General features: G+C 41.6%; 1 protein-coding gene across 6 annotated transcripts; it reads right to left on the reverse strand.

The window, feature by feature from the left end:
- Positions 1–10,395: 10,395 nt before the first annotated feature.
- TMEM131 (transmembrane protein 131) lies at positions 10,396–192,446 on the reverse strand. 6 transcript variants are annotated; one of them, XM_055539388.1, is made up of 43 exons: positions 191,614–191,771; positions 166,166–166,316; positions 138,998–139,059; positions 128,238–128,278; positions 120,866–120,972; positions 115,349–115,417; positions 89,841–89,964; positions 79,030–79,146; positions 76,678–76,800; positions 70,941–71,021; positions 68,329–68,479; positions 68,181–68,237; positions 67,215–67,276; positions 56,655–56,763; positions 53,155–53,263; positions 52,179–52,332; positions 51,919–52,089; positions 50,818–50,928; positions 50,582–50,716; positions 47,473–47,577; positions 46,096–46,182; positions 44,342–44,494; positions 44,167–44,242; positions 43,893–44,010; positions 41,743–41,881; positions 41,519–41,628; positions 40,250–40,316; positions 35,427–35,578; positions 34,880–35,022; positions 34,260–34,446; positions 32,765–32,950; positions 31,811–31,969; positions 30,618–31,198; positions 25,553–25,728; positions 22,380–22,507; positions 18,026–18,150; positions 17,687–17,836; positions 15,301–15,466; positions 14,522–14,643; positions 14,324–14,420; positions 13,485–13,582; positions 12,748–12,908; positions 10,396–11,435 (listed from the first exon to the last, which is right to left on the reverse strand). In XM_055539388.1, the coding sequence occupies exons 5-43, from the start codon at positions 120,931–120,933 to the stop codon at positions 11,151–11,153; spliced, it is 5,412 nt and encodes a 1,803-aa protein (XP_055395363.1). In that variant the 5' UTR covers positions 120,934–120,972; positions 128,238–128,278; positions 138,998–139,059; positions 166,166–166,316; positions 191,614–191,771; the 3' UTR covers positions 10,396–11,150. The 6 variants fall into 6 exon arrangements, with proteins under 6 accessions (XP_055395363.1, XP_055395365.1, XP_055395364.1 ...); XM_055539390.1 differs by lacking the exons at positions 166,166–166,316; positions 191,614–191,771 and adding an exon at positions 191,801–192,446; XM_055539389.1 differs by lacking the exon at positions 166,166–166,316.
- Between the last annotated feature and the right edge of the window lie 84,338 nt (positions 192,447–276,784).

The raw sequence follows: 276,784 nt of genomic DNA on the forward strand, positions 1-276,784 counted from the left end.
GGGTTTCTGGGGATGTAGGCCCAGGTGTGGGAATGTCAGGTCCTAGCAGCTTAGCCTTTCTTGATAACTTTTTTGCAGGCGTTTGGAGACTGTCCATTTAACAACTGGGAGTTGCCAGTGTACATTCACAGCCATACTGTAGGGGGTTCCCTTTTTTCCAGTCCTCCGGCATTTATTGCTTGTAGCCTCATGAGGATGGCTAACCTGACTGGAGGGATTTGATTTCACCATGTCCATTTGATTGGCATTCCTTCAGTCATTAGGGAGGCTAAACATTTTGTCCTGAGCTTCCTATTATGTGTTTTTTTCTGTTTTTCCTTAAAATTTGTCTTGGAAAATTTACCTGTCCAGTTGGTCACCTGAAAGTCCAATGTGCTTGGAATTGATCTTTGCAATACTCACCGCAGGGCGGGTCCAGAGGGCAGCTGTTATCATTTATAGCCCCCTATGCCTTGTGAATTAGAGGTGCCCGTATACAGGTACCCTGGTGGTTGAGATGGTAAAGAATCCACAGGCAATGCGGGAGACCTAGGTTCGATCCCTGGATTGGGAAGATCCCCTGGAGGAAAGCATGGCAACCCACTCCAGTATTCTTGTCTGGTGGGCTATATAGTCCATGATGCCACAGAGAGTCGGAAGGACTGAACGACTAAGCGCACACTCAAAAGGAAGGAAAAAGGAAGGAAGGAAGAAAGAAAGCTGATAATGTTTGAGGTTTATGTATTACAAACACAGATTTCTCTCTGTTAGTCCTGACCTTGTAATTAATCTTTGGTCCTTCCTTAACTTTTTTCTTTTTGGGGGGACCCTAACTTTCGGTTTGAAGTCTCGGGTCTCTCTTTGGGCTGTAAATCTGTTCCTTTGTTTCTCTATATTTCTTTTGTCTAAAGAGGACATCATCTGCTGTAGTCTTCCTGTGTCTGGCTGAGTCCCCTTAGTGTGTGATCCTTCTCGGTCCATCCCTGTGGCACCAGAGGCATCACTTCCTAATTTCAGGGCCAGTTTCTTATGACTGCATAGCAACCCATCGTATAGATGTAGCACATCTAGCTTAAGCTTTCATCTGTTGGTGAGGATTCTGCTTTATCCCTCCCTTGGCTTTCTAATTAGAGCTGCAGTGCATGTTGGGATGTTGGTATTTTTTTGATTGACGGGTTTCTCGGCATCTAGAACCAGGTGTGGGAATGTCAGATCCTTGGCACAGCCTCTCTTGATGGCTTTTTGGCAGGGGTTCAGAGGCCGTCCTTACAGTGCCGACTGTATATTCCCACGGACAGTGTAGGAGTTTCCTTTCCTCCAGGCTCTCCCCCACAGTTATTGTTTGTAGTCCTGTGAGGATGCCCACTGGACTGTGGGGTCTGATTTCCCACTGTACTTCTGATGGACAGGCCTGCAGTCATTAGGAATGCAGACCATTTTGGCTTGTTGTTGAGGTTTAGGTTTTGTTTTCCTTTTTTCTTAAGTGGTGTGAGGATCATTTCTGTGGCACTTGGCTTCCTGAAAGTGCATTTTGGTCAGCGTGTATTTCTGCAATAGCCGCCCCCAGGACATATCCTAAGGGCAGCCGTTATCATAAACAGCCCCCCCAGGCCTGTGTGCTCCAGGTGCCCATAAGCACGGGTGGTCCAGGTGTAGTTACAGGATGTGTCCACAAGGCGGCAGCACTTTCCCATGTTCACTTACGTTTCCTTCTGCAACCAGAGCCTTAGGGATTCACAGGCTCCTGGGCTGGGCATTCAAGTGAAACCGTCTGAGCAAGACATAGGGGCTTGTGTTCCACTACATCCTATCCCTAAAGCTTTGCGCCCCCGAATTTTAACTAATCCCAATGGGGCCAGTGCCCCCAGTTCTAGACACTAAGGTGATTAGGAGGCTGCACGCTGGGAAGGAGGCTGGGAAACTTCGCACCAGGAGAGGTGGAGGTTAGTGGAGTATTGCCTCCAAGATCCTTCAGGCCTTGATCCCACTCCAGATTCTGGTCCCAGACAGAGCCAGACAGACACAAGAGGTTTAAAAAGGGTCTCAGTGAAGGGCACCCTGCCAGGGTGTCTCGACTCCACCCTGTCCAGACATAGGACACAAGCCAGTCTGCACTCCTGTTACAGGATAGATGCCAAATAAGATAGGTGCCAGGGAATAAAATAGGCATCGCTTTTCCTTCTTTTCCTTTAACATCATGCCCTGTTGTGCTGCAGTATAGTCGACTGGTCATTCTGTGCCTGTTGTCAGTGTACAGACGCCTGACTCAGGTATGAGGTAACCATGCTGCTAAGTCGCTTCAGTCCTGTCCGACTCTGTGCGGCCCCATAGACGGCAGCCCACCAGGCTCCCCCATCCCTGGGATTCTCCAGGCAAGAACACTGGAGTGGGTTGCCATTTCCTTCTCCAATGAGGTAACCATAGGGTGTATCTAATATTTTTTATTTGTGTATTTATGTGTTAGAGCTTATTTCAGAATGTTGAGCATCCTGCTGAGCTCAAGGTCCTTGGGGATTACCTATCTCAGACCCAGCTTTCAGTGACTATGAGGAAGGAAAGAGATTATCTCTGTGGTTTATCTTTAGAGATCGACATTTCTGTGGATGAGTCAGAGACAGAGGTCTCTGTGTGTGTGTGCTGAGAAATGAATGAAAGATTAAAGTAAGAAAGCCGATAGTCCTGGTGGATTATCTGTGACAGATATAGAGTTCTCTGTTTATGCTAGCCTCAACCCCTTAATTTGTCCCCATTCTTTCACTTTTGTTTTTTCTGGAACCCTCGCTATGAATTAGAATTCTCAGGGTCTCTCTTTGGGTGTAAATTCGATCCTATGTTTCTGGTTTTTCTTTTGCCCAGAAGGGACATCGCGTGGATGGTCTGCGCTGTCTGGCTGAGTCCCTTTAGGGTATGATCCTTCCATTCCATCCCTGTGGCCACCAGGGAACATAATGTCTTTCAGTGGCGGTTTTCTGTGGCTGAGGAACAGTCCATCCTGTACATGTAGCACATCTTGTTGACGCTTTAATGTGTGGGTAGGGTTGTGCTGTCTATCTTGGCTCCTGTGAACACTGTGCGGTGCATGCTGACGTGCACGTCTCTTTTCGAATGATGGATTTCTGGGGATCCAGGCCCAGGTGTGGGAATGTCAGGTCCTAGGCTTTGCCTCTCTTGGTAGCTTTTTGGCAGGCATTTGGAGACTGTCCATTTTACTGGGAGTTGCCGGTGTACGTTCACACTGACAGTGTGGGAGGTTTCCATTTTTCCAGCCTCTCTCCTGCATTTATCGCTTGTAGCCCCATGAGGATGCCTAATCTGACCGGGAGGATGCGATGCCTCATTGTCCGTGTGATTGGCGTTCCTCCTGTCATTAGGGAGACTGAGCATTTTGTCCTGAGTGTGGTATTGTGCTTTTTGTCATTCCTTAAAGTTTGTGTGAATGTACCTGTGCCACTAGCCACCTGAATGTCCATTGTGTTTGGAATTTATCTTTGCAATATGCGCTGCAGAACCGGTCCTGAGGGCAGCTGTTACCGTTCACAGCCGCCTCGGCCTTGTGAGTGAGAGGCGCGCGTAAGCTGGTGTGGTGCCGGTATGGTTACAGGCAGTGTCCACAAGGTGGCAGCATAGTCCCACCCACCTCTGGTTCCTGAGTCAAACGGAGCCTTATTAGGCAAAGCCAGCTTCCTGGGTTTTGAATTCGAGTGAAATATGCCTGAGCAAACATTTATGGACTTGTGTCTCACCCGTCCTTCCATTAATGCTTCACACCCCGAACCCTCAGACTAATGTAAGCCCCGGCCACAACACCCAGCTGAGGGTGCCATGGTGCCTAGGAGGTTACACTGTCAGGAGGGAGGCTTGCGTTGGAAACTCCAGCAGGAGCTCACTTGCAGGCTAGCTGGATATCACCTCCAAGGTCGGCAAGGCCTCTGTCTCACTCAGCACCCCAGTCCCAGCCAGAGACAAACAGACATTATAGATGTTAAAAGGGGCTTCATTAAGGGCATGCTGCCAGGCTGTCTCCAGCTCACCCCAGTCCATCCCTGGAACCCAAGCCTGCTCAGGTTTCTGGCAAGCAATTGAAATCAACTCGGGGACGTCCGAGGGAATACAGTAGTTCACACATTTCCTTCCTTTTCTTTAACAACAAGCCAATGACATGCTGAAGTATCGTCCATGGGCCATGCTGTGCTCCTTGTCCATGTACAGCCCCCTGATTCAGCAGTGAAGCAACCATGGAGTATATCTACTCTTTCCTGGATTCTTTGGCAGGAGAGTTTATTGCAAAATGTCGAACATGGTGCCAAATATTAGGCCCTTGCGAATTTTCTCACAGGCAGTTTTCAGTGTAGATGCGGGAGGACAGAATAGATGTCCTTGTGCATTATCCCTTAGAGATCCGCCTTTCTGTGTATCGGTGAAGGACAGAAAGCTCTGTGTATGTGCAAAGATGCAAAGATGTTGATAATTTGTGAGCATTATCTGTTACAGATACAGATCTCTGTGTCTATGGTAGTCTCCACCTTGTAATTGACCCCTGGCCCTTAAGTTTTTTCTTTTTGGGGGGACCCTTGTTTGAGTTTGAATTCTCAGGTTTTCTCTTTGGGCTGTAAATCTGTTCCTTTGTTTCTCTCTCTTCCCCAGAAAGGACGTCATATGCTGTTATCTTCTTGTGTCTGGCAGAGCTCCCTTAGTGCTGATCCTTCAAGGTCCATCCCTGTGGCACCAGGGGCATCATTTCCTAATTTCGGTGCCAGTCTCTAATGACTGGGTAACAATCCAGCATATAGATGTAGGGCATCTTGTTTAAGCTTTGATCTGTTTGTGAAGATTTGCTGTTTCTGTCTTGACTTTTGTAATAAGAGCAGCAGTGCATGTTGTGGCCCGACTCTTTGCAACCCCAAAGACTCGAGCACGCCAGGCCTCCCTGTCTTTCACTGTATCCTGGAATTTGCTCAAACTCATGTCCATTGAGTCAGTGATGCTATCCAACCATCTCTTCCTCTGTCGTCTCCTTCTCCTCCTGTCCTCAGTCTTGCAGCATGCGGGATCTGAGTTCCTGACCAGAGATTGAACCCATGTCCCCTGCAATGGAACCATGGAGTCTTAACTATTGGACTGCCAGTGAAGTCCCTGAGGTGGCATCTTATTAATTCACAGGGAGCTAGCTTGGGCCCTGGAGGTGATCGATTTTATAAACTATGCTAATGGTGATCTTTACATTTTTTTTCTTAATTTAAAAAATAATTTATTTTTGGCTGCACTGGGTCCGTGTTAGTTTCTGTGGGCTTTCTCTAGTTGTGGAGAGCAGGGGCTACTCTTTCTTTGCAGTGCTTGGGCTTCTCACTGTGGTGCCTTCTCTTGTTGCGGAGCACAGGCTTAGTTGCTCTGTGGCATGCGGGATCTTCCCAGACCAGGGATTGAACCTGTGTCCCGTGCATTGGCAGGCAGATTCTTATCCACTGCAGCACCAGCAAAGTCTTAGGGTAATCTTTTTACATTAAAATTTTTTTAAGGTTTCTGAGAGGTTATTTATTATTTTTAAAATATCATTAGTTCTTTTTTTTTAGAGGATTGTAGACATAAAGACAGTTAAGTTTCTGGATTAAAGGCAAAACAGGGTTTCTAGTAACAGTACTAGAAAAAAGATGCTCTGTTATCAGAGAGGTAAGCAGGAATTTTCCAGGTTGGGAAACAAGCACTGTCTTGGGTTTCTTTTGCCTTAGTTAGGTCTGTGGTGCCTTCACAAGGAAAATTTCAATCTACGGTTGAAAATAAACACCAGTCATAATGCATTTGTAGTCCCTGGCAGGAGGCACGTGTTTGACATCCCCTTGGAGGTGTGTAAAGGACCTTCAAGCCTCTGGTTTTGCCCCTGGGCTCCTTTACACTTTGTCAGGATTGCTTTGTTTTGGGGGAGTTTAGTGTGGAGACATCCCTGGTAATACTTCTAACATTATCCTGTGAGTGATGGATGAATATTGTCAATCTATCTCTGCTCTTATGGGTTATATATCATGAAAAATTTTGTTCAACTCCATTGTAAATATTTTTGGTGCGTAAGTCAGCTATCCTAAGATATAATGTGCATCGTGACTTCTCCCATCTTTTTTCCTCATCTTTTCTGCTCTGACAGTTAGTATACAGCATCCCTGCACTTCCCCAGCTTTTCTCGCCAGTGAGATGGGCGAATTCCCCTCTGGCGTGGTGGCCAGCCTGAGCCTCATCAGGGCCTTTGTGACTTTGACTGCTGCTGTTTTGTCACTAAGTCGTGTCTGACTCTTTCGTGGCCCCACGGACTAGGCACCGGGTTCCTCTGTCCGTGGGATTCTCCAGGCAAGAACACTGGAGTGGGGTGCCATTTCCTCCTCCAGGGCATCTTCCCAACCCAGGGATTGAACCTGAGTCTCCGCATTGCAGGTGGATTCTTTATACCACTGAGCCACCTAGGAGCCCTCTTTTACTGTCACTATAGGTATTTTCTTAAACAGCAGAAAAGCATCTAAAATGTTTTTGTCATTCAACTGTTGGCTTAAAAGAAAATGCACAACGTGAGAGTTGTGAGCTGTTTTATCTGCGGCAAAATGAGGACTTTAGCCTGGGAGACAGCAACTCAGACAACTCTGAGACACTGCTCCGAAGAGGCAGGGCAGAAGGTCAGTACTTATGTGAGTCTGGTGAAGGGGAGTACATGCAATCAAGCACGTATTTTGCAAAAGGTTTCTACTCGTCTCATTAAGCGCTGCTAGTCATGAGGAGTAATTGTCACCATAAGGGATTTTAGTGCTTTTCTAGATATGGGGAGATACAAGAATTGGGCTCATAAAATCAGCTCCCGAAAATATCCAACTATCTGAAAGCCTGTCCTGCTAGTTTCCCCTTAGCACGGAGGCCTCATTTCTGCTCCCCAGCCTGAACTCCTGCAGGGGACGCTGAAGGTCAGCTGCAGCAGCATGTCATTTAATCTTTGCAGAGGTAGAAGGGAGATGGCAGGCAAGCACCGATCTGTAGCTGACACAAGCTTTATAGGCTTTGCCAAACTTAGAAGCTTCTCTGTGGGATGACCTGATGGAGCAGTGGTCGGGACTGAGCGCTTTCACTGCGGGGGTCCTGGTTTGATTCCTTGTTCAGGGACTTAAGACCGTGCAAGCCATTTGGTACAGGCAAAAAGAAAAAAAAAGCCTCTTTGTTTCTAAACCATTCAAATTTGGTGGACTGACACCCTCTCATCCCCACCCCATTTATTTAAATGGCTAGTACAAATATTTGCTTTTAGAGTTTTTTTTGCCAACTTGTCCAGGTATAGGCAAATATTTCAGTCATCAGAGTATGATTTAATTTCTTGGATAGGTCTATATTTTAAGAGTGAATTTAAGTCTGTGATAGCCTTTTCTTTTAGGAACAAATAAAATTAAGTCAGGGCTGTTCTAAGGACTCTAACAAAATTATATATTGTTGCCAAGACGTGGCCAACTCGCTTGAGACCTCATGGACAGTAGCTTGCCAGTTTCCTCTGTCCGTGAGGTTCTCCAGGCAAGAATCCTGGAGTGGGTTGCCATTTCCTCCAGGAGATTTTCCTGACCCAGGGATTGAACCTGCATCTCCTGCATTGGTAGGTGGATTCTTTACCACTGTGCCACCTGGGAAGCCCAACAAAATTATTAAGTATATGGAAAAAAAAGTACTGAGTTAACAATTTGGTCTCTTCATTTGGTATACTTACCAAATCATCTCACATTAAAAAAAACCCAGATACTAATTTTACTCCTTTGGTACATTATTTACATAAGACAAATGTAAAAAGGATTAATACGCATTTATTTGTATGCATTTAAGTGTAGATACATACATAAATACTAGTGTAAGATATATAATACTAGTGCTCGAGGGTGGGATGATTTGAGAGAATAGTATTGAAACAGATACCTTACCTCTTCCCTGGTAGCTCAGCTGGTAAAGAATCCGCCTGCAATGCAGGAGACCTGGGTTTGATCCTTGGGTCAGGAAGATCCCCTGGAGGAGGGAACAGCTACCCACTCCAGTATTCTGGCCTGGAGAATTCCGTGGACAGAGGAGCCTGGCAGGCTACAGTCCATATGGTCGAAAAGAGTCGGACACGACTGCGTGACTTTCCCTTCCATATACATTACCACATGTAAAGTAGATGACCAGGGTGTGTTTGATGCATGAAGCAGGGTGCCCAAAGCCAGTGCTCTGGGGTGACTTAGAAGGATAGGGTGGGGAGGGAAGTGGAAGGGAGGTTCAGGATGTGGGGAGCACGTGTACATATGACCGATTCATGTTAATGTATGGCAGGGGCCGTCACAATGTTGTAATTATCCTCCAAATAAATAAAGAAAAAAAAAGACTCTGCCTGCTAATGCAGATGTAAGGGATTCAGGCTCAATCCCTGGGTGGGGAATATCCTCTGGAGAGGGAAGGGCAACCCACTCCTGTATTCTTGCCTGGGAAAGCCCACGGACAGAGGAGCCTGGTGGGCTACAGTCCATGGGTCACAAAGAGCTAGGCACAACTGAGCATCTGAGCACACACAAACATAAATAGATGATTTAGTTTTTCTGTAGCTTTAAAATATTAACCTTTCAGTATTAGCACTGTATCACATTAAATTATTAAGATGAATTTTAAAAAAAATCAAGACAATCACATCTTCCATTATCCTGGGCATATAACGTGAAGTCGCTGCATTATTGCACATGGTATCACTATCTACATTAATGTTGACTCATAATAGTAATCAACCTGGACTTTTTCCTTCAGAACGAAGACTTCCTTCTAGACAGAAGTATAAAAACTGCCAAGTTAATATTTTATGAGTACTTATTTCAATTACTCTACAATTTTGAGATGGCAAAAACATACTATCATCCAAAACCATCTGCATATTTTGTTCCCCACTGACATAAGGGCAAATTAAAATTCTATCAGTTTTTCAGAAACTAACAACATTTAAAGACTAATTTCAGTCTAAGTTTTTATGGTTAATCTGGATATTTTGTTAACATACTGTTCAGGAATTGCAGTAATATATAAAAATTTATAACTAATATATTATTTATTGTTACATTTGAAGTGAAAGTGTTAGTCACTCAGTCGTGTCCAGCTTTTTGTGACCGCATGGACTGTAGCCCGCCAGGCTCCTCTGTCCAAGGAATTCTCCAGGCAAGAGTACTGGAGTGGGCTGACACTTCCTCCTCCAGGTGGGATCTTCCCAACCCAAGGCTTGCACTCAGGCCTCCTGCATTTACAGGTGGATTCGTTACCATCTGAGCCGCCAGGGAAACCCATGTTAAAAACTTTTAAATTCAGCCTTGGCCTAGCACAGAGCAAGCTACTATGCAGCCTGGTTTTGCAGGTAACTGTCAGGCTGCATCTGGTCAAAGGCTTGGGTCTGGTTGATGAGTAGGTTGCCTCTCAAATACCTGCCCCAGATTATCTGAAAAACCCAGGTAACAGCAGACTGTGCTTTTCCCCTTTCCACATGTTTCTCAAGCCCGAGGATGAGGGTCCTACAGGGTCAAAGAAGGGAGTTTCAGGTGATTTCAGGTGATTCTTCCAAAGATGCAAGTTTAGCATCCCCGAGATACTGAGGTAAGGTTTGCCAACAAAACCTTTTTTTTCCTTTCTGTAAACTAGGGTTTGTGTGACTCTCAGTGGTTCAGTGGCTTTGTAACATCTTATGAGTTGCTGTGGTGTAGGAAGAACCCCAAGCCTTAACTGCGTCTTGATTTTGCCCTTGCACAGAAGCGCCTGCTAGGCAGACGCGGGTCCAGGGCCCAGGTCTTCCATGAGCCTGGCACACCTGAGCCCTGAATGAACAGGAAGCTGGCATCAGAGTCTCAGACAAAGCACAGAAAAGACCAGGCTCAGCGTCCCTCCGGACGACGCTTCAGCTCACCACGCTGACCTTCATGGGGAAGTCTGGATTTCTCTGTGCTGTGACTGACCCCACACAGAAGGTTCACGTTTAGCATCTCTGGTTACCCTAGCAGAGGCTGGGTTTACAGGCCAGGAAAAGGATGACAAGAGAAGTCTGCTGAAGCAGGCAGCACTTTCTGAGAGATTAAACCAAACTCATGTGTTACGGCCTGTGGAACCTGCCCGGTAACTGTGGTTTTTACAGGCACCACTTGGAGGAGCTATGGGAATATGAAAACTGGAAAAGGGTCGAACACTTCTTTTTAGATGTGTGAGCTTTCCCCCCCCCCCCCCTCTCAAGGGCCTTTAGGGAATACTATGGAAATACTCAGAATTTAATTAGGCCACAGAGCTTCCAGCCATAGTAAGTCCAACTCCACAGAATAAGGCACTGATAGAATGACTTACTGTAGTGAGACAGCTCCAACATATGCATATTCTGTGTTTAAAAAAAAAAAGACACAACAAATTCAAGGCTTTTGAAAAAAGCATCATTTATTTCAAAGTACAACATAAAGTTGTATTTTTAAGAAATACACCTTCAATCTTGTATCTCAAGACTTGGCGATGTGCATTTCAGTTTATCTTGAAAATAAATTCAGGTATACAAATGTTACATACCTCAAGTACAAACAGCACAGAAAATGCATATGGTCTCAACCGAATGTTTTAACATTCATTCACTGTTCTTAAAGTTGACTTAACATTTCTGTAATCTGCTTTTAAACCGAGACAGCCTTATTTTAAAAAAATACTCTATTTTTCAGCACAAAGTCCTCATACATTTTTAAAATTAGATCTTGGCGTATAATATTGTGGAATTATTAAAAAACCAACCTTGGTAATTTAATAAAATTGTCACATGCCAGGACTTCTGAAATCGACTTGTCACCTTAGCTGTAATACCAATTGGTGTCACACAGATGGATAAGGCGGGAGGAAGACAGGTGGTGGACAGCTGATAACAGGTAAGGTTTTCAGATGTACAGGTCTTACTGGAGTTTGTGGCTGAGTCCAGACTTTTCTCTAAAAGCACAACAGCAAATCTCGTATTATCATAATTGCAAGAAAGATCTGAAAGAAGCGAGTGGTGTAAGCCTGCCCTGCAGAGATGAGGAGGGAGAGGAGTGGGCAGCAACAGCGGGGAGAGCCTTCGCGGTGTCTCGGAAACGGGCACGTCACGGTCTAGACCAGGGGACACCACCGTTTTAGTTTTCTTTTTTTGCCTAATTTCAATTCTCGTGAGGGAAGTGCGAATTCGACCAGGGGTCTGAGCTCCTCCGTCCGATGGTGGGGCTCCATATCCGCCAGGGGTTGTAGGTCTGGCCCAGGTCGTCGGTGGGGCTGGTGGCGGAGGGCGCATGAGCTGCCGGGGTGCTCTCGGGGCCCATGAGGCTGATGCTCGGCAACGCGCTGGTGGGGCTGGTGAAGGGCAGGCTGCTGTGCAGGCTGCTGGACCAGATGGAGCTGCTGAACGGAGTGGACGACCACAGGCTGCTGGTGCTGCCAAGGATGGGCTGACGAGACAAAACAGACGACGCTGAGCATTAGACGTGAAGGGGACAGATGGCAAAGTGGGGAAGGTAACACTAAAAACAGGCTAGAACACAGGTTCCTCTCACTGTCTACTTTAAAATGAAATGTTTTATACACACAGCCACCTCAGCACCTGAGCAGATGGTTCTGAAATTCTAAAGGGGCGCCCACCACAGCCGGTGGGCTGAGTACAGCCCTCCTGTTCACGGGGGCCCTGCAAGGTCACGGGGCCATGAGCCGTCTTCCTCCTCCAGGGGATCTTCCCGACCCAGGGCTAGAACCCAAGTCTCCTGCATTGCAGGTGGATTCTTTTGCCCTCTGAGCCACCAGGGGAGACCGATCAATAATGGCCTGCTGCTGCTAAGTCGCTTCAGTTGTGTCTGACTCTGTGCGACCCCATACATGGCAGCCCACCAGGCCCCACCGTCCCTGGGATTCTCCAGGCAAGAACACTGGAGTGGGTTGCCATTTCCTTCTCCAATGCATGAAAGTGAAAAGTGAAAGTGAAGTCACCAAGTCGTGTCCGACTCTTAGAGACCCCATGGACTGCAGCCTACCAGGCTCCTCCATCCATGGGATTCTCCAGGCAAGAGTACTGGAGTGGGGTGCCATTGCCTTCTCTGAATAATGGCCTGCAAGGTCTCAAAGAGTTCTACCCCATTTTAAAAGAACGGTTAAGACGCTTGTAGAACTGAAGCCACAATGATTACGAGTGAAGACAAACTTCGGAACTGGTGAAGTTAAAGCATCTCCTGGTCAAACCCTGCACATCTGAGTCTTCCTGAGGATGAAGTGATCACAATGGGATCCTATTTTTCTGTCATGATTTTGTCCAAGCTGAAACCAGGAGTCATTTACTCTTTGTGGCGCATGACCTTTGCAGAACCATTTAGCCGAGAAATACACAGATGCACCTAGAAAAAGCCGGAGACACGGGCCTCCCAGGACCCAGTGTGTGCCACACTCAGGCACTGTCTGACCTGGAGGTGGCGGGATCCGAGAGGGGCCCCTAGTCACCCTGCGGTCTAACTTACAGGTTGGGAGAGGCTGAAATGAGAGACTTCAGAGATCGAGCCTCAGCGTCTCAGCCTTCCTCCTGTAACTTCTGGACCATCTCGGCTCTGAAGAGAACTGATGGTCACTTTGGCAGAAATGGAGACGCAGCAGTGGACAGGATGAGCGTGCCCACGCCTTCACACTGCTGGTACCCTCCACCTCTGTCAGTGGCACCCCAGGCGTAGCGGCAGCTGTGATGCTGCCTGAGCAGGCAGGCCGAGCAGGCCCAGGACTCACTGTGGCCGTGCGGGTAGGGGAGCCGGAACTGGCTGGCCAGGAAGGGCTGGGCTCTGTGGCCGGCGAGTCCCAGAGGTAGGAGGGGCCGCTGCTCAGCTCATTCCAGCTCCTCTGCGAGGCCTGATTGCACGATCGCGATAACCCGAGCTTGCTGAACACTTCTGGAAGAGAGGAAGCAAAGGCAAGTGTGCGCTGGATCCGGCCGTGCTCCCGGGGCAGGTCGGGCGTCCTCTCAGGGGTCTGCATCGCACCCACTCCAGCAGCCCCCACCATTCACGGTGGGGCGTGGGCGGCACCCCTGCCCATGACCTCAGAACCTCACCCACGCCTTTCACTGGACCGTCACGTGCAAACACCATCACAGCTAATGGGAATTCTAATTCTCAACAGCAAGAAAAATAAGGAGCTCCAGTGTAGCCAGGAGCCACCTCTCAGACACAGAACTTTCTTGAAGCTCTTAAGTCAGTTCTGCAGAACATAAGCCAGTGGGGATCCCCACTGCATGGAGCAGACCCACTGCACCTTCAGGCTGGGGTGTGGGGAGGGGCCCATCCAGGACAGGGCAGCAGAGACAGACCCACGTCCCGGGAGTCAGCCCCGTGCCCATGCCTACGGCTGCCTGACAGCGCTGGAGAGGGAAATGCATCTTTCAAACACGTCCCCCAGACGGCCACCACAGTCTCCTCCCTCCATCTGTCCACGGCTCGCTAGTCATGGTCCAGGGTTTAAACACTCACCACCAGTTAGGTTAAAAGAATTCCCAAAGGCTGAGAACGAGTTGAGGGGTGTGAAGTCAGGGCTGCTGGGGTTGCTCACGGGGCTCCACAGACCCGAGCTGAACATTAGGAGAGAAAAACGCAACACACAAGAACGTGACGGTCAATGGAGTCAGACCCAGCGCTCACAGCTGCGCGCGTGGCAGGCCCTGTTCCAACGGGCGCACGCGTGTTACAGACAACAGGGAGACCTGGAGACTGCTCCGTGCCCGGAGGGCCCAGAGCTCAGGCCACTCTGCCACAGGCTGGGAGCCTGGCTCAGAGCAAGTGTTCTGTGCAGAAAAGAGGTATTTCTTCCTTATTTACCTTTCAGCAATGGAAGATTTATTAAACTGTTTCAAATCTAGGATTCGCTTTCTTGTTAGTATCAGGCAGGTGAAAACTGGGAGTCTACTTGAAGTTTTATTATTTTACTGTGGGAATTTTATCCAGACGAGTGAACCGAGGCAGCACCTGCACGCCACCGGCCCCGTGGCTGCTCTGGGTCACAGTGCGGCAGTGCGGAGACTGCCTGGAGCCTGCTCCCGGGCCCTCCCTATCTCAGTCTGCTTCCTCTGCTTCTCATGGTGAGGTCACAGCCTTTCCACACTGACCATGACAACGGAGAGGGACGACAAGAGACTTAGAAGGCGGTCACACGCCTGCCTCCTCCCCTGTCAGGGGGCCCAGGGGGGAGCAGAGACCCCCACCAAACATCTGCTTGTCATCTAGGGGCCTCAGAGCACACACACAGCTGGAAGATGTGAACCCGGCCTGAGAAGCCGCTTGCCTCCAGCCCGACTGAGGTGGGCCGGCCATACCTGTCTGAGCCATCGCCGTCAGCAGGAGTGTGTGAGATGCCAAGGCTGCTCGAGAAATCTGTTTTGCTTGAAGAGACTTTGGCAAAGCCGTTCCCACCTGTAATAACGGGCTCCGAGTCAGCAGGAGGCAGTCGGGCCACAGGTATGTGCCCAGGCCCAAGGCCCAGTGGTGCCTGTCTCTGATGCCAAGCCACTCACCTGGGCTCTTGTCATACCCAGCCGCGACCGCAGCGAAGGTGGGGTTGCCATTCTTGCCCGGGAGGGAAGCGGCTTTTGCCAGTTTGTGTTTGCTCCCGCTTGGCTGCTTTGCTTTAGAGTCGCTGGAGGGAAGAACAAGGCGAGGGCCCCTCAGTCCCGCTGGCACTACCCCCGGCCCCGGCCGCCCCGGGGACTCGTGGCCCAGGCGCTGTGGCTCCAGCAGGGCTGGGGGTGGCCAGCCCGAGACTCTGCGGTCAGGTGGAAAGTCAGGGGTGTGGGGAGAAGGGAAGGAAAAGAGCCAGGGCAGCCCCTTCTAGAGAGAACAAGGAGCGGGCCGCCAGGCAGGAAGGGCCGACCACTGCTGCCGCGTCCCCGTGCCAGCCGCGGGTGAGGAGCCCCGGCCAGGAGGACGCAGGGCGGGGAGCAGCGCAGGCCCTCAGTCTGTGAGCGGCACCCCCGTCAAGGCCACGGTCACACTAACGGTCGGGCTCTGTGCCTCCCATGTGCTCGGCTCTTGCAGGCCCTGCCCTGTCACTGTGACCTTCACCCGCCACAGGCTCAGAGCAAATGACCCATACGCCTGTTTCCTCAACTCTCAGCACAGCTCGTGGGACTTCATTCAGGAAGGATGTGCTTTCTGGCTCCTGAACCAGACCCTGACTCTATGGGGCCGCCCTGAGGTAAGGGCTGGGGAGCGGGGCTGAGCCTGCACAGGGCGGGATGGCCCTGCAGCCTCTGAGGGTCCCCCCGACCCAGCCCCAGCTCGGCCGCGAGCCCACCTGCCCGGGCTGCTGTGGACGATGCTGCTGTAGCTGCCCCGGGACGTGAACGGGCAGGGTGCGGCGGGTGGTGAGGGGGAGGCGGGCGGCGGCGAGGTCTGGCGTTGTTTCAGGAAGATGTCTGCGTTGAGGGTTTGCAGAGAGAGTTTATAAAGACTATCTGTAGCTGCAAATTAAAATTAAAAAGTCTCAATTGTGACATTTTGATTTTTAGTCTTAAAAAATAGTTGCTTTTGATATTCCAACATCAAAGGCAGTAACGCAAGTGCTTCTCCCAAGAAAAAGCCTACAGCTTTCACGTGTGCTGTTTCTCTGCCTTTCATGGAATCCCCCAACATGACCCAGCTCTGCAGGCCCTTCCTGGGGGGTGAGGCCCCTCCCTCCTCAGGCTGGCAGGAAGCTTTCCCCTGTCCTCAGGGACGGGCAGGTGCAGTCTCTGCCTGGACCTGGAAGACCCTGGACTACCACACAGGTCCCAACCTCACAGATGCGGGGCCGGGAGAGCACCCCAGCTCCCCCAGGGGGACCCTTGTGCTCCGTGGGCCTGCCTGGTCCCTGTTTTACAAGGATACTCTATTCCTGCTGCCCTTTAAAGCACAGCTATTTCAAAAATTTTAAACAGAAAATAAGTTAGATTCTGCATTCATTCAATGGAAACACATCACTTATCAGAAACAGGTACCACCCTGCACGTCCGTCACGTGTGCCCTGGTGTTGTGACACGAGGTGCGAGGAGAGGGCTTGGCCCCCACAAGCTCAGTCTCTGGGGGACCCTACTCGCCCAGTTACCCTGGCACCACCCCCCCGGCCGAGCATCCCGCTTGTTTCTTTGCCCAGCTCAGTGTGTTGCCCCCCTGGTCCCTCTGGCCGGCCTTTCGAGCCTCCAGAGCAAGGACGGGCTGCTCTGTTCCCTACCCACCCGGTAGGGCCTGTACCCCTCACCTTCAGAATCAAGCTGGCTCCGTGGGTGGTTCCCCTTCCCTCCAGCACTGCGTGCCTCTCCCAACAGGCAAGGGGCTGGGGCCCAGGTGAGCTCACGTGATCCTGGCTATGTCCAGGCCCCCCTCTCTTCAAAGCCAGAGTTAGTTTTCCCATCTTCAGCTGTGCACCTGCCCTAAAAGCTCTCCCCACACTTCCCCCATGGGGCTGGCCCCTATTGACCTGCCGTTTCCACCTGTCCCCTCTCACACTCGCTCGCTGGAAGAATCTCCCCTCCTCACTTGCCCGAATGTCTGCTGACCTGACACGCACACTGCCTCCCTGGAGAATACCCCCAGGCTTCGCTGGGCTTCACACAGTCCAGTGAAACCGGCTCCCTGGGAACACAGAGTTTACTCCCTATGCTGAAACGCAGCTTCCTCTGTGGGGAAACGGCCCCTGTCACAGGGTACAATCCGAGCACCAGCGTCCTGTTGAAACCTCGGAGGGGATCTAAGGGCCTGAAAGCAGCAGCCTGGACCCCGGGATGACCCAGAGACTCGTTCAACTCATTTCTTGAATGACCAGGGATTTCAGACTCTCTCCCTCATCTCAGGCGAGAAGAAAGTACTAAAAAGGCTCCAGAAAGTTTCATAGCAAATATGGGGCTGCAGGTTTTAACCCAGGGAGTGTCTCTCTCCAGGGCGTATTTACACAGGCTTGGGTTCAACGCCCACCTCACCCAAGTTCTTCGCCCTCATTCAACTCACTGGCCTCCAATCACCCTTCTTCTCTAAACCTCCGTGCCCTCTAACCTGGTACTCACCCCGGATTTTCCCTTTGGCGCAAATGGGCCCAATGGAGTCACTCTGATATGGTGGCTGAGTGCAGACAAATCAGCCCTACAGGGCTGATCGTCAACACCCTGCCCCCTCGCCCTGGCTGTGCCGGTCTCTCCTCTTCCAGGTCCTATCTATCTAGAGCCTGAGGGCCCCCACCCTGTTCTGGGAGACAGTGCTCCTGCCATGACTTCCTGCAGGCCAGACCCGGGGAACAAGGTCAGGAAGCTGGTGAGAAAACTAACGCCTTCACACAGGCTGTCTTCGGAGATGTGGCAAACTGGGAACAAAGTGAATTCTTACAAAAGGGGCTGCGCTGTAAACATACAAGAAACTAACCAGGGGCCGGGATGCCGAGCCCTACTCCGGACGGTTCACTGCTCTACCTGAACTTCCCATGTCGTACAGAGGGAAGCAGGTGGTGAAGCAGCCCCTCAACTGTCTGACTGCTCTGCTATGAACACGTACTCTACGGCTGATCACACTTTAGGCCGCTTACCGATGTGTCTGCTGGCTGCTACACACCGGCTCCGGCACACAGACCCTGGGTCTCCTTTGTTGGCAAGACGCCCTGCAGTTTTCCCGCCCAGACCCGGATGCGCTGCGGGTGTGGGGAGCACCGTACTTACAGCTGCCGGGCTTGTGAACAGGCACGGAATCCCACTCTGGCGGTGGAGAGTCCTTTTCACCTTCTGAGCTGCTGGTGTTGCCTAGTTCTTGACTGTTTGGGAGAAACTTTGCGAGGGAAGGTGGCCTGCTATCCACTAACTTACTTGTACCTGTCCAGAATTCAGAAAAGAAAGCCATGATGGAGGATCATCCCTTTCTTTCGGGCCAATTTCAAAAAACCTTCTGATGAGAATGAGAATCCACCTATGCCTGATGACTCCTGAATACTGTGAACTCACAACCAACAACTACTAAACAACGAATCGTCAGACCACCTGTACGATGAGAAAGGAAAATACCTTTTGTTTTCTGGGAGTTTCGTGGTTTGGATCCACTGGTCAGTGTAGTTGGAAGAGGAATCTTGGTTGGGAGATTTCGGCGCTGTTTGCTTTCCAAGGGGGCAGTATACGGTAGCTCTAAGGAACTGAAAGATAACCACGGTGGGACATTCAAACACAACACTTTGTTTCAGGGCTTAGAGGAGAAGTCACTGATCCAGCTACAATCTCAACAGCTTCTTTGACTCATTTGGCCTCCTGATGCATTATCCACCCACCATCCTGAGGGCTGGGCGCCTTCCAAGCACTTCTAATACTGCTCAGAAGACATGGACAGACTCATCTGCTGTTCTGACAGCAGACAGGGAACTGAGGTCCATTATTTAATAATGTGTAACGGGTCGGAGCACCTACCTCAGATAAGGTGTAGGAAGCTGTTAGTACTAGCTAGCCTTGTAGGAGCTGCTCAGTGCGGTCATTCTGCTCGTGAGCAGGTCTCAGCCCACCTGAAGCCTCCTCACGCAGCACCTAGATCCTCGCCCAACGTGTGCACTGCCTGCGGGGCTCTTGAATGCGGAGACGCTGAAAGCGCTCAGACTTAGAACTGTCAAAGGTCCCGTGACTCAAGCTCTGAACCTGTTTTCCCACGGACACCATGCAGTGAGCCAGGGCTAGTTCCTGAGTGACCTACACATCCCCCAGCGCCCACGGCAGGGCGGCAGGACTCTCCTGTTTGTCTAAGGTCTAGGCTGAGTGGGTAGGATAAATATTCTTGAACTCAGGGTTCATCTCAGGCCAAAACTTAAATATTATTTTCACTGATCTATTTAGAGTATATTACTTCCAAAATATTAAGAGGCAAGCTTAACATAATAAACATGTATAAATAGGACAATTAATTGGCTCTGAACTTCCTGTCAGCAAGGCAAAACGGGAGACAAGTTTAAGTTTTAAGGGCTATTTTTAAGTTTCCACAGCCCGATGAAGAAAACATTGAAGTCTGCTGAGAGAGAAGTGATCTTTAGGAGAAAGACCTGGGGAGATGGCCCACACAGCCAGTATGGTGAGCCTTGGAAACACATGAACCATAAAAACCTTCACAAGTCGCCTCCGTGCTGCCCACTAAGATCACGGAGGCCTCTCCGCTGACAGGAACCAGACTGACGCGGCCCAACAGAAGGACGCCTTTCAGCTGAAGCAACCCAGTGGCCTCTTACAAGAATTACTCTAAAAATCATCAGTGGGCTCTGGTGACGGCCGCAAAGCTGTCAGTTCAAGGCTGAGCTGATAGCTGGCTTTCCACCAAAACTTCACAGAGTTCACTGATCAATACAAGCGTTCTTAAAGTGGGCAGTGTCTGGCATTTTCCACCTAAGTGCACTTGCTGCCCCAGCCTCCAGGGGTGTCACTCCGACCCAGCACTCTGCCCCCCACCCCCACCCTTCAGGTTCTTAAAGTGCCACATCCTCCTTCCACTACCCCTCCGAGTTCACCCTCCTAGGGGGTAGCAGATCTCTGCTGGGCTCTGGGCCTGGCACCGTCCAAGCTAGCTCACACCAGTCGCAAATGTGAGGACGGCTCAGACTTTCTATATCCAATGGCATACCAGTGTCCATCACTAGCACACGCCCCCTCCTTTCAAAAAGGTAAGCAGATTTTATATATATATATATATATATATATAAAATGGTATATAAAGCATGATTTCATAAACAAATTTTAACAGAGGTGCTTTATAAACATTATATAAGGTAGTTGGTCAAAGGTCATTTTCTTTTCATTCTTTTGTTTCTTTGTATTTCACAAATTTTCTATCATAAATTGTTGTTACATTTGGAATTAGTATAAAGGCTAACCAAAAATCCAAAGGGCTCAGTTCACCCAAATGAGTAGAATTTTAGGTGGGCTAACAAACTGACGTGAAACAATGCACTGTTTATGGGTGAGCCTACTAGGGCTGCAGCTTTATAAATCTGGCTTTCTACTTACGATTGACAAAGACAATTTAAAAAGACACTTTAGAGCATATTGCTTAAACTGCCTTCTGGTAATGATCTCTGTTAACTACATACATCAAGAGGACGTGAGTTGAGACTCCCCTGGTGGTCCAGTGGCTAAGACCCTGTACTCAATGCAGGGGCCCGGGTTTGATCCCTGGTCAGGGAACCAGATCCCACGTACTGCAACTAAGAGCTGGCGCAGCCAAATAAATAAATTAATCTTTAAAGAAATGCGCGTTCTCACTCTGCCTCCCGACTGGGGGCTGGAGAGCGGGCAGCTCTGGCTCGGGATACCAGCAAACTCCCTCAATCCCCTGCAGAGTCACGGCATCAGATGCCGTCTTGCACGGACCCTCAAAGCCAAGCCTGCCCACAGCCAACTGACTGCCCAGAAAGGTCAGAACACAACAGAAGTCACCGGGGGATGAGAGGGGTGATGCATACGTGCAATCTGTTTTAAATGTACTGAGCTGGGCGTCAAGGAGAATGAGCAGTGTCCCCATGGTGACAGTCACCTATGGACTGATTTCACTAAGATAATCCTCAGAAGCTGGGCTTTTAAACTTATGATCCTAACAATGACAGCACAACATTCCATTCTCACAAGATCTCAGGATACGTAAAAATTAAGGTTTTTCATAATTTGGATTTTTCTACTTTAAAAACATAGTGAGCACTGGGAAGCCTGGCGTGTTGCACGCAGTTCATGGGGTTGCAGAGTCGGACATGATTCAGCAACTGAACAACAACACTTTAAAACATCTGGTCAGTCAACTAAGCCTGAAAAAGGCCTAGAAGAATAATCTCTAGCCGCTTGACTAGGGCTGTTATTCCTGTCTTGCGGTGCCAGAGTATTAGCACCAAAGTGCCTCAGGCTGATTCCCCTCAGGGCAGAGTCAAGTGCCATTATTCCACTTGACACTGCTTCTAACCAGGTCAGATCGTTCTCGACAAGCTGTGTAGTCAGGCCACTTCAACCAACATTTTGCACAAAAGGGTAACTTTAAGTATAAATACTCCATTACTAATATTGCCATGTACTGTGTTGCTTCTTAAGTTCAGGGACAAGGTTACATTTTTATGCAGTAATCACTAATTTCTGATTAGCTTCTGGTTCTACAGGACAAGCTGGCCCTGTTGAGTTAAGCTGTATCATCTAGGGCAGAGTCCAGTTTACTGGTGTTTTTGCAGAGTTCAAGCTTTATTCCTAGAATCTGAGTAAGAACAGACTTTCTGCAAAGCTACAGTCAGTTCTGATGACAACAAACCAGGTCTTCCTTTATTAACTGACACAGAATTCCCTCAGCTTCCTGGGTTGATGTCCACTTAGCAGAGAAGAAGGGCAGTACTGGCCCCCATGCAGACGCCGTCTTGTGCGATGGACTAGCACGGCGCTGTCAGCAACGCCAGAACCAGGACTGGATCATTAGACCCAAAGATAATCAAAGTATGAAGTGACCTTAGGACATAATAACCCAGGAGTGCAAATCATTCATTTCCTTGGGGAAACATTTTGTAGGGCGCCCTCCCTGAGGGGCCCAAGGACCCTGGCAACTGTCTGGTGGTAATATCTGCCCTGAGCACTTTTTTTTTTCACAAGGTAAGAATGTATGTGCCCTGTGTTAAGTTGCTTCAGTTGTGTCTGACTCTTTGCAACCCTTTAGATGGTTGCCTGCCAGGCTCCTCTGTCCGTGGGAGTCTTCAGGCAAGAATACTGGAGTGGGTTGCCATGCCCTCCTCCAGGTCATCTTCGTGATGTCTCTTAAGTCTCCTGCATCAGCAGGCAGGTTCTTTACCACTAGTGAAACGTGGGAATCACAGGTTAAGAATAAATTTTTCCAAGTTTTACAGCCCTGGAGTCCAGATCCCCATGATAGCCCCGGGTGAGTGAACAGACCCAGAGCTCCTTTGAGAGAAATTATGGTCACACCTGTGGCCGGAACATAAAGTCCAGTTTTGGGCAGAAGTGAAATGGCTCTCTGCCTGGGAGCAAATCACCAACTGTATTTTTCTCCTCCATTCCTCCCCGCCCCACCCATATTTTGGCTGAGCCACGTGGCATGTGGGATCTTAAGTTCCCTGACCAGGGGTTGAATCCATACCCCTCGCAGTAGAAGCAAGATGTTTTAACCACTGGTCCTCTTCTGTTTTTACAAGTTTTAACTCTGCCTTTTGTATGTATGACCTCAGAAGCATGTGCCTGTCCCTCCCCAGGGATAGTGAACGCTGGGCAGCAGAAAAAACCCAGAGGAACATAGCTTTTGTTGCAAAAAACCCCAGAAAAACCAGTCAAGCAGACACAACCATTACCGAGTTCTCACCAGTAACTTCTCTTACTTATACCTCATTTCTCTGAAATCATATACTTTTCTTACCTGGGTTTCACATCTGCTGGGATTTCTTTCTTAACATTTAAGAGTTTTTTGCTTTTTTGTTTCACTTGAGACATTTCGTTTTCATGTTTTTCAGGCATGGCTTGTTTTCCCTTTTGCTTTTCTGTATCCTGTAAAAAAAAAAAGTATACTTAATTGCTGAGTAAGATTAAAAATGCCTGATATAGTCCTATTTGAAGGCAGAGACACAACACCAAAGATGGAGAAGATACATATATCACAAGTATACAAATGATAGGCTCCTTTCTTCAAATCGCTCTCAACGTGGTTCTGTCAATTTTCCAGCCTTTGATTTATTATAATCATGTTTTACTGGGTCTGAGTTATAAGGCACGTCTCTTAAAATTATGCTCACGTCCTGACTAGAGTGGCGGCGAAAGTGGTAGCAACAGACCGACCGCCTGTTGCTGGGCACTGGGGGCGGGGCCTCCCTTTCTACAGGGAAAGGTGAGGCAGGACCGCAGGACAAAGCGACACACTCCTGCTGATGGTCCTCATCCTGTGCATGAGCAAGCCCCCAGGGCAGCAGACAGCACAGGCGAAAGCGTGTCCCTCCAAAGTGTTCAGGGCAACGCATGGCGGTCACAGTGTCGCGGTGGCTGGGATGCCAACAGATGCACCATCCAGGGGAGGGGTCCAGCCATTCAGTCACTTATTCAGCCATCCTTCCCCGGTCACCCCGCTGGTGTCAGGCAACGGGGTTACCAAGAGGGCCCAGTCCCTCCCCTCAAGGATGGTGAAGTCTAGCAGGAGGGAGACACCGGACACAGATCAACTTGCATCCATGCAGCAATGTTCACTGGCTGAGACTGGAGCCTAGGAGCCGTCCCGTCGGCTGAAAAGGCCACAGCCCAGGTGCTGCTCAGAGCTGTGCTGCTCGACGAGCCCAGCGATGCTGCCCCTGGGTCCCAGTTCAGGCGCGCACGAGAACTACACCAGGCGCTCAAGACTAAGGGGAGCCGCCGCTATACCCACCCGTGAGCCCGGGGGCTTGTCTCTAAACAGGGCAGACACCATTTAAGCATTGGTGACCCCCCTGGAGCCACCTGGAAAGCGGGCGTGCACGGCTCACGTGCAGAAGACCACACACAGCACGGGCGGGAAGTGGAAAAAACAGAAGCCTGGTTCTATGTCAGGGAGCACAGGGCCAACTGCAGGGAGACACCCTGGCTGAAGGGCAGAGCTGCTGCGAGCGGTGGACAGCTCCCACCAAAGGGCAGGTGAGTGTCCACAAGACAGGGTCAAGCTGCAGTTCAGGTCACACAGACCCATCCACCTGATGGCAGAGAGGGGTACAACGTCCTCCTGCCCCAGCACCTTCTGAGACTGTGCTGAGTCATGTAGGAAGTGTTCCGGGGCCACCGGACTCATGGAGAACTTTGCAGACCGTGAGCCCAAGGACAGGAACCTGGCCCTTCTGTCCACGGTTGTTTCTTCTTTTATTTTCATGGTTGTTTCTTAAGCGCCCACTATGCAGGTTCCCAACACGTGTTTGCTGAGTGCATAGGGAGAAGAGGGCTGGAAAAGACACACGTGCACGAGCAAATGACCTGCCAGGCTTGTAATCTAGTTGGGAAAAAAACACACACAACAGGCGAATGTGTAAGTTACAAAGGAACAAGAGCGCGGGGCTGGAGGCCAGAGCGCTGAGGGGCACGTTCCTGGTGGTCTGGAGGTTAAGACTGAGCTTCCACCGCAGGGGGCACAGGTTCAATCCCTGGACGGGGAAGTAAATCCCGCATATGACTGAAAGCAACAACAAGAGCAGCGAGTGCTGAGGGGGAGGAATAAAAACTGCTCAGTAGGGAGAATGGCAACAGGCATGGAGGTGGCTGGACTGGAGCAGCATCTATGGGAAAGCACATGATGGGGCAAGAGCCGAGGACCAGGAGGAAATGAATCGCAGAGGAGGGAGAATGACGCCGGAGGGGAGTGCCGGACGAGTGCTCAGGCAAATGCTGGAGAGGCGGAAAGAAGGCAAACAAAGCCGGTGAGCAAGTCTGTGCTGAGAACGCTGTCCAGATGCTTAAAGTTCCTCTGCTTTTTTTTCTTTGTTACTGATGCATTCGCCTGTTTTGTGTGTGAAACACACGCTCTAGTTTCTTCCCAAGTAGATGACAAACCCGGCAGGTCATTTGCTCTCGCACACGTGTCTTTTCCAGCTCTCTTCTCCCCATGCACTCAGCAAACATGTGTTGAGAATCTGCGTACTGGGTGCTTGAGAAACCGCCGAGGACAGAAAGGCCGGGTTCCTGTCTCAAGGGGCTGAGACGGCTGAGACCCCACTTGAGGACCACGACCTGGCTGGCACAGAGTGCCAGCCCCAGCCGTGGACGGCGCTGAGTGGGCCCAGAGCAGCCGCCAGGCCTCAGGGACGCACAGGCGAGGGCAGTGACAGGAAGTGTCATGTGCAGACTTGACTTTAAAAGTTAACAGGTGAGGATGACACTGCTGGACGCCTGTAAGAAATGATTCCTTAAGCCACTAGATTGAGACTGAAACAGAAATTCAGCCCCACGATATTAAAGGCTCTATTTGGCTCATTTTAAATCTGAAATATGGTCCTTTAGAAATAAAAAGGTCCAAAGGGAATTACACCCTCACTTTTCCTCATACCTTATAACACACGCTCTCCGACACAGCCCAGCAGTAACATCACCCTCCATCCACCTCGCGGCCATGGTGCCCAGGCATTTGGCAGGATGAGTCCTGATGCCCACGACGCCCTTGGAGCTGGGCGTGGGGAGTGAGGACGCCTTCCTGGTGTGCTGGGGGAGTGCTCGGAGCTGGGGTCCCCTGGGGCTGGGTCACAGCCACCGCGCTGCCCGCTCCCAGGGCTTCCTGCAGCGGCGGCGGCGCAACAGGACACAGCCAATCGATCGAAACAAGCGGGCAACGCCGCCCCATCCTGTGCTGATACTTAAAATCTGAGACAATTTTCATGAGCCAGAGTGGTTACTATTTCAGACAGACCCTAACTTTCCAATTTCTAACTATTCCACCTTATTAGCAGGCTTCCTGACCTCTCCCCTGGGGAAAGGAACTTATTCTCGCCCGGAGCTGTGGTGCCTGTGCAGGAGGGACAGGTAACCCGGGCAGGCACATGCCCGAGCGCGGCCATTCTGCGCCCAGCCCGCCCCGCGGGGCCGCCCTACCTCCTTGAGGAGAGGCTCTGTGTCTGGGGTGGAGGCCTCTGTGGTGGTGGACGAGCTGTCGTCGTCAGCCAAGGAGTCCTTCAGCTCGTCTTCCAGGGCCCTCCCCTTTCCCTTCTTCTCCTTCTCCTCCTGCTTCTTGGGGGGCTTCACCTTGCGCTGAGAAGGCTTTCCTTTCCCTGGGGGTGAGAGTCAAAGTAAAAGAACCCTTGATATTTCAACAGCTTGGAAAACACAGCCGTTCAAACTCTGTTTGAAGAGGCTGAACTCTGATTAGTAACAGTTTCTCGGTTTCTTCTCTAAAGCTTCTCAAATTAACATTTGACTTTCTGATTAGAATATTTTACAAGATCAACAATTTTTGAGGCATAAGTGATATACAATAAGATACGCCCATTTTAAATGTACAGTTCGATGAGTTTTGGCAACTCACTAGTTTTCACAAATCTGTGTGTGTCTAGAAGACAGCTGGCCCTTGAACAACAGGGGGTTAATCCATATACAGGTTACAGCCGGCCCTCCACATCTGTGGTTCCTCTGCAACCAGATTCACCCAACTGGGGACCCTGTGGTATTGTAGTTTCTACCGCTGGAAAAAATCCACGTAAAAGTGGACCTATGCAGTTCAAACGCTTGCTGCTCAAGGGTCATCTGTACTTTTATATTCCAGAGATGACAGAGCGTTGAGAAGTCAGAGGAGTGAAAACCAGCGATTCCGTCACTCTCTCTGGTGACGGGAGCCTGACGGTGACACGGGATGAGCTCACGTGTGTCACCTGCGGGGTGCCGAGGAGCCTGGCGGCTGAGTACAAATTCCGGCCCTCCCGTTGGTAGCTCCTTGATCTCGCCCTCTCATCTGCAGACCCGGGGAGGTGACCTCACAGTGCTGTGAGGAGGAATTACAGGCAGCCCCTGGGCAGTGTCCAGCCGCTGCTACGTATGGGCAGAGGGTAAAACAGAGTGACGAAAGGCCTGTTATTTTAACTAATGTGGACGCTCCCAAGACAGACAAGAAAACAGCCACAACATCTGACTGCCTGCTGCGCTGCAGTGCTGTGTGCCCCGCGAATACGGCAGTGAGAACCATCAACACAATCCCTGCCCTCAAGGAGCTTCCACCCTAACCGGAACAGAGCAGCAGAGAAGCCCATGGAAGGACGCCAACAGCTCGGGCTACGTCCATGAAGCCACCTGGGCGGGCAGGCTGGGCACAGCTGCAGAAACCACATCTGCCACCGTTGAACCCATTCTATGTCATTTAAAAATACATCTCCTTAATATACCTTATTTAAAACCCCGATGCCTTATGGTGACTGTTGATGGATGCCAGTGACTCAAACTTTAATTTCTCCAAATCACCGAGTTAGTTAGTAAGTGGCAGAGCCAGATCACATTCACACTCTGAAGGCAGAGCCTGGCCTCGCCACCCCATGGCACTTGGCACCCCCCCACCTGAGATAAAGCTGCCCCTCAGACTGCCAGCGGCAGACACGCACCAGGGTGGCGACAGATCCAGCGGTTTCTGCAGTGAATGCAGACACTGCCAGTGGCTGCACCTGGCTTAGCGCATTCTCGGGTTTTAACCCTCAATCCAGCAATGCGCCCAGCCAGTCCCCAGGGCTCACGTGTTACGGGAGGAAAAACCAGAGAAATACAGAATCTAGGCTGTCCAGTTGCAGAGGTCCTGCTCAGGCCAGCCACGAAAGGAGGGTATTTCTGGGGCCCCTCTTCCATGAGGGACAGTGACTGTAGGGGTGATAGAGAAGAGATGGGATGTCTAATTCATAACTCATAACTTGGATGTCTAACTCCAAGCTGTCTAACTCATAGAAGGCGAGGGCTGGGGAGACCCTGTTCCTAGGACAAGGGGTCATTCTCAACAGTCTACAAAAGCCAGACATCGCTGAAGCTCATTACAAGAAGATTTCTTTGAGATTTTGGGGAGGGCGGGGGAGAGAACAGGGCACTTCTGGAAAGAAAAGTGCCAAAGAATGCAAAGAAACATTACATATTTAATGTAAACACACAGGCTATTTGGCAGGGGTGCTGAGGTAAGTTTTAGAGAGATGATAATGATTCCACCAGCTGATGGTTTTGTGATATATTAATACCATTGTTCCGCAAGAGCTTCCCAGGTGGCACTACTGGAAAAGAATCCGCCTGCCGATGTAGGAGATGCAAGAGACACAGGTTCAATCCCTGGGTTGGGAAGATCCCCTGGAGGAGGAAATGACAACGCACTCCAGTATTCCTGCCTGGAGAATTCCATGGACAGAGGAACCTGGTGGGCTACAGCCCATGGGATTCCAACGAGTTGGACACTCCTGAGCAAATGAGCACCGTGGCACTATTCTGCAACCCCAAGATCAATGCCCATCGTTTAAAGTTCATTTAAAAGACTGATTTTCTACATGTATGTTGTGCTTCAATAAAAACACTTATTGAAGAAAAAAACAACACGAAGACCTGGCTCATTCCTTCTTTCCCAACAGCAGTGCTGGGAAGGATATCAAAAGCGGTGGCTGCTCATGTGAAGCCGGCAGTCACTGTCTCTTCGTGGCCTCAAGCATCACCTCCATCATTAAACAGCTTTTAGTAGGTGGACTCTAGGACCACCGTGGAAAGTAAAGAACTTATGTTCTAGATGAATGACGCTGAAAAGAAAAGACGGGCCCATTGTATCGGTGTCAGAGGGCTGTCTTAGACCAAGGAACAAGGGGTTCATTTTGCTACAGCCTCTCTTTGTGCTAAGATAAGATAATATATATTTATTTTACTTATGCTCTAGATAAGGGAAAAACAAATTATGTAACCAGATCTAATTTTAAAAAGAGGAACTTTAAGCATCCATTTAATATTACTGTAAAAATTACCCTAAAATATGTAAGCTCTATTTACTCATTATTAACCAGGGAATATTTGCAGAAATGAATGCCAGTGGCTGGCAATTTCTTATGTAAGTGAATACTGAAACATCTCTGGTCAATAATGTTCAGGTAATAAAAGATGTATTACTATGTCTCTGGTCAATAATGTGTTAGAAAAATAAGATAACAACAAAGAAGATTTCTGTGGAAGAAGTTAAATATTATTCAAGACTTTTGACTATCTTATAAACCCAAATGCAAGTAATTCTATGAAGACTGTATAGAACCAGTCTTCATATCACTGGAATTAAGAAATTTTCTAAAACTCCTGGACTCTGGAGGGTCAGGTTTCTTTTGGCTTCTCAGGGCTGCCAAGTACCCTGTTCAAACCAAAGGCAATTCCTGGTACATCAGTGAGGGGGTACTGAAATAGGCTCAGGATAACATAGTATGGCTGCAACAGAAGAGAGAGTAAGTCACAAAAAAGTTCAGGCTGTACAGGGAATAAACTGAGATACAGCCAGAGGTCATTTACTGTTTTTCACATATGGACTCCGGAAGTTACAAATAAGCCCGCCTGTGCATGTGTGGCGGAGAAGGCAATGGCACCCCACTCCAGCACTCTTGCCTGGAAAATCCCATGGACGGAGGAGCCTGGAAGGCCGCAGTCCATGGGGTCGCAAAGAGTCGGACAAGACTCAGCGACTTCACTTTTACGCATTGGAGAAGGAAATGGCAACCCACTCCAGTGTTCTTGCCTGGAGAATCCCAGGGACGGGGGAGCCTTGTGGGCTGCAGTCTATGGGGTCGCACAGAGTCGGACATGACTGAAGCGACTTAGCAGCAGCAGCAGCAGTGCATGTGTGGTGCGTAGGCTTCTGTGAAGGCAGCCCCACGTCATGCTCTCATGGAACTCTCTCAGTGTGGCTGACCTCACTCCTCTTGAGGACACTGCAGAGGTGATGGGAGGTCACTTCCAAGAGTAGGTCACAGAAGACTGAGACTTCTGTCCGCCAGCCTGTTCTCTCTCTCAAATGTTTGCCTGCTTGCTCTGGTAAAGCCAACTGCACTGAGCTGCCCTACAGAGAGGACCCAACAGGCTGCTGGCCACAGTCAGCAAAGAACTGAGACCAGCAGTCCAACAGGCCATGAAGAACTGAATCCTGCTCTCAGCCACCTGAGTGAGCCTGGAAGCCGGTCCACCAGCAGCTGAACCTTGCGAAGACTTTAGCCCCAGGCGACACCTTGACTGCCGTTCTTTGAGAACCTGGCAAGCTGTGCCCAGATGCCTGACCCCCCAGAAACTGTGCTAGTAAATGATGGGGCCTAAGCCACTGGGTTCTGGGGCAATCTGTTGCTTAGAGACAGATGATTAATACAGCACGTATGTATGCATGCTCAGTCATGTCCGACGTTCTGTGACCCGTGGACTATAGCTCGCCAGGCTCCTCTGTCCGTGGGATTCTCCAGGAAAGAATACTGGAGTGGGCTGCCATTTCCTCCGCCAAGGGATCTTCCTGACCCAAGGATGGAACTCACGTCTCCTGCACTGGCAGGCAGATGCTTTACCACTGAGTCACCTGGGGTGAAAACAGCGTAGGAGCTCTAAAGCAGGGGCTGGCACGCTTCTGGGAAGGGCCGGGCAGTCAGCACCTGCAGGTTCCCGCCCTGACAGCCGCTGCTGCTGTGGCACGAGAGGAGCGCAGATAACGCGTGAGCGAAAGGCACGCTGGTCCCGAGGACGGGGGACGGCTGTGTCCACGGCTGTGGTTGGCCAATCCCTGCTCTAAAGCGCAGGTTGTACAGAAATCCTATTTTTGGGTCAAAAGGCAGATGACTGCCATTTTACCACTGTGTTAAAAACTATTTTAATGATGGGGAAAAAAAGCTCAACCTACCACAGTAACATAGTCATCACAGGCAGTGAAAATAAAAACAGTAGGTGTCCAACAAATTCCTGAATTTGGTAAGTGTTTGGTAATCTGGTAAGAGAAATATGGGTATCTTTTATGACACTCAGATACTTCTGTGTGCATCTTGATGCGAAAGAGCTGAAGTCCAAGGGCAGAGATGAATGTGAGCCAGGAGCACACCTGCTAAATTAGCTGCTCATCACAATTACGACGGAGATAGCCCCCTACACACGCAGTGGCTGTCCCCTTGAGTGTCACACTGTCCCAGAAGTGAGAAGGTATGGTTACCTTTGCTTTTCGACAAGGGTGAAGGCGGTTGCTCTGTAAACACATCTAGGGGCGGGGCATCGTGGTGCTCGAAGTCTTTGTCCATGGCTTCGATGAGACTGGTGATGTCTGAGTCTTCGGAGCTGTGCCGGGTGCTGCCGGGGCGCTCTGGGTGGGGCGGGGGTGCGAGGGGCGCAGGGGACAGCCTCTCGGGCTGTGGCTCCTGCTGCTGAGGCACGGGCGGCGGCGGCGGGGGCGAGTGCCGCTCCAGGGGGCTGTGGCCATGGTGCTGGCTGCTGTGCTGGCCCTGTCTGGCCCCCTTGGACTTCCGGCCTGCGGTGTGACCCTGGGCCATGCCGTGGGACTCGAAGACCAGCGGGCTGGCTTTGCTCGCCGACTGGGCATTAGTCCTGCCGGAGGCACCCGCGCTGTTTTTGGCTCTGGCGCTTTCCACGTCCGCCGAGTTCCTGCTGCTGTGCGAGCCGTGCGGGTGGACTGGCGGGCTGCACTGCTTGTGGCCCCCTGCGCCGGGCCGGGGGGCCGGGCCGCCCGCTGCGCACAAGCCCCGACTGTGGCCGGGCTCACAGCTGAGCGTGTTCAAGCTGAAAAAACGATCAGTCATAGCAAGCTGTGAGGTCTAACATTAAAAGAAAATTATAGGACATTCATGGTGGTCCAGTGGCTAAGTCTCCACGCTCCCAACGCACGGAGGGGGCCCAGGTTTGTTCCCTGGTCGGGGAACTGGATCCCACATGCTACAGCTCAGAGTCTGCATGCCACAACCAAAGATCTTGCACGCCTTCAGGGACGAACGAAGATCCCACGCGCCACAACTAAGACCCGGGACGTCGAAGTACAGAAGTAAATTAAAAAAAACTATACGTACTTCATCAGTAGAGCCACTGCATATATGAATGACCCTTAGGTAGTTCTACTCGTGACAAGAAATAGGATACTTTTCACAACTCTACTGGGTCTGTTCTATCTGAAAATTTGGGCAGCAAGTCACTGGCCTCAGGTAGAGTATCTTAACCCTCATCAATGTAATAAACACATGGCATCTTCTAAGAGTTCTCAGTAACTGAGAGTGACACACAGGGCATTACAATTTTTTCCCCCGAGCAAAGACAAAAAGAAGAAACTTATTTTTTCTTTTAATTACATCAGCCAAATCTATGCATATTAGAGAATTTATCTCCAGCAGGTGCACATACTTTCCTTCAGATGAAATACCAACGATTCTCCTGAGATCAAATGGTCTCCCCACATCAAAGGGCGGGTTCGAGGCCTCAAAGGACAGCCGCCTTCGGAAGGGCTCCCAAATTCCTTGAGCTTCTAAATAGGCTGTTCCAATTACCAAGAGAAACAGCGCACTGCAGGGGGGAGAAAAGGTGGAGAATCCGGGTTCACGTGTTAGTGCGAGAGCAACAGGATTTGATACTAAGGGCAGAGTTTCTTGGTAAAGTACACAATAATATAAAAAAACAAAATGCCTGTGACGAGCAAAGGCATTTGGGTCTGCCCACAGACTTCTCTAGTGTGCCAGTGTACAGGCAGGCTTGTACGGAGGAGATAACCACTGGAATCAGAACAGACACTGGAGGGCACCCTTCCTTCTGCCAAGCAGCAGCTCTTTAGTTCTAACTCTCCAGACCAACTCTCTTCCCTTGAAGGATGGGTTGGGTAAACATGCAAGTTAATTGAGAGGCGAGTAGATCTCATTCTTAAAAAATAAAGAAACAGACTGAAAAAAGGATGAGGATGCTGAGGGCTTAAAAAGTATTTCTCATCAGTTTTACGTTCTTTAGGTATGATATGACTCAATTAGCATACACTATTATGTTTGAGTACACTTCATATGTCCAAATCAAGTAATTTCCTGGTAAATTATGAGGCTTTTTTTTTCCTTTAAGAAATTAAGCTGTACTGTATGTGTGTAACAAATTTTATAGGTAGAAAAGACTCTGGTTTATTGTATGTGTCATCCAAGAGGGGTTTAGGTCTGACTGCTCCCACTGGTGTATGTAAGCCTGACTAGGGAGTGCTGCCTCTTCTGTCCGTTGGGTGGATGCCCGGCAATCAAGAGCAGTGCCTGGCACGCAGGGGGAGCTGTGATCAACAGCGTCAAGTGATACATACACCCCAACCTCGAAAGAAGACACAAGTACCTCATTATTCCTGAGATGATGATGTACAGAGCCAGCTCCCAGTTGGGCCTGGGCAGGGCTTCTGCACAGGTTGCTAACATATGGTAAGGAAGGGATGCATTCAATACAAACACAAACTCAGAGCCACTGGCTGTTATAAACTTCAGTTCACGGATGACTCTAGAAGCCGTGAAATCAGGAGTAAACCTAAAATGCAAAGGTGGCAGTGAGACTAGGTTTTTAAAAATATACTGCAAGCAGTTTAAATATAATAATTTGAAGCAGAGCACAGAATTTTAGAGATTGGCACTTTTATTCAACTTTCTCATTTTCAGATGGACAAAGTATTGTCCTATGAGATTAAATAACCAAAACAACTTTATTTTGTGGATAACTAGAAACTACATAGAAAGAGAACAATGGTTGGCTTTCCATAATTAGTAATTCAGAGAGAAGTCTCTGAGCTTCTTTCCTTTCCTTTCTTTTTTCTGTATTTAATTCCCTCTCCTCTCCCATGATACACTTGCAATAATGCCTTTTTCCCAAGAAACCCATCCTAGCCCTACTGATGTACACCTCCTCAAGCACTGCTTTCTGTCCTAATGATGTAATTTTTGTGTTAACTGGAGGCTCCCCAAGCACACGATCTGCGCCTTGAGGACAGGTGTCTTACTCCCCGCTGTACCTGCAGGTGCAGAGTGTTGTGCCTCACACGAGAGAGAGAGGCACTAACAAAGTGAACGCCCACGGAGGACCAGGGAGTGAGCATTCGACTAACGGACGGTGGTTACATTAGTGAACCTTTAGAACAAGCTATCAATTGTTAAACGTGCTGCAACTATTACCCATGCAGGCATTACCACTGTTTTCTGACCAAACTCTCACACGACATGGGAAAACCGCACGACATGGGAAAACTGAGACACAGTGTCTGCTCTACTGAGAATGATCTTACGGTTGGCTCTCTACAAAACCTTGAAAGTTTTTTAAAAAATTAAGTATTTTTTAAATTATGAAAGCATGATAACACATTTACAGGAGACTTTAATTAAAGTTACATATAGTTCCACTATATATACACACACACATATATACTTATAGTTCCATTATATAATTACTTTTTAAGTAGATAAGTTAAGATTTTTAGTTGGAGTTTCAATATTAAGCGCTCAAAAATTAATAGAAAGAATAGGCAAAAAAGCAGAAGGATATAGTAGACCTGAAAAACACTATGAACCAATTCAACATATTTAAAATGTATACAGTTTTTACACAACAGCAGGATACAAATTCTATTCAATTTTCCATAGACAATGAACCAGGAGACACTGGAACATATCCAGGGACATAAAACAAGGTGCAAAAATTGAAAATAATTTTGAAACTGGTTTCTTAGTTTATCTGATCTACTTTGGAGTTTCCACAATTTTGAAAACAAAGAAATGAAGAAATAACCAAAGACTAAGTGGGAAAAAAAAAGATTTAGTGATTCATCATCTCATGAGAAAATACTTACAGAATGACTATGTCTTTAGAGGCATTGGCGCTTAGTGCAAACTCTTGACAGTTGACGACTTTAAAGCCATATCCCTCACAGGAGTACCCACTGACTTCAATGGTTTCTATGTGAATTGGAAGTTGTCCTGTGTTCTCTACTTTAAATGTTCTTTTCAATGTGAAATTGGGTTCCCTTAGTCTCATACCTAAAGGAAAAAAATGAGGAGTGTAAATCTTGCTGTCCCGTGCACCAGGTCCAAGTGACGATAACACATCCTTCACTAACGTATCCCAGAGATTATGACGGAGCTCCTCAGGCCAAAGGGATGAGCCACCACCCAGGTTTCATCAGGAAGTTCTCTTCTTTGTTAAGTCATTTTAGATGGTGGAAGTTTAATTAGGCTTTATATTTCACATTCAGAGTAAATCAGCTAAGGTATGCAATGAACACTGATACTTCAAAGCTTGTAAGATCCAAATGCAGCAACTCTGAAAGCGAGTTCGGGTGCTAAAGTCTCAAGTACTCATCAGTCATGCATGCACATGCCCATGTAGAAACAGCGTTCCTGTTTCTGGAACCACTTACTGTTGAAAAGGAGCGCTGACATTTGTGCGCATGCCTACGACAAGAACACTCACCCTCCGTACAGTCTTTCAGCAGCGCTTCTGTGATTTTGAAGCGTAAGGAGCTCCCTGGGCCCGGAAGCTTGCCCGCCACCCTCAGGTTCTCGGTTGTCCCCTGTCCTTGGACCATCACGGCATCCATCACAGTCAGGTTATTTCTACGTAAGAAGAAGCCCAGATTGTCCTCCCCTTAAATTTGCACAATCTTTTGATCTTGAGTTTTACTGCTACTTTATAAACAATGTGAAGGTCAATACAGTAAGTTTAACAGTCAAACACTGGCACTTAAAACTTTAAAAACGCTTACATGACGAAGAGCAAGAGTTTTACATTTTCGAGAGTCACACATGGACAGTAAGACACTATTCATGTCTTTTAGCTAAAAATATAGTTACAATGCTATGTTTCATGAGGCGTGGTGTGCGTGTGTGTGCGTATTTTGTACAAAATGAATACCCTGTTTCATAAATAAATTAATGCAAATATTAATATTGAAACAAATCAAGAAAGGACTCTTATATAAGTACTAGAAGTCAACCCACACTTAAATCACAGAACATACCTGATTATTATTAGGGAAGAAACAGTTCTATTGTGAACTGGAGTAAACTTTACTTTGACAGATTTCTTTTCTCCAGGTTTTAAAATTAAGTTTAAAACTAAATGTCGGGAGAGGCCCTCTGTGAATCCTGTTGAACTCTGCAGTGGGTGAGCCTTGAATCATTGGGCAAACAAACAAGAGTCATTAGTATATTTTCTGGAAAAAATTTTTTCCCTTTACCCCATTCACAGCCGAGTATTAGTTTCTCCAAATGACTAAACAAATTTATCCCTTATGATTTAGATCCTGGATAGCTGTCAAGCAGAACAACCGATGATGACAACTTCATATTCTGCATTAAGTCCCAAAAGGGGTTTTATTCCCCAGGTCACCCGAGTCTTCATGTTTGTACTAAGCACTTGTTTTTGTGTACAGATCTTTTAACTTTAAAGGTTCTGAAACATGACATAAAAAACCAGAAAAGGACACACACCCAAGAGATGAGCAGCTCAACGCTTTAACACAAAGCAAACAGCTGAGTGGCCAGCGCCCAGCGCCCTGAAGTCCTGCTGGTGCTGCCCCTCACCTGTCAGTCATGGTTTTCCTGCCTCTCCCCTCAGAAGGCTACTGGCTGCAGTCTTAAGGCCACATCATTTTATTTATAAAGGTATTTCCAATTCATATCAATCTATCTTTGAATTTTATTTTGAAAGCTAAGCCCCTTATTATTGTTTCATAAACACTTAATGATTTAAAGTTCAAATAAGTTCAGTTTAATAATCAAAATATGACTTCTTTTGACAGTTACAGATAAGATTAAAAAGATTTGCTTTTTATTAAAAAAAATCATAGTTAACACTGCTCTGATTTCAAGTAACATTAAGTTTAAACTTTTTTGGGGGTGGAAGGGCTGGTAGTACTTGGGTATAAATGTCCATGGCACTTTATATACCTGCTAACCTGTGGAAGGAAAGTGAATTTTCTATTATTTTCTACTATACACAGATCTATTTCAACAGCATGATTCTATGGACATAATTTCATAGCTAATAAACTCTGTGAAGCACACTACTTTTCAACTCTCTCTTCTGAGGCGGCTATTTTTTTCCTGCATTGAAAATTCTTCTCTGTCAATGTCTCCTAGTACAACAATGTTCTGACTGCTCCCAAATGGTTGGTGAATAGGTTCCCTTTAAATAAACTGTTCTGAGTAACTGACACACACATTATACACTATACCTATAGTCCCAACAAACAAATTCTGATGACATGGAAAATACTTTAGGATTTTGTGATACCTCTGGGCTAACACTCAGTAATTTTCATAGTGGTGGTTCTTGAAGAGGGATTCATGGACCCTTGGGGATCTGAGAGGTCTTTCTAGGTGTGTCAAAACTGCTTTCACAACACAGACCAAAGTTCTTTGCCTTTTTCACTGTGTTAACATTAGCACAAGCAAAAGCAATGGTGGGTAATTAAACTGCTGACCCTTTAGCTAGAAGCAAGGTAGCCTTATCAAACCTCCCAGGTAGCCACAGCTTTTCTTCACTGCCAGGCACTTACAACTAACAAAAACCAAAACCAAAACCTGTGACTGATTAACTAGTAATAAATATTAATCTTAAATCTCAACCCTTGAGCACAAGGCTTTTTACTACCGTGTGATAGAACAAGGTGTGCCTGAAGCGCCCCCTGCAGCAGGCTGGCCCATGCTGTCTGGAAGAGCTATTTGAGATGCCAACAGAACTAACTCCTTCCTCAAGGGGCTCCATTTCTATTTGAAAAATGACTGAGAGTCAATATATGACTATTCAGACTGGAGTATTTAGTAGACATTTCCACAAAAATGAAGTCCATCTGTTCCTTTAAGGAAAGCAACTGAAGCATTTGTCGCCAATGGTAAAATTCGACTGTTTGAGTATAATTTAGAATTTTGGCCTTGTGAACTTGAGAGCTTCCCAATAGTTAAAGAATTCCCTGATGAGATTCATGGTTACAGGGATGAACATGATTTTTTGGATACTGCAGAGTGAATTGTATCAACATTTGGAAGCTCTGCATATGTTAGTGACTAATATATTCCAAATGATCGGTGTATATAGTGTTATGATAGCTAAAAAGGCAATTAAGACATCCTTTCTGCAACTACATGAATGTGTTAGGTCAGATCAGATCTTTATCATATACTTCAACCAAAACAATACATCATAAGAGGCTGAATGCAGAAGCAGACATGAGAATCTATCTGTATATTAAGTCTGAGAGCCACTGAAGAGCTCTGTAAAAATGTAAAACAATCTGTTCTTATTGCAAAACCGTTTTTAAAAATACATATCTATTTTTTCATTTTTATATTATCTGTCAAACAGAATGGGCTTATCATTATTTTAAATGAATTAAATCAGTATTTTAAGGATCTCAGTTTTCATTTCTAATATGGTCAATACTGACAGATATAACCCACACAAACAAAAAACCTCTCTGGAGTCCTTAATAATTTTTAAAAACTGAGATAAAGCAGAAATCCTAAATTATTTTTCAGACTGTAAAGGAATCCTGAGATCAAATAATTTTAGATCCACAGTTTTACAGCACCGTAGAGAACTGTGAGAGAATTTATTTGAAGCTGACCCGAAGACCTCCTCCAGAATTTCTTATTTAGAATAAATTTGTGGGATCTAGGGCATTCTTATTCATCTTCCTACCTCTTATAATACCTACATCTTATAGGTACCACCAAAGATTTGGTAAGATAAGAAAGGCAAATACTAGGTCATTTACTTCTTATCTGTATTTTCTCTCTTTATAAGCGAAGAGTGAATGGGATTTGTGGTTACTGAACTTTCTAGATATTATCATTTAGATATCTGGATAATACCTAGATATTTGGATAACCGTGAACTTATTATTTTTATGGCATTATTTTATGGTATCTTTATGGACAGAAACAAAGAAAATTTTAAAAATGATTCCAAGAGAATGGCATGGATTAGAATATGAGACTCTCTAAATTTTAGTCTAATGTTCTACCTATTACTCAGCAGAAAAAAAAAAAATTGAAAATTACTTAGAAAAATAACTTTCTTATATAAGACTGACTTAAAAATAGATCTATAAAAAGTATTCCATTAAGGTCTGGCTAATATATGTTTTATAGATTAAAACATAAAATTATGGGAAAGAACACAAATACTTGAAAAACTATAAAACATGTGGCTGGAGAGTAGTTAGTGATTCCTAACCAGTAATGCCCATGCGTCACATAAGCCTGGGCAAGGGCTCCCGACTCTGGGGGAACTACATGTGAACTTGGCCCTGCCAGCCATCACAGGTATGAACTCGGCCAAGTTACTTCCTCTCCCTGAGCTCTGTTCTTCCACCACCAGCAGAACATGTGAAATACTTATCTCTCAGGGTGGCTAGTGATAGCCCAGCCAGGCTGTTGTAGTGATTATGTGAAATTACAACCGTGAATGCACCCGACATGGTGCTGACACATACGAGCTACTCAGGGAATGCTGAAAACCTTTCATTCTCGCCTGTGAGCCACAGACTGACTCATGCAGTCCACACTCCCCAAGGGCTTCCCATTTGCCAAGCGATTCATTTAAGGGCTTCCATGTTGGTTTGTTTCATCTGTTTAAAAACCCCTGTAATATCCGGATTATTAAGTTCACATTGCAACAGAGGCTCAAGTTTGGAAAGGTTGACACACTTGGTCGAGGTGACCAAGCTAGTAGGTACACAGGCATGATGACCCCAGGAGCCGACCTCCCTTGTTCCAAATGGGAAGCAGCCAAGTCACAGCTCCTTGACAGACTGGGACCTGTGCACTGCAAGAGCCCACAGCGAGGAGAGAAAGGAGGGGCAGACGACTGTTTCCATCAAAGTCATTCAGATGATGGAAGATTAACTAGATTCTCACTCTTATTCATTCAACACCTTTTGTTTTATAAATGTGAGAAAAACTAAGATAAATAGAAGACAAGTCCTCAAGGAGCCTATACCCAGATTTGGGAAACATGGCACCACACAAGAAAAACAAAAACCAAAGTTAACACGGGTGTAAATGAAGAGTCAGGGAAAATCAGAGGGCTGAACTGGTGGAGGGTCCACAGCCCGTGGGGCTGGTGTGCACAGGCTGTCTAAGGAGACGAGAAGAGCTGGGCAGGAGGAAGGGCCAGAGGCCAAGGGACTTGGGCCGATCTGCAGGTGGCGTTAGTTCCGAGTGCCAATTCCTGACTGACACAAGCAAGTTTTAAGTTCCTACATAATTGTGAGTGGGTTAGTGGCTGCTCAGCCTGGCCTGCGTGACAGACTATCTGGTCCTGGAACAAACCAGCGTGTGTATACACTCAGCAGTTCAAAAATATCTGTTGAGGGAAACCTGTAAGTGCTACTGTGCTAAGTATGAATACAGCCAGCCATGGGTCTGGCCTTCATGGAGTTTACAATTTTATTAGAAAGTTTCCAAAATAAAAATTTAAATGACCAAGCTCAATATTTTGAAAAGAAAATAAAAAGAAATAAATAAAAAGAAATCATGTATTAGTCTATACACCTCACTGGCATCCATCCTCTCAGAGGTTCTGGCAGCCATTATTATGGGCTTAACGTTTAATGCCCACAAATAGGACCTTCTACACAGCATGCCTCCTGTTGATCTAAATCCCACCCACTCCTCCTGGGCTTTATGCCTCTAAAAGAATTACTGGACTCTTCTGAACTTCTTCAGTAACCTGCCTTTCAGGCAGTTTAAGGATGGTCAATGTTTTTCTTCCACATCGCCATCGGTCATATCACAAAATTACTTCTTTGCAATCGTATGAAGTTTGAATACTTACAGTGTTTCTAAAGACTTGGAATTCTTGTGTTCTTAAATCAATCTTTGCCACCTTACTTAAGTTAAACCTGAAATTAAAAAACACACATAATTCTTTGTGAATAGCATCATAGTTAAAGTGGTTGCAGAGTAATTACCAAGGTTGTGTTTACCTTTCAGCAGATTTTGAGATCAATATTACCAGATTAATAGCCTTCGAAAAGCGGCTACAACTTACAGTTTATTCTTCACTTTTAAAACTAAAATATTTGAAAGGCTTCACCTGCTTCCTCTTTACACTGTTTTGGAAGGAGTTCTATATGATTTCTTCTTGTCTTAAAACTGGAAGCTTTTCCAGATGCTTAATGTAACATCTCAGAGAAGGCAATGGCACCCCACTCCAGCACTCTTGCCTGGAAAATCCCATGGGTGGAGGAGCCTGGTGGGCTGCAGTCCGTGGGGTCGCTAAGAGTCAGGCAAGACTGAGAGACTTCACTTTCACTTTTCACTTTCATGCACTGGAGAAGGAAATGGCAACCCACTCCAGTATTCTTGCCTGGAGAATCCCAAGAACAGAGGAGCCTAGTGGGCTGCCATCTATGGGGTCGCACAATCGGACACGACTGTAGCGACTTAGCAGCAGCAGCAGCAGCAATGTAATATCTGTTTCTCTCCCTAGAACTTTCTCTCAACTTTAATTATAGATGAAAGATTTCTCTAAGCAAATCTACTATTTATGAGCTGCAATAAAGCTCCAATACTTTGGCCACCCAATGCAAAGAGCCAACTCACTAGAAAAGACCTTGATGTTTGTTTGGAAAGATTGAGGGCAGGAGAAGGGGGAGACAGAGGATGAGATGGCTGGATGGCATCACCGACTCAATGGACTTGAGTTTGAGCAAACTCTGGTAGATAGTGAAGGACAGGGAAGCCTGATGTGCTGCTGTTCATGGGGTTGCAAAGAGTCAGACATGACTTAGTAACTGAACAACACTGACAACTTTCTACCAGACAAATGATTTGGAGGTAAATGCCAGTAAGACCCCAGAACACCTTCTATGGGATACATATAATCCAGAGCGCTGTGGCCACAAAGAAGTCAATCCTGTATAATCATTAATTTAAAAACATCCTGATATTTCTACTTTATAGACAATAATACACCTGTAGTCCATGGAGTCACAAAGAGTCAGAAAGACTTAGCGACTGAACAACAATGAAATTTTAAATGTGTAAAGTGATCATTCACTGTTCATATGGAAACATTTTGATGATCTGAAGCAATGCTTACCTTGATATTAACTTATCTACAAAGATGGAAGGGCTGGAATATAAAGCCAGGGGGATAAATTGAATATAAATGGGAACATCTGCAGGGTTTTCTAACATAATCTCTTCTTCCTTAAACAAAATAAAGAGGTGGTAAGTGAAAGATCTGCCCCATTAGAAGGAAGAGCAGATACTTCATCACACTATGATGCATTTCCAAAGGCCCATGGCACTCTGGATACTTACTGAAGAGCAGTTTGTATTAGTGAGGGGAAACCTCACGAACCGGGGGGAGCTGAGGAGGGATGGCCAGGAGAGCTCGGCAGAAACTTTTGACAGGATGTTTTTCTGAAGGTCTGTATTTACTTCAAACATAGCGCTCAACCTAGAAAACACAATTTTTAAGTCACTGTATCGAATGGAAATGCTTGAGTTTTCTCAATACAGGAAATTCTGTTAGGCGTGTGTTCTTGAGAAATTTTATTCTGGCCTTGAATAAACACAGGTTTACCTGCTCCTGACATCTTACTCTGTTTTCACAGACACATATGAAGAGGTCTCTATTTTGGCACAGAGAGCTAACTAGCACCAATCACCTGCCCTGTTTCCATACTGAATGGGTAAGTGACCAGCCAGGCATACACAGATGACAGAATGGAATGCAGATCCTAAAGATCCTGCATGTTTAGGGGAAAGATCTAGACACCAACAGCAGGTAAATATTTCAGCTGAACTAATGAGAAGGCAGCGCACTGCGTGGCGTATGGCTCCTTTCCCACTTGAGGAACAAACCACAAAATCTTACTATGCAATGAAGATGTCAGTTCAAACAATAATACATATGAGGGTTTTGTGCAGACATATATATGAAGCAATATTCAGGACCTCATCGGACTATTTCTCTACTTAGAAGTGTTTATAAACCAGCTGTTTAGAACTCAGAACACATTCCCTATGGAAACAGTATTACAGATGGGGCTAAACACTGAAGCCTATTTTATACCATAAGAGCACTGAATTATGATACCATAATATTTGTGAGAGTACCAGTTTTATAAGACTGGTAATGAATTTTCTGTGACATGCATGTTGACAAGGTAACACAAAGGTAGGAGCGGGGAGAATTCCGCATTCACTATGCAGCTGTGACCTGGTAGCTCAGGGCAGGCAGGGAGTCTGGGTCTTCAGTGGGGAACACTAGGCTCACAGAGAGGAAGGCAGGGGTTTCGGTGGGTGGGAGGTGAAGAGTGAGCCAAGGGCAGCACTACCAGTCATTTATTCATAATTGGGTGTTAAAATACAGAGGCGACCTGTACATTACAATGTCTATCGTGGAAACGGGAGTACAAAGGAGTGTCTGAATTAGTGTTCTCTTAGTGAGTTCATTAGAAGAAGTCTCTTTGTACTAATTTTAACCATTTAAAAGGTAAAATTTACCTCTCTTTTTGCCTTAAGAAAACCTTTCACAGCAGGTAGTTCAGATACACAGAAACCTGCAGATTTGACTGTTCAGGGCTTGAAAATACTATGTTAGAATAAACTGGAAGATTTTGATGATGCTGACAAATACATTTCAAATTAGCCAATGGGGAGAAGAACAGTGTTCATCAGTTTTCAAATCAAATTCTCTCTGGAAGTACACAGAAAAGTCAAATTTCTAAACTGCCACGTCTAAGTGTGTCTTTGCTTCCGAATCCAGGTACGGTGCTGATCTGTCAATGTGCACACTTTCCACCTGAGCCCTGTGCAGCCCTAGCTGGTTCAGCACTGGAAAGGGAGGAGGCAGTTCTTTCCACAAGGAGCAGAGACACTCCTCCTATGGTGAGATTCAAATTCTAAAGTGTTTCCTTGCCTTGAATGGAAGTCAGAGGCAGTTAGACCCTTTCTTACGCAAATGACTGTCTGATATGGAAGCTGAGCTTCCCTGGTGGCTCAGATGGTAAAGAATCCACCTGCATGCAGGAGACCCAGGATCAGTCCCTGGGTCTGGAAGATCCCCTGGAGAAGGGAATCGCTACCTACTCCAGTATTCTTGTTTAGAGAATCCCATGAACAGAAGAGCCTGGCAGGCTACAGTCCATGGGGTTGCAGAGTTGAACATGACTGATCCACTAAGCACAACACAGAACTCATCCTACGCAAGGACAACTTCATCGAGTTTCTGTGACTTTCCATCTAGAGCACGGGAAATAAGACAAAAATGGTAGCGTGTGTCCTTCTGAGAAATACACAATCACGATGGCCATTCAAGTTGCCTCATTATGGTTTTCTGAAGATTAGGCACATTTTCGGCACTATAGAGAAGTAAAATAACCAAATATAGGAATATCTTTAGAAAATCATGTTTCAAACTGGTAAAGGTAGCTCAAATACTTATATACAGCAAAACCACTTACTTGTGACCTGAGTTTTCCTTTATCCCCATCCATCCCTTGAACAGGCTTTGATGCAAATCCCAGTCGGTGTCCCAGGCATCTTCCTGCATGGCTATGCCAGGCTGGACTCTGGGTTCAGCTAAAACACAGGCACAAATGGTATGACATACTCTGTCCCTCAAATGATTTCTACAGTATCGAGATGTAGGGGTGGGCTTTAGAAGCAGCAGCCTATCATTAATGGGAGTACCTTGGGGAGGGAGTGAAGGCGTGAGAGAACAGTAAGATGACTTACATTTGGACAGAAAAGGCAAGCCGACATAGCAATGATCCCCGCACTGCAATCCAGGATCAAAGTAAATGTTTGCAATCTATAAAGGGGCACAGGAGAACCATGAATCCCCAATCCACGGAAGGTCACAATAACAAAGGACAAAAAGATGGAATCTGCAAATACAACGCGTTCAAACCTTTGATTTTTTCCCTGGCTCCAAGTCTTCCTTATTACCCCGCAATCGTTTGTAGTAAAAACGCACGTCTTCTGACAAAGATCGTATCTGTTGGATCTTTACCTTCTGTGAGAAGGAATTCATAATATTTAAACTCTGATGAACTATTTTCCCCTGAAGGAAGAAAACAAACAAATTCATTTGTAAATGGCTGGATTTTCTTCAGAACACACACTTTAGAACTCACAGACATATTTACAGAAGACCAAAGCTCAAAGGACCCTTAGAATGTTCAGAAGTTGATAAGCTTTAAATCTGTAATCAGAGCCCCTCCTCCAAATATATGTATTTCGTTGTTGTTTTTAAGGCCTGTTACAGAGAAATTAGCAAGACAAATCTTTGCAATCCTGTAAAAATGAATTAAAGTAAAAGTGCTCACATAACAAAGGTGCAGAACTAGCTTTGAATAAAGGAAAGAGTCACTATCAGTTTGTTAAGAAAGGTTTGTTTATACCAAGCCCAGGCTACCTTAAGAGTTTCCAAATTCAGGATGAAATAATTATGAAATCACTGAATTCTAAAAATCCAAAGCTAAACAAGAAACAAAAAAAAAAAGCAGATTTATTTTTCTCAGAAAAAGTATTTTATTAAAAAAAAAAATACTATCTGTGCCAAAGAGAAATTAGACTATCTTTTAAAAACATAGGTTATCTGGCATCGTATTAAAATGAAGCATACAGATTAAATCATTACATTACCAATGACCGTGCTGATCAGCTATATGTCTCTTCCTGTGATAGGGTACCAATTTTATTTATTTCTTTTTTATAAAGAGATTTATTTATTTTTTTTGTTATGGAGCACATCATGTTCCCTGACCAGGGATCAAACGCACGCCCCTGCATTGGGAGTGTTGAGTCTTAACCACTGGACTGTCAGGGAAGTCCCAAGGTGCCAGATTAAAAAACTATATATATGAAAGAATCATCAATAAGAATCATATTATGACCTTTTCCTTTTTTTTGTTGAATATAGAACCAGAATCTTATAGCCTGATTCCTAGACTTTTAAAGAAGTCTAAGATGCTCAGGGCTTCCCAGGTGGCACTAGTGGTAAAGAATCTGCTTGCCAATACAGGAGATGCAAGAGACTGATCCCCGGGTTGGGAAGATTCACTGGAGGAGGAAATGGCAACCCACTCCAGTATTCTTGCCTGGAGAATCTCTTGGACAGAGGAGCCTGAGCACCTAAAATGATCATACCCACTGGTCTAAAATTTGGTATGAAAAGACTAAGAAATTAAGAGAATGCATAGTAAAAAGAGTTCAATGATGGTGAAAAGTGAAAGTTGCTGGGTCGTATCTGACTCTTTGTGACCCCACGGACTACACAGCCAATGGTATATAGCTATATAGTATTCCAGGTCAGAATACTGGAGTGGGTAGCCTTTCCCTTCTCCAGGGGATCTTCCCAACCCAGGGACTGAACCCAGGTCTCCCACACTGCAGGTGGATTCTTTACCAGCTGAGCCACCAGGGAAGCCCAAGAATACTGGAGCGCATAGCCTATCCCTTCTCCAGTGGATCTTCCTGACCCAGGATCGAACCAGGGTCTCCTGCATTTGCAGTCGGATTCTTTACCAACTGAGCTATCAGGGAATGTTGGTGAGATTAAATCTAATTCTTATTAAATACAGTCTAAACAGAGTAAAACGCAGTAGAAAGAAAAATAATTATTAGAAAAATAATAAGAAGTCTACAAATTAACTGTCTTACTGGAAAGGAAGGTGGAAGAACCATGTGCTTTGGGAAGCAAGTCAGAGAACCCACTGCGATCACAGCCTTCACAGGAATTGTCAGGATCTGTGGAGGGAAGAAGCAAACCGCAGAGAAACAGGTGTGTAAGTCCTAGACGGACCTGACAGTTGTTGCGCTATTTTAGGAGATTTAAAACAACCAATCTTGGGACTTACATGAGCAATAACCAACTGGTAAGCAAAATTAAAATCACGCACGGATACTGTTTAATCTATCCATGTACTGTACAAAATGCACTGAGACACGTTTCCATGTACTTCTCAGTGGTTCACTGAAAACAAGGTAAACAAGACCAAACATGGGGAAGGACTGAAGAACAGATTTTTCATAATATAGGTGATTTTGCAGATTATTAATTTAAAAAGCAAAGTCCAACTATACTCTTAAAACAATGCATGAAAAATCCAGCATTTTTAAAAGCTACATAGCTCTCTACTTTTTTGTACGTAGCAATAAATTAATGTCAACCTGATTTTTAAAAAAACGAGCTGAATATTCCAGGTTTTAAATCTCAACTCACACTCTATTTGCAACTCACAAGGACACTTTGCTAAGGAAATGTACTTATTTCTATCAAAAGTGATAAATGTAGATTCCTCGCTTTCGGAGATAATTAATTTGATATACTCCCAACATATCATTTATTACTAAAAGATCAATTTTGTTTATTCTGAATGAGTTTGCTTTCATGGGTGGCAGGGGTTGTATGTGCTGAAAACAGGTAGGAGAACAAAAGTAGCTTGCTGACTTCAACAGTGCTCAACTTCCCAAGAGCTTTACAAGAACGCATAAAAATATTTAGACTTGGCAGAAACACATCCCTTCAAAATCTCATTGAATGCAACATGTCAACCCCACATAAAGTCTTTAAAAAGGTTCACTGATTTTCATTTGGTTCCTGACTTAGAATGACTCATGTAAACATAATTGTGAGAACTCAAATTAAGATGTGATTTCCTGATTGTATTTTCCTTTTTGGCAATGTTACACAGCAGGATATTTATGACCGCAGAAAGAGAGAGATCTAACCTCAAGAATTTCAGCCAGGGTCCATGTAATGCTACAGCCATTTGTAAGCCATTCTAACAGCAAATCTAAAAGTGCCAAATGCATTTTCCTAACGTGGCTTTTAGTCAAGAGATTCAGGTTTTATCAGAAAACTATGAGCTAATAAAAACCATTATTTTGTAAACTATTCTCAGAAGCTTAAGTTTTTAAAAGTATCAAAGTGGTAAACTGTAAATTTTTGAATAAACTTAGCTATAAAAACAAAAAAAGGACTGAATTTTTCAGAAAGACCCCACTGACCTGAATCCCTGTAAATAAAGTCCTTACCTCATAGTCTGTCGTGATCTGTATAGCCCCATCATGAATTCCTTCCAGTTTTTTTGCAGTAAGTTTGACTCTGAACACTGCGAAGTATCCTGAAGCTAGAATTACCTGTATGGAGTAGAAATTGCATCCTTCGTTAGCCTTGCTAATTGAAGTTTTCTATTAAAATGGAAAAGAAAGCTACAAAAACCCTTCAGTTTTAAATCAGTGTTAACTCATATAGGTTAGGAATTCAAAATCCTAACAAGCTAACATAGAATTAACATATCATCATGTACAAATAACTCAAAATAAATAACACCCATCTCTGGATGTTTATCTATTATACTTATTCCATGGGCTACTGAGAATACTGGTTCCCCAAGGAACAGCTGAATTCTCAGCTGCTAAGTTGGGGAGGGGTGTGGGCCTCATCCCCCAGTCATATACCTGCATGGTCAAAGGGAGCGCAGGCTACAGCAGACGGATGCAGCCTTCCCCTACCCTTCAGAAGCCACGTCAGGGCACAAGTACACACAAAGCTGGTTCTGCTTCCAGTTCTGAATTTAACTTTGGCGTGTTAATACCCATGTCTTCAGATCAACTGAGACTGGGTCACACGAAAACATCAAAAAATCAAGGAAAGAAGGAAAAGTTAAGCAAAGCAATTTTGAAAGAAAGCAGAACGCAGAACATGGATCTTACTTATTTTCTCAAGCTATCCTGCTGATATTTCTGGTGCTTAATCTTTTCAATCGAGAAACTTCCAAAAAAACATGAAATTCATTTTGTTAAGTTGTACTTTAGTCAGTAGTAGTTATACTTTACCTAGAATTTACATTTACCTCAAAACAACAAATGCGGGTGTACCAAACATATCCACTTCCCCCCTTTAGAAGCATTTCTATGTTGGTTTTATGCAATCCTAATGTTTTCATCATGACTGTGACCACCCCAATCAAAGCATGTGTCTGAAGAGCATGGAGAGTTGTTGACAGTGTGTGTTTCATAAGGAACAGGACGCTCATTTAATTCATATGTTTGGCTTTCTGGAAAATAGCTGGACAACAGTTGAAAGTTTACAACTTAAACTTTACAAATTACAAACTTAAAAAAAAAAAAATCCACATTTTGCAGAGTTGTTATTTTGAAGCTGGCAACTCACTACAACTTCCTATTTTAAGTAAGGAAGGGTTCATAAAAATGATCTCATCTTTCTATCCCTTGGTTCTTATATTTATGTAGTTTCTTTTTAAGTTCTTATCTTGTACTGGGGTACAGCCCATTATCAATGCTGTGATAGTTTTAGGTGCACAGAGAAGGGGCTCAGCCATGCACATACATGTATCCATTCTCCCCAAACTCCCCTCCCATCCAGGCTGCCACAAAACAGTGAGCAGAGTTCCCTGTGCTGTACAGAAGGCCCTTGCTGGTTATCCACTTTAAATATGGCAGTGTGTACATGCCCATCTCTTATATTTATATAGTTTTATATAAAAGTGAATTCTAAAACCCCAAAGTTTCCAGCAGGTTTCATGTTACTGAGTGGACCCCTCAAACACTTTAAATAACACTAAGTAAGGGTTAACATGTGCTATTGTAGGAGGAAATGATCCAGAGTTCTAAGATTATTAATTTATAATGTATTATGAAAAACAGTATAATTCAACCATCTCAGATTAGATCTACATACAATTTTACTTTAACTTCGTTGTTGAAATGAACATATTAATAGCTGGTCTCATTATTATCCTTTTTCAGCATTCTACTTGTATTAAAAATAAAATCTCAGCTGGAGTGACAAATATTACTTGTCATGGGCATATTCTTTTTTGTTTTAAAAGGAGACTTTATTTATGAGTCAAATTTAAAACATTATAAATTATTAAAATGCAAATACCCAACACCCATGTATCCATCACAATATCTGATTATGAAGCTTGAATGCCACACAGCTGCAATTAGAATACACATTATCCAGTACTGTTTCCCACTTTTACATAAATCCTTTTTCAAATTTTTTACATACAATCCTACTTACAGCTTATCTGCTTTAATATGCAACCATAAAATCACAACTTTATACATTTGGTTGTGGTTATCTGGAATTATTAATACTGCTATCACAAACATCTGCATTCTCACCGCTTCTGGCTCTTTAAATGACTTCCACAGGAAGAAGTCCCAGGAGTGGTATACATTGCCAAATTATTCTCTAAAAAACCTGATTTGGGGAATCTTTCTCATACAAAATGTTTAAATATGTTTTTATGGCCTATGGCATTCCATGGAAAGGTCTTTGTCAACAATCTCTGTGCATAAGGACATCTGCTTTTCCTTCTGTAAAACTGCCATGAGAAGTTCTATCCTAACCTTCAGAGGAGGTTATATTCTGCTCCTTCCAAGTCGCACAGATGATTCTACTAACTCTGCTCTGAGTAAGTTTAAACTCTGAAATCGCTTTTCAGCAGTGGTGAGGGCCTAGACTGATATATTCACTTGCTCTTGTCTCATGTACTTTTATGACCAACTGTACGTAAGACAGAGTAAAAGCGTATGGGGAGAGCCACACAGAGATCAAACAAATGATGTCTGTCTCACTGATACTGTCTTCCAGTCAATACAGAGAACTGAACAGAAGTATTACTGCAGAACTGAAAACAACTTCTGCTAATGTGCAGGGTTCTTCCTTTTCCTAGTGAATTCAATGAACAGAGTTAGTTTAGCACCCATGGACATTTCTCCTGTAATTGGTACCTGTGCTATATCTTAACTCCTTTGAGTCTCAAGTGCTCTCATCATGAAAGGAGTGAGTTTAAGTAGATTACCTATAAGGTCCTTTCCACATCAAATAGCCAATGCTGTTATGAATCTCATAATATTTTGAGGAGGGGCCTCCCTGGTCATCCAGTGGCTAAGACTCTGTGCTCCCAATGCAGGGGGGCCTGGGTTTGATCCCTGGTCAGGGAACTAGATCCCACTTGCCACAACTAAGAGTTCACATGCTGCAACTAAGACCCAGCACAGTCAAATAAATAAATTAATATTAAAAATAATATCACGAGGAATAGTCTTCTATTTGTGATTTAGACACACATCTAAGTTTAAGGAAACAATAGAAAAGTTTACTTACTGATGACTGGTCTGACAGGGAGGATTTTTCAAACTCGGGAAGGCTTGAGATGATTGTAGTTCTATTGCCTCTTTCAGTGGCTACGAGTTCTATTGATAAACCATCGCCTATAATATGCCAGCTTTTTATAGCCAACTTAAAAGAGAAAGATATGGAAGCAATTATTGCAGCACTGTAACTGCAGCATAAAATCTCTAAATGTGATTTAGAATAACAACAAATTTTTCTTTTCCTACCTCAATTGGATTGCTGTTTATAATGGCAAATAAAATATTACTTGCTTCTGTTGCACTCAGTATACCAAAATCTATGAAACGTTCTTCTATTTTGGGGGGTAATACAAAGTACTGGAAAGACAGAAAAGAACTAGATTAGATGTAAAGTTACACTTATGTAACAGTAACACTTCAAGAAAAAGTAACTATATTAAGGTACACTAAGGTTCCTACATTTTATGTAAATATACACATACATAATACATAATTAAGAACTTTGTATAATGGAAGTATTTTGAGTACTAGGTGAGATTAAGTGGAGCCCTGGAGATTTAGGCAAAAAGTCCCCAGTCTCAGCAGACTTCACGCATTCATGAAAGCAGCTACCAGCCAGTCATCATTTAAGCAGAAGAAATGCAGGAGTGTCAGTGGTATGATACCGCAGGTCCCTTTGGTTCTAAAGTTCTTACTGATGCTAGGTTTTTGGAGGACCACACTTCTATCTTTTTGCTTTCTTTTCATCTTTTGCATCTATCAGGTTTCTTTCTTTCCCAAACTTCTTTCATGGATTACCCTAAGGACAGCTTTGCTTGGGGTTCCCCCCCTCCCCCGGGCCCGGCTTATTTTCTGTATTAGAAAGACTTCTGTTTCCTTTCCTGCCGTTATTTAGATGACTATTCCATCTGTGTCTTTCTACCCGATTCCCTGTTTCTTATCTGATTCTTCTCTTCAGTCTTGTGTTTTCAGTTTTGGTCACCTCTTTCCTACATAATTCCCTTTTCACTTGCCCTGTAGTATTTTTTAATTTTTTTTGCTTATTATGTTTCTTCTGCTTAGTTTGTTTTTAGCTTGCCCATGACTGTAACCATTTAAAAGCAAAATCAAGAGGAGTGGACCTGATCTAAACAGAGGTGTAGCTAGAGAAGTCAACTGTGTCATGAGGAGATACGGCTGCTGGGAGGGTGAACATCTTGGAAGCACAGACTAGGGAGGAATTAGAACAACTTGTTAAGTACAAAAACAGCAAAATTTAAGTGTCTGCAACACAACTACTTAATAGTAGCTGAAAACAACAAAGATGTGGAGGGAGTTTAAATTTTAAAAGGTAGGTAACATACTTACATCTAAAAAGCCTGTATATACCCGTACAGGTAAGTGAAACTTAGAGGCATTGGTAATAAGTAAAATATTGTTATCTATGTGCATGGACGATGTGGATGGCATAAAAAATAGAGTAAAAATGTAGCCTGATCCATTTGGTAGAATTAAGACTGGTTTGCTGAAGTTGTGAACCTAGGGGATGATGGGAGAGAAAAAACCGTGTCAGTACCGTTTGCTTGACAGACTGGTAAAATCAAAAGTATGAGGGGTCAGAAACATACTTTAAACATTGTTTTGGCTTCTTCTGGTAGCAACACATCATGAATGAGGATTGCAAAGCTGAAAGTGTTAGTAAGGTAAATTGGCCTTTCCACAGGATCAGCAGGACTGTCTCGAATGTGAAATAATGTTGCAGCGTGATCAAATCCCAAATAACTATTTGAAAAAAACAAAAACAAATCATTTTTATTTTCACATGTTAATTTATAATGCAAGTTCTTTAGCGGTGTGTAATAATTTACGTTTAGCAGTAAGGACTGTTGTTAGAGAATTAAGACTATAAATATTTTAGTGATTGACCATATGATTTAAAAGAAAATTTATTATAGTGTAATAAAAAGAACTATTTGCTACCACATTATATGCAACCAAACAATGAACATCAAGAATGTACTAACAAAAAAAGTTTTAAGCTATTTAAAAAAAAAAAAACATGTTTATGATTCAGTTGCAACCAGCTTTGTTAAAACAAGTCCCTACTAAGCTGGACATGAAACTATTACTGGTTAAAGTAGAAAATGAACTACATATATTATTACCTATTTGTAAAAAGCTATAATTTTAGAACAGTGTTTAATGGGTTTATAAAGGAATAAAAATGATTTTGTTTCAAGTGACAATATACTTTAATAAACAAGGTATAGTCATCTGCATGTTACAAAAATAATTACAGAAACGAAATGCTTCAAATGATTTAAAAATCACAGATTCACTTTTCTATTGCATTATGGAATCATTAGGATTTCATTTAAGCCCAAATCATATCATCCCATTTACTTCTTTCTTCTAAAAGTAAAAAAAAATAAAAAATGAATGAAATACAGAAGATTTTTCTCCTTTATGGCTGAAGTTTTTTTAATACTAATTCCATGGAGTTTATGTGAATTTGCCTACTACCTCTGCTAAAGTCAGAGAGTAGGAAAACAGAACTTACTGATTAGTAAAAAGTTACAAAGTTTATTTAAAACAGAAACTCACCCATCTAAAACCTCTGCTTGATATGGTATTTCAAGTTTAGAATAACTCTTTTCCTTTGCTTTCACAGTTATTTTCCCAGAAAACTGAGATGGTTTTTTTGCCTTTGATGCTGAAAGGAAGCACAGAAGATAATCTGCCACGTTCTGCTACCAATGAGTTTACACAGAGGAGGATGAGGGTGACTCTGCGTGGACGGATAGAAATCTTAAAAAGACAGTGAGCTTTCAAACTGGCACACAGAATACAGTGGCAACACTTTAAGTCAAACATCACATTTTCCATTCAAAAATGCAAAGATATTTCAATTTTTCTGGAATGGGATAAATAGGTAAGGAACTAGCAAGTGAACACCATTCAGGAGGGAAAACGCTATAATCTGAGCAATTTCTCTATCACCATAAGCTCTGGCTTTACGTACAACAGGGATTCTCAACCTCGGTGCTGTGAACATTTCAGGCCAGGTAAAGACTGCTGGCGGGGTGGGGGTGCGGCGGTGGTGGGGTGGCTGTCCTGTCACCGTGGAATGCTGGGCAGTGCTGTCAAAACAGCTTCTGTCTGCCAGACATCAGCTGCTTTACCCAAAAGTGTCTGCAGATGTTGCCAAATGTCCCCAAATTGAGAACTGCTGGTTCATAGCTGATTAAGAAATAACATTCCTTGTGTGGTCAGAATCTTGCTATAAATACCGATAAAGTAGCCTGGTGCAAGAAATGCCAAGAGTTATGAGACATACACTCTCCCTGCCATCATACTGTTCTCAAAGATGAAGTTAAAACCTTTAAATTTTGGATCACTTGTGACTTTCCTTCTGGAATTACAGAAATACTCAGTTGGATCCAATCTGGGTACCCATTAGATGTTCCTTTCAAAGCAAATAAAGAACCTGTTTATGTTTATCTCCTTTAAAGTACTTCAGGAACACTTCCACTTATGAGAGGAATTTTATATGTAGGGTCTGCAAATGTGTGTTATCCAACTTTAGCATAAAAAAGGAACAAAATAATGGTATGACATCTAGTACGTGGCTGTGTACAGGCAGTGTGAATTCAGACTTTTACACCTCCCATAAAGCCCCATTTCTTTCTGCTTACTGTACAGCCATTTCTGGATGCTTTTTTTTTTTTTGCTATTTATTCTGACATAAGGCCTGGTGGCTGCCGTCTATGGGGTAGCACAGAGTCGAACACGACTGGAGCGACTTAGCAGCAGCAGCAAGGCTGATAACAAGGGCCATAATTTAGGCATTTCATAGTACCTTATCATGGAGAAGGCAATGGCACCCCACTCCAGTACTCTGGCCTGGAAAATCCCATGGACGGAGGAGCCTGGTGGGCTGCAGTCCATGGGGTCGCTAAGAGTCGGACACGACTGAGCGACTTCACTTTCACTTTTCCCTTTGATGCATTGGAGAAGGGAATGGCAACCCACTTCAGTGTTCTTGCCTGGAGAGTCCCAGGGACAGGGGAGCCTGGTGGGCCGCCATCTATGGGGTCGCACAGAGTTGGACACGACTGAAGCGACTTAGCAGCAGCAGCACCTTATCAAGTTATATTTTAGCAAATGAAGTGGTTGAAGTGTCAAGAAAATTCAGTTAAAAATCATAAGGAATCATGACTTTATGAGACAAATGATTACATGGTAAGTCAACACTGCAGAGTGAATATTCGTGGCACGTTCTGAAATTTTTATGTTTTTTATTTTTATAATTAATTAATTTGGCTGTACTGTGGGGCTTGCAGAATATTAGCTTCCCAACCAAGACTGAACCAGGGCTATGGCAGTGAAAGTGCTGAATCCTAACCACTGGACCGCCAGGGAATTCCCCCTGAACATTTTCAAAGTTAAGTAAAAAGTGCATTTCTTGATTGATGATTTTCACAGGAATCTCAATATTGAGATTTGTATTGTAATCTAGGGGTGGTGGTGGGGAAGGAGGGAGCAAGTGTGAAGTGGAGGGATTTTTCCATGATGATGAAAACCACTTTCAAACATGAGGGGGAGGAGAAGTGGAGGAAACCTCTCCTCTCCCACCTTCACCTTGAGCTTCTTGAAAATGGGCCCTTGCAGAATAAATCTGGCAGTTTTTATAATAAATAAAAAGCACTTTTAAGAAATGTAGCACTTTCTTTAAAAGATGCCTTCTCTTGTCTTTGTGCTAAATTTTACATAATTTCTTTAAGAAACACTTCTTTTAGACTCTGTGATCTCAGAAGAACCACCACTCCTGACATTCACTTATGAGTGGGAGCAGTCACCAGGCTGTCAGCACAGGCGCCGGAGAAGGGCGAGGGGCCCCACACAGCACAGCTGCACTGCCCTAGTGTGTGCCCCGGCCTTCTTGGACTTATCAGATCTGTCTGTCCTTAGGGTCAGAAACTCTTTCTCAGTAAGGGAAGGCAATGTACTTGCTGATACTGACACTAATAACTGGCGGTCATGGCTGGTGTCAGAAGACCACTCATCACACATTTGGAAATATCTGTGCCATCAAGCCTTCAATACGGATTATTTTTTGACAGCTGGTTTATGAAAGTGCGCCATGTGTATAATCTCAATTTCTTCAGGCGTTTTCCCTGAGCTCGTGGGATGAATGCTGTGTTGGCAGCCAAGTGTGCAGCTGCTCCAGGCCTTCCATGTGAGAGGAGTGAGCACAGACACCTCAGAGACACTGGGCCCCACTCAGGGGGGTCCGCAGTGGCCAAACATTCTCTCCTGACGAGGAGCTTAGCTATAAAATGTGGATTATGAGCAAAGATGGCTTTATCATGAGGCCAAAGCTCAAGCTTCAAGGCTCCTCACTTGGATAGGCCATTATGAGAAAAGCCCCATTTGGAGTTTCAGCTTTCATTAAATTTAATCACACATTTAGACAGCCATTAAGTTACTACTCAAAACATTTTATGATAGCAAATGCAGTACACATCTTCTAATTAAGCAGGCAAAACTGAATAAAAACATGCTATTAAAACAAGCTAAAGTCTGAGTTAACATTTCAAAAGTCAAAATACACAATATACATGCTTGAAATAACTGTTATTTAACTTGACAATTCTACATTAAAGGCTGTCATTTTAGTTTAGATAGGACTGCCTGCCTTGTTTATAAAAGCCAAAATATGGAAATGTTACAGAAAACTTTACTTCTGCTCTAAAATTCAAATGTGCTTCTGAAATTCAAGTATGTATCAATTACAAAAATTAATGACTTCATAATTAAGACAAAGCTTAATAGATACATATAGGAAAGAGCCTAGATTAAAAAAAATTTAATTGCAATCCTAATGTATTTGCTAATACTAATTCAGGTTTATGAAATTATAATATTTACTTTCAAGAAACAATCAAATAAGAGTTCATGATGGTTTACAAGAAAAACCAATCTGACTAGTATTATAAAATCTAACTGTAAAATGGTCTGGGTTTTTATATTAAGATGTCAACACAGATGTCATCTAAGTTATCAAAATAAGACCACTCTATTAGAAAAAGTTGAATACTTACCATCAAAACTAATACTTGCTACCTTCGTATATTTACTTTCTGAAGCTTTTAATGTAATTGGTTTAAAGTGTACAGTGATAGCATCATTTTGTGGTGTAGGTCGAACACTCTGCAAAGAGAAAAATTTACACTGCATTATTTTAGTCTAGTGGTCCAGTTTATACTGAAAAGTGTACTGGAAAAGTGAAGCAGAATCAAAATCTGAAAAGTTTAAGTGGTCGCTTTAAATGGAGTAGGCTAAATGATAAAATCTCAATTTCATTAGACAGTCTTTATGAAATAAAATGATGACCAGAAGGAAAAATGTGTGATAGATAAGTGAGTATTAAAAAATCCAAAGTCAAACTAGGACAATGAGTATAAATACATAATAAAGAAAAAAGGCATTTCTTTTTAAAATGAATGTCTAATTCACATAAAAGAAAAGAGGACCTTCAGGGTTTACAACAGGGGCTGAGGGGCTGAATGGTGAAGTGGATGGCAGGAATGTGCAACCTAAAACAGGTCAGAATGCTTTCAACTTAAAAGAGTTGAATTTAAGAGAGTTTGAATTTTCTATTCAAAAAGCTAAGCTTCCCAGGTGGCTCAGTGGTAAAGAATCTGCTTGCCAATGCACGAGATGCAAGAGACACAGGTTCAATCCCTGGGTCAGAAAGATTCCCTGTGGTTTGCAAAAGAGTTGGAGATGACTTAGTGACTAAGCAACAAACGTGCCTAAAGAGAAAGAAGGACAGTCCTTTGAAGGCACAAGAAGCATCTCAGGAGAGTGAGAAGAACGCTGTCGCTTGCACCATGTTCAAAAAACGCTGTCGCTTGCACCATGTTCAATCACAGGAAACAAAGTTGCTTACCTACAGAGATAACAGATACTGCTTCTTAGTTCCAGTCAGCCCCTCCCATTGCTGGTCAGTGACTCAGCTGTCAGGGTGTCTTTACTGGGCCTCGGATGATGGTCCTCAGGAGGGCCCTGTGGTTTTCTGTGCTGGAAATCTTAATTGCCTTAGCTCTTGGCTGCAGGCTCTCCCAGCATTTTATTTCTATCTTTCTTCTTCTTTGAGAACTCTTACTTTGCTTCTGAATCACTAATGGGGGGATGGGGGTGCTGACAGGTTCATATCAATATATTTGTTATCAATAATTCTGCTGTTATTAGCAGTCATTTAAAGTATGAATCTTTTCCTTCCTTGAAGGGTATGCATGTGTATATGTATTGATATGTATTTTTAACAGTAAAACAAAGCAGCCTGACTATAAGATAACTGGAGAAAGTTCATTTGGTTTCGTCATACTATGCTACTATATTTTTTCTGAAGGAAAGGAAAGCAGTACAGAAACCCAGAGTGATGAGTTTACAACAAAAGAATTTTAACTATTTAACCTGCAGTGTAAATTTCTGTAAGCTGCAATTTACTCTGGGCCATGTTTCTTCCTGTAAAATCGTAGGGGACTGGATTAGGTTATTTTCTAAGTTTCCATCAGGGGCTTCCCTGGTGGTTCAGTGGTAAAGAATCCACTTGCCAATGCAGATGCAGGTTCAATTCCTGGGTCAGGAATATACCCTGGAGAAGAAAATGACAACCCACTCCAGTGTCTTGCCTGAGAAATCCATGCCTGGCTAGAGTCCAAGGGGTAGCAAAAGAGCTGGACATGACTCAGCAACTAAACAACAACAAAGTTTTCATCTATCTAAAAAATGTGATTCTATTAATTTTGCTGTTTTTCTTAGAATTAGTCGTATTTATCCTGAGGGCTTCCCTGGTGGCTCAGACGGTAAAAGCATCTGCCTGCAATGCGGGAGACCTGGGTTCGATTCCTGGGTCAGGAAGATCCCCTGGAGAAGGAAATGGCAATCCATTCCAGCACTCCTGCCTGGAAAATCCCACAGACAGAGGAGCCTGATAGGCTACAAGTCCATGGGGTCGCAAAGAGTCGGACACAACTGAGCGACTTCACTTTCACTTTCTTTTCATCCTGAGGTCAGGATTTATTTTGAGAAATGATCACGTAAAGTTTTGCAGTTTACAGAGGACACGTTCGGTCCCTAATTCTTTCACTTGCTCTGTTGACTGTGATACAGCAGCAATGGAACCTTGACCATTTTCAAACACGCTTAAAGACTGCAAGCTGCAGTTCATCAGTAATAAGCACGAGCCTATGCCAGAAACAGCTAAGCAATGGTATTTCTTATCACATAGTCATTGTTAAGTAGTAAGAACTTAGTTGATGATAAAAAATGCTTTTCTTATATGAAACACACTTTAAGACTTTCCTTACCAGAGGAAAAGTTTATATCCGTATTATTAATACTACCTTAAAATAATAGTCATATTATTTTACCAATAGTGTATTACTAATAGTAATATTATTTACACTAATAGTAAAATAATATTCAATTGACTCACGTTTTGTACAAATGGTCTGAAGTGTTCACTTACTACCATTCAAAGAAAAAAACACCCCAATCAGTTAAAAACCCGTTTTTCAAGGAAACAAAAACAAAGCAAAACAAACGAAAGACTTAAACAGCTGGCTCATTCTGGTGGCTTTAAATGAAAAGTAATAAATAATCAGAAACTTGTAATAAGCATATTTATACTAACAATATATTTCAGCATCAGTCACTAACTGTTGTTTACTTAAAGATAATTGAGAAGTGGAAAAAATGTGGCAAGATTCCCAGGAAAGGCAGCTTGCGCAGGCTCTAAATATAGTTCCAGTCTTTCTCACGACATTCATACCCAATTATGCTCAGTAACTCTCAAGTGAGACACCAGGCCCAGGACATTCTGAAACGACTCAACTGCTTTAAGCAAGCAAAAATAAATAAATAACTTTCTGGTATACAGCGATTGTATTGTTAATAGTAGGTGCACAGATTTTCTAAGGCTCACGTCAAGTTTGCACAGGTAAAATTTAAGAACATCTGTGATTTCTTATTAATTAGCAAGGAAACGTCATACAAAGGTGTTTTAAGACATCTCAAGCAAACTTACTCCATTATTTATACAGCATTAATGTTTTATAAATGACTTCAGGCTCTACTACAAAGCCACAGTTATCAAGACAGTATGGTACTGGCACAAAGACAGAAATATGGATCAATGGAACAAAATAGAAAGCCCAGAGATAAATCCACGCACATATGGACACCTTATCTTTGACAAAGGAGGCAAGAATATACAATGGAGAAAAGACAATCTCTTTAACAAGTGGTGCTGGGAAATCTGGTCAACCACTTGTAAAAGAATGAAACTAGAACACTTTCTAACACCATACACAAAAATAAACTCAAAATGGATTAAAGATCTAAACGTAAGACCAGAAACTATAAAACTCCTAGAGGAGAACATAGGCAAAACACTCTCTGACATACATCACAGCAGGATCCTCTACGACCCACCTCCCAGAATATTGGAAATAAAAGCAAAAATAAACAAATGGGACCTAATTAACCTTAAAAGCTTCTGCACATCAAAGGAAACTATTAGCAAGGTGAAAAGACAGCCTTCAGAATGGGAGAAGATAATAGCAAATGAAGCAACTGACAAACAACTAATCTCAAAAATATACAAGTAACTCCTACAGTTCACCTCCAGAAAAATAAATGACCCAATCAAAAAATGGGCCAAAGAACTAAATAGACATTTCTCCAAAGAAGACATACAGATGGCTAACAAACACACGAAAAGATGCTCAACATCACTCATTATCAGAGAAATGCAAATCAAAACCACTATGACGTACCATTTCACACCAGTCAGAATGGCTGCGATCCAAAAGTCTACAAGTAATAAATGCTGGACAGGCTGTGGAGAAAAGGGAACCCTCTTACACTGTTGGTGGGAATGCAAACTAGTTCAGCCACTATGGAGAACAGTGTGGAGATTCCTTAAAAAACTGGAAATAGAACTGCCTTATGACCCAGCAATCCCACTGCTGGGCATACACACTGAGGAAACCAGAAGGGAAAGAGACACATGTACCCCAGTGTTCATCGCAGCACTGTTTATAATAGCCAGGACATGGAAGCAACCTAGATGTCCATCAGCAGATGAATGGATAAGAAAGCTATGGTACATATACACAATGGAGTATTACTCAGCCACTGAAAAGAATACATTTGAATCAGTTCTAATGAGGTGGATGAAACTGGAGCCTATTATACAGGGTGAAGTAAGCCAGAAAGAAAAACACCAATACAGTATACTAACGCATATATATGGAATTTAGAAAGATGGTAACAATAACCCTGTGTACGAGACAGCAAAAGAGACACTGATGTATAGAACAGTCTTATGGACTCTGTGGGAGAGGGAGAGGGTGGGAAGATTTGGGAGAATGGCATTGAAACATGTAAAATATCATGTATGAAACGAGTTGCCAGTCCAGGTTCGATGCACGATACTGGATGCTTGGGGCTAGTGCACTGGGACGACCCAGAGGGATGGTATGGGGAGGGAGGAGGGAGGAGAGTTCAGGACGGGGAACACATGCATACCTGTGGCGGATTCATTTTGACATTTGGCAAAACTAATACAATTATGTAAAGTTTAAAAATAAAATAAAATTAAAAAAAAATGTTGAGGAAAACTATATTTTCAAAGTTGCACTATAGACGAGCTGTGTCAGGAAGGCTTGAACCTGGGCATCTTGCTTACTGATTGTGAGGAGCTTATATTAGGAATTGCTTACTTTAGTGTGTGTGTGTGTGTGTGTGGTCAGTCATGTCAGACTCTTTGTGACACCATGGACTGTAGCCCATCAGAGTCCTCTGTCCATGGGATTTTCCAGGCAAGAATACGGGAGTGGGTTGCCATTTCCTTCTCCAGGGGATCTTCCCAAACCGCATCTCCTGCATTGGCAGGTGGAATCTTTACCACTGCTCCACCTGGGAAGTAGTCTTATATCTTGAAAAGTGAAGAGACACTGAATTCCCTGAAGGGAGGGAGGCAGGGACCTTTCTCATATGCACCAGTCTGTAGGTCTGGCATACTACGGAAGAACCCTGGGAAGCTCTCTTAATATTCAGTTTCCATGGCAGACGGGTCCATACCCTGGCTGATCAGGCAAGAAGTCCAAGCTATCATCATCTCTCAAGTGGACCACTGCAACAGATTTTTAACCTTCTTCAGTTCATTCTCTAAAAAGCAGCTACAGTGACTTTAATAACACATAAATCAAATGATATCACACCCTTGCTTAAAATTCCGTAATTTTCCATTGCCCTTATAGTAAAACCAAAACCCCTCCCAGGAGCCCAGGAAACCCTGCTCGACCCTCCAGCCCGTCTTTTGCATCTGAGCCTGGTGAGTTTCAACATTTGCAGCTGCCCCTCAGGTCTTTGCACTTGCTCATCCCTGTGATGGAACACTTGTCCACCAGCTTTGCTTTCCTTATGGGGGCCTGCTTCTCACTCTCCAGTTATTACCTCAAATGTCAGCTCCTCAGAGACAGCACTACCTAAACCAACTCCTTCCTCGACTTACATGCCATTCGGTTTATTTCTCAGTTTACAATAATGTTGCATACCTGTTTGTCTGCCTCCCAACTAAAAAAAAATGAGCTCAGTAAGGGCAAGACCTTGGTTCTCTGAGTCTCTGCTGTATCCTGAGTACTCAGCACAGAAGCTGGCATACAGCTGATACTTACTGAATATTTACTGAATGAGTGGATGAGGGAATGAATGAATGAATGAGGAAATAAATCTACCATAACACAAGCAAGAGTATAGGCTTCAGATGTTAGAAGAAAACATACACAGGTAGGCACAGATGTAGATCTAGGACAGGTACATAAACCAACAGGCTTTTAATAGGAATACTGAATACAAAATCAAAATGATATAGTCATAAAAACTTGATTGATAAGTATACCTAATATACTTTCAAGTAACTTTTGCATTTAATATGCCAGCAAATTTGGAAAACTCAGCAGTGGCCACAGGACTGGAAAAGGTCAATTTTCATTCCAATCCCAAAGAAAGGCAATGCCAAAGAATGCTCAAACTACTACACAATTGCATTCATCTCACATGCTGGCAAAGTAATCCTCAAAATTCTCCAAGCCAGGCTTCAACAGTACATGAACCGTGAACTTCCAGATGTTCAAGCTGGTTTTAGAAAAGGCAGAGGAACCAGAGATCAAATTGCTAACATCTGCTGGATCATCAAAAAGAGAGTTCTAAAAAAACTTACCTGCTTTATTGACTATGCCAAAGCCTTTGACTGTGTGGATCACAATAAACTGTGGAAAATTCTGAAAGAGATGGGAATACCAGACCACCTGACCTGCCTCCTGAGAAATCTGTATGCAGGTCAAGAAGCAAAAATTAGAACTGGACATGGAACAACAGACTGGTTCCAAATACGAAAAGGAGTGTGTCAAGGCTGTATACTGTCACCCTGCTTATTTAACTTATATGCAGAGCATATCATGCGAAATGCCGGGCTGGATGAAGCACAAGCTGGAATCAAGATTGCCAGGAGAAATATCAATAACCTCAGATACACAGATGATACCGCCCTTACGGCAGAAAGCAAAGAAGAACTAAAGAGCCTCTTGATGAAAGTGAAAGAGAGGAGTTAAAAAGTAGGCTTAAAGCTCAACATTCAGAAAACTAAGATCATGGTATCTAGTCTCATCACTTTATGGCAAATAGACAGGTTAACAATGGAAACAGTGACAGACTTTATTTTTTTAGGCTCCAAAATCACTGCAGATGGTGACTGTGGCCAAGACATTAAAAGACGCTTGCTCCTTGGAAGAAAAGTTATGACCAACCTAGACAGCATAATAAAAAGCAGAGACATTACTTTGCCAGCAAAGGTCCATCTAGTCAAAGCTATGGTTTTTCCAGTGGTCATGGACAGATGTGAGAGTTGGACTATAAAGAAAGCTGAAAGCCAAAGAATTGATGCTTTTGAACTGTGCTGCTGGAGAAGACTCTTGAGAGTCCCTTGGACTGCAAGGAGATCCAACTAGTCAATCCTAAAGGAAATCTTGAATATTTACTGGAAGGACTGATGCTGAAGCGAAAACTCCCAATGCTTTGGCTGCCTGATGCAAAAACTGATTCACTGGAAAAGACCCAGATGCTGGGAAAGATTGAAGGCAGGAGGAGAAGGGGACGACAGAGAATGAGATGGTTGGATGGCCTCACCGACTCAAAGGATGGTGAGTTTGAGCAAGCTTCGGGAGTTTGTGATGGACAGGGAAGCCTGGCGTGCTGCAGTCCATGGGGTCGCAAAGAGCTGGACACGACTGAGTGAACTGAACTTTTGCATTTTATATAGCTGAATTTAGTTACTTTAAAAGGTCTGACTCATTTTCCCTATTTGGAAAAGAAGGACCTGTGTATCTTACAGGAGAGTTGCATCAAATAAGATAATCCATAAAGCCTAACTCATGGTAAGAGCAAAAATGTTCACTTACAATGTATTCTAAAACTCCTTAATAAAAGAGAAAAGTAGGAACGTGGGCCTATTTATACTTATGTTTAATTACTATAAATGAATTAAATAGTAAATTTTTTTCATTCACATTCTTAGAATTGCTGATTTCATTTTTCTAGAAAATGTTTATTTTTCAAGACATTTGGGTCCATTCATTGTATGTAAAAAGTTAGACCAGAATGTGTGGGCTAAGAAAAGGCACTTTCCCAATAAACGTCTGAAGTGAAATGAGATTCACTGAGTTGTGTCCCACTCTTTGTGACCCCATGGACTGTAGCCAGCCAGGCTCCTCTGTCCATGGAACTCTCCAGGCCAAGAATACTGACTCTGGATCTCCTGCATTGCAGGCAGATTCTTTTACCATTTGAGCCACCAGGGAAGCCCCCAAGCCTGTACATATGGAGACAGGACTTCAGGCCTGAAATCTGCCCAACAAGCATGAGAGCTCCTGCACTGTGCGAGACAATCCACAGGATCAAAGAAACCAGTAAGAGACAGACAGCAGGCAAGAACACACACATAATAACAACAATTATCTGATGTCTCAAACTGGGGCAACAGCAGGCCATCCACCCACAGCCAAGAGTCTGACCTGTACGCATGTGCACGACTGGCTTTAAAGGGGACTCCTAGAATGAAGCCAGATGGGGAGTTTCAGGAGGTCCTGCAGAGGCCAGGCCTCTAGCATGTGGGCAGGAAAGGGAGGTGTGCACACAGCATCACGTATGTGGTAACTGTGCTCCTTGCTGCCAGCTGGGCTCCAGAAGAAATTCTGGACCCGGAAGTTCAGAGAACAAAAGCAGGTTGTAGCCAAAGCAACCTGGATAGACTGAGCAGAAAGAGTCACATCCCATGACGGAGGAGACTCTGATACACTAAACTGGAAAAGTCTGAAGAAAAAGAATCACAACTCTGAGTATAAAGTGAGATTCTGAAATGTTATAATAGAGTGGTGATTCTTAGGCCTTTTCATTTTACTGGTAAAACCTGAAATGTGTGTCTGTGTCTGTAAGGAAGTCTAACTTTTTATTTTTGCAAATGTGAGGATGTTGGGGATGAGGGGAAAAAGGAGAAATTCCTACTCTCTTCTACCTTTATTCATAAAACAAAGGGTAGTTTAATGTTGAACCAAAAAATAATAGAGGAATTTAACATAACCAAAGGTTGGTCCTCTGAAAGGGTCAACAAAAGTGACAAACCTTTAGAGAGACTGACTGAAAAAATTTTTTTAAATAGAGAGGAGACTACAATTTCTAAAATCAAGAATGGAAGATGGGCCATTACTATCTACCTCACAGAAAATAAGAGCATTATAAGTAAACACTGAACAATGGTATGCCAACAAATTAGGTAACTTAGATGAAATGAAAAAATTCCTAGAAAGACAGAAGCTACTGAAACTGGCTCCAGAAGAAATAGAAAATCTGAATAGGCCTATAGCAAGTAAAGAGATTGAATTAATAATTTTAAAACATCCCATGAACAAAAGTTTAGGTCCAGATGACTTCACTGGTGAATTCTATCAAACATTTAAAGAAGAATTAACACCAATCCTTCGCAAACTCTCCCCAAAAACAGAAGAGGAAAGAATACTTTCCCACTCATTCTATTAAAAAAACAAAACAAAACAAAACTCCAAACAATTCTCCCCAACTATGTATTACTTTTATTTATAAAACAACAAATATTTTAACATCAAAGAAGTAAGTATATTATCTCAGAATGGTTCTTATCCAGAAAGGGTGTTTATAACTTTATGTTAATTATGTTGACATATACACACACTCATATTTTTATAAACATTTACATTGCTCATTTTTCTATAGACTCGTGAAAACTTCAATACAGATTAAATAATCCCTAACCCCTTAATATAGCAACAATAGTCAGCATTTTGTTTGTTTGTTTTTTAAAGAAAAATACATTTGTTTGTTTTTTTAAAAAAAAAAACACATGTCATCTATGGAAGGGTCCTGGCCCTTGAAGACCTCCCTGAGGAGCAGGGGCCTGAACCCCAGTACACTTAGCAGGTCTAACACTGGAGTGGTAGGAACTGCAGGCTGGGGTAGTTTCAGCTCCACTGTATCCTAGGGGAAGCTCTTTACAGACTCCATTCCCCTAACTCACTCCCAATTCTCCTACCAAGCAAGAAATACTAGGTCATATGTCTGACAGGACACTGCTTAATCTACAACTCTCCCAGTAAGCAAGGTCACTGTGCATTAAAATGTGGCTGCCTGGGGTGACCATCTCTCCCATTACTTGGGGATTGTGTACCCTCTTCTTCTTGGTCTCTACTCCATCAGTTGGTGGTAAATTCTGGGTTTGGGTAGAAATGGACAATGGTCTCTAAGTCTCAAAGCCCAGCTGATCTATCTCACTTTTATCAGAGTTCTCTGAATATAGGTTTTCTGACACCAGCACAGGTTATAATAAAAATACACTGCTTTCCTCTTCCATTATTCTCTGTGTAACTTGGGAACCTCACCTCCATGACCAGGAGGTGAGGTCATGGGCTAAAGCAAAATCTGGATACTCTAGCTCCCTCAAACCATCGCATGACATGCCAATTCCACTACAAGGCATCAAAGTCACTTGTTCTATGCGTATGCGTGAGATGGTGAGAGGACCCTGGTTCCAGCGTGCTACGGAGGATAACTATGGCCGATGCTAGTCAGAAGGGGCCCCTGTGTCACAGGTTAACAGCACTCGACCACTACCTATCACATCTCTCTGCTTCCTGATTTCTCCTTCCAACTCATCTGAATCTTATATCTCTTTTTTACTTAACCATACCTTAAGTCTAACAACCTATTTTTCTTTATACACAGCACACAGATCCTAGGATTCATCAGAATCCACAGGCCTAAATAGGAACCTCATGAACTCTAGTTCAGAGTCCTTGGAGAAGACTGTTCACATGCCCTTCTCATCCTTAAAATCTGATCAGACAGGCAGAACAGGTTTCCTATACTCTATTTTGAACCAAAGTGTCACCAGGTCACCACAAAACAGATGTCCTTTAGAGCAGGAGTTTATTTTATAACTTTGATATAAGTTTAAAAACAAAGAATATATAAATTAGGAAAAAATATAAGCGAAAACTTACTGTTATTGGTACATCTTTTGTTCCTGAATTTAATAAATGAAGATTTAAAACTTTTGGTAGATCTGTTAAAATTAAGGAAAAGAAACATTTCTTAAAGTGGTATGTTTTCTATAACAAGTTAGAATCTTTCTCTTATATCAGTTTAAATATATTTTAGAATGTGAAGTAGAATGACAATCACATTTTTAAAAAGAATGTGACAATAACATTTCTAGACAGGAACTGCCTCACTTTTAAGGACAGTGAGTACTGTAAGAACTAAACAATCAGATCGAAAAACAAACTTTTTCAGTGAAATTGACATTATCACCAATCTTTCAGTTTTCCAGCAAAGCACAATGAAGCAGTTCAATAAAGCACAATATGAAATTATTATACTAAAACCAAATCTAACCTTCAAGAATGGGTCTTCAATCCTAAACAACCAAATTTCAATTACATTTGGCCCCACAGGAGGAAGCCTGTATTACATGCCTTCTTTTTTTATTTTAATAAATCCTCTTTGGTTATTTTCAATTTTAGAATTTGAATTCGTTCTCTGACCTCAGGGACGGATTTCTAACATTACATTATTATAATGCAACTGAATTAATCCATATCTAAACAAAAATTCAGAAGTAAATCTATTTCCTTTATTTTACAATTAAAAGATTTAGTATAACTAAATAGGTGAGAAACTGGATTAAGAAACTACTTTCTGCCTCAATCTTCCATTAAGAAGACTTGACTTAAGTTATCCATGACACTGCTTTCCCATCTGGTAAGCAATGGCATCCCTCAGAAGAATGGGGTGTAAACCCCTAAGGGCTCTGACTTCCCAGAAGCAGACTTGTACAAGATCATGTAATACACTGAGAAATAACTTTCAAAGCTGAACTAATTACAGAGGAGTTAAAGGAGAGCCATTTAGCGATGAATACAGGGATTTTTAAAAAAGACTTATGACACTATCTCTTTTTTTTTTACCTTGTGTTCGCAGTGTGCCAAAATCTAACATTTCAGTTGAGGAATAAATTCCAGGAGCTTGGAAAAAAGAAGAGTACACAATTATATTTCATCTTGCCAGAGTAAGATGTGCTGAAGACAAACTACGCTCCTTTAGTCATCCACTCACCTGTTGTAACTTCCACTTCAACCGGAAGGATGATAAACTCTGTGCTGTCTGAAGCATTTGTCTTTATTCTTATGAAAGCTGTGTGATTATCTGCTTCTCTAGATGAAAAACTGGCTCTCATCACTCCCTTGGTTTCATAAGGAGGAATTTCCTGACAAGTTAACAGACCACAATGTAGCAAAACCACTACAGTTTATTGAATAAGATGACATCACCTAAAAGATGTATTATTATTTTATATAGAAAAAAATACTGCCAATTAAACAAACACATTCATTTCACTGATTATACTGCATAGTCCAATTTTGGAGGATGTTAAATGATAAAAATGTGTGTATCTTAAAATTGATGAAGTTTGGTATATAAATTTGAGCAAAACAAAAAAGAGATAAAATTATATGAAAACAAACTGTCAGCTGCAAAGCCATCATTAAAAGGTAGAGTCCAATTTTTCTGCTGTATTCGTGTGTTTGTTTAGAGGATTTCAGTACAAATCCTCTAAACAATAAACACATCACCATCAAAGAGAAACTGCTTTTCCAGAAGTTCACAGGATTCTCTTTAAATGATAACTAAGGGAACACCGACTTGGCTCTCCTTTCGTTTAAAACCTAACAGAACAAGGTTCCCAAGCAAATCCACAGTTCAACAAATGTGTTCAGTAAGGCTCTTAGCGTGTAAAGTAGCATAACTTTTTAGGTTCGTAAAAACATACATATACACTAGAGGGAAGAGAATACAACATATACACTAGAAGGAAGAGGCACTGGAAAAAAAACTTTTTTTTGAGGTATAAATCTTTTCCTGCTTTTATAATAAACTGGCTTCAATGGGCAGAGTTCCAGAGTTTCTCTGCACATACCTTTTGGCCTATTTTAGGAAATCCCTGTGGTTCAGAATGTACTGGTCTTCATTTACCTCCATTCTCTTAACTTTCTAGGCTCAAAGTAGAAAAGAGGTGACTGGAACCCTCTCGGGGCCATGAGAGACGGATCGCCCACACCCCCATCTCCAGGAGCTGACTGGTCTCTGGGGTTTGCTCACTGAAACAGGCTGGGAGTGAGGTCAAGGCCAGCTGCCTTCTCTAGGCCAATCCCACTCTAGATTTGTAGGAATAAGAATCACTATTTTTTCTTGTAGCTGCTAAGAATATTAAAGCAATTTTCCATGTCTGCTACATTACAGTTCTTAACTAGAAATCTGAATTCTCTAATGTTTATTAGAATCCATTTCAGCGTGTGTGCCAAGTTGCTTCAGTTGTGTCCAACTCTTTGTGACTCTATGAACCGTAGCCGCCCGGCTCCTCTGTCCATGGGATTCTCCAGGCAAAAATACTGGAGTGAGTTGCCATGCCCTCCTCCAGGGGATTTTCCCCCCAGGGATTCAACCTGCATTTCTTATGTCCCCTGCATTAGCAGGCGGGTTCTTTACCACTAGCGCCACCTGGGAAGCCCATCACAGTAAATTCTTAGTTCTTCTATTTAGAATTATAACACGAATTTAATACCTTATAATCAATTATATAAAGCATTGCTTTATACACAATTTCTTCCAAAGTCTTTTCAAACAAAATCATAATTTCAAGGCAAAACACTTTTGTGAAAGGATATAAAAAGGCTGTCCATTACATACCTTTCTACCAGCTAGAGTGTTTCTATGTCTTAGGAGTTAACTTAGTCACTGACAATTTGGTTTCTAAATGTTCAAGTTAACATCCTAAAAAATGTCCCCTGCACATCCCTTCCTTCCCTGGTTGAGACTGGTCAGATGACAGAATCAAGAGGTGGTGTGTTTTTAAATTAACAGGGCAATTAACAAAGAAACTTTGATCTTCAGAACTTATTCATGTGGTGAAGTCTACGTGTCTTCAATTATGGATAAGCAGTGATTTTAGCGACAAGCGCTGAATATTCTATGCCTTTCCCTTCTCTGATTAAAGCTGAGTAGACAACATTAAAGAATAAAAACAATCCTCCTATGGCAGGAACCTCTGCAAATTAGGTAATGGCTACCTATTCATTAATCTGGTAAATATTTACTAATATTCTCCAAGAGAAAGTGGTTCTCTCATCACTTACACAAACTACTGATACATCTTCAACACCATTAAATGTGGATGTATTGAGAGATCACCTAAGAACTTAATTTCTAAATCATCACAAGGGCTTATGTTCCCTCTGCAAAAGCCATCTCCCGCCATCAACAATAAGTTTGAATGTTCAATTATGTACCTTTAAAAATACCATGAATCCCTTCCACGGTTTTTTTTTTTTTCAGCTTTAGTGTAAAGCATATTATAGATGATTAGATTCATAGACAGCTTTACCAATATTATTCTGTAGAAGAATAGTTAAAATCTCTTCCTTTCCACACAGGGGGTTAAAGATTCCACCAATTTTGTTCACTGCTCTTTCCAAAAATGATTAATACCACTCTACTACTCTCAGTCTCTCCAGTTTTCAAATATATTTGATACACATTTAATGCTAAGACAGCAATTATGGAGACATCACCCGTATTTCTTTGGGTGATGAGCAGTTACGTGTTTTCTGGTGCATGTAAGGAAATAACTGGTTTCAAGCAATCTCACGCGAGAACACGTCTGCACTCACCCACAGCTTCCTGGTGCCTCCCTGCTGCCCTGTGGGAAGTTCAAGGTGAAGGTCTCCTCCACTAGAGTACATTTCTACAACCTGAGACAGAAGAGTACATGATGGTTAAGTTAAAATCATATTCTCGATGCAAGTGATTTGCTGTTATGTAGAAATGTTTGATGGCTTAATTGCGTCTATCAGAAAAAATTTAAAAGATGCTTATAGATACAAAGGATAAGTATTGGTAGGATAAGTATGGTGTCACAGCACCAAAGGCAGTGCCCGTATGTATAAGCAATGGTGCAATATTTAATTAAAACAGGTAACTTCGAAATATCAAACTCAAAAATAGTGTAGCTGTTTCAGAGACTGGATTTTAGAAAATCCATCTGGAGGACATATATTTTTGTATTTTCTCAAGGAAACAGTTTCTGGAAAGGATCAAATTTTAGAAACACACATTCTGTATTGCTTATAGTAATACAAGTTCTTCTTTATTCACACATCGACAGCAAGGCCCAGGAGCAGACCTACTAACCACTGTAACTGTGACGCGTGCTCAGCCGTTCAGTCGCGTCTCTGTGCGACCCCATGGACTGCAGCCGACCTGCCAGGCTCCTCTGTCCATGGCATTTTCCAGGCAAGAATACTGGAGTGGGTTGTCATTTCCTACTCCAGGGTATACTCCCGACCCAGGGACTGAACCTGTGTCTCCTGCATTGGCAGGCAGATTGTTTACCACCAAGCCACCTGGGAAACCCTAACTGTGACACAGTGAAGAGCATATCGTATTGATAGGCAACAGTGTCAACGCAGGATGAAAATGTCTGATGTCTTCTGCAAGCAAAATCACAGGTACTATTAATATCTCTGTGGCTTGTACCTACACCCATGGGTTTTTTTTTAGCTAATAATTTCTTTAAATTTTTTTTCTTTTTACAGTGTTGCACTGGTTTCTGCCATACAATAATGCAAATCAGCCATAACTACACATATTTTTAAAAAACAGCTGTACTGAGGTATGATTCATGTACAGTAAAACTCTACATTTTGAAAGTGTACAACGAGATAGATTCTGACATGTACATGAAGATGGAATGAAGCTACCATCACAATTATGATATTAAATAAACCCTTTACCTCCCAAAGTTTCCTCACACCCTCTGCAATCCACCTGCCACTCTCAGCCCTTTCCCATCCCCAGGCACCGCTGAGCTGCTCTTGGCCACTCAAAATTAGTCTGTGTTCTAGCATTTTATATAAATGGGAGCATACAGTGTATACTCTTATGTCTGGTTGCTTTTATTCAGTGTAATTATCTTGAGATCTATTACGTTGTTTTTTTTACTAACAGTTCATTTCTTTTTTGATTTTATGGATATGCCACAATTCTAGATCCATTCACTTGCTGATGAACATCTGGGTTGTTTCCAGTTTTTTGGTCATTACAGATAAAGCTGTTATGCACACCACGTTTTTGTGTGGACATCTGCTTTTCTTTCTCTTGGGTAAACAGCAAGGAACAGAAGGGTCGTATGCCTCTTGGCTCATATAAAGAAAAGGAGTCTTTTGTTTAAAGTAAGGTTATCCTACCTCTTAAAAATAAAGAATATATTTAATTAAATGCAAATCTGGGGTGAAGAATGAGAATGGGTGGAAAACCTTTCCTTGTCTTTATCACAAACCAGGAGTACATAAAAAAGGACAAAGCAGGACAGACAGCAATACTTTAGTATATGCTTAAAGGCTTTTGTTTTTGGTGTGTGTGGTTGTTACCGTAATGATTTACCCAAGACTAAGGAGCTATGATCTTGTCTGTGTCTTATTACTTGCCTTCCAATGTATTACTGTTCCCCTTCAGTACTGACTGCTAACAGCACCTTAACTGATGGGGTGACTTATAGGACTTTTTCTGTAAAACCAGAAAACACCGTGTGTTATTTCATTTAGAAATCTTCCAAGGTATTAAGGAAACAAGCCTAACAATGTTTGAAAACAAGATTAAAAGGTTGAGTCCTGACAAGAGGGAAGGGAATATGGAAATGCGGACAGGTAAAGGCTAAATTATAAAATCAAAGGGAAGATAACATTGAAACTAGAATAACAGACTCCTGATTTTCAGTCCCCTGCTAGTTGTTTCTAATTTAATAAAGTTTAGGGGGGAAAGGACGCCAATGATATATACAAATGATAATTTATGTTAAAAACAAAATCCCATGAGGAACGTTAATTTCAGAGTGCCCCCGTACGTGTACACAAGCACAGAGAAAGGCCTGAGGAGACACACTGAGGTTACACGAAGGTTATCGGTGAGGAAGGGTTCTGGCCAGGAGCTGTGATAACAGCAGTCATTTAAATCACTTGCTATAAAATAAAACTGAAGCTTCAGGCCCTCAGCCACCCTAGCCACAAGTTCACATGCTCAGCAGCCCCAGTGGCTGGTGGTCCCTGTACTGGACAGAGCAGATACAGAACGCTCCCACTGCACCAGAAAGTTCTTCTGGACGGTACTGGACTGGAAGGCAGCAAGTTCAAGGAGGCTTCAGCCTTACACGTTTGAACTGTTAATAGTTTTCAGTGAGAACACACTTGTGTGTTAGTGTTGTATAAAGAACAAATGAGGTGTAATTTCTTGCTTTACAATACGTTCTTAAATTTGAGGACAAGTTCATGACACACAGGACGATCAGGTTAAGAGTGTCTTCCACACAACCTTCCAGTTTAAAAAGCAATTAAGTCACGGGCATGTGACAGGACAGTGACTATAGTTAATACCAACGCTGTAACTGCACATTTCAAAGTTACTAAAAGAGCAGATCTTAAAATTTCTTATCGTAAGAAAAAAGTTTTTGTAATTATGTGTGGTGATGCTGCTAACGAGACTTACTGTGGTGATCATTCTGTGATATATACAGATATTGAATCACTATGCTGTCTGTACACCTGAAATTAACACAGTGTTATATGGCAATTACACCTCAAGTAAACAGTGTCCATCAGGAAGGGACTTGGATTTTTTCTCTGAAAAACAACAAAAAAAACTGCCTTCCAGAGATAATCTATTGGTTCTTTTTTTTTTTTTTTTTGACAGGACCCTGTGGCATGTGGGATCTTAGTTCCCAGACCAGGGATCGAACCAGTGCCCCTGCACTGGAAGCTGAGTCTCAACCACTGAACTGCCAGGGAGATCCCAATCTACTGGTTCTGAGAGAGCAACCCTGGCTTTCCATTTGCTCTCCTGTGAGCTGATGAAAAGTGCACTGTGATATTACTGAACTGAAGTATTACGTGACTGGAAAAGGACTAGACGAGCCAAAGAAAAAAACTCAATATTGAATTCAGAGACAGTTGTTCTCGACGGTAGTCTGAGGACTCAAAAGGCTGAGGAGCAAAGACACAGACTGTAAAGCTACTTAAGTATTTTAACTAGGCTGGCCAACATCTGCTGAGTCTGTAACCTCCATCTTTCCCAGCAGAAAGCAAGACCCTCAGTCCACGGTGGGGCAACCACGGAGGTGGTGCGTCCCTGGGGCTCTGAGACACTGCTGCTGCTGCTGCACACGGCAGCTCACACAGCAGGGCCTGAGAGAACGAGAGGACAGTTCTTATTTCTTGGACTCAAAAACAGTCAAGAAAAGAAAGCAGCAAGAATTTACGAGGTTTCTGTATAGTTTTGTGGTACAAGTTAGCTGAAACAGGGAAAGTACACCATTCCCCAAAGCAGCAAAAGGATATAAACGAAGACTGATGATGGAGAGGAACTCTTTCTCACTTGTAAAAGCAGGAGACAAGGCACTTCCCTCTTTCACGACGAAGATCCTCAGCTACATATAACCAGAATTTGGAGGCAGTGTTTTTATCAATGGCTATCCTCACCCAATGGCAGCTGAGTTTGCAGGGAACCCTTGCTTGCTACCTCAGCATACAACTCCCAGGCATTTCACAAACCCAGATCTGAATATCTCATTGTATTCTTCCTTGTTTTCCTCTTCACCGTTTATGAGCCTTTCTACCAGGGAGTGCTAGGATGACAAAACCCACTTTCGTCGTCAAAGCTCAGCGGCTCACACAACACACAGTGTTTATCCTCCACCTGCTATTTTCAAGCTACTGCTCAGTTCTTCAGTGTTGGTCCTGAAGAACTCCATGGGCCCTGGGAGTAAACATTATTCTGGAAAGTATCCACATAGCCTTCCACACAGACAACACAGCTAGAAGCTACAATGGCAACAAGTGTCCATGGCTGGAAGTCACTGGGGAGCCGGGGTGGGGATCTGAGGAAATACCTGCAGGAGCGACACCAGCCATGAGACAAGGGTGGGTGAGGAGGGATTTCAAAGGCAGAAATATGATTACTAAAAGACTGGGTAAGATCAGGAGTTGGATTTTTCAAAGTAAAAAATAAGTTGGCTTTTAATCAGTGGTTTTATATTATCCTTTCCTTGGATTTTAACTTCCAGGCTGCCATCACCCAAAATTTAGTATTACTAGAAATAAATACAAATAGTGGGTTTAAAATTTTAAACTGGGCCAGAAGGAGCTCAAGCAAGAAAAGTAGGGGCCTCATATAGATGAAGCCATGTCACTCAGTTGTGTCCGACTCTGCGATCCCATGGACTGTAGCCTACCAGGCATCTCTGTCCATGGGATTTTCCAGGCAATAGTACTGGAGTGGATTGCCATTTCCTTCTCCAGGGGATCTTCCCAACCCAGGGATCGAACCCGGGTCTCCTGCATTGTAGACAGACGCTTTACCATCTGAGCCACCAGGGAAATCCCTCATTGATTATTACTTGCCACATATTATTCCGGTAAAGCAGAGACTCATTTCACTTAGCTTAAATTTAGACTTTTCAAATTTCTTTGAACTGAGACTATCACGACTAAAAAGTGAGTTGCATGACATTCATTTATTTAAATATTTTAATTGAAAACCTACCATGCCCTCTTCTAGTTGCTGAGTTATTAACTGTTCTTTGAAACTAATTATTGTTTCGAGCTTAATATTGTTTTGAATTGTTTGCTTTAATCACTGAAAAAATTCAATACAATATTGCTGAAATCAGAGTACTTTTCGAAAACTTTTTGGTTATATGTTAACATTTTAGAGAGAACTATTATTTTCTCAGTTGTCAACTGAACAAATCAAATACTAAACATAATCATCTGCCATCACAACACAAATTAAACATATGGTAAGAAAGCTGTCCGGACTTGTTCAAGTTGGTTTAAGCTAGTTGAGACTTGAAACTATTATTTTGCTGTAGTTCTTCAATTGTCTCTTTAATGAAAAAAGTCTTAATTCGGAGCACTAGTTGATAAATAACACAACCCAAACTAAATACTGTTATTTAAAATGACAGATTAACAATATTAAGTAAATTCTGTGAAGCAAAACTAAGATAGTGAAAGTAACTGAAAGGCCAATAAAGCATTTACAAATGTATCAACAGTTTAATAGAGAAGATATAGATGAAAACTCTTCTTAAATTAAATGCAGAGCCACTTAAAACTAACACCAGAGAAACCAGTCGTTTTAAAAATGGTTCCAAAAATTCAATAACCAGACTGATATAACCTCAGGTTCAGACTACAAGCAGCATTAAAAGAATACCTTGCTTCAGTACTACATACTGGCATATATTTTAAAAACCTGTTTTAGGTAATCTAAAAACTGTAAAAGACTGAGATTTCACACCAAGCATTAATTTCCACTGAAGTGAAACACGTTAAAAAATCACTGCCATAAACTCACCTGTAAAGGCTCGCTGTGAGGATTGTGTATGTTTATTATAGGTGAGAAACTGCTATTCACAGGGACTCTGGCCCCAAGGAATGGCCTCAATCGGTATGGGTTTGGAACTCCAACACCAAATACCTGTTTCCAAGTAGAAAAAAAAAAGCAATCTGAGTAGCTTTTATAGTTTTAGACAACATTTTTATAGTTACAACTGATTGATTTAGGGAAAACTGGTGAGTTTACTTATGGCAAAATCTTAATTCTTTTAAAAAGGAACACACATGTAGTTTCTGTACTTGACTATCAGTTGATCTGAGATACACATATATCTTAAGAATATATATATTCATATTTATATACATTAAATAACATACATATACATTTGGAATGATTTCTATAATATATTAGAAATTAAAATGCTAGCAGTCCTTCATGAAGTCTTGGGAAAGACAAAAGAAGAAAAACAGAGAATCCTAAGATTTCCCTGTTTCAATCACCTGAAGATGGCTCTAGGGCCCAGACAATCTCTTAACGACCAAGCCCAGTCCCAGGTCATTCCTACATGGGAATGTGGGCTGACCAACAGGGTGAGCCAGTCACTCAAATGACAAACATTTATTAAGTGCCTATGATGTGCTGGGCACAAGCATACATGTACAGTTGTGAATAATTCAACAGTGAACAAGATGCATAATGTGCCTGTCCTTATGGAACTTAAATTCTAGTATGAGGGACAGATAACAATAAAAAGGTTTTTTTAAAATGGATAATGTGATATAGAGCAGATAGTTGGAGTGAGGATGGGAAAATTCTTTCAGAGAGGGTGGCCAGGGGAGGTGACGTGAGCTGATGTCATCTGAACGACGAGAAGCAGCAACGGTGACTCTTCAGCAAGGGGAAGTATATAGGCAAAGGGCTGGAGGCAGGAAAAGGCCTGGCTTGTTGGAAGACAAAGAAAAAGATGAGAGCCATGGTCAGCAGTGGTGCTGGAGAGGAGAGAGACATTTAAGAGCAAGATGTGGTGCAAGACTAGGGGTGGGGAGGTGAAGATGGATGGCAGTGAGGCGCACCTTGAGAACAACCCGACCACAACCTCAGGTCGCCCATGGTCAGCTGGGGGCGCCTCTGGAGGGCACAGGTCTTTCCAGTTTCATGGAGGTCTTTTCATTTGCTCAACAAGTATATGCCAAGTGCTCTGTATAGCACGTCAAAGTCACTCATCCATACTGGCTTCCAAAGTTTACTGAATGCCTACCAAATGACTATTAAAGACTTACTCACCATAAATAAGCATAAGATATGATGTCTGACTAATACGAATGTTTACTCTGACAATGATTTCCAAACTGCACAAATAATTTACAAAATACATGAAGCATTCTGGGTAACTGAGAAGAAACATTCAAAAACAAGCATAAAAACTGTAAAGTAAGATACTAGCTAAGGAAGGATTTGAGTTCCATGGGCAGTACAGCTCAGTGGTTAATAGGATGGTCTTTGTAACTATAAAGACATGGATTTGAATCCCTGCTCAACAACTTACTGGTAGCATAAGCAAAACTGTTTACCCTTTCTAAACTTCACCTTCCTCATCTAAAAAAATGAGAAGGACAGTATCTGTAACACAGGCAGAAGTGCACGTAAAGTGTGTAGAACAGTGCCAAATAAATTATTTCTTTGTAATCTTGCTATATAAAAAATTCTGATTCAAAAAACACTAACTTTCTTTAATAATCCAAACAATGAAAAAAAAAAAAATCCAAACAATGATTGTACATCCAAAGTGTTAGTTGCTCAGTCATCTCCGACTCTTTGAGACTCCATGGACTGTAGCCTGACAGGCTCCTCTGCCCATGGGATTTCCCAGGCAAGAATACTGGAGTGGGTTGCCACTCCTTTCTCCAGGGTATCTTCCTGACCCAGGGATTGAACCTGGGTCTCCTGCACTGCAGGCAGTTTCTTTACCACTTGAGCCACCAGGGAAGATGAAAAATTTAAACAATATAATTACCAAAGAAAAACAGGCACACATCTTTTAACCCTGAAACTGTTACCACTTCATAAGTGTGCAAAAAGTAAAAATTAAAAAAAATCTAGAGGCACTGTGAAAATATTTTTAACTGTTCTTCTGCCAACCAATCTTATATTAACACTTTAGCTGTAGCTTTTAAAGATCATTTGTTCAGTCTGATTTGAATAGGGATATTCACAAATGCAGTTGTAAAGTATAAAAATGCTCTAACTCTAAACTCTTACATTTTCCCTGATCATGAGTTTTTGAAAAGAGTTCCCAACATGTTGCCATATGACAGGATGAAGATGAAAACTGTATTTTATAAATAATAAAGATTTTATTCTGATTCTTACCTGGTAAGTGAATACCCCATGATTAGATGTATTAATAAATAAAGTATTTTCTACATTTCCCACTACTCTTGCAAGAAAAACTACATCAAATGATGTATTTCCTCCTGGAAGAATTTTCTGAAAAAGAAAAGTAGTAAGTTAAATTAGTAAAAAAAAAAAAAAAAAAAAAAAGTATCAGATTATAGTGACTATAAGTAGACAGCTAAAGTTCTCTAAAACATCTTAGAATCATTTCCATAAACTAGCTTTTTCCTCCCAAAGGTTTACATTTTAAATTAGCCAAACTATTTTGCAATGGAAAAAAAAAGATGTCTTCATATCGGCTTTCACATATCTTTGTCAATCACAATTCTAAAACCCTGTACAACAGATGGTTCCCTTGGATTCTGTTCATTCAGTAATCACCAGGCTGGAATGAAGTGCCTAATTACAGGCTCCTTCAACATCAGACGATCAAGGAGGAGATGAGCTGAAGCCGAGCTTTTTACATAGATGTTCTACTCTACTACTAAGCAGCCACTTGTACTATTCTAATAAGTAAACAAGCCCAGCCTCAACCTCTGTCACCCATTCACACAAGGCACAAAAAGTGCCAGCAACTTACATTATAAAAGAAAGGAGGGGAGAGGAGACCCCTCCTCTGACCTTGAGCAAACTGAGAATGTCACTGTGGTTTGCAAATAAAAATTTTATTACAGCAGAACAATAGGGCTGCTTCACGAAGTCTCTGAGACTATGAATGCAGTTCTGCCTGCAATGAAGCCTTAGAATGCATTTTAATATGCAAAGTCCTTAACTTCTCTCATTCTGCCTCTGTGGCTAGAACTCTAAATGCTCCCCAAATTATAGTCTAAAATCTATGGCACTGAGACTTCTGTCTTCAGCTTTGGATATACAAAGCTGGAAGAGCATCTTTCCTGTATTATAAAAAAACAAAAATCATTTGAAAAATGGTAACCTTTCTTGTGTATCAACCAGCTCCCAATTTAAGGAAAGACAAACACCTTCAAGAAGAGATGGGAACATTAAGTAAGGCAGATAATGGGAAGAAGATGAGGTTAGCTTTCAAGACAGTAAAATGAATTCAGCTAAAATTTTTATGCATTGCTAAACGTTGAGTGTGGGTTACACAACAAGGTACATAGAAGCTTTGGAGTCTGTAGATGCTAGATGGAGGTCACACTTGGCAAAAATCAGTAACAGGAAGATATATGGTAAACCCCTAAGCAGTTCAAAATGAAACAATACATTTCTAAGTAACCCACCAGTTAAAGTAGTAGTCACAAAGGAAATTTTAAAACATTCAGTCAACTGGAAATGAAAACACAACATATCAAAATTTGTGAGCTGAGCTAAAGGAATACTTGGAAGGAAAATTATAGCATTACATGCTTATCTTGAAAAGAAATGTCTCAAATCAATAATCGATGTTTCCACCTTGAAAAACTAGAAAAAGAATAAATTAAACCCAAAATAAGCAAAAGAAGACTAAAACAGACAAGAGCTGAAAATAATGGAATAGAAAATGGAAACATCAGGAAAACCAAAAGCTGATGCTTCAAAAAGGTCTGCAAAACTGATAAAACCCCAGATAGAATGATCAAGAGTAAAAAGGAAGATGAAGCTTTTACTTCATGATGTCATTTATATCCTAGGGGGAAAAGGAGCCTGGAGTCACTCTTGATGCTTCTCTTCCTCTCAATCCCACCTCAGAAAATTCTGCTGCTGTCTTCAAAATACATCCCAAATCTGACAGCTTTCTTCATTTCTTCTCTGCTTAGAGCAATCCTGATATTCTGATATTAGTTTATAATAATAATCTAAAACTAATAATAACCCTGATATTCTGCAACAGCCAAGATAACTAGTGTCCTTTATTCTCCCCTTGCCCTTCTTGACTCTATTTCTGATAAACAGTGATCCTTTATAAAACATAAAGCTATCGTTCATTTCGCTGCTCAAAACCTGTGATAGCTTCCCATGTCATTCAGGATCAGAGCCCAAATCCCTATTACACTGTATGAGGTCCTTCACAGTCTGTCCCCTCCCACAACCCCTTTACTCCCCCTCTCACCCTTGCTCACTCCAGTCTAGCCACACGGTCCTCTGCACATGAGTCATGCTTTCGTATCAGAGACCTCACTGACTGAGCCCTCTGTATGAAATGTCTTCCATATATTCCACTTCCCTGTATACATCTCCTTCAATCTTCAATTGTCACCTTCTGAATGAAGTCTTCCCTGACCCTCCTATTTAAATCTGGTGGTGTAAGACAGTCCTCCCTTTTGTTCCCTTTAACATATTAGATATCCATCCACAGGAGAAGTGCCTCTGTGGGACTTGTGGGATCTGTTGCCATACACCTGAAGACCTGGGAGCCATCCTGCACACCTGTGTACCTGGAAACAGGCAAACAGACTTCTGCACAGGCTGCGGAACCAATGAACCGACCCCATCCTGTCTAGTTGCAGCTGGGAAAGAACCTGCAGAGTGCTGACCTGGGAAGATACCACTGGACAAGAGACAGCTCGCAGAGTCTACCTTTCCCAAGGAAGTATTCCAGCATGCCACTGGAAGCAAAAAAAAAAAAAAAGAAAAAAAGAAAAAAAAAAAAAAAGAACCTGGTTGCAGTGGAGACAGTAAGAGGAATTTTCCCAGGGCCAACTCCCCAACCCATGCTGAGGCAACACTGCATGAGACAGTGACCTCTCCTGGGTTGGGGGGAAGAGAGGAGAGCAGCCTGGTGGATTAATTCCTAGAAACACACAACCTACCAAGACTGAATCAGGAAGAAATAGAAAATCTCAGTAGACCAATAATAAGTAAGGAAATCAAAAAAGTCATCAAAAACCTCCCCAAACAGAAAACTCCAGGACCAGATGGCTTCTCTGGTGAATTCTATCAAATACTTAGAGAAGAATTGATGCCAGTCTTTCTCAAATTTGTCAAAAATTAAGAGAAGGAAACATTTCCAAACTCATTTTATGAGGCCAGCACTACCTTGATACCAAAGCCAGACAAGGACACTACAATAAAACTATAAACAATATCCCTGATGAATACAGACATAGAAATTCTCAAAAATTATCAGCAAAGTAAATCCAGCCACACAACAAAAAAGTACTTGACAAAAATATATCTCATGATAAAAACCTTCAACTGAGTACAGAAGAAGCATACTCTGATATAATCAAGACCACATACAAACACCCAAAGCTAACATCACACTCAGTGATGAAAATTTGAGTTTTTCTTTAAGATCAGAAACAAGACAAGGGTGCCCACTCTTATTCAACACAGTACTGGAAGGCCTAAGTTAAAGCAATTAAGGCAAGACAACGAATAAAAGGCATCAGAAGTGGAAAATAAAAGAAAAAGTTGTTATTTGCAGATGATACAATATTACATAGAGAACATCCTGAAGACTCAACAAAATACTACAACTAACCAACAAATTCTGTAAAGATGCAGGAGATAAAATCACCACATAGAAACCAATGTACTGGTATACTGGTGTACAGGCTATACACCAATAATGAAACATTTGAAGAAGAAAAAAAACTTTTCTATTCACAGTAGTATCAAAAATAATACTTAGTAATAAATTTATCCAAGGAGGCGAAAGATCTGTATGACGAAAACTGTAAGACCTTGATAAAAGAAACTGTAAGACACAAACAAATGGGAAGATAACCTTTGTTTGTGGCTCAGAAAAGTTAGTATTCTAAAACTTTCCATACTAAGCAAACCCATCTACAGATTTAACGCAATCTTCATCAAAACCAATGACAGTTTAAACAGACATAAACAATCCTAAAATTGGCACAGAAATAGAAAACAATAGTAAGAATATCAAAGTCGAAGGCATCATACGTCCTGCTTTCCAAGCACACCTTAAAGGTAAAGAAACTAAAACAGTATGGTTCTGGCATAAAGGCAGACATGTAGACCAACGGAACAAACAGAGTCCAGAAATAAACCCCTGCATATACTGTTTATTTAATATTTGACATGGGAGCCAAGAATACTCGATAGGGAAAGGTTATATCTTCAATAAATGGTGTTAGGAAAACTGGATAACCACACATAGAAAAACGAAACTGGACCCATATTTTACAGCACTCTCCAAAATGACTCAAAATGGATTAAAGATTTAAAATATATAACCTCATGCCACTAAACTCCTAGAAGAAAACATAGGGCTAAAACTCCTAGAAGAACATAGGGAAAAAACTCCTTGACACTTGGTCTGTACAATGATGACAATATGATATCAAAAGCAGAAGGAACAAAAGCAAAAAATCAGTAAGAGAATGCATTAAAAAGCTTCTACATAGCAAAAGAAATTATCAATGAAATGAAAAGGCAACCTATGGAATGGGAAAAAATATTTGCAAACTGGACTTCCCTAGTGGTCCAGTGGTTAAGAATCCACTTGCCAATGCAGGGGACACAGGTTCAATCCCTGGTCCAGAAAGATTCCACATGCCAAGGGGCAAATTAACTCTTATATCACAACTACTGAGCCCATGCTCTAAAGTCCATGAGTCGCAACTACTGAGTCAATGCACCAAATTACCAAAACCTGAACACTCTAGCTTTATTGACTATGCCAAAGCCTTTGACTGTGTGGATCACAATAAATTGTGGAAAATTCTGAAAGAGGTGGGAATACCAGACCCCCTGACCTGCCTCTTGAGAAGCCTGTATGCAGGTCAGAAAGCAACAGTTAGAACTGGACATGGAACAAAAGACTGGTTCCAAATAGGAAAAGGAGTACGTCAAGGCTGTATATTGTCACCCTGCTTATTTAACTTATATGCAGAGTACATCATGAGAAATGCTGGGCTGGAAGAAGCACAAGCTGGAGTCAAGATTGCTGGGAGAAATATCAATAACCTCAGATATGCAAATGTTACCACCCTTATGGCAGAAAGTGAAGAAGAGCCTCTTGATGAAAGTGAAACACTAGAGTGAAAAAGTTGGCTTAAAGATCAACATTCAGAAAATTAAGATCATGGCATCCGGTCCCATCACTTCATGGCAAATAGATGCGAAACAGTGGAAACAGTGGCTGGTTTTATTTTTGGGGGCTCCAAAATCACTGCAGATGCTGACTGCAGCCAGGAAATTAAAAGACGCTGAATCCTTGGAAGGAAAGTTATGACCAACCTAGACAGCATATTCAAAAGCAGAGACATTACTTTGCCAACAAAGGTCCATCTAGTCAAGGCTATGGTTTTTCCAGTAGTCATGTATGGATGTGAGAGTTGGACTATAAAGAAAGCTGAGCGCAGAAAAATTGATGCTTTTGAACTGTGGTGTTGGAGAAGACTCTTGAGAGTCCCTTGGACTGCAAAGAGATCCAACCAGTCCATCCTAAAGGAGATCAGTCCTGGGTGTTCATTGGAAGGACTGATGTGGAAGCTGAAACTCCAATACTTTGGCCACCGATGCAAAGAACTGACTCATTTGAAAAGACCCTGATGCTGGGAAAGATTGAAGGCAGGAGCAGAAGGGGATGACAGAGGATGAGATGGTTGGATGGCATCACCGACTCAATGGACATGAGTTTGGGTAAACTCTGGGAGTTGGTGATGGACAGGGAGGCCTGGCGTGCTGCGGTCCATGGGGTTGCAAAGAGTTGGACACGACTGAGCGACTGAACTGAACACTCAAGAGCCTGTGCTCTGCAACAAGAAAAGCCATCTCAGTGAGAGGCCTGTGCACCACAACTAGAGAGTAGCCCCTACTTGGTGCAACTAGAGAAAGCCCATATGCAGGAACAAAGACCCAGCACAGCCGAAAATAAATAAACAAAAATATGTGCAAACCAGATAATGGATAAGAGGGTAATACCCACAATATATAAAGAACTTACACAACTCAACAACAAAAAACCAATCTGATTTTAAAATGCACAGAGCAACTAAACCGCCATTTTCCCAAAGAAGACATCTAAATGGCCAAAAGACACATGTAATGATGTTCAATATCACTGATTACCAGGGAAATGCAAATCAAAACCACAATGAGATATCAGCTCACAACTGTCATTAGCAGAAAAGTCCTGGTGAGGATGTGGATACAAGGCAGTCCTTTCATACTGTTGGTAAGACTGTAAATTGTTTCAGCCACCATGGAAAACAGTATGCTGCTGCTGCTGCTGCTAAGTCGCTTCAGTCGTGTCCGACTCTGTGCGACCCCACAGATGGCAGTCCACCAGGCTCCCCCGTCCCTGGGATTCTCCAGGCAAGAGTGTATAGAGATCCTCAAAGAATTAAAAACAGAATCACCATATAATCCAATAATCCCACTTGCGTATAAAGCCAAAGGAAATGAAAACAGGATATTGAAGAGATACATGCACTTTCACGTTTACTGCAGCATTATTCACAATAGTTAAGATATGGGAACAGCTTAAGTGTCTGGCAACACACGAAAGGATAAAGAAGTTGTGCTGTATATTCATATCCATGGAATATTATTTGGTCATAACAAAAAAAAATCCTGCCATTTGTGATATGGAGGGCCGTGAGGACATTATGCTAAGTGAGACAGACAGTGAAAAACAATTACTTCTACGTGGAACCTAAACACACAGAACTCATAAAAGCAGAGAGCAGAATGGTGGCTACCAGACTCTGGGTGGTGGGGAAATTTGAGACATGCTGTTTAAGGGGATGAATGCTGTTTGAGGGAACATTTTCTACATTTTATAAAAAATGGCATCGTATTCTATTCTACAATGTGCTTTTTTTTACATATTAACATATTATTCCATATAAACAGATACAAATATGATTCTTTTTATTATCTGTATAATAATATTTGCATATTACTGGCTCTACCACATTTTGTTCAATTTCCAATAACATGCATGGATATCAGAATTTAACCTGAAATAGAATTAAAAATGTCCAGGTCTTTATATATAATTAAAAATTATGATTAATAGCCAGTAATGACCTTCAACCCATGAGAAGAGATTATTACGCGTACTAAAATCAGATCAGATCAGATCAGATCAGTCGCTCAGTCGTGTCCAACTCTTTGCGACCCCATGAATCGCAGCACGCCAGGCCTCCCTGTCCATCACCAACTTCCGGAGTTCACTCAGACCCACGTCCATCGAGTCAGTGATGCCATCCAGCCATCTCATCCTCTGTCGTCCCCTTCTCCTTCTGCCCCCAATCCCTCCCAGCATCAGAGTCTTTTCCAATGAGTCAACTCTTCGCATGAGGTGGCCAAAGTACTGGAGTTTCAGCTTGCTTAGCATCATTCCTTCCAAAGAAATCCCAGGGCTGATCTCCTTCAGAATGGACTGGTTGGATCTCCTTGCAGTCCAAGGGACTCTCCAGAGTCTTCTCCAACACCCCAGTTCAAAAGCATCAATTCTTCGGTGCTCAGCCTTCTTCACAGTCCAACTCTCACATTCATACATGACCACAGGAAAAACCATAGCCTTGACTAGACGAACCTTTGTTGGCAAAGCAATGTCTCTGCTTTTGAATATGCTATCTAGGTTGGACATATTTAAATGAGGAAAAACTTCATTTTAGCCATGGGTTGAAGCAAAGTTATCCTAGTTAATCTTTAATTAACCCAAAAAGGTAATCAAACAAAAAGTTCTATACGACCAAGGAAAAATAGTTTTTGTTTGCTTACTAATAAGGGACCCAAATCTTATCTTAATCAAAATTTGACTATTACAGAGCATTAAAAATATCTGTATTCTTTATAACAAGCCATACATTATGTATTTTATGGTCAATATGCAGTCTAGCCATGGAGATGAATAGGTCTAGACATGGAGATGACTAGGTCTAAACCGCAGTTTTAATATTATGTAATTTTAATCATAATTAGACAATTATAGTTAATCAACATAATTATAACCACAAATAATTATTAGGAGTTATATATAGAAAAATAAACTGTCACACAACCACATTCCTTTTATTACCCTTGTTCTTGACTTCCAGGTAATATGTATTATTTATTTGGGGTTAAAAAAAATGGCTATGTAACACTTGGCCTTTTAAATAATGACTACTCTTTTTGGTGTTTCCTACTGGTTAGTTAACGCATGTATGATACTGGTTAATAATCAAAAACCTAAGTGAGTTACAGAAAATGTTTTATTCTCAAAGAAATATGATCTGACCAGGAATTCTAAAGATGACAACACAACTAGACTTAGGATAAATATATAGAAAGGGCCTGCTCTCTTGGACATGAGAAACTCTCTTTATTTTTCCCCGAAGGCTCCAATGATAGGCATAAAATTAAGTGGAAGAGAAATAAGGTTCCCTCTTCTCAAGAGTTAATTCCACCTTTCCACTTCTTGAGCTTCTGAAGTCAGTATCTTACTGTAGGGAATAAAGATGAAAATCAAGAAGAATAAGAAAATAACAACTTAAGACAGCACAGATTTTGGCTATCCCTTTCAAGCTAAATCTAGAGTACCTAAACGTAAATTCTGATAGGTGTAAATTATTTTATTGTTTAATTCCACCTCCTGACAGTGGAAAACACAGATTGGCTTTTAACTTGTTCTTTGACTACATACACATTGAGTTTATCTTTTGAGGAACTTTCAGAGAGACTATTCTGTTTGCCTAAGATTCATGTGTTGAAATAAGTCCCTAGGAGAGCCAGTCCAGAAATGTCAAACTGGTGACCTTTAACTAGTTTTCTTTGGTCTACACTGTCTTTCAAAATTGACTTCATTTATCATTTGTAAATATCAGGAGATTATCATATACAAGTCCATATTTCTGACTCTTTTTGGAAAATCATAACTGTGCATGAGCTTACATTCCCATGTGGCCATCGCTGGCTAGAGTAGAGTAAGGGCTGGTCCCTCTGGATGGGCCGTGTGCTCTGCAGGTCACCTCACTGTCCACTTGGTCTACACTGTCTACACGGCCCCTGTAAGAATCTATCTGTAACTCTGCTATCTATTTGGCTGCTGTGTATTGTGACAGGAACATTAAAAATGTAAAAACCCTGGCCTTTAACAAGGATGAAGCTTGATGCTTAGAAACAACAAAACATTGCTTGAATTAGCAAATTAAGTTAACAAGATAAAAATAAAACCCGTAGTGTAGTTGTAAACTACTTTTAAACTGCTTTCATGTCACTTTACTATTTTGCCTTTTAACCCAGCATGTCTCTACACTTTGGCAATGCCTGAAAGCTGGATGATTCCATCTGTACCTAAGTGTGTCTCCATACACAGACTAACGTACATGAGCCACACCATAGCTTCATATGACACAAATCCCTAGGGAAGCCAGCGGCATAACTAGACCTTCACATTGATTCCTGTCACTAACTGCACGACGACAGGCAAAGCCATCAGGGTTCAGCTCTTCATTGGTGGAACGCGGGTACCAGGCTAGATGAATATACACACACGTCTCTCCTAGCACTGGGATTCAACTGCTGAGACCATCAGTACATTTACAAAAATAAACAAAGAACAACTCAGCACAATAAGCAAATTAAAACTTTATCATCAAAATATGCTGACTTATCCATTCCTTGTTTACAAGATAGTTTTCAATTTTAAAAATGTCAAGATTATATGCCTTGTTTTTACACTAGAAGGTGCTACTTAAGGACAACATGTGATGAAATAGGATTTTAGAAAGAAATGCAAAAATTGAGATAACTGATGAAAACTTATACACTAAAAATTAATTATTTAGTTTTCTCTCTTCAAAGGAGTCAGGGAAAATCCTGGGAAGATGAAATAAGACTTCATTAATTTACTTTCCTCTGATATTTGCTATTTAGGTAATTATTTTGGAAGTCTACATATTAAAGCTTAATGCATTCTCTCAAATTCAAAATTTATTCAGATCAATTTTTTGTCAAAGTTTTTTTTATAGAAACAAGTTTGCACAGTATCTATAAAAATGATTATAAGTACAATTTTAGAGGATGCGTGTGTAGGATTCTAAGCAGGCCCCCAAATTTCCTGCCCTCACTTTGTGACTGGATGTGAGGAGATGTCACACCTGTGATTTGCATTATTTGATAAAAAGGATTCTGCAGATACAATGAGATTATCAGTCAGCTCACTCTAAGTTAATAAAATAAGGAGACTGCCAGGTGATCTTGACCTAATGACATGATGAAAGCAGAGTTTTCTCCACTGGTGGTGGAAGAGGAAGCCAAAGATTTCTGGAGCACGAGCAAGATGTGACACACAAGTGCTGGTTTGAAGATGGTGACGAGGAGAGTGGGTGCCTCAGGGAACCGGGAAAGGCCTCTGGCCAACAGCCAGCAATGAAACCTCAGTCCTACAAGCACAAGGAACTGACGTCTGCTGACAATGCGAATGAATCTGGAAGTGGATTTCCCCTGAGTCTCAAGTCAAGGACTCAGCCCAGCTGACATCTTAATTAAAACCTTACTAAACCTGGAGCAAAGAACCCACTGAAAGGTGACTTACAGAACCACAAGCTAATGAGTGGGTGTTTCTGGTGCTTTATTACTCACAAAAAGAGAACCAACACAGCGCTGAGGATTTACCTACTATTAGGAAGGAAAGGAAAACCAAATGAAGGCGTCAATACTGCCTTTTCCTGCGTGCTTAAGTTTCAAAGCTGATTTGTCAGGCTGTTTCATGTTAAGAAAACCAATGTGTGCTGAAGAGCAGAAGTGGTAATTTTCAGGAAATGGGGCAAATTGAAGTCCAGAATAAATATGAAACATTCAAATTAGATTTTAGTTACAATAAGATAAAAAGATCTAGACTTTCAAACTCAAGAAACGTCAAATGTAGTGGAGAAACTTACCCTATTTTGAAAAAATGATGCATGAAAATGTGATGTTGTAGCAGATATTGATACTAAAGTAATAGTTTCTTCAGAACTAGGGTTATGTAAGTAAACTTTTTCCATTTTTGGCATTCCAACTGGTCTGTAAAAACAAAAAGAAAATGGTCACAAATATTCAAAGACAATTTAAAGTGCTACAGTTAATTTCTGGTTGTTAAAAAATTAATCATCAAAATTATTTAGACAAATACATACCCAAATATACAGACTTATTACACTGATTTATATCTAAAGTTACACATAAAATGCATTCATTAGCTATTCAGCAAATAAAATTTCTGAGTGCCAAGTGTATGTCCCACACTGAGTCAGGTACTGGGAGGTAAGGGGGCAAGTCTCCACTCAGATAAAGCTTACAGTCTAGGAGGAAGCAGGCAAGGAACCAAATGGTCAGATCCCTTTCTTCCTGCAACACTACCTGCCTCTCTAATTCTGAATCTTCTCCTTCTCTCCCCAAATTCCCACTGATAAATGCTCTTCAATTCAGAAGGCGAACTTTAGTGGCAAAGGTATGTGAGTAGATCTGCCTCATGAGTTAGGAGCTATTATCTTCATTTTACAGGCGAGGACACTAAGGCACAGAAAGCATAATAACATGCCTAAAGCCACACTTGGAACCTCATTTGAATCCAAGTCATTTGGCTCTGGTCCCTGCTCTAACAATAAAAAGCACGCACTCAAGATCTGATATCCACAGATTTTTTAATGTTCTCCTTAGGATCCAAGGTATAGTTTGTCTTAAAAGTGAAACCTCCTCAGTATGCAGTCCTTTAGGTTCTTCCATTGCTAATCATGTTTGTACAGGCTGTCTCACTCGACAGCTTAAGAGAATTCTATAATATAATGTAATATAAATTATTTTTCAGAGTGCTCCCTACTTATTTGACACCTATCTTATTTCCTCAACAAGATTATCAGTACTCTAACAACAAAGGTTATGTTATACACGCACTGTGTATCCTCATATAGCCTAGCACAGAACCAGGCGTGTGGTGAAAGTGTGCGTGGGAGAGCCTGCCCACTCTTCCCCAATCTTGACCTCAGGGTTAGGAAGGTCCCTGTCACCTGGCGTCAGCCTTAACCGTGGCTCCCCACATCTCCGCTGCTTGGGCCAGGCTGGCTCCGTGTTCGACCCCCACAACGTCTCTGCTCTGCTTTCCTGCCTACCCTCTGTGCGAAACAAAACCCTCATGTTCTAATTCAATTACACTTTTACAAGATCCTCTTATACAATCATTTTGGCCTATGTTTTCTGAAATTTTATTTCATCTGTATAAACCTCAAATTTTAAGTAGCTGGCAGAGCTAGAATTGCTTTATATATGGAATAGTGCACTCCTGAGGCTGGAAAAGTTAAACCAAGAATTAAAAATAAGCATAATGGAGTATATGTAGAGAGATATGGCAAGATACTAGCAAAATGAGATAATCATATAGAAAATGAGAGAAAATATTAGCAATAAACATAGGTAACAGATTGGCTAGGGAGACAAAATCTCTTCATGACTGAGAAGATTGACAATTTAGCTCAGAATTCAGCAAGAAAGAATACATATTTAGAACATTTTAAAAGACAGAGCTATAAAAATAAAAAGAAAAACAGATATGTAGGGTATAGGGTATAACTAGAAGTGGCAATATTTGGAAAATAGAGTGTAGGAATATCTGAAGAATATGGACAAAAAATGGGTAAAACCCAAAATTTTAAAAAAGAAATAATTTTTGATTATGAAATGTCAACAAGGAGAGATGAGGAAACCCTGCACTTAAGGACACAGTAAAATTTAAGAAGCTGTAAGAATTCTTCATACATGATGGATGTAAGTTTCTTAGGAGATATTTGCAAATATTTGCTTCCATTCTGTGGGCTATCTTTTCATTTTCTTGATGGTGTCATTTGCAGCACAAAAGTTTTTAATTTTTATGTAATCCAATTTGCATATATTTTTTGGTCACTTTTACTTTTAGAGCTATATCTAAGAAACCACTGCACAAAAACCACTGCAAAAATGGAGATATACTCCAATATTTTCCTGTAAGGTTTTATAACTTAGCTTTGTTACATTTACATTTAGTTCTATGACACACTTTGTATTAATTTTCGTGAAGGGTATGAGGTAGAGATCCAACTTAATTCTTTTACATGTGGATATCTAGCTGTCTTAGCATCACCATCTGTTGCAAAGATTCTTCTTTCTCCATTTAACAGTCTTGGCACCCTTGTCAAAATCAATTTACAATACATGTAAAGTTGTATTTCTGGAATATAAATTCTTCCCCACTTATCCACACTGCAGAGTTACAGGGTCTTGATTACTAAAGCTTTGTAGAAAGTTTTTGATATTGAAACTGTCAGTCTTCCAATGCTGGTCTCCTTTTAAAACACTGAGACTGGCTATTCTGGATCCTTTTTATTTCCATGTGAATTTTAAGACCAGCTTACCAATTTCTGCAAAAAAGTAAATTGTGATTTTGATGGGGACTGTGTTGAATCCACAGATCAATTTAGGGAGTACTGCCATTCTCATTTGTGTTTTCTGATTTATGAGTATGGGACAGATTCTATATACTTAGTTCTTTAATTTCTTTTGATAATGATTTGTCATTTTTAGTTTATAGTATTACGTTTGTTAAGTTTGTATATAAGTATTAAATATTTTATTATTTTTGATGCTATTATAAATGAAATTGTCTTAATTTTAAGACTGTTCACTGTTAGTATATAGAAATAAAATATTTCTGTATCTGATGTTTAGTTGCTAAGTTGTGTCTGACTCTTGAGACCCCACAGACTGTAGCTTGCCAGGCTCCTGTTCATAGGATTTCACAGACAAGAACACTGGATTTCCAGGGGATCTTCCTAACCCAGAGAGTAAACCCATGTCTCCTGCATTGGCAGGAGTATTCTTTACCACTGAGCCACAATGTTCAAACTATCATACAATTGCACTCATTGTACATGCTAGCAACGGTATGCTCAACATCCTTCAAGCTAGGCTTCAACAGTATGTGAACTGAGAACTTTCAGATGTTTCAGCTTTCGTATGTTTCAGCTGGCTTTTGAAGAGGCAGAAAAACCAGAGATCAAATTACCAATATTCACTGAATCATGGAGAAAGCAAGGGCATTCCAGAAAAAAACATATAATTCTGCTTCATTGATTACACTAAAGCCTTTGACTGTGTGGGTCACAACAAACTGCAGAAAATTCTTCTTAGAGATGGGAGTACCGAAACATCTTACCTGTCTCCTGATGAAACCTGTATGCAGTTCAAGAAGCAATAGTAAGAACCAGACACGGAAGAACGGTCTGGTTCATAGTCTGGTTCAAAACTGGCAAAGGAGTACGACCAAGCTGTATGTTGTCACCCTGCTTATTTAACTTCTGTGCAGAGTACATCATACGAAATGCTGGGCTGGATGAATCAGAAGCTGGAATCAAGATTTCTGGGAGAAATACCAACAACCTCAGACATGCAGATGATACCACTCTAATGGCAGAAAGTGAAGAGGAACCAAAGAGATTCTTGATGAATGTGGAAGAGGAGAGTGGAAAAGCTGGTGTGAAACTTAACATTGAAAAAAACGAAGATTATGACATCCAGTCTTATCACTGAAGGGGGAAAAATGCAAGCAGTAACAGATTCTCATTGCTTGGGCTCCAGAATCACTGCAGATGGTGACTGCAGCTGTGAAACTGAAGGATGCCTGCTCATTGGAAGGAATGCTATGACAAATCTAGACCATGTGTTAAAAAGTAGAGACATCACTTTGCCAGCAAATGTTTGTATAGTCAAAGCTATGGTTTTTCCAGTAGTCATGTAGGCATGTGAGAGCTGGACCATAAAGAAGGCAGAGAGTTAAAACATGGATACTTTAGAATTGTGGTGCTGGAGAAGACTCCTGAGAGTCCCTTGGACTGCAAGGAAATCAAACCAGACAGTTCTAAAGGAAATCAACATTGAATATTCACTTGGAAGGACTGTTGCTGAAGCTCCAACACTTTGGCCACCTGATGTGAAGACCTGACTCACTAGAGAAGACTCTGATGCTGGGAAAGATGGAAGGCAAAAGGAGAACGGAGTGGCAGAGAATGAGATGGTTCAGTAGCATCACTGACTCAAAGGACATGAATTTGAGCAATCTCTGAGAGACAGCTGAGGACAGAGGAGCCTGGCGTTCTACAGTCCATGGGGTTGCAAAGAGTCGGACATGACTTAGCAACAGAACAGTAACCACCTATTGATCTGGTATCCTACAACTTCCCTGAATTCATTTATTCTATATTTTTAAAAAGTGGACTGCTTAGAATTTGTATGCATAAGAAGATATCTAAAAATAGATATTTACTTCTTTCCAAATGCCATTAGCAAAAGTGGGGTATCTAAGTCCCCAACTATTACTACTGAATTGTCTGTTTTCCCCTTTAGTTCTGTCAATTTTGCTTCCTGTATTTTGGATTTCTGTCATGTGTTTAGTTTTGTCTTGCTTTTTTAATCTGACAATCTTGGTCTTTTAACTGATGTGTTTAGACTATTTATATTAAATGCAATTTTTTATGATTAAAGTCTATCACCTCGCTAGTTATTTTCTATTTGTCGTATCTCTTCTTTGTTCATAATTTTTTTAATTTTTTAAACCATTTATCATTTATTATTATTTTTTTACTTTACAATATTGTATTGGTTTTGTCATACATCAACATGAATCCGCCCGCCACAGGTATACATGTGTTCCCCTTCCTGAACTCCCCTCCCACCTCCCTCCCTGTACCATCCCTCTGGGTCATCCCAGTGCATCAGCCCTAAGCATCCTGTATCCTGCATCAAACCTGGACTGGCGAATCGTTTCTTACATGATATTATACATGTTTCAATGCCATTCTCCCAAATCATCCCACCCTCTCCCTCTCCCACAGAGTCCAAAAGTCTGTTCTATACATGTGTCTCTTTTGCTCTCTCACATACAGGGTTATTATCGTTACCGTCTTTCTAAATTCCATATATATGAGTTAGTATACTGTATTGGTGTTTTTCTTTCTGGCTTACTTCACTCTGTATAATAGGCTTCAGTTTTATCCACCTCATTAGAACTGATTCAAATGTATTCGTTTTATGTCTGAGTAATACTCCATTGTGTATATGTACCACAGCTTTCTTATCCATTCATCTGCTGATGGACATCTAGGTTGCTTCCATGTCCTGGCTATTATAAACAGTGCTGCGATGAACATTGGGGTACACGTGTCTCTTTCAATTCTGGTTTTCTCGGTGTGTATGCCCAGCAGTGGGATTGCTGGGTCATAAGGCAGTTCTATTTCCAGTTTTTAAGGAATCTCCATACTGTTCTCCATAGTGCATGTACTAGTTTGCATTCCCAACAACAGTGTAAGAGGGTTCCCTTTTCTCCGCACCCTCTCCAGCATTTCTTGTTTGTAGACTTTTTGATGGCAGCCATTCTGACTGGCGTGAAATGGTACCTCACAGTGGTTTTGATTTGCATTTCTCTGATAATGAGTGATGTTGAGCATCTTTTCATGTGTTTGTTAGCCATCTGTATGTCTTCTTTGGAGAAATGTCTATTTAGTTCTTTGGCCCATTTTTTGATTGGGTTGTTAATTTTTCTGGAATTGAGCTGCAGGAGTTGCTTGTATAATTTTGAGATTAGTTGTTTGTCAGTTGCTTCATTTGCTATTATTTTCTCCCAATCTGCAGGCTGTCTTTTTACCTTGCTTAGAGCTTCCTTTGTTGTGCAGAAGCTTTTATTTTAATTAAGTCCCATTTGTTTATTTTTGCTTTTATTTCCAGTATTCTTGGAGGTGGGTCATAGAGGATCCTGCTGTGATTTATGTCAAAGAGTGTTTTGCCTATGTTCTCCTCTAGGAGTTTTATAGTTTCTGGTCTTACGTTTAGATCTTTAATCCATTTTGAGTTTATTTTTGTGTATGGTGTTAGAAAGTGTTCTAGTTTCATTCTTTTACAAGTGGTTGACCACTTTTCCAAGCACCACTGGTTAAAGAGATTGTCTTTTCTCCATTGTATATTCTTGCCTCCTTTGTCAAAGATAAGGTGTCCATAGATGCGTGGGTTTATCTCTGGGCTTTCTATTTTATTCCATTGATCTATATTTCTGTCTTTGTGCCAGTACCATACTGTCTTGATGACTGTGGCTTTTAGGCAGATTGATTCCTCCAGTTCCATTCTTCTTTCTCAAGATTGCTTTGGCTATTCGAGGTTTTTTGTATTTCCATACAAACTGTGAAATTATTTGTTCTAGCTCTGTGAAGAATACCATTGGTAGCTTGATAGGGATTGCATTGAATCTATAGATTGCTTTGGGTAGTATACTCATTTTCACTATATTGATTCTTCCAATCCATGAACATGGTATATTTCTCCATCTATTAGTGTCCTCTTTGATTTCTTTCACCAGTGTTTTATACTTTTCTATATATAGGTCTTTAGTTTCTTTAGGTAGATATATTCCTAAGTATTTTATTCTTTTCATTGCACTGGTGAATGGAATTATTTCCTTAATTTCTCTATTTTCTCACTATTAGTGTAAAGGAATGCAAGGGATTTCTGTGTTAATTTTATATCCTTCAACTTTTCTATACTCATTGATTAGCTCTAGTAATTTTCTGGTGGAGTCTTTAGGGTTTTCTGTGTAGAGGATCATGTCATCTGCAAACAATGAGAGTTTTACTTCTTATCCAATTTGGATTCCTTTTATTTCTTTTTCTGCTCTGATTGCTGTGGCCAAAACTTCTAAAACTATGTTGAATAGTAGTGATGAGAGTGGGCACCCTTGTCTTGTTCCTGACTTTAGGGGAAATGCTTTCAATTTTTCACCATTGAGGATAATGTTTGCTGTGGGTTTGTCATATATAGCTTTTATTATGTTGAGGTATGTTCCTTCTATTCCTCCTTTCTGGAGAGTTTTGATCATAAATGGATGTTCAATTTTGTCAAAGGCTTTCTCTGCATCTATTGAGATAATCATATGGCTTTTATTTTTCAATTTGTTAATGTGGTGTATTATTTTTTTTTTCAATTATTTTTTTTTATTTTTAAACTTTACATAACTGTATTAGATTTGCCAAATATCAAAATACTGATTGATTTGCGGATATTGAAGAATCCTTGCATACCTGGGATAAAGCCCACTTGGTCATGGTGTATGATCTTTTTAATGTGTTGTGGATTCTGATTGCTAGAATTTTGTTAAGGATTTTGCATTTATGTTCATCAGTGACATTGGCCTGTAGTTTTCTTTTTTTGTGGCATCTTTGTCAGGTTTTGGTATTAGGGTGATGGTGGCCTCATAGAATGAGTTTGGAAGTTTACCTTCCTCTGCAATTTTCTGGAAGAGTTTGAGCAGGATAGGTGTTAGCTCTTCCCTATTTTGGTAGAATTCAGCTGTGAAGCCGTTTGGACCTGGGCTTTTTGTTTGCTGGAAGATTTCTGATTATAGTTTCAATTTCTGTGCTTGTGATGGGTCTGTTAAGATTTTCTATTTCTTCCTGGTCCAGTTTTGGAAAGTTGTACTTTTCTAAGAATTTGTTCATTTCTTCCACATTGTCCATTTTATTGGCATATAATTGCTGATAGTAGTCTCTTATGATCTTTTGTATTTCTGTGTTGTCTGTTGTGATCTCTCCATTTTCATTTCTAATTTTATTGATTTGATTTTTCTCCCTTTGTTTCTTGATGAGTCTGGCTAATGGTTTGTCAATTTTATTTATCCTTTCAAAGAACCAGCTTTTGGCTTTGTTGATTTTTGCTATGGTCTCTTTTGTTTCTTTTGCATTTATTTCTGCCCTAATTTTTAAGATTTCTTTCCTTCTACTAACCCTGGGGTTCTTCATTTCTTCCTTTTCTAGTTGCTTTAGGTGTAGAGGTAGGTTATTTATTTGACTTTTTTCTTGTTTCTTGAGGTATGCCTGTATTGCTATGAATTTTCCCCTTAGCACTGTTTTTACAGTGTCCCACAGGTTTTGGGTTGTTTTCATTTTCATTCGTTTCTATGCATATTTTGACTTCTTTTTTGATTTCTTCTGATTTGTTGGTTATTCAGCAGCATGTTGTTCAGCCTCCATATGTTGGAATTTTTAACAGTTTTTCTCCTGTAATTGAGATCTAATCTTACTGCATTGTGGTCAGAAAAGATGCTTGGAATGATTTCAATTTTTTTTGAATTTACCAAGGCTAGATTTATGGCCCAGGATGTGATCTATCCTGGAGAAGGTACCGTGTTCCCGTGAGACAAAGGTGAAATTCATTGTGTTCGGGTGAAATGTCCTATAAATATCAATTAGGTCTAACTGGTCTATTGTATCATTTAAAGTTTGGGTTTCCTTGTTAATTTTCTGTTTAGTTGATTTATCCATAGGTGTGAGTGGGGTATTAAAGTCTCCCACTATTACTGTGTTATTGTTAATTTCCCCTTTCATACTTGTTAGCATTTGTCTTACATATTGCAGTGCTCCTATGTTTGGTGCATATATAATTGTTATATCTTCTTCTTGGATTGATCCTTTGATCATTATGTAGTGTCCTTCTTTGTCCCTTTTCACAGCCTTTGTTTTAAAGTCTATTTTATCTGATATGAGTATTGCTACTCCTGCTTTCTTTTGGTCTCTATTTGCATGGAATATCTTTTTCCAGCCCTTCACTTTCAGTCTGTATGTGTCCTCTGTTTTGAGGTGGGTCTCTTGTAGACAACATATATAGGGGTCTTGTTTTTGTATCCATTCAGCCAGTCTTTGTCTTTTGGTTGGGGCATTCAACCCATTTACATTTAAGGTAATTATTGATAAGTATGATCCCGTTGCCATTTACTTTATTGTTTTGGGTTCGAGTTTATATACCCTTTTTGTGTTTCCTGTCTAGAGAATATCCCTTAGCATTTGTTAGACAGCTGGTTTGGTGGTGCTGAATTCTCTCAGCTTTTGCTTGTCTGTAAAGCTTTTGATTTCTCTTTCATATTTGAATGAGATCCTTGCTGGGTACAGTAATCTGGGCTGTAGGTTATTTTCTTTCATCACTTTAAGTATGTCTTGCCATTCCCTCCTGGCCTGAAGAATTTCTATTGAAAGATTAGCTGTTATCCTTATGGGAATCCCCTTGTGTGTTATTTGTTGTTTTCCCTTGCTGCTTTTAATATTTGTTCTTTGTGTCTGATCTTTGTTAATTTGATTAATGTGTGTCTTGGGGTGTTTCGCCTTGGGTTTATCCTGTTTGGGACTCTCTGGGTTTCTTGGACTTGGGTGATTATTTCCTTCCCCATTTTAGGGAAGTTTTCAACCATTATCTCCTCAAGTATTTTCTCATGGTCTTTCTTTTTGTCTTCTTCTGGGACTCCTATGACTCGAATGTTGGGGCCTTTAATATTGTCCTGGAGGTCTCTGAGATTGTCCTCATTTCTTTTAATTTGTTTTTCTTTTTTCTTCTCTGATTCATTTATTTCTACCATTCTATCTTCTAGTTCACTAATCCTATCTTCTGCCTCCGTTATTCTACTATTTGTTGCCTCCAGAGTGTTTTTGATCTCATTTATTGCATTATTCATTATATACTGACTCTTTTTTATTTCTTCTAGGTCCTTGTTAAACCTTTCTTACATCTTCTCAATCCTTGTCTCCAGGCTATTTATCTGTGATTCCATTTTGATTTCAAGATTTTGGATCATTTTCACTATCATTATTCAGAATTCTTTATCGGGTATATTCCCTATCTCTTCCTCTTTTGTTTGGTTTGGTAGGCATTTATCCTGTTCATTTACCTGCTGAGTATTCCTCTGTCTCTTCACCTTGTTTACATTGCTGAGTTTGGGGTGGCTTTCTGTACTCTGGCAGTTTGTGGAGTTCTCTTTATTGTGGAGTTTCCTCGCTGTAGGTGGGGTTGTATGGGTGGCTTGTCAAGGTTTCTTGGTTAGGGAAGCTTGTGTTGGTGTTCTGGTGGGTGGAGCTGGATTTCTTCTCTCTGGAGTGCAATAAAGTGTCCAGTAATGAGTTATGAGATGTCAATGGGTTTGGAGTAACTTTGGGCAGCCTGTATATTGAAGCTCAGGGCTCTGTTCCTGTGTTGCTGGAGAATTTGCATGGTATGTCTTGCTCTGGAACTTGTTGGCCCTTGGGTGGTGCTTGGTTTCAGTGTAGGTATGGAGGCGTTTGATGTGCTCCTGTTGATTAATGTTCCCTGGAGTCAGGAGTTCTCTGGTGTTCTCAGGATTTGGACTTAAGCCTCCTGCTTCTGGTTTTCAATCTTATTTTTATGGTAGTCTCAAGACTTCTCCTTCTATACAGCACCGTTGATAAAACATCTAGGTTAAAGATGAAAAGTTTCTCCCTCTGGGTGAGGGACACCCAGAGAGGTTCACAGAGTTAAGTGGAGAAGAGAAGAGGGAGGAGGGAGTTAGAGGTGACCCAAATGAGATGAGGTGGAATCAAAGAGGAGAGAGCAAGCTAGCCAGTAATCACTTCCTTATGTCCACTCAGAGATGTTCATAGAGTTATACAGAGAAGAGAAGACGGAAGAAGGAGACAGAAGCGGCCAGGAGTATAAAGGGGGGAATCAAAAGGAGACAGACAGATCCAGCCAGTAATCAGTTCCCTAAGTGTTCTCCACCGTCAGGAACACACAGAGATTCACAGAGTTGGGTAGAGAAGAGAAGGGGGAGGAAGGAGACAGAGGCAACCTGGTGGAGAAAAAGGAGAGCCCAAAGGGGGAGAGAGCAGTCAAGCCAGTAATCTTGCAAGTAAAAATGGGTACTGAAGATTGGGTTCTTAAAGGTACAAAACTGATAACAAATACCAAAAAGCAAAGATTTAAAATCTAGAGTAGAGGTTGGATTTTCAAAAATACAATATTAAAGAAAAGAAGAAGAAAAAAGTTACAAAAATTATATTAAAAAAATATATATGAAGTTTGCTTTAAAAAAATAGGGTCTTTTTTTTTTTGCAAAGTAATAGTAGGTTATAAAAATGAAAATTAAAGGAGTATTAGAGGACTTAAAAATTTTAAAAATTAAAAGAAAAAAAAAGAATGATCGTAAAAATAGTAAAAATATATCTAGGACTTTTTCTGGCAGTGTTGTGGGCAGTGTGGGGGTCAGTTCATTTTTGGATAGTTCCTTGGTCCGGCTTATATTTCTGAAGATCTAGAGGCCCCTTCCCATGTAGTCGGTACTAACGACAGGGTTTTAATCTATTGCACCTGTCACTTCCAAGGTGGTTCCCTCTGTTTTAGCTTCTTCTGTTTGCTGGTCTCTTCAGCGTCTGATTTCTGCCCTGACACAAGGGGGCGGTGGTGCACACTTTTTTAGGCTCACTTGTTCAGTCGTGCTGTGGGGAGGGAGGGACGCTACAAACAAGTAACACTGGCATGTGCTCGCAGTGCCTCAGCCACAGTGGGCCTGCCCACTCACGGCGCGTGTGCCCTCCCTGCCCACACTGCTCAGGCTCTAGGCTCTAGGTTGCTCCGCCGGAACCGTCCAAGGCTGGCCCTGGGCTGCATGCACCTCCCAGGTCTAAGCTGCTCAGGTTCAGGCACTCGGGTAGTCCTCAGAGGCGCAGACTCGGTCGGGCCTGCGTTTTGTGCCCTTCCCAGGTCTGGGCAGCTCAGGTGATGAGGTGTTTGGTGAGCGTGGTCGCTGCGACTTATCGCCTCCCTCGTCCCTGCCGCTCAGTTTTCTGGGTGTACAACCAGCGCACCTTCGCAGGTGGATGTCCAGAACCCCAAGAAGTCTTGGCAAAGAAGCCTGCTTGCAGTTCGGTAGAAAATGTCTCTCTGGGGCTGCGATTGCCCCCTTCTGGCTCTGGCTGCCTGTCACCGGAAGGGGATGGTCTGCAGCCGGCTATCTCTTCAGTCCTTTGTTCTGTGAGAGGGCCTGGCGGTGTCTTAGGGCTTTGTGCGTGGTAGCTATCCCACAGTCTGGTTTGCTAGCCGAAGTTAGTTCGCTCAGATTGCCCTCGGGGCATTCAAGTTCCATCCTTACTCTAAGCAATGCAGCCCGCGCCTCCTTGTCCAGCCCCCGCTTGCTACTGGCGGGTACAGGCGTCTGCGCTGCTTCTCCGTTGGGCTAGTAATCTGTGGGGTTTAATTATTTATTTATTTTTCCTCCCTGTTATGTTGCCCTCTGTGCTTCCAAGGCTAGCCACAGACTCGACAGTGCGAGTGTTTCCTGGTGTTTGGAAACTTCTCTCTTTTTTAAGACTCCCTTCCCGGGAGGGAGCTCTGTCTCTACCTCTTTTGTCTCTTTTTTGTCTTTTATATTTTTTCCTACCTCCTTTCGAAGACAATGGGCTGCTTTTCTGGGTGCCTGATGTCCTCTGCCGACATTCAGAAGTTGTTTTATGGAATTTACTCAGCGTTTAAATGTTCTTTTGATGAATTTGTGGGGGAGAAAATGGTCTCCCTGTCCTATTCCTCCGCCATCTTAGGACCGCCCCATAATTTTTTTAAAAAATAATTTTCATTTATCTTTGGCTGTGCCGGGTCTTCACTGCTGTGCAGGCTTCTCAATGTGGTGGTTTGTTGCAGAGCATGGACTCTAGGGCACATGGGCTCACAAGTTGCGGCTCCCAGGCTCTAGAGCACAGGGTCAATAGTTGCTCTGCAGCATGTGGAATCTTCCCAGACCAGGCATCAAACCCAAGTTGCCTGCATTTTTTACCACTAAGCCAAGGAAGGCCCCATAATTCTTTACATGCAGAATTTTCTAGTCCTGGCCCAATTAAACTAGAAATCACATAAACAGATTCTCTACAAATAAACAGAGCAACATGTGTAAGCAACTCATGGATCAAAGATGAAGTCTGAATGAAAATTAAAAACCACTTGCAAATGAATCAAAATGAAGCAATTAACTATTAAAATTCTGTGGTATACAGTTCAAGTTGTACTTAAAGGAAAATTCATATGTGTAAATATACATATTTAAAAAGAAGAAAGCCTGAAAATTAATGAGCTAAGCATCCATGTCATTAGAAAAATAGCAAATTAAACAATAGAAAGTTGAAGAAAAGAAATAATTGAAATAAGAGTGGAAATCAATGAAGTAAAACACATAAAATAGAGATGATATATGAAGTAAAAAATTACCATTTTGGGGGTAGACTAATAAATTATCAACTACTTGGCAAAACTAAGAAAGAAAAAAGAGAAGGCATAATATCAATATCAGCAGTGATGAAGAAGACACCACTACATCTAAAGTTGTACATTAAGTCACATTTCACTTATTCTCATATTCTGTATCACTGAAACTAACATCAAATGTAACATACCACCACTTTATTCATTTCTTCTGCAGCATCATCTACAGCTGACTCGGACTGTTCTACACATTTTGCCTTTTCCAGGATGGGAGAACAACACCTTCTTTCCATATTAGGACTTTGCTGGTGGCTCAATGGTAAAGAATCTTCCCATACTACCCTAAAAAGTCAGGTTCATATGCATATGGTCCACAAATTATATAAATAAGAACTCTTCACTGTCTTTTGTCAACATTTAACACAGTTTCTAAGGGTCTGATGATGATTTGTGCTGCTTTTCATTTTACACACCATTGAGAATTTCTTTATAATGCTGACATGAAGTTTTGTTGCTGTTGATGTTAAATGCCTTCTGGTGTCTCTGAAGCTTAAACCTAGATATACTCCCCACTCTCAGAGCTCAGCACTGCAGATGCTGCCAGCTCTTGCCCAAAGTGGGAAGGCTGTAGAGAAGATGCACTCTATTAGCAGTCCCTAGGAGGCTGTGCCCACAGATGGCCCTTGAGAGGTGGGTTCCCACAGAAGAGTTTCCTGCTTTGCAGGGAAGCAGAAACCTGGTCCAGAACTGCTCCATGGCTTACAGCCCAGCCATCAGATCAGATCAGTTGCTCAGTCGTGCCCAACTCTTTGCGACCCCATGAATCGCAGCACGCCAGGCCTCCCTGTCCATCACCAACTCCCGGAGTTCACTCAGACTCATGTCCATCGAGTCAGTGATGCCATCTAGCCATCTCATTCTCTGTCGTCCCCTTCTCCTCTTGCCCCCAATCTCTCCCAGCATCAGAGTCTTTTCCAACGAGTCAACTCTTCGCATGAAGTGGCCAAAGTACTGAAGTTTCAGCTTTAGCATCTTTCCTTCCAAAGAAATCCCAGGGCTGATCTCCTTTAGAATGGACTGGTTGGACCTCCTTGCAGTCCAAGGGACTCTCAGCCATCATGAGGCCCTAAATCTTTCTGTAGTTTAAATCTCAGCCACGAGGGAAAGATCCAAAGATGAACCAAGGTTTGTTCCTGAGGCAGGGATGGAGGGCACCCAGAGGCAGGTCTGGAACAATGCATTATGGTGAGGAAGCAGGAGGCCAAGTGTCCTGAGGATCCCCAGTGCATGGGCTTCCTCCTGCCTCAGGAACCAGACCTCTTACCCAACAGACAGGCTCACTGATCTCAGGCAGGGGTCACAGAACCACAAAATAAAAGCAGGTACAGATCCAGCTGGGACTTCAAACTTTGGCCTTGTTGCGACAAGGAGAAGCTTTACAAAGACAACATGGAAGGGAAAACTCTTCTTCCTCAAGCCTTACGCACACATGTAAGTGAAATGAAAATACAGAGAAATAAACATGTCCTCCTTACACCCTGTAAGTTCACCAATTATGCTTTTTCAGCAAACGTGTTTGTGTGTGTGTTAGTCGCTCAATCATGTCCAACTCTGTGATTCCATGGACTGTAGCCCTCCAGGCTCCTCTATTCATGGGATTTTCCAGGCAAGAATACTGGAGTGAGTAGCCATTTCCTCTCCAGGGAACCTTTCCAAATCAGGGACTGAACCTGGGTCTCCTGCACTGAAGGCAGATTCTTTACTGTCTGAGCCATCAGGGAAGCCCCTTCAACAGATATGCTCTTAAAATTCAAATATTTTATACACTACTTGGTAACCAGTGTTTCTCCTATGAATTTGTTCTTAATGATTTTCCTCCTGTGATGTCAGTGCAATCAATCTCAGTTTAGATGAAATAGACATGGTGTCAGACAGACAGGTAATCTGGAGGATCCTTGAAGAAGACTGGACTGAAGATGGCCAGCTACAGGAGAGGACGTGGGTAAGGAAACAAACCTAGAGATGCCAGGAGCCTGGAAGTGGGGGTGGGTCAGAAAGCTTGCTTTGCAGTGCTGCTGAAGTTGGCTGTGCTCTTTTTAGCCACAAAAGAGGGGAGGCCCTGGGCCACACCCTCCAGAAATGAACCCCTGCTCAGGGGAGAAGGGTCATCTCCTATGCTGCTCAGAGACATCCAGAGTATGTCAGCAGGCTATTCCAGTCACACATCTCACGGGAGCAGGCTTTCTGCACAGCTACAGGTCCACATCATGGAAGCAGAGGCCGTACTCCTTGGATGGACCTGCCTACAGAGCTCATACAAACAGCCCTCCCTGCCTCTGCCTCACCTCAGCTTCCTTGATAAAGCAGGAGACTAAGTAGAGAGGCCACACTAAAACCGTGGAAAACTATGGCCAAGTACTAATACAAATTTACTTGTAAATAAATAGGCAGTACGTCCGTTTCTTATGTTGCCTAACGAAGTACCACAAACTGAGAGGGTGAAAGTGACACCCATTTATCATCTGACAACTTTGTCAGGCACAGGTCAAGGCAGAGCATGACAGGAGGATCTGCTTGGGGTCTCGGGCATAAAAGCTCAAAGTTCATGCAGGTTGTTGGCAAAGTTTGGGTTGCTCTCAGTATCTGGCCATATGGCCGCTTCATTTTCAAAACCAACACAAGGAAACTCCCTTGCATCAAATACCTCTCAAGCTTCAAACCTCTGACATTTCTGTCTCTGATTGCTACAGCCAGATTTAGAGGGCTTGTGTGATGAGGTCAAGTACCCAGATTACCTCCCCAATCTTAAAGGTCAACTGATTTGGGACTTCAATTACACTTTCAAAATTCTTTACAGCAACGTCTAGGTTAGTGTTAGCTTGAATGACTGGGAGGAGGTGTATGTGCTCCTTAAGGACGAGGAACCTGGAGGCCACCTTAAGACTCCTCCTGTCACAGACATCACGTTCAACTGCTTGGCCAGACAGGTAAGACGTGAAAATAAGACGAAGATTTTCAAAGCTCTGCTAGTGCTGGTCCTGCTTGTTTCCATTATCAGCTGCTTCAAAGTAGGGCCAAGAGGGTTACTGTGAATTATTTAGAGATAAATCAAGCTGATTATACAGCTGTTCTCTGGGCTGACAGGGCAGAGCTTCTGACTAACTGCCCATATTTTACAAGAGTCTGAGACCCAAAAGAATTAGGAAGAAGCACTCATGAATTAGAGACGAGCTTGGAAAGTTAGCTGCAATTTTGTGGTCAATGGCAGTTTTTCTAGCCACAGAAAGATGACAATGCAATGCCACAGAACAGCTGAAAAGATGGCTGAGCAGCTGCCCTCAGACAAACTTTATGAATGGCAGTGACAAAGAGGTCTATTAACATCACTTCTGGCAGGAAGTTGTGCCAAATCAATATGCAGTACTCGGTACCACTCAACTACCACAAAACCCAACCATCGTCTCAAGCACATCTGGTAAAGAATCTGCCTGCCAGTGGAGATATAAGAGATGCAGATTTGATCCCTGGGTCAGGAAGATCCCCTGGAGGAGTAAATGGCAATCCATTCCAGTATTCTTGCTGAGAGAATCCCAGGGCGAGAGGAGCCTGGTGGGCTACAGTCTATGAGATCACAAAGAGCTGGACACGACTGAGCGTCTCAGCACAGCACCCTCAGGCTGAACTGGGGTGTTGGCAGAACAGTGGGAAATTGGAAAGCTAAAAAGCACCAAACAGCCCTTTAGAAGAGACTGCCTACTTGATTTTCTGGGAATACTAGAAAGTGATTAGGGAGAAATGGCTCTCATAAACTGACTTTAACTTGACAGTAAAGACTTCCATTTATAGCAAGTTTACTCGATTTACACTTTTTTAGAAAGCCATTAAGTCTCTCCTTTAAACTTAAGACTTGAAACCAAGATTTTCTGCACTTAATTACATAAACCAAAGAACTCAATGAAACAAGTCCTCACCCAAAGAATCTTTTAAAACTACAGTAAATGTTTGAAAAAAGGAGTTGTTATGGAAACAGAAAAATATTTACCAGCACTGGCATATGTAACTAGGGGGGTGACTAAAGGGGAGAGTGGTCATGTCCAAGGTTTCTCCAGGCTGTTACAGACAGAGAAGTAAAAGGGGAAAGAAAAGAAGGGGAGAGAAAGGTAAGGGAAAGGGAGAAAAGGCAGAATTAAAGAATACATTTAAACAAAATGGATGAAAACAAAGAGAGCCTACTTTTGAAGAAAGTTAGTTTGATCAAACATCGAAGACCTAGCGGACAGTAGGGATGAGCGCGGTAATGAGAGGACTCAGGCCATGGAGGTTTAGGCAGCAGCCGCAGAACTCGAGTTGTGTCTTTGTTGAAGGACGGGAAACCATCTTGGATACCCTGGTTGACAACCTGGAGTGGTAAATTTCATCCAATTCAAAAGTTCTTCCAGATACCATACAGGGTGTTTTAAAATGAAGAGTGACTTCTGGTTTAGCAAAAATGACTGCAAGCAGTAGAAACAGTTCACAGAAAACATAAGGCAAAAACTTCAGTGCATAAGTAAAAGTACAGTATAGTGAGCAATGATTTCTGATTACTTAACAATTTCTGGAAAAAAAATAAAATGTTTGGTTAAGGGTACTTCTCAAGTTTTAAAATTACTCAGACATATGAAAGCTAATGAAACATTTACAGCATGGGCATTAATTAAAACTGCACATAGTTGGATCAAGAAGAAAAGGTATAGCAAATGTTTACTGAAGTCCAGCAAATCACTTAAAAACAAAACAAATTTAACTGTAGCAGAAGAAATCAGCAGACAATTTTGTTGGACTTGAAGATAATGTATGGCATGTATTAAGTATGAAATACAGGCTAAATATGTCAAGATAAATAGTGTGTATCACGGATTCGAGCATACTCTGGGAGATAGTGGAGGACAAAGGAGCCTGGCAGGTTATAGTCCCATGGGGTCACAAAGAGTCAGATACAACTTGGCAACTGATCAACAACAAATTCATCTTGATAGTCTGGTCTAGGAAGAGAACAGACATCAAAAGAAACAATTAGAACAATAACTAAAGCTTTGACAGAAGTTAGTAGAGGATGTCAAGTATAATGAAGAATTCAACTCTAGTTTTGATGCCTGATTATAAATAGCTTTCAAGCCCCACAGTGTCCCTTCACCTTATGCCCCACATCGGGTAAGCCTAAAGGAAAGCCTGTATAGTTTCTCTTAGATCTATTGAGAAATTCAGACCATGTAAGTCCACCCAGCCTCACCCCCTAACCACAGGATTCAAGCCAGTCTCCTTTCTCTGCTCTCTCAAGCCATTTTTCAGACCTTGGGAGCCTACCCTGCTCTCTCCAGAAAGTTTTACTGCATGCTCAGTCGCTAAGTTGTATCCAACTTTTCACAACCCCAAGGATGGTAGTCTGTGAGGCTCCTCTGTCCATGGAATTCTCTAGCAGGATTACTAGAGTGGGTTGCCATTTCCTCCTCCAGGGGATCTTTTGAAACTAGGGATGGAACCCATGTCTTTTGCATTAGCAGGCGGATTCTTTACCACTGAGCCACCTGGTGGATTAGCCTTGACACTAAACCAGCTTTGGGGTGGGGATCCAACCCAGCTCAGTGGAGTGAACACAACAGCACAGAAGCAGGGATGGGGCAGTTCCTGCCTCTGCTAGGCAGGCTGGGGAAGGCATGCGTTAGAAGGCCATCAGCGGTCCTCCAGGCCAGGGAAGTTGTATGGACTTCAGCTGGAGCTGCTGCCCACAGTGGACTACTCTTTCTCTGAGTGAAACCCTGATAATTACAGAGACACCCCCTGGAAGATACATCCACTACCAAACACTGTCCTTGTCTGAGGGGTAGGGTGGGGTGGCTACTTCACCTGCGCCAGGGTGATGACTGTTCTACTCTGAGATTTTTCAAACTAAAGTAAAAGAAGCTTTATTATTCCCTGATGGGCGGAGGCTACAAGAATGTGGGTCTGAAGAGCAGTCAGTCGATTTGCTCCCATCATTGTAGGAAAAAGATACAGGCGGTGAGACAGAAGCAGCCGACAGCAAGCGAGGGGAGATAAGAGACAGGGAGGAGGGTCTGGTACTGGACAACGTGCATCCTGTTGTTTCCAGATCCCACCGCGACTCTAAACTTTCTACAAATATATTACGGTCCTTGGAATTCCTTCTAGTATATCCTCATCTTTGCCTCAACTCTTTGCAGTTAGATTTCTGTCACTTCAAACCAAACAACTACAGCACCGCAGCTGACCAAAATAGAGGAATTACGGCACTCTAATTATTGTTCATTTTCTGAGAATACCAATAATGAGCTTTCCTGGTGGCTCAGGTGGTAAAGAATATGCCTGCAGTGTGTGGAAGACCTGGGTTGGGAAGATCCCCTGGAGTAGGGCATGGCAACCCACTCCAGTATCTTGCCTGGAGAACCCTCATGGACAGAGGAGCCTGGCGAGCTTGGTGCTATGGTTATGGAGAATGCCCTTATATGTGGAGATGTTTGCCAAAACCTACAGGAATGAAATATTATGTCTGCTACAAGTGATTTTTAAAAATCAAGAAAAATATGAACATAGGAAAATTTTTAATTATAGAATTTAGTTTAAAAATATATTTACTATCTGTTCTACTTTTCTGTATGGTTGCATGAAACCATCCATGAAAAATTCCTTTCCAAGAGAGGAGCCTCTTAAAGTATGTGTAACACACCTGGAGCTTTCAAAGAGCGTTTGGCCCTCGCCTTAGCTAACAGACTCCCAACAACAGCTGGCTCTGTGATTGCCCTGCTTCCTTGGAATCCAGTCCGAGGCAACTGTCCCTTCCTGGGTACCTGCCCTTGTACACTGTGGGCCTGCTTAACCAGCTCCTGCAATTATTTTCATGTAAGTCAATTCCTCAAAAACTCTACATACATAAACACATACAGTCATATACTCTCTCTCACACGTACACACACATATAAAAATCTCTGACTGGATCTATTCCTCTGACTGAATCCTAATACACCTGTTCACATTTGCTCCCAACTCCTACTTCTACTGATTCACTTCTGTGAGATCTACTTTACGAGATAAAAACAAACTCTGTTCAGGGCTCTCAGGCTGGACACAGACAAGTCTAAATTAAGGACAGAATTTGTTTTTCATTTCGACTTCTGGCAGCAGCACATAAACGTGCTGCTTCGGGAAGCAGTCCAGTGTGACTGTGCTGTCCCTAAGAGCGCACGTGCGGCTTCACGCACTCTTCCTGTGTGACCTGACCCTTGTCTATCCTGGGTTCCTCTGTCTGTTCGCACATGTTCACCACAGCATCCACAGCTGCTCTCAGCTCAGGACACTTCCAGTTCTCTGGGGTCAGCACCAGTCTCTTAAAGAACTCTCATTTATGTCCTTTCTGGTTGTACATCAATTCACTGATTCCTATCTGTTCTCTGTGCATGACACTCAATTATTCTCTAGACTAAATCTTAACTAAAAAGGTTTCACATTTTGCATATCTTTTCATCTCATTATTTTGGACTCTCTTCTGAAAGTCATGGCTGTGTCTAAAGCATTAGTTTCAGTACTGATTACAAAACAAAAAGTTTAAAACAATAAATGAATTTTAAAAATGCATACATAGTATAAAATAAAATTTGATGGAATAAAAAAAGGCATGGTATATTATGTTTAGAAAGGAGGTTATAAAATAGTTTATGTTCAGAAAATATTGTTATATTTCTGTAACTCAATAAATAAATACAGATACACAGAAAAAGGACTTAAAGGATAAAAGTTCAGTGTTAATGTTTCTGAGTGGCTGGATTACTGGTAATTTTTTTCTTCTTTCTCTTAATAAGCATTTTCTAAGTTTACTACAGTGAATATGTATGGCTACTGCATCAGGCAAAACCCCAGCAAATTCTGTAGTAGTGATTTAATAATTTGTGGTCTAGAACAGGAATTCACTAGCTCTTAAGGATTCAGATATGGACTTGGAGGGGGATGGCTATAAAACCCTTGAACATGTATGCAAAATGTTATTTTGTGTGTATGTAAGCATTGGGGAAAGGAAGGAAGAGGTTGCCATAGCTTTCATCTGTTCTTAAAAAAACACAACACCATGATCCAGAAAGGGTTAAAACTAGTCTAGAATTTTGCTTGACTTTATCTCAATTTCTTCTATTTGGAGGATGGTGTATTTTTTAAAGTGTTGAGTGACAGATAATTTGAAATAGGCATTACCAATTCCGATTCAGATATTTAGTATACCTGAACACTTCTTTATCTTAAAGGATTCGTGAAATTTTTAAAACTCCCTTTAAAAAATGAAGTGAAAAACACTGGGTATAACTTCCGAAACAATCCCTCTAGAATGGTTATTGCTAAGCTTTTCAAAATAAGAAAACTCACTACATTAGATTTTAAGTTTTGCTACTGTCCATTGATCTCATCTGTCCCCAGGCTCATGGTATCATCATAAACATGGCCCTTGCCACAGTCCTAGACTGAAGCTCATCAGCCTCTCTTCTGATTCACTCAGGATGAGAACAAACTTAAGACAATTTTACTCAACATTGTTTTTAAAAAATAATGAACTTTCTTGCTGAAGATCAAAGTGCATGGCATGTTTCATTAAATATCTTGCATTTGACAGAAAGAGACTGGGTCACATTAAAAACTCTATGTTTTCTTGCCTCAACATTGTACCTCAACTTTTTTACAGGACAGGAACAAGAGTGATGTATTTCCTATCTGAACATTATGGTCTTTAAATCCAACACCCACAAGTCAGTTTTACTCTTCATATAACAACTATTTGCAAACGCTGATTCCATCTACCGGTACAGAAGGAAGCATACAAACTTCTCTTTATCCCCTCCAAAATCCATGATCTTTATAAGAATATAAACACCTAAGAAGATGGAGTTGCTAGCACATAGCTCTTCTGCTTGGAGAAGGACATGGCAACCCACTCCAGTACTCTTGCCTGGAAAATCCCATGAACGGAGGGGCCTGGTAGGCTACAGTCCATGGGGTTGCGAAGAGTTGGACATGACTGAGCGACTTCACTTTCACTTTTCACTTTCATGCACTGGAGCAGGCAATGGCAACCCACTCCAGTATTCTTGCCTGGAGAATCCCAGGGACAAAGGAGCCTGGTGGGCTGCCGTCTATGGGGTCTCACAGAGTCAGACACAACTGAAGTGACTTAGCAGCAGCTCTTCTGCTAACTGCTCTACCATGGTTCTATACAAGTATGACTGATATAGTCGAGTACTCTAGGTTTGAGATTGTAAAGAAATTATTTAAATTTAGTGTCTTTACTAGTAGAAAATGGTTAATGACAACTCTGACAACATTAAAAAGAAATGACAGTATTTTCATTTATTGACTCAATAGATCTGCGTACAGTTCCTATTACCTATCCCTTTAAATTATTTTCTTCTCATAAATGCTGGAGAGGGTATAGAGGAAAGGGAAGCCGCCTACACTGCTGGTGGAAATGTAAATTAGTATAGCTACTAGTAGGTTCCTTAAAAAACTCTAAAAATAGATCTACAATATGATCCAGCAAGTCCATTCCTGAGCATATATCCAGAGAAAACCATAATTCATAAAGATATGTGCACCCCAATGTCCACTGCAGCACTATTTACAATATCCAAGACATGGAAGCAACCTAGCTGCCCATCAGCAGAGGAATGGATAAAGAACATGTGGTACATATATACATGGCATATTACTCAGTCATTAAAAAACGAAACAATGCTATTTGCAGTAACATGGATGGACCTAGAGATTATTCTAGATTGCCATACTGAGTGAAGTCAGAGAAAGACAAATATCATATGGTATCGCTTATATGTGGAATCTGAAAAAATGGTATAAATGAACTTATTCACAAAACAGAAACAGAGTAACAGATGGAGAAGAAAAACTTAGAGTCACCAGGGGGAAAAGAGGGGTTAGGATAAACTGGGAGATTGGGTACTGACGTATACACACTACTATATATAAAACAGATGATAAGGAATTAATAAGGACCTACTGAAAGATGCTGCTGTGAAAGTGCTGCACTCTATATACCAGCAAATTTGGAAAACTCAGCAATGGCCACAGGTCTGGAAAAGGTCAGTTTTCATTCCAATCCCAAAGAAAGGCAATGCCAAAGAATGCTCAAACTACCACACAACTGCACTCATCTCACACGCTAGTAAACTAATGCTTAAAATTCTCCAAGTCAGGCTTCAGCAATATGTGAACTGTGAACTTCCAGATGTTCAAGCTGGATTTAGAAAAGGCAGAGGAACCAGAGATCAAATTGCCAACATCGACTGGATCATCGAAAAAGCAAGAGAGTTCCAGAAAAACATCTATTTTTGCTTTATTGACTATGCCAAAGCCTTTGACTGTGTGGATCACAATAAACTGTGGAAAATTCTTCAAGAGATGGGAATACCAGACCACCTGACCTGCCTCTTGAGAAATCTGTATGCAGGTCAGGAAGCAACAGCTACAACTGGACATGGAACAACTGACTGGATCCAAATAGGAAAAGGAGTACGTCAGGGCTGTATATTGCCACCCTGCTTATTTAACTTATATACAGAGTACATCATGAGAAATGCTGGGCTGGAGGAAGCACAAGCTGGAATCAAGATTGCCGGGAGAAATATCAATCACCTCAGATATGCAGATGACACCACCCTTATGTCAAAAAGTGAAGAACTAAAGAGCCTCTTGATGAAAGTGAAAGAGGAGAGTGAAAAAGTTGGCTTAAAGCTCAACATTCAGAAAACTAAGATCATGGCATCTGGTCCCATCTCTTCATGGCAAATAGATGGGGAAACAGTAGAAACAATGTCAGACTTTATTTTTCTGGGCTCCAAAATCACTGCAGATGGTGATTGTAGCCATAAAATTAAAAGACGCTTACTCCTTGCAAGGAAAGTTATGACCAACCTAGACAGCATATTCAAAAGCAGAGACATTACTTTGCCAACAAAGGTCCGTCTAGTCAAGGCTGTGGTTTTTCCAGTGGGCATGTATGGATGTGAGAGTTCGGCTATAAAGAAAGCTGAGTACAGAAGAATTGATGGTTTTGAACGGTGGTGTTGGAGAAGACTCTTGAGAGTCCCTTGGACTGCAAGGAGATCCAACCAATCCATCCTAAATGAGATCAGTCCTGGGTGTTCATTGGAAGGACTGATGTGGAAGCTGAAACTCCAATACTTTGGCCACCTGATGCAAAGAGCTGACTCATTTGAAAAGACCTTGATGCCGGGAAAGATGGAGGGCAGGAGGAGAAGGGGACGACAAAGGATGAGATGGCTGGATGGCATTACCAACTCGATGAACATGGGTTTGGCACCGACTCGATGGACATGGGTTTGGGTGGACTCCGGAAGTTGGTGATGGACAGGGAGGCCTGGGGTGCTGCAATTCATAGGGTCGCAAAGAGTCAGACATGACTGAGTGACTGAACTGAACTGTATAGCACAGGGAACTCTACTCGATACCCTGTAGTGGCCTAAAAGAGCAAAGAATCTAAAAAAGAATGGATATATGCACATGTGTAACTGATTCACTTTGCTGTACACTTGAAACTAACACAACATTGTAAATCAATCTTACTCTAATAAAAATTATAAAAAAAGAAAGGCAAACAAAAAAATTTAAGTTAAAAAAATCATCTTCTTCTGTTTACTTATCAGAGTAGCATTACTCTAGTAGTTATATCATTTAAGATGCTCTCTTTTCCTAACTGCTAAATTGAGTTGGAACCAAATATAGGTTGAAGACTTGTCTTCCCCTCAGGGTACCTGAGATGTGCAAAACCCAAGACCCAGAGGTAGAAGGTAAGCAGAAACATGGTTTGAGGAAGTAATTCTGTGGTTGAACCACAGCTTCCTATAGGATCTGCTTTTGTTTGGCTTACTGGGTTGATAATATTATTTATTTGATGACATATAAAAGTTTGTACCTTACAAGTATATGTATCAAACGAACTAATATATTCTTCTATATCCACAAGGAAAAAGTGTTAAATAATAAAGATGGAAATTAAGTGCTAATCAGAAAGGTAACCCTAAGTTTAATGTTGCTTCTAAAGATAGGATCCTCTGAACCAGACACTCCAAAGTGTAAATATTTTTTGAACTTCAAAATTTAAAAGAGTATATGCTAGACTCATAATAGACACTTACTTCCCATGTTCAAACTGTATTCAAGGTTATTTACTTTCCGGATGACTTGAACATGTAACTTTCTCATTCAAGATATCACAGGCAAAAGCCAAGACACATGCATGCATAAAATACATGTAATGGTTTAATGGAAAACTGTGGTTAAAAAAAAACAACTCTGAACTTACTGTTCATGGAAATCCAGCATTGGTGGCTCAAACCGTATAGGTCTGCAATTACCCCGGTACAAAGATATACTGTAAGTAAAAAGAAAACAGTGTTAAGAAGCAATTTTTCAAACTATGTATTTCCCTAAACCAAAGTCAGACACTTGAGTTTTTTTCATGAGACAGTATCTAGAAAAATGGAGTCTAATGTATTAGAAATATGTGTTACTTTTTATATTAGAATAAATCAATAAATGCATGCTTTTAAAAAAGAAAAAAAACAAGTATTTTTCCTATTCAAAGGTACATGGAAACAGAAAATACTCCAGTAGACTGCTGAAATTTATTTGGCTGATGTAACTGATAACTATATACCTTACATGTTCATTTGGATTTTCTGACAGAGGTACAATGAACAATAGTTAACACAACTAACTGTACCTGGAGGCAATATATATAGAAAAAACCCTGCGATCCCATTTTAACTCAAGTGGCAAAGAACTAAACAAAAATCAATTTGGGGATAGAAGTTTCCAGGAACTGAAATATCTTTAATCTGAGAGTTCAGGACATACTGATCTATGACGTCTTGGCCTAAAGATCTGAGTATCATTTCTAACTATTTCACTTGATATTAGAACTTCTCACTAAAATAGATCCCTGACTAGCAAACCTACTAGACATTATCACAACCAAATATTGATGCAAAGTATAAATGACTTTGGTGGGGGTGATCCACGTACCTAAAGTCATCTGTTTAGAAACTAAGAAAGTGAGAAAGTTGGCCACTAAAGTTTCTAAATAGTAGATTATCTTTCTGTTGCATTTTAAGAAATGATGGAAGGGCAAAACTTATTTTTGTGAGACTATTTTATTTCATTACCTCCATAATTCAGAAGAGCACAAGCTTCAAATGATAGAGCAATTTCATTTAGGAAATACATTAGAAATTAACAAGAACATACAGAAAATGTAGAAAATCTAGCTTTAATTCAATTCAATACAGAGTAAATATTTTAAGCAGTGGAATAATTGAGCTTAAAGAAATAAGGTTAAAGGTGTTTTCGGTCTCACCAATTAGGACCATTCCTCTGTGCTGCTTGATAATCTTCTACATGTGTTGAGCATTAAAGATGACAAACACAAGAAGGGAAAGGCCAAGTGTAAGATTATACTTTACTAGAGCACAAAACTAAAGACACTGGGACAACGAAAGCACAATTCCTCACAAGACAGCTGCCACGTTATAGCCAGAGGTACAGAATCTATTCCCTGTTGATTTCTGCTCTTCTTAAAAAACATACTATAAGAATACTCTTCTGCTCCTTTAAAATAATGATGCTGATCAGTTCACCAGTTTTAACAGTATGAACCTCAAACTTACCTAAACCTCCATCCAATCAAGAAAAAAGTGCAATGTAAGAAGTAACTATGTATAAGTCATTAATTCATATATATTAACACTGTGTTAGAAGCTAGAGATACAAAGGAGGTTAAGACATTTTTTTTTCTCTCACAAAACTGAGAACTGCAAGTGGAAATGTCTGAAGTGGTCAGGGAAGGGGGGCAGAAAAGTGCACACCCCATTCGCTTGACACAAATAGCCTGAATGTCAGGGGCTGTCCAGTGGCTGCGGCTATGGGAACACGGCACAGAGCCTGTTCTCATGGCACGAACATCCCAGTAGGAAAAACAAACGTGGAACCTATCACGTGATGATGTCCAACATATAAAGACAGATCAAACACAGCAGGAAACAGAGACGGTCTCTCTGAGGAGGGACACTGGAGTTGAGAGCGGAGAGGTGAAGATCAGAAGAAGAAAGCAGGCATGTCCTTGGCGTGCTGAGGAACAGGGAGGCTGAACTGGCTGGAGTGCTGGAAGCAGGGGGAAGAGACCAGAACTGAGATGAGAGAGGTACAGAGGCCAGGTCTCATTGTAGGAGTTTGGATTCTATTCTCAGTGTAACAATAAGCCTCTATGTGTTTGAAGCAAGGAAGTAACATGACCTTTAAACTAACACATTTAAAAGGTCAATTCCTGCTGCTGTGTGAAGAAGACTGCAGAAGCCCAAGAGGGAAGCCCTGTAGTTGTTCAGAGAGGAGGGGACGGTCACCGCGGCCCAGGGTGACGGCAAGAGAAGGTGGTGGAAGCTACAGACATCGTGCTGAGGGACTGACTGTGGAGAGTAAGGGAAAGGAGACAGGCATCAGGATGACTTAAGATTCTGGCCTGAGAAACTGGATCCTCAGCCATGACAGGAGAGAGTGGGCTGGAAGCAGGGAAGGGTAGTGGGTAGGGATTCAGGAGTATTGTTTCAGACATTTACACTTATCTAGATGGATATGTCAAGTACACAGATATTAATAGATACTCATGGTTACTGCTTTATACTAAAAAGTTACTGATTGAGGGAACTGATCGTAAATCTAGTTATTTTGTTGAGTCAATTCTAACAATCTACAGATTCTCTTATACTTTCCCCTGCCATTGTATGTGGTGTTGCTAAGATGACCGCTATCTTGGATTATCTCTATAGACATATCAGCTGCAAGTAACAACAATTCTATTTCTTCCTTTTAAATCCTCAGACCTTGTTTTCCTTTGTTATGCCTCACGTGGGCTAAGACCTGCCATAAAATGTTCCAAAGAGGTGGTGTCCAGCAACTGTGACTGTGACATTTACAGGATGCCCCCGACATGAGAGAGAGGGGACAATATATAAAAGGTGGCTACCTCATACATAAATGTGCATTTTCAAGACAACAGCAGATCTGTATCTAAGGAAGAATTCAACAGTTGAGTGGGTACAACACAAATTGTCATAGGCATATAAACTTATTTTAACAAAACCAAAAATCCAACAACATAGCTCTTGTGTACCCACAGCTGACTGAAATGGTCACTACTGTTTATTTAGAATGGCCATGACACTGTTGAGTGCTTTAAAAAGCAAATGTCTACGGATCCATAAGGGTGAAAAATAAACTGGAGAAGCAGTATGAAAAATGGTGCCCTTTGTCACTTCCAAAGAAACAGAATCTGAGACATTAAAAAAGTAATACATGATCTTATATTTTCTGCAGTGATTGCATTTGTTTTCGAAGCCTCAATATAATTTTTTATTTTCATGAAAATATTAACTGCTTATTTTGAGATAAGGAGATGAATAAGGACTATTTTCTGATTTCAAGTGACAGAACAACTGGAGAGATACAAGAAATCTATGTTTCTTGGTGAACTGTCAAGGTCAAAGTTAAGCATACAGTTCAGTTCAGTTGCTCAGTCATTACTGACTCTTTGCGACCCCATGGACCGCAGCACGCCAGGCCTCCCTGTCCATCACTGACTCCCAGAGTCCACCCAAACCCATGTCCATGGAGTCAGTGATGCCATCCAACCATCTCATGCTCTGTTGTCCCCTTCTGCTCCTGCCTTCAATCTTTCCCAGCATCAGAGTCTTTTCAAATGAGTCAACTCTTTGTATCAGGTGGCCAAAGTATTGGAGTTTCAGCTTCCACATCAGTCCTTCCAATGAACACCCAGGACTTATCTCATTTAGGATGGACTGGCTGGATCTCCTTGCAGTCCAAGGGACTCTCAAGAGTCTTCTCCAACACCACCGTTCAAAACCATCAATTCTTCTGTACTCAGCTTTCTTTATAGATCAACTCTCACATCCATACATGACCACTGGAAAAACCACAGCCTTGACTAGACGGACCTTTGTTGGCAAAGTAATATGCTGTCTAGGTTGGTCATAACTTTCCTTGCAAGGAGTAAGCGTCTTTTAATTTTATGGCTACAATCACCATCTGCAGTGATTTTGGAGCCCAGAAGAATAAAGTCTGACATTGTTTCTACTGTTTCCCCATCTATTTGCCATGAAGAGATGGGACCAGATGCCATGATCTTAGTTTTCTGAATGTTGAGCTTTAAGCCAACTTTTTCACTCTCCTCTTTCACTTTCATCAAGAGGCTCTTTAGTTCTTCACTTTTTGACATAAGGGTGGTGTCATCTGCATATCTGAGGTGATTGATATTTCTCCCGGCAATCTTGATTCCAGCTTGTGCTTCCTCCAGCCCAGCATTTCTCATGATGTACTCTGCATATAAGTTAAATAAGCAGGGTGGCAATATACAGCCCTGACGTACTCCTTTTCCTATTTGGATCCAGTCAGTTGTTCCATGTCCAGTTGTAGCTGTTGCTTCCTGACCTGCATACAGATTTCTCAAGAGGCAGGTCAGGTGGTCTGGTATTCCCATCTCTTGAAGAATTTTCCACAGTTTATTGTGATCCACACAGTCAAAGGCTTTGGCATAGTCAATAAAGCAAAAATAGATGTTTTTCTGGAACTCTTTTGCTTTTTCCATGATCCAGTCGATGTTGGCAATTTGATCTCTGGTTCCTCTGCCTTTTCTAAATTCAGCCTGAACATCTGGAAGTTCATGATTCATGTATTGTTGAAGCCTGGCTTAGAGAATTTTGAGGATTACTTTGCCAGCATGTGAGATGAGTGTAATTGTGTAGTAGTTTGAACATTCTTTGGCATTGCCTTTCTTTGGGATTGGAATGAAAACTGACCTTTTCCAGACCTGTGGCCACTGCTGAGTCTTCCAAATTTGCTGGCATATTGAGTGCAGCACTTTCACAGCATCATCTTTCAGGATTGGGAATAGCTCAACTGGAATTCCATCACCTCTACTAGCTTTGTTCATAGTGATGCTTTCTAAGGCCCACTTGACTTCACATTCCAGGATGTCTGGCTCTAGGTGAGTGCTCACACCATCATGATTATTAGCATACAAGATCTTCCCAAATAAAGCACAAAGTACCTTCTGAGAGCTTTGGGAATGTGCATGAACTATGAAATTTAAAATGTTTTCCTAGGGGTAATTACTACCTAAACCAAAGGTACTCTTTGGCCCAGTATTTCTTAACGAATGATTTGTGGTCTACCTACATCTTAATCATCTAGGATGCTTGTAGAAATGCAGATTCCAGGGCTCTGCACCTCTGGAATCTGATTGCTTACTTCTAGTATGGAGCCCAGAGAACACCCCTGGACCACAGAGGAAGAAAGAAAGAAAAACTCAAAAGCAAACAAAGCCCCCAGTGTATTAGAACAGTAAGAGAAAACGCCGTAGTCTGCTCATATCGCCTTCTTAGTGCCAGGCTGCGGCAGCGCTGCACTGAGAGGGCCCCTACCGCAGTTTCTCTAGGGGCGGAGTCAGCCCAAGGGAGACATTGAGCTCCCCTAGTGCTGTGGGGAGATGAAAGGACATCCAGGATTCTGAGGCCCAAAGAACCCCACATAGATTGAACTTGAAAAGGCACATTCTGATTAAATTGTCACAAGTCAAAGAGAGACTCTTGAAAGCAGCAGAAGTGACACATCACACACAAGGAGCACACCCCACCACACAGACCACAGCAGGCCCCCATCTGTGGCTTCATATTCTGCAGTTTCAGTTACATGCATTCAACCGCGGTCTGAAAACACTAAATGAAAAATTCCAGAAATAAAGAATGCTTACGTTTTAAACTGCACACCTCTCTGAGGAACACGAGGCAACTTCGTGTGTCTGGCTCTGCCCTGAGACATGACTCCCCTTTGTCCCTTGTACCCTTCTGTACGTGTGACCTAGTGTCAGTATAAGAAAAAGTGGAGTATATTCAGTGTTCGGTACCACCTGCAGTAACAGAGCAGTGTCTGAAATGTATGTCCCACAGATAAGGAGGAACTACTGTACAAGTGGATTTCTCAATAGAAATTTTGTAGGCAGAGAGACAGTGGAATGACATATTTAAAATATTGAAAAGAAAATAACTATCAAACAACAATACAATACCCAGCAAAGCCATCAATCAGAAATGAAGGAGAGACTTCACTGAACAAACAAAATTTTGGGGGGAGGGTAGTTCACTCTAGCCCCTTCTAATAAATATTTCTTTACTTTTTAAAATAAAAGTCATTAGCAGACCAATTGAAAAAATTAAAATAAGGTCTGTAGATTAAACACTACTATATGTAAATGCTAATTTCCTGATTTTACTGTGATTTATAAAATAATATACATATTTATAAGAAATATACATTGAAGTGTTTAGGGGTAAAAGAGTATCATGTCTACAACTGAGTCTGAAAAAATTCAGAAAAATAATTACACATATACATATATATAGATAGATAGGGAAAGAGAGACAAGGAAAGAAGTGGTGGAGAGGGAGATGATGACCAAGCAAATGTGGTAAAATGTTACTAGGGGAATCAATCTAGGTCAGTAGCACAATTCTTTGTACTATTTTTGCATTTGTTTTCTAAAGTTATTTCAAAACAAATGGTTAAAAAATTAAATATAAACTGAAAACTACAGTACATTTCTTGTAGACAATATATGCTTAGGTCTTTCCTTAATATAGTCTGACAATTAGTGTTGAAACCTCTCAGAGTTACTGCAATATTTGATATGGTTGGGATTAAGTCTACCATCAAATTACTACAGTCTTCAAGATGTATGCAAAGTAGTACTATTCTTTGCACATATGTCAGTTCATGTACAGCTAAAAGCTCCAGAGCTATAAAATAAATGTTAAGTACATACCCAAATGAAATCTTAAAAAACAATTTAAGAACATTAACTTTTTCACAGAATTTAAAACAGATATTAGCAAGTTCTGGATCTGACCTACAACGTTCTAGATGCTGACGGTTAACCGCAGGCAACCAAAATGGCTGTACTCAGTATTAGTGAAAAGCAAACTATACAATTAAAGAACCCCAACCATCCTAAACTTGAAAAGTACTCCCTAGTCCAGTGTTTTTGGCTTTTATCCTACAGGTACCAGGAAACTTAAAAGATCAGAGGACTCTGGTTCTTCTTGTGGACACTGCATATATACATACACACACAGATATACACATGTATTTCTTCCTACCTAACTGCACACAGTAACAATTCCAGCTGTTATAAAAACACAATATAATAACATCAACACTGCACCCAACATCAGACACCTGCACTAGCTGTTCATCTGCTGAAACGCTCTGCCCTAAGACTTCACCAGGTAAGCTGAAACATCACTTCAGAGAGACCTTCTTATGGTCAAATCTGAAGAAGTAATAGAGTCTTGTCTATCCCAGACTTCTCTTGAGCTGACATTTTGTTCATTTACTTGGTGGCCTGCAGTTTTCCCCATTAGCAGACAGGTTGTACCAGGGCAGGAGTCTTGACTATCTGGTCTATTTAGCTCTGTGCTAGTTTTAAAATATGATCACAGATTCTCTGATTGGCCTCTCTTCAAGTAGTGGGGGCTTAATTCTGCTTTCCTTGGGGGTAACTTCCCATGAATAAAACATGGTGGACGTGGCTGTGTGTGATTTCCAGGACTCAATTAGAAAAGACATCATGGCTTTCTCCTTGTGCTCTCTATTCGATCTCCTGCTCTAGCGTCATCAGCTGCTGTGACACATGGCACAGAGGTCCTCGTGGTAAAGAATGAAGGTCTCTTGCCAACAGCCAGCAAGGAACTGGGGCCTTTTGCTAATGTTTCGTGAGTGAGCCATCTTGGAGAGGACCCACTGGGCCTACATCTTCAGATGCCTGCAACTCCAAATCATGTCTAGGCTGGAATCACATGACAGACCCTCGTGAAAGCCCCAACTACTCAGCCAGAATTGTTCTCAAGTTTCTTACTCAGAAACAGAAAGATAACTGCCGCTTTAAGCTTCTAGGTTTGGAGGTAATTTATTACAAAGCAACAGACAACAAACACAATGACTGAATCACCAATTCTTACTATAATGCCTGGTGTATGTAAAGATCCCAGTAAATGTTTGCTGAATGACTCAACAAATTTGCTGAATAACCAACAAAATTGTGGGTGTTAGCAAACACGCACAATTCAGTTCAGTCGCTCAGTCGTGTCTGACGCTTTGCGACCCCATGGACTGCAGCACACCAGGCCTCTCTGTCCATCACCAACTCCCGGAGTTTACCCAAACTCATGTCCATTCAGTTGGTGATACCATCCAACCATCTCATCCTTTGTCATCCCCTTCTGCTCCTGCCTTCAATCTTTTCCAGCATCAGGGTCTTTTCAAATGAGTCAGTTCTTCACATCAGGTGGCCAAAGTATTGGAGTTTTAGCTTTCACATCAGTCCTTCCAGTGAATATTCAGGACTGATTTCCTTTAGGATGGACTGGTTGGATCTCCTTGCAGTCCAAGGGACTCTCAGGAGTCTTCTCCAACACCACAGTTCAAAAGCATCAATTCTTTGGTGCTCAGCTTTCTTTATGGTCCAACTCTCAAATCCATACATGACTACTGGAAAAATCATAGCTTTGACTAGATGGACCTTTGGTGGCAAAGTAATGTCTCTGCTTTTGAATATGCTAAGTTGGTCATAACTTTTCTTCTAAGGAGCAAGCGTCTTTTAATTTCATGGCTTCAATCACCATCTGCAGTGATTCTGGAGCCCAAAAACATAAAGTCTGTCACTGTTTCCACTGATTCACCATCTGTTTGCCATGAAGTGATGGGACCGGATGCCATGATCTTCGTTTTCTGAATGTTGAGCTTTAAGCCAACTTTTTCACTCTCCTCTTTTGCTTTCATCAAGAGGCTCTTTAGTTCTTCTTTGCTTTCTGCCATAAGTGTGGCATCATCTGCATATCTGAGGTTACTGATATTTCTCCTGGCAATCTTGATTCCAGCTTATGCTTCATCCAGCCCAGCATTTCTCATGATGTACTCGCAAATAAGTTAAATAAGCAGGGTGACAATATACAGCCTTAACGTACTCCTTTCTTGATTTGGAACCAGTCTGTTGTTGCATGTCCAGTTCTAACTGTTGCTTCTTGACCTGCACACAGATTTCTCAGGAGGCAGGTCAGGTGGTCTGGTATTCTCACGTCTTTAAGAATTTTCCAGAGTTTGTTGTGATCCACATAGATGTTTTTCTGAAACTCTATTGCTTTTTCGATGATCCAACGGACGTTGGCAATATGATCTCTGGTTCCTCTGCCTTTTCTAAAACCAGCTTGAACATCTCGAAGTTCACGTACTGCTGAAGCCTGGCTTAGAGAATTTTGAGCATTACTTTACTAGCGTGTGAGATGAGTACAATTATGCAGTAGTTTGAGCATTCGTTGGCATTGCCTTTCTTTGGGATTGGGATGAAAACTGACCTTTTCCAGACCTGTGGCCACTGCTGAGTTTTTCAAATTTGCTGGCATATTGAGTGCAGCACTTTCACAGCATCATCTTTTAGGATTTGAAATAGCTCAACTGGAATTCCATCACCTCCACTAGCTTTGTTCATAGTGATGTTTCCTAAGGCCCACTTTACTTTGCATTCCAGGATGTCTGGCTCTAGATCAGTGATCACACCATCGTGATTATCTGGGTCATGAAGATCTTTTTCTGTATAGTTCTGTGTATTCTCACTACCTCTTCTTGATATCTTCTGCTCTGTTAGGTCCATACCATTTCTGTCCTTTATCGAGCCCATCTTTGCATGAAATGTTCCCTTGGTATCTCTGATTTTCTTGAAGAGATCTCTAGTCTTTCCCATTCTATTGTTTTCCTCTATCTCTTTGCATTGATCAGTGAGGAAGGCTTTCTTATCTCTCCTTGCTATTCTTTGGAACTCTGCATTCAGATGCTTATATCTTTCCTTTTCTCCTTTGCTTTTCACTTCTCTTCTTTTCTCAGCTATTTGAAAAGCCTCCTCAGACAACCAATTTGACTTTTTGCATTTCTTTTTCTTGGGGACGGTCTTGATCACTGCCTCCTGTACAGTGTTACAAACCTCTGTCCATAGTTCTTCAGGCACTCTGTCTATCAGATCTAATCCCTTGAATCACTACTACTGTATAATCGTAAGGGATTTGATGTAAGTCATACCTGAATGGTCTAGTGGTTTTCCTCAGTTTCTTCAATTTAATTCTGAATTTGGCAGTAAGGAGTTCATGATCTGAGCCACAGTCAGCTCCCGATCTTGTTTTTGCTGACTGTATAGAGCTTCTCCATCTTTGGCTGCAAAGAATACAATCAATCTGATTTTCATGTTGACCATCTGGTGATATCCATGTGTACAGTCTTCTCTTGTGTTGTTGGAAGAGGATGTTTGCTATGACCAGTGCATTCTCTCAGCAAAACTCTATTAGCCTTTGCCCCGCTTCATTCTGTACTCCAAGGCCAAACTTGCCTGTTAACCCAGGTATTTCTTGACTTCCTATTTTTGCATTCCAGTCCCCTCTAATGAAAAGGACATCTTTTTTGGGTGTTAGTTCTATAAGGTCTTGTAGGTCTTCATAGAACCGTTCAGCTTCTTCAGCATTACTGGTTGGGGCACAGACTTGGATTACTGTGATATTAAATGGTTTGCCTTGGAAACAAACGGAGATCATTTTGTCATTTTTGAGACTGCATTCAAGTACTGCATTTCAGACTCTTTTGTTGACTATTTGTTGACTACTCCATTTCTTCTAAGGGATTCTTGCCCACAGTAGTAGATATAATGTTCATCTGAGTTAAATTCACCCATATCAATTCTTACTGTAATGCCTGGTGTATGTAAAGATCCCAGTAAATATCTGCTGAATGACTGTACAAATATGTTAGCAAACACCCACAACCTACATTCATATAATGTTTTCATGTTTGCAACTGCTGATGCCGAATAAGTCTTCTCATTTGATCCTTACAGCAACCTTATATAAAGCATAACCTTACATCACATATAAGATATATCAGGCCAAGAAATGATCTTCCCCAGTTTGGAAATGAAAGTTGTGCTCAGAACTTGAGTAGTTTCTCTCAAGGCTACACAGCTGGTGAACACAGAACTCAAGGATCTTGATTTCTAATCTCCCAACACATGGCTCCACAACCCTAGGAGAAGGCATTATAAAAGATGGCCTTGTGTCAATAATACTAAACCATTACTGATACTCATCACAACATTCTGGTGCTCGGCGGAAACAAAGACTGACAGAACACTGCAGGCACATTATCCGCCAGTATATGATGCAGTCAGCACGTCTTTAAACAAAACATTATCAAGTAATTGATGACTCTATTAAAACAAAAGGGTGAGTCAGGAAGGAGAAAAATATAAATAAAAGTATGTTGGAAAATTCTGTCTTTCATAATTCTACTTCCCATGATCCTAAGATCAAGCAAGCAGAGCTCATGTCTTTGCAGAAGATCCTGCAAGTCCTTGGGGCTGAAGCAGATGAAAGCGGGAAGGGGGACTAAGCTTTTCATGTGATAAATTTCCCTGGAGCAGGGGTTCCATTTCACTTCCAGACTGAGAGTTTTCACTCAGGACATCACGCAGAGGCGATACAAGGAAGGATGGGGCTGAAGCTCTCAGCTTACTAGAAAAGTCACCAAGCAGCACATGGGCTATACAGCTGGGACACAAAAAGAGAGAGATCGCAGAAACGACTGCTGCTATGTAATCGCTAAATCATGTCCGACTCTTTGTGACCCCAGGCTCCTCTGTCCATGGGACTTTCCAGACAAGAATAATGGGGTGGGATCCTCCTCCAGGGGATCTTACCACCCAGGTATCTTATCGCCCAGGGATCAAACCCACGTCTCTTGCATTGGCAGGTGGATTCTTTACTACTGAACCACCAGGAAAGCCACAGAAATGACTACAGGAGGTCAAAAGACACAGTGTTCATCTCAGCAATCTCTCTGCCAAGTGGAAACTGGGGGGTTCCCCCAAGGAGAACCTGGGGGAGGCAGCACCCCAGGAGTGGAGACCAGAAGCTGCAGTCTTAAGCTAACTTCACCTCAGCTGTGATCTGGGCCTTGTGGACTGATTTGATGATGAGAGTAAGATGCCACGTGAGGCACACAAATGTGTCTTAGGCCCCCTGCTCCCCTACAACTAAGCCCTGAGGTTTCTATCATCTGATTATATACTCTTCAAGTAAGCTGCCTTCTTTCACAAAGTGTATGCATTTTGTCATTTCATCCATACCTGTGCTTTATAAGCTCATCAGAAGTGGTGTCTCCACTGTCCTTCAAGATGTCTACAGGAAGGGAGTATATCCTCAGCCCTAGCACAGAGCAGACTAAAAGCCGACTGTGTAGATGCTCACCCCACTTCCCTACAGTATAAACTCCCTTGTGACAACTTGCCTTCCCTGGCTCCTCTGCTCCTCTTTCAAAGCATTTCCCCCTCTAATTCTTAACTAACACTATATTTCTCTTCCAGCTAAAAGAGAAAATAGTGAATGCTGAAGGATTCCGTTTTAAGAATATCAAAGAGAATGCAATACAGGGCTAGTAATCAGAAGATAAGGAATTCTATCTGAAACTCTGCCAGTCTAACCTTGGTTAGCACATCCCTTGGTTCTAAGACTCTTAAGAGTCCTCATGTATCAAACAAGGGGGCTCAACAAGACAACCAGTTAGGGTCTCCTGAGATGAGAACTCTCTCTCACTACAGGATAACCTCCTCCTATAGGCGCCTGCAGGCAGACCCTTGATGATAACTGAAGACAGAAGCGCAGACCATAAAAAGTGGCTGGACCACAGGAGACGTCATTAGGGAGCTGTAAAGCTGAGCCTCTTCCAAACGAGGGGTGTTTCAGCTACAAGTAAACCACTCTGTATGTGATGACATGCAAGCTCAGATTTAAACCTGGTTTTACATATGCAATACTTGAAATACATGATATGATGTGATTTATAATCTGCTTTTCCTTCTTCACCAAACAAGTATGAGAGAAAAGGACAGCAGGAATCCTCCCAGAAAGAACTAAAAGTATGTCAGTATCTTAGTGAATATATGAAACTTTATATATTTAAAAAGCAGTTATCATCCAATTAAAAATAAATCTTAAAAAAGAGGAAAAAGAAATACATGTATATTACTTCCTTACCTTTTCTGTTGGTATGAACTGAGTCCAAGTGTTGTCTCAGTCTGTGAAGGAAGAAAATGATGGTGAAAACATAGAAACCAAATGTTTAAACTATAGACATACAGAATATCCACATATTTTATTACAGCTTCAACTTTGATTTTATACTCACTTTCAGGTTACATCTGATCCCTAAATCATGTGAAATGAACTGTCACACCATTATTATTCAAATGAGAGAACAATTTGGATTAAATTTTAAACAGACATGGAAATAATACAAAGTACCGATATTTGATTTTTAGAAGTTTGCCAAACCAGTGCATCCTATGAGAAGAGTCCCCTGTGAGGCTGCATGCTCTCACTGTTCACTGCTTCCCAGCTGTGTTTAGGGACTGGTGTAGTATGGTTCCTGCCACCATGGAGCTTGAGGTATGGGGGAGTCAGTCATTTTAAAACTAAACAAATACATATTTGTACACTGAATCAAGGACTTCAGAAAGTTGCTATGAAACTGGAAAGACACTATGAACAAAAATAAATAGGTAACATGCTTAAATATGTCACAAGGGAAGGCCTGTCTGAAGAGATAACATTTATACTGAAGAGCAGGACTGTGTGGCAGTGGAGAAAACAGCTCCTTGCAAGGGTCCTGGTACAGGGAAGAGCATGGGTGCTCAAGAAAGATGGCAGATTCATCTGGCTGGAGCCTAGAGAGAGGAGGGAGAGAAGCAGCAATGAGGCTGCAGGCCAAGGCAGCACCCTGTTACGTTGTGTCCTGCTAAGAAGTCTGGTTGTGCTGTCCTCTAAATGCAGTACAAGGGGTCTGAAGCTGTAGGAGACAGATGCAGACATGGTCCAGACGACCTGAGTGCTAAAGACATTACTCTGGCTGTAGTGTCGGAAATGGATTAGAAGAGCCAGCAATCACAATTCTAGGTGTATACCCAAAAGAAATGAAAAACAGAGAGCAGGGACTGAGCAGGCGTTTATAGACACCCATGGTCAGCAGCATTATTCACAACTGCAACGCATGGAAGCAACTCATGTGTCTATTGACAGATAAATGAAAAAAAAAAAAAAATGTGGCTTACACATACAAAAGAATACTGTTCAGCCTTGAAAAGGAAGGAAATTCTGATACACACTACTACCTGTATGAGCCCTGAAGACGAAGTTGACACTTAGGCTACATGAAATAAGCCAGGACAAAAACTACATGATTCCATTTACATGAGATCCTCAGAGCAATCAAAGTCAGAGACAGACAGTGGAATGTTGGTTGCCAAGGGCTGCAGTAAAGGGAAAGGGGAATCATTTAATGGGCACAGTTTCAGTGCAGAATGAATAAGAAAGTTCTGGAGCTAGATGGTGGTGATGCAGAAACAAACATATATGTACTTAACAACACTGAAATACACATCTAAATATGGTTAAAACTGTAATTTTATGTTATGTATATTTTACTACCAAAATAAAAACAGCTACAGTAATCAAACCAGTGTGGCAATGGCAGAAAGACAAACAGATGAATGGAACTGGAGAAGGGTCAAAAGTGAACTCACACATTTATGGTCAACTTGATTTTCAACAAAGGCATCAAGGTAATTCAACAGAGAAACATACATCTTTTCAACAAATGGTGCTGGAACAACTGGACAAAGCTATGTGGAAGAAAATGAGCTTTTTAGCCTTTTTGGCTCAGATGGTAAAGAATTTGCCTGCAATTGAAGGAGACCTGGGTTTGATCCCTGGGTTGGGAAGATCCCCTAGAGAAGGAAATGGCAACCCAATCCAGTCTTCTTGCCTGGAGAATTCCCTGGACAGAGGAGCCTGTTAGATTACAATCCATGGGGTCACAAAGAGTTGGACATGACTTTCACTTTTCACTATCCTTGTATCAGACCATGCAATCAGATTAATTTTAGATAAATCACAGTTCTAAGCATAAAATTATAAAACTTCAACAGAAAAACATAGGAGATTATCTTTGCAACATTCTGACAGACAAAGATTTTCTGAACAGTACAAAAAAAAAACACTAGTCATCAAAGAAAAAAAAAATACACATTGGACTTCAGTGAATTTTTGAAAATATGCTCACCAAAAGACATTGTTACAAAAATGAAAAGGCAATCCACATACTGAAGAGAAAATATTTGCAAACCACCTATTTGATGACGGACTTGTATCCTGAACGTATGGCGAACTTATGAAGCTGAATAATAAGAAAACCACTCAACATTTTTAAATGGGCAATTCTACAAACGTTAGTGAAGCACATGAGATGATGCTCAGCATCAGTTATCAAGGCATGGTGACCTACAATAATGTCCAACACGGAAAAGACTGTCCATACTAAGGGTTGGCAAGAACGTGCAATAATAGACTTTTAATACACTGCTGGTGGGAATGTAAAACAGAATCATCATTATAGAAGAGGCTTGGTAATTTCTAAAGTTAAACTTAAAATACCTACAAATGTGACCAACCCACTCCACTCCTAGATAATTGCCCAATGGAAACAAAAGCATATGTACAAACACAAGAATTTTTATAGCATCTTTATTCATGGTAGGTCCAATACTGGAACAATCCAAATTTCCATTAACAGATGAACTGACACATGGATTGTGGTATGAACGATGGAATACTACTCAGCAATAAAGAGTAAACGCAAAGACTGGAAACCTTTCTTTTTTTCTATTAAATATTTCTTTATGATCTTGGAAAAATATTTTTATTTTCAAATAATAGAAAATAACATTTGAATGGGAAAAAAAGCATAAACTATTATATATGCAACACTCATGACTCTTAATTATGCTGAGTCAAATTCCCCAAAAGTACATTCTGTATGATTCTGTTTATATAAAATGATTTAAAATATAAACTGATAGTATCAGAGAGCAAATGAGTAGTTGCCTAGAGATGGAGAGTGAGGGTGAAGTGATTTCCAAGGGTCACAAGTAAACTCTGGGGGCCATCGATACATATATTTATTATCGTGATTGTAGTAATGCGTTCACAGGGGCATAGTCAAACTTTCCAAACTGTACACTTTAAACAGTTTACTATATGTCACTTTTACTTCAATTAAAAAGTACAACCAAAGAATTCCAGGTCTGTGGCCCCCATTTGGAGTCGACAGAAAGGAGACTTAAGTATCATTCATGCATACTTTCTAAAGGGGAAAAAAATATCTTCATGAAGAAAATCTGGCCAAGAAGATTACTCATCAAGAACTGCAAATAAGGAAGCTGTCTTGTGAAAGATAAGCAGATACAGTAAAGGAACTGTGGAAATAAGGTTCGCAAAGCCAAAAGTAAATATTGTTTTTAAAAGTATAAGCCACAAAACAGAAAAGTCATTTAACTATAATAAACAAGAATAAAGATCTCAGCACATGCCAATAATAAAACTCTAAATATTGAGAGAAAAGGGAAAATCATAATAGACACTACTGTGTGTGTGAAGTAACTTAAGAAATAAAGGTTTAAAAATATCTTAAATACATATCAAAATTAAGCCTCTAAATCAAGCGATAAAAAGGCAAGTATAAAAATTAGATGGACTAAACAGATATATAGTATGATTAAATGAGACAAACTTCTCTATTAAGAACAACAAAAGGATCATGTCAAAAAAGCAAAGTCCAACTGTGAACTGTAAATACCTAATAAAAAATGATGCAGAAAATCTTGAAAGCTGAAGAATGAGCAAAAATAAACAGGGTAAAAACTTCCACCTTCTCTCCCCAAAAAAGAAGAGAAAAATCAAGCACATAAGCGTTTTATTAGCAACAATGAAAAGATTTTGGCACCATGTGCAAGTATTTTTATAACAGCAAAAAGAAAGAAAAATAAAGAAACTGGGGGAAATAATACTGTAACTGAAACGTAAGCAAAGAGCAAGAGGCAATTCACTTAAAGAAAAACAAATAGCCAGTAATCATATGAAAAAGATGGCTAGCTCTCTAAACTATGAAGCAATCCCTTCAAGAAACTCAGATTTCCTCTTTCACCATGTGATTAGCAGAAACCTCTGAGCTTCATGCTCAGAGATAAGGGTCTGTCAGGAGTACTCAGGGCCCAAGAAAATGCCTGTGCCATGTATTTCTGTATCTTCTATCAAACAGAAGACATACTTACAATACTGCAAAGCAAACTTCACGGAATCACAAACACATGAAGTGGGTGCCGCCTGACACACTGCAAATGATCTTTCACCGTGTCTGCCTACAAAGATAAGCACAGACTCCTTCCTGCCCACAATTCAGATTCCACTCTTCCACAGCATTTAAGGGCTCCGATCTCAGCCTACCTCACTGTTAGGCCCCACATTCCAGAGGAGTCTGAGCACTGTCTCTCTCTCTGAGAGCATCCCACAGGGATATAGGGAGGAAATTCTTCCAAACAAATGGAAAAGACTCTGCAAACATATATATGTGCTATGTTTTCAAATACTATTAAATTCGCTTATCATAAAAATAATATGTTTATCCCTCAACCTAGTGGTTCTCAACTGGGGACAATTTTTGTCTTCCAGGGGCATCTGGCAACATTCAGAGACTTCATTTTTCTGGCTGTGCCAGGCTGTAGGGTCTTGGTTCCTTGACCAGGCATCCTTGCAGTAGAAGTGCAGAGTCTTAACCACTGGACTGCCAGGGAATTTCCAACATATCCTTGGTAAGACTCTGTATGCCTAAAACTGACTTCTTTTAGCTTAATTGTCTAAGCTTAATTGTTCAGCTTGTGCTGAAGCTGGTCACTCATCTCCTTTTACGCATATTTTACGTTATTTTCTTAGCATTACCCTAAGTGGAGATTGTACTTTGTATGTTAAATTTACAACAGACTTGTCTGAATTAACACCAGGTTAGCTTCAACAGTCGATTCAATTCTGTCATTCTGCTATTTGTTTTCTACAATGCCCTATACTGTTTTCATTCCTCATTTCTTTTAATCCTGTCATCTTTTGTCTCAGGTGCCTTTTTGGAAGTGAAATGTTTAAATTCTTTTTGTGTATTTCCTATATTATTTTCTTTGTGGTTACCATGTGGATTAACCAAATATCCTGAAGTTGTAATACCTTAATTTGAATTGTTATCAGCTTTAACTCAATCACACTCAACGTGTACTTCTTTCCAGCTCCATCCCTACTTCTTTCAGTTGTTGATGTCACAAAATTTATTCTTGATATACTTTGTATCCAAAATCAAATAATTATTTTAAGTATATTATTCTTTATGTAGAAACCAAAACGTGAAGTTACAAACCAAAGTGGCACTAATCATTACTTTTAGACTATTAGGTTTTGTTTCTTTTTAATGTATTAGTCTCTTAAATAATGGAGAAAACAAAATGTGGAGTTGAAACCACTGTTCCAATAATACCGGCTTGTAAACTGCCGCGTTTCACTTCTACTGTGATCTTCGTTTCTTCACGCCTTTACCGTGTTTAGTGTTCCTTCATTTTTACCTGCAGGACTCTCTCCAGCATTTCGGGCAAGGGTTAGGTCTAATGGTAATGAGCTTCCTCAGCTTTTATTTATCTGGAAATGTCTTAATTTCTCCCTCACTTCTGAAGAACAGGTTTGCCAGAAATAGGATTCTTGGTTGATAGTCTTTTCCTTACAGCACTCTGAATATGGGGCCCACTGCCTTCTGGTCTCCAGAGTTTGTGATAAGAAATCTCTTAATAACTTATTGAGGATCTTTTTCACGTGATAAGTCCCTTTTCTCTTGATGCTTTCAAGGTTTTGTCTTTTAAAGGTCTGATTTAACATGTCGCAGTGTGCATCTCTGAGTTCATCTTACTTGGAGTTCACTGAGCTTCTTGGATGCTTACATTCACGTTAATTTGTGACATTTTCAGCCATTATATCTTCAAGTGTTCTCTCTCTCTTTTTATTTTTTAGGACACTGTATATGTTGGTCCACTTGATGGTCATAGGATCCAGTGACTTTTATTTAATCTTTCATCTTTCTGTTCCTCAGAATCAAGAGTTCTTCATTTCAGTTACTGTACTTTCAGCTCAATTTTCTTTTTGATTTCTATTTTCCCCAGCTTCACTGAGGTAATAATTGGAAAATAAAAATTATTTACATTTGAAGCATACAATGTGATGTTTTAATATACATATACATTGTGAAATGATCACTTCATAAAATTTTCTTTTGTAAGAACGATTAAGAACTACTAGCCGAGCAAATTTCAAGCATATAACACAGTATTATTAATTACAGCCATATTGTACACTAAATCTCCCGAACTTACTCATCTCGCAAAACTTAAATGTTGTACAACGACTGAAATGAAAACTTCATTAGAGAGATTCAAAGGCAGATTTGAGCAAGCAGAAGAAAGAATCATCAAACTGGAAGATAAGACTATGGAAATTCTGGATTCTGAGGAACAAAAAGATGAATGATTAAAGAAAAGTCAGCATTATTATTAGAAAAATCCGATTGCTCTTGGCTTGTGCCCTTCTAGGGGTACTTGTGCTTCTTAGGTGGATTCTAATTTCTCTTCAAGTGTTTTGGTATCAAAAGTTACTGTCATGTCAGTGTTTCTGAACAAGGCTTTCTATATTTCTATTGATATTTTCATTTTGTTCATATGTTGTTTTCTTGATTTTCTCCACATCTTCCTTTAGCTCTTTGAGCATCCTTAAAATGACTGTTTTTAAAGTATATCTACTTTAAATTTGTACAGTAGACCTGCTATCAGGTCTTTTTCAGAGACGGTTTCTGTTGATTATTTTTTTAGTTTGAATGAGTCATTTTTCATGTTTTTTTTTTTGTTTTGTTTTGTTTTTTACACACTGTGATTTTTGTTTAAAACTGGATATCTGAATCTAATAACATTACTCTGACATCCAGAGTAATGACTCTGGATGTGAGATTCTCCTCCTTTTCCAGAGTTTGCCACCTGCTTGTTTCTGTTTATTGCTTTTGGTTTTATAATTTTTGCAGGCTGTATCTATGCAAAGATAAGTCTGAGGTCTGATCTTAAGGTCTTCTCAGGTCTTTTATGAACCCAGGCCCTTCCCTGAACATTCAAAATGATTTTTCTAATTTCTGCCAATTATGCAATAGCTTTTGAAGGTTGTTAGACCTTTAAAAATCTTCTGGGTCACTTAAGGATGAGGAACTTTTAAACAGTAGGGGAGCTGCAACAACAATGGCCACCTGCCTCTTTGTCTAACCTCTGAGATCAAAAGCAGCAGTCAGGACAGGGATCCCCAATACTTGGAGGACAGAGTCCTTTTTTGGCCACCCAGGCTCCTGCAAGCTGTGGGCAAGCTGTTTGACAAACACTGCACAGCTGCCTGCCACGGGGCCAGTGGGTGAGGGTGGGTAACTGCTTTTATGCTAAGCGCTGAAACGGACTATATTCTACTTTAATTTACGGACTATATTCTACTTTAACTTACCTCAAGCCTTCCCCTTGAAGTTACACGCCTTCAAAAGACTCCAGAGTTCCAAAATAGTTACAGTATTTTTGTTATTGGTGGGAGGTCTCTCCCATATAGGTGTTCACTTGTTCCAGCACCCTTTACTGAGTGTTCCCCAACGCTCTTCAGCGATTCATAAATCAAGTATCCATATATGTATGAGTTGGGCTGGACTCTGTTGCCTTTTCTGATCTATAAAACTGGTTTAATTCATATGGTTCAACATAAAATGCAGAGATGCACTTGTGTTTTACATATCAACTGTTAACCAGAAAACTTGCTCAAGTGCTTACTGAATCTAGTAACTTTATCTCCAGACTCTGGATTACCTCCATAAACTTATCATAATCTGAGGTGAATAACGTTTTCTTTCCTCCTTTCTAATCCTTTTAAGTTTTTGATTATTTTTCTTGCCTTACTGGCTACAACTAGGAGATGTTGAGTATCAGTGGTATTTAGTGGGCATCTCTAACCCAGTCTTCATCTCAGAGATAAAACTTGTAGCATTTCACTGTTAAGTTTGCTCTCTACTATAATGTTTTCCATACTGCTCCTCAACAGATTTTTTTTTTATGGATATGTGTCAGCTGGGGTTCTCAGCAAGATCCTGAGGAAGAATCCTCAAGTGTTTGTGCTCATCTTGTTCTCATCGAAGAAATGAATTCAGCTTCCTTATTCTATATACCAAAGCTTAGTAGCCCTGTCAACCAGGAATGACAACAGCCAAAGCACCACCTACAGAACACACGGCTGAGAGGACGGCTGCGGTTTCTAATCATACCCTGGTGTCACCAGTGCTAACACGAGGATGCACTGGAAAGAGCTGCACACGTGTCCTGCTGTGCAAAGAGCTCTGATACCAGGAAGCTGCGTAAGTACTACATGCCAGATTCTTGCTCTAACAGCTGAACACTGAGCAAATTATTTAACTTCTACGAGCCTCGTCTTCCTTATCTCTAGAAAACAAGAAAATCAAGTCCAATTTTTCTAGCAAATTTTTTGAGTTGGAACAATTTTTACTGACTTACCATCAATTAATTTTTAGGACTTAAAAAATCACTATGAGCCAAAACACAAAAATATAAATTCCACAATCTGGGAAGGAATGCTCTCAGGCAAAATTCTAATTTTAAATCATGTTAAACAAAGCTGCTGCTTCGACTCTCTCCTTGCTTTAGCTTTAATCTAACTTGGAGAAACCTGATATGTATTCTGCCATAGAAATACTACGTGTATATACTGTTGTTCTAATCACAAGAAACCAGGAGCTGTTTAAGAAACAGCTGAACTTAATGGCAAATTATTGCCAGAAAGAATGACATTATGTCAAATCAAAACTGCTGTTCCTAGGAAACATCCTTCAACATTAAAATGAATGATTCTTACACATTTCTATTCAAAGGGTCTAATATTCTGTTAGTTGAAGATATATAATCCATTCTGTATAGCACCCCAACATCAGGCACTCTGCCGGAGTCTCAATGCAGTTTCACTGTGGCTGAGTTTACCACTTTAGTACTACCTGCCCTTAACACTGCAGTCTAAAATTATCTTTGGTATAGAACTCTGAGGTCACCCCCAAGCTCTGGTCCCAGCATAGCAGCAGACCCAAAGAGTATGAGCAAATGACATCCCAGGTGACAAGCTCTTCCACACCCGAGTCCTTTTAGATATGGATTGACAGCCCCCCACTCCCACCACCAGCAAAACACGTCAAGCTTTCAGAATTTTCCACTTGCAACCCGTATGTCTAGTTCCTAAAAGACATAAATCCACCTTTAATCAGTAATAAATAACTACATTTGGAGAACTGTTTTCAGAAATTCAGTACTGAGTTGCCTGCTCTCTACATCCTACAAATCACCAAAAGGGAGATATTTTAAATGGTCACTCCTACAGGTTCTCCAAGTTCTTACCCTGCAAGAGATTAAAGAACTGGAAAAAAGAGACTAAGATCACTTTCTCACGAGGTGGCTTTACAAACCCAGAGATCATTATATATCTTGTTTTATTCACTTTTAAAATATAAAAAGCCACACAAAGATGTTCTGTAAGCACAGTGCAGCCAGTGCCTGAGGTATGTGTTTCTTAACATCTCTTAGGTAAAAGTAGAGTAAGTTTATCTAAAAACTTAGAAGCAGGGAAACAGTTGTCATCCAAAGCATCTATTTGCTTCACTGTCAGAGAAAAAGAACCTTACAACCCATCACCTTTTTTCTTGCTTCTTTGTCTGGCTTAGTGCCTAAAACCTAAATTTACACCACAACACAAATAGAAATCTTACTCCAGGCTCCTAGCAGAATTATTTCTCTGTTGCCTTAATCAAACTTTAATTTTTACTTTCCTGCCCTCATTATGAGCTTCAGGAAATGTTTTTTTCAGAACTATATTTAAGTCATGTATTTAGTTTATAATTAAGTAAAACAAATACATGATTGGCAGCATCATGTAACAGAGATACGAACAATCACAAATGTATTTCTACCACACCCGAAGTGAGAAGAACAGAATTCCAATACCAGTCCCATTACTGCAAAGTCACAAAATTTTGAGCAACTTTCTAAATCTTTTAAACCTTGGTTTCCCTTGAATATAAAAAGTAAAAAATTATCAGTCATGTTACCAAATAACATGACACCTGAAAACACATGTTATTATGATGAAGGTGGTAATGCTATAGAATAAGTACAAAATATGGTAAAAGTTTTGAAGAAAGGTGAAAATCAGCCATGAAAATCAGGAGTGGTTAAAATGTCATTCATTGTCTCATTCAGCTCTGAAATCCTAGAACTGATTTTTGAGCTGGGAAGACTAAAATGGGCTTCATGGTGATATGTGAGCTAGATCTGAAAGGAAGGATAGGCTTTTTATCAGATTACATCTTCTAATTTTATGCACAATGTATTTAAAGACATGGCTTAGGATGGCTATGGGAAGGATGACATAAATGTAAATCCACAGTACATATACCCTTTGGAGTTCTCTTCCAGGTAAGTACCTACGGTCCAACATCCGAATTCATGTGTTTTCCTCACTGGCTCCATACTCTATAATACAGTTTACCAGCAATTCCACTGCTCCTGATCTGACACTCGCCACCTATCCTCCCAACATCCCCTACAAATATTTAATTTAAAAGATAATTCACACAGCTAAGAAGGTTTGTATTATTACCCATGACTCTACTGACCTGTCTGCATATAAAGCTCATAAAATATATTGCATTTGAACCAGTTACATTTTAAAAGAAAAATAATAATCAGATTTTATTCAAGGCTTGACAATGAGCCTTAAATAATTCTTCAAACTTAAAATAAAATTACCTGTAGAAGCCCTCCATCATCAAAACGCAGCACTTCTATTATGCTCTCCGACTGAATAAATGCTGTGATGGAAACAAAACAGATTGTCACTTAACAGGAAAGAAATTTCATTTAAATAAAATCTTTTAATTTAAAATTAATTGCTACAAGTTAATACTTTTAAAACATACTACTGCTTGATGGTAATGGTTAAAGAGGAAAATATAACTAATACTTCAGGATGAAATGCTTGAACTAAAACAATCCAGTTAGAAAGTAGTTTTAACAACCTACAAACTATGTAAGCCACTCACAAAATATTTATTCCTGCTATATTGCCAGAAAGTATGAAATAAAGTTCAACTAGCTGCAGTAATTGTGTTCCAAGTATTTACCTAAATGATTTGAAAACTTATGTCCACACAAAAATCTGCAAGCAACTCCTTATAAGCAGGTTTGTTCATAACCTTCAAAAACTGGACACAATCAAGATGTCCTTTAATAGGTGAGTAAAGAAAAAGCTGACTTGAAATACCTGTGGCGGATTCATTTTGATATTTGGCAAAACTAATACAGTTATGTAAAGTTTAAAAATAAAAAAAATTAAATTAAATTAAATATGTAAAAAAAAATAAATAAATAAAAAATAAAAGAACTAAGATCATGGCATCTGGTCCCATCACTTAAGGGCAAATAGAAGGGGAAAAAGTGGAAGCAATGACAGATTTTGTTTTCAGGGGCTCCAAAAATCACTGCAGATGGTAACTGCAGTGATGAAATTAAAAGAAGTTTTGCTCCTTGGAAGGAAAGCTATGACAAATCTAGACAGCATATTAAAAAGCAGAGACATCCCTTTGCCGACAAAGGTCCATATAGTCAAAGCTATGGCTTTCCAGTAGTCATGTACAGATGTGAGAGCTGGACCATATAAGGCTAGGTGCTGAAGAATTGATGCTTTCTAACTGTGGTGCCAAGAAGACTCCTGAGAGTTCCCTGGACTGCAAGGATATCAAACCAGTCAATCTTAAAGGAAACCAACCCTGAATAGTCACTGGAAAGACTGATGCTGGAGCTGAAGCTCCAATACTTTGGTCACCTGATGCAAAGAGCTAACTCACTGGAAAAGATCCTGATGCTGGGAAAGACTGAAGGCAAAAGGAGAAGGGACTAGCAGAGGATGAGATGGTTAGATAGCATCACCTCCTCAGTGGACATGAATATAAGCAAATTCTGGGAGATGGTGGAGGATAGAAGAGCTTGGCATGCTGCAGTCCTTGGGGTCACAAACAGTCAGACACAATTTAGCAATTAAATAACAACAACAACAGAGACAAATGTAGATTACCCATACAATGGAGTATTCAGTTCAGCTCAGTCACTCACTCATGTCCAACTCTTTGTGACCCCATGAGTCGCAGCACGCCAGGCCTCCCTGTCCATCACCAACTCCCGGAGTTCATCCAAACTCATGTGCATTGAGTCAGTGATGCCATTCAGCCATCTCATCCTCTGTCATCCCCTTCTCCTCCTGCCCCCAATCCCTCCCAGCATTAGGGTCTTTTCCAATGAGTCAACTCTTCGCATGAGATGGCCAAAGTACTGGAGTTTCAGCCTCAGCATCAGTCCTTCCAATGAACACCCAGGACTGGTCTCCTTTAGGATGGACTGGTTGGATCTCCTTGCAGTCCAAGGGACTCTCAAGAGTCTTCTCCAACACCACAGTTCAAAAGCATCAATTCTTTGGCACTCAGCCTTCTTCACAGTCCAACTCTCGCATCCATACATGACCACAGCCTTGACTAGACAGATCTTTGTTGGCAAAGTAATATCTCTGCTTTTGAATATGCTATCTAGGTTGGTCATAACTTTTCTTCCAAGGAGTAAGCGTCTTTTAATTTCATGGCTGCAGTCACCATCTGCAGTGATTTTGGAGCCCAAAAAAATAAAGTCTGACACTGTTTCCACTGTTTCTCCATCTATTTGCCATGAAGCTATGGGACTAGATGCCATGATCTTAATTTTCTGAATGTTCAGCTTTAAGCCAACTTTTTCACTCTCCTCTTTCAGTTTCATCAAGAGGCTCTTTAGTTCCTCTTCACTTTCTGGCATAAGGGTGGTATCATCTGCATCTCTGAGGTTATTGATATTTCTCCCGGCAATCTTGATTCCAGCTTGTGCTGCTTCCAGCCCAGTGTTTCTCATGATGTACTCTGCATATAAATTAAATAAGCAGAGTGACAATATACAGCCTTGACGTACTCCTTTTCCTATCTGGAACCAGTCTGTTGTTGGAGTATTACTCAGTGATAAAAAGTAAAAGAAAGGGCTACATGCTCTATGATTTTAAGTATATGACATTCTGGAAAAAGCAATACTATAGAGATGGTAATAAGATCAGTGGTTATGAGGGATTTGGAGAGAAAGGAAGAGTGAAATAAGGAAACCATATGGAACTTTTCAAAGCAGTCTTCTATATGATACTGTAATGTGAGATGCATATGACCCTATGCATTTATTAAAAACAGAACTTTACAACATAGTAAACCTACTGTAAGCAATTTAAAAAAATCATTTAGGAGATCAGGAATCCCAGGGCAGACTGCAGAATATGACAAAACCACTTATTTCTATTCTAAAAGTACAAAACCATCTCACAGAACGGGGTGAGGTGAAAGGTGCTGACCTAAGTAATTTGGAAATGAGTAGAATGAGTAAGACTAAAGGCAAATGAAACTGGACATAAGCACTATCTTTAGGTGATAAAGTTATTTTCCACAGGGGTTTGGGTTAACCATCCTGATGCTGCTCCACATGTATTCTTGAATTCAACCATTAAATATATGTATGGATGGTGGATGGTGACTGTCAAGACTTCTCACTTTTGAATAAGAGTTCACAAAAAAGCAAGGGAAGGAGGCTAGACTGATCCACCTGGTAATGGATTAGAGTTAACAACAGCAGCACAAACTAAGGTTGAGCATGACAAAGCTACAGATGGTCACCTACAGAAACATTTACTGATGTGCCTACACACTGGTGGGCATACACACACACATTACCACCTAACAGCAAAAAGCATATACACAGCACACAGGTCTTGGGTCCTAATACCATCCTCCAATAAAAGGAACAGGGGCTTCTTACAGAAATGGCTGAATCTAGGACTGGGGTCAGGGGAGAGGTACAAAAGGTGAAACTTGTGCCAGAAAGAAAGTGCTTAAAAAAAAAAAAAACAAGACAAAACAAAAAACCCTCCGTTATGTCAGAGAGATGTAAGAGTTAACAGGAAGAGTTCCCCAATGGCCAAAGCTGCAACAACTTGAGCAATCATGTCAAGTAGTACTGGATTAAAACCCAAAGTATAAAATAAGTATCTATGAGTCTATACTTGTATAAATAAATGAATGAATAAATAAATAAATAACAGGGGAGAAGAATTCTAAATAATTTATGTAGAAGCTCTTTTACTTAGAAGGTAGAACATAACTGTCCACTCCCTAAGCATGGGATGCCCATGGTGACCCCTTCCAAAGAAAACAGTATGGAAAAGAGGAAAAAAAGAGTAACTTTACAATGGAGAAACCTGACAAAAAATGTTACCTCAGTCAGATGATCAAGGTCAACATCCACAGTAAAAGCCATGGGGACAGTACCCTTGATATGCTGAAACAAAAACGGCACTTTATGGTCTTCCTCCTAAAATCACGTAACTCCAGACTCATCACGAGAAAAACATCAGCAAATCTCAGCTGAGGGACATTCTAGAAAAACACCTGATCAGTACACTCCTGAAAACTGTTGAGGTCATCAAATATAAGAAACGTCTGAGATACTGTCACAGATCAAAGGAGCCTAAGGAGACATGATTACTAAATGTAATGCTGTATTTTGGGTGGCATTCTGGAAAAGAAAAGGGAAAAACTTTTCATTTAGGTAAAAACTGAGAAAACTTGAATAAAATATGAACTTAATAATAATGTACTAAAACTGGTTCAATTGCAAAAAAAAAAAAAAAAAGACCATATAAGTATGAGATGTTAATAATAGGGCAAACTGGGCAAGGGGTATATGGCAACTCTGCACTATATTTGGAATTTTTACGTAAATCTAAAACTGTTCTAAAATGAAAGCCTATTTTTTAAAACCCACAAAACAGTGGTGTTTTATTTGGTTTAATATGACCCTCCCTGGCTCCTCTTTGTTGGTCTTTGTGTATTCAGGAAGAAGGCTACCGTCTAATCCCATGTACCTGGCTTTCCAGTGTGACCAAAGCTGAAAGTCATGGGGCAGCCAAGATGCCAGTGAAATAATTACATCACTTTACCTACTTGGATGATGTCTTTGCTGCCTGCTGAGCATCCATTTCTTCTTACTCTAATAAGAGCACCCTGATTTTATTTTGTGGAAAGCCTTGTCCCTCCATTTCTCGTGTTTCTCTTCAACCTCAGTGCCAACTTGCTCTACCCTGAGGAGCATTCCTCACCAGTTCTTCATATACAGAGAACATTCAACAATTCTGTGTGTGAATGAAATTTCATCTTTCTGCTCAGGCACAAGTACTGGTTATTTGCATCCACTGATACAAATGAATTACTTCTGATTCTCTCTAGTCCTAGCTTGAGGTTGAATTTCCAAACTAAGATCAGAGCTAATGGCTACAAGGGAATTACTGACATAGAGTACATCTGGAGTACACAAAAATGTATCCAAATAAAGCAACAGACTATTAAGAAAAAAGGACTGTGAAATAAAAGGCTATGCCCAGCATACTCATCCATTTCTCATCACTTCCCTCTCCTTTTAACATAAGGTGACATTTTAGATGATCCGGAAAACCTTTCTGTTATGCTCTTGTTGAAAACAGGTACACGGATGCAAGGACACAATGACCTATCAAGAATTAACTGAAACAGCCGGACGCCCACAATGTAACAGACAAAAAGCCACTGCGAGTTCTGAGATGTCTATGTGAGTAGACCAACTCCCAGTTAGAAGCTTTCCATTTAGCTAGCAGAGAAAACAAACAAACAAAAAAAGTAACAGAAATGAGCTGTATTTGGTGGCTGCTATTAGAGTTACGGTTTTTTCAGTAGTCATGTACAGATGTGAGAGTTGGACCACAAAGAAGGCTGAGAGCCGAAGAACTGATGCTTTAAATTGTGGTGCTGGAGAAAACTCTTGAGAGTCCCATGCACAGCAAGAGATCAAACCAGTCAATCCTAAAGAAAATCAACCCTGAATATTCATTGGAAGGACTGATGCCGAAGCTCCAATAGTCTGGCCACCTGCTGCCAAGAGCCAACTCACTGGAAAAGACTCTGATGCTGGGAAAGATTGAGGGCAGGAGAAGAAGGAGGCGACAGAGTATGAGATGGCTGGATGGCATCACCGACTCAATGGACATGAGTTTGTGCAAACTGCAGGAGATAGTGAAGGACAGGGAAGCCTGGCGTGCTGTAGTCCATGGGGTCACAAACAGTCAGACACAACTTAGTCACCAAACAACATTAGTTATGATACAACAACCATCATGTAAGATTCCATCAACAACCAAGGTCAGACCTTTATCTAACGGATGAGAGCTTTCCTAAATATAGAAAAGTAGTAATATAATTTGGGTATATAATACCTAATATAATAATATAATTAGGAGCTTTAAGAAAAAATACATGAGATACCTTAGGTGGGGGAAAAAAAAAAAGACCAGCAGCTATTATAAAGTCCTGAAAGGAGAATATTGTGTTATACATCAACAGCTTTCCTTAAAGCATGTAGAAATGAACAGGATTCAACTCTGGAATAAAATAAATTAGAGTATTTTACTTTAAGTGATCGATCTTAATAACTTTAAGTTATATGTCTAGAAAAGCAGAAGTGACACTAGATATGCACTTAGTCATTTAATGTGTTAACAGTTATTAAGGTATAAATTACAAAAAGGAACCCAAGCAAGTCAAATTCCCATATGGCCACATCTCTAGATTGGAAACCACCAAGGACAGCTACTTCCTCTCCTGAGAATTTCTGTCCCTTATTTTATACACTAATGGAATTCTAAACTGTCCCAGTGTTTTCCAGTTAGAGCAGCAACCAGATGCAGAAGAAAGAATGATGTCTAGGGGACTTTCCTGGTGGTCCAGTGGTTAAGAATCTGCCTTCCAAAGCAGGGATGTGGGTTTGCTCCCTGGCTGGGGAACTAAGATCCCACACGCCACACAGCAACTAAGCCAGCACGCTGCAACTGGAGCACCCGGGTGCGCTGGAACTACAGAAAGCCTGAGTGCCGCAACAAAGCCCGAGTGCGGAAAAAATACTGATAATCACCGATCACTGTGTTACTAAACGTCAAACTAAGTTTATGACATAGATATTATGGATTCCATTTGAAGATAAAGGTTCAGTGAGGTTAGGCTCAAGGTCCCTCAGCAAGAAAGTGGCTTGAGAGGAGCCAATAAATTTCAACCATGGGACTTCAGAACCTAAGCTTCTACACCCATAACTGTTTACTTTCAAAATAAAGTGACGCTAATGCTCACAACCAGCAGTACCTTCAATCAACCTAATTTTTACGATCAGGCATATATTCCTAAACAAAGGGAGGAAGCAGGATACATAAACACAAGGGGCTTAACTTCTGGCCTTCAGGGTCCTACTAGCATTTGCTCTATGAAATTGAGCTCAGCAGGATGCACTTTAAGCTTCTCATATTCACCTACATCACTACGATGTCTGAGAGTAACAAAGACATTCATTTTCTGTGGAAAAAATCTCAGTGTGTCAGTTATTTAATCACTTATATTCAAAACAGAAGATCAGAAATTGAGTTTACTTCCCCATTGCACTTTAGTAAAGAATAAGACAAAAATATCTTCACTTTAAAGGTAAATCTTTCTCTACTATAATTAGGGATAATTTATAATGTATTTTTATAATATAATTTTTATAATTTATAATTATAAATTATAATTCTAATTTTTTATAATATAAATTTTTTTAGGTAGAGATTCTTTTTTCTGAATATGGCAAATGATGACTAGATACAGTGCTTGCTTCCAGACATCTTCTATAAGTCATGAAAACAATGAATGTTGTAAATAACGGGTAGAAATATGTCATGAGATGGTTGGATGGCATCACCAACTCAACGGACATGAGCTTGAGCAAACTCTGAAAGACAGTGAAGGATAGCGAAGCCTGGCACGCTGCAGTCCACGGGGTCGCAAAGAGTCAGACACAACTGAGCGAATGAACAACTATCAACTTTACAGAAATAAAAGGCACCTACCAACCTTATAGAGACAGATTATAAACAAGAAAATAACTAGGAACAACTGTACACCAACGAATTAGATGCACGGATGAACACCTGGAAAAACACACACTACTGAAATTAAGTCAAGAATAAGCCTGAATGGACCTGTAACAAGAGATTGAATTTCTAATTAAAAATCTTTCTACAAAGGAAAACCTAGGGACAAATGATTTCATTCCACCAAATGTTTAAAGAAGAAGTTGTACCAAGGCTTCACAAACTTCCAAAATAAAGCAGACAGGGAAGACACTTCCCAACATATTCTGAGCCCTTAATACTGATACCAGAATCAGATAAAGTTATCAAAAAAGTTATCAAAAAAAGGAAACTATAGCTCAATATCCCTTATACATATGGATATCAAGTCCGCAAGAAAATACAAAATACGCTTCTAGCAACATATATAGAGGCTTATACATCATGATGAAGTGTAAGACTAATATACTTTACACTGCAAAGCTTCAATGAAAGAAATTAAAGGCCTAAATAAATAGAAAGACATAGGCTGGAATACTTAACAATGTAAAGACTGTAATACTCCCTAAGTTGACCTTAGATTCAATGCAATCGTTATCAAAATCCCACTTTTTTCCCCCAAATTGATCCTAAAGCTCTTAAGAAACAGAGAAATCCTTAATAGCCAAAATAACTTTGACAAAGAAGAACACAGTGGAGAACTCTTACTTCATGATTTCAAAACTTACTATAAAGTTACAGTAATCAAGACAGTGTGCTTCTAGGAATAAAGATAAACGTGGAGATCAACAGAAGTGAGAATCCAGAAAGAAACCCTCATATTTACGATCAATTCATTTATGGCACAAAGAAGAATGGATAGTGTTTTCAGTAAGTAGCATTAGGGCAACCGGGATCTACATGTGAAAGAATGAAGCTGGACCCTACCTCATACTATATGTAAAAATTAACTCGAAATGAGCAAAAACCTTGGTGTAAGAGCTAAAGTTCTAAAACTCTTAGAAGATAATGTGGGTAAATCTTCATAACCTTGAATTAGGCAATGTTTCTGAAGCTAGGATAGCTAAGCAAAGAAAAACACATAACTTGGACCTCATCAAAATTAAAATTCCTGTGCTTCAAAGGGCACTATCAAGAAAGTGAAAAGACAACCCAGAGGACAGAAGATTTTTGCAAATTATTTATCTGTTAAGGGTTATGTACACAGAATATATGGAACTTGCCCCCCTCCCCGCAAAGACAAATATTTCAACTTTAAAAATAATAAAAAGACAAGAGATCTGAATAAACATTTCTCTAAAAGAAGACAAATTGCCAATAAGCACATAAAATGTTCAAAATCGGTCCTCGGGGAAATTCAAATCAAAACCAAAACAAGGTACCACTTCACACATACTACGACAGCAATAATTAAAAGGATAAACAATAATAAGTATTGGTAAGGGTGTGGATAAATTGCAAAGCTGTAAGTCGCTGATTGGAGTAAAAAGTGGAACAGCCACTTTGGAGAACAGTTTGGCAGTTATTCCCAAAGGTAAATACAGAGCTACCATAGACAAAGCCATTCTACTCATATATATAAACTAGAGAACTAAAAACGTATGTACAAAAACTTACCCACAAATGTTCCAACAGTACTATTCATAATAGCCAAAAAGCAGAAACACCCTAAGTGTCCACTGACAGATGAACAACAGACAATTATAACGACTCATTATGTGGTGAGTCCACATAATGGAACATGTCTCAGCCGCACACGCACTCGCACACTGGACTCCTGATGCATGCTACACATGGATGACCCTTGAAAACATAACGCTAAGCGAACTAAGCCAGACACAAAAGACCACAGATATTACACGAAATGTCCAGAATAGGAAAATCCACAGAAATAAAGGTAGATTTAACAGTCGCTAGGGGCCAGGAGAAAGTGGGGTGTGAATCTGATGTGCATGAGGGCTCTTTTTGGGGGTGCTGAAAATATTTTGAAATTAGATCATGGGGATGGTTGCACAAAATGTGAATATACTAAAACACTCAATGGTATACTTTAAAAGCATGAATCTATGATATGGGATTATATCTCAAAGAATTATATCTCAATATTTTAAAATTCAACACAGCAAAAAGACAGTGCATGGTTTTGGTTCTATTCCCTAATTTTTTACTTAATAGTTTGCCTGAATGGCATTTTAAATATTGTGGAGCCATGGGACACAATACTACTCCAGAAGAGCTTTAAGCTGTGTAGTCCTTTCATGTATAGAAATGCATTTTTTGATGTACACATGGTGTGTGGGAGGCAAGAATACACAACAAATGATAAAGCAAATGGGGCAGACTGTCAACAACAGGTGAAGTGCCGTAAAGGTACATGTTTTTCTTTATTCTATTTTGATCCTTAGAAATTTCCTGAATGTTTGAAAATATTCCAAATAAAAAGTCTACAAAAAAGGAAATAATTTATACAAGACTTATAAAAACTTGAATGTTTAAACATATTCACTTTTAAATAAAACCACAATAAAATAAAAGTAAGTAAATCTCGTTACTTATGCCCATTGGAAATATTGGTTGTAGAGGCGTTTGGTATACCACCTGCTGCCACAGATTGGGACAAAAATAATAAACTGCTTAAGTGTCTGTAACTAAAGTGATATTGCAGCCATCTTAAAACTGTCAATCAACATGCAAACTCAATTATTGAGCAGAGATTTTACCTTGTGAGTACGTCCAACATGCAGTCATATACTCTGAGATGTATGGTGTATACATGTGATACCTGCACTGCAGATATGTATACAGCATGCATTATATTCTAAGTATTAGGTAAGAATCATCCATGTCTCATCAATATAATTCTTTTTCCACATGCCCAAAGAAGTGACCAATATAAGAAATTAGAAAATGAAGAGCAAATTAAACCTAAAATAAATGTAAATCAACAAAATAGCAGAAAATAAAAATCAAAGAAATCAAAGTTTTGTTTGAGAAGATGAATAAAATCGATATATCTCTAGTCAGACTTGACAGTAAAGAGGAGTCACATATTAGAAATGTAAGAAACGAAAGAGTAGACACAACTACACATCCTATAGATATAAAGCCAGTAAAGAATACCATTAAAAATTCTGTCAATACAGTCAACAATTCAGATTATAATATGGATAATTTCTTTAAAGACTCAAAATGCCAAAGATCAGTTTTTTAAAAAATTAACAGTTAACGTGAATTGCCCTATATATAGTAAAGAAGTTACTCTGCAGTTAAAAATCTCACAAAGAAAACTCTAGGCCCATTCACATAAATTGATGAATTCTCCCAAATATTTAAAGAAGAAAAAAATAACAATTCAACCCAAACTCTCTACAAACACAGAAGAAGAAAAACTTCCAAACTCATTTTAGGAAGCCAACATTACTCTGATACCAAAAACAAAGACATTAAAAGAAGGGAAAAACTACAGATCAACATTCTTCATTATTACAGATGCAAAAATTCTCATTAAAATTTCAGCAAATTTAACCCATTAATGTATAAAAAGGATAAATACACCATCACCACATAGGGTTTATCCAAGGAATGCAACAGTTCTTTAACATTCACAAAAGGTGGGGGGAAATCCAACCTATAAAACTAAAAAAACAAAGACAAACAAAAAACCCCACCAAACATTAAAATAATAATAATCTCTTAAATCATACTTGATGGTTGAGATAAAATTATAATGACATCAGTTGAACAGAATGTATAGAGAAGAAATACTTTAGGAAATTATATTTTTTAAAGTGGTAAGGGTGTTATTTAAGGGGGAAAAAAGTGCTAAGGGCCATGGAATCTCAATGAAATCAAGGTTTTAATACTGCAAAGTTGTAAAACATTGATATCAGGGGGCTGTGTTAAGTTAAAATACACAATTTAATGTTAGCAACCACTTAAAAATACACAAAGTGATACACTAAAATATATATATAAACAAGATGGATTCTAAAAAATGTTGAACTCAGAGAAAGACAAAAAAAAGAAATAGAAAAATAAGAAACAAAAGAAGAATTGAGCACTGACGTATCAAAAATCACTTTAAAGTAAATGGTTTAAACGCATCAATTAAAAGGCAGGAAGTGACAGAATGATTAAAATGATTATTCAACCATATACTTCAACACAACAGAAACAACTGTATTACGTAAAGGTTAGAAAGAGATTTATCATGCTAACTTTTTTTAAAAGGTATTGCTATGTAAATATCAGATATAGCAGACTTCAGAGCAGGAACAAAGAGTAACATTAGATAAAGGAATCAATTCACCGTGAATAAATACTGTGCCCAAATGTGTACGCACCAGAGTTGCAAAATGATGAAACAAAAATTGGAAAAGCCAAAAGGAAAAATAGACAAATTCTGTTATATTCAAGGACTTCAACATCTCCACCATCAAACATCTCACTGGTAAAACTAAGAGATACATAAGATATAAAAGAATATATATACATATAACTAAAAGATACTAAAAACCCCGAACACCATCAACCAACAGGATCTAACTGACATCCATAGGCCACATAGCCTTTGTCAACACAATACACATTCCTTTTAAGATACCTTGGACAAGTAAGTCCTCAAGACAGGACAATTCCTTGGACAACTCCTGGGTCATAAAACAAACATCAACAACTTAAAAAGCATTTAAATCAGAGTATGTTCTCCAATCACAATGGAATCAGACAACAAATCAACAACAAAAGTGCAACATAAAAACATCCTAACACTTCTACATTCAACAATATACTTTCAAATAAATCATGGGCCAAAGAGGAACAGAATTTTAAAAACACAGAGGAAAAAAAAAAGGAAAAAAACAAACAAACACAGAGAAATGAATAAAAACAAAAACGTAATACATCAAAAACAGGAAAAAAAAAAAAGAGAACATGTTTATGGCATTAAAATGTTCACATTAGAGAAGAGAACAAGGTCTCAAATTAATCTGTATTCCCACCTCAAGAAACCAGAAAAAGCAGAAAAATAAGCGCAAAGGAAATAAAAGGAAGGAAATAATAATAACAGAAATCAATGAAATTGAAAATAGGAAAATAACAAAAAATGAATGAAACAAAAATCAACAAAACTGACAAGCCTGTAGCAAGACTGAACAAACAGAAAACCCAAGTCACCCACAACCAGAATAAAGCAGGCACGGCGCTGTAACTGCTGCAGGCGCTATGAGAGAACACTATGAACTCTATGCTCATAATCAACAACAGCAAAAAAGCACCAACTTCTCAGAACCCACAAGCTACCCAAACTCAGCTAAGATGGAATAGAAGGCCCACATACACTTGTAGCCACTAAACACACTGAATTCGGCAATAGAAAGATTCCCTCAAAAAAGAAATTCTCAAGCACAGATGGCTTTACTGGATAATTTTATCAAACATTTAAAGAAGAGTTAGCATCAGTTTTACATAATCTATTCCAAAAAAAAACTGAAGTGGGAATACTTCCCAACTCATGTTATAAAGGCTAATATTACCCTGATACCAAAGTCAGACAAATATACAGATTAAAAAAATTTAAAGCACAGCCCAATATCCCTCATTAACTTAGAACAACGCTCAACAAATACTAGCAATCTGAGTCTAGCAATATGTAAAAATAACTATATACCATGAACAAATGAGATTTCATATATGCAAAACATTTGAAAATCAGTCAAGAGAATTCACCATACCAAAAGTTGAATAAGAAAATCATATGATCAAAACAACTGATGCAGGAAAAGCATGTGACAAAATCCAACACCCATTCATGATACAAATTCTCAGCAAACTAGCAACAGAGTGGAACTCTCTCCACTTGATAAAGAGCATCTGCAAGAATCTATGGCTAACATCAATACTTAATGGTAAAAGAATCAATGGTTTCCCTTGAAGAATGGGAAAAAAGTGAGGATATTGCTTTCACAAATCTTATTAGAGCACAGTACTAGAAATTACAGCCACTGCAATAAGAAAAATCAGTAAAATGCATACAGATCAGGAAGGAAGAATAAAATCGTTCCTATCTGCAGATGACATGACAGTTTATGTACAAAACTCAAAGGGATCTACAGGGGAAAAAAAAGGAAAAAGAAAAATCACCAAACTCCTAGAATAAGTGAGTTCAGCACAGTAGCAGGATATAAGATGAACACACAAAAAATGAGTAACTAATACAATTATGTAAAGTTTAAAAATAAAATAAAATTAAAAAAATAAAAATATCCTGTGATAAACCATAAAAAAAAAAAATGAGTAACATTTGAAGCAGCTTTTTCCTTCTCTAGGGCAACTTAGAGCCTGGCAATGCCCAGAGATACCAAACTGGGAAAGGGACCACAAGCCAGGTCAAGGCAGGAGCAGAACGTGGCTCCACCACATGAGCATGCCCCTCTGCTCCACAGGTGAAAGGCTTTCGAAACACAGAGGCACTTCCCTTTCTCACTCACTGACCTTGTTCAATGCATTCTGACATTAAAAATCCTAGCAGTCTGTGTAAACTTCATCAACATCTACAAATGACAATGCCCCTAATTGGGCTCTTTATTTCACTAAGATGATTATCCTGGCATCTCAGGTAAGAAAATAAATAGATATCTCAACTCCCCAAATCCATTCACTATATCTAAAGTTTCATTAATACTAGTCTGCAAAGGTAACTACAGCAAGAATTCCATTAACAGTAGCACATTTATTTCTTCAAGTTTTAATTAATTCTATATTTTTGTAATGTTTAAGATTAATCCTTACTCTGAATATAGAGGAAAAGACGATAACCTTAATACATTTAAACTAGCCCTTTTAATGACAAACATTTGTGTGTTCTCCAAAATTGTAACTTTAAGTATACACCTTCCATTTCCTAAAATATTCCTCAAATCTTATTTTAGAGTAGTGTCATAGTTGGAGAAAGGAGATAATAGACATTAATTTATAATCAATTTTAACAAAAAAGAAAAATAAATAAAATCAATTTTAAGTATCAAACGGAGAAGAAAAAAAAGGAAGGATGGGAGGAGGATCAAAAGAAGACTCAATCAGAACAATTGCAAATAATGTTTTCCAATAAATATCTCTGTATGAGAGGACTATTTTAACATACACATAATAGAGATCTTTATTCCAAAAATACTCCTAGCACATACTCGAGACTGCAGTGATTTAAAACTGCATGTTTTTAATAGCTGTATCCAATAACTGCATGTAAAAACAAGTAAACTCATTTTAGAAGCAATTAGTAAGAAGAGGAACACAGATTAGCTATCTCTGTTGCAGACTCTGATCCAATAAATATTTTAGCCAATTTCGCTTCCTGTCTATCTGACATCCTATCCAATAATCACTGTTTCCCAATGGTCAGAACCCTTGACAATGTGGCCCTGGATATCTGTATCCCTAAGTTCCCTGAGAGAAACAGCTGGCTAACAGAAGAACAGGGTTTTTTACCTGTATGCTGTGATTAACTGTATAGTTAACAGCTTTTCTATTTGTAAACATCAAGATGACTCCACACTTGGGGCAGGTACACTCCAGTTTTTGCAGGACTCAGATCTTTACTCTCTCTCCTATCCTTATGTTCTCTCCAGACTTGGGGAGTGGGGCTGAAGACCCTGGTCCTCCTGGGCTGACGTATATCACACCCTTCTGCTGCAGAGAGTGGCTGCCATCTATTGCCCTTTTCAGCAGTCTCATCTCCATTAAGAGTGATCAGGGGGCTTCCCTGGTGGTTCGGTGGTAAGGAATCCACCTGCCAATGCAGGAGACTCGGGTTCGATCTGTGGCCCGGGAAGATACCACACGCTCCAGAACAACTGAGCCCATGAACCACAACTATTAAGCCTGTGCTCCACAGCAAGAGACGCCACTGCAATGACAAGCCCGCACACCACAGTGAAGGGTAGCCCCTGCTTGCTGGAGCTAGAAAAAATTCGCAGCAACGAAGACCCAGCACAGTCAAAATAAATAAATAAACATATTTATTTATTTTAAAAAATGATCAATTGTTCTTTTCCTCTATCTCATTTCTCAGGTATATTTTAATCTAGAATCTTTGTCTTATGCTACTGAGATTTAACTCATCCCCTGGTTGTATGGTATTTTTTAAGAAATATTCATATTCAGAACTGTTTTCTTCTATTTTGCTTAATGTTTTGCTTCCTCGTTCTTTGCTATAAAGAAGCCCCAAGTCAGTTAAATTTTTCTTCACATTTTTGCTCTGAGATCTCATTGTCATCATTTTCTCACTTTGTTTCAATGGATTCGTCTATTTACTACTTGAATGTTCTGCCTTCTATTTTAGGCTCCAGGATCAGAGCACAAACTAAATTAGATTGGGGCACTGAGGAGAAAAGTGCATCTTCTGGCAAGAGTGGGAATTAAGAGACTTTAGAAACTAGAAATCTATTAAGTTTAAACTCAGCTAAGGTTTTCTGTAGACTACAGAAACAATTCATGAAAGAGACAGCATGAAAATTCTCCATGTCAATGGAAAGCTGATCCTAGTTGATCAATGGAACTGACGAGTTTCATTTACTCAAGACTCTCAAACAGCATTAAATTTTTTATCTTCAATAAGCATACTAGACTAGTAAAAATCTATTCTTAAGTATCATTATCCAGAGTTGTGAACAAAAGTGAAAAATAACCCACTTTTCTATTTTTTAAGATTTCTGGATGTGGACCATTTTTAAAGTCTTTATTGGATTTGTTATAATATTGCTTCTGTTATGTTTTGGGTTTTTTGGCCCCGAGGCATGTGGGATCTTGGTTCCCCGACCAGAGATGGAACCTGCATCCCCTGCATTGGAAGGCGAAGTCTTAACCACTGGACAGCCAGGGAAGTCCCAATCCACTTTCCTAAATGCTGTCTATTGTCTGTATAGTCATATATTATTTTTACTTTATATCCAAACATCTGTCAATTGCCTTTCAAGATACAGCCTTTTGTTTCTTTCTTTACAAGACAGAGAACTGATTAAATGTTTGTTTTCCGGGACAATAATTTGCATAAAATTCCAGTTTCCCCACTGTGTATGTGATCTTAAAAATGTACAAAACCCCCTGCAAACCTCGGTTTCCTCCTCTACAATATGCACACAGGGACACAGTGTACATTCTTAGGTTTTCGTAAGTATTAAGTACAGCAGTGCACACAAAATGCTAGTCTCAAGCACAGAGTAAGGATTTATGATATTAACCTTACAATTATTTTATCATTATCATTGCTGCTGTTGCTATTTTTCTTTCAGATTTCTAGAAGACTGGATTTCCTCCCATCTTCCAAGTCATTTAAGCCAAGAAGGAGGTGTAGACTTCACCGATGAGCACTGGAGTTAGAAGAGTTAATCCACATAAAAAGAACTTGTTTATATATAAAATGTCAATAGTTATCTATCTTGCATGTTGGTCTTAGAGTGTAATCTTCTAGGAGATGAATAATTTCATTTTTGGAGAAGATATATCTAAGTAATGTTTCATTAAAAGTTAATTTATACTACTCTTTAAAATTAAGAAAAATCTAACTTCAGTGATGAAAAAATCATGACCACTGATGCTTTTGTTACCCAGCGAACAGCCAGAGCCATCGTCTTGTTTTAAGACACTTTTGTTTTTTAGGTTTCCCTCCCACTCCTCCCTCTCAAGATCTTTCGGCCTGCAGTCCTGCTCACGCTTTCATTAGCTCAACTGCTAAGGGGGAAACATCAGGGCTTTATCTGTCAGAACTAGATAAAGAAAAATTAACCAAATGGATTTTTAAACTGGACACCCACAGTTTTAAAAACAATCTAGAGTTGAGAGAAGGAAAAAAGGAAATGAATATGGATGGAGTCAAGTCTCTGGGGCAAGTGTAAGAGCCCCGTAATTTAACTACAATACTTACAATTTCCAAAGAAAAGACAATAAAGAGCTAGTGGTATTCCACGTGGATTTACACAAAAGGCTTTTCTAAAAAGTATGGCTAAGAAAATATTGGAAATGAAAAGGAGGACGGCGACTCAAAAAGCAATACTATGTCAGGCTGTTGAGGTTAGCAAGGAAAATACTATTTAGGTGAACCTATTTCAAGGGCAAAGTAAAAAGCAGTTTGAGCTAATGTTAGACAAAGGCCTTAGAAAACAGATGATATATTTTCTTGAAATAGTCTATCACACAAAGGAACATACCATGGTAAAGTAAGTTTGCTAATAAAGCAAGAGAAACATTAAGTTTTATATTAATTCCATTTACAATCAGAGGGAGTGTTTCTATTTACCTGAATGTGTAGAGAATTATAATGCAACTGCTTCAATTTATGTGAAAAAAGTGTGCCCAAAGAGACTAATTCACTTACCGAAAGCCACAGAGATAGTTAAGGTGGGAGAGGGGAAATAATCTGTTTTCAACAAGCTAGAAAGTTTTAATAACATTTCATGAGAGAGAAGCATGGCAGACATTTAAGAGCTCTACTTCAAAATCTGATTCTGGGATGTTCCTTAATGTTCTGATAGAGGGCAGGAAAGACACAGATAGGTCTGATCCGTTCTATGGATTCCTGGAAACTTTTTGCAGAATGGATTGTATGCATTTGCTTAAAATATACGTATGTATCCTAGTCCACTTGTCCCTAACTGACCTAATATTAAATTAAGCATCAGGGGGCTTCCCTGGTGGCTCAGCAGTAAGGACCCTGCCTGCCAGTGCAGGACACACAGGCTCAATCCCGGAAGGTGCCGCACGCCGGGCAGCGACGAAGCCAGTGTGCCACAGTCACCGAGCCCAGGGGCCGCAACTGCTGAGGCCCGCGCGCCCTGCAGCCTGGGCTCCAGAGCAAGAGAAGCATCACAACTGAGAAGACCGCTCGCCGAAACTCGGGAAAGGCCGGCGCAGCAACAAAGACCGAGAGCAACCAAATCTAAGTACCTAAAATTATTTAAGAAAAATTTTTAAACAAATTCAGCATTAGAAACTGGTAGGTTCTTGAAGGCAAGAATTTCACTGATCAGATGCTGAGCCAAAAGGAAAGCTAAGAAGGACATGAGGTCCTCTATCTCTAGCCCCAGCATGAAGGGTGTCAGGGGTCCAGGCATGCTTAGGGATCCAGGCACGCTTAAGACTCTCAGCAGAGGCGACAGCGGCCTGAGTGCCTCTCAGAGCACATTCCTACTCCAGGTAGCTGCGGCCTACTGTGGATGCAATGATGATGACATCTCTTGGGCCACAGTTATCCTTTATGTGCACCTGCCATGTGTTCCATCCTAAGCAAGGCAAGAGGAACAAATCTGGATATCAGGAAGTCAAGGGACATAAACAGTAAACATTTTTGAGAAAACTGGGACGCAGACATGTTAAGTAACTTCTCTGAAACAGCCTTCCTTTTCATATCTCAGGCCCTTAAGACCTGACAATCTGAACAGAAATTTAAAATATATGCAAAATAACTGACTATTTCAAGGGCTGCAACCCACTCTTACTCTATTACGCTCCAGAAATTAACTTGATTTAAGTCAGAATAGTTTAAATAACATTTATTAATGTGATTGTCTCACCATCAGCAAAGGGAACGCATGATATGAGAACAGGGCTATTTCGCCAGTCACCCCCCTTAATGAGGTTACTGAGTTTTAGCTATAGGTTTTTACAACTCTTAGAAATTTTCAACATGAATGGTTTAAAGATTATTAACAAAGCCATCAGTATACCCACCATCTAGCTTCAGAAATGAAGTATTAAAAACGACCTTGCCATCACCCAGGTGGTCTCTCCCCTGATATTCCTTCCCACCTGCACCACCAAGGCAACAGCTATCCTGCATTTTATGTTTCCCATTACCCTGCTATTCTTTATAGTTTTAACATACATAGAAAGCTCTAAAAATATATCATTTTTAGCTTTTCCCATTTCTATAAAGTTTTCATAAATAGTATCTTGCAGATACTATTTTTTTTCAACTAAATTTTTCAAATAAATTTTTTTCAATTTATTTTTCCAACTCACTCTCTTAACAGTATGTTTTGAAATTTATCTATGCAGCTGAAGCTTATGCATTATAACATATATTGTACTCAAATATATGAATGTATCATTCTTTTTACCTATACTTCTGCCCATAGACACACAGCCTTTGATTATGTGTGCTGTTACATACAGTACTGCCAGGATCATTCTCAGACGTGTCTTCTGCTCTGCATGTGCACGAATTTCTCTTGGGTATATACCAAGGGTAAAAAATGGATCCAGGTTTTGCAGATCAGAAGTTTTTACATCTTAGGAACTTTTGTAAATGTATGGTTCAATAATTTTATTCACTATTAGTCTCTGATAGGGCTTCCCAGGTGGTACAGTGGTAAAGAATCTGCCTGCCAATGCAGGAGATTCAAGAGACTTGGGTTCGATCTCTGGGTCAAGAATAGCCTCTGGAACAGGAACTGGCAACCCACTCTAGTATTCCTGCCTAAGAAATCCCATGGAAAGAGGAACCTGGCTGGGGTCACAAAGAGACGCAACTGAGCATGCACGCACAGTCTTTAATAGTTTACTGCCCACCTCCAGTTTAAATTCTACGTTTAAAAAATTGACCAACAAAGTTAACTTTAAAATAAAATTGGATATTTGAATAAATGTGAAGCTTTTTACAAGAGTAAAAATTAAGACACCAATTTGGCAGGTTCCAAATTTAAAAAAAAATCCTATTGTACCCAAGTATTATATATTTTACTTAAATATAAATTTTAATATTACTATGAATTTTTATATATTTTAATATTTATTCATGTATGTTTCTTTTGATTATATGAATATGCTGCTGCTGCTAAGTCGCTTCAGTCGTGTCCGACTCTGTGCGACCCCATAGACGGCAGCCCACCAGGCTCCCCAGTCCCTGGGATTCTCCAGGCAAGAACACTGGAGTGGGTTGCCATCTCCTTCTCCAGTGCATGAAAGTGAAAAGTGAAAGTGAAGTTGCTCAGTTGTGTCCAACTCTTAGTGACCCCATGAACTGCAGCCCACCAGGCTCCTCCGTCCATGGGATTTTCCAGGCAAGAGTACTGGAGTGGGGTGCCATTGCCTTCTCCTTACATGAATATAGAAATGTCATTATGCCTATTTTCTCCTCTCAAGTAACCAAGCACAAATCTTAATTTACTTCTACTCTGCCCAGCTTGCTTCTAAGCTAGGGATACCATTTTTGGCATTTTAACTACTGGCCATAAACAAAAAATACCAACTAACTCCTAGGATGGAGAGGGGCAAGGTTAATTTATGATCTCATGTGGGGTGAGTCAATTACAGACTCAAACAAGAAACAAGTTAACTCTTCAAAACTAGGGGGGGGAAATGTGCTGAAGTTGCTAAAACTTGTATTCCAAAAGGACATACATTTTCTGTTTCAAAAATGTACTGGAAAGTTTTCTGCCTGTTCACAAGGCTGCCAAGTATGTTGACAATCAAATGAGTAAGAAAATTTCAGAAAAAGGCCTCCAAAATACAATTAGCTAATGCGATAGAAGGCACTATGACAATTTATTTTTTAAAAAATGAAACAAGAAAACTTTTAACAGGAAGCTACTACACTCAGGCACTGTGCAAGGCGGAGGGCTACACACTGCCTGCGTTCAAGGAGCTTATAGACTCAGAGGGAACACAAGCACACCAAGAACTAGGGGCACCGAATTCGGCCACAAGGCTTTGAAACGTCTCCAAGTAGCAGTTTCGTGTGAAGAACCAGTGTGAGAGAAGGTTAAGGCAGGGCCCCCTACCAGAGCACCACAGAGCGCAGGCATCGGACGTGTAAGCAATTATGGTACTCTCAGAAAACGTCATCTTCATAGGTCTGGATTTAGGCAGCACTGGAAGCAACCAGAGAAGAGGCTGGATAGGGAAGCTGAGGCTGAGCCACAGCCCCATGTTAAGCCCTGAAAGTTACCTGCTATTTTCCATTTGTCTAGTATTCGCTAAGGTCACACAGCAGGTAAACAACAAGGTCAAGCTGAGAGCTCAGGTCTTCCTGTCTGCAGAGTTTAAGTTCAGGCTGCTTCTCAACAATCTTCCACACTTCCAGGGTATCCCTCAGTAAGACTGGCTTCTTGAAGAAATGTATAGCACAGGGAACTCTGCTCAATGTTATGTGGCAGCCTGGACGGGAGGTCAGTTGAAACTATCACAACATTGTTTGTTTATCGGCTAAGTTGTGGGCTAAGTCTTCAGTTGTGTCAGACTCTCTTAGACCCCATGGCCTGTAGCCCACCAGGATCCTCTGCCCGTGGGATTCTCCCGGCGAGAATACTAGAGTGGGTTGCCATTTCCTTCTCCAGGGGATCTTCCCAACCCAGGGACTGAACCTAGGTCTCTGACACTGCAGGTGGATTCTTTGCCGTCTGAACCACCACGGAAGCCCTATACCCCAATGCAAAACAGAAAGTTAAAAAAAAAAAAGACTCACTTCTTGAAGGTAGAGGAATCCCATGGTGAACTAATACAAGAACCAACCTTTAAATTAATTGCTGAAACAGCTGTTCTCCAAGTGGCATCCTTGAATCCCTGTATCAAAATGGCTCAATATTCAGTAAGATGGAGATCCGGGGCCTACTTCTGAAGAATCACATTCCTGGGATTTTGCATTTTATAGTATTACACAGAAACTTTGCAGGATGGTGACTGAAATGTCTGTTCAACTGTGGCCAAGTGATAACCAGCTTTGAGGGGAGTATGATGAAAGGAAAAGGCTTAATCCAACTTTGGACATAACAGGACTTGAGATAACAATGGAACATATATGTGAAAATGCAGTCCGAAAAAAGGGTTATGACTGTGTATGTTTGTGAAACTAATCACTTAAAACTGGTGTCTTTTATTATATGCAAATTATACTTCAATACAGCTGCTTAAACATAAAGAAAGGAAAGCTGGCACAAGTTCAGTCAAGTTTACAGGGCTGTTTTAGATACCTATCACTACAGCCACGACACTCGAAATGAATACCCGACGGGGGAGCCTGGTGGGCTGCCCTCTATGGGGTCACACAGAGTCGGACACGGCTGAAGCAGCTTAGCAGCAGCAGGGCACACAGCTTCACCTAGTTTCTGTCTTAATCTCTTGTGTCAAGTGGAGAGAAAAGGAGTTGTGCTGCTTCTCAATGGCTTTTTTTTTTAAGGTCCCAGTAAGCAGTCAGCTCTAAAAAGTTTTAAGGTTGCTAGAACAATACAATTTTCACTAAAAACTAAATGCTTGTACTACATCAAGTATAACAAGGTTTTCATTTTATGGAAGTGCATCATGGTAAATTTTTATTAAGAGTACAAGCTGTTCAGGTATGGAGTTAATGTTTGAAAGAATAAGTTGTCCTTTCCAATATAAACATTTTCCTCAATCCAGTTTTCTGACCCACAGGCTTATAAAAGTGACACACGTGTAATAATGTTCTGCAATACTCCAACTACTTCCAAGAAAACCAGTAAACGAAGTGCTCACACTCCAGACGGGTCTGCCAATGGGATGGTAACAATCCTTACACAACCTCACCACATACAGCTGCGTCAAAGCTTTCCTTTTCTTTCTCAATCAGAACTCCTAGGTTCCCAGAAAAAAAGAAAATAAAGGAGACCACTGCTGACAAGTTCAAAAATACTACTGTTAAATTTAGGAAATTGGGAGAATTGTTATGACACTATTTTTACACTGATTTTTTTCACAACTGATCTTTGACCTCAATTTCCTTGCAACTTTGCTCATGTCACTTCCTATTACTGACATCGGTATGCAAGTCACATACCTCCCCTTTAGAGTAAATTTAGTCCCACACAGGGGAATACGGTTAAGGAAGAAGTCAATATTTTCCATAATTTTCTTAAAACAGTCATATACATGTTGCCAAAGAAAGCAAAGATCACAGGTAACTAAGAATGGAGCTTGTTAAATACATACTTAAGAAATAATGTCCCTGACTAAATCAATCCTTTTGCAATCAGATTGTGCTGCCTTACACACCTTCACTTCCAGACAGAAAAACACTGGAAGATAAAAATAACCAGAGTAAAATCTCTAACATCTTCTACTGAATGTCTTGTACATACTGAGAACTGAGCTAGACAAATCTGCATGCACTATCCTTATTTAATCCCAACAAATCCTGGGAAGGAAGATATTAGTCTCTAAAATAGGAAGGCATGATTAACTACTATCAGGAAAGTTTGGGAAAACACTGACTCATGGTCTTTAAAACCCAGCTTCCTCATCTATAAAATATGCATTTATATTTTTTGTTTAAACAGGCACTGCTGTGTACAGTGTCCAGCACATAATAGCCTCTACTTACTAAGCACCAACTATCAGCGCCATTTATGGGGCCATTCAGCTAAGCACACAGTGGAAACCAGGAAGAATGAATGTGGATGGTGTGACAAGCCCTGTGACTGGGTTACAACTCATCTGATCTCACAAATAGCACAGGTTGTTTAAATATTCCCTAGTGTAATGAAAATCACTGCTTCTGGAAATCTGAAGAAATTCTCCAATGAATTTAGACTGTAACCTAGTTAGCTCTGAAAGCTAGTTTCTACCTTTCTTGAGTCTCCCCACAGAGAAACGTATTAACTGAAAAGATAGAAATAGATGCCATTAACTAAGTTTCTTGGTGTGGCTTTTTCAACTGGATCTAAAAATCTAAATGGGTAGAGAGAGAAGAGTAAAGTAAGGAAAATTCTGTAAAGCATGAGAGAGAATCTAAAAAAAAAAAAAAAGTGAAATTAGAAATGAAAGAGAAGCTTTACAAGCAAGACTATTAAATTTAATTTTTAACTGAACCTCTCATCATTAAGTTGACAGGGGTATATTTTTCTTCCCTTGTCACAAAAGAAAATTCTACCACTGATATCTAGTACGACAAACCACCTGATTACTAGAGCTGACAGAATGCACACTGAACACAGAAACCTCAGAGGAAGTGGACTGATTTTCTGCCCAATGCAACATTAATTCGGCAGATCTTAAGCCTGCATTGTGTCTCTCGCATCCAACTCAGATGAAGTCCTTCTGGAGTGGTTAATAAGGTCTGGAAGGAACAATTTTACTGACATTACTTGGTATTGTCCTCTGAAAGAGAGAACACTTTTCTACTTTTCTTATTTCTTCCACTTTTCAAATCTAATTCTTTGAGTGTCCTGATCTCAAAAGTACTCTGGCAGAGTCCACTACTAATGAAAAGTGTAAAGTACCCAAGGCTAGAAATCACCTCTTATTCATCTCCACAGCCTCAATGACCAAGCCAGTGTTTGACACACTCCTTGGCTCTCAATACATGTTTGCTGCAGTGAATACGCGGATACCTTCAGACCAAGGAGCCAGTCTAATTCAACTGAACGAAACTGCAGTCTGGCTTTCCTGGGATTACACAAGTCGTCCAGGCTGGTGCGTAATAAGAACGTGTGACGCCAACAAGGGCCAGCAGTCCCCAGGGCCAGCAGTCCCCTAGCACTTACTGCATGCCAAGATGACCCAATGCAGTCCTCACACCAAACCGAGAAAGGAGGTGCGCCAACCCTCCCCATTAAAGCAGAACAGGAAGTTGAGGCACGAGGGCTAGAAAAATCCTCTCAAGGTCACGGTCAAGGCGGTATTCCCAAGTCTAGTCTCTACACAGACAGCCAGGCTCCTCAGGCAAGATGACGAGCTTGACCACTTACCAGAAAGATGGGAGCCTGCTGTGATGGACTTTTCCAGGAGTGTTTACAGGTCTGAACTCAGCCACACCTGCCACGGCGTGAAACAACAAAGATGACAGGATGGGCTGAATGGAACTACAGAGCCGTGTTCTGACTCACTGTAAGCCTGGGTCCTCCAGACCGGACAGCCTCTCTGGTACTGTTTTCTCCGCTACACATGGTGAACAGCACAGGCTTATATACACGGTTCACCCAAGTCCCTCCTGTCAAACACACAATCCTGATACGCAGCTTTAACCTTATACTGTACTTATTTCTTTATGCCTGTGTCTCTAATAAGAAATTCTTGGAAGCCAATGACTATGTCTTAGTCCCAAACACACCCCCAGAGCCCAGCTGCAGGCTCACTGAACGCTGGCTGCATGACAGATGTATACTGACGGAACAGGAAGCACTGCTGAAAACTGAACGGTGTGGGAACATTCACATGTGATGACAGGATGGGAGGCTCGAGAGGGCTCCACTTACGTGTATCTTCTGGGTACAGACCAACTGGCAGAAAGGGAAAGGGAATAAAAAATTTAAAGTACTAAAGACCACATGGAAGTAAGGCATTTTAATAGATAATTAACAAATTACTTATAATTAAAGACTGTACACTTACTAATCCAAAGCTTACAATGGGGAATTTCTCAGGAGGGTCGATACTGGAGGAGGAAAGGTGATGGTAGACAGATTAAGCAACCTCACACCAGAAGTTTAATCTCTTCAACCTCTCCTAAGAGGAAACAGGGTCAGAAATCTGACCAAAGTCACAGGAAGAATAAGAACTAGAGCCTTACTGCTTTTCATCAAATCATGCTGTGTTCCCATATGAAACATCCTGTTGGGATGTCTTACATCATTTTTCAGGGTTGTTTTTAAATTGGAAGGAAGGGAGGAGGAAAGAGAAATCTAAAACTTCCTCTGGGAGACACATCATAACAAAGCTACAGTGTCAAGCCGAAGACCCCAAAATAAATTACTTGTTCTAAGCAAGGTCAGTTAAATGTGTTGATTTAGAGACTCCAAAAGCTCTACTCAAAACCCAACATTTTGCTTATGAGAAGCAATGGTCCTGGTGAGAGACATGTAAACTGGACCACAATGAGCATCTTTTCTCACGGTTCCCAGCTGAGGTCCTCTGTCATCTACACTCGGACAGACCTACCCAAACCAACTGGCCTGGCCTGGGCACCTGTGACCTGGAATGCGCGTGTCTGTCTGCAGGCCTGCTCACTCCTGACACTGGAGGCTCCTGCAGGGCCAGAACTGTGTCTTTATCTTTCTAGACACCAAGCACATGGTGCCCACTGCATAAAAATAAAAGAAATGTGCCAATGTTCAGCCTAATCTGGTGATCAAAAAAGAACTGAGATGTGACTACCAGGTAAAAGCGGTGTTTAAAAACAAATAAACCAATGAGGTGTTTTAATATTTTAAGTATGAAACGTTTAACAGATTCCTAAAGGAAATCAACCCTAAATATTCATTGGCAGGACTGATGCTGAAGCTCCAATACTTTGGCCGCCTTGTGTGAAGAGCTGACTCATTGGAAAAGACCCTGATGCTGGGAAAGACTGAAGGAAAAAGGAGAAGGGGACGACAGAGGATCAGATGGTTGGTTGGAGAGCTTCACTGATTCAACGGATATGAGTTTGAGCAAGCTCTGGGAGATGCTGAATGACAGGGGAGCCTAGTGTGCTGCAGTCCGTGGGATCGCACGGAGTTGGACATGACTTAGCAACTGAACAACAACCACAACTTTAAAGAGATCAACATGAAGTTCTGAGATGAACACAGAGAGGGCTGTGAACTGGCCTGTCAGCTTGTGATTCAATTTCCCACTGAGTCACATGTACTAAGCACGTGCTATGCTCATGCACAAGGCAGATAACAGTGGGCACTCCTATCTCCCTGCAACCAGACCTTGGAGAATAAGCTCCAGCCCAGAAGGGAGATGTTCAGACCAAAACATAAATCAGAAAGTCTGCCATGCAGTGCTGGTATGTGCCTGTGAGAAAGCATGCATAAAGCAAGAGTGACTCCCAACAGCTTCCACTGGCCTGTGTGTGGTGAAGACAGAGAGCAGCCACCAGGGAGGATGGGACCCCTCCCCCAACTCACCACCAGGCCAGTTTCCAACGTGTAGCCTTCCCGTGAGAACAAAAAGGAAATGACAACACTTACGCTGCTGAACTAGCTGACTTCATTTGATAAAGTGTACTTTGTTGATGTTATGACCAGAGAGTATGTATAAATTAAGACTTTTATTTTCAATCGTACAAAAGCTATGAAGAGAAATCACCTCGAACATCTTCATCTTAAGATCAGCACCCGCCTGTGGAGGGGGGGAGAGAGGTTAGACAGTTGCTGCTCTGTGACCAGTTTCTTCTGGGCCCCAGGCCAAGCTCACCTTGTTGCAGTCTTTCTGCTACCCACCCAACTCCTTCCACAGACCTCCATCTGCTAGCCTGTTATTTCTTTCTTCCCCTCTGTCTGTAGACACCCAAATGCCTATTTTATGTTTCTGAAAACATTTCCTTTTCAGAATATGATGAAAGACATTTTCAGGCCTTCTCTGATACTTCTGGATGTATCTTTCTGCATAGATACTGAAAGGGCTTGGAGCACTCATGCAATGATTCAGAAATCTATCAACATACTCATGTGGTGAAAATCACCCATATATCACTATATACAACCTGCTCAAATTTTTAAAAAAGAAAAGAAACTGATGTAGGAAGAATCTATAAGAAAAGAACCACGAAACTGAAAGCCAAACACCTTTTCCCACAAGTAGCTGGTGGCCACCACATGCCTTCACTTTCAGAACAGTCTGTTGCGCGCCACTGGACTGCCTGATGTGACCATAAGGGATGCAGAATCACCCACTTCTCTAAACTTTCCTCAGAGTCCCTTATGACTTGCCCAGTGGTGAGTTGTGCAGGACGCGGAAGGGTCCAGGTGAGACTCCACTGCAAACTAAGGTCCTGGCAATGTTCCATTCCTTTCTCTGTGCTGACTGAGCATTACTGAGTAGCACTGCTGTAGCCAGTAAAGAAGTGCTCCCAGGAATGTACGTACAGCTGTGAACCAGAAGTAGGAAACAAGAAACATCTTCCAGGAACATTCACTTAGGAAAAGGTGTTTTCAGCATACAATGGAATGCAAAATTTGCATACATCATTAAAATATAACTCAGTACCTTAAAGAAATCGCCACCTCTGTGGGGTGTGTCCTTGGGCTTCCCTTGTCCCCAAGGAACTGCTCAATATACAGGAAGAGGGAATTAAGATCTGACCCGTGAGACAAAAGCTCTAGGCACAATTTCTTTTTTCGTACATGGGGGAAAGGGGTGGGAAGATGAAAACAGAGACAAAGGCCAAAGGAAACAGTGTAGAAAAAGAAGAAAAAAATGTAAGAAAGAAAGATATAAAAAACTAACATTTGAGTTCCTCCATAAAGTGCCTTAGCAACTCTATTAAGCATGTGTATGCCAATTTTATAGCTGAGAAAAGTCCACAATTAAATAATTTGTCCCCAGGACACAAACAGCTAGTAAATGATAAACTAATATGTGAAGTAAAGTCATCTGTCTGCAAAGCCTTCATCCTGTCTATTTACCAGGCACCAGACCCCAGGAAGAACCCAGCCAGGTGGAAGAACAGATTGTTCAGCCAATTGAGACTGCTCTGCGTGATAAAAAGCAACATCATGAGAAGTTAACTGTTAAGTGTGTATCGGGCAGTGGGGGGTTGGACAGATATGTTATTATATGATTTTAAGAGAAAAAACACTGCTGTATAAGGTAGGTTGACACCTGCCTAAAATTACATTTGTGGCAAGAAATTAACTTCATAAACTTGAGAAGCTTCTATAGATTGCCACATACAATGAGCTGAAAAGTTCTGAATTCACAACTGGAGCGAGGGATCCATACAAATATATGAATTGTACCTGAAATTAAAATAAATTACCTTTAAATATTATGTATGGTAGACAAGCTATATCCAACACAATTTTAAAAGTGTAGGTTTATGGAGTTCCACTGTTTCTTGCCAGGTGCACCTAGTGGAAAAGAATCCACCTGCCAATGCAGGAGATGCAGGTTTGATTCCTGGGTCAGGAAGATTCCCTGGAAGAGGAAGTGACAACCCACTCCAATATTCTTGCCCGGGACATCCCATGGATAGAGGAGCCCGGCGGGTGGCAGTCTGTGGGGTCGCAAAGAGTTGGACATGACTGGGCACTCACTATTTCTAATAATTTTTTTTTAATGTATGTAGGTTAAGAAGAAAATCCCTAGTAGATTTTTCTTCACCGTAAAAAGAAAGAAAAACATGTGAGGCAGAGAAGGATGCTGAGAGCCATCTATCTGTGGGAGGGAGAATAATGCACCCCCCTGCCCGGTCCCAGATGCACATGTCCTTACTCAGGAAACTGCAAATATGTTAAATCACAAAGCAAAAGGGAATATGGTTGCAGACGGAATTAAGATGAAGTCAGCTGATTTCAAGATAATAAGGTTATTCTGGATTATCTGGGTGGGCCCAGCATCCTTAAAATTTTAAGAGGGAAGCAGAAAAGGGAGGAACAGAGAGATGGCAGCCTAAGAAGGACCTGGCTGAAGCCAGGGCTGTGGTGGCTTCAAGAAGCTTGAAAAGCCAAGCAAACAGTTTCTCCCCTTGAAGCTCACGAAGACGCAGACCTACCGACACCTTGATTTTCACCTGTGGTATCCATTTTAGACTTCTGATCTCCAGAACCGCAGGATAATTAGTGTTCTTTTAGGCTGCTAAGCTTGTGGTGGTTTGCTAGGGCAGCAATAGGAAACTAAGACACCATGGTTGTTCAGTCGTGTCCAAGTCTTTGGGACCCCATGGACTGCAGCACGCCAGGCTTCCCTGTCCATCAGCAACTCCTGGAGTCTGTGCAAACTCAATGTCCACTGAGTCGGTGAAGCCATCCAACCATCTCATCCTTTGCCATCCCCTTCTGTTCCTGCCCTCAATCCATCCCAGCATCAGGGTCTTTTCCAATGATTCAGCTCTTCGCATGAGCTGGCCAACGTACTGGAGCTTCAGCTTCAGCCCTTCCAATGAATATTCAGAGTTGATTTCCTTGAGGATTGACTGGTTTGATCTCCTTGCTGTCCATGAGACTCTCTAGAGTCTTTTCCAGTACCACAGTTCAAAAGCATCAATTCTTTGGCACTTAGCCTTCTTTATGGTCCAACTCTCACATCTGTACATGACAACTGGAAAAAACCATAGCTTTGACTATATGATCTGATCTGATATTAATTGTTGTTGTTCAGTAGCTAGGTTGTGTATTACTCCTTGTGATCCCAATGGACTGTACCCACCAGACTCCTCTGTCCATAAGGAGAAGACAAGAATACTGGAGTGGGTTGCCATTTCCTTCTCCAGGAGATCTTCCCGACTGAGGGATCAAACCCGCATCTCCTGCACTGGCAGGCATGTTTGTCACCACTGAGCCACCTGACATTAATTATCAAAATTTCTTCTGTAGTAACAGGCTTGGGAATAACACCTGAAAGTAATAACACTGGCTACACTGGAGAATAACTAACACAGATGTCTAGACTTCTATCTCTGGGCATGAAGGAGTCATAGGAACCACACCCTGTCACCTGAAACAACCAAACACTCAGATAAAATACATGAAAAGACCCTAAATATCAGTCAACAGAGAACGACAACCTCCAAGAGATGGGAAACAAACAAGGTGAGCCCTACAACTGGCCCAGCTCACTGCCTTGAGTTACTAGGCCACAGCGAGAGGAATCTGTGAGAGCCTGGTGGACTCTCTGAGTTGATAAGACAGAGATGAAAGTCCAAGGAAACCAAGGCAGTGAGAGTTCATAGGGCTCTATGAGTTCATACCAGGAAGGAGAGAGCCTCGTAGAGAACTACAGAGGGTCTCCCTCCATACTGAGTAAAGTACGGATCAACATCTAAGGTGGGAAAGAGCCACCCCAAAGTATTTGAAACAGTGCTGGGCAACTCACAGAGCCACTTACAGTGCCTGCTCCCACCAGTCAAACTGGAAAACCACACATCATGGGGTTCTGCTTTGAGGACGCAGGAAGGTCTCGCCTCAGCTGTGGAAAATGACCAGTTGGAGCCTGAACACTGCTCGTGACCCACCTAGCAAATCTTAAAAGCAACCACAAAAAGATCACAAAATGTTCTCAATTAACTTACCTGCATCAGAAAACAAAGCTCTTTCAAGAATACTCCTTGGAATCCAAAACACCGCACCCAACAAAGTAAAATCTGAGATGTCTGGCATCCAGTTAAAGATTACCAAGCACACAAAGAGGTAAGAAAACATGAACCACTGGGGTAATGACCAACTGAAACCAGCCTACAACTGGCACAGATGTTAGGATCAGCTGACAAGACCATGTAAAAAGAATTATAAATGTGTTCCGTATGTTCAGAAAGTTAACAAGCAGATAAGTAAAAGATATAAAAAAGACAAACACTTTTAGAGATGAAAACTACAATGTATGAGATGAAAAATACACTGGATGGAATAAAAGGCAGAAAAGAAAAGACTGATGAACTTGAAGGCATAGAAACAGTACCTACCCAAAATGAAACACAATGAAAAATACAAAAGCTGTAGTACAGTGAGCTGCGGGAACAACTTCAAGCTGCCCAGTGCGTGAATACCTGGAGTCCTCAAAAATGATAGGAAAAATGTTCGAAGAAATAATACCTGGAATTTCCCCAAAACTTAGTGAAAAATAAATCCAGAGATCAAGAAATTCAACAAACATGGAAAAAACAAAACAAAACTATACCAAGGGACATCAAGTCAAACTGCTTAAAACAAGTTACAAAAAGGAAATCTTAAATTCATCAAAAGAAAAGAAATATTACATACATAGGAACAAAGATAAAGAGGAACATCAATAGGCACAAAGTATTAAAATTATTTCGCAGAAAAAAAAAGACAAACATCAAGGTTCTCATGGAAAACAAGGGAGAAGATAGTGAAGGTCACTCTACAGTACTAAAAGAAAGAAACATTTCAACCTGTAATTTTATACACAGCAAAAATAGTTTTTAAAAATAAAAGCAAAGGACATTTTCAGACATACAAAGATCAAAGAAATCATTATTAGCAGATACACTTCAAGAACTGTTACAGGAAATCTTTCAAGCAGAAGAAAATGATATCAGGTGAAAATATACAAAAGAATGAAAACCACTAGAAAAGGTAACTATAGGTTAATTATATAAATTAAATTATATAAACTAAATGTAAACAAACATATACAAATAAATGTGTGTATGTACATGCACATACATACATATGCAAATCTTTTAAAAAAAATAATTGACAGTTTAAATGAAAATCAAAAACAGTAACAATGTATTGCTATAACAAAAAGATCGCTAGTAAATCCCCAAAGGCATCAAAAAAAGATCTCCGTTTCCACCTTAAAACACCAGAAGTAATGAAGCTGAAAAAAGGAAACAGTAAAATCTTAGCAGAAATCGACTATGAAAGATTAACGGAGAGAGAAAAAAAGTGAAATCTATTTTAACAAGAATACTGAAATTGATAAACTTTAGCCAGACAGATCAAGAAAAATTTGAAAAGACACAAGTTAAAAACATCAAGAATGACAGAAGTGTCACAAGCACAGACTCGACAAATCTTCAAGATAACAGAGGAGAACACGACATACAACTTTTTCAATAAATCTAATGACTTAAATGAAGTAGACAAAATCTCTGAAAGATTTTAGTTACTAAAGCTCACTAGAAAAAGACAGATAACCTAAACAGCCCTATGTCTTAAAAGTTGAGATTATGGTTTAAAAAAAAAAAAAATGAAAAGAAATTCCAGGCCCAGACAATTTCAATGGTATTATTTGATTGGTAACACATACTATGGGGAAAATATCACCAATCCCATGCTGACTCTTTTAAAAAATTAAAAAGGAGAAGATACCTCTCAACTATTTCTATGAGGCCAGTATTACTCTGATACCAAAAGCAAAGATATTAGAAAAAAAAAAAAAACCCAACAGATTACTATTCCTCATGCCTACAGACACAAAAAATGCTAAACAAAATTTTAGCCAAAAAAACCAATAATATATTATAAGGATAATACATCATGGTCTAGGTTGAGAAACTCAAGGTTAGTGATTCACTGTATTATTAAAAACAAAACAAAATCCGAACAGCTACATAAAAAGCTGATAAATGCAACGTACATTCCTATTAAAACCCTCTCTAACCAGACAACAGGGATTTCCACTCCTTCTATTAAACATTGCACTGGAGGTTGCACTGGAGGTTACAGCCAGTACAATCAGACAAGAAAGATAAAAAGTATACAGACTGGGAAAGAGGAACTGCCTTTATTTTCCATAAATAATCATCTATGTAGAAAGTTACAATGACAATTACAATGAAAGTTACAAAAGACCTATTAGAACTAGTGAAACTTTTACGAGGATTAGAGAATACAAGATTAATATATGAAAATCAGTTTATGTCTATATTCTAGCAATAAACAATCAGAAACAGAATTTAAAATACCATTTAGAATGGTATAAAAAATATGAAATGCTTGGAGACACATCTGACCAAAGATATTTAAGACCTTTACACTGAAAACTACAAAATATTGTTAACATATTCATACATACATATACACACACACACACACATACCCCTTCTTTATTCACTCATCTGTTGATGGACATTAGGTGGTTTCCATGTCTTGGCCATTGTAAATAGTGAAGCTATGAATACTGGGGTACATGTATTTTTTTCCATTTAGTGTGTTCTGCAGATATATGGTCAAGAGTGCACCTGCTGGATAATATGGCAGCTCTATTTTTAGTTTTTTGAGGAACCTCTATACTGTTTCCCATAGTGGCTGTACCAATTTAATTCAGTTCAGTCGCTCAGTCATGTCTGACTCTCTGCAACCCCAAGGAATGCAGTACACATTCCCTGTCCATCAACAACTCCCGGAGCCTGTTCAAACTCATGTCCATTGAGTCGGTGATGCCTTCCAACCATCTCATCCTCTGTCGTCCCCTTCTCCTGCCTTCAATCTTTCCCAGCATCAGAGTCTTTTTCCAATGAGTCAGCTCTTTGCATGAGGTGGCCAAAGTACTGGAGCTTCAGCTTCAGTATCAGTCCTTCCAACGAATATTCAGGGCTAATTTCCTTTAGGACTGACTGGTTTGATCTTGCTGTCCAAGGGATTCTCAAGCGTCTTCTCCAACACCACAGTTCAAAAGCATCAATTCTTCAGTGCTCAGTTTTCTTTATGGTCCAACTCTCACATCCATACATGACTACTGGGAAAACCATAGCTTTGACTAGACGGACCTTTGTCGATAAAGTAATGTCTCTGCTTTTAAATATGTTGTCTAGGTTGGCCATAGCTTTTCTTCCAAGGAGCAAGCGTCTTTTAATTTCATGGCTGCAGTCACCATCTGCAGTGATGCTGGAGCCCAAGAAAATAGTCTCTCACTGTTTCCATTGTTTTACCATCTATTTGCCATTAAGTGATGGGACTGGATGCCATGCTCTTGGTTTTCTGAATGTTGAGCTTTAAACCAGCTTTATCACTCTCCTCTTTCATCAAGACACTCTTCAGTTCCTCTTCACTTTCTGTCATACAGGTGGTGTCATCTGCATATCTGTGGTTATTGATATTTCTCCTGGCAATCTTGATTCCAGCTTGTGCTTCATCCGGCCGACATTACGCATGATGTACTGCATATAAGTTAAATAAGCAGGGTGACAATATACAGTCTTGACATACTCCTTTCCCAATTTGGAACCAGTCTGTTGTTCCATGTCCGGTTCTAACTGTTGTTTCTTGACCTGCAATACAGATTTCTCAGGAGGCAGCTAAGGTGGTCTGGTATTTCCATCTCTTTAAGAATTTTCCAGTTTGTTGTGATCTCCACAAACACTTTGGTGTAATCAATAAAACAGAAGTAGATGTTTTTCTGGAATTCTCTTGCTTTTTCGATGATCCAACAGATGTTGGCAATTTGATATCTGGTTCCTCTGCCTTTTCTAAATCCAGCTTGAACATGTGGAAGTTCTCGGATCACATACTGTTGAAGCCTGGCTTGGAAAATTTTGAACATTACTTTGCTAGTGTGAGAGATGAGTGCAATTGTGCAGTAGTTTGAGCATTCTTTGGCACTGCTCTTCTCTGGGATTGGAATGAAAACTGACCTTTTCCAGTCCTGTGGCCACTGCTGAGTTTTCCAAATTTTCTGGCATATTGAGTGCAGCACTTTCACAGCATCATCTTTCAGGATTTGAAATAGCTCAACTGGAATTCCATCACCTCCACTAGCTTTGTTCATAGTGATGCTTCCTAAGGCCAACCTGACTTCACATTAAAGGATATCTGGCTCTGGTGAGTGCTCACACCATCATGGTTATCTGGGTGATGAAGATCTTTTTTGTATAGTTCTTCTGTGTATTCTCACTACCTCTTCTTGATATCTTCTGCTTCTGTTAGGTCCATACCATTTCTGTCCTTTATTGAGCCCATCTTTGCATGAAATGTTCCCTTGGTATCTCTGATTTTCTTGAAGAGATCTCTAGTCTTTCCCATTCTGTTGTTTTCCTCTATCTCTTTGCATTGATCACTGAGTAAGGCTTTCTTATCTCTCCTTGCTATTCTTTGGAACTCTGCATTCAAATGGGTATATCTTTCCTTTTCTCCTTTGCCTTCTGCTTCTCTTCTTTTCTCAGCTATTTGTAAGGCCTCCTCAGACAACCGATTTGACTTTTTGCATTTCTTTTTCTTGGGGACGGTCTTGATCACTGCCTCCTGTACAGTGTCACAAACCTCCATCCATAGTTCTTCAGGCACTCTGTCTATCAGATCTAATCCCTTGAAGCACTACTACTGTATAATCATAAGGGATCTGATGTAGGTCATACCTGAATGGTCTAGTGATATTCCCTACTTCCTTCAATTTAAGTCTGAATTTGGCAATAAGGAGTTCATGATCTGAGCCACAGTCAGCTCCCGGTCTTGTTTTTGCTGACTGTATAGAGCTTCTCCATCTCTGGCTGCAAAGAATATAATCAATCTCATTTCGATATTGACCATCTGGTGATGTTCATGTATAGAGTCTTCTCTTGTGTTGCTGGAAGAGGGTGTTTGCTATGACCAGTGTGTTCTCTTGGCAAAACTCTATTAGCCTTTGCCCTGCTTCATTCTGTACTCCAAGGCCAAATTTGCCTGTTACTCCAGGCATCTCTTGACTTCCTACTTTTGTATTCTAGTCCCCTATGATGAAAAGGACATATTTTGGGATGTTAGTTCTAGAAGGTCTTGTATATCTTCATAGAACCGTTCAACTTCAGCTTCTTCAGCATTAATGGTTGGAGAATAGACTTGAATTACTGTGATACTGAATGGTTTGCCTTGGAAACAAACGGAGATCATTCTGTCGTTTTTGAGATTGCATCCAAGTACTGCCTTTAGGACTCTTTTGTTGACTATGATGGCTAATCCATTTCTCCTAAGGGATTCTTGCCCACAATTGTAGATACAATGGTCATCTCAATTAAATTCGCCCATTCCAGTCCATTTTATTTAGTTCACCAATTTCTAAAATGTTGATGTTCACTCTTTCCATCTCCTGTTTGACCACTTCCAACTTACCTGGATTCATGGACCTAACATTCCAGGTTCCTATGCAATATTGCTCTTTAGAGCATCGGACCCTGCATCACCAGTCACATCCACAACTGGGCATAGTTTTCACTTTCGCTCTGTCTTTTCCTTCTTTCTGGAGTTATTTCTCCCCTCTTCTCCAATAGTATATTGGGCAGCTACTGACCTGGGGAGTTCATCTTTCAGGGTCATATATTTTTGCCTTTTCATAGTGTTCATGGGGTTCTCAGGGCAAGAATACTGGAGTGGTTTGCCATTGCCTTCTCTAGTGGACCACATTTTGTCAGAACTCTCCACCATGACCTGTCCATCTTGGGTGGCCTTACACGGCATGGCTCTTAGGTTCATTAAATTAGACAAGGCTGTGGTCCATGTCAATGTGATTAGTTTTATGTGATTATCCCGTCAGGGACAGGATACAGCTCTTTATTTCAACTGGGCAGTGTGGAGGTGTGTCATGGAAAGATGTAGTACTTAAATTTAAAACAGAAATATACAAATATATCTGTGGAAAAAAAAAAAAAAACCCAGAAAATCAAGAAACAGATCCAAAAATGCAATACAATTTACATGAAAAGGAAATACTGTGTACAATTCAATGAGTGGTGTTAAGACAACTAAGTATTTGAGAAAAATAGATTCCCTAATAGCAACAAACTGTGAAGATATAGAGATTTGCATTTACAAGTAGAAGCATGAAGATATAATACTGGTGAATCTCTCACCTTTATGCACAGAGCTTTTTAGACATAACAACAAAAGCAGAAACCAAGGAAAAGAGTGACATATTTGGTCAATAAATTTTTAAATAATAACAATAAATAGAAAATTAAAACAAATAATCCAAATGTTAATGGAACTGGGAAAAATGTGAACTCCTTAAATGTTCATTTCAGTCAAACAGAAAAATTCAAACACCAATGGATTGACAAAGATGTGATCAAACAACAGAAAAGAAATACAAATGGCCAGCAAATGTGTAAGTGTTCAGTCTTACCAATTTTTTTTTTTTTTTAATGTGCTGGGCACTGTGCTAAGGGCTTGACACCCAGTACTGTGGTAAATCTCTGCAGTAACTCCATGAGCATGCATGCTACGTTGCTTCAGCCATGTTCGACCCTTTGCAAGCCCACGGACTATAGCCTGCCAGGTTCTTGTCCATTGGATTCTCCAGGCGAGAATACTAGAGTGGGTTGCTGTGCCCTCCTCCAGGGGATCTTCCCGACCCATGGATGGAACTCGCATCTCTTAGACTCTAACATTGGCAGGCGGATTCTTTACCACTAGCGACACCTGGGAAGTCCAACTCCACGAAAGAAGTACTAGTATCTCTTATTACCCCGATCCTAAAGATAGTGAACCTGAGACAGGTGGAGGTTAACTCTGCTCACCTGCCCTCACACAGCCAGAAAGCAGGAGACGACCAGAGCCACACTCTCAATCACTGTTTCTACCTCTTAAATGTCTACCTCTTCTGGACTTCCGCTCATTAATGTAGGTAACTCACAGAGTGAGTCTGGTATGTTCTTCCTACCCCATCTCCTTGCCTTGCACAGTGGAATGGTGATTCCCAGAATTCCTTTCTCATGATACACTTCAACTTGGGTTCAAAAGCAGAATCCTACCATGGGTCACCCAGAATTTCAAGCCTATGTGATCTTAGTATCTCACCTGGAGCTCTATCCCTCCTCTCTCTGAACCTGAGATACATCTTATACCTACTCCATCATTCAGGGAAGAAGCACAAGCTGGAATCAAGATTGCCGGGAGAAATATCAATAACCTCAGATATGCAGATGACACCACCCTTATGGCAGAAAGTGAACTGAAACTAAAAAGCCTCTTGATGAAAGTGAAAGGGAGAGAGTGAAAAAGTTGGCTTAAAGCTCAACATTCAGAAAACGAAGATCATGGCATCTGGTCCCATCACTTCATGGCAAATAGATGGGGAAACAGGGCAAACAGTGGTTGACTTTATTTTTTTGGGCTCCAAAACCACTGCAGATGGTGACTGCAGCCAGGAAATTAAAAGACACTTACTCCTTGGAAGGAATGTTATGGCCAACCTAGACAGCATATTAAAAAGCAGACATTACTTTGCCAACAATGGTCCATCTAGTCAAGGCTATGGTTTTTCCAGTGGTCATGTATGGATGTGAGAGTTGGACTGTGAAGAAAGATGAGCACAGAAGAATTGATGCTTTTGAACTGTGGTGTTGGAGAAGACTCTTGAGAGTCCCTTGGACTGCAAGGAGATCCAACCAGTCCATTCTAAAGGAGATCAGTCCTGGGTGTTCTTTGGAAGGACTGATGCTAAAGCTGAAACTCCAGTACTTTGGCCACCTCAGGCGAAGAGTTGACTCATTGGAAAAGACTCTGATGCTGGGAGGGATTGGGGGCAGGAGAAGGGGATGACAGAGGATGAGATGGCTGGATGGCATCACTGACTCGATGGACGTGAGTTTGAGTGAACTCCGGGAGTTGGTGATGGACAGGGAGGCCTGGTGTGCTGCGATGCATGGGGTCGCAAAGAGTCGGACAAGACTGAATGACTGAACTGAGCAATATTTAAAAATCAACTAAACAAATTTACTGCCAAGTGATCAAGGACTTTAAAGAAGGGCTTCCCCAGTGGCTCAGTGGTAAAGAATCCACCTGCCAATGAAGGAGACACAGGTTCAATCCCTGGGTCAGGAAGCTCCTTGGAGAAGAAAACTAACCCACTCCAGGATTCTCGTCTGGAAAATTCCATGCACAGAGCAGCCCGGGGTTTCAGAGTCAGACATGACTGAACACACACATACGAGCTGATGTGGGAAAGCTGGCACCCTCACACGATGCTGCTGAAATGCACCAAGTGATACTTCCAAGACAACATGGCAGTATCTGTGTTTTAAACGGGAAGCGGGGGGTGGGGGAAGGGGGAGAAGGAAGAGAGATCATGACTGATCCTGGTTCTTTCTACTTGACAGATCACAGAAATGTTCTCAATTTGGTGGTGGTGGTGTAGTCACTAAATTGTGTCCGACTCTTGCGTCGCCATGGACTGTAGCCCGCCAGACTCCTCTGTCCATGGGATTCTCCAGGCAAGAGTACTGGAGTGGGTTGCCATTTCCTTCTCCAGGGGATCTTCCTGACTCAGGGATCGAACCCAGGTCTCCTGCATCGCAGGCAGATTCTTTACCAATTGAGCTAGGAGGGAAGCCCTTTCTCCATTTATATTTTACAATGTTTCATTTTTATAACCAACATGAAATTTTTTGTGAAATTAAAAATTTTTCCAAATTGACCTCTAAGTTGCATGCAGAAGAAGAAAATTACATACTATACTGTCTCATTTTACTGGAGATTAAAATTCTGATTTATACTATCATAAACAAGCACACACACCACCACCCCCTCCCCACTCCAAGCAGTACTGGCAGCAACAGAGGAATTGTAGTCAAGAACAAACAGATTTAGGGCAAGTAGGAAGAACAACTGTGGTGGTCCCCACATGGCATAATGTGAGGATTAAAAGAGATAAGGCTTGTAAAGCAATCAGCACAGTGCTTGGCACAAAGAAAGTACTAGATAAACATTAGCAATCATCTAGTAATTCTAGGCATTACCAATCACAGGCAATAACTGCTTACATTAATATGCTCCTGAAATGGTACAAAAGCAAACTTGGATGAGTAGCATCATTTCATATATACTTTTTCTTCATTCTGGTTCTTCTTTATGAACCATCTTTATGGTTTACTGCTTCTCCTACTAAGTCAGAACTCAATGTGTTGAGCTCCTTAAAATGCTAGGTCCAGGAGGACTATGACCCTAACTCCTTAACCTCCAGAAGCTCAAGATCCTATACAACTATAAATAAACTCAGATGCAGCCGGGAAGAAATTGACAATCTTCAGAAATTATTTTCTATGTACAAGAATCTCTAGGATTCCAATAACATTAGATTTAACTGCCAGCCTGTTCCCTTCTTACTCTCATCTCTTGTCAACACTTTTCTCAGTAACCTATTTCTAAGTCCAGCCATAACCCAAGAGAAGTCCCCAGCATGGTGAGATCAACTTATAAACATGAAATAACTTCCCTACCTGTGAAACATAACTACTGCTGTGCTAACCCCGAAAAGAGACATCACCTCTTGACAGTGCTAACTGCTATTCCACTCTCCATTTGCATCAAGGAGCAATGTTTCAACACGAGCCCATGTCACCAACTCACGGAAGTATTTTTTAAGTGATCCAGGGCTTCCTTGGTGGCTCAGTGGTAAAGAATCCACCTGCCAGTGCAGGAGACATGGGTTTGATCCTTGATCTGGGAGGATCCCACATGCCCAGGAGCAAAACTAAGCCCGTATGCCACAACTACTCAGTCTGTGGCTCTAGAGCCCAGGAGCTGCTACTACTGAGCCCACATGCCGCAACAACTGAAGACCGGAGCCTGTGCACCCTAGAGCCTGTGCTCCGCAAGGAGAAGCCACGGCAACAGAAGCCCATGCAACGCAAGGAGAGAGCAGCCCCTGCTTGCCACACCTAGAGAGAAGCCTGAGGAGCAACAGAGACCCAGCACAGCAAAACATTACTTTTTTTATTTTTAAAAAAGAGCCACATCTAAAAGTTTAGTAAAGGTGATCCAGTCTGAAAAGCACACTGCCCTCTCTCACACACTGCTTAGACACCAAGTAAAATTTTAGAATGACAAATGTAAACCATATTTCAAAGCTCTTCATATAAAACATTTAAGTTTTAGAAAGCATCTTCGTACCAGAAACAATTCCCTAGGAAGATCTGCTGCTTCCAATGTACTCATTCCCCCCAAAGAAAATCTAAGTAGTGCCTGTGCTATACCATGAATGCAAACTGCAAATTAATTTGTATCAACAGAGTTGGCTTAGGCTATTTCTCAAATTTACTGCTGAGATGGGTTTTTACCAGTGTATGGTTTGATTCAAACGTATATTGCAACTACACAGGAATAAAATTAGTTGCTAAGAATCAAAGTTAGACTGTCATATCATTTTATAATCATAACTGATTAAAAACATAGCCACAAATTGTTAAAACTTGAGAGAGCTTAAAATATATTTCATTTTATGGGCAAGTAATCTAAGGAAATAACTTAAGCATGCAGAAGTTATGTCTCAAAAGCAGAGCATAGTTCTTTTTATCAAAAACTAGAAGTTCACAATTCTTAATCATACAATGCACTCTGATTTAGAGCAGCATCAAAAAGAATGAAACACCTGGGAATAAATCCAATAACTAAGAGGGTGAAAGACTCGTACACCGAAAACTACAAAACGCTGCTGAAAGGAAATGAATAGGACACAAAAAGGTGGGAAGATTATCCCATGATCACAACTCCAAGAAGTAATACTGTTAAGATACCAATATTACACAAAGCGATCTACAGGTTCAATGCCAACCTACCAAAACCACAACAGCATTTTTTGCATAAATAGAAAAATCCATCCTAAAATCCATATGGGATCTCAAAGGAACCCAAACAGCCAATCTTGAAAGAGAAGAACAAAGGTTAAGGTCCCACACTTTCTGATTTCAGAACACAGTTACAGTAATCAAAACAGTGTGGTTGGTACTAGTAATAAGAGAGCTAAACATATCAATGAGGTGGAACAGAGAACCCAGGAATCAGCTCTCATGTACATGGTCACAGGATCTTCACACAAGGGTTTTAAGACCACTGAACAGGGAAAAGACAGTCTCTTCAACATATGGTGCTGGGAAAACTGGACATCCATGTGCAAAACAATGAATCTGGACCTTTATTTTATATCATGGACAAAAATTAACTCATAATTAATATCAAAATGTTAAAACCTCAAACTGTAAAACTCCTATAAGAAAATACTATAGGGAAAAGCTTCATGACTCTGGACTTGGCAATGTTTTCTTGGAAATGATATCAAAAGCATAAGCAACAAAGGCAAAAATAAATAAGACTACGTCAGACATAAAAAAATTCTGTGCATCGAAGAATACAATCCTAAAAGACAACTTACAAAATAGGAGAAAATACCTGCAAATCATCTAACTGATAGAGGATTAATATCCAGAATATATAAAGAACTCTTACAACTCAACAAAAATAACCCAATTAAAAATGGGCAATGACTTGAACAATTATTTCTCCAAAAAAGATATAGAAGTGGCCACAAGCACATGAAAAAAAGCTACTCAATATCAATTATTACAGAAATGCAATCAAAGCCATGAGCTATCACCACATATACATTAGGATGGCCATTACCAAAAAGAACAAGTATTGGTGAGGATGCGAAGAAACGAAATCTTTGTGCACTGCTGCAATGGAAACCAGTATGGCAGTTGTTCAACAAATTAAAAACAGAAATCTCATATGATCCAGCAAGCCCACTTCTGGGTATATACCTAAAAGAATTAAAAGCAGGATCTCAAAGAGACATTTGCCCACCTATTTACAGCAATATTATTCAGAACAGCCAAGAAGTGGAAGCAACCCTAATGTCCAATGTCCATTGATGGATAATGGATAAACAAAATAGAAAACTACACACACACACGATTAACCAGCCTTAAAAAGGGAAGATATCCTGTCACGTGTGCTATGACATGATGAACCTTGAAGACAAGATGCTAAGTCAACTAAGCCAGTCACAAAAAGACAAATTCTCCATGATTCCTCTGATACTAGGTATCAGAAGTAGTCAAATTCATAACAAACTGAAGGTAGAATGGTGGCTTTCCAGGGGCTGGGTGGGAAACTGAGAGTATTGTTTAATGGGTAGAGTATCAGTTTTGCAAGATGAAAAAGTTCTGGAGACCAACTGCCCACTGATGTGAACTTGACTTAAAATTACTGAACTACGAGCTTTAAAATGGTTAGAATGGTAAATTTTATGTGGTGGTGGTGTTGTTTTAACCACAATTATATAGAAAAAGAAAGAAAGAAACTGGGTCTGATGCTCTATCATGACAGATCATGTCAAGGATCATCTTAGACCTTAGACATTTTTCAGACCTTTGCTCTAAGGGGCTATATTCAACAGAATGAAACAAGCAAAGAATAATATTCTAAATATCTTTCTAAAGAAATCACACAGGAATGAAAGAAAAAACTGATCTACTGCAGATGATAAATGATTGCCTAATCCAAAAACTTCACCAGAATGAACCAAAGCATTATACTGCTTTGATTATCTCCATTTCCTTTTAACAAGGTCCAGTTTCTGAGACTATCCACACATCTTGACTAACTGTCATACCAAGGACATTGGCTAGAGCGACGACTGGCGACTTCATAGCAGACGAAACACCTCCAGTGTTCTTGCTGAGAAGACCGGCCAGGCACGAGGTGAAGCGACTAGCGCAGCAGCAGACACTGAACAATCTAGAACTAAGGAGTATGTGAATTCACAGAAGGCAATGTCATTTTTTTAGAAAGATTTTTTTTTAACGTGGACCACTTTTAAAGTCTTTACTGAATTTGCTACAATACTGCTTCTATTTTATGTTTTGGTTTTTTGGCTGAAGGCAAGTGGGATCTAACCCATGACCCCTGTTTGGAAGGTGAAGTCTTAACCAGGGAAGTCCCATATGCAATGTTAATTTTAACCTAAGCAATATACCAGGTACCAAAATATCAAGAGCAAAGAGTCGAGTCAGTGGCTTCCAATATTGAATACATGTTACATGGATTACTCATTCATGGGTTTTCCCTGTTCATTTTTAAGAATATGCACAATCCAAATGGCCTATGATCATTTTAATGGTTGAGAAGTTGATAGAAAGTGTTATGGATGTTTACGGTTGTTTTTTTTAAAAAAACTGCACCTCACTTGAATACTTAACATGCTGGTTTTGCACAAACTGGCAGGACATTTTTTTTTTTTTTAATAATTTTTATTTATTTTTATTTTTCTGGCTGCTCTGGGTCTTTGTTGCTGTGTGAGGACTTCAGATGGAGTGAGCCGGGGCTACTCTTCATTGCAGAGCACTTGACTCCTCATTGCAGTGGCTTCTCTTGTTGCGGAGCACAAGCTCTTGGGTGCACAGGCTTCAGTCAAGGGCAGCTCCCAGCCTCCAGAGCACAGGCTCAATAGCTGTCACTCATGGGCTTAGCTGTTCCTCAGCATGTGGGATCTTCCTGGACCAGGAATTGAACCCCATCCCCTGCAATGGCAGGTGGATGCTTACCCACTAGATCACTGGGAAGTCCAGTTGGTATACAACAAAACCTACTAGTTTATATACCCATTTAGGATTGAATAGCTTGGCTCAAGGAAGAGATGGCCTGCAAAGGAACCCGAGCTTAAATGCCTACCGGCTCTGTTACCTTGGAAACATTCCTTAATTTCCCTGTGCCTGTTTCATGATCTGTAAATTGGGGTTTTATGAGGATCTAAAATCTTAAAATCCAGAAGTAACAAAAGTGATGGTTTAGATAAGTGTATGTTACTCATTTTAGTTACAAGGGAAAGCAACATGTAGGGAAGAATAACGTGGCGTTGCTCTAAGTCTTACCAGAGCAGCACTGCTAATGGTACCTGAATCCAAGTTCAAGTATAGGTTTCCTGTACTCTGGACTCTCAGTCCAGAACTCAGATATGAGAACAGGAGGATGAGACTATTCGAGGCAAACTTCCGTTTAAAACTAAATGCCCGCCCTGTCCACACTGCAGATGTTGACAGAGGTTCTGCCCCACAGAAATTCTGGTCTGGGTGAAGAAGGAGCCCCCTAGGGAATTTAGGTAGCTCAGTGAGGCAGTACCTGATTACGCACCAAAATGAATGACAGCTGAGTAACAAAGAGTACAAATTTGGAGAAGGGATGGCAGAATGAAGGGAAGTGGAGACAGCTGGGAGGTGAGGACCCCCAGCAGTGCCCCAGCCTGGAGGCTGTGAGCAAGCTGCCCAAGGAAGTTAACACTCCAACATGCCACTTGGTAAATGGTCAGAAACGAGACCAACGCAGCAGACAGAATAATCATGGCATTAATAAAAACTGGGAAACTGGAGGTGGCATCAGACAATTCTGCTCCGGACACAAGCAGTGTGTGCTGGTCGCCAGATGTGCAACAGAGGGAAGACAGCCAAAGGGCATCCAGAGAGCAGCAACTGAAAGTGGGGCAGGATGATGACCAAGAAGTACAAAGTCACAGAAATGAAGGGAGAGAAGTTCCAAGAAGAAGCTATCGACAGTGCCCAATGCTGCTTACCACAGATAAGGAAAAACTCAGCCAGAGAAAAAAGGCATCTCCCACTGACAGGCCAATCAGAGAGCTCAAGCCACAGGCAGATGAAGGAGAACTTACAAAATATCAACACCTGGCAATGATTTCATTTTTCTCCAAGAGTAGCTTGGCTTATGACTCTACTCTGGATGATAACAAATTAATGATTTTACACCTACTCCCCCAAAGTTGATTTTGGGGGGCATGGATCTCTGAGGATGGTGGCGAGGATTACAAAGAGGAGGAAAACAGTCCTCAGCAAGAGAAAGAGGGAGCACACCGTTTTCAACGACAGCATTTCAATGCTGCCCGGTGCAGATCTGGGCAGTAATGAACAGCTTGTAGTAAAAAGCAAGCAACAGAAGTTCCTTAATGGAGCACTATGAACAAATATGGGCTTCCCAGGTGGCCCAGTCATAAAGAATCCTCCTGACAATGCAGGAGACCTGGGTTTGATCCCTGGGTGGGGAAGATCCCCTGGAGAAGGAAATGGGAACCCATTCCACTATTCTTGCCTGAGAAATCCCATGGACAGGGGAACCTGGTGGGCTACAGTCCATAGGGTCGCAAGAGAGTCAGACAAGACTCAGCGACTAATAATGAATGAATATTCTACTTACTAGGCTCTAAATTAAAAAGTAATCACTCTACCCTCATGCAAAGAATGAAAACGTTTCACTCTTTAGAAAATCACTCTTAAAAAACACATTTATATTATGAAGTAAAAATTCAATAAGAAGAAAGTAAATACCACTCCTGATCAACCTACCATCTAAGACAAAAAACCTCACCAAATTAGGTTTTTAATATCTTTTCTTCCTGCTTTTATTCCTAAGCACTTTCTGTTCATATGCTTTGGAGACAGAACACTTTTGTACCCTCCTTCTGCACTTCTGTCACAAACACAGCTTAAAACAAAAATTTGTGCATGAAACACAAGTATCTGGTAGACAAACTTAAAAGTCCTAAGAAAGACTATCAAACTTCACCCTGCCATAAATCACCAGTTAGTGATAATAACATGTGAAATTGTTACAGATTAAAACAATCAGATTCCTGAAAACTTACCCAACTTCATATTTACTAGATACATAAAATGTACCTCGATATTTATAAAAAATTAAAAGACAACCATGCTCCCCAAACACATTTCACAATGAAACTATATTATAGATGATGTATGATGCTTTTTTGAGGAGGGCATGGCAACCCACTCCAGTATTCTTGCCTGGGAAATCCCAAGGACACAGGAGCCTGGAGGGCTACAGTCCATAGCACCACAAAGAGTCAAACACAACTGAGGTGACTTTGCATGCATGATGCTTTTTTAAAAAGCTTTTATTTGTTGGTAATAATGAATGGGCAGACTTACAAATAAAAATACTACTAAATCTTAGACGTTTAACATATACACACATATTTTCACTATATTTTTAATGTATTTTCACTACACCATCCCCCTATTTTCACTCTTCTGAATATCTAGATCTTAGCTTCAAGGAAAACTGCCAGCAATCCAAAACAACCAATTAAGTTGTAATAATTACAGTAACTTCTACCCTGGACAACTCTTTCAAAGTCCTTACAAACTACAGAGCACAGTCAAAACATCCTCAAAGGTCCCCTTTTCTCTAGACTAGTGAAACACACCCTCATAGATCAGTGAAGACAGATGTTACGATATAGCAGTGTTAAGACATATAGGAAAGTGGAGAGCCGAAGAATTGATGCTTTTGAACAGTGGTGTTGGAGAAGACTCTTGAGTCTCTTGGACTGCAGAGAGATCCAACCAGTCAATTCTAAAGAAAATCAGTCCTAAATATTCATTGGAAGGACTGATGCTGAAGCTCCAATACTTTGGACACCTGATGCGAAGAACTGACTCTCTGGAATAGACCCCTGATGCTGATGCTGGGAAAGACTGAAGGCGGGAGGAGAAGGGCACAACAGAGCATGAGATGGTTGGATGGCATCACCGACTCAACGGACTTGAGTTTGAGTAAGCTCCGGGAGTTGGTGATGGACAGGGAAGCCTGGCATGATTGATGCTTTTGAACAGTGGTGTTGGAGAAGACTCTTGAGTCTCTTGGACTGCAGAGAGATCCAACCAGTCAATTCTAAAGAAAATCAGTCCTAAATATTCATTGGAAGGACTGATGCTGAAGCTCCAATACTTTGGACACCTGATGCGAAGAACTGACTCTCTGGAATAGACCCCTGATGCTGATGCTGGGAAAGACTGAAGGCGGGAGGAGAAGGGCACAACAGAGCATGAGATGGTTGGATGGCATCACCGACTCAACGGACTTGAGTTTGAGTAAGCTCCGGGAGTTGGTGATGGACAGGGAAGCCTGGCATGCTGCAGTCCATGGGGTCACAAAGAGTCGGACACGACTGTGTGACTGAACTGAACTGAAGACATACAGGATGTTAAGACAAAGGTTGCCTCATGCTTCTGACTTAAAATTAACAACACCTGGTCCAAACATGAAATCTGCATTAGGTAATCTAGGAATTTCTGCTGCTTTTCTTTAGAAGATGATGAGTTTTACTTAGTTTTGAAGATTTTCCAGTGAAATTCGGCTGCAACAGAAATATACTAACATACGAGATACCCAGAGAACCATCATTAAAATTGCAGGTAAGTCTTAGCTTCAAAAAGTTAAGGTAGTTTATACTACCAAAATAAAACCACACCAAAAATCCTCAGGATGTAAATGGACAGAGTGAATTCAGCTGCCTTCAGAAGTCCGCTCAGATTTGCTGAGAAAAAACTCAAAACAGCACCCATTGGGGGGCAAACGGGGCCAAACTTGCGGTATCACATTCATGTAAGAAAATCAATCTCACTTCTCCTATTTACTCAAACAAAAACTATTAGAATTTGATCACCAAGGAGACTGAAAGCATTGGTCAATTTTGGAGCTTTCTTCCTGGAATATTTGATCAGAATCAGATCCATTGATGATGGGCAGAAGATATGTCAATATCTTCAATAGCTAATTTCTCTGTTCAAATTGTTCATATGGACACAACACAGGCCACAAAAGGTGTCTGATTCTGCTAGGACCACTGGCTGATTCAACCCCATCTTTTCATTCTTGTACACCGGGGCCTCAATTCTCCTCCCCTGACCCTTACATTTATGGGTATTAGAGAGATGTACTAAAACTTAAAAACCATACAAAAGGAAAATTAGCAAATATAAATTAGTCTGACATTTCTCAAAGGACTTTTCTTAAGTATACACCAAGAATTAGCATAAAAAATGGCTGCTGGAAAAATAAGCAGAAGGACAATACAAACTTAATGTTTTACTGGATGTTTTACTGAAAAACTTAATGTTTTTCAATCATTTTAGTTGCCTGTGTTAACGACCCATGAATATACTTACTTCCTCAAACAAATGTTAAATGCCTATTGTGTGCCTGGCACTGTGCAAGGTAATCCAAGGAAGACAAAAACCAGGACACCTGCCAAGCACTACTTCAAATTCAAGGAGACCTTAACTTATTGGACCATTTCAGATTTACTGGACACACCAACTACATGCCAGGCTGTGCTGGGTGCCAACGGCCACACGAGAACCAATCAACTGCAGATCTGTAACCAAAGATGAACTGTGACAACCCCAAGCCTGACTAGTCCTAAAGTAGCAATATTTCATTCAAGAAATAATCTTGCCTCTGTAGATGAATTCTTTCTACACACAGCAATTCTTTTAATAACTTCCTCCTATGTTAACACAAACTGCTTAAGAGTTAATTGCACTGTTTTGAACAACAACAACAAACAGTAAACTGAAGCACCTGGCACTTGAATTTGCTTTGCTTTGCTGTTGCCTTCTATAACAATAAAAAGTGACTTTAGTTGTAAAGTAGAACGTCAACCCTAAACTCACTGTGGCAAGAACTTATTTTCCTTGCAGTGGCAGTTCAGTGTGAAACAAAAGCTAAACTAACAAATCTCGCTTAGCTTTTTAAAAACCATTCACTTTTAGTGATTTCTTCATGAAGGCTCTGTGGTCACTCATTTCCTCAGGTTCAAAAAACAGGTAGTGCCAACCAAATTACAGATCTGGGCTTCTAGGTTACAAAACCATTTTTAACCCCGGAAAAGCACCGTGGTTACAGTCATACAACGCTAACTAGAGTTTTCTAAAAAATAACACTTAGCCCTTAATTGTAAATTACAGGTAAAGGTTTGCAAGCTAGAAACTTGACATTGGTTTTTAGAGTCTTTCACATTAAAAACAATGACACCCAGTTACGTATCTTAAGACATGTAAAAAATATTAAGAGAACTGTTAGCTGAACAATCATCAATACTGCAAAACGATACTTAAGAGGGAAGCTGAAGATACAAGATTCCTCCTCCAAAAACGTTTAAACAAATCTAAAGTAAAATTTGGCAAGCTGTCCCCCAGTGTCGCTATTTTTACAATTTAAAGTGAGCTCTGTTCGCACGCCGTTATTAAAACCGCAACCAAAAAAAAAAAAAAGGTGTCCTGAAATTTGCTTATTAACAACAATCAAGTCTAAAAATATGCCCCTCCTGCCTAGTGGGCCAAGTGGCAAGAATATACGAGAACTCAGGAAGTTTTGAAATGGCAGTGACAGGAGAAAAGGGGGAAGACGGGGGTGAGACGAGGGGAAAGAATCACGGAGAACAAGAGCAACTCCGTGCGGTCAAAGCCGCGAGTTGGCATCCGAACTGCGAGTTCCCGGCTCGGGACAAGACTCGACCGAGCAACTTCGCGCCGGACCGAGCCCTGCGCCCGGCCGCCCTCCGAGCCGCGAGCCGCGGCCCTTCCTCCCCAGTGGCAGCCCGGCAGCGGCCTCCGCGAGGGCGCGGTGACAGCGCGGGGCCGGGCCCGGGAGATGCCGGCCGGCTGACACCCACCTTCCTTCTCGGCCCGCGCCGCGGCCACGACGAGGGTCATCACCAGGTGCAGCGCTCCCAGGAGGCCGGCGGCTGCGCTCCGCGGGCCCCCGCCGCGGCCGGCCGCGGGCTCCAGACCGGCCACGGCGGACGTGGAGGCAGCGGCGGCGGATCCCGCTGCTCCTCCTCCGGCCCGCTTCCCCATCCCTGCCGGCCGGGGGCCGCCGCGCTCGAGGTCCGGCGCGGTCCTTCTCGGCTAGGCGGCGGCGGCGCGGGAGCCGTGGTCCGGGCTCTGGCCGCGGCGCCTGGGGGAGACAGCGGTTCCGGGCCCAGGGCTCGGGCTCCGGACGTGGGTCTGGGTCCGTGCGTGCGTGTGAGCGAGCGTGTCAGTCACGGCCTCCGCCTCAGCATCGCCCACGGGGAGTCGAAGCGGAGAGGCCGCGGGTCAAGCACGGCGGGCGGCCATACTGGAAACGGGCACTGGCGGCGGGCTCTGGGCGCTGGCCTGCGAGGGGCGGGGCGCGGCCCTGGGCACCGCCCCCGCCGTGCCGTCACCTGGGCAGCCCGCCGGTCTCTGTCCGCCCCGGAGTTGGTTCGGTCCGAACTCCTCGTCCCGCTCTCAGAGGCCCACGGCTCCAAAGGCCAAACGGGACGGGTCAACACAAATCCAACCTGTCACCGGTGCCCCACCTGGGAGGGGGAGGAGGGAGGCCGGCCGGGGCCCAGCCGCCAGAACTTGCAATGGCGGCTCACGCTTCGCGGAGGCAGGGACCGCGATCACGTGGGGGCGGGGGGGGCGGGGCTTGGCCGCGCAGCCGCCCTAGGGCGGGGGCGGGAGCTGGGCGGGGTTTCGGGGCGCTGGGGGAGGCAGGGCGGCAGCTGAGAAGCAGGGAACAAACGCCTGCATCCCCTGTACTGCATTGCGAGAGCCTTCCAGAGAACTGAGTGCGCATCCGGACCTCGAAGTCTAGCGCGGAAAATCCATTCCAGTGACTCCTCCAGGCCGCACCCCCGCTTCTCAGCCGCTTCGAGAATACCCGGGACCTGTTTCAGTTTCCCGGTGGCGCTGCCTTGGGGACGGGGACCTGCACTGTTCATCTTTGCAGTCTTGAAGATACAGCACTCTGGAACGCTGCGTGGAATCCTCCTGCCCTTAGATTGTGCCGAGTTTGCTGTGGGAAAGCCCTTTGCTGTGTGTGTGTAAAGTGGCAGTGGCTGACTTTCTCCAACTTGGAATAATTCTTAATACATTTTATTCACCTGTTTCCTTCAAGGCCCAGCACAAATCAGGAAGCCACCTGATTTGGGCCTCTTAGAGGCCCTTTTCATCTTAGCTCAAGGTTCTTCTTGGGCGTGGCTGTTCTCTACAAACTTTCTCTTGAATCAATTAGTAACTTCCCCTAACTACAGAGCCGTTCACTTAGGCTGAGCTGGATTTGTCGAGTGAATGTTGTTCTAAAGCTGAGTCCACTGCTAATACGTCCTGAAACAAACTACGTGGGAAAAATAAAATTTCAAGAAGCTATACAAAAGAAACTCAAAAGTACTACCCTCTGCAGTCGTCGTCTTTGTCAAGCAAGCACTTTATATTTTTTAAGAGCCTTCACCCTGATTTTGAAAAGCAATTTTACTTTTCTGATTTTTAGATTAAGAATTTAATTGAATTTTGTTCTTGATGTAATTAAATAGAAATAATTAGTATCATCTCTAAGTGGGCGTTTCCATATTTGTAGATCGAAGGCTTTCAACTCACTGAAGAAATCGACTTCAAAGATAAGTATGTGAGTGCAGAGTCAAAACTTACCTTCAATGTGCAAGGAGCCTGTAACTCCTCCCCCATTACCAGTTTCAAGGCAGACAAGCCTCTTCAACCATTAAATGCTTAGGTTCTCTTACACAGGAATCAACCAAGTCCTCTGATTAGCCTAAGGCTCAGGAGCCCCATGGGAACTAAGCATATGTCTGTAATTGGAGCTTAGACATATACAGACCTGTTTGATCAGAGGCTGATTCCCATGAAGCTAATGAAGCTTAAGCTTTAGGGCCTTTCTCTTGCACAAGTTTCTTCCAAAGGTCTCTGCATCTAACTGTGTTTATAAGTTCATATTCTTGTTATTTAAGCCCCCAAACCCCAATAGCTGTGTAGGCATTTAGGGCCTACCATATCCGAACCTCCCTGTGCCTGATGGACTTTGGGAGCCAGAGCAGTGATGATAGAAGTTTGTTCCCAGGAAAGGGCGTTGAGACTGCTGGGAGAATAATAATAAAAGAAGAACTGACCATACAATTTGGTAAACTGTATTGGAGAGTACCCAGAGTTGCCATCACCTCATCCTTCTCTTTCCCCCCAGAGCCATGTTCTTTAGGAAGGAGAGAATGAAGGAACTGGGAATTCCCTGGCAGTCCAGTGGTTAGGACTCTGAGTCTTCACCACCACTGGGCCCCAGGTTCATCCCTGGTCAGGGAACTAAGATTCTGCAAGCTGTGCACCCATAAACAGGAAAGAAAGAAAAGAAACTGAAGGAACTAGAAAAGAAACTGAAGGAACTATCACCAAGGACCTTTCTGAAGTTCCAATTAGCAACAGATCTCCCTAATCCCCTTTGGGGAGTTAGACCTGGGCATTTGGCAAGTGGAGACAGGCTATTTAGCTGGCAGAATCAGGGAAAACCAGCTAAACCTGTGATTCTCCATGTATCATCCCCAGACCAGCATCACCTGGGAACTTGTTAGACATGTAGATTGCAGATCACATCCAGGACATGTGGAATCAGCCTCTGGGTTGAGGTCCTGCAGTCCATGTTTTTACAAGCCACTGGGTGACACACTCAAGTTTGAAGACTATTGCACCAAACTGATACATGCAAGGAACAACACGCTGTTAGGACTTTTCACCTTCTGCTCACTTTGTTGTCTACCCAGATTAATAAACTACTATTGGAAGCAGAGTTGAAAGGGACTCAGGTGAATTTAAGGCTTAAATCCTAGCCCTGCTTTTATTAGTTATATGAGGCTAGGCAAATTACTCAACTATTCTGGCCTCAAATTCCTTATTTGTAAAATAATATCTAATAAATCTGGAGAAATTAAAAAACTATTAAGCTCAGTGAAAGTTCCAAGGATCATGGATTGGTTTATGGTGGTGGCGGTTTAGTCACTAAGCCTTGCGACTCCATGGACTGTAGCCTACCAGGCTCCTCTGTCCATGGGATTTTCCAGGCAAGATTACTGGAGTGGGTTGCCATTGCCTTCTGCAGGGAATATTCCCAACCCAAGGATTGAAACCAGGTCTCCTGTATTTCAGGCGATCTCCTCCATTTCAGGTGGGTTCTTTACTGACTGAACTACCAGGGAAGCCCTTTATTGGTTTATATTCCCACAAAATATCTGAGGAGGCTTACAAGAATACTTTCATTGTAATAAAAATATATATGAATTAAACTTTGGGACTTGGAGGGGGAAATACTGTTGGAGTCCCCAGGGCTCCATCTCACTGGCTAGTTGGTTGACTACACATGGGTCTCCTGACATTGAACATCACCTATACTCTTCTTTTTCAAGTCTCAAGTTTATATCACCAGCCAGACCTCACTGTCTCTATTGCTGCAGCAATCTTTAAGGACATCTTAAACTCACATGAACTCTTAATCTGCTCCCCAAACCTTCTCCGCCCACAGCTTTTCCTGTCTCTAGAGCCACTCCAAGCAACCAATGGCTGATGGGTGATACACATCCCACAGTGTATCACCTCTATGATACACTGTGGGATGAGCCCTATCTGTTCTGCCTGGATTTCTGAAAGAACTTCCTAACAGCTTTCTCTGTTCACAACTGTAAAAGGAAAATTTTTCCACTTACAGCTCTTGCCAAGGAAAGTTGATGGTTTACCTCACCTGGTTCAAACCAACTGAAGCTGAAAAAGGACTGTGAACTCTGAATGACCCCTAGGCCAGACTCTTGTTAGGCCTAGCTGAAGGCTTGTTCCTATCCAGTGAACAAAGGCCTCTGTTTGATCCAGCACTGTTCATTCCTATCCAGCATGCCGGTTTTCAGTCTTAGATTAGCTTCACCCCCACCAACCCCCTTTCCTCTTTCTAGCACCTCTAAAAAAAACCCTGACCTTCCCAATTCATGAATTACTCAGTAAACTTTTTCACTGATATGTTTCTTTGCCTGATGAGTATATAAACTCAGCCTTGATTTTATTTTTTTTAAGTTCTGGTGGTCTTTGCTTTTTTTTTTTTTGACATAAACTTGTAGTCTGTTGTCAACACAGCAGCAGAATGACCATCTAAAACATGACATCGCTTGTGTCTCCTGCAGTAGCTCCTATCTCAGAGTAAAAACCAGAGCTCTTCTGCTGGGCCATAAGGCTCTAACACAATCTACCCCACCCCCCATCTCACCTCCTATTATCTTTAATTTCAATTTCTACTGGACTCTTCTAGGGTTGGTTAATTTCAATGGATCATATGATAGCTCTATTTTTATCTTTTTAAGGAACCTTCAATTCTTTTTTTTTTTAGAGTTTACACTTACTCTTGTGGTAATTTTTATTAGTCATTTTTGGCTGTGCTGGGTCTTTGTTGCTGCAAGCGTTTTCTCTAGTTATGGAGAGCAGAGACTACTCTCTAGTTCAGTGCTCTGGCTTCTCATTGTGGTGGCTTCTCTTGGTGCAGAGCACAGGCTTGTAGTTGAAGCACATGGGCTCATTAGCTGCAGCTCCTGGACTCTAGAGCAAGGGCTCCCTAGTTGTGGCGCATGGGCTTAGTTGCCCCTTGGCATGTGGAATCTTCCCAGACCAAGAATCGAACTGGTGTCCCCTACCTTGCAAGCTAGACTCTTAACAACTGGACCACCAGGAAAGCCCCCTCTGCATTCTTAAAAAGAAAAAAAACATCAACTCATGAAGCCCCAGGTTTAAATCTATTCAATTACCAGATAAATTGCTATAGCCTAGGGGAGGGCACAGAGAAGGCGATGGCACCCCACTCCAGTACTCTTGCCTGGAAAATCCCATGGGCGGAGGAGTCTCATAGGCTGCAGTCCATGGGGTCGCTAAGGGTCGGACACGACTGAGCGACTTCCCTTTCACTTTTCACTTTCATGCATTGGAGAAGGAAATGGCAACCCACTCCAGTGTTCTTGCCTGGAGAATCCCAGGGACAGGGGAGCCTGGTGGGCTGCAGTCCATGGGGTTGCAAAGAGTTGGACACAACTGAAGCAACTTAGAAGCAGCAGCAGCAGGGGAGGGCAAATAAACCTATATAGCATACAGAAGTATACTCAATATTTTGTAATAACCTATAAAGAATAAGAATCTGAAAAAATATATATATATATGTATGTATACCTGAATCACCTTTCTGTACACATGAAACTAACGCAACATTGTAAATCAACTATACTTCAATTAAAAAAAGAAAAGAATTTACCAAAAAAAAAAAAGAGCCTATGAAGCTCTCAGGGGGAATATTTGTGTTTCAGAGTTAGTCTACATTATGGTTAGCATCTGTATTCTATTATAAAGGTTTGATTCTTTGAATCCCGTTGATAGTATACAGGCCAGGGAATATTAATAGCAGACTCCTTGGTCTTTATAAAATATGTGTGTTGTTACACAATAGAAAATGTGATTATAAATAAAAGAACAACTCTTTTTGTTGGAGAAAATGTTTTCTTTTTGACAATGTGGTCTTACTCATAATGAATAGCCAGCCCCATACCAAAAAATCCACAGGGCTTAGAAGAAGAGATGGACCTTCGATCTTTCATTGAGGATGGCTTTGAAACCAACCATGGCATGAACCTGTGCCCACCTCCAGCTACTGTTGGGCAGTTATGCAACCTCCCTAAATATATTTCCAGTTTTGTGTTTTAAAAACAGAACAAAAAATTAACTACTGATAGTTGTAAAGATTGAATAAACTAAGTTCCATGAAACTATTGGACATAGAAGATGTCCAATGGTGTCACTGTTTTAATCTTGATTATCATCAAGGAACAGGAAACTGAGGCCCGGAAACAAAGGGCAACGTAATGGCAGGGCAGAGACATGATGCTCCAAGCTAGGGTTTTCATCTTCTGTTTCATTCTCAGGTCCATTTAATATTTTATGCATCTTCAGTGCTTAATTTGTCAAAGTACTCTTTTAATTATTGTATTCATCTTATAATAATATCAAAACCTGAAGAATTAAAATTCCACTGCTCTAACTAAACAATAGCACAGATCAATTCAGTAAAATCATAAGAGGTGACTCCAATGATCCCTCAAGAGGGCTCTCACTAAGTGGTTATTAGCCATAGCTTGACCTTCCCTGAAATTACAAGCTCAAGCCTAAGCACTTTTGTTTTTGACCATGCCATGTGGCATGCAAGATCTTAGTTCCTGGAACAGGGATTGAACCCATGCCCCCTGCATTGAGAGCATGGAGTCTTAACCATTGGACTGCTACAGTGATCCCAATCCTAAGTACTTTACATGAGTCAAGGTTGGCCAGCTTATATCTCAATAACATACAATCTCAAACTCTCAGTGACTTCAAACAACACATTTGTTTCTCTCGTCTGCTACCCGTTCATCCAGGATCCTGGCTGATATAGTAACCTGAGTCACTCACTATAGCACAGTGAAAAGAGTGCTCCAGAGGGGCCCTTAGTGGAAATTAAATTATCTGATGAAAACTGACATTTCATTGCTTCCACTCACAACTCTGGTAAGAACAGGTCATTTGGCCACATCTCACTTTGAGGAACTGAGGAACTATAATCTTTTCAGTGACTGGAAAGTGGTGGGGGGAGGACAATTTAATAGCCCTAGTGATGACTTCAGGCTTTAACCTTTTTTCCTTTTCTTCTTGGAAAATAAGAAGCAGAAGCCTGAGAAAAGATGGTGGAAACTGGTTTTAGTCTCATGAATTATCATGTTGTAAGGAACAATTTTTTTTTAATCATTTATGCCTTTTTTGGCTTGGTGGTTTAATATATTTGAATACTCATTGTGAATATTGTCACCAATGAATGCTTTTAAAAGCAGTTGGGGGAATTCCAATTTTAATTTTTAGAGTTTGTGCTTTAAAAAGGCAGTAACAGGGACTATTGAATACTGACAGGATTTTTGATGAAGAATTTTTAATTATCTTAGATGTGTTAATGATTACTGATTTTTTTTTAAAAAAGGCTTTATCTTTTAGATATGCATCCTGAAATACTTATGAATGAAATTATATGATGGAATTTGCTTCACAATAATCGACAAGGTGGGCTTCCCCGGTGGCTCAGCGGTAAAGAATCTGTCTGCAGTGAGGGAGGCACAGGAGATACTGGTTCAATCCCTGGGTCTAGAAGATCTCCTGGAGGAGGAAATGGCAACCTACTCCAGTATTCTTGCCTGGAGAATCCCATGGACAGAGGAGCCTGGCAGGCTACAGCCCATGGGGCTGCAAAAGAGTCAGATGTGACTGAAGTGACTGAGCATGCATGCAGGCAATCTACAGGGCAAGTGGAGGCAGTGGGTAGGGTTATAGAGGAAAGATTAATCATGACTTGATCAGTTTCAGCTGGGTGATTGGTGCAGGAGTTCATTATGCCAGTCTCTCTACTTTTAGGTATACTCGGAATTTTCTATTTGAAAAAAAATTAATAGGGTTTGGCCCCAGATCTAGCTTCTCTAGACATGGCTAAGAGAGTGCTAGACCATTTCTGGTGCCACTGGGGCTTGTCATCAAACCCCAGGTCTTCTTTCATCCAAAGAATTTTTGCACTTGCCAAATATTTTAAGCAACCAAACTTAGGCCAGGGTGGTAGTGTCCATGCCTGGCAACATCTGGTAGGACCCCAGAAGCACCTCTTCTTGCCCCCTGAGGAGGCCAAGTGCTCAGAGCCTCCTGGGGCCACAGTTACTGGCCCCGTCCGACACCTCAGACTTGAGTCCAGCTTGGAACTGAATTCCTCTTCTCAGGGTCCTCTGTGGCCCCGGCAGGACCCCAAAGTTCCTTTGGTCATTAACCGGGTGCACAGAGACCTTTGATCTCTGAGGAGTGCAGAAATGTTTGGAGCATGAACCTGAGCCAGACACAGACCTGTGGTCTGACACAGGGCTACTGTGAATGCGCCTCCCTGCCACCTAAGGTCCCTGGTCTTCAGCTCCGACTTTCTCCCCTGAGCCAGTCCACTCTCAGCTTCAGTCACTGCCAACCTGTTCTGATGCAAACGCTGTTGTGAGCATCACCAGGGTGACGCCTGGCACACTAACCCACCCCATCTCAGTGAGCACTGCTCCCCTGCCCACAGGGTAGACCTCCAGTCAGGCATTTACCCCCCATCATTTGGCTTTTCCTGCCATAGTTGATTAGCTATAAACTCCAGGCTGGTCCAATCAGATTCTCTTGAAATATTTGATTAATATTTGATTAAGAAATATGAACATTGAGGATGAATCAGGAGATAAGTAAATGGCAGAGCTTACACAGGGCCATCTCCAACCCCCTGCTGCAGAGTCCCCAGAGCTGCCCTCAGGGCTGGCTACTCGGCATTTCCAGGTGCCATGAGACAATCTAGTGCCACCAAATATGTATATATTTATATGCATGTGTATATACAGGCTTCCCAGGTGGCTCAGGGGTAAAGAATCCACCCGCCAATGCAAGAGATGCAGGTTCAATCCCTGAGTGGGGAAGAACCTCTGGAGAAGAAAATGGCAACCCACTCCAGTGTTCTTGCTGAGAGAATTCCATGGACAGAGGAGCTTGGTGGGCTACCGTCCTTGGGGTCGCAAAGAGTCGGACACAACTGAGCAACTGAGCACATGCACACACGTCCTTAGAAGAGCTAAGGGGACACATTGGGCTGACATTCTAGAGACATTGTCCATAATCTGTTCACAAAACCAACCTGATCAGGAAGCTCCATCCCCAGAACCAGGCTGTCTCTCCCTCCGTCCAACAGAGAGCATGCGGGTGCCCTGTGTCCTGCCCCTTTCCTCTTGGAGTTGCCTTGCAAACAGTTGCTCACACTGATTTCATCTGAGTGTGTGTGTGTGTGTGTGTGTGTATGTGTGTGCACTTAGTCGCTGAATCCAAATCAAATATATGTATTCCAGTGGAAAGAGAGGCTAAGAAAGTGAAGATCTGACTCCTACAGCTGAAGGGAAGTTCATAATCTGAGATGTCATCAAAATATGGAGGGATGTTTATAGGGTTTTGGTTAGGTTCCTGACTGCCAATACATTGGGGTTAGCCAAAAAGTTGATTTGGGTTTTTCTGTAAGATTCTATGGAAAAATCTGAATGAACTTTTTGGCCAACCAAGTATTAGGCCTCTGAGTGTGTTCTCTTGTATACTTTGCACCACCATTCTTCCATCATTCCCACTTAGCTGGGCAGTGCTACTTTCCTGCCCTTTCCTCCCACTCAGGGCATGCTTGCCCAGGGCATCCTTCATGCATTAATTCAATTTATGTTAATTGAGTCCCTACCACATGCCAGGACTGTGACAGCAAGTCAGCATAGTCTGTGACCTTGCAGATCCTACCAGGGTTCATGAGGACATTTCCACTGAAGGTAAAATAAACTGGCTCAGGCCAGATTAGCCAAAAAGGCAGACATTATTATAAGAAGAAGGGAATATCTCATAGACCCCCAGGGATTTCAGTTATACACATATATCCACTCTTTTTTAGATTTTTTTTCCCCATAAAGATCATTACAGAGTGCTGAATAGAATTCCCCATGCTAGATAGCAGGTTATTATTGGTCATTATTCTATATATATATTTAGTGTGTATATGTCAATCCCACTCTCCCAATTTATACCCCTCCCACCCCTGGTAACCACAAGTTTGCTTTCTACATCTGTGACTCTTCTGTTTTGTAAGTAGGTTCATTTGTACCATTTCTTTAGATTTTCACATATATGCAATATTATATGATATTTGTCTTTCTCAGTCTTCTCTTAACTTTTCCAAATCAATACAGTGTAAGGGAAAACACTATTTGGAAAGGCCAGGTGGCTAATTTTAGGTATTCAGATTTTGTCAGAACCATTCCTTGGCTGAGTAATTTCATATATGTTTTAGGGAACATTGGTTTGAATGGAAGTCCGTTTCTGCTGCTGTGGTTATTTTTGGTCAGTTTCTCTCTCATCAGTGAATCTGTGCATCCAGATGGCATTTACCTGTCTTTTAGAGGTCAAGAAGTCATGGTTCAGCCTTAGATTGTGACAGGGCTCTGGGTATATTGCCAAGGGAACAGTCCCCCTACTGTGCCAGATGGCTGATTATCTGTGGTTATTATGTGTATAAAGCATTTTTATAAGTTCCCAGAACTCTCTGCTCAAATGTCAGCTCGACAGAGAGGCCTCCCTGACCACCTCTAAAATAGCATCTGTCTCCTGTGTCTCTTCATTCCTCTACCCTTCTATATTTATCTTCAGGGTACTTGTCACCACCTGCCACATTATATATTTATTTGTTTACTGTCTGTCCCTCACCTTCAGAATGCAATCTTCAGGCAAGAAGGAGTTTATCTGTGTGTGTGTGTTAGTCACTCAGTCGTGTCCGACTCTTTGCGACCCCATGGACTGTAGCCCGCCAGGCTCCTCTGTCCATGGAATTCTCCAGGCAAGAATAATGGAGTGGGTAGCCAGTCCCTTCTCCAGGGGATCTTCCCAACCCAGGCATTGGATCGAACCTGGGTTTCCCACATTGTGGGCAGATTCTTTATCGTCTGAGCCACTAGAAAAGCCCAGAAGTTTGTCTATTCCCTGCTGTATTTCTATTACCAAAGTAGTCTCTACCACATGGCAATATTAGAATGAAGGCATGAAATGAAGGAGAGGATGAATGAATTATCCTGCTATTCATGAAGAGAGGAAGGCGGAGGGCAATTTAAACCTGGGGAAATAGAAGGAGAGATGGGAACTTGAGCAGGAAGGACTCCATGTATGTTTGTCATCTGCTCTCAAGCCACAGAGCAGAGGTGAAAACGTTCCTGGCAGGAAGGTTGGGATAACTGTAGCAAAGGTGATGACCATAGCAACTCTATGGCAGAGATGGGCCACAGTCCACAAACTTGAGTGTGCAAGAGATATTGAGTTGGCCAACAACTTGTTCAGGTTTTTCCATGCTATATAATGGAAAACCCTATACCATTTTACTTTCTATGCTGCTGCTAAGTCGCTTCAGTCATGTCTGACTCTGTGCGACCCCATAGACGGCAGCCCACCAGGCTCCCCCATCCCTGGGATTCTCCAGGCAAGAACACTGGAGTGGGTTACCATTTCCTTCTCCAATGCATGAAAGTGAAAAGTGAAAATGAAGTCGCTCAGTCGTGTCCGACTCTTTGCGACCCCATGGACTGCAGCCCACCAGGCTCCTCCATCCATGGGATTTTCCAGGCAAGGGTGCTGGAGTGGGGTGCCATTGCCTTCTCTGGATTACTTTCTATACCTCAGGCCAATTCCAATTTTGAGGCTTGGTTTTGGCGTGACGGAGGCGCTCAGCCGCAGTAGAGTTCCTGTCCTGCCCCACCTTTGCCAGCAGTGGGAGATGGGGGTTCTGTCACCCCGTGGTGGGGTGGAGGGTTGACTTCTCCACAGATGGCGGCTCCTGCCTGTCTGCGTGAGTTGGAGAGACTTCAGACATCAGTGTTCTGGGCCTGTCCCACCGGGATTTCTCCTTCATCAGCTCTCTGATTCACCCTCTGGGTTCTATTAGAAGGAGGTGGTTTCCCTACCACTGTGTTCTGCTTTTTAACCAGGCCTGTAATTTCTGTTCTCAATTCCATAGTAAGTTTCAGTTCTTTATTCTCCTACCCCGTAGAAGAACTCTCCTCTGATTCTCAGGCCTAAAGGTCTGGTAATGCTGCTAAGTTGCTCCCGTCGTGTCCGACTCTGTGCGACCCCATAGACGGCAGCCCACCAGGCTCCCCCGTCCCTGGGATTCCCCAGGCTAGAACACTGGAGTGGGTCACAACTTCCTTCTCTAATGCATGAAAGTGAAAAGTGAAAAGTGAAAGTGAAGTCATTCAGTTGTGTCTGACTCTTAGTGACATCATGGACTGCAGCCTACGGGGCTCCTCCGTCCATGGGATTTTCCAGGCAAGAGTACTGGAGTGGGGTGCCATCGCCTTCTCCGAAAGGTCTGGTAATAAAAGGAGGCAATTTAGCTTGGAAAATCTTATGCTGCCCTTGTTCCTCATGAATGTTATAGGACATTTCCTAATTAAGATATCTCCTTTACTGCAGTAAAAGTCTTCATAAATCAAGGATTTAGTTTCATTAAAATGATGGAAATGTATTAGAGTCATATAGATGAATAAGACATTAGTACTTGAGTTTCTTTCATTTATTTATTTCTTTATAAGTTCTTTTTTTTTCACATTTTTTTTTATTTATTTATTTTTAGCTGTGCTGGATGTTGCCTGCGGGCTTTTCTCTAGTTTTGGTGTGTGGGGGCTGCTTTCTAGTTGAGATGCACGGGCTTCTCTTTTTGCAGAGCATGGGCTCTCGGGCATGGGCTCAAGTAGCCAGCTTGCAGGCTCTAGAGCACAGGCTCAGTAGTCGTGGCACATGGGGCTTAGTTGCTCCATGGCATGTGGAATCCTCTTGGAGCAGGGATCAAATCCATGACCCTACATTGGCAAGCAGATTCTTAACCAATTGACTACCAGGGAAGTCCCAGTTTCTTTGATTATAAATGAATTATTCATCTGAACAAAGTGTCTCTTGAGAAAAAAAAGAATCTCAGTTTATATGCAACCATAGCCAAAATTTCATGAGGGAAATTTTAGCACTATTATTAGCCAGGTTTTCAGTTCAGTTCAGTTCAGTTCATTTGCTCAGTCGTGTCCGTCTCTTTGCAACCCCATGAATTGCAGCACGCCAGGCCTCCCTGTCCATCACCAACTCCCAGAGTTTACCCAAACTCATGTCCATTGAGTCAGTGATGCCATCCAGCCATCTCATCCTCTGTCATCCCCTTCTCCTCCTGCCCCTAATCCCTCCCAGCATCAGGGTCTTTTCCAATGAGTCAACTCTTTGCATGAGGTGGCCAAAGTACTGGAGTTTCAGCTTTAGCATCATTCCTTCCAAAGAACACCCAGAACTGATCTCCTTTAGGATGGACTGGTTGGATCTCCTTGCAGTCCAAGGGACTCTCAAGAGTCTTCTCCAGCACCACAGTTCAAAAGCATCAATTCTTTGGCACTCAGCTTTCTTCACAGTCCAACTCTTGCATCCATACATGACCACTGGAAAAACCATAGCCTTGACTAGATGGACCTTTGTTGGCAAAGTAATGTCTCTGCTTTTGAATATGCTATCTAGGTTGATCATAACTTTCCTTCCAAGGAGTACGTGTCTTTTAATTTCATGGCTGCAGTCACCATCTGCAGTGATTTTGGAGCCCCAAAAATAAAGTCAGCCACTGTTTCCACTGTTTCCCCATCTATTTCCCATGAAGTGATGGGACCAGATGCCATGATCTTCATTTTCTGAATGTTGAGCTTTAAGTCAACTTTTTCACTCTCCTCTTTCACTTTCATCAAGAGGCTTTTGAGTTCCTCTTCACTTTCTGCCATAAGGGTGGTGTCATCTGCATATCTGAGGTTATTGATATTTTTCCCAGCAATCTTGATTCCAGCTTGTGCTTCTTCCAGCCCAGCGTTTCTCACGATGTACTCTACATAAAAGTTAAATAAGCAAGGTGACAATATACAGCCTTGACGTACTCCTTTTCCTATTTGGATCCAGTCTGTTGTTCCATGTCCAGTTCTAACTGTTGCTTCCTGACCTGCATATAGGTTTCTCAAGAGGCAGGTCAGGTGGTCTGGTATTCCCATCTCTTTCAGAATTTTCCACAGTTTATTGTGATCCACACAGTCAAAGGCTTTGGCATAGTCAATAAAGCAAAAATAGATGTTTTTCTGGAATTCTTTTGCTTTTTCGATGATCTAGTGGATGTTGGCAATTTGATCTCTGGTTCCTCTGCCTTTTCTAAAACCAGCTTGAACATCAGGAAATTCACGGTTCACATATTGCTGAAGCCTGGCTTGGAGAATTTTGAGCATTACTTTACTAGCGTGTGAGATGAGTGCAATTGTGTGGTAGTTTGAGCATTCTTTGGCATTGCCTTTCTTTGGGATTGGAATGAAAACTGACCTTTTCCAGTCCTGTGGCCACTGCTGAGTTTTCCAGATTTGCTGGCATATTGAGTGCAGCACTTTCACAGCATCATCTTTCAGAATTTGGAATAGCTCAACTGGAATTCCATCACCTCCACTAGCTTTGTTCGTAGTGATGCTTTCTAAGGCCCACTTGACTTCACATTGCAGGATGTCTGGCTCTAGGTGAGTGATCACACCATTGTGATTATCTGGGTCATGAAGATCTTTTTTGTACAGTTCTTCTGTGTATTCTTGCCACCTCTTCTTAATATCTTCTGCTTCTGTTAGGTCCATACCATTTCTGTCCTTTATCGAGCCCATCTTTGCATGAAATGTTCCCTTGGTGTCTCTGATTTTCTTGAAGAGATCTCTAGTCTTTCCCATTCTATTGTTTTCCTCTATTTCTTTGCATTGATCACTGAGGAAGGCTTTCTTATCTCTCCTTGCTATTCTTTGGAACTCTGCATTCAAATGTCTATATCTTTCCTTTTCTCCTTTGCTTTTCACTTCCCTTCTTTTTACAGCTATTTGTAAAGCCTCCCCAGACAGCCATTTTGCTTTGTTGCATTTCTTTTCCATGGGGATGGTCTTGATCCCTGTCTCCTGTACAATGTCATGAACCTCTGTCCATAGTTCATCAGGCACTCTATCTATCAGATCTAGTCCCTTAAATCTATTTCTCACTTACACTGTATAGTCATAAGGGATTTGATTTAGGTCATACCTGAATGATCTAGTGGTTTTCCCTACTTTCTTCAATTTAAGTCTGAATTTGGCAATAAGGAGTTCATGATCTGATTCACAGTCAGCTCCCTGTCTTGTTTTTGCTGACTGTATATAGCTTCTCCATCTTTGGCTGTAAAGAATATAATCAATCTGATTTCAGTGTTGACCGTCTGGTGATTTCCATGTGTAAAGTCTTCTCTTGTGTTGTTGGAAGAAGCTGTTTGCTATGACCAGTGCGTTCTCTTGGCAAAACTCTATTAGCCTTTGCCCTGCTTAATTCCATATTACAAGGCCAAATTTGCCTGTTATTCCAGGTGTTTCTTGACTTCCTACTTTTGCATTCTAGTCCCCTATAATAAAAAGGACATCTTTTTTGGGTGTTAGTTCTAAAAGATCTTGTACTTCAAGAAAATTGGGGGTATTAATATAAAATGATAGAAATTAAAAGAATCTAAGCCAGTTAACCAGAGAAGGCAATGGCACCCCAGTCCAGTACTCTTGCCTGGAAAATTCCATGGATGGAGGAGCCTGGTAGGCTGCAGTCCATGGGGTCGCTGAGGGTCGGACACGACTAGCGACTTCACTTTCACTTTTCACTTTCATGCATTGGAGAAGGAAATGGCAACCCACTCCAGTGTTCTTGCCTGGAGAATCCCAGGGACAGGGGAGCCTGGTGGGCTACCGTCTATGGGGTCGCACAGAGTCGGACACGACTGAAGCAAGTTAGCAACAGCAGCAGCAAGCTAGTTAACAGCAGTGTATGTCAGAAACATTCCTAACATATATCGGTCTGGTTCTACCCTCAAAAACCCTGAATGTGTGTGTGTGTTGGACTGCGAGCTAAGAGTCTAGTCCAGTCCCTCATTCATTTTACTGATGAAGAAACTGAAGCTCAGAAAAATGAAATGATCTGTGAAAGCAGCAGTTTCATCAAGTATATTCTAACAGGTTATGACTCTATGGCCAGAGGTAAAGCTATTCTGGCTGATAATATTTAAAACTCATTACAAAACTCAATGTTCATCATCACCTTGTAATTCTGTAAGTAATAATGAAGAAATTCTTAGTTCCTATTGGAACCAACCCTCTAATATTCAGGTTAGCAGTTCTCAAAGATGGGCTTCCCTGATGGTGCAGCGGTAAAGAATCTTCTGCTAATTCAGGAGATGTGGGTTTGATGCCCAGGTCAGGAAGATCCCCTGGAGAAGGAAATGGCTACCCACTCCAGTATTCTTGCCTGGGAAATCCTGTGGACCAAGGAGCCTGGTGGGCTACAATCCATGGGGTCACAAAAGAGTTGAATGTGACTTAGCAACTAAACAACAACAACAATTTGCCAGAGGAGGTTGTCTTCAAATGTCTTGCAGTCCCTCCAGAGAGGGGGCTGAGCTGACAACAGGTGTCGGGGGTAAGCAGTGAACACAACCATGGTCAGAAGAGGGCTCAGAGTAGGGGCCAGCAACTCTGTAGTAGATGGTTGAACCTGAGAGGACTTGGCTCAGAGAGTGTCACAAGCTGACAGCGCACGGGCTGAGCTCCTTGAGGACGTGGTTAGAGAAGGCGGCCTGCCAGCACCGGACTCCCCAACACCCTGACATCACTCTCTGGGTGGTTTAGAATGAGAAACTTCCTCTGACCCTGCTGCCCCTTTCCAAGTAGTTACTTTCTCACATCTCCTTTACCGTCAATTTTCTCGAAAGAATAGTGAAATTTGCCATTTTAGCCTCCTCGACACCTATTTCTCATCCTGTTGGGATGAAAACTTTCTGCAAACTAACACTGTTCACTCATCCATCTGATATCTGATTAATATTTATAGCATGCTGAATTCATGCCAGATACTGACCTAGGCTCAAGGTGAGTGTAAAAGACAGTCCTTAGCACAGGGAGCTCAACCCAGTGCTCCATGACAACCTAGAGGGGCGGGATGGGGTGGGAGATGGGAGGCAGGTTCAAGAGGGAGGGGACATATGTCTACCTGTGGCTGATTCACAATGATGTATGGCAGAAGCCAGCACAATATTATAAAGCAATTATCCTCCAATAAAATGTTTTAAAAAATAAAGCAAAAGACTTCTTCTGATGGATAATGAAGATGTGCTACATATAGACCATGGAAATTACTCAGCCATGAAATGGGATGAAATAATGCCATTTGCAGCAATATGGATGGATCTGCTAAGCTGCTAAGTCACTTCAGTCATGTCCGACTCTGTGTGACCCCATGGACGGCAGCCCACCAGGCTCCCCCGTCCCTGGGATTCTCCAGGCAAGAACACTGGAGTGGGTTGCCATTTCCTTCTCCAATGCATGAAAGTGAAAAGTGAAAGTTAAGTTGCTCAGTTGTGTCTGACTCTTAGCGACCCCATGGACTGCAGCCTACCAGGCTCCACCGTCCATGGGATTTTCCAGGCAAGAGTACTGGAGTGGGGTGCCACTGCCTTCTCCGATGGATGGACCTAGAGGTTATCATACTAAGTGAAGAAAGTCAGAAAGAGAAAGACAAATACCATACAGTATCACTTACATATGGAATCTAAAATATGACACAAATGAACTTACCAACAAAATAGAAACACTCACAGACATAGAGAACAGACTTATCATTGCCAAGAGGATGGGGAGGGATGGAGTGGGAATCAGGGATTAGTAGATTCAAATTATTATATATAGAATGGATAAACAACAAGGTCCTACTCTACTGGAAACTATATGGAATATCCTGTGATAAATTGTAATGGGAAAGAATATGAAAAAGAATATAGATGTATAACTGAATCACTTTACTATGCAGTAGAAATTAATGTGACATTGTAATTTGACTATACTTCACTGAATAATAAATTAAAAATGAAAGTGCTTACTCCATAGAGCTTACTTTCTGGTGGGGAGCACACATGATCACACAGCTACTTACTCTGATGGTGACATCAAGGAAAAGTGGAGAGCATCAGGAGAGAATGTAATAGGAACCTAATTTAGATTGGAATGGGAGGTGATGAGCAAGGAAGGACTCTTTAAGCAAGTGGAAGTTAATCTGATACCTCAAGGAGTAGCAGAAATTGGCTTTCAAAGAGTGAGGAAAGGGTGGAACAAGAGTCAAGGACCCAAGGTAGGAAAGAGTACGGGCAGTCAATTTACAGAACAAAAAGAAAGTGGGTCAGTATAGCTAGAGCCGGTGAGCCGATGAGCAGTGCCAAGTGGGTCTAGGAAGACAGGCAGGGGTGCGGTCGTGAAGGCCAGGCTGAGACCTTTGATCTTTTAAATTTAAATAGTTTTTTTTTTTTTTTAGTTGGTGTGCTGAGCCTTCCCTGCTGCGTGAGGGTTTTCTCTAGTTGCAGTGAGCAGGGGCTACTCTTCATTGCAGCGCGTGGGTTTCTCATTGCAGTGGCTTCTTGTCATGGAGCACAGGCTCCAGAGGGTGGAGGCTTCAATAGTTGTGATACACAGCCTCTGTTGCCCTATGGCATGTGGAATCTTCCCAGACTAGGGATCGAACCTGTGTCCCTTGCATTTGTGGGCAAACTCAACCACTAGACCACAAGGGAAGTCCCGAGACATTTGATCTTGATTCCAAAATCAAAGGGAAGTCATTGAAGATGTTAAGCAGAGAAGATATATGATCAAATTTATATTTTAAGAGTATTGCTGTCTGTTGGCCAAAGATTGGATTAGGATGAAACAGGAGTGGCAGTGCTCTCAGTGAAAGATGATGGTGACTTGGAGTAAGATGACAGCCTTGGGAATAGAGGGAAGTAGAAAGACTCATGATATATTTTGCAGGTTGACAGATCCTGATCCATTGGACATCTAGGAAATGTCAAGTATGACCTCTAGGTTTCTGGCTTATGCAGTTGCATGGATTGGTGATGACATTTACTGAGGTTTAAGATGCTGGAAAAGGTGGTTCCCTGGTGGTCCAATGGTTAAGAATCTGTCTTGCAATGCAGGGGACACCAGTTTGATCCCTGGTCCAGGAAGATACCACATGCCACGGGACAACTAGGTTTATGGGCTGCAACTGCTGAAGCCTGTGCACCCTAGAGCCTGTGCTCCACAAGAGAAGCCACCACAAGGAGAAGCCCATGCATTGCAACAAGGAGTAGCCCCTGCTGTCTGCAACTAGAGAAGGTCTGCACAGCAATGAAGACCCAGCACAACTGAAAATATGTCATTTTTTTTAAGTTGGAAGAGTAAAAGGTTTGGAAAAATAGGCAAGAGTTTCTTGTTTCAGATGTTTGAGAAACATCAAAGGCCAGATATTAGGAAGGCAGCTGTATCTGTGGATGTCAAGCTCAGAAGAGAGATCTGGGCTGAACATGAATTTGGCATATGGTTGGTGTCAAAAGCCGTACAATGTGGAAGGTCATCTAGAACAAGAGAAAAAGTGACAAGACATGCCTCTAAGGAACTTCACAATATAGAGATCAGACAAAGAAGGAATAGTCAGAGTGAAGACATATAGACCAGAGGAGGTAGAGGAAAAGGAGGGGGTGTGAAGTCATTGTAGTTAAGGCAAGAGATGATTTCAGGAGGGTGTGGTCCACTCTATGTAGTGCCACTGAGGGCTCAGGTGAGCTGAGAATGGCAAAGGGTCCATTGGACCAGAAAGCCATTGGATCTCACCAAGAAAGGTTTTGATGAAGTTATGAGGCAGACGTCTAAAAAAGTGACTAGTCGATCACAGTGAACATTAAAGAAAGAGAGCAAATGGGAAAGAGTGGAAAAGAGCAAAAAAATCAGAGCATGTTGCTTCTACTAAGCATAAGAACTGTTTTCTGAAACTTGTTTCCAATGTGTGAGAATGTCCAGCTGTGGATCATCATCAAGGGACTCTGAGAAGCAATGGTAGGTTGATTTGGAGACTGTTTTCCTTGTCACAGCTGTGGGTGGGATTCCCACTGATATCTACTGAGTAGAGACCATGGGTGCTGGTAAACATCCAGCAACACAAAGGATGGCCCCCATGACGAAGAATCATCTAGCCCCAAATCTCAACAGTGGTGAAACTGAGAAACCCTCTTCTAAGATCAGGTGTTTCAAGTACAGTTGCACATGAGGTTTACCTGAGAAGCTTTTCGGGAATGCACATATTGGGCCCTCCTGGGCATTAGTGTATTTAACATTCTCTGCAGATGGTTATCATGTGCAGCCTGAGTTTCTAACTCCTGCTCCGGGGTTTATGCACAAGTGCTAAAAAGGAAAAGATGGATTGAAGAGGCTCTTAGATTCCTGGCATCCTCCTACTCACCCTGCCATGAAAACCCCAAACCCACATGATCACCAAATCTCAACCAAGAGGCCTTGCAAAGTGGTTTTCATTAAACTAACACCTTCTTCTGGACCCAAGTGAAAGTGAAAGTTGCTCAGTTATGTCCAACTCTTTGTGACCCCATGGACTGTGGCCCACCAGTCTCCTCTGTGAAATCCTCCAGGCAAGAATACTGGAGTAGGTAGCCATTGCCTTCTCCAGGGAATCTTCTGAACCCAGGGATCAAACCCAGGTCTCCCGCATTGCAGGTGGGTTCTTTACCATCTGAGCCACCAGGGAAGCCCTCTGGACCCAATGCCTCGCTCACATCTCCTACCCTTCACTTGGAGAATGACTGTTTCTCAGTTCTTGCTCCTTTTCTGGCTGGAAGCTGAAGAAGACCACCGGACAAGACAGGATGTGGCTTCTCAGTAACCTACTTTAGTTCCCTTTCTTAAGAAAATCTTCATGTTTTGTCTTTGTGTTTGATGCTCCCCAGTTTCACTATGATGTGACTACAGGTAAATTTATCTTTTTGTATCCTGCTTGTAACCTAGTGTGCTTTTTCCATCTGAGTGTTCATCCTCCTCCAGTTCTGGTAGATTCTCTGCCATTATCTCTTCAATGTGTTGTCTCTCCTTCCTGTCTCTGTTCTCTCCTCTGGATCTGCTATTAGATTCATGTTGGATTTTGTCATTCTGTTCTTCACATTACATTGATTTCACTTCCACAATCTCTGTTCTTCTCTCTGTGCTTCAGCGTGATTTTCCCACACCCGTCTTGCAAACCACTAGTTCCCTTACTAGTCATCCAGACTAGTTAATGTGTCTATTGAGTTTTTAATTTTCTTACTATGTATTTCATGTCCAAAATTTGTGTTTGTTCCTGTATTGTCTCTAATGTTCTCTTTATTTTTTAATATTTATTTATTTTTTTAATTGAAGGATAATTGCTTTACAGAATTGTGTTGGTTTCTGCCAAACATTAACATGAGTCAACCATAGGTAGTCAATAAAAAAATTATTGATGTATTTACCTATGCTGGGTCTTAGTTGCAGCATATGGGATCTAGTTCCTTGACCAGGAATCAGACCTGGGCTGCCTGCATTGGGAGTGTAGTGACTTAGCCACTGGGTTACCAGGGAAGTCCCATCCCTAAGGTACTCTTCCTGCCTCGTTCTATTCATTCCTTTTGAACATTTAAAAGCTCTCAGATTGTTTTATTATTCGCCATTGGAGTATTGGCTGAGTCTCATCTCATGCAGATGTGTGTAGTAACCTAACATGTCTGGGATAACATAACTCCTGTAATATGGGCTAATATTCACTGTCTTTATACATTTAACATTCACTATGCTTCCTAAACTCAGTTGAGAGTATTGTTCCCGCTGATGTCTAGAGCTTCATTTTGTATGAAATAGTTCCTGTTGTTTTAATGATATGGAGAGAACACCATGGGCTATTTTTTCTGTAATTAAGGTTGGAATGCGGGCTTTCCAGGTGGCACTAGTGGTAAAGAACCAACCTGCCAACGCAGGAGATGTAAGAGACACAGGTTCAATCTCTGTGTCAGGAAGATCCCATGGAGGAGGGCATGGTGACTCACTCCAGTATTCTTGCCTGGAGAATCACATGGACAGAGGAGCCTGGCAAGCTGTAGCCCATAGGGTCTCACAGAGTCAGACACGACTGAAGCAATTTAGCACTCATGCATACATGCACACAGGGTTGGAATGGGGGAAAGGAGGCAAAAGAACCCTTCTAAATCACTGGGTCAACAGTGATTTGTTAAAGAGCCTTTTGCTAAATCCTTGTAACTATGTCACTATTAGGGCTCAGTTCAGTTCAGTCGCTCAGTTGTGTTAGGCTCTTTGCGACCCCATGGACTGCAGCATGCCAGACTTTCTGTCCATCACCAAATCCCAGAGCTTGCTCAAACTCATGCCCATCAAGTCGGTGATGCTATCCATCCATCTCATCCTCTGTCATCCCCTTTTCTTCTGCCTTCATTCTTTCCCAGCATCAGGGTCTTTTCCAATGAGTCTGTTCTTTGCATCAGATGGCCAAAGTATTGGAGCTTCAGCTTCAGCATCAGTCCTTCCAATGAATATTCAGGGCTAATTTCCTTTAGGATTGACTGGTTTGATTTCCTTGCAGTCCAAGGGATTCTCAAGAGTCTTCTCCAGCACCACAGTTCAAAATCATCAATTCTTCGGTGCTCAGCTTCCTTTATGGTCCAACTCTCACATCTGGTCATGATTACTGGAAAAACCATAGCTTTGACTAGACAGACCTTTGTCGGCAAAGTAATGGCTCTGCTTTTTAATATGCTGTCTAGGTTGGTCATAGCTTTTCTTCCAAGGAGCAAGTGTCTTTTAATTTCATGGCTGCAGTCACCATCTGTAGTGATTTTGGAGCCCAAGAAAATAAAGTCTGTCACTGTTTCCATTGTTTCCCCATCTATTTGCCATGAAGTGATGGGACCGGATGCCACGATCTTCATTTTCTGAATGTTGAGTTTTAAGTCACCTTTTTCACTCTCCTCTTTCACTTTCATCAAGAGGCTCTTTAGTTCTTCTTTGCTTTCTGCCATAAGGATTGTGTCATCTGCATGTCCAAGGTTATTGATATTTCTCCCAGCAATCTTGATTCCAGTTTGTGCTTCATCTAACTGGGCATTTTGCATGATGAACTCTGCATATAAGTTAAATAAGCAGGGTGATATACAGACTTGACATACTCCTTTCCCGATTTGGAACCAGTCTGTTGTTCCATGTCCAGTTCTAACTGTTGCTTCCTGACCTGTATATAGGTTTCTCAAGAGGCAGGTCAGATGGTCTGGTATTCCCATCTCTTTCAGAATTTTCCTCAGTTTGTTGTGATCCACACAGTCAAAGGCTTTAGTGTAGTCAATAAAGCAGAAGTAGATGTTTTTCTGGAACTCTCTTGCTTTTTCAATGATCCAATTAAGAGCTGGTAAATCTTTGTGGGCAGACTCAGATCTAATCTGGCCTTGAGGGTTCAGGGAGGGAGGTATGCATAAAGAATTCTAAGTGAATGTAGGGATACATGCATGCTGGAACCTTCTGACAATTCATACTACCCTTCTGGTATGAGTAGGAAGATAGGTTTTGGTAAGAGATGAAGTAGCAGGAGGAGGAGGAGGAGGGGGTGTAAAGAAGGTGGAGGGGAGGTAGTGGCAGGGAGGTGACAAGAAGGAAAAGTCAATAATATAAATAGCCACTGCCCGCTGAGTCCTTTCTATGTGTAGGGCTTGTACAATTTTGTTGTTCAGTCACTAAGTTGTGTCCAGCTCTTTGTGACCCCACGGACTGCAGCATGTGCCAGGCTTCCCTGTCTTTCACTGTCTCCTGGAGTTTGTTCATACTCATGCCCATTGAGTTGGTGATGCCATCCAACCATCTCATCCTCTGCCGCTCCCTTCTCCTTTTGCCTTCAGTCTTTCCCAGCATCAGGGTCTTTTCCAACAAGTCTGTTCTTCACAATCAGGTGGCCAAAGTATTGGAGCTTCAACTTCAATATCTGTTCTTCCAGTGACTATTCAGCCCTTTTGGGCTGAATTTGACTAGTTTGATCTCCTTGCACTCTCAAGAGTCTTCTCCAGCACCATAATTTGTGCTATTGGGTTGGCAAAAAAAAGTTTGTTTGGGTTTTTCCATTAGATTTTACAGAAAAACCCGAACAAAATTTTGGCCAATTCAACAGCTGTGTTCCATGAATCTCTCATCTAAGCCTCACTTACCCTTCTAAGGAAGAGTGTACTAGTATCCCCACCTTCCAGATGAGGAATCTCAGGCCAAAGGAATGTAATTAAGTTGTCCTAGGTTACACAGGTAGCAAATGATCCAGTATAGATTGAAATGCTTATAGTCTGACCCCAGAGTTTGTGGTCCTAATCACCAGGAACATCATTCCTCAGAGGTTTACAGTGACTTGCTACACATTAGAGCATGTGTTATCTTGATCACTGCTTTCCACTGGTTGTCATCTTCTGAAGTAAGACATTGCTCATTCAACAAATACTTATGATGTTGCCAATCCTAGCTTTATATCATAGGCAGAGGATGTCAAAATGAATCAGACTGATCACTGACTTCAAGGAGATGATGGTTCCCATAAGCAGGTCACAAGAAAAAGAGTCATGCAAACACACAATTATAATGCAATATGGCAACTCATGATTCAGTGGATGTTTGTACAGAGTGCTAGGGAATCTCAGAAGATGGAGTTGGCTAATTCTGTGAGAGGGAGCTTGGGAAGACTTCAGCAAGAAGGGGAGATTTAAAATAAGTTTTAGGGACTTCCCTGGTAGTCCAGTGACTAAGACGCATACTCCCAATGCAGGGGGCCTGGGTTTGATTCCTGGTCGGGGAACTAGATCCCACATGCCACAGTGAAGATCTAAGATCCTGGATGCCAAAAACTAAGACCTGGCACAGACAAATAAATAAATAAAAAAAATTTAAATAAAATAAAGTGTAAAGGGTGAATAGTTAATTAGATGGATGCTGATGTAGAAAAAGTTTCAAAGCAAAGGAAATAGTGTTCAAGGGCTTGAAGGTCTGAGAGTGCATGACAAGTGAGGGAATGAACACAGGTGGAAGAGATAGTACAAAGTCCAAGGGTAACCTTCAAATATGTTCTTCAGACCACTGTTTCTGTGTGATGTGAGTTCTGAAATCAACTAGGTGTGGAAACCACTGTACCTGAGAATCTTTTTTGTGTATTCACAATGCATGTAAGTCTTCCCTGGTAGCTCAGACTGTAAAGAATCTGCCTGCAATGCAGGAAACCTAGGTTTGATTCCTGGATCAGGAAGATCCCTGGAGGAGGAAATCCACTCTGGTATTCTTACCTAGAGAATTCCATGGACAGAGGAGCCTGGCAGGCTACAGTCCATGGGGTCGCAAAGAGTCAGACACGACTGAGCGACTAATACACACACACACGCAATGCATGTAAGCATATTAAAGACTTAAAGAAGTATTGCAGCAACCAACCTGTTAAATTCTTTTGAAACAAATTTCCCATCTTCAGTGTTCACAGAATTGCTTTTTAAATATCCAAATAACACTTGTCATCTCAAGAATTTCCATTTTGAGGGAATATTAGCCATAATAAATGAAATAATGCCATTAGCAGCAACATGGATGGATCTAGAGATTATCGTACTAAGTCAGAAAGAGAAAGACAAATATCGTATACTTTCACTCCTATGTGGAATCTAAAATATGACACAAATGAACTTATCTATGAAACAGAAACAGACTCACAGACATAGAGAACAGACCTGTGGTTGCCAGGGGGAGGGTTGGAGGAGGGATGTATTGGGGATTTGGGATTAGCAGATGCAAACTATTATATAGAGGATGGATAAACGACAAGTTCCTACTGTGTAGCACAGGGAACTATATTCAGTACCCTGTGATAAACCATAATGAGAAAGAATATGAAAAAGAATGTATATGCATAACTGAATCACTTTCCTGTATAGCAGAAATGAACATAACCTTGTTAATAATCTATATGTTAATAAAATACATTTTTTAAAAAGGGAGTTTCCATTTTTTATAGTTTTAATTTTTCTGTTGAGATTCCCTATGTGTTCACTCACCAGTATGATATTTTCCCCTAATTCTTTGATCAGAAGTTTAACAGCTACTTTAAAGTCTTTTTTCCTTAACTCTAAAATCTTGGTCCCCCTTAGATTTTATTGAAATTAACTACCTTCTTTAAAAAAAAATTGCTATGGATTATCCTGTTTGTTTGTACATCTACCAACTTTTGAATCTCAGCCATTGTGATCATACATTTTCGAGACTCTAGTTTTTGTCTTCTTTCTCTGAAGGGTGTTGATTCTTATTTTAGCAGACTCATTAATTAATGAACAATCGTGTTGAACTTATACAGTCTTATGTTTATATTTGGTTAGTGCTGACACGTGAAAAGTTTTAGATGCTTCGCAAGCTATTCTAACTTGGCAGGAGTCAGCCTCCAAACTCCCTTTATCCCTTGTGAACTTTGTTGGGACTTGGCTTTAGACTCTGTTAGGGTGAATTTAGAGCAGACGTTACTCTCAGGCTTGGTCCTCACTCCTAAGGTACAGGCTTTCCAGTGTCTGAGCTGGACGCCAAGGATGCTAAAGAGGTGTAAACAGGATCTCTTCACTCCAGCAGGGCTCTTCTCCAGTGTCCTCAAGGACTGTTCCATCCCTACTTGATCCACTCTCAAAATCATAGCGGTTACTGTCTATGAGTTTCAAGAGTCTTTCCCTGCATATGGACAGTCCACCTTCATGAACGGATTCATAGGGGCTCTCCATTTGTAACTCTTGGGCTTTCTCTTTCCTTAGGTCCCTCCTCTGCCATATCCCAGTCCAGATATTCTACTTGTTTCAGCTGCCCTCAGACCATTACTCCTACCTCCTCGACTCAGATAGATCACAGTGTTCTGCTTGGATTCCAGTTCTTTGCTATCAGTTGGAAAACATCCTCAAGGCAGAGAATTGGGTAATCAAGAGGCTCATTTTATAAATTTCCTTTATCTAAGGGGTCGCAATCTTTTTAAAAATATTTTTATTTATTTATTTTTGGCTGTACTGGGTCTTCATTGCTTTCATGGGCTTCTCACTATGGGGGCCTCTCTTGTTGCAGAGCACAGGCTCTTGGGCACGTGGACTCAGTGGTTGTGGCCCATGGGCTTACTTGACCTTCAGCAGGTGGAATCTTCCCAAAACCAGGGATGGAAACCATGTCCCCTGCGTCGGTAGGCAGATTCTTAATTACCGGACCGAGGTCCCAGGATTATAGTCTCTTGCTGCTGTTGTCCATCCCCTAAAAACAGTTGCCTATACATTTTGTCCAGTTTTATAGTTGTTTATGGAAAGAGGGTTTTCTGGTATAATTTACCCTATCATGGTCAGAAATGGAAGTCTAATATAATGTTATCAAACAGCACATGAAGCTAGCTGTGTAGCATATACTTTGAGAAATAGTGAGATAAGTTTATATTTAATTTTATCCCCACTTAAAAAGTGTATTTATTTACTTGGTTTGGGGATCTTTAGTTGCGGCATGTGGAATCTAGTTCCCTGACCAGGGATCAAACCTAGGCCCCCTGCATTTGGAGCTCAGAGTCTTAGCTGCTGGACCACCAGGAAAGCCCCCCAGCCCCACTTTTAGTAATAAGGACTCATATTTCAGCAGTTCACTTTACCACCCCATTTGGACCTTCAATTGGTCTCTGAAGCTCAATAGGTCTAAAACTAGTCTTTTTTTTTCTCCAGATTTGCTCTTTCCCTAGTATCCCCCCATTTCAGCAAATGGCAACATCTCACTTCATCTCTCAGACCAAAACCCTGGGTGCTGTTATCATCTTTGGCATTTTCTTCCTCTCATATTCCATGTTTAGTGCATTAGCAGATCCTGTTGCTCTATCTTCAAATACACATAGCATCTGATCACTTTCCACTACCTCTACCCACTACCTTAGGTCAAATGACCATCACCCACCCACACTGTTGCAAGTAAGACCAGGTTAGCTCACAAACTGGTCTCTCCACTTCTTTCTTGGCCTCTTTAGTACATTTTTCATGTAGCAGCCAAACAGACCCTCTTAAAGTATGTCACCCATGTCATACCCGTGCTCAAATCCCTCTACTGGTTTCTCATCATATTTAGAATAAAAGTCAAAGTCCTTCCCATGGCCTAAAAACCTTTAAATGTTTTGAGCCCTGAATACCTCTCCTTCATCTCCTTCATCTCCTCCCTCTACTCTCATCCTCATGGTCCTTCAGCCATACTACCATCGTTTTCTGTTTTTTTAATATTTGTGTTTTTTAATGAATTTATCTTGCTGTGCCAGGTCTTAGTTGTAGCACCCTGTGTCTTCAGTCTTGTGGCACGTGGGATCTTTAGCTGTGGCATGTGGGATCTTTAGCTATGGCATGTGGGATCTAGTTCCCTGACCAGGGATCAAGCCCTGCCCCCCAGCCTTGGGGGTTAGGGGGTCTTAGCCACTGGACTGCCAGGAAATCCCTGTACTACCTCCTTGAGGATGTCTATTGAATATGCCAGGCCCTCTCTTATCAAAGGGCCGTTCTATCTGTTGGTTCCTCTTCCTGGAATACTCTTCTTCTGACATCCATATGACTCACTCTCCCTCCTTATGTTACATCCTCAGAGAATTCTTCATTGACCACCCTTTCTAAGATCGTACCCCTTGTCATTCTCTATTGCCTCACACTGCTTCATTTCCTTCACAGCATTTTTCATTGCCTGACCTACATTATATCTCTTCATTTATTTATTTTTCCTATTGAAATTAAGCTCCATGAGAAGAGGGACCTTGGTTTTCTTCACCACTGTACCCAAATCTCCTAGGACAGCACCTGACACTTAGCAAGCTCTCAATAAGTAAAGTTAAATAAATAACATAAATTATAATAAATGGATTTAAAAAAAATTTATTTGGCTGCCCCAGGTCTTAGATGCAGCACAGCTGATCTTCACCGAGGCATGTGGGATCTAGTTCCCTGACTGTTGATCGAACCTGGGCCCTCTGCACTGGGAGCACAGGGTGTTAACAAGGACCACCAGGGGAGTCCCTAAATGGGACTTTTTCTGAGGCTGTTCAGAGTGATAGGGAAAGACTGAAAAAAGGTATCCCAAATAGCAAATATGTTGGGAAAATCCACATATTTTATTGATTCTTATGAACAAAGGCCATCAATGCAAAAGTCCTGGTAGACTGTTGTACATCACAGTGAGGAAATAATCCTGTTTATCTAGGTGAACTTAATGGAGCTCAATCATCTTTTCCCAATAGGTCTATGTCAATAAAAGTCCAAACAGAAGAACACATAAAAATAAGAAAAAAAAAGTGTGCCCTGGGACAACGCTATTACACCATCAGTGTCTTCCAGAAGAAACTATTTTCCCTCTTTCTTAGACGTAGTGGCATTCAGAGCCAAGAATAGCATCTGTTACACAGAAGATTTGTTATGCATAGGTTTGCTCTAGAGCATGGAAGCAAATTTCTGGAGAGAAATGCCTCTTTTGTGTTTATTCGTAGAATGAACGAATGATAGGCTCTCACAGGAAGGGATTCTCTGATGCAACTCAGCCAAGGTACTTCAAATCCCACTATGTACTGGAGCTCTTGTAAACCTAAAAGACATTTCTCTATTTTTTTACAAATCCATTTTGTTTATTTATTTATTTGGGCCATGCCACAAGTAGGATCTTAGTTCCCCAACCAGGGATTGAACTGGCATCCCCTGCATTGGGAGTGCAGAGCCTTAACCACTGGACCACAGAAAAGTCTCCCAAAGGGCATCTCTTGAAGCAGAGATAAGGCCAGAGAAGCAAATGCAATTTAGTTCTACCTCTTTGATATGAATTCTCACTCAGGACTATTCAATTTGCTCACTATTCCAGGAGGATCTATGGTAAAAATGGTGGGCATATCTCAAGTCATTGTGATCAGCAACTCCAGGAATATTGGTTCTAATTCCCTCAACTTCTTAAAGATCAAGAAAGGTCTTCAGGTACCTCCATTTTTTTTTTTTTTTTGAGGTTCCTGATGTATTAAGAAAGGATAAAGCTCTAAATCAGAGTTACAAAAATTGTGATGTATTTTAAATGCTTCCATTTGATAAATTAATATCTTTAAAACAAGAACATACAAAGTGGTTTATTATGCCATTTGAGGTTATCTCTGTGACTGTATTGAGGACCTTATTTGGAGGTAATATCAAAGGTCTAAGCTTTAGCTCCTTCAGAAATATAAGTCCATTCTAACTCTTCTGTGGTGGATCCTGACCACTCCCTGGATGTTGCTAAGGTCTTCCACTGGTCAGCTAGTGGTCCTGAACTTTAAAAACTATCTCTTCATAAAGGTGACCAAAAGGCATGTGAAATGATGCTCAACATTGCTAAGTATTCAGTTCAGTTCAGTTCAGTCGCTCAGTCATGTCCGACTCTTTATGACCCCATGAATTGAAGCATGCCAGGCCTCCCTGTCCATCACCAACTCCCGGAGTTACCCAAACTCATGTCCATCGAGTCAGTGATGCCATCCAGCCATCTCATCCTCTGTCGTTCCCTTCTCCTCCTGCCTCCAATCCCTCCCAGCATCAGGGTCTTTTCCAATGAGTCAACTGTACGCATGAGGTGGCCAAAGCATTGGAGTTTCAGCCCAATGAACACCCAGGGCTGATCTCCTTTAGGATGTACTGGTTGCATCTCCTTGCAGCCCAAGAGACTCTCAAGAGTCTTCTCCAACACCACAGTTCAAAAGCATCAATTCTTCGGTGCTCAGCTTTCTTCACAGTCCAACTCTCACATCCATATATGACCACTGGAAAAACCATAGCTTTGACTAGATGGACCTTTGTTGGCAAAGTAATGTCTCTGCTTTTTAATGCCTAGGTTAAGTCATAATTTTCCTTCCAAGGAGTAAGCGTATTTTAATTTCATGGCTGCAATCAACCATCTGCAGTGATTTTGGAGCCCAGAAAAATAAAGTCTGACATTGTTTCCACTGTTTCCCCATTTATTTCCCATGAAGTGATGGGACCAGATGCCATGATCTTAGTTTTCTGAATGTTGAGGTTTAAGCCAACTTTTTCACTCTCCTCTTTCACTTTCATCAAGAGGCTTTTTCGTTCCTCTTCACTTTCTGGTAAGTATTAGAGAAATGCCAATCAAAATTACAATGAGGTATCACCTCACACCAAGTCAAAATGACTATCCTCAAAAAGTCTACAAACAATGCTTGAGAGAATGTGGAGGAAAGAGAACCCTCCTACCAACTGCTGCTGGTGGGAATATAAATTGGTCCAGTTGCTCTGGAGAACAGTATGTTGTTTTTGTTCAGTTGCTAGGTTGTGTCTGACTTTTTGTGACCCCCATACCAGGTTCTTCTATCCTTTACTATCTCCCAGAGTTTGCTCAAATTCTTGTCTGTTAAGTTGGTGATGCTATTTAACCATCTCATTCTCTGCTGCCCCTTCTCCTTTTGCCTTCAATCATTTCCAGCATCAGGGTCTTTTCCAATGAGTTGGCTCTTTGCATCAAGTAGCCAAAGTATTGGAGCTTTAGCTTCATCAACAGTTCCTCCGATGAATATTCAGGGTTGATTTCCTTTAGAATTGATTGGTTTGATCTCCTTGAAGTCCAAAGGACTTGCAAGAGTCTTCTCTAGCACCACAATTCGAAAGCATCAGTTCTTCAGTGCTCATCTTTCTTTACGGTTCAACTCTTACATCTGTACATGACAACTGGAAAAAACCATAGCTTTGATTATACGGACCTTTGTCAGCAAAGTAATGTCTCTGCTTTTTAATATTCTGTCTAGATTTGTCATAGCTTTCCTTCCAAGGAGCAAGTGTCTCTCAATTTCATGGATGCAATTTGAACCCGAGTCTCCAGCATCATAAGCTGATTATTTACCACTGTACCACCTATTTTTTTATGGACAGCAGTATGAAGGTCCCTTTAAAAACTAAAACTATAGCTACCATCAGTTCAGTTCAGTCACCCAGTCATGTTTGACTCTTTGCAACCCCATAGACTGTAGCATGCCAGGCTTCCCTGTCCATCACCAACTCCTGGAGCTTGCTCAAACTCATGTCCATCAAGTTGGTGATGCCATCCAACCATCTGATCCTCTGTCATCCCCTTCTCTTCCTTCATAGCTACTATGTGATCCAGCAATCCCACTCCTGAGCATATATCTGGAGAAAAACATGATTTAGAAGAATACATGCACCCCACTGCAACTCTGTTTACAATCACCAAGACACAGAAACAACTTAAATGTCCATCAACAGAAGAATGCATAAAGAAGATGTGGTACATATATACAATGGACTATTACTCAGCCATTAAAAAGAATGAAATAATGCCATTTGCAGCACCATGGATAGATCTGGAGATTATCATACCAAGCAAAGTCAGACAGAGGAAAACAAATATCATATGATTTTGCTTATATGTGGAATCTAAAAAAACTATACACAAAAAGTATAGAATGACTGAAAGGTAAAAAGAAGGCAGGCTTCCTAAGGACAGCAAAACTTGAGGAACGATATGACTATGAGTTCCCTAGTTTTTCTTTCTGCCTCCCATATATTCTGAATAGAGCATTGGGGAAACCTGCAAAATGGAACCACGTAAAGGCACAGTGAAGAAAAGAAAAGAAAAAAAAAGGCTCCAAGAGAAGCCTATTACCCTTGAACAAAGGATCAAGAAGAGATGCATAAGAGAACGGAAAACCATTATTTCCCCAACTCCTGCCAAACATTGAGGGATCAATATCCATACCTAAGGTTTCTTCCAGGCCCAATGAGGAGTTAATCTTCCATTTCCCTGACAGACTTAAGGAAATAAGAGTGAAGTTCTGATTTATCCATCTGGTGGTGTTAGCAGGGCCAAACAGGGGGCTGATCTTTTGCATCCAGCAAAGCAGGCAATGCTCTGATTTTCCTGCTTTGGGACTCTCAGTGGGTTCCAGTGGGGAGCTGCACCTCTGCTTCCACCTGGGATCAGTGAAATGGAAGGAGGCAATGTGTGGTGGGGCTAGATGGCCCTTCACATCCCCTACCCAGTGTCAGCTCGGCAAAGATGGGAGCTGAGCTTATACCCGACTGGGAGAAAGTAAGGTAGAGTGAGTCAGTGCTAAGAGGGTTATCGAACTTCCACCCCTGCCTTCACAGGCTGTATGAGTCACTGCTCCACCTTTGTCAGGATGCTGTCAACAGAGTTCAGCAGGGAGCTGAAAACCCACCCACACCTTGACGTGTAGGCTACACCCGAATGCTAAAATGGGTGATTGTCTGTCCAAAAAATTAAATAGGATTCAATGTCTCACAATATAACAATCAAAATGTCCAGAACACAACTGAAAATTACTCGTCATACTAACAACTGAGAAAAATGAACATTTCCGTGAGAGAGACAATCAACAGATGTCAACACTGAGATGACTCACATGTTGGAATTCTCTGACAAGGAATCTAAAGCAGTCATCCTTTTAAAAATGCTTCAACAAGCAATTACATTCATGTTTGAAACACAAGAAGGAGAAAATCCCAGAAAAGAAGTGGAGGCTATTTTTAAAAAGATCCAAAAGGAAACTAAATTATTGAACTAAAAATACAAGAACCCATTTAAAAGAAAACTTCACTGAATGGATTGGGTGCCAGAAAAAAAAAATGATACAGGAATGAATCAATGTGATCAAGGATAGAACAACAGAAATTACTCAATCTGAACAGCACAGAGAAAATACACTGAAAAGAAAAAGAACAGAGTCTCAGGGAACTGTGGGACTATAGTGGAAAAATCTAATATTTGTATCATTGGGGTCCTAGAAGGAGAAATGGAGAAGGAAATGGCAACCTACTCCAGAATTCTTGCCTGGAGAATCCCGTGGACAGAGGAGCCTGGTGGGCTGCCGTCTATGGAGTCGCACAGTGCTGGACATGACAGAAGCGACTTAGCAGCAGCAGCAGGAGAAAAGAAAGAAGGTGGAGATGAAAAATATTTGAAGTAATACTGACTGAAAAACCCCCAATTTAGGCAAAGAACATAAAATAACATATTCAAAAATCCAAGTGAACACCAAACAGGATAAACCCAAAGAAATTCACATCAGGACCCATCATAGTTAAATCTAGGGACAAATAAAAAATCTGAAACATCTGGAAAGAAACAACTTTATCTACACATGAAAACTAATTTGAATGACAGCAGATACCTCATGAGGAACCAAAGAGGCCAGAAGGAAGTGGCACAATATTTTTAAATGCTAAGAAAAAGAACTGTGAATCATGAATTTTTTTTAAAAAATATTTATTTAGTTATTTGGTTGCACTGGGTCTTCATGCAGGATCTTCAGGCAGGATCTTCGATCTTTATTGAGGCATGCAAGATCTTTAGTTGCAGCCTGAGAACTCTTTAGTTTTGCCATGTGGGATCTAGTTCCCTGACCAGGGATTGAACCCAGGCCCCCTGCCTTGGTAGCTCAGAGTCTTAGCCACTGGACCACTAGGGAAATCCTCAGCCATCTTTAAAAAAAATTTGCACAATTTTTAAAGGTTACTTTTCATTTACAGTTATTACAAAATATTGGCTGTATTCCCCATGTTTTACAGTATACCCTTGAACCTACCTTACACTCAGTAGTTTGTTTCTCCCACTTACTTACCCCTATATTCCCTCCGCACCTTCCCCTACACACTGGGAACCACTGCTTTGTTCTCTATATCTGAGTCTACTTCTTTTTTGTTATATTTAATACTTTGTTGTACCTTTTAGGGTGCACATGTAAGTGATATGATATAGTATTTATCTTTCTCTGTCTGATTTATTTCACTTCACATAATGCCCTCCACAAAAAAAAAAAAGTGAAGAGGAACTAAAGAACTCTTGATGAATGTGAAAGAGAAGAGTGAAAAACCTGGCTTTAAACTCAACATTCAAAAAATGAAGATCATGGCATCCAGTCCTATCACTTCATGGCAAATGAGGAAAATGTGGAAACAGCATCAGATTTCATTTTCTTGGGCTTCAGAAGCAATGTGGACAGTGACTGCAGCCATGAAATTAAAAGACACTTGCTCCTTGGAAGAAAAGCTATGACAAAACTAGACAATGGATTAAAAAGCAGAGACATCACTTTGCTGACAAAGGTCCGTATAGTGAAACCTATGATTTTTCCAGTAGTCATGTCTGGATGTGAGAGTTGGACCATAAAGAAGGCTGAGCACCGAAGAATTGATGCTGATGTGGTGCTGAAGAAGACTCTTGAGAGTCCTTTGGATAGCGAGGAAATCAAACCAGTCAATCCTAAAAGAAATTAACCCTGAATATTCTTTGGAAGAACTGATGGTGAGGTTGAAGTTCCAATACTTTGGCCACCTTATGTGAAGAGCCAACTCATTGGAAAAGACTCTGATGCTGGGAAAGATTGAAGGCAGAAGGAGAAGGGGATGACAGAGGATGAGATCGTTGGATGGCATCACTGACTCAGTAGACATGAGTTTGAGCCAACTCCAGGAGATAGTGAAAGACAGGGAAGCTTGATATGCTGCGTTCCATGGGGTCTCAAAGAGCTGGACGTGACTTCGAGACTAAACTGCCACCACTATAACTAAAAAGTCAATTAATTAAAAATAAAACAACGCCATTTGCAGCAATATGTTGGATGAACTTAAGAGATTCTCATTCCAAGTGAAGTCAGAAAGAGAAAGACAAATACCATATGGTATCACTTATGTGTGGAATCTAAAATATGACACAAATGAATTTATTTATGAAACAAAAAAAGGCTCACAGACATAGATAACAGACTTGAGGGTTGCCAAGGGCAAGGGGGAGGGATGGATTGGGAGTCTGGGATCAGCAGATGCAAACTATTATATATAGAATGGATAACAAGGTCCTTCTGTATAGAACAGGGTGCTGTTTAATATCCTGTGATAAATCATAATAGAAAAGATTATAAAAAAGAATGTATGTATATGTGTAACTGAGTCACTTTGCTGTACAGTAGAAATTAACACACTGTAAATCTGCCATACTTCAATAAAAAACTAAAATTAAACTAAAACAGCAATTAAGCATAATTAATGGTAGACTGTGATAAGTTATATGTATATATAATATATATACACATATAGATATATATGGGCTTCCCTGGTGGCTCAGATGGTAAAGAATCTGCCTGCAATGCAGAAGACCTGGGTTAGATCCATACATAGAAGGCAAATATTATAAACAAATTCATGAATGTACTTGGAATATCAACACTCCACTCTCAGCAATTGATAGAGCTATTAGAAAATCCAGAAAGATACAGAATATCTGCACACCACCACTCACCAACAAGATCTAATTAATGTTTTTGGAATACTCTACCCAACAACAGCAAAATATACATTCTTTTTTCAATTGCCCATGAAACATTCACAAAGAAAGACCATGCATATCCAGGGCCATAAAACAAGCCTCAACACATTTAAAAGATTTTAAATTATACAAGGTAAGTTCTTTGAAGATAATGGAATCAAGGTAGGAATCAATAATGACAAATCAATAGAAAAATCTCTAAACACTCGGATACAAAACAAAAGAATTCTAAATTATCCGTGGGTTAAAGAGGAAGTCTCAAAGGAAAAAAGTCCATGTAACTAAATGAAAATAAAATACAACTTATCGATATTTGCAGGATGCCTCTAAAGCAGTGCTGAGAAAAAAAAAAAAAAGACAAGAAATCAATGAAATCTAGTAATGTCAGCAAAAATTACTGTAGAGTAAGGATGGGCAAAACTCCATAGAGCAGAAAGAAAGAAAAATGGCAAACTTTTCAAAATAAACGTTTTTCAGAATTTCAGAAACTAACCAGACGTTTAGCAATCCAGAAGTAGTGTTTATTTTTTTTTAAAGGTTGAATTAGAGTAAGAACAATGGTTTTTCTGGTATTTTAACTTGCTTTGTTTCCATTTTCCCTCCTCCTGGCCCAGCTCTGTGACAGCCTTGAAGACCAAGTGCCCAGAATCATATTTATAACAGTTTTCTTTTAATATTTTATTTATTTATCTATTTGGCTGTGCCAGGTCTTTTCTTGCAGCACACATGATTTCAATCTTCACTGAAGCACGTGGGATCTAGTTCCCTGACCAGAAATTGAACCTGGGCCCCCATGAAGCATGAAGGGGGGAGCATGAAGCCTTGACCACTGGACCACCAGGGAAGTCCTATAATAATGATTTTAAATCACTCATTTTAAATATGTTCAAAGAACTAAAGGAAACCTGTTAAAGAACTCAAGGAAAATATGATGATGATGTCTCACCAAATACAGAATGTTAATAAGATGATATAAATTATGACCACTTCATGGAAAATAGATGGGGAAAATGGAAACAGTGACAGACTTTGTTTTCTTGGGATCCAAAATCACTGCAGATGGTGACTGCAGGCTCCTTGGAAGAAAAGCTATGACCAACATAGACAGCATATTAAAAAGCAGAGACATTACTTTACTGACAAAGGTCCATCTAGTCAAAGCTATGGTTTTTCCAGTAGTCATGTATGGATATGAGAGTTGGACCATAAAGAAAGCTGAGCGCCAAAGAATTGATGCTTTGAACTGTGGTGTTGGAGAAGACTCTTGAGAGTCCCTTGGATTGCAAGGAGATCAAACCAGTCAATCCTGATGGAAATCAGTCCTGAATATTCACTGGAAGGACTGATGCTGAAGCTCCAATACTTTGACCACCTGATGCAAAGAACTGACTCATTGAAAAATACCCTGATGCTGGGAAAGATTGAGGGCAGGAGGAGAAGGGGGCATAAGTGGACGAGATGGTTGGATGGCATCACTGACTCAATGGACATGAGTTTGGGCAAGCCCGGGAGTTGGTGATGGACAGGGAATCCCCATGTACTGCAGTCCATGGGGTCGCGAAGAGTTGGACATGACTGAGCGACTGACCTGAATTGATAAATTATGAAAAATATAAAAATGTGCAATAATTGAAAGGCAAATTCATTAGAAGGGCCCAGCAGATTTGAACAGACAGAAGAAAGAATCAGTGAACTTGAAAATGCCAAATGAAATGGTCTATTCTGAAGAGTAGGAAGAGAAAGAAGGAAGAAAAATGAACAGAATCTTCTGAAGGCCCAGAAGAAGAGGAGGAAGTGAAAGGGGAAGAAATAATATATTAAGAAACCATGGATCGAAACTTCTCAAATTTGATGAAAAACATTAATGTACACATCCAAGAAACTCAGTGTACTTCAAATAGGATAAACTTAAAATGATCCATGGGACCTCCCTGGTAGTCCAGTGGCTAAGACTCTGTGCTCCCAATGCAAGGGATCTGGGTTGGATCCCTGATCAGGGAACTAGATCCCACAAGCCACAACTAAGAGTTTGCAAACTATTAAAAGTGAAATAGCAACTAAAAATTCCACATGTTATTAATATAACTAAGACCCAGCACAGCCAAGGACGACTCTGTGTCATTTTCCTAAGGACTGCAATCATACTGGAATAGGGCCCAGCCTCATAATCTCATTTTAACTTGATTGCATCTCCAAAGATCCTATTTTCCAATAAGGTCACATCTTAGGTGCTGGGGGTTAGGACTTGAACTGTGTTCAGAGGGAACATAATTCAATCCATAAGAAGGTGTTAAGGCACAGATTTTTTAAAAAAGATCTTTTTTTGGATGTACCCATTTTAAAAGTCTTTAATTTGTTACAATATTGCTTCTGTTTTATATTTTGGTTTTTTGGTTTCCACACATGTAGGATCTTAGCTCCCCCGGCAGGGATCAAACTCCCAGCCGCTGCATTGAAACCTGAAGTCTTAAAGTCTTAACCATTAGACCACCAGGGAAGTCCCTAGGTCACAGATTTGAGTTTCGTGTTCTTTGCTTCCTGCACTTATGTAAATGAGAGGGCTCCAGGGTGCTGCCTTCTTCAGAATCACCTCCATCTTTGGACAATCATTTGGTCAGGCGTTCCCTGGGGAAGCTCGCCCAGGACCCTGCTACAGGAGTATCAAGTGCCTTGGATCCCAGATGTCAGCACGAGCAGGGACTCCTTCATGAGAGTTAAGCAACTGACAACTCACCAAGGGTGGAGACAACCCAGAAGCCCTCTGCGTTCATGTTACTAGCTGTCCTTATTTTCCCTTCACAGGGCTTTCTATTTTTATCCTATTGTGCTCTATGTTTGTTCTTACAACCCTCCTGAACTCTTTCTGGGGATGAAATAAAGTATAAAAATAAATTAAAACAGTGATTCCCTGCCATAGTTGGGTGGCTTAATTAAATAGCAGCCCAAGGGCAGGCTGTGATTTCCAGGGCCCCATTGTCGCCATGACAACCAAAGGATGCCACATCCTCCACTTGGCTCTTCACCAGCCTCCCTTACTAACTCCAGCTCGCCCTCACCCTGAGCCCAGCCTCCACCCTTCTGAGAAGCCATCTCTAAGCAAGAGAGAGGACTGCACGGTTCTCCATGGGCTCTCTCAGAATCCCGGGCTCCACCTTTTGCTGCACTCACCTCCTGGCATTCTGGTTGCCTGTTGAGTTCTCTATCTCCTTCATCATGTATTCCCACCAGCATCTAAAAAGAACCCTGCCTTCAGGCAGGTGCCCTAGCAGTAGCTGGAAGACCAGCAGTTATGACCCGTGATGGCCTATATCTGGAGCAAAGCAAAGTCCCAACCACTGGACTACCAAGGAAGTCGCCAGTGACTCTGTGCTTTTTTGCACTTGCTGTTTCTCTGCCTGTAGTGTCCACTCTAACAAGAACTCCCAAGGTCTTCAGGTGTAAGCATACTTGCCTTCACACCCATAAATCCTTCCTCTCCCACCTGTTGTGTGTGAGTGTCTGTAAAATATTTCTTCTCACGCTCTATCCCATGTATTATTGTGCAGTGGCATCAGAATCTATGAGCAGGCTATGATCTATAATTAGTACAGAAGGCAAAATCAAGCACAACCCAAACTGCCCTTGAAATGCTCTCAAATCTTCCATGAGCACCCATGCTCGGTTTCATGTATGTAACCCCATACAGAAATCCTCAGGGACACTGAAGTGTAAGTTGTCGTTGTTCAGTTGCTCAGTTGTGTCTGACTCTTTGTGATCCCATGGACTGCAGCACACCAGGCTTCCCTGTCCTTCACCTTCCCCCAGAGCTTGCTCAAACTCATGTCCATTGAATCGGTGATGCCATCCAACCATCTCATTCTCTGCCGCCCCATCAGTCCTTCCAATGAATATTCTGATGTCCTTTAGGATTGACTGGTTTGATCTCCTTGCAGTCCACAGGACTCTCAAGAGTCTTCTCCAGCACCACAGTTCAAAAGCATCAATACTTTGGGGCTCAGGTTTCTTTATGGTCCAACTCTCACATCCATACATGACTACTGGAAAAACCATAGCTTTGACTAGATGGACCTTTGTTAGACCACTGAGTTAGACTAGGAAGGAAGAAGTATTAGAAGGAAGGCCCATAAGCAGATATGGAGGCATCTAAAGCCTCTGCCCTTTGAAAAACCACAACATGCAAGTATTCAGGACCATCTCTGATGGTCTGCAGCATTTCCTCCATGGTTCTCAAAGTGTGCTCCCTGGGGCCAACAGTATCAGCATCAACCGGAAACTTGTTAGAGATGCAAATTCTCAGGCCCCACCTGGAATCTACTTGATCAGAAACTCTGCTGATGACAGTTGAGTTCTAACAAACTCTCCAGGTGATTCTGTTGTGTGTTCAATTTGGAAACCACTGGTTTACATCCTCTAGCTTTGACATTTAGCCTCTACAGCTTAGCATAGGTTTGTGGATTTGTTTACAGTGAGATGATGATGCTACTGTGAGGATGAAACAAGATAATAACTGTGAAGTATGGAGAACAGGGGCTTCCCTGGTGGCTCAGATGGTAAAGAATCTGCTTGCAATGAGGGAGACCCAAGTTCGACCCCTGGGTTGAGAAGATCCCTTGGAGTAGGAAATGGCCACCTACTCCAGTATTCTTGCCTGGAGAATTCCATGGACGGGGAAGCCTGGTGGCTACAGTCCATGGGGTCACAAAGGGTCAAACATGACTGAGAGACTAATGCTTTCACTCTTTTCACAAGGAGAACAGACTTGTGGTTGCCAAGATGGAGGACAGGTCAGGGCAGGATGGACTGGGAGTTTGAGGTTCAGTTCAGTTCAGTTCAGTTGCTCAGTCGTGGCCAACTCTGTGTCTCCATGAATCGCAGCACTCCAGGCCTCCCTATTCATCACCAACTCCCAGAGTTTACTCACACTCACATCCATCGAGTTGGTGATGCCATCCAGCCATCTCATCCTCTGTCGTCCCCTTCTCCTCTTGCCCCCAATCCCTCCCAGCATCAGAGTCTTTTCCAATGAGTCAACTCTTCGCATGAGGTGGCCAAAGTATTGGAGTTTCAGCTTCAGCATCATTCCTTCCAATGAATGATGGAAGGACCCAGGACTGATCTCCTTCAGATTGGACTGGTTGGATCTCCTTGCAGTCCAAGGGACTCTCAAGAGTCTTCTCCAACACCACAGTTCAAAAGCATCAATTCTTTGGTGCTCAGCTTTATTCACAGTCCAACTCTCACATTCATACGTGACCACTGGAAAAACCATAGCCTTGACTAGACGGACCTTTGTTGCCAAAGTAATGTCTCTGCTTTTCAATATGCTATCTAGGTTGGTCATAACTTTCCTTCCAAGTTTGAGATTAGCAGATGCAAACTATTATACATAGAATGGATGAGCAGCAATGACCTACTGTATAGCACAGGGAATTATATTCAATATCCTGTAATAAACCATAAAGGGAAAGAAGATATGTGTGTGTGTGTGTGTGTGTGTGTGTGTGTGTGTATAGCTGAATAACTGTGCTGTACAGCAGAAACCAACACAATATTGTAGTTCAGTTGTACTTCAATAAAATAAAAAAATTTTAAAAGATAATAACTGTGAAAGCATCCAACTGGGGGCCTAGCATGTAGTGGGCCCTCAGGACATTTTTGCTGGATTGACTCATCGGAAAAGACCCTGATGCTGGGAAAGATTGAAGGCAAAACGAGCAGCAGAGGATGAGATGGTTAGATAGCATCCCTGACTCAATGGACATGAATTTGACCAAACTCTGGGAGACAGTGGAGGACAGAGGACCTTGGCAGTCCGTGGGGTCACAAAGAATCGGATATGACTTAGCAATTGAATGACAACAACAAAATCTGTCCAGTGTGTTGCATTCTTTGAATGGAACCCTTCAAGGAGCTGGAGAAGAGTCTGGCCACCTGCCTGTGATTTTCCCAGATCTTGTTTCCACTGAATGGTGTCATTCCTGCTCCTTTGGACTTTAGTCTTATCTCAGGGGAATTAAGGCAGAGAGTTGGGTTTGAAAGTCTTCTCATAACTTAAGGGCATTAAAGTTGTACCACACATTGTCCAGGACTTTTTCCATATCTCCTCACAATGGAAGGATCTGTATGGAGAAAGGAGAGGTCACTACTGCAGGGATGGGAGTGAGGGGAGAGGTGTGGAGAGAGGAGCAGGAGTACTTTCAAGTTGCTTAGGCACTCGGTCATGTCCAACTCTTTGCAACCCCATGGACTGTAGCCACCAGGCTTCCCTGTCCATGGGATTTTCCGGGCAAGAATACTGGAGTAGGTTGCCATTTCCTACTCCAAGAGATCTTCTCAACCCAGGGGTTGAACTCAGTTCTCCTGCATTGCAGGCGGATCCTTTACCATCTGAGCCACCAGTAGGGTTAGAGTTACATGGAATATCTGATGTGTTGTCAGCATCATTCATTCTAAGGGCTTTCCCTGAATCCGGCAGTCCTTACAGCAACCCGTGAATGGGGCCCAGATGTCCTCACACAGGAAGGAATGAGAGCATGGAGGGCTTCTGTAACTCGGGCACAGTTAGCCAGATGGGAGAGTCATGATTTGAAGCCAGTCTAGCTCCAAATTCTGAGCTCTAACCACCACAACAAACTGTGGAAAATTCTTCAAGAGATGGGAATACCAGACCACCTGACCTGCCTCTTGAGAAACTTGTTTGCAGGTCAAGAAGCAACAGTTAGAACTGGACATGGAACAACAGACTAATTCCAAATTGGGAAAGGAGTATATCAAGGCTGTATATTGTCACCTTGCTTGTTTAACTTATATGCAGAGTACATCATGCGAAATGTCCAGCTGGGTGAAGCACAAGCTGGAATCAAGATTGCCAGGAGAAATCAGTAACCTCAGTTATGCAGATGACACCACACTGATGGCAGAAAGCAAAGAGGAACTAAAGAACCTCTTGAAGAAAGTGAAAGAGGAGAGTGGAAAAGGTGGCTTAAAACTCAACATTCAAAACACTAAGATCATGGCATCCAGTTTCATCACTTCATGGCAAATAGATGGGGAAACTAGGGAAACAGTGACAGACTTTGTTTTCTTGAGCTCCAAAATTACTGCAGATGGGGACTGCAGGCATGAAATTAAAAGACGATTGCTCCTTGGAAGAAAAGCTATGACCAACCTAGACAACATATTAAAAAGCAGAGACATTACTTTACCGACAAAGGTCTGTCTTGTCAAAGCTATGGTTTTTCCAAGTAGTCATGTATGGATGTGAGAGTTGGACCATAGAGAAAGTTGAGTGCTGAAGAATTGATGCTTTTAAACTGTTGTGTTGGGGAAGATTCTTGAGAGTTTTTTGGACAGCAAGGAGATCATTCTGAATATTCATTGGAAGGACTGATGCTGAAGCTGACATTCCAATACTTTGGCCACCTGATACAAAGAACTGACTCATTGGAAAATACCCTGATGCTGGGGAAGATTGAAGGCAGGAGGAGAAGGGGATGGCAGAGAATACAATGGTTGGATGGCATCACCAACTCAATGGACTTGAGTTTGAGCAAGATCCTGGAGTTGGTGATGGATAGGGAAGCCTGGCATGCTGCAGTCCATGGGGTCACAAAGAGTTGGACACGACTGATTGACTGAACTGAACTGAATGAACAGTTTAAAAAGACAAAAGAAAAGAAATCAAGGTATCAACAGGGCCATGCACTCTCTGAAATTCTAGGGGAGGATCCTTCCTTTTCTCTCCCAGCTTCTGGTGGTTATTAGCAATCCTTAGTGTTCTTGGGCTTGCAGATGAACAAATCAATCTCTTCATCTTCATGTGGTCTTCTCCCCTGTGCCTATGTCTCTATGTGTCTGTTTTCTCCTTGTATAAGGACACTAATCATTGGCTTAGAGCCCACTCTGATCCAGTATGACTTCATCTGAATTTAAGTAATTACATCTGCTTTGCAGACTCTTTCTGAATAAGGTCACACTCTGAAGTCCCACATGAATGCGAATTTTGGAGGGATGATGTTCAACCTAGTACAGTCTGCCCTCTAGGATCTATAAAATTCAAGTCTGTTCCACATGCAAATTACATTCACCACATCCCAAGACCCCCCAGTCTTGACCTGTTCGTATATCAACTTTAAGTCTCAAATCTCCTCAAAAAGTCCCAGATCTCATCTTCTAAAACATGTAAATCTATGAGTAAGATCCTGGAGCATGGTCCATCTGTGGGCAAAATTACTCTATCTGTAGACCTGTGAGGCCAAAAAAATAAGTTATCTTGTTGTTGTTATTGTTCAGTCACTAAGTTGTGTCCAACTCTTTGCAGCTCATGGACTGCAGCAGGCTAGACTTCCCTGTCCTTCACTATCTGCTGGAGATGGCTCAAACTCATGTCCATTGAGTCAGTGATGCCATCCAACAATCTCACCCTCTGTATCCCCTTCTCCTCCTATCTTCAATCTTTCCCAACACGAGGGTCTTTTCTAGTGAGTCAGCTCTTCACATCAGGTGGCCAGAGTATCAGAGCTTCAGCTTCAGCATCAGTCCTTCCAATGACTATTCAGGATTGTTTTCCTTTAGGATTGACTGGTTTGATCTCCTTGCTGTCCAAGGGACTCTCGAGAGTCTTCTCCAGCACAATTCAAAAGCATCAATTCTTTGGCGCTCAGCCTTCTTTATGGTCCAGGTCTCACAATCTGTACATGATCTTATCTTCTTCCTAAATACAGTGCGGGAACACACACTGATAGGTAAGGAGCATGCCCACTACCTCAATGCCCCAAACTGCACACCAGCTGCCATGTGCACTTGCTATACAGAGTGCCAGGGATAAGACAGAAATAACTCCTCCTTCTGTCCCAGAAGAACCGAATGCCTCCCCCACTGCTTCCCAACTGATGCCCCTTCCTCTGAGAGGTTGGTTGATCATCTCCCACTGCTTATTCATGTTCCAATTCTTTTATTGATAAGTCTGATCAAAGGACTTAAGTCCCATGCTTTCCATCTTTTTTTGAGCTCTAGGTTGAGTGAGGTTGTACTGAGTGAGTCAGCTGGAAGCACTGACTATATTATGTTATTTTAGGCACAGATATTCACCACAGTTTGTGAAATGCACAATTTTGCTATCATGAAATGCTTTTCTTTAGCTTATAAATGCTTTTTGTCCTGAACTTTCAACTTACCTATAACAAAGATTGTGATGAAGCTTTTTTTTTTTTTTCTTTACCTTTGCCTACCTGGCCTTTGCACATTTAAAAAATTTTAACTCTTTTGAACAATTGGTTCTGGGTTGTTGTTGTGTTTTTCCCTTCAGTCACACTGGGCAGCTTGCAAGATCCTAGTTCCTCAACCAGGGATTGAACCCTTGCCCCCTGCTGTGGAAGCTCAGAGTCTTAACCACTGGACTGCCAGGGAGGTTCCATTCTGAGCATATTTCTTACATGTAGGTATATTTCTGTATATTAGAACTATATACTTTGGGAGGGGGTAATTTGATATTATTTTCCTTTTTAATAGGAGAGCCTGTTTATATTTCCGGTGCTAATAAATTTAACCTCAATTCTGTTATATTTTATGTTATACTTTTTGTTTTGTTTGCTTCTTTTCAAATCTTTTCATGATAGTGTCTGACTTCCTGTGTATGTGTTTTCTAATTAGAAAATTTATATTTCTCCTAGTGGTAAACCTTTTAATTGAAGTGTAAGATTATGATCAAGTTTATGATGGCCTCTTAAGTTTTGTCTTTTCTCTGGGCAAGTTTGTGTAATATTGATCCTATTGTTTAGAGAATCTTTCCACTGAAGCCATCAGAGGTTGGGATTTTCTCTGTGACAAGAGTTTTAATTAAATGTTCAACGTTATTGAACAAATAAAAGATATATATATATAATATAAATATTTATATTTCCCATTCTTTCTCAACACAGCCTCAGAAAGTTGTGTCTTTCAAGGAATTGTCCCTTTTCATTGAAATGTCTAGGTTTATCAGCATAAAGTTACTTTTAATATTTTTTCATTATCTCCTTAATGTCTATAGGATATTTATATTGGTGTTTTTATGCTTCCTTTCTAATCCTTTAAATCTTCTGTCTTTTAATGATGTGCCAAGGTGTGATTTTCTGTGTATTTATCCTACCTGGATTCTTGAATCTACAACTTGATATATCTTTTATCACTTTTGGAAATTAATAGTCAGATTCTCTGCAGTCACATCCTCTCTCTTCCCTCTTTCTGAGTTTTGATTCCCATGGAAAACTTAAAAGAATTAAAAAAAAAAAAAAAAAAAAAACTATGTCCCATATGTCTCTTTTCTCATTTTTCCTATTCTTTGTTTCTCCTTTCAGAATTTCAATTTGGGTTTTTCCAACTCATCTATTTTCCAGTTTTCTAATTCCCTCTTCTGTGTGTAATCTGCTGTTGTTCTCACAGGGGAAGGTGGATCTGATACAAATTACTCCATCAGAGCTGGAGATATCTCTGAATCACTTAACCTTCTTTGGTCATTTTAATGTCACTTGCTAACTTTTCTCGATTCTCTGTTCCTTTTACCTTGCTGTATTTTCCAGCTAAGCCCTCTTCTCTTGAGTGCTGCATCCATTTTAGTCTTTGTTTCTGCAGTTGTTTCACTTTTTATTCCTCCAGTCGCCTGTACTCTCGTAATTCATAATCCATCTTCCTCTGCGCCTTACCTTTTCTTTCCTGGGCACTCCAGTCTTGCTTCAAGCTCTTCTGCTCTGAGACACGGAAGATTTCCTGCCATATCTGGAAACAAAGATGTCACCGTCATCAGGGATTGCAGCCCTCCAATGTGAGCCCGTGAGCCTGACGGAACTCAGAATGAAGAATACCTGCCATCTAGAAGCCATAGAGGGCAGGAGGAGAAGAGAGTGACAGAGGATGAGATGGCTGGATGGCATCACTGACTCAATGGACATCAATCTGAGCAAACTCAGGGAGACAGTGAAGGACAGGGAAGATTGGCGTGCTGCAGTCCATGGGATTGCAGAGAGCTGAACACAGCTTGGTGACTGAGCAACAACAAAGCAGCCGTCAGACTACAGTCACTTCCTTTGGTGAGCCCTGAGGAACTCAAGATATGAAAATATAGGATCTGGGCCCCATATAGCTGAGATACACATCAAAGGAATGATTTCAGTGAGCCCAGACTCTTCCATCTTCCTATATATAGAAAACCACTAAAATCCTTAACTTGGGATATCTAGTTTTCTTTAGTGAATGATAATATTTTGATGTTCAGACTACTTGCCATTTGTTCCAAAACCTCTATATAACCTGGCTCCTCTACTCACCTTCTGGGAGAGGTTTTCTCGGGGTTACTTGAGATACTGTCTCCCAGGCTTGAAGTCCTAAAAATGTCCAGTAAATAAAATATAGCTCTCAACATTTTTAAGTTGCATGTACTCTTTCATTTGACATCTTCTCTTCTTCCTTTTTTGTTTTTTTTTTTTTTATGCTGTGTGGCTTGTGGGATCTTATTTCTCCTACCAGGAATTGAACCCATGCCCCCTGCATTGGGAGCGTGGAGTCTTAACCACAGGATGGCCAGGGAAGTCCCTGTACTTTTTTTTTCATTAGCAAATACTTCACTCATTTCTTTCTAAAATTCCTGGAACTACATTTGAGCAACTTTTTATCTGTTCTGTGGCAAGTCTTTTTTTTTTAATATTAGTTTTTCATCAACCACTTCCCCACTGTCACTTTCATCTTTTTCTTTATCATGCCATCATTGTTTAGACTTCTAAAAGAGCAAATTGTTGCTGTTTGGTCACTAAGTCGTGTCCTACTCTTTGAGACCCCACAGACGATAGCCCATCAGGCTCCTCTGTCCATGGGATTTCCCAGGCAAGAATACTGGAGTGGGTTGCCATTTCCTTCTCCAGGGGATCTTCCTGACTCAGGCAGGCAGATTCTTTACCATTATGCCACCAGCTCTTTTATAAAGAGATGAAATCTGCCTGGAGGTTTAGATTGCCAAGAGGCTGGTGCCATTTCCCAGATGAAATGCAGTTGTGTGTGTGAGAGTTCTTTTACCCTTTATTTCTCCCCAGTCTGATGAGACAACTGCTCACACCATCAGAATGCAAACGTGGTCTGTCTGCATCCTTCTTCTTTGGGTTCGACCTTTCTTATTTGTTAAGACTTAAGTCTAACACTCTACAGAGTCACCGGCCACAGCCTACTGCTCCCATCATTCCAGAAAGAGGTGGTTGGCTTTGTCCCTTAGGTGTGTCCCTTACTTTGAGGAACCACGCTGTCCTGGGTTCGACTGATGTTTCCAGCTGTGGATGTCCTTTCATTATCTTCCTACACACCCACTTGACTTTCACCGCACTTCATCTATTTTGGTTCAGGGGTACAGATGTCTCTTGATTCCTTTCAAGCTAGAGTTTGTTCCGGTTTCTTATTCTCTTTCTTGCTTTTTGGTGATTTCTCTGAGAAGAGGTAAATTGCCCTCTTTCTGCCACATTTTAAAACCAGAAGTCTCACTCTCAGGGAGTCTTTTGCATACAACACTATTTTTAGTTTCAGTTCTGCATCACAGAACTTTCAAGAGTCTTCAATAGTGCTTAGGAAACCAAATTCAAGTTTAAATTCAATCTTGCCCGGTGCTACCAATGCAAATAACTCAATCGAAGGGACAATAAAATCATCAGAAACTGTCACATAGGCTGAATTTGCGTAGATGCAGGCAGTGGCAGTCCCATCATGGTGTGTTCCTCTGCCTGGAAGCTGGTGAAAAACTGGGGGGAAATTGAGTATAACATTTAAGTTGGGCCTGAAAAATGGCTGGGATCCAACTTGCTGGTAAAAAAGGTCAGTTCCTTCTGTGGAGCAGCATCAGTTTCTTCAAAGGCTGAAACTTTTGCATGGGTTTAGGAATCAAATGGGCTTCCCACGTGGCACTAGTGATAAAGAACCCACCTCCCAGAGCAGGAGACGTAAGAGATGTGGGTTTGATCCCTGGGTTGGGAAGATCCCCTGGAGGAGGGCATGGCAACTCACCCCAGTATTCTTGCCTGGAGAATTCCATGGACAGAGACATCTGGTGGGCTACAGTCCATAGGGTCGCACACAGTTGGACAGGCCTAAAGTAACTTAGCGCGCACACATGCAGGAATCAAGTAGCACATGGTCCAATTGGAAAGGAAAACTAGAGTTCTAGAGCATGTGCCACCTAAATTTTTTTTTTACTCTTTAAAATTTGTTTATTTTTGGCAACAGTAGATTTTCATTGCTGCATGTGGGCTCCTCTAGCTGTGGTGTATGAGCTTCTCCTTTCGGTGACTTCTCTTTTTGCAGAGCACAGGCTCTGGGTGTGTGGGCTTCAGTAGTTATGGCATGCCTGCCTAGTCGTCTCGCAGCATACGGAATCTTCCTGGACCAGGGATTGAACCCATGTCCCCTGCATTAGCAGGCAGATTCTTAACCTCTGGACCATCAGGGAAGTTCTTTTTCTACTGAATTGAAAACCAATCCTTTAACTTACAATGACGACTAACCCCAGCTGTCCAACAAACCTTTCCTTCTCACTGTCCACAGAACAAGGCTGCAATTCTACAAACTGTCATTCAAAGCCCTCTACCCCATGAAGACAAAACTAAACTGAAGGAATTGGGTCAAACGACCCGTTGAATCTTTTTCATTCTGTGGACCCTGCAGTATCAGTAAACAAAGGATGTTGCAGCTATCAAGCCATCAGCCCCTGCAGCCATCCCCACTGTGCACCCTGAGGGGATTCAGATGGAGAAAAACAGCATGCTGGCCCTAAATAGCTAAGAGTTAGTCACTCAGTTGTGTCCAGCTCTTTGTGACCCCACGGACTGTAACCCACCAGGCTTCTCTGTCTGTTGAATTCTCTAGGCAAGAATACTGGAGTGTGTTGCCATTCTGTTCTCCAAGGGATCTTTCTGACCCAGGGATCAGACCTGGGTCTCCTGTATTGCAGGCAGACTCTTTACCATCTGAGCCATTAGAAGTGAAGTGAAGTGAAGTTGCTCAGTCATGTCCGACTCTTTACGACCCTATGCACTGTAGCCTACCAGCCTCCTCTGCCCATGGGATTCTCCAGGCAAGACTACTGGAGTAGGTTGCCATGTCCTTCTCCACTGAGCCGTCAGGAAAGCCCCTAATAGCTAAGGTGCACATCAAATGAATGATTTCAGCGATCTCAGACTCTTGCATCTTCCCATACATAGAAAGTGTTAGTTGCTCAGCCGTGTCCGACTCTTTGCGACCCTATGGACTGAAGCCCGCCAGGCTCATCTGTCCATGGGATTCTCCATGCAGAATACTGAAGTGGTTGCTATTTCCTTCTCCAGGGGATCTTCCCAACCCAGGGATTGAACCCAGGCCTGCTGTATTACAGGCAGTCTCTTTACTGTCTCAGCCACCAAAGCATTAAATTAATTAACTTGCAATGTCTGGTTTTCTTTAATTAACAGTAATCTTTGGATGTTCTGACTACCTGGTTTTTGTTGCAAAACTCCTATATATCCTGGCTCCTCCCTTTCCTCTCTGAGCAGTCCCTCAGTGCTATATGAGAGGCTGTCTGCTGGACTAAAAGTCTCAGTTTTGTCCACTGAATAAAACACAGTTTTCGACTTGGAAGGTGTGCATTTACTTTTCAGTTGACAACACTATGATATGGTAGCATTGTCCACCCCCCCACTTTCCCCTGATGTAGATGGCCATGTATGCTGCTCACTCAGCACACCTCTGCCCATCACTCTAATTTCTCCACTTGGTATTCTTCTCTTTCTTAATAACCAGCTCTGCTGATAAAAATCCTGCTTATCCTTCAAAGCCCCACAGGCCTTTCCTGATTCCCCGACCAGATGTGAACTTGCTTTCTACCTCTGGGACTGCATTATTCACAATCTTTTCAGGCCAGATACCACTGCCCGGTGAGGCAAGGACTCCTGCAGCTCATCCCTCTGCCCTTGGGAAAGTGTCTCCAAAAGCAGCCTTCGAATTCTGGCTCTCATGCTTCCTTCTTTTGCAACTGAGCCTTGAAAGTGATACGCCATCCTTTCTGCCATATTGGTTGGGTCCCACAGACTGATCCTGATTCACTATGGACAACCACACAAGGACAGGAATCCCAGGAAGCTGGGCTCACTGGAGGACACGCTAAAGGCTACCATATCTGCTCTCCTGAGGTGAGTCTTTGTGCAAGTCACTAACCTCTCTAGACCTCAATCCCTCATTCGTAAATAATAATACTTGCCTCCCAGGGATTTGTGAGGATTAAATGCCTATAAAGTGCTTTGAACTGTTCCCCATCAACACTTGTCCCCAGACAAACATTACCTAAGACTCTTCCAGGGAAGCCAGATTGAGCCTCTCCCTGAAACCCTTCAACCCTCTGCTCTCTTCTCTTCCCCTCTTTATCCTCCTCCTGCTACACCATGAGGAATATTCTAGAGCCTGGCAGGAATGGAAGCAAGTCCTGTATACCTCAAACCTCACTCCTACAAAACATAATCTTTATGTTTCCATCCTCCACATTCCTATAGATAACCGGGTTATTGAATCCAAAAGTCTGAAAGAACCTAGCTAGTATTTCCCCCATGCTCCCTCCCCCGCCCCCATTCTACCATATCTTTGACCATATTAAGGCTGAGCATTTGCTTAGGAGAAATTACCAGGGAAACAAAAGATTATTATTTAACAAACCTTATTTCACCAGGGAGTTAAACAGGATCAAATACAGTCTTAGAGAAGTGGCTCCTAACCCTGGCTGGCTTCCTGGAGGAGGTGATGTTACCATGATGTCCAAGCTTGTGCCGCTTACCTCTTGATAGGCCAAAAAGTTGAGAGATGAGTTGCTGGGGCAAGGAATAGTGACTTTATTTGGAAAGCCAATGGACCAAGAAGATGTTGGACTAGTGTCCCAAAAAACCCATCTTAACTAGATGAGAATTCAGGCTTTTATACCAAAGGAGGACAGCGTGTGGTTGGTTGTTGCAGCTTCCCACTAGTTATCTCTTTTATATATGGCAATGCACATACATCAATCCCATTTGCCCAATTCAACCCCCGATCTGTGTCTGCACATCTGTTCCCTGCATCTGCATCTCTATTTCTGCCCTGCAATAGGTTCATCTGTACCATTTTTCTAGATTCCTCATATATGCATTAATGTACAATATTAGTTTTTCTCTTTCTGACTTACTTCACTCTGTATGACAGTCTCTAGGTCCATCTGTGTCTTGACAAATGACCCAATTTCCAGGTGCTCTTCTAAGCCAAAATGCTTGAAAAATGATACAACTGGTTAGAATGACAGGGAACGGGAAGAAGAAGCTTCAGATGTCTGTTTACGTGTTAGTCATGGAAACAGATTTCTAAGACCATGTTCTTGGAAACTTCTGGAGATGGGGTGTTTTGTTAGGGTACGGTGCAGAGAAACACCTAACCTCTTTGGAAAGTGTTTATGGAACCATTTCTTTTTCTAGTGTGGGAGGCAGAGATGGAGGCCTGTGCTCTCCATGCAAAGCCAGCTTCTGCTTATTCCCATGGTCTTGTTGTCTCCTCCCTCAAGTGGCTTAAACCATTTGAGGTCAACCCTTCAGCTTCAATAACAACTCATGGCTTCATTTTCAACTCAGCGTACTCCTTCTTTGTCAGCCAACACCCACATTTTGTTCCCCTTGGTTTGGGTGTTTTAAAAAGTCACTCAGCATCTTCAGTGACCGTTTGTTATCTTGTGAGCACAACTTGCCCACAGCAAAAGGCAGATTTCACACTGACTGCTCCATTCAGTAATTTAGGTGCATTTGGAGAGACATTGTCTGTTCCTATAAACATCGTCAAACTTATTCAATCTTTCAACGATGACTTGTGTGTCTATTGCCAGCCATGAGGTGAAGCGTTCTGCCTCTCCTGAGGAAATTACTCATTGGGCTTGAAAACTAAATGTGTGACATCTTTAAGAAACTGTTTTAGTTTAAAATACTTTTGTTTTGTGTGTTTCTTTCCCTCCAACCTGACCCTTTTTCTTTTTCATTTTTTAAAAAATTGAGCAGAGGACATCTCTTGATGGTTCGGTGGTTAGTACTCTGTGCTTCCACTGCAGGGGGCGTGGGTTCTATTCCTGGTTGGGGAACTAAGGCCCCAGTGCCGTGTGTGTGTGTGTGTGTACGTGCTCAGTTGTGTCCAACTCTTTGTGACCCCATGGACTATAGTCTGCCAGGCTCCTCTGTCCATGGAATTTTCCAGGCAAGAAATACTGGAGTGGGTTGCTATTTCCTTGGTGATCTTACCAACCCAGGGATCGAATCTGCTTCTCTTGCATCTCCTGTATTAGCAGGCAGATTCTTTACCACTTGGGCCATCTGGGAAGCTCCCAATATCATGAAAGATGGCCAAAAAATATAAAAAATTAAACAGAGATAATATAAAAATTCATTCTAAATTAAAGTGAAATTTCTTCTTCTAAACTCATTATTAAGAAAAAATATTATCAATTAGGAGCTTTAGACTAATGAAGGAAGGTTGTTTCTTAGTTTAGAAAACTTGTTCTTGTCAAAGAGATGTCATCTCACTTTAAAGAAATCACCAACACAAATTTATTTTGTTTGATTTTAAAGGGGGCAAAGGATGATTCTCAAAAACATTATGTTGAGCAAAAGAACTCAGGCACAAAAGAGTACATTAATATGAAATTTTAGAAAACTCAGAACTAATCTACAGTGACAAAAAGCAGATCACTGGTGGCCTGGGGCTAGGACTGAATTGACTGCAGAGAGTTCAGAGGAAATTTTTTGGGAGGATAGAAATGTTGTATATCATGATCATGACAGTGATTACATAGATATATACACTTGTCTAAACTCATCAAGCTATACATTTAAATTATACCTCCATTTTTCAAAACTGATCGAAAAACAAGGACATAAATGCAGTCTGAAGCTGGGATCTGAATGGACAGGAATTCTCAAGGGAATGAGAATATGTATGCTTCTCTTTTTTCTTGAAAGACTTTTATCTAATAATCAGGGGATCATAAAAGTCACCTGTTTAAGTGTACAATTCAAGGCCTTTTAGCAAAGGTACAGAGTTGTGCAACCAATTTAATTTGCAAACATTTCTATCATCCCAGTACAATCCCTTATACCCATTTGCAGTCAGTCTCATTGAAGCATAAGGGTTTTTTTTTTTTTAATATTTATTTATTTGGCTGCATAGGGTCTTAGTTACCCCACAGCATGTGGGTTTCTAGTTCCTGAACCAGGGATCAAAACTTTGTCCCCTGCATTGAGAGGCAAACTTTCAACTGGACCACCAGGGAAGTCCGAGAGCAGAGATTTTATTGTGACTTTTGAGGAAGTGGGTTACACAAGTGTCTTATGTTGAAAGTGAAAGTTGTTCAGTCGTTTCCGACTTTTTGCGACCCCGTGGACCACAGTCCAAGGAATTCTCCAGGCCAGAATACTGTAGTGGATAGCCATTCCCTTCTCCAGGGGGATCTTCCCAACCCAGGATCGAACCCAGGTCTCCTGCATTACGGGCAGATTCTTTATCAGCTGAGCCACCAGGGAAGCCCAATAATACTGGAGTGGGTAGCCTATCCCTTCTCCAGTGGCTCTTCCCAATCCAGGAATCGAACTGGGGTCTCCTGCATTGCAGGCAGATTGTTTACCAACTGAGCTACCTGTTGGCTGAGCTCATTTTCCGAGGACCCATGGAAGATTCTAGCCATAGTGGGCTTGGCTCTGGGTACAGGCTTTGGTTCGTCTGGGGCTCCCACAGCGGCAAGCTCTTCATTTACGCTTTAATTCTTTCTGTAAACACAAGCATATTCCCTATGCCCCTCAGTGGACCCCAAATGGATGTCAATAAGGAAGCTGGTGGCTGTCCTTTGGGCACATCCTTCTGGTCTCTGTGTCCTGAGCTTTGCCAGTCACAGGGCAGGAGAACCCCCTCAGCCCAGCTGCCCCTGCCTGACCCACCTGCTTCCCTTCCATGTCCAGGCTACAGTGCTCAAGTGCATTGCCTCTGCTTCTGCCAGCTGTCTGGGAGCAGGCCCAGGGAGCCTCTCCTACCGGTCAGCTGTTGCTGGAAGCGACAACAAGAGCAGGGCTGAATATCCCCAGAGCAACACCAGTAAGTGGAGAAGCCACAGGAGAGATCATGGCAGACCTGGAGCAGAGATGAGCCCCACTCTGGACAGCAATAGTGTTTAATCTGAAAAGGCTGGCACATACTCTGGAATATGAGGGTAACGCTGCAGCCTGGATCTGTGGAAGTCAAGGGTCAAATGCTGGCAGAAGGTGAAGGACAACTTGAGTGTTTTCTCCAGGCTTCTGTAGAAGGCCAGCGTTAAGAAATGAGCTCAGGACTCCCTTTTTTTTTTTTTTTTTGCTGATCCACACAGCATGCAGGATCTTAGTTCTCCAACCAGGGATTCAATCCATGTCCCTCGCATTGGGAACACAAAGTTTTAACCACTGGACCACCAGGGAAGTTCCCAGAACTACTTGGTATCTGACTTAGCATGAGTCTCCTGATGGAGTTTAGCAGTGAACAAAATTAACATAATTTATTCATATATCTGTTACTATTTAGTCATGTCTGACACTTTTGCGACCCCATGGACTGTAACCCACCAGGCTCCTCTGTCCATGGAATTTCCTAGGCAAGAGTACTGGAGTGGGTTACCATTTCCTACTCCAGGGGATCTTCCTGGCCCAGGAATTGAGCTTTCATCTACTGCATTGGCAGGTGGGTTCTTTACTATTTAGCCACCAGGGAAGCCCTTATTTATATATAGAATATTCCAAAGCTAAGAGTATGTGTTTTCTTGGCTGCAAAGGCTGAGCTGGGGCTCTATGTGTGGGAGTCTGTAGCTGATTGCATAGTCCTGAACTGCAGAGCAAGGCAAAGACCGAAGGGTATTGAGAGCAGTGTGGACATGCTGGTTGACCCTGGGGCGCTACAGTTAGTTTTACAGATATGTCTCAGTGTGCCAGGGCTGACATGCTTAAATGTGCCAGCAAATTGCCCAGGGGCTCCTTGGCTGAGCAGGTGGCTTATACACACTGTACGTTGTGTCACTAATGATGAGGCTGGCTACATCATGTGTGGGGCCCAGTGCAACATGAAAATGTGGGACCCTTTGTTTACCAGGAGGAAAGCATGTCTTCCTTTCTATCGTGACTCTATATTTCTCTTTATCTGAGAAAGTGTTTTTGTTTTATTTTGTTTTTTAAATGATTTTATTTATTTATGGCTGTGCTGGGTCTTCGTTGCTACACGGGCTTTTCTCTAGTTGAGGTGTTCGAGTTTCTCACTGCAGTGGCTTCTCTTGGTGCAGAACATGGGCTCTAGGGCACACAGGCTTCGCTGGTTGTGGCTTTCAGGGTCCAGGACATAGGCTCAGTAGTTGTGGCGGCCGGGCTTAGTTGCTCCACGACATGTGGGATCTTCCCAGACCAGGGATTGAACCTGGGTCTCCTGCATTGGCAGGTGGATTCTTTACCACTGAATTGCCAGGGAAGCCTGATAAGGTGTTTTTAAATTCCCTATTTAATGCCCCTCATGTCTGGGGATTTTCATGGGGCAAGTGAAGATGCTCACAGACGCCCAGGGTCTCAACCCACAATTCAGTGCACAGGACAAGTGTGCTTAACCTTGACCCTCTGTGAGTCTGAGCCCAGCCTCCAGCAGGGGTGGAGGGCAACAAGGGCTGCTGGGTGGGGACATGGGGTGGGCCACTGAGCCCTGGGTAACTGGGAGGCAGCAGGAGGTGGGACCACATGTGAGCAGAAGCTCCAAGCCCCTGACACATGTTCTATTAGACTTCATTCACAAAACACAAATCATTAAGAATTTCAAGATGGCAACCACTGAACACGAAGCCTCAAGCATCAAGGCCCCTCTGAACAAGTGGCCCTGCATGGTCACACTTGTCACGGGTCTGTGAAGCTGACCCATTCTGCCATTTATCCCGTATCATTTCTGTTCAACCTCCCATTGGCAGGACTTATCTCCAAATGTGCCAGCAGCCCCTGGGGCGAACTGCAAGCATAATGTTCTGAAAGGAGCTAGGCTGATGGTGGTGTTTTTCCTAGCTCCTTGAAAAACTCTTATCTTTTTATTTTTAATTTTTGTTTATTTGGCTCTGCTGGGTCTTAGTTGTGTCATGCGAGATCTTCAACCTTTGTTGTGGCATGTGGGATCTGGTTCTCTGACACTGGATGGAACTCGGGCCCCCTGCACTGGGAATGCAGAGTGTTAGCCACTGGACTGCCAAGGAAGTCCCGAAAAACTATCTTTATGAATTGAATTGTATTCATCTATACCATGGACATGTAAATAGCTTCTTTTCAGAGATGCTGTGAGGGTGAAACAAAATAAGAAGAAAACACATATGTTCATATTTATGGTTATATTATTTTTGAGTCTCTGACCTCAAGCAAAATGCCTAAAATTGGGAGGAAAAAGTCTTCATGCCTCTGCTCCCTGAGCAGGCAGTGTCAGCCACCCATAATATTTTGATTTAAGATTGTTTATCTTCCAGGTTTCCTTTTTATTTATGTCTGTAACTTTTCCTCCAAATTGCAACACACTCCTTCCTTTGCTACCTGCTGTCTCGTTCAGTGCCACTCGGCCTAACTGGGCTCCCAGGCTGTGGCCTGTGGTTCACGTTCTCCTGATTCTCATCAAAATGTACCTGCTGACCCTCCTATGTGCTTAAGGCCCTACAAGGTCTTCAGACAGATTCTGTGATAATGTAATTCGAATTAAGTTCCCACTGCTTAAGTAGACTGAGACCTTAATGATAGTTGCAATTCAGCAAATTATTTTATTTTTAAAAATATTTATTTGCTTATTTGGCTGTACCAGGTCTTAATTGTGGCCTGTGGAATCCAGTTTTCTGACCAGGGATCGAACCCAGGCCCTCTACTTTGGGAACACAGAGTCTTAGCCACTGGGCCACCAGAGAAGTCCCCCAAAATAAACTTAAAGATACACCAGTGAACTTCTTAGAGACAGAGTGGGTGCAAGTCCTCCTACTAAGTGTAACTAAATGACATTGACATTATATGCAAAACAAACTAAAGGAGACTCTGAAGGTGGAGAGGAGGAGGCAGACTAGCTTAGGCGTCGGGATTCAAGAAATGACCGTGGTGGTGAGCTCTCCAGATTTTTGTTGTTGTTGTTTGCCTTTTACATTTCAGGTTTAGAGTGGAAGAAGCTGGAAGCCTGGAAATGCCAATACTGTGCACAAAATAAAAACCTCAGCAGACCAGGAAAGGAACTGCCTACAGGACAGAAACCATTAGACACTAATTGTTCTCCTCCAGCTGAAGACTACAGAAAAGCCTGTGGACCACTCTGACCTGTTCCAGCAAAGGCTGAGTGGGAAGCCTAGACCCCCACCTGACCAGGTATAAACAGGTGCCCCAATTTCTCTACCTATGTAGTTTCAGAAGGCTAGTGGAGAATTAGGGTGTTGGCTATTGCCCAGCAATAAGTAGGCCATTCCCAGATGGTGTCAGTGGGAAGCAATTCATGACAGACTCCTACTTCTCCCAGCCAGGGAGGTGCAACTTGGTCAGGAGCCAGAATTTTCGCCCCACCCAGCAGTAATGAAGAGTCCCATCACCCTTGAGTGTCAAAGGAGGCCAACTGGGAGGCTGGACTCTACCCTCACCTGTCGTAAGAAGGTGGCAACCTCACTGCTGCTGGCATGCTGTCAAAAGAAGTTAACTAAAACAGAAGGTTTAAGTAAGATCCAGAGTCTCATAGCAATGCTTGAAATGTCCAGGAGTCAACACACAAATCACTCATGATATCAAGAACCAGAAAGATCTCAAACTGAGTTAAAAAAAAGACAATAGATGCCAACGTCAAACACCTGGAAACTGAACAACACACTTTTAATTAATCTGTAGATAAAAGAGGAACTCTCAAGGGAAATTAAAAAATATATACTGGACTGCAATCATCCTCTGTGTCTTTTCAGCCTTCTAACTTTATTGAGGCTATCAATGGCTAAGTCAAAGGTCTCTTTTGGTAAATGTCACATTGTACTTGAAAATACATGGGTTATTTTCAAGTATCTTTTGATATTGATTTCTAACATAAATCCACAGTGGTAAGAGAACAGATTCTGTATGATTTCAATAGACCATGAAACTTTTATGCCTTGTACCTGGATATGTTCCAGTGTCTCTTAGTTTATAGCCTATGGGAACTTGAATAGAATTTGTACCCTACTGTTCTGTGAAAACTGCATTGGTTCATAGTGCTTTTCAGGCCTACTATAACCTTCTGCTGCTGCTAAGTCGCTCCAGTCGTGTCCGACTCTGTGCGACCCCATAGACGGCAGCCCACCAGGCTCCCCCGTCCCTGGGATTCTCCAGGCAAGAACACTGGAGTGGGTTGCCGTTTCCTTCTCCAATGCATGAAAGTGAAAAGTGAAAGTGAAGTCACTTAGTCGTGTCCAACTCTTAGCGACCCCATGGACTGCAGCCCACCAGTCTCCTCCGTCCATGGGATTTTCCAGGCAAGAGTACTGGAGTGGGGTGCCATTGCCTTCTCCGACTATAACCTTCTACTTCTCTGTATATTCATTCTATTAATTTTTGAGAGTTTGATATTGAAACTTCAACTAAAAATCTTAATTTATCTAGTTAAAATAATTGTCATGTATAGTGGAACTATATGTAACCTTATTCTGTGTTTTCTAAATCTCCTGTAAATGTGTTATCATACTTTCATAATTTAAAAAATAAAAACTAAAGAGACAAAAAATATTAAGGACAATTAAAAAATACACTGGACTGAAAGAAAATACAACTCAAAATTGTGGGACACAACTAAAACAGTACTGAGAGGGAGATTTAGAGCACTAAAAGGAAACATTAGAAAAGATGAAATGCCTCTAATCAACAGCCTAAGTTCCCACCTCAAGGACCTAGAAAAATAAGAAAAAAAATAAACCTGAAGCAAACAGAAGTAAGTAAGTAATAACTATCAGAGCATAACTTAATGAAAATGAAATAGAAAAAATAGAGAAAATCAATGAAGTAAAGAGCTGTTTCTTTGAAAAGATTGATAAAATTTAAAACCTCTGGCAAGACTGACAAGGGGAAAAAAAAGAAATAAGACACAAACTACCACTGTCATAAATTAAACAGTGGCTATCATTACAGACCCTCTCCATATGAAAAAAAACAATAAGAGAACACAACAAACAACTCTACTCACAGAAGTTGATAGGATGTGCCAAGTCCTCAAAATACACAAACTACCGCAACTCTCATTTATGAATCAGCTCAGTCGATTAGCCCTATTAATATTATGAGATTAAATTTATAATTTAAAAATTCCCCTCCAAAGAAAAAACTAGTCTTCAAAAATTCTACCAAGAGGTTAGAGATTGTACATCGATTCTACACAATTTATGCTGGAAAGTAGAAGAGGAGGGAACACATTCTAACTTGTTTTATGAAGCTAGTATTGTTTTTCAGTCACAAAGTCGAGTCCAACTCTTTGTGACCCCATGGACTGAAGCACGTCAGGCTTTCCTGTCCTTCACTATCTCCCAGAATTTGCTCAAATTCATGCCCATTGAGTCAGTGATGCTATCTAACCATCTCATCCTCTGCCACCCCCTTCTCTTTTTGCCTTCTATCTCTCTCAGTATCGGGGTCTTTTCCAGTGAATTGGCTCTTGGCATCAGGTGGCTGAAGTATAGTATGGAAACTTCAGTCTTTCCACTGAATATTCAGGGTTAATTTCCTTTAGGATTGACCAGCTTTAACTCCTTGCAGTCCAAGGGACTCTGCTACTAAAGCCAGACAAAGACATTCAAAAAGAAAAGTTAATACCAATATCCTTCATGAATGTAAATGCAAAAATCCTTCACATAAGATTAACAAATAGAACTCAACAATATATAAAAAGAAGCATACGACACAACAAGTAGGATTTATTCTAGGGATGCAAGACTGCTCAGTTATCCAAATGACTGCAAGACTGCTTAATTATAAAAAAAATCAATTATAGTAGTCTACTAGAATACCAGACTAAAGAACAAAAATCACATGATCATACCAATGAAAGAAGAAGAAAAGAAGTTTAGCATCCAATAAGAACTCTCTCAGAAAACTAAATTATGGGGAAACTTCCTCAATTGGGTAAAGAACATCTATAAAACCTTATACCTTACTGCTGCTGCTGCTAAGTCACTTCAGTTGTGTCTGACTCTGTGCGACCCCATAGACGGCAGCCCACCAGGCTCCCCCGTCCCTGGGATTCTCCAGGCAAGAACACTGGAGTGGGTTGCCATTTCCTTCTCCAATGCATGGAAGTGAAAAGTGAAGTCTCTTTGTCGTGTCCGACTCTTAGCGACCCCATGGACTGCAGCCCACCAGGCTCCTCCGTCCATGGGATTTTCCAGGCAAGAGTACTGGAGTGGGGTGCCATTGCCTTCTCCAAAATGTCAAAGCTAGAGGATGTAAACCAGTGGTTTTCAAATTGAACACACAACAGACACTTGTCCCAGTCTTTATGCTGCTGCTGCTAAGTCGCTTCAGTCGTGTCCGACTCTGTACGACCCCATAGACGGTAGCCCACCAGGCTCCCCCGTCCCTGGGATTCTCCAGGCAAGAACACTGGAGTGGGTTGCCATTTCCTTCTCCAATGCATGGATGGAAGTGAAAAGTGAAGTCTCTTTGTCGTGTCCGACTCTTAGCGACCCCATGGACTGCAGCCCACCAGGCTCCTCTGTCCATGGGATTTTCCAGGCAAGAGTACTGGAGTGGGGTGCCATTGCCTTCTCCAAAATGTCAAAGCTAGAGGATGTAAACCAGTGGTTTTCAAATTGAACACACAACAGACACTTGTCCCAGTCTTTATGCTGCTGCTGCTGCTAAGTCGCTTCAGTCATGTCCGACTCTTAGCGACCCCATGGACTGCAGCCCACCAGGCTCCTCCGTCCATGGGATTTTCCTGGCAAGAGTACTGGAGTTGGGTGCCATTGCCTTCTCCGGAGTAAAGAACATGTATAAAACCTTATACCTTAGATTGTGCTAAATGGTGAAAGACCGCTTTCCCCCTGAGATCAGTAATAAGGCAAGAATGTCCTCTCACCACTCTTATTCAGCACAGTGCTGGAAGGTCAGTATAATGAGGCAAGAAAAAGAAATTAAAGGCATACAGATCAGAGAGAAAGAACTAAAGTTGTCCCTATTTCCAGAGGACATGCTTGTCTACAAGGAAACTGCAGGGAACCTACCAAAACCAAAAGACAAAAAAACTTATAACTAATAAGTGAGTTAAGCAAAATTGCAGGATGCAGATCAATATGCAAAAATCAATTGTAAGATTTCCCTGGTGGTCCAGTGGTTAAGAATCCACCTGCCAATGCAGGGAACACCAGTTGGATCCCTGGCCCAGGAAGCTTCCACAGGCCGTGGGGCAACTAAGCCGTGCAGCGCAATTACTCAGCCTGTGCTGTATAGCCCAGAAGCTGCAGCTACTGAAGCCTGGTGCCTAGAGCCTGTGCTCTGCAACAAGAGAAGACACCAAAATGAGAGAGCTGCGCACTGCGACTAGAGAGTAGCCCCCGCTTGGCATTTGCAGCAAAGAAGATCCAACGCAGCCGGGAAAAAAAAAAAAAATCAGTAGTATATTTGGATACTAAGAGCAAACACATGGAACTTAAACATTTAAATGCACTATCATTTACAATCATTAAAAAAAGAGAAACAAGTGTAAATCTAACACATATTCAGGCCTTGTATACTGAAAACGGTAAAACATTCCTAGTGTATTCTTCTTTCTCAAATTGTTTTAGATATCCAGTTCCTTTTCCTTTCCTTACACATCTCAGAATAACACTTACACCTTGCTGGTGGAAATGTAAAATGGTACAGCAGAAAGAATGTGACAGTTTTTTAACAGACTAAACATACTAAGCAACTCAGCAATTGTCCTCATAGGCCTAAAGCTGGTGCTCTGGGACAACTCAGAGGGATGGGATGGGGAGGGAGGTGGGAAGGATGTGGGAGGGGAGTTCAGGATGGAGGGACGCATGTACACTCATGGCTGATTCATGTCCATGTATGGCAAAAACCACCACAATATTGTCAAGTAATTAACCTTCAATTAAAATAAATAAATATTTTTTTAAGTTAAAGAAAGAAGTCTACCCTTTTTGTTTAATTTTTTAAAGAATTTTTTATGTGGACCATTTTTTAAAGTCTTTAAGTTGTTACAATATTGCTTCTGTTTTATGTTTTGGTTTTTGGCCATGAAGTAGGTGAGGTCAAACCAGTCGATCCTAAAGGAAATCAACCCTGAATATTCACTGAAAGGACTGATGCTGAAGCTGAAGTTCCCATACTTTGGCCACCTGATGTGAAGAGCTGACTCACTGGAAAAGACCCTGAAGCTGAGAAAGATTGAAGGAAGAAGGAGAAGAGGGCGACAGAGAATGAGATGGTTGGATGGCATCACTGACTCAATGGACCTGAGTTTAAGCAAACCCAGGAGATAGTGAGGGACAGAGAAGCCTGGAGTGCTGCAGTTCATGGGGTCATAAAGAGCTGGACACGACTTAGGGACTGAGCAACGACACGTGAGATCTTAGCTACTAACCACTGGACCGCCAGGAAAGTCCCAAGAAGTGTATCTGTGAGAAACAAACAGAGTGGCTGGACTTTGCCGGAGTTCCTGCTACTGCTGGTGCTGGCAGCAGCTTTGCCACTGAATGGCCTGGGCCTCCGGGTCCTCCTCCCCTAGCTCAGCGACAGGCACATCCTCTGCTTCTCTGTGACAGTGGCCGACCTCCTACCGAGGCTGACAGTGTCACTCCGGATCCACACGCCCTGCCAGGCCGCCAGTGGACTCTGCACTTCCTGCGCGGCAGCCAGCCTCTCTGTCATAACCCTTCTGATGCCGAGCGCACCTTCCTGCACCTGACCCTGAGGGCACTGCCTTCACCTTGCTCTCACACTGAGGTGCGAGCCTCAGGGCTGCACTCCGAAGGTCAGCCCTACCTTGGAGGTGCTGATGGCTTTCTCGTGTACTGTAAGCTGTTTCCAGAGGTTGCAGCCCTTCAGCTCTGTTGTGAAGGCTGCTCTCTCATCCATGAGCACACTTCAGAATGGCCACCATGAGCTGCTCTTTGTGAGTCTCATGAGCTTCTCTTTGTGAGTCTCATGAGCTTTTGCTATGATGTGCGTGCTAAGTCACTTCCGTCATGTCCGACTCTTTGTGATCCCATGGATGGTAGCCTGCCAGGCTCCTCTGTCCATAGGATTCTCCAGGCAAGAATACTGGAGTAGGTTGCTATGCCCAACTCCAGGGAGTATCACGTATCCGGAGGTCAAGAGGTAAGTTTCATACCATACTTTTTTTTTTTTTTCTTCACTGTAGTAATACTCCTTTTGGTCTCTGGACCCTACTGATCTATTTTCTTTCTTTCTTTCTTTCCTTTTTAAAAAACATTTATTTATCTATTTGGCTGGGCCATTTCTTAGTTGTGGCATGTGGGATCTAGTTCCCTCACACAGGCTCCCCGCATTGGAAGTGCAGAGTCTTAGTCACTGGACCACCAGGGAAGTCCCTCTATTTTTCTTTCTTAAATATTTTTTGGAAAGCAGGGAATGGGGATTGGAGTTCTGTAAGAGAGGACACGGGCATTTCTTTTCTGGGCATTACCTTGTGTCTCTTGACATTTGGAAACCTACTGGATCATAAGTTCCACATCTTGATTTCCAGAAACACTTTAGAAGGACTGAGGGCCTAATATATGTGTTATGTCCTCCTGAAAGGTATCATGCAGGCATTAGAGAAAGATTCTGCCAAGGCCACTGTAAAGTCCTGATGCAACAATTTCTCAAACTGAGACCTCAGGGAATTGTGAATTTATAAGAAATTTAAAATGCTTGTGTTTTCAAATGAACTTACTTAAAACACATCCCAAGTGGCATTCCACGTGGCTCAGTGGTAAAGAATCCACCTGCCAATGCAGGAGCCACCGGAGACGTGGGTTTGATCTGAGTCAGGAAGATCTGGAGGAGGAAAAGGCAACCCACTCCAGTATTCTTGCTGGGATAACCCCGTGGACAAGAGGAGTCTGGTGGGCTACAGTCCACGGAGTCGCAAAGAGCCAGACACGGCTGAAGCAACTGAGCACACACACAAAACAGAAACACTCACAGACTAGCAGGACAAATTTAAGGCTGTGGGGGAGGGATAGCTGGGGAGTTTGGGATCAACATGTACACACTGCTATATTTAGAATGGATAACTGACAAGGACCTACTGTGTAGCACAGGGAACTCTGTTATGTGGCAGCCTGGATAGGAGGGGAGTTTTGGGGGAGAATGGATACACATATTAATATATATATATGGCTGAGTCTTTTCACTGTTTACCTGACACCATCACAACATTGTTAATCAGCTATACCCCAATACAAAATAAAAATTTCAAAAAAAAATGCTTGTGTGATTTTTATTTCCATGGTAATCTAATAATACCCACTAAAAATACTACTGCAAACACATTTGGGATTATCTGGACAACTCCTTGTGAAGATATGGTCATTGAGCACAGTGTCATTTGGTGCCATACTGTTTTACTTTAATAATTGCAGGCTCAGCAGAAAAGAGAAAAGGAGAACATAATATATAAACAGTCCATTCTTCCAAAGTCAAGTCCAAATGACGCCATGGCTTTGAAGAAAGTTTCACAACAGTTCAAAAGAAGAGAATAATGGGAGAACAGAGTCATCAAAGCGAACACAGCGGTAGAGGCAGTGCTCTGGAAAATTACATCCCAGTTGTAAGCAACAATTTATGCCCAGCAAAGCAGTATTAGCCATGATATTGAAGTAATACTGTCAGTTATTAATGAATAAAAGTAATTGAAATTTAATAATAACACATATTGGTTAAAATTCTATTGGATATGTTGTTTTATTTCAAATCTCTAAAATGATGTGCATGAAGAGTTTCTATCTAGTTCCAAGTTTCCATTTTTAAGTACTATTTTGATTAAATAATACAAAAAAACCAATTGTGGAAGCTTGCAAGAATGCTTTTCCTTTAAGCATTATGCTGTCATGTAGCATAATTTTTGAACTGGAAAGTTCTTCAGTGATTTAGTAGAGAGGAAACTTAAACCCCAAGAGATTAAAGGACTTTTCCAAGGTCAGATAGCTAATCCCCAGCAAGGCTGTTATAACATCAGGTCTCCTGGTGTCCAGCCTGGGCCGTCTTCCAAGGCACGGCTGTTCAGAAAAGTGATCCCGGACGGTGGATTATTAAGCCCCAGATGGTTGGATGGAGAAATCTTCCCTAAAACAGAGGCTGGATGCTTTACTTGCTATTTTACAAGGCCCCTGCCTCAGAGACTACGCCAACAGAGGACCAGACAAAATTGAAAAATAAGAAATTGAGAGACTAGATTGGCCATCAGGCCCCACCCACCAAGGCCAGCAATACCATTTACTCAGCCTCCATCACACTTGAGTAAGTGCAGAATATGACAAAAGATGTGCTAAAGGGCTATTTTGAACATTTCTGAATGGGTGCCACAGGTTACATGTAATAGAAAATGAGGTACTCCGTGGTTCTCTGAATTTCCCAGGTGGCTCAGTAGTAAAGAATCCACCTGCTAATGCAGGAGGTGCAGGAGACGTGGGTTTGATCCCTGGGTTGGGAAGATCCCCTGGAGGAGAAAAGGGCCATCTGTTTCAGTGTTCTTGCCTGGAGAATCCCATGGATAGAGGAGCTAGGGGGGCTACAGTTCATGGAGTCACAAAGAGTCAGACATGACTGAGCGACTGAGCACACACCACACATAATTCTTTGCTGAAAGGTTGTCTTCTGCTAAAAAAAAACAACAACAAAAAGACACAAAAAAACCCTACTTCTCTGAGGGTGTCATCAGTGAAGTAAGCTGATAAATTCTGAAATTTAAGTTTTTTTAAAAACCTCGAGTAGATTGTCAAATGACAGGCTTTCAAGCTTTGAACCTGTGCTATTTGTAGATGAAACCCACCTGAAATATTCTAATATAATGTACACTTCATTGATTTTAGCTAACCACCAAGTGATATAGGAATGCCCCCAGGTAATTTCTAGAGTGCCCAGGGGTATTTTCCAAGAGTTTATATACACATCTAGTCAATTACCAAATGGTGTTGACTATGTCTACAGTTTTAATTTTTCATTGCAGCCCTGTCTACTGGTCAGGCCCATCTCCTACACTTCCCAGCTGTTTTTAGGTCCACTTCTGCCTTGCTTCCTGCAGGCAGTGCTACTGTTTCTCCGAGACCCCCCACTCCTCCTATTTTGGCCAGGACTCTTGCATCTGCAGCTTCTGCCTGGCCTCACCTCCTAAAATTCTATTAAATTAAAGGATTTATAACCTAAGGTGATGCAATTGTAAAGAATCCACCCAATCAATCGTAAAGAATGCAGGAGACAAAGAATACATGGATTTGATCCCTGGGTCAAGAAGGTCCCCTGGAGGAGGAAATGGCAACTCACCCCAGTATTCTTGCCTGGAAAATTCCATGGACAGAGGAGCCTAGAGAGCTACGGGTCCATAGGGTTGCAAAGGGTCGGACACAAGTGAGCGACTGAGCATGCACATTAAAATGATTCAGGGCAGACAATGCAATGGCATTAACTTTTTCCTCCCTTGGGGCTGTTGGTTAACTTTTGAAGCTTTCTGATCAGGACTTTAAACTCTCTGTACCCACTGGAGTCAGGACTGCTTCACCTGAAGTCCATTGACCTCCCAGGAGGCTAAGGATAGTATTTATCAAGTCTGTGAATTTGGATGGGAAGGAAATTACATCTTCACTTTCACTCTCCTCAAACTGAAAAATTGCATTTCCCTTCACTGTGAAGGGCTTCCTTGATAGCTCAGTTGGTAAAGAATCCATCTGCAATGCAGGAGACCCTGGTTCGATTCCTGGGTCAGGAAGATCTGCTGGAGAAGGGAAAGGCAACCCACTTCAGTATTCTTGGGCTTCTCTGGTGGCTCAGCTGGTAAAGAATCTGCTTGCAATGCGGGAGACCTGGGTTCGATCCTTGGGTTGGGAAGATCCCCTGGAGGAAGGAAAGGCTACTCACTCCAGTATTCTGGCCTGGAGAATTCCATGGACTGTATAGACCATGGAGGTCGCAAAAAGGTGGACATGACTGAGTGACTTGCACTTTCACTGTAAAAGTAGGCAGCAAACAGCAGAAGGAAAGTACCAAATCTGCCCCAGCAAATATCTCAGGTATTTGCATTGATGTTACAATGGTTTCAGACACCACCAAATATTGTTTATACTCATTCCTACCTTAAAATCACAATAATTATTAGACTTGCCACTAGATCTTGTTACCTATTTTTCTATTTTTTATTTTAAGTACTCCATTACTAGTCTTCAAAGTATTTCCTCCTTTCTAATAACCATCGATCTCATTTCTTTTTCTGGTTTATTTTAAAACAATTTTATTGGAGTATAGTTGCTTTACAATATTGTATTAGTTTCTGCTGTGCAGCAAAGGGAATTAGCTATATGAATACAAATATCCCCTATTTTTTTTTGGATTTCCTTCCGATTTAGGTCACCACAGAGCACTGAGCGGAGCTCCCTGTGCTGTACAGTAGGTTCTCATTAGTTATTTATTGTATACATAGCATCAATACTGTGTTTGTGTCAATCACAATCTTCCACTTCATCCCATTCACCATTTCTCCCCTTGGTGTCCATATGTTTGTTCTCTAGGTCTGTCTATTTCTGTTTTGCAAATGGGTTCACCTGTACCATTTTTTTCTAGATTCCACATATATGTGTTAATGTAAAATATTTGTTTTTCTCTTTCTGACTTACTTCACTCACTTCTGACTATCATACATGATAGTCAAGTGTTACACAAACTTAAAAAAAAATTGAGAACTGTATTTTAATAGAACTGGTTTCCTTTATAATCTTATGTATTTTATTGTATTCATTTGAAAGCTATTTTTTTTTCCTAAGAAGGGGTCCATGGTTTTTCCAGATTGCCAAAGGGGTCCACATGCAAAATACTTAAGGAACGCTACCTTAGAAGGTTAATTAATATAAGGGATGTTAGAAATGATTTTCCTCCCAGGTAATCGAAGCTGCTCAAGTTATGAGTTTGGTTGTTGCATAATGGGGGCACAAAATCAGAAGACGCCACTGTCTTACCACTTGCCAGTTAGACCAAGATCTAGGACCCTGCTTGGTCTACCTTATACAAAGGACATTTTCACCTGGCTTAACCAGCAGCCTGGCTGGCCCTGTAGTCAGGACATTGTTGTGTCCGTTCTGGAGTGACCTTTTCTCCAAAGTATGCGTCATGATTGAATTGTGTCCTCCAGACTAGTTGACATTCTCAACCCCTGATACTTGTGAATATGACCTCTTTGGAAATAGGGCCTTTGCAGATGGAATCAAATTAAGATGAAGTCATCCTGGAGTCTAACCTGATATTACTGGTGGGTGTTCTTGTAAGAAGAGAAGAGTCACACAAGGAGAAGACCATGTGATGATGGAGGCAGAGATGGGAGTGATGCAGCTGCAAGCCCAGTTGCACCAAGATTGCCGGCCACCTCCGGAAGCCAAGAGAGGGAAGGAAGGATCCTATCCAGCATCTCAGAGAGAAGGGGACCCTGCTCACACCCTGGTTTCAGACTTCTAGCCTCCAGAACTCTGAGAGAATACATTTCTGCTGTTTCAAACCACCAAGGCTGTGATATTTTGTTAGCGCAGCCCTAAGAAACAAACTCAGTGTGTATCAGAGCATATGACACAGGAAGGAAACCTCACTGAGGTCACAAAACCGGTTGTGTGACTTTTGGAGCCTAGTTGGCTAATGCGGTTTGTACATGTGGAAGAATCTGGTCTAAGCCTAGCACTGATCGTTAGGTACCATCTGGTTGTGAAGTTGTGAGGTAGGAAATATATAGCAGCCACCCACGTCCAACTGGCAGAGCTAGAGATACCCGAAATAGCAGTACAGTTGTTGGTCCTCGGGGTGAGCTTAGCTTCGTTGAAATCAGAATGCCACTCCCTTTTTGCATTACATTCAGCTAGAGCTGCCCCTATCTCACAAATATCTCCTTAGATATTTACTCATTGCCCCTTCTATTCCTGGAGCTCAAACTGAAGTCCAGGAAAGGCGCTGCTAAGTCACTTCAGTCGTGTCTGACTCTGTGTGACCCCATAGACGGCAGCCCACCAGGCTCCCCCATCCCTGGGATTCTCCAGGCAAGAACACTGGAGTGGATTGCCATTTCCTTCTCCAGGAAAGACGCGGCAGGGATCAAATCCACGGGCAAAATCTATGCTGGTTCCACATTGCTGTGTCTCCTTCTTCTTCAGGGTGAATTCCCTCCCCAGGACAGCTTCTACCAGGATGAATGCAAGTCCACCAAGTGGGTTTGCTAGCCCTCCATCTGGTCTACTTCCTGGTAGTGGCCAGGGTCCCCTTAGAACCCTCTTCTTCATCAACACAACAGCCTATTTACTGGAGAAGTCAAACTAGATTAGGGTACAGACACTTGTTTTAGAAAACGCTTTGAGCTCTTGACCTTCTTACTTCCCTGATTTGGACACTCAAGGAAGGATGGTGGAGGATGGGCAATCTGAGGGGCAGGGACAACTCGTTGGTTGGAGCTCCTCACCGCTGAAGCCCCCATTTCCTTCATGTTTGGCTCTGAATAAATGGCCCAAACAATCCTTCCTTCCACTGAGAACTCTGCCTCCTGCTCTTGCCTAGAGATATGTCCTGAAGTCTACTTCTGCTCCCAATATATTCATATCCTTTAAAATACATATCCATTTATTTTATTTTAAAGGCTATTTAAAAGGCTATCTGCTGCTGCTGCTGTTAAGTTGCTTCAGTCGTGTCTGACTCTGTGCGACCCCATGGACAGCAGCCCACCAGGGTCCCCCGTCCCTGGGATTCTCCAGGCAAGAATACTGGAGTGGGTTGCCATTTCCTTCTCCAAAAGGCTATCTAGATAGCCATTAAAGTAGGGCTTCCCTGGTGGCTCAGACGGTTAAGAATCCTCCTGCAATGCAGGCGAACCAGGTTCGATCCTTGGGTGAGGAAGATACCCTGAAGAAGGAAATGGCAACCCACTCCAGTATATTTCCCTGGAGATTTCCAGGGACAGATGAGCCTGGCAGGCTATAGTCCATGGGGTCGTAAAGAGTTGGACATGACTAAGGGACTAACACACACACAAACACACACACACAGCCTTTAAAAGACTATATAGGCTTTAAAATTACATTAGAGCAGTCCTATGAGTCACCCAATCTTTCAATAGTTTCCCCAGACTAAAGTCAAGTATTAACCTGTATAAATCTATACACATGTAATCTAATCTTCAAACATCAGAAAAATAGCTCTCTGCCTTCTCCTCCATTTCAGAGAGAGAAACTATCTCACATGAAAGATTTTTTAAACTATCTAGTCCTGCCCCCAAATCAAGTTTTCAGTTGAAGAAAAAGCTGCGGCCAAAATCTCTGTGAACAAGCCCTTCATGTTATTCAACTGCCCTTCTCCTCCCTCCACTATTTCTGGCCAGTGAACCAACTCTCAGTTATTGACTGACTGGGATTTAATACATATACCATAAAATCCATCTCTTTAAAGTGTACCGTGCAGGGACTTTCCTGGTGGTCCAGTCGTCAAGACTTCGCCTTCTAATGCAGGAGGTGTGGGTTTGATCCCTGGTGGGGGAGCTCAGATCCCCCATGCCTCTTGGCCAAGAAACCAGAAACACAGAACAAAAGCAGTATTGTAACAGATTCAAGAAAGACTTTATTCCCTCCCCCGCCAAAAAAAAAACAACTGAAAAGAAAAAAAAGTGTATCATTCAGTGGTTTTTTAGCATATACATAGCACTGTGTCACGGTCACCAGTATCGAATTCCAGAACATTTTCATCTCCCAGAAAAGAAACCCGTTAGCAGTCACTTCCCATTCTTTCCGTCCTCAGGTCCTGAGTGCCATTAGTTTAATTTCTGTCCCTTTGAATTGGCCCGTTCCTTTATTTTATTCAATCCTTTTCCAATCCCAGTTCTACCCACGTCACACCTCTTTAGCGAAAGCCTAGTGTGTGGGGAGGTTCTGTGCTCTGACTTTGAAAGGCCAACCATATTCAGCTCTTTACTCATCGTGTAACGAAAGAGGAGCAGGTGGCCGTGCAGATGGCCAGGAGGGGCTGGGAGTCAGGGGTTAGGGAGGAGCAGGAGAACAGCACAGCTTTCCAGAGAAAGAACACCCAGTACGCCGACTTTGTCAACTGAAGTCACACACGCTTCATTAGCAAGAAGGCTTCAATAACCATGGAGAATGTTTGACAAGCCCAGGGACCTTTGTTTCTAATTCCTGGAGAGTTGCTGTGGGCGGTTGCTAACTTTCAATGCAAACAGAAACAAACTAAAATGTCCACTGAATGCCCGGAAACTTGATTCTTTTGGGCACGGTCCACTTGGGCCCTGTTGTCCTCACGGCAACCATTTGTTGGATCTGGCATGGACCGATGGACATCACTGACGTTCTCCTTCACGGCAGGGCTATTATTACATCACCAGCTAACTAAAGCCCCACGAGATGAAAATAGTTTTAAAGATACCTTGGAGAATACAATTTAGCCTTAAAATATACAAAAAGAGGCACATTCATTTTGCTAGGCTTTTTTTTTCTAAACGAATCTATAGTTATTCTAAATATACTTTAAATTTTGAAAGTATATGTTTTTTCAAATAACGGGAAAGGACATTTGTTTGTTTGTTGTTTTTAAATAAAGTTCCAAGCATTTGCAAGAGGGAGGGGATGTATGTACTCACATGGATGATCCTCTTCATCATACAGCAGAAACTAACACAACATTGTAAAGCGATTATATTACAGTAAAAATACAATATTGGGGGAGAAAAAGAATACTGAAATAAAAGGAAGGCAAAAATTGAAAACAATTTTTTTAATCAGTATTTTTTTTCTTTTGATAGTACCTACTACTAATATAGGGCTTCCCAAGGTGGCTCAGTGGTAAAGAATCCACTTGCAATACAGGAGATGTGGCCTTGATTCCTGGGTTGGGAAGATCCCCTGGAGAAGGAAATGGCAATCCACTCCACTATTCTTGCCTGGAAAAGCCTATGGACAGAGGAGCCTGGTGGGCTACAATCCAGGGGGTTGCAAAAGAGTCGGATACCACTTAGCGACTAAACCACAAAAACAGTTACAAGTAGGTAAATGCTAAATGTTCTTACCTTGTAATTTCTTTATTCAATTCATTTCACTTTCTTTATGCATTTTCATATCATGGCCTCATTTATTATCTCACATGTTTATAATAGTTTATATATCTTACACTTACTGATATTTACCATATGTCAAGTTAAAGCTAAAAACACTTTAAATATTCAATTCATTTAAAAACAACAGTAAACATTACATGCTAACATAAACAAGCTATTTTTAAGAAAAATAAGGATAGTTTCTAAAACAAAAATTTTAGTGAGAAGTGTGGCATTGTTTTACATTTTTGCCAATCTCTTGAATGACTGTCTCAATAGAAAGCATTTAGATTCTCATATCTACTTTTACATTTGAGTCAGTTCTAATGAGGTGGATGAACCTAGAGACTATTATACAGAGTGAAGTAAGTCAGAAAGAGAAAAACAGATTTCATATATAGGAAGATGGTTCTAATGAACCTGAATGCAGAGCAGCAATGGAGACGTAGGCATAGAGAACAAACTTATGGACAAGGGCAGGCGGTAGGAAGGAGAAGGTGAGATGAATGGACAGAGTAGCACTGACATATACACACTACCATACGTAAAACAGACAGCTGATGGGAATTTGCTGTGTGACTCAGAGAACTCAGACTGGGGCTCTGTAACAACCTAGAGGGGTAGGAAAGGGAGGGAGGTGGGAGGGATGTTCAAGAGGGAGGGGACATATGTACATCTATGGCTAATTCATGTTGATGTATGGCAGAAATCAAATCAATATTGTAAAGCAATTATCCTTCCGTTAAAAATAAATAAATTTATAAAAAGAAGATATGAGAGGGTCTCCCTGGTGGCTCATTAAAGAATCCACCTGCCAATGCAGGAGACATGGGTTCTATTCCTGGTCTGGGAAGATCCCAGATGCCCAGCGACTAAGCCCATACCATAACTACTGAGCCTGTGCTTTAGAGACCAGGTGGCCACAACCACTGAATCCATGGGCTGCAACTACTGAAGCCCATGTGCTTACAGTCCATGCTCCCCAATAAGAGAAGCCACAGCAATGAGAAACCCCTGATCACTGCAACTAGAAAAAAGCTGCACAGCAATGAAGACCCAGCATGCATGCATGCATGCTAAGTCGCCTCAGTCATGTCTGACTCTTTGTGACCCCATGGACTCTAGCCAGGTTCCTCTGTCTATAGGATTCTCTAGGCAAGAATGCTGGAGTGGGTTGCCATGCCCTCCTCCAGGGGATCTTCTCAATCCAGGGATTGAACCCATGTCTCCTACGTCTCCTGCATTCCAGGTGGATTCTTTATCCACTGAGCCATCTGGGAAGTCTGAAGACCCAGAATAGCCAAAAAGAAGTAATTAAGAAAAAAAGTTCAGTTCAGTTCACTTGCTCAGTCGTGTCCGACTCTTTGTGACCCCATGAACCGCAGCACACCAGGCCTCCCTGTCCATCACCAACTCCCGGTGTCCCCCAAACCCATGTCCATTGAGTCGGTGACACCATCCAACCATCTCATCCTCTGTCGTCGCCTTCTCCCCCTGCCCTCAATCTTTCCCAGCATCAGGGTCTTTTCAAATGAGTCAACTCTTTGCATCAGGTGGCCGAAGTATTGGAGTTTCAGCTTTAGCATCAGTCCTTCCAATGAACACCCAGGACTGATCTCCTTTAGGATGGACTGGTTGGATCTCCTTGCAGTCTGAGGGACTCCCAAGAGTCTTCTCCAACACCACAGTTCAAAAGCATCAATTCTTCGGCACTCAGCTTTCTTTATAGTCCAACTCTCACATCCATACATGACCACTGGAAAAACCATTGCCTTGAGTAGCTGGACCTTTGTTGACAAAGTAATGTCTCTGCTTTTGAATATGCTATCTAGATTGGTCATAACTTTCCTTCCAAGGAGTAAGCATCTTTTAATTTTATGGCTGCAGTCACCATCTGCCGTGATTTTGGAGCCCAGAAAAGTGAAGTCTGACACTGTTTCCACTGTTTCCCCATCTATTTCCCATGAAGTGATAGGACCGGAGGCCATGATCTTCGTTTTTTGAATGTTGAACTTTAAGCCAACTTTTTCACTCTTCTCTTTCACTTTCATCAAGAGGCTTTTTAGTTCCTCTTCACTTTCTGCCATAAGGGTGGTGTCATCTGCATACCTGAGGTTATTGATATTTCTCCCGGCAATCTTGATACCAGCTTGTGCTTCCTCCAGCCCAGCGTTTCTCATGATGTACTCTGCATATAAGTTAAACAAGCAGGGTGACAATATACAGCCTTGTCGTACTGCTTTACCTATTTGGAACCAGTCTGTTGTTCCATGTCCAGTTCTAACTGTCACTTCCTGACTTGCATATAGGTTTCTCAAGAGGCAGGTCAGGTGGTCTGGTATTCCCATCTCTTGAAGAATTTTCCACAGTTTATTGTGATCTACACAGTCAAAGGCTTTGGCATAGTCAATAAAGCAGACATAGATGTTTTTCTGGAACTCTCTTGTTTTTTCAAACAAAAGTAGATGAGATATAATTCACATATCATACCGTTTACCTATTTAAAGTGAATAATTCAACAGTTTTCAGTATGTTTACAGAGTTGGGTAACCATCACAATTAATTTTAGAACAGTTTCATTACCCTGAGAAGAAACTTTGTACCCATTAACGTGCATGCTAAGTAGCCTGCCAGGCTACTCTGTCCATGAGGATTCTCTAAGCAACTACATTCTGTCTCCATGAATTTGCCTATTGACTTGGCTGGAACTGCCAGTATGATTGAATATAAGTGCCAAAGCAGATATCCTTGTCTTGTTCCTGATATAGGGGAAAGTAGTCAGTCTTTCAATATGGTCTGATGTTAGCTGTGGGTTTTTCATCAATGCTTTTTATCAGGTTGAGAAAATCCCCTTCTATTTCTAGTTTGTTGTGTTTTTATCACACAAGGATGTTGGGTTTTGTGAAGTGCTTCTCTGAATTTATTGAGATAATCATGTGGGTTTTGTGTCTTATTCTATTAATAAAGTATATTACATTGAACCAAAGTTGCATTCTTAGGGTAAATTCCATTTGATTTTGTAATATGAAATCAAATACTATAGCAATGTTGTTCTGGGTTATATTAAATTCATTGGTCTGCCTTTGAATGGTCTCTTTTGACCACCCATAATTTTATAATATCATGTGTTGGTCATTTGGAAAATATTGGTTCATGGAGTTATACAGATCTTTCAAATAGTGACACAATTCAGCAGATAATATTTAAAGCAATCACAGTTGTTAATGTTATAATCAATGTCATCAGAAAAATATTTAGATGTTGAAAAGCTGTCATGTTCATGGTGGTGGACAGTAATCCTCCAAAATTCTGATTTTCATTTGAGATCATAAATTTTATCATGAGTAACAAGTACTGTCAGTAGTATTCTTAAAGTGACAGGCTCATTTTACTCACTTCCAAGAAAACATCAGCCAAATACCCAATTCTGAATAATCACAGTTTGTCTATCAGTGGTTCTTTCAGGTAAAAGTGGTGTTCTGTGAAAAAAGTGGCTATGTTCTATGGAAAAAAGTTCAATTCACAACACACTCTCTCAATTAATTTTTCTGGGGGCAGAAAGGCATTGTTACTTTGGTATACAGCGATGTACTTCCTATTTTGTCATGATACATGTTTTAATAAAATAAACAATTTTAATTTGAAAATAACTCAAAAGTTGAAATTTAAAAAGGTGAATAAATTTATTGCCCATAAAGGGCATTCTTTTTTTTTTTAATTGATGCATAATATTTTATTTCTATTTGTACATGCCTCTGTATTTATTTTTTATTTATTTTTTTAAATTTTATTTTATTTTTAAACTTTACATAATTGTATTAGTTTTTCCAAATATCAAAATGAATCCGCCACAGGTATACATGTGTTCCCCATCCTGAACCCTCCTCCCTCCTCCCTCCCCATACCATCCCTCTGGGCATTCTTAAATTAAATTGTCTTTGGCACTTCCCTAGCAGTTCAGTGGTTAAGACTCAAAATTCCAATGCAAGGGGCTTGGTTTTGATCACTGGCCAAGGAACTAAGATCTTACATAGTACAAAGTGCAGCCAAAAAAAAAACCCAAAACAAGTGAAATTGTCTTTTTTCCCCCTTGTATGTTGTTGTTCAGTTGCTAAGTCGTGTCCGACTCTTTGCAACCCCATGGACTGCAGCATGCCCGGCTTCCCTTTCTTTCATGTCTCCCGGAGTTTGCTCAAACTCATGTCCATTGAGTCGGTGATTCCATCCACCCATCTCATCCTTTGTCATCCCCTCTCCTCCTGCCTTCAATCTTTCCCAGCATTAGAGTCTTTTCCAATGAGTCAGCTCTTCCCATTAGGTGGCCAAAGTATTGGAGCTTGTGTAGAGTGGAGAAGAATATAATGACTTCCAATACAACGTGGAGCCACTGCATGGCTCCCTGCTAACATGCTAACAGTTTTAGCTACCATTGCTTTTGTGACATCAATAATAATGTCAACACAGTGACGAAGACAAACAATCTTAATATTACTATAAAAATAGCTTTAAACTTGTGTGTGTATATTAGTCATTCAGTTGTGTCCGACTCTTTGTGACCCCATGGACTGTAGCCTGCCAGGCTCCTCTGTCCATGGAATTCTCCAGGATCAAACCCCGGGCTTCTGCGTTGCAGGCAGATGCTTTACCATCTGAGTTACTAAAGTTCTCAGGAACCCCTAGGGTTTCGTGGCTCACATTTTGAGAATTGCTTTTTTATGGAAATTATACATAAATGTCATAAAAGACCTCTGTAGGATTAACTGTTTCTCTTCAACTTGTTCAGCTATTGCTGATAATCCATACTACCTTAATAATCCATACTATCTTAATAATCCATACTATTTTAATAATCCATACTACCCTGAAGCACAAGTTTGATTGGAAGAAGTGGTCATTTCTAAAGGTTTGTCCTGGTTAATCTAATTTTAGTGCATTTTCACACAACTGTGGTGATTGTACATGGCTTACAGCTAGTTTTAATTTTCAGCGCCTTAAATGATAACGGCTGTACCTTTCTTGAGTATGACAGCGTTTTGGATGGAGAGAGAGAAGCACAGAGAAGTGGGCCAGATTGCCTGAATAGGGAAATTTGGGGAGCTCACTTATGTTCACTAAGATTTTAGTGACAAGAGCAAATGTTAGTAAGTTCTTTTGGCCATGAAGAGTGTTCGTTTCCGTTCCCCTTTCCTTGGGTTTACTCTGAACGGTACTGGATCTCAGTTTCAGGAGACTGAAACTGCCAACTCCTTCTTGTCTTGGGAAAAAGAGTAAAGAGGTAGGTTGTTCTGTTCTGATTTGAGCTTAGAAAACACATGAGCAAGTGGTTCATATCCATGTAATAGTGAAGATCATATCATCAAGAATAATGATGAAAAAATTGAGGAGCTGAAAATTGCTGAGTACAAAGGAATGCCATCTTGACCATACCTACTTTGAGCAGTAGAACATCTAAGAAGACATATTCTGGACTACCATATACGAGTAAATTCATCAAATTCTTATCAAAATTGAGAACATTCTTTCTTTAGCTGCAAAAGTGAGGAAATATAATTAACCTACTAAAGGAACTTCAACTGGTAGTTAGATCTGCTTGGGGGGTTTCTTAGGCTATTCCTCCTCCTTCACTCATTATTTGATTTTCTTTGGTTTTGTCTGGTGGGTCCACCAGGCTTGGTACCACATGCTGGTAGGCATCAGACAATGGATGTCTCGAGGCCCTTAGTGAGATAATGTGTGTGCTGAGAATAGGGTATGAGGGACCCATCTGACTACACATATATTTATAAAAAGCATGCACCATAAAATTTTCTCTCAGAGAGTATTTATTGGAATAATTATCACCAAGGGCCAAGATACCAGTTAAGATTTTTCCAACCAAGACAAGAAATTTTGTAAAGGATAATGATGCTCTGGAATAGTTTTGATGATGTGGGACTTGAAGATAGGTTCACTGAAAAACACCAACATGAAACTTGCCATGGTGTCCAAAATACTGTAAAAGGGCAATACTAACATAACACTTACTGTCTGTCATAATGTCTATAATGATTATAGACATTGCTAACTACTATAGTGGGTGCTATAGAAAGCAAACCAACCAAAAACAGTCACTAACTTTTAGAACATCAGTGCATATTGTAGACAAGTCCAAAGACAGACTCTTTAAAAAAACCTAAAGTATAGTTGAACTACAATGTTGTGTTAGTTTCAGGTGTATAGCAAAGTGATTCAGTTACATATTCAGTTATATATATGTATATTATGTTACATATTTATATCTATTCTTTTCCAGCTTCTTTTTCTTTATAGGTTATTACAAGATATTGAATATAGCACCCTGTGCTATATATAGTATGATAGGGACAAAACGAAGGGACAAAATAAATGACTTATTAGTTGATAACTAGAAAAATATGGGACACTCTTGTAAGTTAATGATTACTCAAGAAAGCAGGTTTGCTTAATCACAAAACCAAGCGGCTTGCTTAGCAACAAAATCGTGCTACAGAAGCATGGGACATGCCCCCAAACAGTAAAACAATGGTGGCCCAAGACCCACATCACGCCCAGTGAGCTCAGTAAGTTAATGATCCCTAGGACATTCTCTCTGCACACAGGAAAAACCATAGTTTGTAGACCTAGCTTGACCACACGGGGATAAGAAAACTTCCCTGCTCAACCTGGAGGAAGAATTGATGATAAAAACATGACATCTAGTCAAGAAAGACAATGAAGTTCTTCTCCCCCTCCCTACTTTTTCCTTTGATTATGAAACTGTAGCCCAGTAAGTTCTTGGGGCACAGAATTTCTTGCCCACTTATAAGCCTCACAAGCATTATATTCTAAGAAATCACTGCTTATCTATCACCTTGCTCTCCTGGAATTCTTCTCTGCAATGAGACATAAAGGACTATGGTACCAGAGCTCTTCAGACGCCCCCTTGAAATGACATCAATCGGTTTCAAGTAGGTCCTTGTTGTTTACCTGTTTTATACATATTAATATTAGTGTGTATCTGTTAATACCAAACGCCTAATTTATCCTTCATCCCATTTTCCCAACTTCCCTCTTTGGTAACCATAAGTTTGTTTTCTGTCAAAGACAGACTCTTAAATATTTATGTATTTATTTATTTGGCAGTACTCGGTCTAGTTGCAGCATGTGGGATCTAATTCCCTGATCAGGGATCGAAATCGGGCCCCCTACATTGGAAATGCAAAGTCTTAGCCTCTGGGCCACCAGGGACATTCCAAAGACAGACTTTTAACAGCCAGAGGTTCTTGAGGAACATGTGGACTCACTTGAAAGAAAAGAAAACAGCCACTATTGCCTTACAATACAAATTAATCCCCTCCAGTATTCTTGCCTGGGAAATCCCATGGACAGAGGGGCCTGGTGGGCTACAGTCCATGGGGTCACGAAGAGTCAGGCATAACTTAGTGACTAAACAACAACAACAATCCTTGGGCTTATGGCACACATACAATTGTGAAACCAAAAGAAATTTATAAAATAAACATGAAAAAGGGACCAAACCCAGTATAATTCAAGTTGATATCTCTTAGGATATGGTGCTCTTGTGTGTGAGGTTACGGCTTGCCTGTTCCCGATACAATGTTCACTACTGGATTCAACACGAAGACTCTCTTTCCCCATCACTGGTCTCTATCAAACCACAATGAAAGTTACTTGCATAGAGGTAGCTTAATGCATCATTTCATAATCATGCTATTCTCCCAGTTCTTGTCTTCTTATTTGAGGCATTTATTGCTACAGCAACACATCAATATGCACAGGTAAACACGGTCACTTCAAATCCCACTGATTGGCAGGACATCATTTAAATATATACAAATTCATCAAGAAATAGCTATGTATTTTTAAAGATGAATAATGGAAATGAAAACAACATTAATACATGTCCACAGAACATTCACAGACATCCAAAAACAAATTTCAGGAATATAGGGTTGAGAGTCCAGTTTGAGAAACATTGTTATTGGCTATTCTCTGATGCATGTAAGAAACTAACTGGTTTCTTTCGTGTTTAGACATGGCTAAGGGCTGTGTTCAAAAGGGAAAGATGAGGTGGCTGGGGAGAGGACACTAGCAGTCAGTTCGTTTGAGACTGCAGGGTGCAACATGAGTGTCAAGCGGCCTGAAAGGCCCAGGAGCAGAGCAATGATAAGGAGCTTCGTGGAAGGGCAGCTGAATGGAGCGTTAGGCGAACAGTACAGAACAGAAGCCAACCCTGCAGTGACATGTGTCCCAAAGAGCAGTCCATGAAAGGGGGCTCAGGGCATCCCAGGACTGATGGAGAAACATCACACACAGGAAGATCTGGTATGGCCATCAGAGTAATGATGCTACTAAGGGCTAGTCTTCATTTTGATCATTGAGGTCAACATATTTTACCCAGTTAATTAAATCCATGACTTTCCTTCACCCCTTCTCTCTACCCAGTGAATCACCAAGTGTGCAGTAAGCAGAATTAACTGACAGGTTGCTTTGGCAGCTGTAGCCCACAGACCACATTAGATCATATCAGGTTTAATATTCTACCCACAGCAATCAGGTTCCTGGGAAGAGTAGCCATGACCGTGCTTTAGGAATGCACAATGCTCTTATGAGTTACTCTGTAGTAAGTGAGTCGGGAAAAGTCCTTGGTATATTGGTTGTGATCCCGGGCATTGCCAATGACATTAATGTAAGGACTTGATTAAGGTTTCTAAAGATTGCTTTAAGCTAATATGATTAAATTCTTAAATTTCAAACTTTCATTTCTGAATAAATTATATATTTATACACTATAACATTCAGAATACATAAAACAATATTTAGTGAAATATCTTCTTTCCACTGGTGTCCCTAACCTCTCATTTCCCCTTCCTGGAGGCAACCAATATTGCAGTCTTGGTCTCCTTCCAGAGATAATTTGTGCACAGATAAGCCATCACATATATTATTATTTTAAAGATTTTTTAAAGTCCTATTGAATTTGATACACGATTGCTTCTGTTTTATGTTTTGTTTTTTTGGTCTTGAGGCACGTGGGATCTTAGCCCCCAGCCAGGGATTGAACCTGTACCCCTTGCATTGGAAGGTGAAGTCTTAACCACTGGGCCACCAGTGGGGAAGTCCCCAAATATATATTTTTAAAGAAAATAATTTACTAGCGTCATATTTTCATATTGTAGAGAACATCAGGAATGTATTTGCTTTCAATTAAGGGGGAAATGGTCATTAGTTTTTCAAATTCTAAAGTAATACAGGTTTATCATAGAAAATCTAGAAACTATAAAAAGGGAAAAAAATGAAAATTGCCCCTCACCATACCGTTTGGAGATAACCTCTGCTGATCCACAATGATTTATACTTCCTTGTACTTTCAGGTGATGTACATAATATTTTACATTGAAATCTTTTTGTTTTCACTTACAATCGTGTTTCACCCTTTCCAAGTCATTAAATATGCCTTCTACACACTGTTTTCAATGGCTTGTTTGTGTATACTATGATTTATTTACCAAGACCTCTTGTTTGAAAATCAAGTTGATTATAATTTTGCACCATTATAAATCTTCACTTGATATATATTTAGTCTTTATTGAGCTCTTGGAAATTTAGGCGCAAGTTCCCTAAGAGAAAACTGTGCTTGTCTTGATTATTTATCTGCCTACAGCACAGTGACTGGCTGCATGAATTTAACTATTAAAGGCCCAAATTGGCAACAAAAATGCAATATGAAGTGAAATTAAACCTCAAAAAAGATTCATCTAAGTGAAACGAAACATCAGAAAAGATTAGTTTTCTGATGTCTCATATAGGTTGCTTTTTGGAAAACTGGAAGGCATTCTTTCATCTGTGACTACAAATCCTGTTAAAGACACACCAAAGGTTTGTTTATTTTCTTGCATTAAAAGAATTGTGGGGGTTTACATCAGGGGGCACCTTCCAGGACTGCTGCTGGCGGTGCCCTCATCCCTAGGGTTGGCCACTGCTGACCCACGCCTCCACTGGAGACCCTCTGGCACTAGCAGGCCAACCTTCCCCCAACCACAGAAGCATAAGGCTGGGAGGTACAGGAAAATCCTTAGGTGTTGAATCTGACTTCATTGAAGAAGTCAAAATGGTTCAGCGCATTTTCAACCCTCCAGGGCATTTCCAAATATTAGCTGAAAGAAGGCCACACTACAATACACAAAAGACAATGGACCCAAGTCCCGGACTGTAGGGCTGCCAGACCCAATTCCTGGGCTACCTGATCCCAGCCTATGACTGTTTTTGAAACAATGCAACAGAAAGAATACAAGATCCTTACACTCCTCTTCACCTACTCCTGACTGGGAGCCCTCATCTTATATAATACCCCAGATTCCTCATGGAATGGGGACACAGGTCTTGAGACATAAGCTTATTGTGTTCTTCCCCTCTGCTGGCTTTCTATTTCCTCCAAAAAAAAAAAATGAAAAAGAACTGTGGTACTTCCTGGTGGTGGAGTGGCTACGATTTCGCACTCCCAATGGAGGGGGCCTCGGTTTGATCTCTTCCACTTTCCAATGCAAGAGACACTGGTTCAGCCCCTGGATTGGGAAGATCCCCTGGAGTAGGAAATAGCAACCCACTCCAGTACTCTTGCCTGGAAAATTCCATGGACAGGGGAGCCTGGTGGGCTATAGTCCATGGGGTCACAGAGAGTCAGACTAACAGAGTTAGCAACTAACCAATGACAACAGCAAGGGCACCCACACCAGCTGAAAACATTACACAAAACACTCCTCACAAGTGACTATAAGACAATGCCATTTCACATTTTACAAAAAGCTACTTTCTCAAAACAATACCCTGTTCCTCAGGAAAGCTCTTGTTTTAAAAGATGATGGTTAGTAGACAATGGTGGTCTTGTTTACTTTTCTAAGTCAGACAACAGACCCTTTTCAGTTTGTTCAGTCTGCAAAGAAACCTTCCCCATCCCGCGCTATGAGTTTCCAGACTGGGAACAAAAATGGGATGCTTCCAGGACAAAGGGCAGACAAGGAAAGGAGGAGGACAGATAGAAGAGGGTGCCATGGAAGTTCCACTGGTTACTCAGCCAAAGGTTAACATCGGAAGTTAAAAAGAATGTCCAGAGACTGCCCACCCCTGTACTGACAAAGCCCTTCCCTGACCATAAAAAACATCCATGAAGACCAGGAACACTGAGGGCCCAGTGGTAACAGCAGTGTCAAAGACAAAGGCACGGGGGCGCCCAATGCCAAGCTTCTCTCAAGGGAAATAGGCACAGCTGGGCCACGTCTAGGTTTACCTTTGAGCATGTGAAAAGAAATCCCTTGCAAATCTTTGAAAAAATTTAGAGAGAGAGAAGAGAAACAATCACAGCCTTTTTTTCTTCTTTCTTCTCTGGCAACTAGATGTTTGACCATTCTGAGCAGAAGGAAGCTCTTTCTTGGGTCTGTCTTTCTCTGAAGATATTAAAAAAAAATCTCCACTTCTTCACTTTTTAATGATGAACCTTAAGATACTGATAGAGAAAGCTCTAGTAATCCCAGAATGACACTTTTAACCTGAACTTGGCCCATGGTTATCCCAAATGTGATCTGACTTTACAATAGATCCAACACAACAGGGAAATTACAGTTCTGCCTCTGTCAGTAAAAGTTCATACAGTCAGCTCTATCAATTTTGAAATATATGCCACCATTCTTTAACTTGTGTTTTTAAATAATTGTATAGACTCACAGGAAGTTGTAAAAATAGTGCTGAGAATTCCCTGTAGCCTTTCCCTTGCCTTCCAGTGTGGATATCTTACATAACTGTATCAAAGCCAGGAAATTGACATTGACCTTGGTGCTATTCTCACTATTCTTTTTGATATCTGACAGCATAAGAACCTAAAGTCCTTCAACCTAGGAAAATGAATGAATTCCGTCTCCTAGTAAGATCTGCTACTGCCAGGTTCAAGTTCTCCACACTTCACCCTGCTCAGGCTTCTTTGACTTTGTAATAACCAAGCGTTCTGTGGGCAGAGAAATGCGGTTCACATAATTCCTCATCTTGAATACACAGAGCAGACCTCCCTTGTTCCTTGCTCTCTGTGGCCAAAAGAGTTTTCCATCATTCTACCAGAAAGAGAAGCTGCAATCTTTGGGGGAGAGGGGTCTTTTTCGGTGCTGTACTTGAACATGTCTGTGTGTGTGTGTGCATACTCAGTTGCTCAATCATGTTCAACTATTTACAACCCCATGGACTGTAGCCCGCTAGGCTCCTCTGTCCATGGAATTCTCCAGGCAAGAGTACTGGAGGGGGTTGCCATTTCCTGCTCCAGGGGATTTCCTCAACCCAAGGATAGAACAAGCATCTCTTGCATCTCCTGCACTGGCAGTCAGATTCTTTACTATTGTGTCACCTGGGAAGCCCGTACTTGAATGGTCTTTTGCTTTTTAACTTTTTTTTGGGAAATAATTATAGATTCACAGAAAGTTCCAAAAAAGGACAGAGGAGTCCTTAGTACCTTTCACCCAGTTTCTCCCAGTGCTTACTATAAAGTTCATTTGTTAGGTTGCAACATTTGGAAAAGATAATTTCTGCATTTTTTTAAACTAGGAAATATTGAAGCCTTTCTTAAAGTCCTTTCATCTAGTGAAAGAAAATCTACTATACCTGAGACTCTCCTTTTCAAGAGATTGGGGCCAATTATTAACCAGTTCATTGAAAAATCTTGGAACTATAAAACAATGATACACAAATCTTAGATACCTCATTTGTTTGGCCAAATTATGCAGCATGTGGCATCTTAGTTCTCCAACCAGGGAGCAAACCCATGCCGCCTGCATTGGGGAAGTCCCCTGAGATAACTCATTTTTAATTTGGCTCATGTAAAGATAGAACATCAATCTTTTGGTATAGTGTTGTAGAAAAAAAATTTTGTACCTCAATGGAAAATGATGTGTTGTTTGTAGCGTAACCTCCTGCCTTATCAGATAGATAGTGTAACTGACAGACATGCAAATTCTGTTCTATTTGGTAAAGTCAGCTTCCTCTTCCCTGTGGAAACGTTGTGTCTATTTGCATAGTCAATTCAAAATTACTCCATATAATTTTTAAAAACTTTACTATGAAGCACTAATCTGCCTGGTTCTTCCCTTTGACGCATTAATAGAATCTTAATATGTGTTCATTTTTATACCTGAATGAGAGTCATGATTTTATCTTCTTTTAGGTCAAGGCTATTTCCTTTGAATATTTCTCCACTGTTGAGAGCTGCTTCTCTCCTTTTTATTTTTTTCAAAAATCACACTCATAAAATGTCATGGACAACAACAATTTAGTTTCACTCTCTGTAATGTGGAAATAGAGCTTAAAGATCAGCAAGCTGAATACTTCTAGATTTGCATAACTGTTGTCCCTTCCCCTTCTTATGTGCCCCCAGGGTGGGTTTTACCCACTTCTAATTCCATAGCAATGTTATTTAGTGACTCACCTTTATCTAGGACTTCCAAAGCATTCATCCAAAATTTCACAGAAATTAGAACTTTTTTTTTTGAGATGGGCCGGGACCTGGAACCCTTTGCTGC

The sequence above is a fragment of the Bubalus kerabau genome, chromosome 11, assembly GCF_029407905.1.
Source record: "Bubalus kerabau isolate K-KA32 ecotype Philippines breed swamp buffalo chromosome 11, PCC_UOA_SB_1v2, whole genome shotgun sequence".
Taxonomy (NCBI): domain Eukaryota; kingdom Metazoa; phylum Chordata; class Mammalia; order Artiodactyla; family Bovidae; genus Bubalus; species Bubalus kerabau.

What these genes read in the sequence shown, in the direction of transcription:
- TMEM131 (XM_055539386.1), bottom strand. Translation starts at nt 190,014, where the DNA reads ATGGGGAAGCGGGCCGGAGGAGGAGCAGCGGGATCCGCCGCCGCTGCC. An exon ending in TGAAGTGGAAGTTACAACAG is followed by an intron (nt 68,238 to 68,328) that starts GTGAGTGGATGA and finishes CTTTTTTCCAAG; the next exon opens with CTCCTGGAATTTATTCCTCA. An exon ending in ATCATCTCAGGAATAATGAG is followed by an intron (nt 31,970 to 32,764) that starts GTACTTGTGTCT and finishes TCCCCCCTGCAG; the next exon opens with TGCGCTGTTTCTCTTGGTAA.